Raw genomic sequence first — 288,358 nt, forward strand, 5'->3', positions numbered from 1 at the left:
TTATCAGGTCAGAAATACTATGGTGGGATAATCTTTCATGCACTAACAACAGAAATAACTAAGAAATATAACTATTACTTTCTTGAATAAAAATGTTAAGACTGTCACACTAAGTGCTAAATATCTCTGTGCATTATTTTCTTTTAGGATACTTCCATATTTGTGTGAAGACTGGTGAATTTTGTCAATATGTTAACGTTATTTGTATTATCTTCACTTTTCTGCCAGAGAAAATATCAAAAGATATTTTTTTAATTGTCTAAACATTCATAGCTAGATACTACACACAAGATTGATGAGGTTTACATTAATAAATTTTGGTTGTAAGGAGGACATTTATGGGACATTTTTATACAGAATCATTTTCACTGGAAGATAAATTTTTTTATTCTTATTTTTGTTACAGTGACACAAGAGTTGGAAAAATACCATCTGTTTTCATTAAAAAGAAGAAATATTGTATTTTCTGACCTCTTTCTCTATTGACTTTCCCAAAGAACCTCTTTGATGATAATTGTTTTTATACTTTATTGGAAATCAGTGTAGGCAAGGTCAGTGCATCTCTACATAAAGAAAATATGTATTAATCCCTGCATTAACACCTACACTCATACATGACTGCCCACACCTTTCTGTGACACTGTGATACTTACTGTATTAAGTATTACTATCCTAGTCAAGTAACATTTTGGAGAATCTTGGTAATATTCATGCCAAATGTTGTTTTTACGTGTACCTAGATGACACACACCCCACTGCTAGCAAATATGACAATGAATTAAACCTTTCTGATAGGCACGCAGTGTATTTCAGATAACCATGAGAAAGTAAGGGGAAAAAGAGACAGGATTCCTGCTGTTCCTCAGCTTGTCCCTGTGGGGTTTCACCCATATGTGTGACCTTGAAGAACTGTTGCCTTCAAATCATCAAGATCAAATGCAGCCTGATTAATTTCCCCTGTTAATCTAGGCCTGACCTCTGACAAGAATGGTTTTATTGTATTTGTATTTTGAAATCCCTTGCACAGGCTTTAGAAAAGGCAGCTCTCTGCAAGGCTCCGTATCATCTCCCAATAACTCACTACCAAAAGGAAACCACCAGGAAAGACTGGAGCTCAGATGTTTCAGAGTTAGAGACTTCCGTCTTCTTTTACAAGAATTAATGGAAATAACTACCAAGAAAGACCATTAAAATATATATATCTATCTCTTTCCTGTGACTGGCTTTAATTTCCCCCTCACTTTCAGCAAGGATGGCTCCCCGTGGCAGTCCCACATCAGATGCCATACATGAAGCAGCTGCATTTCAAGAGCACAATAAATCACTTGCAGACATCCAAATTGGCCACAGATGCAGAGCCAGCTCACCCAACAACGTACAGGACAGTAACGCTCAGGAAGCAACTTTAGTTTCAGCAACTGAGGTAGCTTGGGTGACGCCTTTGCCTGGAGCACTGTGCTGGCTTCTCTTGCAGCCAAAAAAAAGCTGCTGAGTGCGGACAAATCACGGAACAGATTAAAAAGTAGCTGAGCTGACACATGTGCTTTGTATATCATCTTTCAATGTATGATTTAATCCAAACTCCTCAGGCATCAAATGGTGGACTGTGGACGTGATTTGTTTTTTCCTCAATTATAAAAAAAGAAAAATCCACAATTTTTGAAAAGCTTGAAGTGATGCATGCACACCCAAAAATACAGAAAGCACCATGCTCTCTGTATTTTGGGTGTGCATGCATCACTTCAAGCTTTTCAAAAATTATATTGTGGATTTTTCTAATATTTTTTTAAAAGAAATGTGTGTTTTAATATTGCTTCATGAATCACATATGCAGATGATGGCTTCATGTTATCTTACAACATACAACCGAAGATTTACCAATACACCTGCACAGAGCTGATGGGAAAGTTGCTTGGCTCTCCCTGATATCAAAGTATCCCGTGTGCCACTACTTCTGTATTTGCCCGAACCAGATAAGAGCACATGTGCAGCACTTAAAATTAAAAGATTTCTTTAATATCAAACAACAGGGAATGGAGATCAGCATTTCACATCTTTCAAGAGTGTCTGCTCTGACTGATGAGAGTCATGCTACAACCTCCAAACCAGCAAGAAGGCACAGTCATGATTTGCAAGGAGCCTGAGGTCTGTAACTGGTTTCTAGAACATTTAGATCAGAGGCAGGGGAAAAGAAATTTTAAAAATCAGGCAGTTGTTTTTATTTATGGTGTTTTCCAAACATGCTGAACACTTGCAAATCCCACCAGAGTTCAGGGGCAGGGGAGGTGCTGGAAAGATCGGCAGTACCTTTCTGAATGGTCTGTGGCGTCTACCAGGGCACAGTATGGAGATTCATTTACATTAACAGGGGCCTTCAGTGTGCAAGAAGTATAGAATTCTGTCTAACACCTCCCAGAGCCTACTGCAAAGCTGTGGGAGAAGCCCCTTGACTTGCACAGCCCGCAGGTCAGTAGCACAGAACACCAAACCAGAACAACATGCAGAGAAGAAACATCCAGCTTCTGGAGGAACAGCCATTGCTGGCACCGGGTGACAAGAGCCAGCACGAGGTGAGGCATTTGCGATGCAAAGAGGTGGTTGTGCCAGGGGCAGAAGTGGAAGCCAAGCAAAGCCTCTGCTCTCCCGACCTGAGCACGACAGCAGAGGAAGGAGCTGACACCAAGGAGGTTTCGCTTTACTAAAAAGATTTTTTGTTTTGTTTTTAAATCAACTTGCCTGCACCTGTCAGGGAGAAACCATCACCTCAGTATAATCACAGAGATCTAGAGGGCAGCTCCTCTGGGATCAACCATCACACCCTGGTCCGGAGGAGTTGAAAAAGTTGTAATAAACACAGTGCAAGCAAGCGAAGGCTAGGAGGCAAGATCAAAAGGCTTACCCGGCATGCCTAGCTATGGGAATGAGGAGTACAGCTGCGTACATGAAAGGGTTACACCCAAAAAATGAACACGACTGCCAAGCAGGGTGGAAAGAAATTCTGTTTACAATTGCAAAGCCTCATGCTTCCATCATCAGGTGTTACAGAACAGGAATCCTTCCCTGCAGTATTTTCCAATTACCTTCCTTGACTTTTTTCTGCACGTAGTTTCCTTTCTTGTGATTTGTTTGGAAAGTTCTTTTCTGGAGTCCTGTTCCCATGCAAACCAAGAATTAAAAAAAACAAAACCCTAAATCCTCTGATGTCATGGGATGAGCTGCATGCCAGTTCAGACAGGATCATAATGGAAAAAAAAAAGACAAAACAAGCCAACAAAAAACACCTCAACTATTTCCTCTGATTCAAGTTCAACTTTTCAGCTTTACCTGTAACAAAAATAGTGTTAACTTTCTGTGTCCTTATAGAGGGTCCAATTCATGGAGTAATTTGAAGTTTTATTACCAAAAATAATTTTTAAAGGGCATTTAAAAAGTAAAGCAAGCTGCCACTGCTTTCCTGTCTTCCTGAGCAAATGCAAATTCTGGGTACACCCTTATGCTCTTAAAGAGGTGGTCAACCTGAAAATTAAATTTAAAATAACAAAAAGAAAGACCTTCCAGAAGAAAGCATTCACTACTGCAAAGAAGAGGTAAAAAGAAGAAAAAGAGAGGAGTCAACATGAAGACCTTTGAGGCCAGCACGTCACTGAAGATGAGACAAGGACTTTGCTGACCCTGGAGGCCATTTGCTGGGAGGGAACTCAAACTTCTCCTGTTACGAGATAAAGGAAAACTTCACTAAACAGCTGCATTTAAATACTACTCCTAATAACACAGTATTCTGCTTTCCTGCAATGGTTTGAAAGCTTGCTGTATTTTTATTGGACTTTCCAGTGATGTCAGTTTGAGGCAGGGCTTTGGCAAGTAATTGCTAAAGGGCGAGTCTAAAAAGGGTATAATTACTGCAGGGAGTGTCTGATGTGGGAAAGTGGCATTCCAGCTGGAGGGAGAGACGGCCGATCTCTCCTGGATCCCAATGAACACACAGGTGCCGTATGAGTGTTCCTGTGCAGTTAGTTACAACCATGCAACGCCACTGACCTCAGTTATTCTTCAGCAGTTACTCAGGCAAGAGCAATTTCGTGTCCAGCCTTATTCGCCGTCACAGTGCTGGGAATGCAAGCACGTCTTAAATCTCTTAAGATATGTAGCCCTCAAGTTATTGCATCAGGCAATGGTTGCAAAACAGACAATTGCTGACTTCAGTAAGGTTGCATGGGTGTAACTGAGAACAAAATTTGGCCCGTAGCATTCATAAGGGTTTCACTGTAACTTGCAAGAGGGATGTGGAAGAATCCTCATTTTGAAATAGGAGAGGAAGCACCACCTCCCTTGCTGTCCATCTCCTGCCCACAAAAGCCACCCATTCTCCTCTCATGAATGAGAGGTATCCCAGGTGTCACTCAATACATTCATCTTCCTTTAAACCTCTCCTTTAAATTGCTTTCCCACAAATGCTGACAGCTACCAAACTGGGCCTGTAAGTAGCCTATACCAGAACTCCCCTGTAATCCTGAACTGTATAGCTACCCCTGCTCATGTCCATTGGGCCATTTGCTTTGTCTTGCCATTGAAAAAGGCTGGAAGAGCTCTGCAGCTTTTTCTTTTAAACACATCTATACAGCACCACAGTCCCTGACCAAACTGCCCAAAAGCCAAAGATCATATGAACAAGAGATGGCTGGTCATTACAGCCTCATCGTGATAAGATGAGAGGAAGTGGACTCAAGTTGCACCAGGGAAGGTTCAGATTGGATATTAGAGAAAATTTCTTCATGGAAAGGGTTGTCAAGCACTAGAACAGGCTGTCCAGAAAAGTGGTAGAGTCACCATCCTTGAAGGTGTTTAAAAGATGTACAGATGAGGTTCCTAGGGACATCATGTAGTGCCAGAGTTGGGTTAACAGTTGGACCTGATGATCCTGAGGGTCTCTTCCAACCAAAATGTTTCTATGATTCTATCCAAAGCACAAGCAGTGCAATCATGCCTCATGCAGCCTGATGAATGCTGCTAGATCCAACAGCTTGGGAGCCACTCAATGATGTGAAGCCACAGCTGCTCTGGGCATAAAACCACTCCCAACAAGCTGCAGTTGTGACATGCCCACTGTTGTCTTCCTTCCCACACAAACCTCTGCATCTTTTGCCTGTACTGCCCCTTACATACAAAGCAAGCTCCCAGAAAGGATCACCCACTGGAGGCTTTGGACAGAGTCGCTGTGTTGGTCTGGGAGCTCACATCTCTTCACAGTTCCAACTAACTATGAGATAGCAAAGAGTATCAAAGAGCTGCCTGAGGTCTGAAGGTGCTTTTGTCATGCGCTGACACCCTAAAGGCACACATGGCTGACAGCACAGCACACACTGACAGCTCTCTGCAATCTGTGCTTTACGTTGAAGGATTTCAGTTGTGACATCTTATTTTTGTCCCTCACTTGTCCTCTTTCCTTTCTGTACAAAACTCACAGTTTCTGCTGCACTACCAATAGCAGGCACCTTCAAGACTTGGCCAAAATACACCTCATTTTCATTTAAGCCTTGCCACCAAACTAATTTCATTACTCTCAGCTCCCATTTCCAACACTTTCAGCATAGCAGTCAGTACGAAACAACAGAACATCACATCACCCAGCCTCACGAGTTCTCAATAAAATGTACTTATTAAATTTATTTCAAAGCTATGTACAGAGCAATGCAAGCAGCACAGATATTTTTAATCCCATACAAACAGTAAACCTTTAATTCTGCACAGCACAACCCATAGGCAGCCACAGGGTACTTGGTGTAATTGATGGACTCCCCATAAAAGGGCCTGGCTGGTCACAGAAAGCTGACGTCTCATTTCTATTTAAGTGGAAGTCACTTAACAGTGGCGTCTGTGGGCATTGGTACTGGTTTCCACAAATTAAAAAGAAGGAGTTCCTGGTTCACCTGTGGGAGGGGAAATAGCCCATAAAACATATTTGACAGGGACTTGCCAGTGTCTTGGAGAAGTTTCATACTTAAGTACCCAGAAAGCCAACACTGAAGGCACGTTCAAATTGTTTTGTGACTCCTTTATGCAATATAATATTTTTTTAATGTGCCAGAACACCAAAAATGCGACACATTCACAAAAACACTTGCCTGTCTCTCCTACACAGCCGCAAATCTTTTGGCCCCATTTTAAGCCAACCAGTTGTACCAGGAGTTGAGCCTTTAGCAGGATTAAGCCCTTGGTCCCGTCCCTACCCATCCTCAACAATGAATCGTGCCCTGTGCTGCTCTGATGCTCCTGATGCCACGGAGGCAAGTCACTGCAAATCTGCCACCTCAGTCCCACACCCCCGCAGGGAGTGGCTTTTCAAACAAGTCAAAACTGCCCTGAAAAGAGTCTCCAGCTCTCCCTGCTACTTTTTTGTTCTGTCCCATGTGTAGCTGGTGTGTAGTCTATGGTGAAGGCGAGGAGCTGGATGAAGAAGGGAGGGGAACTGGCAAGCCTGCAGAGCACGGCAGATAGATCGGTGACAGCATCTGGAATGAGCAATGGTGTAAAAGAGGCTGGAGATCCACAAAGTGGCAACCCCTTCTCCTCAAGTGCTCTTTCTCCTCTAGCTTCATCTATCCAGACCATTGCTCCATCACTTCAGTTGTTCCCATCTCCAAAGAACAACCGTATCCCATATTCACCAGCACTACAGCAAAGCAAGTTGTCTCAACACTGTACCTCCTTATACTTCCTTGAGGGCCCAAATATTTGTTAGATCTGAGGTCTACTGTGCACAGTGGTAGCTCTCAGGTCCACATAAAGGCCTGTTTGTAGCCCAAAGAGACACTCTGCTCTGCAACTCAGGCACACTTACATGCCACAAGCTCATGCCTGTCTGAGGACCACGGAATGAGAAACTCGACTAGGACAGAGGACAAATAATTCCTCAAGTTTCTTTTCTAACCAGAAGTACAAAAGCATCAAAAGCTACACCTTTTCTCAAGCACACAAATTAAACAGAATTTTTCTTCTAAACAGAAAGAACCAGCTCCCCATTTCCAGTCAGCATCAGCCTTCATCTAGTCCTACCAACTCACAACTCTCCAGGTTTTGTGCATCCCAAACGCAAACTCTAGGACACAGACCAAAACTGGTCCTCTTACCACCTCACAGCAAACCTCACCCCAAACAACTTTATGCACCCTGACCCCACCTCAACACTCAGTCCTTACCAGATGTAGTGAGAAGCCTGCTTACCCAGCCCCACCTCTCGAACCTTGACTCTGACCTGCTCTATTTGTAGGTGAACAACAACCTTACCAAGGTGATGACTTTAGCTTACATACCTTACAAATACCAATCTGCACAGTGAAGAAACAAGAAAGAAATTACACCTTTTCAGACTTGCCATCCAGAACACTAACCAAAGTGTTGGTAACAGACCTGCAACATCTCCCTGCTCAGAATTTAGCATCTTTTTTGACGGTACAAATATTCACTCAGACTTTGCAGAGCTGCCCGTCCTGAGTCCCAACCATCTTTCAGGCAACCTACAGCCGGGGCTAAGGATAGAGAGGGATAAGTTTCATTTCTGGATCCTGGAAGCACCACCAAACTTGGCTGATTCTGGATGGTACCAGCTTGACAAGCCTGCTGCCTGCATCTGATCATAGGTTTAGACTAAGGAGTGAAGAGGCTGAAGAACCAGAGGACTGGGATGACAGCTGGTGCTGATCATACACCACAGAATGATGCCTGGGCAATACAGAACTTTCCTGTTTCATGGTAAGGCTGGAGTTGGAACCAGGCTTAACGCTCAGGGCTGAAGGCATGGAAAAGCTAGAACTGCGCCCAGACCCCGATGAGTAGTGGGGGGCTGCAGTCAGCCCTGGCTGAGTCTGTGAGGGGGGTGACAGCCCAGAGTACGGGGTTCGTGCTAGGCTTCAAGGGTTGGGGCTTAGATTAGGTAAAGGGATGAAAAGCAAAGCTTAAGAGCAGGAATGCCAAGTAAACACTCTGGATCCAGCAGCCTCTCCAGATGATAGCTGTGAACCAAGCTTTCTGCCCTTACAACCCCAACACTGGCCTTAGCCAGCACTAATGCTAGGAGAAGGGTCACTGCCCATCCTTCATCTTGCTCTGCAGCAACCCAATAGAGCCTGCTGTCTTAAAAAAAAAGAATACACACAGAAAACTCCCAAGCAATACCTGCCAACTGCAAGTCCTGCCCAATAATCCCAGCTTTGTGGCCTTTAGAAACTCCAAAGCAGACATGGATCTCTGGGCTAGATTAGAAAGACAGTCTTAAATCTAGTTCTGTAGGTCTAGCATTCCAGTTGTTGCTTAGGAGAGCTTACAGTTCCACGCAGGCTGCAGAGGTTGGAGGCAGGTTGTTGCACATCAGGAAGAGGGTCAAGTTTGTTCTTATGTCAGTCCTTTGAAAATAAACAGCCATGGAGGAAAAACCAAAACCAAACAAATAAAAGAAACAAACAAACAAAAAACCAATGAGCAGCTGTCAACAAATCAGACTATATTTAGGGCTAGTGATTGTGGCAAAACAATTACTAACTATTGTGTTACACAAAAGATGGGTGTCTATGATCATGAGTTTGGATAGGTGCAGAATAGCATCCTTACCATTTTTTGGATTCTCACCATGAGTCTTCATAATAGGAGGAGAAAGAAAAAGTCTCCTTGCTGTTTGTCATGTGTTGTCTAGAACCTCATCCTAAAGCCAGCATTAGTACTATAGCTGCAGCTACTGCCTGGCCCAGAACAAATTATGCCCCTATAACCTCTGGAAATATAAAACTTTGTCCAAGAACTAGAAATTCAGGATTAAATTAAAAAAAAGAAAAAAAAAAGAAAAAAAAAAAAAAAGAGGTGTCATGTACAAATCCACCAAAATTTATAAAAAGTTACCTAGCAAACTGGAACATCATTAGCACATTTCATATACTAAGGGAGGCTTAACACTTTCTAATATAGTCTGAGTAAGAACTTCTCCCTCTAGAGGATATGAAAATCAGCACAAGGAACATAATCTTACATCAAGACCAGTAAAGTAACGAGATGCCAAGGCAGAGGGTCAGTGTTTTTTGCTTTGAAAATCTAGTACCATTTTAGAAGGACCAAAATGACAACGTAAAAAATTATTTACAAAGTTATGTATTTATTTTTACAGCAATGCCCTAGAAAGTTCAAACTAAATCCTCAGTTAGCTTTTTGCATTTAAAAAATCTGTGAAGCTGTTTATCATGAAGTAGTTTTAAAAGTTCATTGAGAGTGACAAAACAGTTTCTTTAGGTCTGTCTTCACTCGCTGAGTGTCCAAATCCTTTCACTCCCATAGTGTGGAGAGGTGAGGACAGGCAGGTCCCCATAACCAGAGAGAAGACCCCTTCACGCTTTCCCAACCCAGCAGTCCCCCATCATTCTACAAGTGAACCCCAGGGGAGAAACCCAGGGTGAAGGGCACACAAAGCTCCTGCTGCGTTCGGAATCTGTGCATCATATTTACAGCACCATACTCAAAACAGTTGTACAGTTCTGCAGGTGAAAACAGCAGGTAAAGATTCAGCTGAAGAAGCAGGTAAGCAATGCAGTGTTCTGGAATCCATCACTTGCCTTCGCACCCCTTCACCATTAGCTTCTCTGCTAGCTGTGACCAAAACCAGCAGGACACACCGGTCCTCAGAAAACGTTGGCTTTGCTGCTTGTATATCTTGAAGGACCACAGGTGTGACTCTTGCCTGAGCACACATGCCAAAAGTGAGCATGCAGCCTGCCACAGCTAGTTTTGCATTGTTTAATCAAAACATTTCAGCATGGAAATCAAAACCCTGTAAAGAGACATATCCTTACATGCAAAGCTGGTTTTACTGGCTTCCTCACGGGGAATTCAAATCCGTAAAACTCCACCTTCCAATTCTTCTCTTGCTACACATAATAAAATCTATAGTGTGGGAGAAGGAACAAATTAATACCAGCCTGGCACAGATTTCGGAACTGAGATGAAGCCTGATGCCAACTGCTCAGAGTGCAAATCAGCAACTGCAGGACTTCAGGGAGATGGGGCAGGGAGTGTGTGTAAACACCCCACTTCCCCTGTAATTCTGACACCTCACTGATTAACTTTTTGGGAACTTAGCATACCTTAGCTAGGAGTATTTCTTTCCTAGTCCTCCCCCCTGTACCTCTCCCACTGAGTCCCAGTGAATGACTGGGAAGATGGGACTACTTGGGAATACCCTGGAAGATAGGATTAATAGCTTTAGTACCTTTTTTTATCTTTGATAGCAGAGTTGCAAATATTCCCACTCTACATACTTAACCTTTCAAATGTCACTAAATCATTTGGCTGCCAAAAACCATAAGTGCATTTTTCCAGGCATCTGACCTGTGCCTGAGAATCTGATGTCTTTCATATGCTCAGGCTGTTCTAAAAAATAGTAATAGTAAAAAAACACCAGCAAAACAGCAGCTCGGATTAGAAGGCTAATTTTTCAGCCCATGCTTACCTGCACTGGTGGAAGCACCACAAGCAGCACTCTGCTGCAACCCACCAGCAGCCTGCCCTCTGTGTAAAGTGCCTTCTCCTGCCTGTTCCAAACCAATCCCCCACTAGTTTAAGCTAATTCCCCTTAATTCCACTATTTACAGGGTTTGGTGAAAAGCTCTTCTGCATTCACTTTGTCTGCTGTTTTCAAGATCTCTTAAACCTCTCTCATCTCACTGCTTTGCTTTCTCCTCTCCAAATGAAGGAGTCTTGCTCAGACTATTCAGTCTTTCCTCACAATGCAGCTGCTCCATCTCCTTGGCCACACTCTTCCCTGTGCCAGCTTGGTGATGTGGAGACTGGAGCTGCAGGAAACATGTTAAATTTTAAGATTTGGACAAATATGCTTTACCTTCAGCCTAAAACCTATATGCTTTTAAAATTAAAATATAAAATACCATTTTCCAATTACAAATTTTATCTATGGGGCTTCGATTTCACAACTGGTATTTTAGATGTTTAGAGTGTTTCTCCTTTAGCCAGAAAGGAGTATTAAAGCAGTTGACAGTTAACTATGTTTTTTCAGCTGTAAAAAATCATACTGATTGCCTAACAGAATTGGACTCCAATCCATTTTCAGAGAACACAGATAACAAACCATTTGTGCTTTGAAAAACATACCAGACAATATAAAAAGCCTTGCTTGCAGAAACATTCCCAAAGCCACAGTGACAGAGCAATCGAGTTTATGCTGTGACCTCAATGCAGATGTTCTTGATCAAAAGGGGGAAAAAAACCCCCAATAGTAATAATCTGGATGCTCCACTTTGACACTAGAACATACAGTAGAGCAGTAGAGCAGACAAGGAATGGGTGTACAGTCAACAGAAGGGAATTCTCAGTCTTAGGGGTAGGTACCACACCCCCACAATTCAGCTGCACCGCTGCAGTAACCTCTCAGAGTCATCTCCAAGAGCCACAGCCCACCAGTTACCCCATAGCCCACCAGTCACCCCACCTCTCCAGGGCCTGTTGGCTTGTGCTGCATGCCATCAGGTGAGCTCCACAACGGGGACACTCACAACAGCCCACAGGAGACCCCAGAGCAACCACCAGTAAGTGCCACCTTGGCAAAAGGAGGAGGGAGATGGGTACGGAAGCATTACCTTGGGCTGTTTGTGTCCCAGTTCTTACACAAGGTACTGGCACTCCTGCCCTGGCACACCATAAACATGATGCTATGGCAAACAAAGTGAGCAGGCCTTGTCAGGTCCTAATCTGTGAGGGCAAAAAATACCCTGCCTCATCATACATCGGTATCAACAGAGTACAACTGAGTATCTGTGCTACTTTGAAGCTTTTTTTTTTTTAGCACAGGATACAAATTTATGTCATCCCATCCTCCCTACCAGACTGCTCCCTTCTGGTAGTTACATCTAACATCTCTCAACAGCCATTCTCTTCTTCAGGGATCACAAGATGACTCATCTCATGGCTCCGGCCCAAAGAGGTCCTGGTCCACCTTGTTCCTGTGGACTACCTCACTTCTATACATCTCAAGCCTGCAACGGCCAGGATGTGTGAACTGCACTCACAGCCCACCTTGGTGAGCACATACTCAGCTGCAGCAGCTATCCCCAGGCCACTTGCACTTGCACAACTTGGGCTTCTCTGGCATGCTCCACCTCAGGTGCTCTGCAAACACCGTGACTATGTAAACATGCCCTACAGAAAACACCTGAGGCAGATAGCTCATGCTTTGCACAGGCTGCACAGACAGTCCTGCTGCACATTGCTGTGAGCAAAAGACAGATTCAGGACCACCTTCATGCTACAGGACGGCTAGAGCTGGGCAAACTTGATCAGGCTGTGGTGCACGGCCTGGAGGGAAGACAACGTTATGTGGGCTGAGATGTTTCCTCTTCCCTCAAGCACAGATGATAGCAGCCTCCTTTCTCTGAAGTGTCTCCTCAGGTAAAGGAGGTAAACACTCCCCAGTGGAACACATACTCTGGCTCTAGGGCTTCCAGGCCCTTTGCCAAGGACTAGCATCTACCCTTGTCTTCAGAGCATCCAGCCCTGATGAAAAGGTTGTCTCCTGTTGTCTGGCAAACCCCGACTCACGCTGATCAGCCACAGACCAGTGGAGTGATCCACTGCTGAGCTACACAAAGCTCAAGCACACACAGCTTCACTTAATGCTTGGCCCGCTTCATCAAAAAAGCTGACGTCTGTTCAATGCACAAACTGTTGCTGGAGGAAGGCAACAGCTCAGACACATTCCCGCAACCCCCAGTCCCTACACACACTTCCTGGTGCTCACACTTTCCTGAACCACGACTGCTATGGCAGATGCCGACACCACAGCCTTGTCAGTCAGCAGGAAGAATCCCCGACACAATGGAATGTCAGGGGCAAAGTGCACGAAATTGTTCCTGTTTCAGTCACCTTCAAGCGCTGCACCTATGAACACAACCAGTCAAGTTCAGGACAGCCATCACCAAGGCCACCTCTGCCTGATCATGTCACTACGCAAGCTCCCAGGACAGCAAGGAAAAGCAGGAAATAACGTGTCCATACATCTAGCAGCAACTCAGCCCTTGGCATTAAGACAAATGGCCATCAACTGTACTCCCTCACCTCTGCATGGAGGTCTTGCACGTCCTCCTCCTTCTCTTCACTACCAAGTTAGAGGCTGCCCCCTTTCTTGCACCAGATGTAATGCTATTTTCCAAAACACAAATATTTAATCTCAGCCTCCCAACAAACATCCACAACTTGCTGATGAAATACCAGTCTTGCTTCCCATCATGCTCCAGCAATACTGTCTACACTTACATGCATGCTGAATATGAGAGTGCTGTCAATCCCTGTATGGATGGGGAAAAAGAAGGCACAGAGAGAGGAAAAGGTCTGGAAGCACTGACCTCTTCTTCTCTTACCAGATTTCTAGCCAAAGGCACCAAAGAGGTTGTGAAGGTCAAACAGGGGAGCACAACCACACGTGCAATTGTCCAACATCACCTCTCTTTTGGATGTGGGAGGTGAAGAGGAGAGAGAAGGAAGCTTCACCTTGCCCCTAGCCAACCCATCATTGTTGGATATCCATTGATGGATAAACACTGTCCTCTGTCATCAGAGAATGCACGTCCTGTAAGTACAAATCCCCAGAGCATTAACTCCACCTTTAATGTGGAAGAACATATGAAAGACATTTACTGGAATGAGGACCTTTCTCCATGCTGGCACAGAATGTTCTGAAGCTGCAGGCAGTGGGAAAAGACAGCTGATGTGCTACAGCATGAGAAGGACACCTCTCCCAAGACTTGTCAGCTTCAGTAGCTAAAGTGGCTGCCAAGATAGAAGGTGGTCACTCTTCAGTACGGCACCTTTGCCCCAGCCCAAGTGGGTCACTTAGGAGAAGAGCTCTGTCAGCTGCTCCCTACTGAAGAGCTGGGGCATCTTAGCACAACGTGGGCTGGTAATGCTGAGCCATACCACCGGGAGGCCCTGCTGCAAGCCTTTACACAGCCTTGAATTCAAACACGTGATTAATCCTGATGGCATATACTCATTTGACCAGCTTAAAAAAATAGGTGGCTCATAAGGCTCTTAAGAGCAACAGTGCCCTACGTTAAAGGATTTTAACGTGGACAAGCGTTAAACTCACTCTTTCCTATTGAGAAACCCATGGCATATACTCTGTTCAAACAATTACACCATGTTATTAACAAAACCACCCTCAGAGCTAATAATGCACGCATATAAATAGAAGACTTTTAATTTTTTTTTAAAAGAAAAAAGATGGTAACTAAATAACCCACAACAAACCATCCCTTTCCCCAAGGCAAAGCTGATTTTATTTGCCTTTCTTCATTTTCGCAGTCTTTTCTTTCCGCTTCTTCACATGTTTTGGAATTTTGTTTTTTCTCTTCTCTCTTTGGGCTTCTTTAACCATCTTCTTCCTTTCCTATAAAGGATCAAACACCATTCATTTAAAGTCAGAAGGAATTAAAGATTTTAAGCAGGTCAATCAATTACATTAACATTACAACATAACAACATTAACAAGTTAATTAACACACCACATAAAAATGAGGTTATCAAGAGGAAGGAAAAAAAAAAATCAGAATAGTGAGGGGAAAGAAAAAAGGAAGTATAGGTTGGGGGTGGAGCTGCACACTGGTAACAAACAAGGCAAAATTCAAACTAGTTAAAACCTGACTTTCATGTAACCTTTGAAGAAAGGAAGTGGTGGAGTCACCATCCCTAGAGGTATTTAAAAGACGTATAGATGTGGCACTTAGGGACATTATTTAGCGGTGGACTCGGCACTGCTCGGTTAATGGTTGAATTCTATGACCTTGGAAGTCTTTCCCAACCTCAGTGATTCTAAAAGGCACTCTAAACTCATGCTATTTACACCTAAGATTACAACAGGATGCGTGATCTATGTTTTTTGCTACCACGTGTTTCTATATACCATTCAAAAATACTGATCCAGTAACTGCTGGTAACTCAGAGCAAGCTCATGATCATCAGCATTGGCAAAGGGTGCTATGCTACTGCAATACACTATAATTTGTGCCAGACAGTGAAGAGACTCAACTGAAAAACACCAATTCAGCATAATGAGGTGGGGGTGGAAATAATTGCTGCTAATGAGTTGTTAAAGCTATAGCTGAACGCATAGGTTATCAAGAACCACTTCTTACTCAAACAAAAAGAAGTCCAAATGAAAACCTGTCCATAAGGATGAGAAGTGACCAAGACTTGCCTGCTTCACATCTGAAAGGCAGCAGCTCTAGATTGGTAGAAAGGGTCTACGAGACCACTGCATTTTTGACAGACACTATATCATCTTTTCTGGGAAGAAATACCTAACAATCAACCCCCCAAATCTTGAAGCATGCAAGCTCAGCAAGTTTTAATTCTTCTTTTGCACGGCACCTAAAAGGCTGCCAAAAGGCTCTAACCCATGGGTGCTACTCTGCAGAAGAGCCTCACCAAAACAGGGCATACTTGTTATGCAGTTTGGAAAATAAAACCTTCAAAAAACCCCAAAACAAAACAAAAACCAACCAACCAAAAAACCCAAACCCCTCCCCGCCCCAAGCCCCCCAAAAAACCACCACCACCACAAAAACAACCACCCAAACCATAATCCCTTTGCACGACCGCATTAAATCTCCTGCCCACAGCAGAGCTAGCCAGTCTGTACTAATGGTACTGGCCACTACCACTGTGGTACAGAGGTTGTCACCAAGTCTGCAGTTCAATAGATCAAGTGGCCTCAGTTCCCTGAGTAAAAGGAGTTTTATCAGGGACCATGACCACAAACCTGAACACCAAATCGTGGAAGAGCAGCCAGAGGCACTGAAGAGCTGCCCAGGCTTCACTAAATTCTGCTTTGCGTAGCCTTAAGAATTTCCTGCAGAGATCTCTCTTCTAATTTTGCCTAGGCTCCAGAGAGCTATGTTATGTGTTTCTTTACATAAAAATACCATTAATAAAGCATCCATAATGAAATCCACTTTCTCTGCTCTCATTTTCCACTACAGCCATAGCTTGTTTCAGACAAGAAACAGCAAGTACCACTCAAAACTAAGTCTGGATTTTTTTCCTGTCTCATAGGCAAAGGTGGGAAAAATAAACAATTCCTGGCCACTTGACCTTTTTGTCCATGCTGACTTCAGCAGGTTTATCTTTGGGATGTACAGATTCTTTACAGCCAGAATCAGAGTCCTCTGAGCTGCCATCATCATCATCATCAGAGTCCGTTTCTGACTCATCTGCCTCCTTTTCAAGAAGTGCTGGAATCTATAAGATAGATCAAGAGAGAATTATATCAAACCAGGGCAGTCTAATGACAATATATACACACACATATATATACCTACATATAAAAACAGAACAGGATCTGCTGCAAAGAGACCCTTAAGCAAGCTTGTGCCGTTTCCTTTACTACAGCCATCAGGGTCTCAGAAAAAGAATGAAAAGTAGGTTCATCCAAACTAAGAACAAGGAATCTAGAGTGTACAACACAGAATCTTTTAGGTCAGGGCTCAGAGCACAGCTGTACTGGCACTCCCAAACTAATTTCCATAAGTTAAACAGCAATTTGCTAACATATCTGGAATGGAAATTTTAATTATACTTGGATCATACCCAAATCTACCTTGGGGGCACTGTAGGTAGGCTTTATTGCAAAAACAAATATCTACACTGGAAACTCACTTATTCTTAAGCCTGGAGACTGTGCCACAGTCTGATTCCGCCCATATTTATATTTCCATTTTAAAATAGAGTCTACACTACTACTAGGTAACATTTACAAAGGAAGATGGGAGAATCCACATAGGGCTTCTGCTGTGAATTATACTCCTATAGACTGATCTGTACCCAGCTTCTTATCCAATGTACTTTACAGAACTATCACTGTCAAGTACTTCAAATATAGCAAAACATAATATCTTACACCTTATACTGCAGGGTTCTTTTTGCATAATAGTTACAGCAAAGCTACCCCAAACATACCAAAACTTGCAGTCATGCTACAATTTAGATCAATTATATTTTCCATAACTGGAAAATGTCTTCCCTCCTCTCCACCTTTACTTTAGAGATCATGGCCATAGAGAGGATTATCGTTTCATTCTCAAACAACCAGCATCAGCCACAGTGCAGGGAAGCAACTCATGTGGTGAACAGATAGGCTGTCATGCCAGACCCATCCTGGACGTAAATGATCACTCTGCAGACAAGAGACTTCTTTCACAGTGTCAGCTGTAAGATGATACATTTGCTGTATTCCTTGTAAATACTTTCCTGAAAATGGCTGAAACAGAGGATTTCAAAAAGACCCTCTCACCTTCTGAACACCAGACAAATCCTTCTTCAGCCCTGTCACAGTCTGGTAGAGAATCTACACCCAGGGAGAGAGAAAGAAAATTATGTTATCAAAATAAGTCTTAACTCTTCATGCCCAGAGAAAAATATTATCTTTAAAAAATCCCCAGGAAAAAACCCACAATGTCAGCACTAGTACTAACCAGACGATTTTAAAGTATAACACTAGACACAGTACTTCACACCTTGGTAACAAGGCTTCTGTTTGTTGCTATCAGTTTCCAGTAAGAAGAATTTATATTCCCTGCCTCTTTTTTGCAGTGCCTCAACATGTCTACTCACATTGTCTTGCTGAACATTCAATGCCATATCCTCTTCTTTTAATTTCATCATTATATCCACATCTCTCTCATAGTTTTTAACTTCAGTCAAAGTTCGAGGTATGTAAGCCTTCTTAAACACCTAGTAGAGTAAAAGGAAACACAGACTCACTAATTTACAGATAGTTAAATGATGTTCTTCCTTCCTAATCATGCATCCTTAAGAGAATAATCACGAAGGATTTCATGGCTCAGAGAAACTAAAAGTGAACACAGCAGTCATCCACTACCATCTCAACTGTATCTTTCATTTTGCAGGAACAAACAACATGCAACCTACATATTATTGATAGATCACAACTAACGTGGCTCCTTCCTTAGCATGACCACAGCCAGGCCACTTACAAGATTTTCCCATCCTTCCAACTTCCTCTTAACCTATTTGAGTCCTAAGGTTTTGTGTTCTAACGATTTTTTTCTGACGTTTTTATTACGATGTTTACAAAGCCTTCAGGAGACAACTCCACTAAAATGTACTGTTGGAATTTAATCTCTTTATATAATGATACCTGCTTCAACCTACAGTCCGACTCAAAAAATGTTCCTGCAGCAGTACAGTACAGTAAACCCTAACTGCACTATCAACAACAAACAACTTAAAATTTGTCATGCAGTCTTTTTGAAACAGTCCTCCAGCAAAGTTAAGGCACTCCCAGATCAGAGAGAAGCATTTTGCTTCTTTTTTCTTGTGGTATCAGTTCAATCACAGCACAGATTTCGTACACTTTATGATCACAACCGCTACGCTAAGTGCTGTGTAAAGAGCAGAGGCCCCCATTTCTGCAGAGCTTGCCCTTAATCAGCTCTACTCCTTTGTGAAGACAGTGACATGAAGTAGCCATGGTCACATGAGAAGTTCAAGGGAAATAAACCAAATTTAGATGCTAATAAACCATCTCTCTTACAGGTCAGTACTTTTATATAGCAAAGGAATAATTGGTTTGCAAAAGATGGGCTCGCAACAAAATACCAACATCTGACCCTACAGTGCAGAAGTTGTAAGCTTGGGATATCTTAGGAAACAATCAAACCAGAAAATCATTCCTTGGTCAAGCTTGAGCCAGAAGCAGTTAGTAAGACCTGCAGAGCTCCAAGAGATAAAAAAAAGAAGTCTTCCATAAATCAAGTAGTATTGACTTCAATGACAAACACCATGTGAACCAGTACAAATAGGTTCTCACTGATACAAATTCTGCTCAACATGGAGGCGTATTTTGTTTGTTCGTTTGTTTTTTGGTTTTGTGGTTAAAAAAACCCAACCAAACAACAAAAAAAAACCCCAATGCAAACAAATACAAAACAACAACCAACTTTTCTGGAACAGATACATAAGACTAAGATAGAAATAGTTGCATGTTTACATCAAGCCTTTGCAGAATGTTCACAGTTTCCTGTAATGGAATTGAAATTGCTTCACTTAATGTAAAAGCAAGGAAGAAAAACAGTACATGGAAGAACCAAATTAGACCAGAACAGGAACCAGATAGGCAATTTGGTTAATGCACATATCCAAATATTCTGCTTCTGCATCACTGGTGCAAAAACACTGGCATAATCAGGTTGTTTTGTTAATTGAACCTGAACTGGAAGATACATCAAGGGACTCAGCTACAAGCAAACACATTGGTTTAGGAAATGGAGCATTTGCCTCCTAACACCTTAGCACTGCCAGCTTTTACACATGGCATCCCTTAATACTTCACATCTCAACTAGTTCCAGACATATCAGTATTACAAACAATGTTTTGTTTATCATCTGTACATTTTGCCAAATAAAACAGAATGTTTTTCATTGTTTAGAAGATGCAAGGTTAATATTAATTTCACAAAAGGAACAAAAATCCTCACTTACTTCCTCATCCACTTTATCTTGACTGGATCTTTCCTCCTCTGTTCTTTTCGATGCTATTTCCATTGCCTAAAGAAATACCAAACAATACAAAGTTATCACTCTCTATAATCGCATCACTTAATCCAACTAACCATTCCCATCTGTGTTTCTCCATGTACTCCACACTGTCCACTCACAAATACTCTGGCTTTCCCAATGGCAATGCCTTCAGCGACACCTAATGGTAACCAACACTGCTGCAAAGCTCACCTAGAACTGCAGATCTGCTTTATTAATCGAGGGAAAACATGCTTGCTGCTCCTCCCAGACCAAACTATGGCAGGTCCAGCACAACTACAGGACGTAGCACAAGGAGAATACCATGAGCAGTGCTCAGTCCTGGAACTTGGCTCTTCTCACACACACTGAGCAAAGCCAGGGGAGCACAAGTATGGGGAACCATGTAGCACAGCTCTGTCTCATTCAACCTCCAATATGACAGAAAGTACAAAACATGTGGAAATCCCCATGCTGTACTGGTATATGGACCACACTCACATGGTCTTGATCAAGAATGACACAACAAATCTCTACTCTGAGCATAGCATATGTGGCTCCCATTTCTCTTAGATTAACTTAAAAAGCTTTTTCCCCACTTCCTTCCCTTTTTAAGGAAACATCTAACTGGGAGTAGAGGACTGGCAGCTGCTAGCAGCACTAAGTTTACCTCCTCCTAGAATCAACGTGTTCTGCCAGTGATTACATTTGGCTAGCAAGACCACGTTGTACCTTGGAGCAGCATTGCCCTGAGCGATTCTCCTCCTCCCTCAGCCCACCCTGCTCAGATCTGCATTCTTAACCCCATTCTCTATATAAGCATGGCCATATTTCTGCAGAGCTTCTCCTTGTCAAAAAGAGCAAACTAATTTAAAGCATCCTGGTTTTAGTAGCACCTGAAACAGACATTTGGGTTTTCATAATTAGACTTTTTGATAAAACATAGAATGAAGCATTGTCATTCTATAACGGTATACATGCAAAAAAACCCATATGCGTTTTTGAAGCACTGGCATAACAATGTCACGTACCAGATTCCTTCAATAGCGGGATGTAGAGTAAATGAGACAAAGGAGCTTGAACTAGATCTGATTTTACTGTTCAAGTCTTCCTACATAAGCAACAAGGCCATGAGGTCTCACCTTAGACAGATAGTCATCAATGTTCTCGCTTGTGATAGAAGGATCAGTAATAAACTCAAACAGCTCCCTTACGGTCATCACTGCAACATTGCGCTTTTGGAAAAAGTCTACCAAGAAACAAGGTCAGAGACAAAAACTGTAAGTAATTACATGCCACATAGGCAGCTGTGATGTTAAAGTGACAGTTAGAGCAAGCCAATGGTCCTGATGACTTGGGAAAGTCTCAGCAGCATGTACTACATCATACTGGGTTTAACTATCGGATTACTCTTGCCCATCCAAAATAAAACTGGTTACCTTCCAGATGCAATGAATACAGAAAGAAGAATAAAACCGGACAAATATAAAAGCCAAATCAATTTCAGCAGGAGCCAGACTTAATGGTGAAGGGGCTAGGTAGTCAACAATTCAAGACAGGTGTCGTATTTTCAATGACTAAGATGAAAAATGTATTTAAAAGAGTAAGGAATAGAGACCTCAAACTTTTGCCAAACAGAAACAGAAGCATTCACTGAAACACAGTACAGCCTAGTTATGATCCACCTAAAAGGGAAGATGCATTAACATATTAGAATTTTCCTCAGTTGTTACACTCAGAACTTCAGTCAAGTATAACCAAATTCGGAGGCTGCACTTCAGTGCTGAAAAACAGCATTGAAAGACACTAAGGATTGTTTAATAAGTGTTTCCTACTAAGGTTCTCAGAAGACCTCTCAACATGAGAAATTAATCATAGAACAACAACAAAGTTTGGAGGGAGCTCTCTGTGCCCTTGGGACCAAAAGTCTTCGCAATGACCACAGCTAGGGCAGAGCATAAAGCTGATGACTTTCTCAGAGTTTCTCAGAGTCTCTGTGAAGGACTACATAGATGCAATTTCAGTGACAGAAAACAAACAAAACACACCAAAACCACCGCAACTCACTGGAGCACTAGAATATCTAGGGAGAGCAAGCCAAAAGACATGAAAAAAAGTACAAGGGTGAAAGTATCTGAGCCAGAAGCGAGTTATTAGAAATCCATGAACAGAAAAGGAATAAGGAAAAATTCACACACTGGGTCTCAACAAACACATAGCATAAAAATGCAGAGTTCTTATTCCACAGACTTTCGAGAGTCTCTGTAAAATTAGAAAAAAAGTCAATCTGAAAAGAAAAGGGGGACAAAAGCAGTCTGTAGTGACAGATTTCTCATCCTCAGGAGGAAACACACACTACCAGGAGGTGTGTGTCTGTTACACAACATACAGATTCACGCATGAAGATCAAATTTTCAAGAGAAAAATACCATTGTCCTGGTTTTGTTAAGAACAAGTTTCTCTTTCAGTGAATTTTGCCTGTCAGCTAAAGCTTCATATTAGCTGCGTTTTCCTGGAGAACCAGACACATGTTTTGGTAAACCCAGCAATGGAGTGCAAAGTTATTGATAAGCACGGATGGACATCTCACGAGAGGGGCAATGAGAAGGAGGTGACCAAGAAACTGACCAACTGTGTATAACATCCCATTCACGTGAATACTTCATATAAAAGTGGGAGATCACGAGGATCTCGTCCCTTTTTCCTTATGGCTGGTATTAGGAGAGGACCTTGCTAGTCGTCCCTGCGAACTGAGGCCTAGTGAGAGACTGAATCCAGCTCCAGTTGGCTGCAGAGTCTAATCCAGGACTTTAGGTGCCGGCTCTGCAGTTGCTGAGACTTTCAACATTAGTTTTGTATATTTTGTATTATTTTCTCTATTCTTATTAGTAGCATTAGCAAAACATTTTTAATTTTTCCAACTCTCTTCTCTCTGTCCTTCTTTCCCTCCTGATCGCCTGTCCTTAGCGGGAAGGCGGGAGAGGGAGGGACAAAAGGGGGAAGTCAGGGGGGAGGAGGTTAACAATACATCTGCCAGGGTTTTATTGTCACCCCGCAATCTAAACCCTTGACAACCATAAAGGCACCTTGTTTACAAAAATACGATGAAAAGTGATAACATCTCTAATAAATTACTCTATGCCTCAATCCTCTCAGCTGACCTGGACAATTAAGTGCACAGAACTTTGTAATACACAATAACTTCTTGCCAGCAATGAATTCCAGATGCGGATTCACTCACAGAAGGAAACATACGACTATGTCTGTGCAGTCCTTTAATAAAGGAAGTCAAGACTGTGGTGGGCACTGCTGCAGACTGGGACTGATCTCTAATAAGTCTGAGACCGATCTCAGATCTATTGCAAATCTGATATTCAACCAGGTGACTCATTTTGGCCAGATGATTTCTAGCAAAATAGGCTCCACTCTTGTGAACTCAGCACAGTACACTGCTCCCTCGGGAAGCCATGAGAACCTGGGAGATGGGAGTATTTTAACAGAAGTTTGACAGCTTCTCTAGTCAGTTATACCTGAAAGAACATAAGGGAACACCATTCACCTTCCTGAATAAGCCAGCTATCAGAACAAGAGCTGAAGTGCAGCCCACTCACCGTTAACGTTGGCGCAATCCTTTCGCAGGAACTCCAGTGCGTGTGGGTGGTCATGCTCCACGGCCTGCGACACATCAATGATGTACACGTCCCCGCTGTGGTACCTGCAAACAAGCGCACAGAGCTGCACCAACTCCACTGCTGTTACATGGGAGATTCTTGAGGGGTAGGGATTGAAGCGTGCTTCAAAATGAGGAGCCCGCAAACAATCCTAAGGTATTTCTCTAGCGAACACCTTGCGTATTAGGGTCCCTTTTTTGGGTCAATCCTTTCCCTCCTCTACACAAGCTACATTATTAAACTTCAAAGAAACAGTCTTCTGATGACCATAAAAAAAAAAAAAAGATACCTTACTAATTTTTTCTCTAGTTGAGATTTTGTTTGCTTGTTTGTGAGAGGTTTTGGTTTTGGTTTGTTTGGTGGTGGTGTTTGTTTTTGCTTAAACAAAAAAGAGAAAGCTCAGATCTGGGTTAAAAGCTACATAATTAATTACAGAAGTTACAAAACCCAGGCATAAAAAGGACACCACCCTCCCTTAAAGGTAGATTAGTACTCTCACATAGAGTTCTGCCAATGCATACGTTTTAGATGTCACAACTCAGAGCAAAGTTTAAAAACGTACAGCATATTAAATTCACTGAGATCTGCGTGAACAAGTCTGGCATCTTGGTACATTCTTCTCATGTACTGGATGATTTGCAGGTACAGCTCCCGGACTTTGGAGTCAGATAACTGAGCGTTCTTCAGCAGAGGAGCAGGCCTTGAAATTACAACACAAATAACACAAAGTGAATACTTTTTCCTTCTTCATACCAGCTGCAAATGCTTTAATTGCTGTACCTGATCGTTCTGCTTACTAAGTGTGTCAAGCAAGTCAGCATGAGCACCTAAGTGCACAGAGCCAGCATGAGGGGCAGCAAAGCTTGGTATATGCTTTCCAAAGATAAGGGAGCTCTGTTTCCAACATGAGCTAATTTGGATCACGATACATTAATGTCTGTACCACAAAACAATGAGGCACCTTCAGGTGTGATCAGCAAGCTTTTCCAGCCTTCATCTCTGGCTAAGCCACTTTATTAATTCGTTTTCCAGACAACTGAGGCTTCAGAATCATGCAGGTTGTCTGCAGTAGTAGCTGGCAAATGTCTGGGTATTCTACAGGTCATATGCATGAGTAAGAGTAACGTTAATTTTACAAGCCTTAAGTAATAGCAGGTAAATTCAGAGGGTTGGTTGGCTTGTTTTTATTAAACCTTTGTGGAAAGCTACTAAAAAAAAATAAATATTTTACATATTTGATATTCTAAGGATACTTACCTATCACCTTTACCAATAAAGCCCATGAGAAGCACATGACTTCTTAGCATAATTGGCTCTGGGCAAGGTATCTGGGCTGTATTCAACCTGTAACACAAGAACAAATCCACAAAAGAAATAAAACCAAACTCTACTATTTGCATTGCACTAGTGCCTATAGGAGCTCTGTTGCTTTAAACGTAATAGACAATAAGAACTCCTCTGCTCAGACAACTCTCACTTGTGAAGAACAACTAGGAAATGAATAAAAAAGCCACAACCATTCTGGCTCTGACCCTTCTCTAAGCATTCCCATGTCAGACAAAGAATCTTTACACAGTTCAGGTTAATCCTAGATTAACCTATATCACACAGTGTGCTGTTACTCAGCAGCAGTTATTCTAGCTTCTCCTCACTTCTCACTCATGTCATACAGACAGTTAAGAGCTTAGAGCATGAGTAGCAAGACAAATTAATATCATTATTCCTCCCCACCACTTCTTTTCTCTCCCAGAGGGAAGCTTATGACACTTTCCCAAGTACTCCAGAGACCCTAAAATAGCCACAGTCTAGCAAGAGGAGGGTACCTCCTATAAAAGTTTTAATTACACCTTTCCATGCTGAAATAAAAATTGGAAGAGTTACCTTATTAAATTCCTCATTTCTTTTTCAGCCCATGTCTTCACCATTTTTCTTGGGTTGCCTTTGCAATACCCATGACGAAATCTTTAAATAAAAAAGAGACAACAGAGACTTAGTGAATTAATGCAGTATCAGCACTGGTGATTTTATTAACCCTTTCAAATAACCCCTCTTCCCCAGTAAAACCAGGCAGAAGTCAAACTCACCTGAATTCGCCACTCACATACTTATCCCGATCTTTAAACATCAGAATAGAGGTCTTGTAAATCTTTATTGCTCTGTTCTCTCCATTTGCAGTACTGGCGTGATATACATTAGCCTATCGGATTATGAAGGGAAGAAATAGTATTAAAGAAAAACTCTTTAAACCAATACAACCTTCTCTCCCCTTTCTGACATCTGGAAAAGATCTGATCTCTCCCCAGCTCCTACATGGCACCCATCTGAGTGAGACTGCACACAAAGGCGATTCCTTTTCTACCAGAGGCAGCTTATGGGAAGTACCCAGGTCTGTGCATGGGTGTGACAACTCATATAGGCCAAAAACGACAATGCACAGGAAAACTGCACCTCCTCCACATTTCAGAGACTGAAACAAGCCCCTGTGGGAAGGGTTAATCTGAGCCCGTGCACTATTTAGTCCATAAAGCACGGCCCAAATATCTCATGTTGACAAGAGGCGGAAGTATGCCTTTAATCCTAGCATCCAAGGACTTGGAAGAAAACCAAATCAGCCTAGGGTCTAGGCATTCTAAAACTGATTTATTAATTTCCTTAAACATTTATGGTCTGGTTTTAATTATCTGCAATATTACTTGATAATAACAGCATATAAACATGCTAGTTTTGTAAAAGCCATTAAGGTTTAATAGTATTTAACCAGAATTCTGTTACACCATTTAGATACTCCCATGTCTACTGACATGTGGAACTGGTCTGATCTGCATGCAAGAGTGTCCTGCACAAAGAAAGAATTACCTGGGTTTATATGTTTTTCAGGCAGTGCTTAATATTGTGTGTACACATAGACCTTCAAAAAAATTCAGTTGTAACATACAGTTAAAAAGATCCACAAATTTAAGATCATATTTAAGTATTCTGAGAAATCTTTCATACTTGGGAAAACTTGTTTCCTTTAACATAAATTGCATTTTATCTTAAGATAACTTCCTAAAACCAAGTATTTCCATACACCTTCTGTGCATCACAAGCTTCCACCAGGCTTGCTGAGAACAACTATCATGTCATTTGTAATAAAACTTACTTCTTTCCCTGTGCTGATGCAGCCATTGATTTCTGATATGATGCCTCTAGTTAGCATCTTGAACAGAATCATTCGGGTCCTTGGATCCAACACCTCAAATTTAATACAGAAAAGTCAGCAAAATTGCTCTGTTTGAAGAAGGAAAAAACCTACTAATTCAGTCAGTTCTTAATACTATATTAAAGACCCATGGCATCAGACTATTCTATTGGATTATCAAATGATAATCCGAACAGCTGCTACTCAGAATCTTGCCATGATTCTAGAACAATACTTCTCTTTTTCTTTCAAGATTTTTTTTTTTAGCTAAGCGTATGACCTTGAGCTAGCTCAAGAAAATACATAAGAGAGTAAGTTCCTGCCCACAGTCACACTAAATGTGTTAAAACATGGTTTCTCTCAAGATATAGCTATCACAGCTCTAGTAGAGCAGCTATGTGGCCTTGGGCCAGTAATAGATCAGTCTTGCTAAAGAAGAAAAAAGGAAAAAAAGCAAATCCAGCATTTTTTAATTGTTGTTTGGAATTTAATAAAAGGTTAAGATGGAATTCTGCACTGCATATACAATCAAATCACAATGCTAATCACAAAAATGAGGTCCAAAATGTTTATGGAAGCGAATGCAATCTTCATACAAGAAAGAAACAAAGAAACAACAGGTCTCTTTCAGGATAACAAGGGAAACAGAATTCCAAGGCAAAGCTCTGTTCCTACAGCATCCATTTTATCATTGATTCCAAAATTCCACACTATTTGCCCAGGTCAAAAGAGAAATGTGATGCACAAAGGACTTACCTGTTCTACTGTCGCTCTGTCTGACTTATCCTTGACTCGGTACCTAGCAGAAGTGAAAATAAAATTATACAATCCGATACATGGACTCATTACTTTGACAGAGTAAAACATGACATTCGGTACCAAAGAGAAGATGACAGCCTCAAGAAGTAAGGCTTTCAGTTCATACAAAAGCAAAGGTTTCTCCTGCAGACAGAAAATAAAGCACAAAACAAGCAAAACACACAAACATCAGTGCCCTTCACTTTTACAGATACCTTCTTGCCTCCACTTAATAATGCTCACTCAGGAGAAAACAATAAATGTCATAACAACATAGGGCTATGAGCTGCAGGCTTAATTTTTTTTCTTAAGGTACCTCATCTCACCAAATCATCAGGTGGAAACTTCAGAAATTTTCCAGCATTTTTTTCTAGCCAAAATGCTTAAGGACCTCTGTTTAGAAAAAGAGCATCAGAGATAAAATAGTCTTTTGCTAGTGGCATGACACTCATCACTTCTGTCTTACTACACCAATACACAAGCAGCAGTGCCAGAAGCATTACAACTTTTGAGTGACAACTGATCTGGAAACAAAAAAGTTTTAAATTGAAAAACAAATCACATGGAGATTATTTACAAATTTTGGGTTTTTTTAGTAAATTTATTCCAAACTGCGGTCACACTAGGAAAGAAGAACTCCAGGTTCAAATTATATAAATGAAAATAGAACTAGAATACTCACAGGTCTGCTTCCTTCTGTCTAGACTTTTCTGTGACTCTGTTTATAACAGAGTCATCAAAATTCAGTTTATCTGAAAAACACATGAAAAAATGAAGAAAAACAATATTTTAGAAGTACTGAAGAAGTTTCCTATGTTTGGAATTGCCCCTGCAATCCTGCTGCCAGCCAACATGCCACGACACAATGTTCAAACAGAGGTGGAGCTCTTTATAACAAGTCCAGAAGCTTAGCTACATACCAGAGTTAATCTAGCACTCCACTCTGTCTATATTTCAAGGACTATAAGGTAACAACACAGATCAGTAAGGCAGTCCCACTCAGAGATATAATGCCATCCAGAAGTAATGCCTTTAGGATAACATCTCACCATTAAATTTGTCCAGCATTCTCTTATCACAATCAAATGCCATTGTTCTGAACAGAACACACAACAGAGTCCAGGATTCTCTCCTCATAATGTACTTAAACCAGTATTTGATTAATTGCTAAATGTATAAAAGCTGCTGTATTTGCCTACATATGCTAGCATTACTCTTCAGAAGCTTAATGTTAGAAACACTTTGTTATGAAGGAAAACACAACCTCTGTTTACTACTCTGTCAAAAGGCCCCAATCACAGCTATATCTACCCCTAACAGACAGAGCTGAACAGCCATTTCCATCCCATGGGAAACATCAAACTATACCAGCTGGAACTGCAGCCTCTTTGCTTATCACAGAAACTCTACCCCTGTGAGGCAACGTACCACCCTTGTACTACAGGGGACTGCCACTGTCTAGAAGCTTTAAGAATGGCCAACAATGTCACAGAGTTGACACCCTCTCTCCAGCCAAAGAGCTTATTCCTGCAGAGCAGCTAGGGAAGAAATCTTCCAATTTTATGTGGTCTGGATAAGTCAAGAGGAAGGAAGAAAAAAATAAGCAAACAAAAAACAGCCCTGTGGCTCTGGAGGAGAAAAGAAAAAGTATGACAGCTGGTTAACAGAAACTAAAGGCAACTTCAAGTACACAAAAGCCATTTTTCAATCTGTGTGGCAACGGTTAACTGCCATTCCAGTGAGTTTTGGCTTAAAGTAAGCAAAATTAGTCTGAGAACATCAGAGAGTGGTATCTGCTTCCATGTAAGAAGACAATGCAATTATACTCACCTAAATTAATTTTATGTTCAAACTTCCTTAAAGCCTTGTCTGTAGGGGTAGACATTTTTGCTGAACAGCAGCTAGGGGTCTGTCTATTTGCCTGAAACAAAGGACTTGTTAACATAAGTTGCCTTCTCTAGATAGCACTTTGAAATACAGACTGTATCATTGGAAAAGTCAGCTCAAATGCCTATGCCTAGAGCTATAAATAGAAAACCAGAAAAGGTGAGGAAATGGATACGGTTTAACACCAGATTTTTCTCAATTCAGGAAAATACAGGTTAAAATTCAGTTAAAATTCAAAAAAAGTGATCCAACTCAGGATAATTTTTAGTCTGGGAATTGAGCTGCAAGTCCCTAATATTAACAACATTTCCCTCTGTAAAAGGAAGAGAAATAGCAGACAGAAACAAGAAGAAAAATGAGACAAAAAATGAGAAGATAAAGAACAGAAAACTTTCCAAGATTCTATCTTTTCTGACAGGTAGTCTTCGCCAAACACAGTATCTGAATACAATTTCACCAACACTTGATAGCATAATCTTCTAAATAAGGCAACAATAAATCACCCAGGACACATGCTGTGAGTCAGACATGATATGCCACAATCAGGACCACTCTATCTCAACTACTCTGTTGTGTTGATATCAATAGGAAAAAAAGAGGTTTTGAAACTCCAGTGTCCAAGCTGCAGGGAAGAAGCATGCTAGCTCTCCCTTTACACACGGTTTTGATTCTGCACAATGCCAGAGTTTCTATGCCAACAGCATACACTCTAAATTAATCCACTTCTAGCACCTCCCTCCATCTCCTATGCTTTCTTTTACTGCCCTCACTGTTAGTCCAAAACACAACCTGCTTCAACCTGGGTGTGAAATGCAGGCATAGTCTTAAAATTAAATAGAAAGGATGGGGAAGATGACAGAGGACAAATACCAAAAAGTAAGTAACATGAGTAAAGATCGGGGTGGGAAAAGAAAGAAAATTCGACAAAGGTAAGGAACAGAAGGAAAACTGCAGTGACAAAGAGAAATTTCTCGTTTGAGACAAAGAATACAGGCAGAGCTCTGGCTACAAAGTACAGACACACTTGTCACAGCAGAGGAATAGACTCAAAGGAAATTTTTCTCTCAAGAAAAAATTTGCATTTACACTCAACATAATACTAATAAAGAACAAAGCCTTCAGGTTATCTCCATTTACTCGTGAGTACTCTTGATGTTCACCAAATAGCCTTCAACATACCTGTGGATTGCATCCACCAGCAGCATTGTGGCGCTTTGTGAGCCTTCCCACCTCATCATCCCAGTCCCAGTCTTCATCTTCCTCTTCATCATCATCACCATCATCACCATCACCATTTCCTTCCTCAGTGTTAACTTCTTCGTGCATCCGTAACTGGCAGTTCTCAGTGACCTCATCTTCTTTAGCCGTTTCTGTGTCTTGCGTAAATTCACTTCAAACAAATACAGATATTTATATAACTACAAATGATTGTTACAGTCATCAAAAAATCAACACATTTATCCAAACAAATTATTTCACAAGGTCAGCTCTCCATGAGATATTTCTCACTTCACCTTTCTTTAAGCAAGTATAGATGAGGATGTCACAGCTTTTAAACGATGGACTACATTTAAATTGTCTTCACCATATCACTGCTGCCTTCTCACTTGTTCTGCAGTTACATGTATTTGGATCCCTCTGACTCCAATCAGATGAACAAACCAGATCAGGCCAGGTGGCTCCTTCACCAGAGATTAACTACTCTGCTTGCTGCCCTAGTAGATTTCCACCTGACAAGGTATCACACAAAATCTCACTGGAAACAGACAGCCAACCTACCGGTAACTCAGAGCACCAGTACAATCTACATGAAAAAAAGTTAGACCTAAAAAAGAATTTGTGGGATAAATTAACCCTTTTGACTTATTCATGTCTTGATGTCTGTAGTATGTCAAATTTTTCTGCCAGAATAAGTATGTCCCAAAGCAGACTCCCCACAGGCATTTGACATTTAATTAAATAAATGGTAAACTGTAAGGAAAATGGCTTTAACCCATAGCACAAGACCCTTCTTTATTCACCCCCCCACTAAATATAAAACGCTCTAGACTTTCAATGCAAAAAAAAAAAAATTATTCCAAACTGAACCAAAGTTATTTACTGTCCTAATCAACTCGCTGTTCTCTTACGTGGTTTCACATGTTCAGTTAAAATCAAATAATACCAAGGTGAAATTGCCTCAACCAACCCAAATCTACAGGTGGGTCTGTCCATTAAAATGGTAAGGGAGAAATCACAATAATTAAAAAGCTGAGAGAGCACTGGAGAGTGTCCAGAAGATGGCTACGAAATTGGTGAAGGGTTTGGAGGGGAAGCCATATGAGAAGTGGCTAAAGTCACTTGGTTTGTTGAGCCTGGAGGAGACTGAGGGGAGACCTCATGGGGCTACAGCTTCCTCACAAGGGGAGGAGGAGGGGCAGGCGCTGAGCTCTTTAGTGACCAATGACAGAACCTGAGGGAATGTCAGGAAGATGTGCCAGGGGAGGTTTAGGTTGGACATGAGGAAAAGGTTCTTCCCCCAGAGGGTGGTGGAGCACTGGAACAGGCTCCCCAGGGAGGTGTCACGGCCCCAAGCCTGACAGTGTTCAAGAAGAGACTGGACAACGCCCTCAGACACATGGTGTGAACTGTGGGGTTGTCCTGTGCAGGGACAGGAGTTGGATCCTTGTGGGTCCTTCCAACTCAGGACATTCTACGATTCTAAGAGATGAGCAGGGGGGCGGCAAGGCAGAGAGAGAAGTGCTCTGGGACAGAATAACTTGGTGGTTTAGGATCTCTCACCAGCTGCACCTGTCCCAGGTGCAAAGGCTGCAAGAGCATCCCTGTGTGCTGCCAGGGGCTCCTCAGTGGCTTCAGCTGGCACTGAGCCCTGTTCAAAGCAAGGGGTGGGGTGAAGGACAAGATGTAGACAAGGAGACCAGAGTTGCGTTTATGAACTGCTGAAGCAGCAGTTTTGTGTTGTGTAAAAATATTAATGAAACATTTTTTCCAGTAAGATCTCTTTTTTCCCCCAAAATAAGTGTATTAGCACCTGGGATAAAGAGAGTGGTGAGGCAGAAGGAAGCTGTCTGCTCAAAGACGGCAGTGGAGACACTGACCGATGTCAGGTCTCTGCACAGAATGGGATGCCTAACAGGAACCTCTACCTTGCTGTCGCTGGCTGTGTGTGTCACTTCACGCAAGTGATGTGTAATCTGCATATGTGTCACAGTGTTAATGGAGAAAAGGTTCTTCCCCCAGAGGGTGGTGGAACACTGGAACAGGCTCCCCAGGGAGGTGTCACGGCCCCAAGCCGGACAGTGTTCAAGAAGAGACTGGACAACTCCCTCAGACACATGGTGTGAACTGTGGGGTTGTCCTGTGCAGGGACAGGAGTTGGACTCCATGATCCTTGTGGGTCCCTTCCAGCTCAGGACATTCTGTGAGCGCATGGCTTCAGCTGGGGCAGCACACCCGTCCTCTCCCGCCGTTTTCAGGCGGGCACCCCCCTGCCGGGAGCCGTTCAGGGCTGTTCCCCTCCCCACCCGTTGTTTTTTACCGACCGCCCCCGGGACAGATGCACCCAAACCACCAGCAAGGCCTGTGGGAACCACTCGGGCACCGCGGCCACCCCGTTCCCCCCAGGTCCGCCCAGCCTCGCCTCACGCCTGCGCGGGCCCCGCGGCCCGCCTCCCCCTGAGCGTCCTACAGCCGTCCCCATGCCGTCCCCTACCCGTCGGAGCACTCCGCATCGTCGAACTGCCCCGGCACGGCCTGGCTCACGGCCACCGCACGGTAATCCATGGCGGCGGGCGCCGGGCTGCCCCCTACGGCGCCAGCAGAGGGACCAAAAGCATCAAGGGAGAACCAGGCTACACTAAGTCGGGGGGGGGAGGGACCTGCCGCCAGTTCCGGAGCGGGGATTGGCTGCGAACGCCTGACGTCAGTCCCCCTCGTCGGGTGTGGCCCAGTCGCGATCCGCCAGGGTTGGGAAGGGGGGTGGGAACAAGACTGGGGGCACCTCTCGTAGGGCACTCCACTGGGGGAACTCACAGCCACCACTGATGGGTGTATAAACACGTTCATACTCATCTGTGGTGCATCTGCATAATATAGCACAACACAACCTTAAAAATATCGCATCTTCAAGCCTTCTTTTTACTAGAAATTACCATTTGTACCACAGATTCATGGTTGTTTTCCCTAAAAGGTTAGCGATTACCTGTGTCATCCATCAGATATTGGTAAGAGTTTTAACTAATGCACTCTGAAATGTTAAATTCTGATTTTTTATTGAAATAAAGCTGCAACGAAGGACAAAGGGATTCCAAATTTTCAGTTCTTGCTAAAAGCATCTTAGGTAATAATACCCTGTAGGAAACAATGACCTTGCAAATACAATAGGCCCAGGCAGGATCTCTCAGCAAAGCGTATTTTAAGAATGATTTTGCAAGACTGGGTGTTCTACCTGAAGGTAGGCAAACATAATAGGGAAAAAGCCCCTGCTTATATTACTGCAAATTCCCTCCCTGGTTCCCCATTGGTTGTGTACATCAGGGTTTACAGACTACTCAATGCCTGCCTCAGTTTACATATTTCATTCATCTAATCCAAACAATACCCTTTCCCTTTTTGATCTATTTAAAATATGGGCTTCTGGCTCTTTGGCTACTCTTTCCCCTAGATTGACTTGTAAATACAGGTATCAGTATGCATTCCAGGATTAGTTTGAAGAGACTTTGTTTTACATTAAGGATTCATAGACTGATGTCTCTCAGCCCCTCCCCCCTGCTGGGGTCAGGCACCAGCTCCCCAGTCCTGTAAAAACAACATTTCTTCGTTAAATGTTCCTTATAACCCCTTACACTGAACAATGTGCTAAACTGTTTATATATTGATACAATGTAGGATTAAGATAATAAAAGTCAGTGCTGTGCTTTTGCTGTTACATAATGGTAAAATTTTAAAACAGTATTTTTGTAGATGTTTTCACATTATCCAAGCCTTATATAAAAAGGCTATCAAGTGTCTGCAATTGTGCAGAAAACAGTGATGCTTATACGAAGAAGCCTTTTTGAATACTTGGAGCAGATGTATTTTCCATGTGACACTTCTGTAAAGTCAACCCATTGAGCCTCTGAATGTGGAAAGCAACAAGCCAGTTCCTGATATTTGTAAAGCTGCCTCTTTACTTCAGACTGTCTTCAAGTTCTGTCACTTAAGCTTCTGACACTAGAACTAGCTGTTGGAGGATTCTTAATCTATGTGGGTGAAGCTGCAAAGAATGTGCTGCCCTACAGGTTTATTTCACTGTCTAATAAATTTTTCAGTGCTCTTAAGTAAAAAAAAAAACCAAAACATTTATTGTAATGACGGAATTATTTGAAACATAATACCACCAGAGGATTTCCACATTCATTTTTATTCCTTATTTGCTTCAGGCTTGCATGTAACTTCTGCTACAGCCATAGGCTGCAGCATGCTTTGTTTTTCCCCAGGCTTTAAGCACTCAGCTAGAAACAGGCACAAACTGTGCTACAAATGATTCACCTGCAAGAGGGTTAAGCAAAACAGGCCACTAGGTGATGGTGATTGTCACGGAGGCAACCCACAGGTCAATTTAAGGGACAACAAGGTCCAAAAACAACTTTTATTGGACCGGTGAAAAACAGGGTTTTAGCACTCCAAAAGTGACTTAAATACAGGTTCGGATATCAGGGGAGGAAAATTATTGAGACAGCAACTAATAAAACAGGCGGTCCACAATGTGCATGCACGTGGCTTCACCCAAAACAATGCCACAGCCGTCCCCGAGTCCTGGAGGAGTACACACTTGACTAAACACGGTGCGGGATTATTTTTAAAGAGATACACGTACTCGTAGTGAGTACGGAAGGTGTGCACTCGCGATTCCGCGAGAGTAAATTTATAATACGCTCGCAGTCCTGCGAGAGTTATTTTACACATGCAAATGTGCACGGAATCCTACATGTGCTTATGTGGAAGCACGGGAGGAAAATACACTCGCGATTGTGCGAGGAAATAAAGTACTTGTGCAAATGTGCACGGAAAGAAAATATACTTGCAATCCTGCGAGAAGTTTTACTTACACACGTGGCGGCGAGGCAAGCGGAGTCCCCATCCCGGGGAGGGGGCTCTCAGCAGCAGCATCTTGCTCGTACTCCGAGAGACCCACGGCAATGGGCCGAGTCTCGACGAGAGTCCCGTTTTTATACTGGCTGATCAGATCTGACTGTAGGCACTCTAGAAGCTTCTCTGCACCCCCACACTGTCTGTGGGTGCCCCTGAAGCCTCCAAACATCCCCCACACTGGGCGCGGCTCAGTGTGCCTTGGCACTCCCTTCTTCTAATGTCCCAGGAGCCAGGGTGCTCTGGGCCAAACAAAAGAAGCTGTTAGCCTCAAGTAGCAGAGGAAGAGGGAGATGTGCCATACTGAAGGAGGGAGGGGGGGTTGCATTCTGCCACAGTGATACCTTCAGAAGGAGAATGTCCTAAGTTATGAAGTGCTAGGCTGGCTTTGATTCTCGATCAGATCTACCACAGGCTGAACTGCAGTGTGGCCTTGGGCAATTCCCTTCATGCAAGTGTCACGGTTGCAGTTTCTCATTTCTGAAATGGAGGTATTAATAGTAATATTTCTTGTGTTCACACAACAGGACATGAAGATAAACGCATTAGCATTTAGAAGGCATTTAGACAGGAGGTTTATATAATTATTTAGATAACACTATATCAGGCTAATGAGCTGATCAGAAGGATAGAGTCAGGCAATCATAGACTACAGTTATTCCACCACAATGGGACACAAAATATGAAGATACTGCCCTCCACCTTCAATATTTCTGAAGAGGTAACTTTTCAGTATTCCCCACAGGCCCACGTTGAAGGAAAACAAGGACTTCAGCCTCTCCACTCTTTACTTACTGCTGTAAAGTTAACAGGAAAAATGGGCAGGAGCAGCATTGCAGTCCCATCTGCCAGCCACCATTTGACGGGGCATGTGAAAAGAGGTGGCAGAGGCTGAACAGTCAGCACCCCTAATCCTTGGGACTGCAGACCTCCACCAACCTATGTATTTGGCCTGGACCACTGTAGCTCCATGTTCTTTCTCACCCAAGACTGCCTTTGGAAAACTACTGCACCCCTTACTCTGCCTATGACTACATCATTATCCTTCCTGAGTATTAAGTCACAACATTTGCTCACACATGGAGATGCACTAAGTCTGTACTTAACACTGCACGTTATGTGTGACAGAGATATACTGGTTCACAGTGAAGCTGGGAAACTGGATACAGAGACTGCGCTGGGAATCTCTGGGAGAACTGTAGTCTTGGTCTTCCAGGGAAAAGTGACTCAAAAGAACCACTAACCATTCCCTTTTTATATTTGCAAGACAAAATGTAGAACCCAAAGGGAAGACTCTTACTGTCAGCTTTGTGAAGGCATCTCTGTTTCTGAATCCATCTTGGAAAGTTTCACATGCAGCATGTTCCTCTTGATGAGGCTGAACATGAGAGGCATTTCAAATGTCCTGTCCCAGTATGAGTTACAATGACATTTTACCTGTCACACCCCCCCCCTTCCCTGCCAAAGTAGGCCAGGGCAGTACTTTGTATTTCACAGCACTGTCTTAAGCTGGTGCAAAGCCTGTTGAAATCAACAGACTTGATAAGATTTTGAGGTCAGCTGCTTAGATCTTACTGTGGTATTTTATATATGAGTGCTGGGCCTGCCAGATGTATAATATAGAAGTGTTAAAAATATGAAATGCAGGTGCTGGAGTTGCACCTTGAATTAACTGAGTAACAAACATAGGGGGCAGTGCACTTCCATTGAGGCTCCCATTCAGATTGCAAATGATTAAAATTGTTAATTTTAATTAACTTTTGAATTAAATTATGTTTTACTATAATTATTACAAATTACAAATGATTACGGGCTACAATTACACCCTTCTGGTAGGCAGCCACTGGACAACAGACTGACCCTCCAAAAAACTGGAGAGAGCACAACAATACTATATAATCCAGTTCTTTCCATAAGAACATAGCATATATATCAGATCTGATACAGTCAAACAGAGAAGTGAAACAAGGTATAAAGAACAGTGTAAACACAGTACAACAGAAGAGGAAGTATTGAGAAAGTTTTCACCAGAATCTATAAGATGCTTTTTCTTATTTATAGTTCTTTGTCTTTTTTTCAGTTATACAGATTATAAGAAAAAAATCCAAATCAAACATTTAAAAATGGTGGATCAAACTCTGCTTCTGTTTATTATTATTATAGTATTTAGGAAATTCAGTAATAAGATTGTATGGCCTATTATGTAAGGTATTACAGGATATTCTGACTGTCCCACTCCTTTCAACAGAATAATTCAGTAGTATTTCAAGCTTTTTTTTTTGGCCTTCTACCTTTGTCTTCAGTGAGTAAAGTCTCCTTTTTATCAGCCTTCTCAAAATTCAGTAAATAGAGGAATGCATTGAGCATTGGAAGACATTTATTTCTTACCTCTTTAATGTAAACATTTATTTGTCTCTATTTTCTACAATCAGGTTGTTCGTCCAGGTTTAATTTAGATTTCTTTGGTTTCTAAATTCTTGCTTTAAGGTCAAAGACTACTGTAAGTTAGGCCAAATTGTGACAATGACACTCTTTAGACTTTTCACTCCACTGGAGCTTAATGCAGGTGCAAGGACTGTAGCCACTGCAGAAGTGGGGGCTTCTTCAGTTTCATCACTTCATAATGCTGGCCCACATCGCCTTGTCTTCACAGACAGAAAATTTCCACTGAAGTTTTTGAAAAACTAGTTTGCATAAATTGTACAGAGGGCGTCACCTCTTGTTTTGCAACAGAAGAATGACACAACTCTACTAGTACTGTAAGAGTGTGGGTGAAGCTTACTCAAATTTATCCTCAGTTGCCTTTCTGCCTTCTCTGAATAGATCACCATCAAGCCATGCGACCTCTCATTTTTCTAATTAACTGATGACAGAATGTGGTTCTCCTAGAAAATGCCAAAAACTGATAAGGACTTTTTACTCCAGTATTCTGAGATATCACTTGCTCCCAAGAAAGAATATAAGCAAGGAGATAGAAGCAATAAAGGGGCTCTCTCCATTTACAGAACAGGGAGCCCCTGACCAAGTTCTTATGGAGCATCCTCAGATGTGTCTGAAACAAAATATTCCAATTATCACTTGGAAAAATTATCATTTTGGGAGACAGTTATGAACTGTAGAAGGGTCATCAAGGAGCTAGAGCAGGCTCAGCAAGAATAAACCCAAATCATGTACCTTCAGTGTAATGATGTGGTTTTGGAGATGGCTAAAGATGGGGGAAAACTACTGTTTAACAAAGGGAATTTAGGTCTAGATTATGTGACTAGGAGGATAAAGTGGAATTAGAAGAAACAGCCAACATGGATTATTGATTCTTACTATGAAACCATTTATCTGAAGACCAATTTTGAAGAGTAAAAACCAAAACCCATCCAGCAACAGCACTTGGGAAAAAACCTGTAAACAAGTTGAAGAAGGACACGGAAGATGAAACAAAAAGCAAATTCACAAAGGAGAAAAATGAGGCTAGAAGCTGGCTGATAGTGATGCAGGAAACTTTATTCAGTGCTATCAAATGTCTTGAGGATGTTGAGACAGAAAAAAAATCCCCTCTGAATTATGTAGAACTTAAATCTGCATATTGTCTCCTTCAAATAAAGCATGAGGCAGAAGTGAAGAGGAGGTTTAGCAGACAGTGCTTGGAGATTGGTCATATCATATGCAAGAAAGACATAGATATGGGAACTGCAGCATCTCAGAAAAAAGAAGAAACATGAGGCCAAGACTAACTTCAGCCCTGCGTGTGTTAAGGAAGGAAAAGGAGAATATACAGAAATTGCAAACAAAATTCCAGGGAGAAAAGGATGGCAGGTCATCAGAAAGTCAACAACTGGGATCCAAATATAACAAGCTGGCTGCTCAGCTTCAAATCCTGCAAGCAGAATTTTCAAATTAACAAGCTGAGCTAAGAAAATGCAACAGCAGATTTGTTAGTTCAGAAGAGAGAACCAAAAGCTGCAGCAGAAGAAGCTGAAAGATCGAGAACAAAACTGCCAGATGGAAAAAGTGGTAAGATAAAGTCAGAGAATCACAGAGAGCTAAAGTAGAATTCAGACTGATAAGAAACCACAAACATTTTAAGTATATGTAACAGAGTTCCTAGTTGCCATGTGCAACAGTTCCATTTCCCTTCTCAGAGCAAACTTCCACTGACTCAAGCTGAGGGTTCTGATTAAGAAGAACCAGGAAATTATACAAACTTGTTTTCTCTTCAGGAATATTAAAGTTAAGATAGCACTCCTTCTCTTAAGTCCTTTACTAGACTTGAGTCCCAGCATGGAATTTTGTCTTACACAGATATTTATGCAATCATCTAGTTTCAAATAGTGATCAAACACCTCACCATTATTTGAAATAAATGAGGCAATAAAAAGTTATGATGGTAGTCTCTTTTCCACTTTTTCAAGGGCAAAAGGAATTAAAGCATCAGAATGTCCATGTTCTGAAGTCTGATACCTTATGTCTGTCTTCAGCTTTGCAGAAGTTTCCAGATACGGTTTTCACAGAATAGTTTGGGTTGGAAGGGACCTTTAAAGATCATCTAGTTTTGTCTGTGTCTTCCCTGAGTTGGGGAGGTCCAAGCCTGGACACAGTATTCTAGATGCACTCTAACACTGATTAGAGGGCTAACAGTCACTCACCTTGATCTGTTGCCTGTGCTCCTCTTGATGTAGCCCAGGATGCTCTTGGCCTTTCTCAATGCCAGGGTACACTGCTGGCTCAGGCCAGCGTAGCACCTACAACGGCACAGCCAGGTCCTTCTCAGCAGAAGCTTCTTCCCAACCAGTCAGTTCCCAGGTTGTTCTCTTGATAGGGCTGTTCCTCTTCTGGTACAGGACTCTTGTCTCTTTTTGAATTTCATAAGGTTCTTGTTGGCTCCTTCCTGCAGCTTGCCCAGGTCCCCCTGGGTGCCAGCCCTGCACTCAAACATATCTGCTAGGACTCTACCACCACCCCACCACCTGACTTGGCACCATTTGCAAACCTTATAAGCACTTTTGCCCTCCCCAAGTCATTGGCAAAAATACTAAATCAGACAGGTCCTGTGACAGACCTCTGCAGTATTCCCCTTGTTACTGGCATCAGGTGGAATATGAGGCTCCCGAGAGCCAGCAGATTACTGCTGACATAATTACTGTTAGCTAGACCATAGAGGTTACCCACATCTGATTAACCGACCCCCATACCCTCACCCATCCCCCAGTAAAGAGTTCAGGGACCTGGGGCCAGGGGTCACTTAGGAAGCAGAAGCCTGCAGGACTGTGATCTGCTTTTGTAGCCTGGCTGTAGTCTTCAGCAAGGATCTGGAGATTTACCAGGAACCATCAGGGAACCCTGGTGGCAAGGTCCCGTGGTGCTCAGTTCAGGGATCAAGAAAGCCCAGACTGTGAGGGAACATGCAGCCAAAACATGGCTGATCCACAAGGGAAAAACACAGGCCAGAAGCACAGGCAGTGTCCCACCAACCATGGCATAGAACCACAGTACCTGGGTGAGGTAGTGACAGGAACAGGTTCTGCCAGGAGTCCCAGTAACTCTGAAATACCTCAGCTTCTGAAGAGTCAGCATCTCCTCCAGCTGATAATCCTTTTATCATTGTTTTATGATGTTTGATAATACTCCTGGTGTGTCTGACAAAGGTTAAATACATTATTTTACCACTTCAGTTATTAGATCATTTATTGATTTGATATGCTAAATTTTTATATAAATTGTGTCAAAAATAGAGCCATGACAAAATTAAAAAAAACCACAGAAATGCAACGTGGTTCGATTTAGTTGCAAAACTGCATAGGTAATTTAAAAAGTGCTTGACTTCTATAAACTTTTTTTCCCCCATTTTGGAAAGACCTTCGCTTTTTCTACACTGAGCAGGGAAAAAAAATGGTGTTCAGACCCAGAACACATTCTTCAAATTTGAATGTACCAATAACAGTACACAAAGCCATCCAGCAACCAAATAGAAGGTTTTCATTACTGCATAAGCCAACACCAGTCAAATTATTTGCACTATTTACTCAGACATATACACTTAATTAGTAAGGTCATCAAGAACAGTCAAGAAATGCTTTCAGTGATTCTAATGAATATGAGCACATGCCTGAGGATGTACAGTACTCTGTGCAGTGTCAGACAGTATATACCAATCCTTTAGAAGATACTTGCACCCACAGAGGGAACAGAGAGTAATTACATGAACTGAAGCTACAGTTTCTGTATGGTTGCTTTAAAGAAAACAAGTCCAGTTCTGAACACTCATGTTCATACAGTTTGTCTTCTTCAGAATGTCTATATAATAATAATTATTATTATTATTACTATAATGTGTAGTGTCAATGAGGCACAAAGCTTTGAAGTGGATGAGGAAGAGAGACAGTGAGGATGTCTCTGTATTAGAGAAGTTACCAGGCTAATGAGATCCTAAGTGCTGCTAGCAGTGTTTAGCCATCCTGTATGGCTTCAGTGCAACCCTCTTCTTCTGTGTTTATATATTAAGGTGTAGTACATACATTTTACTGACTGTGTGTACTCATGCATCCCTCCCAAAGGAGCCTGAGTAGCTGTCTAGCAAGGAGCTAGTAGCAAGTACTCAACTAGCAAGCTGCATCTCTTGTATTAGATATTTATTCTTAGGGCACTAATGCACTGCAGGGCCCTAATCACCTTCCAGACACCATTGTCTTGTGATTGCTATGTTTTTCAAGTACTTCTGTAACTAAACATTCACAGTGATAAAATTTGAGACTCATCTGTAATTTTTATTTACCATAGCTGTCTTACAAAAACTGTCAATTGCAGTAGCAGTGTTTAAGGACAGATCATCAGTAATAAAACCTGAGCTGGAAATAATGTGCAGCCTCTTTCTAGTATGTATCTTGAACATTCTCTTAGCTATAGAATCACAGCTATCAAATGTAACCAGAACTTTGTATCATGTCCTTCAGTTTGTACATTTAGTTATCTTCAACTACCCTGGGCTTTTTTCCCATTAAATTGTATCTAGTTGGCCTGAGAGAGAAGCTTATAGAGTAAGTTACAAACCAACTACACCTTTTTATTAGCTACTCTCCCTTTTTTGGAAGGTAAGGAACCCCAATTCCCAGGCTTGTCTGGAGAAGGTAAAATATATGGAGGCAGTCCCAGCTTTCAAAGAGTTCCCCAATTCCATCTGTTTCAGTTGTGAGGCACTAGTAAATAATACTATTTACTAAGTCTACTAAGTTCTAAGTCTACCTCATGCTTTTTAAGTAAAAGATCAAATCTTTTGAGTTACAGTTACACAATGTAATTAGCTGTTAACAGTTTAATTACCATGTATAAAGAATAAACAAGATGTAGAACACTTTAAAATTCTGCAAGAACATTTTACCTGGAAGTCAAACTGAGTTTGTGTTTCAGAAGTCAGGACTCTCTCTGCCTTTGTACTTTCCTAATTTTACAGTGTAGCCGTCTTTTATTTGGTGAGAAAGACTAGATTTATGAATTCCAGGTCCAAAGTAACACAAACATACCAAATAGCCAGACTATCACTGAATTAGTAGCAATAATTTACATTGTAAAATAAAAAATAGCTTTTTATCTTTTGGTGTTAACAACTTTGTTTCTGCTCTTCGTGCAGTGGTAAAAATCAAAGTCTGCTGGCTAAAAATAATCTGCATGCCTTAAGATGCATATATCACAAAACCATCACACCCCAGCCTTCAACCAAAGTGTTACAAGAAGTCTTAAGCTGGGCAACCTTGAACTAGGCCAAAGGGAGCTCTGAAGTTCCTTTTCTGCTGCCATCATAGGAAGCATATGAAATTCATAAACGCAATTAAGCAATCATAGCTAGCAATGACAAATGTATCCAGACTACTATATTTTTCAGTTGATCTTTTCTGATTCTCAGGAAAACATCTACTTATTTAGTCAAGCTCATGGAACACAATTTCTCCATGTATTTGTATCAGGTAGATCGCCAGAGAGTATTAATCTTTGTTTTTGTTTTGTGTTTTTGTTTGTTTGGGTGTTTTTGGGTTTTTTTAGATAAGGAAGTTGTTTTTCTTTGAGACAATTTTGCTGCAATAGGGTAACTAAAACTCCTTCCTGGAAAAAAAAGTCGGGAAAGCTCCAAGTTTCAAAGAACCCCCACAAGTCAGGCTAAAATTTAGCAGATCTCATCAAGTGCTCCTGTGAAGGTGGGTTTGTCTCTTGTACTAGCAGTCAGAAGCAGCCAAAAGGACTCCCAGGGCTGAGGTTTGCGATATGGGCACTTCCTGCCTGCATCAATTTCAAACAAGTTGATTGCCCAGACTTATAATCAGTGGTGTGAGAAAATAACACCACTTTGATAGGTCCAAGCAGGAGATACATAATAGCTGCCACATGCAGTAACAGTTTGTCATTTTCAGAAGTCCTATAGAAATTAATAGGAAAAATTTTAAGAATTCCATATCCACAGAATTATATCTCTAAACTACAAAAGTAATGAAGACATAATCCTTGATACAATTCTCTTGAAGTATAGGATTACCTCTTATTTCAGCAGCCACTACAAAATATAGGAGGGTAAGAAATCAACTATTAGAAGAAAAGTTTACAAAATTTCATACTTTCTGCATTTTAGAAAAAACTGGTCTTATCTACAAGGCCATGAAAAGTCCCAGCAAAAACAATGAGCTACCTATTCAGTGTGCACTGGACTAGGGGGGTTACTCATCAAAACTATTGCATTGACCCAAACCTGAAAAGTATCAGGAAGTGCTGCAATTACTGGCATACGGTGGCACTGCAAGGTATGAATAGCTACAGCGAAGTCCAGAGGGGAAAAAAAAGAAAAATTGTTAGTATGTAAGACTCCAAGAAAATTCAAGGATCAGGTGAAAAAGTCAACTTCCTGATTTTACCAATAAAATTTCCCTCAGCATTACAAACAAGAGAGAGAGCGAGAGCACAAACAAGCCTGCCTGGCCCACTCCCTTTTTAACTGGGCATGACCTTTTGTGGTACTGAATACCTGCTTGGGCCAGTTCTGGGTCAGCTGCCATGGCAGTGTAGAAATCAACCCTATTTCAGCTGACCCAGCACAGTCATCACTGAGGAATGAGAAGCGGACAATAGCGTAGGACTGTATGTGTGACACTGCCCCTAACAACGCTTTGCTGAATCCATTTCTTCTAGAAGCCATTCAGTAAGTGCTGAACAGGCAGTCCAACAGATTCTTAAACACTTTGCCATACCAAAAGCAAGTATTAATCCACAAACAGTAAGTCTCTCTGTATGTACATAAACAGCTCTTTGCCTTTTGCTGTTACCTTAGAAAAAGAAACCCACAATTGGGAAAAATAATTTAAGACATTCAACATGGAAACTAGGATAGCCAAGGCCTCCTTAGAATTACAGCTGGCGAGAGGGGTCAAGGACAGCAAAAAGAACTTTTACAAATACATAGCTGATAAAACTAATACCAGAGGCAATGTAGGCCCACTAATGAACAGGGTGGGTGCCCTGGTGGCAGAAGATACAGAGAAGGCAGAATTACTGAATGCCTTCTTTGTCTCTGTCTACTCTGCCGGAGGCTGTCCTGGGGAGCCCTGTACCCCTGAGACCCCAGATGAAGCCAGGTCAATGGAGGAGTTTGCTTTAGTTGGTGAGGACTGGGTTAGGGAGCAATTAAATAGTCTGGACATCCATAAATCCATGGGTCCAGATGGGATGCATCCGCGGGTGCTGAGGGAGCTGGCTGAAGTCATTGCTGGACCGCTCTCCATCACCTTTGCCAAGTCTTGGGAAACGGGGGAGGTGCCCGAGGATTGGAGGAAAGCAAATATCACTCCAGTCTTCAAAAAGGGCAAGAAGGAGGACCCGGGTAATTATAGACTGGTCAGCCTCACCTCTGTCCCTGGGAAAGTAATAGAACAGCTAATCCTTGGTGCCATCTCAAGGCATATCAAGGATAAGAGGGTTATTAGGGGCAGTCAGCATGGCTTTACCAAGGGTAAGTCGTGCTTGACCAACCTCATAGCCTTTTATGAGAATGTAACAAGGTGGATGGATGATGGCAGAGCGGTGGATGCGGTCTACCTTGACTTCAGTAAAACCTTTGACACAGTCTCCCACAGCATCCTCACAGCTAAGTTGAGGAGGTGTGGTCTAGACAATAGAGTAGTGAGGTGGGTTGCAAACTGGCTTAAGGAGAGAAGCCAGAGAGTGGTAGTCAATGGGGCGGAGTCTAGTTGGAGGCCAGTATCTAGTGGAGTGCCTCAGGGGTCAGTGCTGGGGCCAATATTATTCAATATATTAATTAACGATTTAGACGAGGGAATAGAGTGTACTATCAGCAAGTTTGCTGATGACACTAAGCTGGGAGGTGTGGCTGACACGCCAGAAGGCTGTGCTGCCATCCAGCGGGACCTGGACAGGCTGGAGAGTTGGGCAGGGAATAACCTAATGAAATTTAACAAGGGAAAGTGTAGAGTCCTGCATCTGGGCAGGAACAACCCCAGGTTCCAGTATAGGTTGGGAAATTACTTATTAGAGAGCAGTGTAGGGGAAAGGGACCTGGGGGTCCTGGTGGACAACAGGATGACCATGAGCCAGCACTGTGCCCTTGTGGCCAGGAAGGCCAATGGCATCCTGGGGTGTTTTAGAAGGGGAGTGGCTAGTAGATTGAGAGAGGTCCTCCTTCCCCTCTACTCCGCCCTGGTGAGACCACATCTGGAATATTGTGTCCAGTTCTGGGCCCCTCAGTTCAAGGACAGGGAACTGCTGGAGAGGGTCCAGCGTAGGGCAACGAAGATGATTAGGGAGTGGAGCACCTCCCTTATGAAGAAAGGCTGAGGGAGCTGGGTCTCTTCAGTTTGGAGAAGAGGAGACTAAGGGGGGACCTCATTAATGTTTATAAATATATAAAGGGTGAGTGCCATGAGGATGGAGCCAGGCTCTTCTCGGTGGCAACCAATGATAGGACAAGGGGTAATGGGATCAAGCTGGAACACAAGAGGTTCCGCTTAAATTTGAGAAAAAACTTCTTCTCAGTGAGGGTGACAGAGCACTGGAACAGGCTGCCCAGGGAGGTTGTGGAGTCTCCTTCTCCGGAGACATTCAAAACCCGCCTGGACATGTTCCTGTGCGACCTCACCTAGGCGTTCCTGCTCCAGCAGGGGGATTGGACTAGATGATCTTTTGAGGTCCCTTCCAATCTCAAACATACTGTGATACTGTGAACTAGAAACATGAGGTAAACTTTATTTATAGTCTACAGATTTTAGGAATGCTTACTCTCTTCGTAATGCAAGTTATGAAACTGAAGGCATTTTCCTAATAACGGTTTTACCTGTAATTTCTAACTGAAAAGCTTTTTTAAATGCAAGGATGCGATGCTTGTACCTGTGACTACATGCAGAATTCCTGTGGGCAATGTGAACTTCAGCCTTCTCAGAATTAGCACCTAGCATAAGAGATGTCAAATCTAGAAGTTACAATAACAGCAGTTGTCAACATTTATTTGTTATGTCTGTGAATACTTACAGCAGTCTGTGCAAAGAAAAAAGTCTCTGCAACTTGCTTCAGTTAATCATACAGTCTTTCAGATTCTAAATTGTTTAATATGGGTAGAGTACTTAGCACAAAAGAACCACAGCCTAATAGGCTTTTAGGCACAGCTGTAATATTGCAGTCTGGGCTCAGTGTTTTGCTGAAGACAGTAAAGATTTCTCAATTATTTTTATACATGCTTTTAAAGAACACCTTTCTGTGGCCCCAGCATATGCAAACTCAGTAAGAGCACCACACAGGTAAATTGATTAGCAACATCAGGATCAGTTAATTCAGACGGAAAAGCACCACATAAAGTACATAGTCACTGCTTAGAAGACACAGAATGTTTCAGATTCTGTGGTGCTAAATAGAAAACCTCCTATAGCATGCCAATATTCTTTTATTTCCCCCAAGGAAAAAAAAAATTCCACGCTTTCTCCCCTCAAAAAACACAAAACAAAACTCAAAAGCCACCTAAACTGACTAAGTTAAGTCAAACATGTGTGGCCAACAATTATTATGTTAAGTAAATTTAAAGACCTTGGCATAAAAAGTAATACTATACCATTGCTTGGATATTATCTGACTGGAAATACTTTTATCAGTAGCAATGGATGTTATTCAGTTTTCATAATCACACTTCATCTTCACCCAACACTTACTAGCATTTCAGTAATATTTTCAGCATGTTAAAAACATTATTAAGATAAAACTTTGCCAAGAAGATAGCTTTTTTTGGTGTATGTAATTTGCACATTCAAAATCAAACAAATGAAAGTAATGTGGAAAATGAAACACTGAAGACTCCACTTAGCACTGCCATCACAGCATGCTGCATATTCACAGATGACAAATAAAAGTTATTGTAAAATATGAAACATAGCTTAAAACTACTCGTTATACCCTGCATGCAAATTGCTAAATTAACTGCAGGAGAAATGAGAAACCTCAGAGGCTGACTTGGGCCTCGGTATTTCCACTGAATGTTTTGATTGTGGGCTTTAGGAAGGCTCTCCATCTTAACATGCCTCATATTTCAATTAACAAAAGATCAACTGAGATAAAGGTAACATAACACTTTCCACGCTATGGGAAACTTTTTCAATGAGGCCATCAAGTATATGATTCAAAAGCAGTTACTGTAAAGCAACATGGAATTGTGAGAGTTCTGATAGCGTTTGTTTCAGCAACACATTTTATCCTTGCTCTTTAGAGATATACGTTAGCCTATTCTACAAAAGAAACCCTCATCCTTTGGATTTTACTCCTCCCCTTGCAGTACGTTAACAAACACAACTGGCATTCCATCACAAACAACTCAGCTTAACATGCAGCCTCCCCAACAAAATCACAGTGGTTGGGGTTGGAAGGGACCTGTGGAGATCCTCTAGTCCAACCCACCTGCTAAAGCAGCTTCACCCAGAACAGACTGCATAGGAATGGTTTTGAATGTGTCCAGGGAAGGAGACTCCTCAACCTCTCTGGGCAGCCTGTTCCAGTGCTCTGGCACCCTCAAAGTAGTTTCTCCTGATGTTCAGTTGGCTTCAACTGGTGACTGTTACCCCTCATCCCAGAGCCAAAGGGATGCTGGCAGAGAAGCGGCCCTGCCCTCCCACACCTACCTCGTCCACCTGTTGTGGCCACCACTGCCCCGTCAGCCACTCCACACAGCCACCAGCAGCACTTTCTACAGGGAAAGTAAAGCCGCTGCAAGAGGCCGTACCGCCCCTCCGGCGGGAACCTCCCAGTCCCAGCACGACCGCCCGGGCGCTGAGGACCTCAGCCAGGCCTTGCCCAGCAGTCACCGCGCCCCAGGCCAGGCCCAGCACCGCCCCAACACAGGTACACGCCAGCTCTGAGGCGGGCGGGAAGCCCCGCACATGCGCACTGCGCGGCAGGGGGACATACCTCCCCCCACCCCATTTTGAACCCAGCCCGGGAGCCAGGAGCAGCGACGCATGCGCGCGAGAGGGGCGGGGGGAACGCGCCTCAGGATCACGTGACCGCCCTGCCTCCCTCCCCGGTGAAGCCACGTCCGCTGCGGCGCGGGGGCGGGGCGGCCGGGGGCGCGGCCGGGGCGGCAGCGGGGGCGGGAGCGGCCCCGGATGGAGGAGGCCTCCGCCATTTAGACAGCCCGCAGCGGCAGGCGCCGGGCCGGTGAGAGGGTGTATCGGGTAGCTGTTGCCGTCATGGGGCGCCTGTCGCAGCTGCTGTTGCTTGCTCTGCTTGTCTTCCCCGCCGCCCTGCTGCTCGGGGGCGCCCGCGGCGGCGCAGGTGAGAGCGGGTCGGTGAGGGGAGGCGAGCGACCGTTGCTGCCTGAGGGGAGGCGAGTGGCTGTTGCTGCTGGAGGAGGGGTGGGGAGCGGTAACGGCCCCTGAAGAGCACGTGGCGGGCTCGTTTTAACGGCCCGGGGGCGGCGGGGAGGGGAACCCGCTCCTGTGGGGCCTGAGGAGCCCAGCGCCGCCTTCGCTGTCGGGAGGGAGGCGGGCGCAGCTCATTCATCGCGGGCGGCGGTGCGGGCCTCCCCGCGCACGTGGGCCGCCGCCGGGACTGCTCCTCTCGGCCCGGGACGGGGCTCTGCCGCCCGGGTCTGTGCCTGTGACCCCCCGCTGGCTCTTTCTGAGGGTGCTACGGCGGGGTGCGGGCTCCTCCGGGCAGGGCCGGCTTCTCGCCTGTCACCGCGCTGTGCGGCGTCAGGCAGGGAGCCACTGTTCCCCTCTCAAAAAAGATCCCTTGAGATTGTAACGGGGGGTTTGTCTCTTCGCTCCCGCGCTCAGGCGGTGCTGGTTTCTATAGCGCATCGTTAGCAGCTGTGCCGGCTGCCAGGCTGCCGTGCCATCCGGGCTCCCCCCACCCCCCCAGCGCCCTTAATCTCTGTTTACACGGTGGTGTTATCTGATTCACGATCTAAAGGCTGCCTCCCTGGTACTAAGTCTGGAAAGACAGAAGGGCAGCCATCTCAGCTAGCTCTTCAAGTCGGCTGCTCCACACGCTGGGAGCGAGTGAGTGAGCTCCTGCCCACAGCCCGCAGCTCTCCTTTCCCGCTGCTGCCACATCATCAGCCCTTCTGACACCCACCGAAAAGACCGCAAGTTAGACGTCCTGAGGATCTGCTGGAGCAGTTGCTTGTGAAGAATGCCTGTAATTTACCTGTACCCTGTTTAGATACAGAGGTTTTAATTAACAAATCTTTATTTGTAGACTTACAAGTTTAGAACTTCAGCAAATAAAATCACTGAGGTTGGTCTTAGGTTAAGTATTGCACGTGGTTGCAAAAGTCGCTGAGTCTACCTTCTAAAGACACTTGAGTGGGGGGATTGTATTTGCTTTTTCTAGCTCTTGACTGACAATCCTGAAGTCCTTGGGTTTGTCATCAAGGATTCTTATTCCCTGTGAAAAATTTTAAATATTTGTTTAAAATGTGTAATCATAGCCATTAGATTTTTTTCAGGCTTGTGTGAAACAATCATCCATTCATTTATTTCTTTGTTATCTCTTTCATTTTTGGATAATGTAAGCTTTATTTAAAAAAAAAAAGTATTTTTGTGTATATTTTTAAAAAGTTCTCAGCCTAGCCTGCATGCGCTCTGAACTGTAAACGGACAGAACTTTGTCATGTTGCCACTGTTTGCATTAATCGTGTCAGCCTAGTGTTTGAAATTATGAGACTCGGCTCTGTGAAAGTGAAGAGGCAGTGAACTTGTGTTGAAGCCTTGCTCTGGAGCCATACTCTAGATTGGGTTTCTTTTCTGACTCCTGGTGTGGTGTTGTTGAACATAGGGGTATAGTAGTTTATGGTCTTGAGGAAGTCATATTAAAAATACTTCTTTATGTTTTAAAACTTGAATAAAAATAAGTGCAAAAATAATAGCTTTTTAACTACCTGTGGAAGCGTAGTGTTCTAATACCAGTGGATGAAAAGGACATGCTAATCGTTTATTAGATTTAGTAGTCTTAAAAGAAACAGCACTCACTAAATTAATTTCCAGGCAATAGCAATGTCTTTTTAGTTTGACATTTGTAGTGACAAAATTAAAATATTTTAATACACTGATATGTTCAAAAGTTAAACAATAGCTTTTAAGGCAAGTTGGTTGCCCTCTGCAAATTTAAGTGCAGCTGTGTGAGTGCTGAACTTTTTGTTATTCAGCTGTAAACTTTTTGGTTTTGAACTTTTTGGCACATAAATGAGTAATTCAGAAAGCTATTAGAGAAGGAAAAAGAGAGAAACACAGTCATTTGAATGTGAAGGTCTTTGTAACTGAGGCTTCAAAACACTGTATTTGACAGATTTTAAAGAAATTCTTCAAACACTTTCTTGAAAATTGTACTACAATGTCAGTTTTCTGTTGATTAGATATTGAAAAGGCTTTCTTGTATTTGAATTTTGTTTTGGTAGGTTCAGGTTTATTAGTTGCAGCTCAAGATGCTACAGAAGATGAGGAAGCTGTGGAAGATACTGTAGTTGAAGATGAAGATGATGAAGCTGAAGTTGAAGAAGATGAGCCAACAGACTTGGTAATTGTACATGGATGTTACTTTCTAAGTATGAATTAGACCAAAAGTGCTGGAACCTAGATAGTTTATATATACTTAAATATTGAGTTTAATAGCATTGCTATTTCCAAATACCTGTTTCCAAGTCTCCAATTAAACTTGTGTTCCATTTGAAGTTTCAGAAGGATTTTTCTTTCCTTCCTGAATACCAGTTTAAAAACCACATGGGAATGGCCTGATTTCTGACTATCAAAACTGCAGTCCACAAAAAAGCATCCGAAGTGGGAGAATCAGATTCCCATAGGAGCCACTTGTAGTTCTTTTCCAGACTAAGCTGCATCTCGGTAAACTGAGAAGGTCATGAAACAACTAGATTCTGACTTCTTTGGTCTTGTTTTTCAAGAGGTGACAGAATCTTCCTAGTATTAATTCTACAAACCTTTGGTTTGCAGCCTGTTTTCACTTACTCCATTCCTAGTCTCTGACACTTGTTACAGGGTATGCCTGCTATACCTGTGCACGTATTGCTGTTCAGGGTTAAGTGTTTCAGCTTGACAAAGTGAAATATTTTATATAGTAGTCTGCCTGTAGCAGTAGAATATTAGGCATGCTAGAAACTTAATGTACTCAAATTAGTACAAAAATTTCTCAAATTTCTGATATAAAATTAGAAAGTTTGTGACATTATTAGGAGGAGAAGAAAAGCATGGTAAAATGGAGACCTGGTAAACTGTTATTTAATTCTATTAGATTTTTACTGATGTTGGTAAATTGGTGAGCTTTTGGTCAACCGGCTTTGCTAAGTGGTAGAAAGTGTGCTAGGTATTCAGTACTGACAGAATATTATTGAATAACTTTTTGAATGTAATTTGCTTTTAATAAATAGTCTGTGACTTGAGTACAAAACATTACACTTGTAGGCAGTTTATTTTATTTGTCACTCACATAGGAGATACAGTTTTGCTTAGTTCTGTTTTGTGGCTTCCCTAGAGCATGGTACCTGTATGACTGATGCAATAGGTCTACTGCTTCAGGTGGTTGTTTAAGCAGTGAAATCAGATGATCCAAATAACTCACAAATAGTTACTTCAGCCGGTTCAAAATGGGGTTAGTCTTGTTTTAATTTGGTGAAGGAGGTGGTGATCCCATGATCCCCATGTGGAAAGTAAGCCCTCAGTGCTTGTATTTTCTGAATTAAAAAATGATCATCATAAAGGTAAACTTGAACAAGTAAATCCACAAACTTATTTAATTCCCACAGTCTAACCATTTCCAGGCAAACATAACATTTAACTAATTAGGAATGAGTAGAAAGCTTCTATAAACACTCCCTTGGTAGTGTAAAGTAACTTTTATTTGCCTTATGGTTGTCTCTAATTTTGGAATTGCTTGCTTTCTAAATAGAAGTAGCTTAGATGTGAACACTTAACATTTAGATTCTATTAATTTTGTTCTACCCTAAAGCAAAGACCTTACTGTTGTTTTCTGATAAGAAACCTTTTCATACAGCTGAATGCAGCCAAGATTAGTCACTGTGTCAAACGAGTAGAAGGATAAATGCTGAAAATGATGCATATCAAATCTAAAGGGATAACAGAGTATGTGCTACTCCTGTAACAGCAGGAGTCAATGGTAATGCTTGCCATTGTTGCATGCTTTAACATGTGGGATTCTCATGAAACAAGCATGGTCTTTGCTTCACTGTTCATTATAGGATTTTTCAAAAAAGTCTCTTGTCTTAGACAGAAGAAAAAGAGGAAGAAGACTTGTCAGGGGAACCTAAAGCCTCACCTAGTGCTGATACAACCATCTTATTTGTGAAGGGTGAAGGTAAGAGTCCCGTGCTAATCTACCATCTACTTTACTGTTGCTTGGACTGTATCAATGTGAGCATAAAACAGTGAAGCTCTAAAAAAACCCAGAATCTGTACTAGACACTCTCTTTAGAAATGGGCTAGGTGTGGTGTATGAAGCTTCTAACAATTGAATTCCTTTTATTATTTTTTAGACTTTCCAGCAAACAACATTGTAAAATTCCTGGTGGGCTTCACCAATAAGGGTACAGAGGATTTCATTATTGAGTCTCTCGATGCTTCTTTCCGGTATCCTCAGGACTATCAGTTTTATATCCAGAACTTCACAGCTCTCCCTCTAAACACAGTGGTTCCACCACAGAGACAAGCCACGTTTGAGTACTCTTTCATCCCTGCTGAGCCTATGGGTGGTCGTCCTTTTGGACTAGTTATCAATCTCAACTACAGAGATGTAAATGTAAGCCTGATGTTGTAATTAATTGTAATCTTTCTAGTTGATGTGGAAATGTTAGGAAGGAACTGCTTAGTCAAGTTACTGCCTCTTCAGACAGTTAATGCCTTTGTGGTTTTTAAGCAAATTAGTAGATACAGAAGCACAGTAACCAACTGTCCTCGTGTTTCACAATAACCCCTCAGGTGCCCTTAGTTCTGTGTATGTTAGAAGTTACGTGGAAATGGAAGCTAGAACGCCTTAGAACTGGGTGGTAGTGAGCTGTACTCATTTAAAAAACAAAAAAACAAAACAAACAAACAAACAAACAAAACCCAAACAAACAAAAAAACCCCCACAATGTTACTACTAAAGCTTTATTTAGAATAACTTAAATTTCACTGTGCTTTTCAGATGTGCTTTGCTAACTAAACTATCAGGCTGAATCCCATCAGCAGACTTGACTTCACGTAAATAAATGGCCAGTAGTTGCAGTCTGGGAGAAGTCTATCCAAAAGCATAAATGGGGATTAAAAGCAGGGGATCCTTTTCTCTTGTAGTGCAGGTCAAAGTTTAACAGGCTTCTGTACCTTTGTGTTTTGATTGTTTTAATAAGAACCCTTCATGTGTAGTATGCCATGTTATAGGAGATAACATCTTCAAGGCTAGATGTGACTTTGTTGCTAGTATCAGGCCTGTTCTTTGTACTTGCATTGAAAAGTTTGTGCTTTTATCTGTTGAGTCAAACTTGCACTGCTTATAAGCTTAATCGAGTCTTGTGCAGGAGTTAGTGCTTTCTTTCTAGAGTTTTTCTAAGAACATGGGAAAAGATAAACACTTGGTTATGTGTTCAAGAAGTGACTTCTAAATGTTGTGTGGAAACTTTGTTATAGGGCAATGTGTTTCAAGATGCTGTCTTCAATCAAACTGTTACAATTATTGAAAAAGAAGATGGGCTGGATGGAGAAACGTAAGTAGGCTGGAGGGTCAAGTTTAATTGGTATACTGGTAGAACAGGCTGTTGATGGTGCCAGTGAGAATAGTTCCTGTACCGTCATTTTATTGAATGTTAGGTCTACTGTGTTTTGCTGGTGATGTCGCAGGCATTTGACTTCTATAAAGTTGATAGAATGAAAATATTAAGTTTTTCCCCAAATTAACATCTGTATTAATACTGGGGATCTTCAGGATTGGTAGTATGTTGATGAGCAGTTTGTGCATCTGCTTTATTTTAAAGGGCTTAAGCCTGGAAAAGGACCTGATGTTATATAGTTACGTAGCAGTTCCAAGCTGTCAAGCTTTTGTTATGTACTATGCTTTTTCCCAAGAGTTAAAAGATGCAGAGGGTCCATAGAATTGGGCTGTGGGTCCTACTGTGGAGACTGAAATAGCTTGTTTCTGGATCACTCCAGAATAATTAAAGACTGTAGGAACTCATAGATGTATTTGGAGTATGAGACAGAGGAACTCATACTCATCTTTGTTGCACTACCCCCCATCTGTAGCAGGTACCCTTCAGGAGTGCTTTTTTCTGTCTTAAAGACTTAACTACATCTGACACATCTCATATGTTGCCAGCATATGCTTTGCTCATATGCTTTGAACTATTCTAATGCTGGAGTGGAATTTTAAGAGAACCTGTGAGTTAAAATAAAAATCTTCAGAAATAGTTGTAGATAATGTGGAATATTTGAATTCTTCTGCCACAAGTAGAAATTGCCTATTGAGCAAGCTTCCTTTTAAAAAAGTTCAACCAAAATAAATAGCTATTGCATGAATTTGTATTTCTCAAATACAATAGCATCAATGAAAAAACAATTGGTCACATAAAAATGTGTGATACTCTGATAAAGGAGCTTTCAAAAGAGTTCAAATTACTCTAACCAGTTTGAGTTAATATCCTGTGAACAGATAATTACCCTAAACTAAGGATGTTCAATTAAGTCTCTTCTGTAGTTTTAACTCCTTAATTTCCTTTGTCATAAATCTGGGTTAAGATGTTAAATTTGGATTACATTCTTTACTGGGAAACTCCTGCCTGCTCCACTAATTTTAGGTATAAACTATATTCCCCTCATGCTAAGTATTGACATGTATTTCAGGTAGAAATCTTAACAAAAAAACACAAAACCAAACAAACAAAAACAAACAAAAAGAGCAGATTTTTTGAAATACTGCTTGCGTTGCTAGAATTCGAGGTGTGGAACACAGAGCAAGATAAACAAGGCCTTTCAAAGTGCTGCTGCAAATAAATTAATATCCTAGCAGTACTTGCTTTGCAGTAGCATACTAAAAGCTTATAAGGTATTTTTTTAAGGGTTTTGTAAGTGGTTAAAGCTGTCACAAATGTAAATATCATGTTTCAAGATGTTGGGTCACACGTAATACTGCAAAAGAATTCTCACAGTTACTATATTTCACTAATTATTTATAACAGTTTCCCAGTTTATACAGCTTTTTTCAAATGTTCTGTTGTTCAGAATTAAACTTAGGATTGCTGTTTCTGAAATAAAAATCAGTGCTTAGTATTTGTAAGCACTTCAGTTTCAGATACATTGTTGTTTTGGTTTTTTTTTCTCTACCCACTCCCTACAAAAGTTCTTGGGAGAGATGAAGGGGGCATGTGGCCAAAGCTCTTTATAAACATTCTGAAACAGTTAAGATTTTTAGCTAGTGGTTTCTTAAACTTTTTTTAAAGGATCTTCATGTACATGTTCCTTGCTGGACTTGGTCTACTGGTTGTTGTTGGCCTACATCAGTTACTAGAATCTAGGAAGGTAAGTGGTGTATTTTGTCTCTATGCTGTAAATAAGAGACCTTACTAGTTTGAAAATAAGTAATCCAGTAATTGCTTCTGGCATACAATGCTTCAGGTAGAACTTTAGAATATTTTCTTTTAGAACTAAGACCTTAAAGATTTTTGGAAAAACTAGAGAGTGTTTTTAAAAATGTCTGTAATTGGAGACATTTAGATTGCTTGCCTTAATGCTCTTTGGGTCTGCTCTTTGTCACTACACTGAAGTGGTTGAATTTGAAGCTTTTATACCTTCCAGTCACTGGATGTGTGCAGTTACTGATTCAGTACTTACTGGGTAGACTTTCCCCATGCTCTCTACTTATATTATTTTAATCTACACCAAACTTTGAGAGAACAACTCTCTAGTCTGTTATTTAGTTCTTACCAGTGCTTTGCCATAATGTTGATTAGGGATTGCATTTATGATGCTACAACAGCTAAGGGTTTGTTCCACGTAAGTGGTCTGGCAAGCGAAAGCCATTGAAAGCTTAAGTTTCATCTGCATGTGATGCATAGGTTGTGTCTTCATGTGTCTTCATGTGGTCTTCTGAAGTAGCTTCCCTTGGGAAGACATATAGAATGGTTATTTTCTTTAAAATCTGTTTTACAGAGTGGCATATGAGAGAGAATATTGTGCTAATCTGAGAAAATACAACAAAACTGGTCATCACAAAGTTTAATAATGCATCATCAGCCATTTTTTTAACAGATATAATCAGCTTGCCCAGGCATGCTTGAAGTCTTGGTATCTTTGTGTGGAGTAAGTGTTGTGAGGCATTAGTGGTAATGCCAAACTTAGATGAATAAATTGCTAATGCTAAAGATTAAGCTGCAAAGACCGCTTCACACATTGGCTAACTTTAAGTAGGCCTCAGTGAAATAATTGCTATTCATTTAATATAGGATTGTTAGTTACTTCTAATGTGCTATCAGAACTTTAGGTGAAAAGGAAAACATTTTTTTTCTCGAATTTTCAGAGGAAAAGACCAGTACAGAAAGTAGAGATGGGAACATCAAACCAGAATGATGTTGACATGAGCTGGATTCCCCAAGAAACTTTAAATCAAATAAGTAAGTATTTTGCCTTCCACAAACTAGAACATAACAAACTTAATCAGCTACTTGTAACTAAGTAGATGACTTTTTCTGAACAGCACACATCTCTTCTAGGGAATAAAATGTTGTTCAAAGCACTGTGCTTAGTGATTAAGCTATTACATTAGCAGCCTGTTTTTACATAGAACAAACTTGACTGGTTGATACAGTAATGACTATCATGATTTTTACATTTTGTTCTGTAGACTGTCTTTCAACAGTATAAAACCTCTACCCAAAACCTGGATCACAAAAGATTTTTAAATAGGAGAAAATATCTATCATCTCTAACTTTCTGTAAGTTGTTTGGAAGTTTACCTATGGACTGAAGTTTTAAATGAGCATTAGGAGTGTGTATTAACCAAAGCCACATTACAACTTGGCATTAATGCCCTTCGCAAGTCAAAAATAACTGAGTTCTACTTGATATCTGAAATGCCAACAGTAAACCAAATATCTGATTTCTTTAGACCATTTGTGTGTTTGTGGATATTTCTAACTTCTCTTGCTGTTTCTTCTGTTTTGCTTTCCTATGGCTTCAGTGCAGAGTAGAAGAGGTGAGGCAAACTGGTGATCTGAAGAGTGGGAGTGCTAAATGTGTTGTCCATGTGATAATTGGGCATGGATAGAAATACAGCTTCCTGCATGCAGTGGTTGATGATGTAGCATGAGCAGTAAAAGATTACAGAACAGATGCATACAACTACATTTTATATACGTATGAATTTATGGTTTTTATATTGTAGTAATGTAGCTAATCAAAAGAATATTGCTGAAGTACTGTCTCTAACAGTTCCCAGAACCTGTTATCTAAAATGTAGATGTGTATCTTGCCTTCTGGGCTACCTTGGTGTAGGGTCAAGCTGTTGTTGCAGTGAGGGAGATAGAGGACTGATCATGACTGACAGCCGAGTGCATCTTGTTTCAGTGAGAAACAAACCTTGGCTTTGAGTATAATAGCTTAATAGTCAGGGTTGTCTTCTTTATGCCAGGTGAACCCCTATCACCAGTAGCGCTACCTGGTGTGAGGTGAGAGAGCCTGTTGTGGCTTGGTTTGGGTGGGTTGTTTTTTCTTTTTTTTTTTGTATTTTAGTAACTGATAAACTGCACAACCCTCACCATGGACTTGCATGTTACAGAACAGGAACATTCTTATTTTTATTACCTTTTCTTTAAGATGCTGATAGTTAAAAAGCATTAGCAAGTTGTTTTAACTGGCTTCTGTGTGGTGATGCGTTGCACTAAAAGAGCAGTTTGCCTTGTGTTCAGGATGTCGAAATACATAGTCATATAACATCTAATCTGAAGTAGCTGTAGCAATTGATACAACTCTTTTTTCTTTTTTCCAATCTAGATAAAGCTTCACCGAGAAGGTTGCCCTACAAGAGGGCACAGAAGAGATCAGTGGGCTCTGATGAGTAAATGTTAATCAGTACAACAGTTGAACCTTTACTAATCCTGCCTGTTTGGGTTTTTTGGATTGGAGTAGTGCAGCGAATCCATATCACCATAAGGAAAATACTGCTAAACATTTGGACTGAACAGATTAACTGAATGGTGTTAATATTACTGAAAATGCACTTCTCTTTTTTTTTGTTAATTGTTGGGGAGGGAGCGGGGGGAGGCAGCCATTAAGATTTGTGCCTGCGTGTGTAAGCAGTTGGTCTTAACAGAACCCTGTTACCTGAAATGTGCCTTTAGAGTTCTTTGTAATGCTGGCTTGTTATCTGTACACTATCTTTGAAGGATTTTTCTCCTCCCCCTAATCTTGAATGTCTAGTGACTTTAATCTGTCTTGATTGTATCATGTCTGTATCAGAATCTGTATGCATTTTTCTTTTTCAATAAGTAACTATTCTCTACAGTGTGCACACACTGAAGTGTGTGTGTGTGATCCTGTTTCAGTGGCAAGGCACTGACCATCTAGATTTCTGCATAGTTTGCATTCTAAAGGCACAATTGGGTATAGCTGCTTGTAGTGGTAGATATTTTGCTGCTCTTTGATCTGGACATGCAGTGACCTAAAAATCTGAACTTATCTGCATAGATGTTGGGAAGACTCTTACACAGCAGCAGAACTCGTGAAGCATGGAATTTGTGTGCTGAATTGGTATTACTACATAAATTTTTTTTATACCCAACTTGTTAAACGGTTAGTTATTGAATCGTGCCAGCAGCTTAGGTATCCTGATTGTAGTGGTAGCTCTGCAATGTTTACTCAAGAAATTATTGAGTAAGCCAGAACAACATTTCCGTAAGTTCTTGATTCTCTCACAAAAATGAGTATGTCTTACGTATCAAAATGTGGACTCTTTTTCTTAAGGCTTTACATGAGACAAAGACTTTGCATTTACTGTACACACTTGAAACTGAGTTTGAAAAGAAAACTGTTGGCTTTCAATAATCTTTTTAAATGGCAAACTATTTCATTCACTCTTCGCAGTTTTTAAATCTCAAACTTCATTCCACCAGTCAGTACCTGGGTCTGAGTTGTTGTGTTTTTTGGGTTTTTTTGGTCACCTTGTCTTTTCTAGTAGTAGCACAGTTGCATATCTATTGTTAACTACATGTTAGTTCAGTACGAAAACAGATGAGCTATATGCAATCAAAATGGGATTCTCTTTGTTGTGACAGGCATGGTTTACATAATTACTAGGAACAGAGGTGTTGATCCACTCCCATTGCATTCAGGAATTTAAGTGACAGGAAAAAGAGCAGATAATGCAGTGTCAGTTTGCTGCCATTCAGGTACTTGAACAAGGCTTGAATTGTTTTCATCTCAACTGCATCTCCTGTGTTTGATGGTTATCTGGAAGCTTGTTCAGTTCTGGAAGAGGCATTGATTTGAGACTTCTTGTTTTCTTCTTTTCTTCCCCTTGTGATCCCCACAGATAAAAGTGCCATTTTAGACCTATGCTTGCTGTGCAGGGACTGAACTTCTGAGCCAATATTAATACAGAGCAACACTTGCAAATCACGTCATAGCATGGCTGAAGAATCTAAGCTCTGAAACTACCTGTACTGGCACTATTTTACAATACACTTTCCCAGAATGAACTGTGAAGATGTTCTTGACTCATCTTGCTATGGAAAAGAATAGGAAAGCAACCCCACAGGTGCTTTATTCAGCTTCCTGCTAATAGAGGTAGCCCAGGCAGCATATTTTTAATAGTTAAGGCTGCTGAATCGTCATACAGAACACTTAGCACACAGTTGAATGCTACCTCCATAAGAGGTATCTCCACTCGAGTTATATGGAACAACTTTGTTTGCCTTTAGTGATATAATCTGACTGGTTTTGTGGTGGGTTTATGGGCTTATATTCAAGCTTGCCTTGATTGAACAAAGTATTTATATATGAAATGCTTTGTGTACTAAAGCCCGATAGCTATTGCAGCACCTGATGTACTGAACTTTTAAGTTCCCTCTCTTGGATAATGTCTCTAACCTGGAATCAATATATTTTTGTTTCACCTTCTGGCAAGAGGTAATCTTAAATTGTATATTCTTCCCAAGATAAGAAGGTACTCTTTTGAGAGGGTGATGAGAGCTGCTCTAGGTGCAGTGGTACTCCAGGAAAAAAGGCAAAGGATCAGAACAGAGGATACTCATTTGTAATATCCTAGTTTTATTTGTTTATATAAATAGTTTAGCCCTTACTGATTGGGATTTGGAGCAAGTTAGGCAGTTAGATATCTTACACAGACCAAGGCTTAAGCTGAAGGACTGAAGCACTGTACAAATAAGTGTTCGAAGGTTTCAGCTTTCTTCTCTGCACTCGGTGGTTTATATCCAAATGCTTACGTTCTAAGCATGAAAGCAGAGACAAGACACTTCAGCTTGCATAGGAACAAGCAGTGGGAAAGTTCAGTTGTACTCAGGCTCTTTCTGATCATGCAACTTGGCATTTGCTGGGGGATGGTTCACAGCAACTTTCTCAGCCGGAAGCAGTTCATAGGAACAGTGGCCAGCAGTCCACTGCTGCTCATCATAAATGAAGTAACAGTTTTTAATTCCTTGTTAGTTTGTTGTAGTTGAAATTTAGCAATAATATTCCACTGTGTAGTGGTAATTGAACTTTGACATCTCTTACATTATTTCTAGTAAATAAGTCAGTCTACTACACTCATATTTCTTCAAGTGGGAGAACATAGTTGTTGCTTTATCCTGTTGGTTAACAACTTTTACTTTGGTACTTGAATTTTCTACTCAATTTTGAAACACATACAGATATCTTAGTGTCACAGGTATGTTACTGTGTATTATTATTACTATCAGCTAAGTACAGTATAGTTTCATTGATTTCAAGATCGAACAAGTAGCAATTCTGCCTGTCTGTATGCCACCCTTTTCTATGTGGCAGCACAAGCATTTGTATAACCTCGCGTTCTTACCAACCTAATTTTCAGCAAGCTTACTGCACTACCACACAACTGCTCATGTGAGGTTATGATAAGCAAGGATTGTGAAGGAAGGTATGGACTAGAGTTTCTTCCTTGTTAGTAAGAGATGCTAAAGTGGTTTTAGACCACAAATAAACTATAGCCCTAGTGTGAAGGGCCAGTATTAATCCCTTTCTCACAGTTCCTTAACTAATGCAAAAAATTGTGGAGTTTTAGTGAGTCTATACTTGGCATAAGAAAAACTGCTTTAGCATTCATGTCTATAGTGGTAGCAAAACATTAATTTAGCTACACTTCAATTGCATTTGGTACTTGTAGCCCTCTGTATGCTGTCTGCTTTGTGACTGACAGCAGTTTATTTTTTCCCCAGTATCATTTAATCAGAGAAGAGTGGCTGCTGTCAGATTAAAGGACAAAGTGTCATCTCTATTCTTCATGTACAAAATTATTGAATGGCAGGCCATGGAGATGAATGGAGCAGACTAGTGATGGCAGTGCTTCTGCTTGTTTCAAAACGGTTATGCAGAACATCTTCCTTACCTTGGAATGGATATAATCAAAAGTATCATTCACTGTTTCTTCCTGGAACGTACAGTGCTAAACAACATGTTGCAGTTGAAAGCTCTGAATTCAGGGAAGCAGCAGGGAAGTTAAATACTAATGTAGGCTGGTGGTTGTGTTTTTCAGGGTGCCTCATGTACTGAGCAGCAGTTAAGAGTCTGTTCTCTTCTCCAAAGGAAGGACAGTACCTACCTCATAGGAGTGACACAAGGGCTGTTTCAGGAGTGTTTTGAAGTTGAGACTTGCACAATACACTTCCATGGAGATAGTAAGACATAGCACTAGTGTAAGGACCTACGTTCATGCTATACCAGTTTAATCCCCTCACTGAACAGAATTTAGCAGCTTTACACTAACTTTTCTTAAATACACAGAGCAATTGTAGTTAACTTAGAGCGAAGCCAGAAAGATCTTTCTGTTTTCTGCAGGAGTTTATAGGTGGGCTAAATAACATTTCTTCTGATGCTTTTCCATTTCTCTCTAATTTTTCCCGGGGATTTTTTTTTTTTTAATCAAGTCATATAGATGATTGTGTTGATACAATCAAACAGTCGGTTTAAGAATGACTGATTTGGATGATTAAGCTCAGATGATGTATTACAACTGAAATGTTAAATTAACATTCACTTTCTTACCTGCTGACTTTCATTTGTGAGATCAGATCTCTTGAAGATGGCTGCAGGTTTTTTGTAAAGTAAACTTGATTTATTTTTTTTCTTAGCATTGTGTAGCTTTTTTTTTTTTTTTTCTTTTTTTTTAAATAAAGCATGAGTATGGCACCAAAAAGCCTGAGTGGTATGCTGGTGCTCTTTGCATATATGCTGCTACAGGTTGTTTATTAAAGAAGAGAGTGAAAACATGCTATTCTTAAAAAGCTTATTTTCTACAATGTATTTGGAATGGTAACAATAGCAAGGAAATATTCTGTGATGTTTTGGACGAGATTAGAATTCTTTACAAGAATAAGGGAGGGCTCACGGAAAGTGTTCAGTAAATTGTTGAATCCTGATCTGTTAAAATTGAGCCATCGTCCCCTACCTTTCCAGAAATAATAATCTCTTCTTAAACTATATGCAGCATGAAGGGGATCTGTTAAGATGCTTAAAGGCTGCTAAAGTACAAGGTTATAACAAGGCCAAATCCCTACAGCTTTACAGTATGTGCCATTGTCTGACCAAGCAAACAATGAATATTCCAGGCAGCAAGACTGAAAGTAGCAGTTCACGCAGGTGTGCTGCATCCCAACAGGAGAAGGTAAGACCTTCTGGGGAAAAAGCTAACAAAAGCAAAACAAATACGGCTTAAAAATAAAGGGTGCTGAGATTCCAGTAGTTGTGAATTACATCTGTGGATAAATAAGGGAAGACTTAAAAGCAGATGTGTTAAGATGTGTTTTTAGCTTCCAGAGAACATAAAAGTAACTGTCAAATTTGAAGTCTGCCTCATCTTTCCCTGAAAAGAGCAAGATAGATTTTTGAGACTTCATATTGGTCTCTAAGCCACTCATTGCAGTCTTCATTTCAGTAGGCTCTCTGTCCACCATGTTAGCAGTCTTGATTATAAATTTGTATTAACCAAGATGCAGTAAAGTTTCAGCTTTACAACATTCGGGTCTCTTAGCTGCTGAGGGAAAACTGAAATGTAACCTCTTTACTTTTGGTCTGCTCAGCTAACATGGAAACCGCAGCTTGTCTTGCCTTAACTGAGTTTTCCATGTGCCACCTAAAGTCACATAATGAAACTTTAGCTTAAGAGATGACATTTTCATAGTGAAGAAAATAATTAATGTACATAGCCACACAAGTATCTGAACAAGATAAATTTTTAGTATAACCTTAGTGTATATTCTAGTAAAAAATACAGTGCTGCTCTACAGGGCCTGGATGGAGAGACTGTATAGTTTTCATTCAGATGAAGCTGCATTGGCAGACCATGTGTGATTAAATCATTTGGATATTAGGAAAAAATTATTCACAGAAAGGGTTGTCAGGCATTGGAACAGGCTGCCCAGGGAAGTGGTGGAATCACCATCCCTGGAGGGGTTTAAAAGGCTTTTAGATGAGGTTCTTAGGGACATGGTTTAATGCCAGAGTTAGGTTAACAGTTGGACTCTATGATCCTGAGGGTCTCTTCCAACTGAAATGATTCTATGATTACATGATTTACCCTGAAGATAAAATCAAACACTAGATTCACTAGGTGGAAATTATCACTGGCAATACCAAAAGCTGCCGGCTGAGGGATCTCCCAGGCCAGTGACAGCTGCTTCTTTTAACAGACAAGCACAAGAGAGCTTTGGTCCCTTCTCAAAGAGCAGCATCTAAATGGATGGGCTGTAGCAACTGTGGCTTTTCTTAACCATTCTTTGCTATATCTTGGTCACTGAAGTAAGTCTGAGCACTGCATTTTTCTGAGCTTTAAAGAAAATAATTGACAATGGGAAACCTAAACTCTAGAAAGCTCTAAATACTGGTGCTGCCAAAAGAAGTCAGCGCTGGAGCCACCTACAGGGTCAGCCCAAGGTACTGCAGAAGCAGAGATCATGGTGACACTGCTGCACCTTTGTCATCTGGTTTCCTGGTCCCAGGCTCCTCAGCAAGGTTTCCTGCAACTGACTTTAGATTAAATTGGGCCATTTAACCCTGTGTGCACTGTGTGCATTGTGTTCAGACACAAACAGCTCCACATTCTGCCTTTAGCTGGGGTATTTTTTTCTATGAAGGCTGGGTTAGGGTCCGCTCTACCCAGAACATGGTAGAACAGCATTTCCTCGCATGAGCCTGGACCCACAGCACTGCAGCAGGGAGCAGTGTACATGACAGCGTGTTTGATCCCAGCCTCAGCTGGCAAGTGAGTTTCCAAGAGAGACAGAAAGAAAACAGTATATTTTCTTTAGCAGAAGTCTACACAGAAAGGAGGAAAGTCTTAAAATGCCCTATTTCAGGTTTCTATTAGAAAGGAAAAGCTGGAGTTTAAATAGCATTTGATGTCTATCACACAGAGCATGGCAAATATTGTCACCAAAATAGCAGGTTATAATTAGAAGCAAGTGTGAATGCCCTAGCAAACTTGATTACGAAGTATGTTATACTTCCCTTAGAGCTAGTATTTAAGACTTAGTGCGTGGTTGTTTGCAATAGTGGTTCATTCATAGAGAGCACAAGTATTTCTTACAGCTGGAGATGACATTTTGCCCAGCTAATCCTAACTGGTTCTACTATAAGCAAGCTGAAAACCAGTCAGCATGTCTTGCTGTTGTGTACCACGGAAAACACAGTCTTGCAGAAAGAAAAACAAAATGAAACAGGATTTAATTTCTATTGTAAAAACCACACTACGCTGTGTAGTAGTCCTTTCCAATGTATTAGTGTTCTGACAGGGCGTGATACTGCAGCAGGAGGCATGAGCCACAGACACCACTGACTTCAGCAGAGCTATTCCATGCTCATACAGAGCAAGACGTTCCCTCAAGGACCCACTGCGACTGAGCTCCCTCTGCTCCTGCAAAAAACCTCTCACTGGGTGTCACGTACTGGTCCTTTGGCCAGGTGCAGCATTTCTTGCAGTTACTCTCGTTTTCCTCTAGTGACAAGCCCCAAGGGGCATCACCTCGTCATTGCCATTTTGTGGAATTTGTAGAATTACCCCCAAACAGATGCTACTGATTGACAGCAGCGGTAATAAGCGCAGGCCACCAAGGCTCTGTTGACAAACTGCAAAACATCCCACAGTTGCAGTTCAGTAAAACACGGGCACAAGGAACCCTGTGAGGAGCTGCTATCACTTTTAACTAAAAGTGTTGTTCGAATTAAGTACTTTCAGTTTTAGGTGGGTGTTTTACAGTGCTAAAGAGAATATTTTGGTTCAGAAAAATCATCAAAACTGTTTACAGAAGGTGCGCTCCCCAAAAAGTAATAACCAAATGAGTTAAAAGAGGCATGTGGCTCTGTACCCTGTGCCAAAAACTTGTCACCTGTGGGGTGCACAGGTTGCTCAGTTCTCTAGATCCCTTCCCCTCCCTTACCTGCAAACCCTGGCAAGCTCTTCTAACCAGCTCAGTGCTGATCCTGGGTTTCAGCTGTCTGTGCTAGAAGGCCTCTGTGGTTTAAACTCAGAAAGATAGTGGCAGATAATGATCTAGACAGAAGATCAAAAATTAAACTAGCTGTGTTGTGGTGCAGACTTGCTGCATGTATGCAGACAGCTCGATACTTTGATTTTCTCCCACTGTGGAGTATAATGGACCTGACATATGTAACCTTAAAGCCTGTAAAGCTTTAGTCATATAAGCATCCTGAAGGCAGGGGCTTGGACTAGGTGACCTTCGAAGGTCCCTTCCAATGTGAACTATTCCATGGTTCTATGGAATAGTGTTAAGTATCCTGCCACCAAAAAGGGATTTACTGGCAAAGTGAGCAAAAGTACAAGTATTGTGTTCCACTCAGCAGCAGCGCATGGGATAGCACATGTCCTCCCACGTTCTACCTCCTCCCCACCTGGGAGCACGGTGCATCAAGTAGGGCTACACTTCAATAGAAATAGAGGAAAACAGCAATGAAAGGGGTTACTTTCGTTTTTGTTTACAGCCAGATTTTACCCAGTCACTACTCTTCCTAAGCACATGTCATGCGGTAAAGCTTGCGTTGCAAATGCTTGGGAGAAACATTGATTGATCAAAGCAAGCCTACATCTCGCAACTAGCGCTGCCACCACCCTAAAATAAAATGCAAATATTTTGGGTGCAGATGAAGAGTCAGATGTTGCTCATTTAAAATGTCGTATAAATATTGGTGCAAATCTCTGCTGTTGTAATTCTGTATACAATCACATAACAGGAGATGGGAAGGAAGGTTTAGATTGCTTTAGTTATCTAAATGTAACTGAAATTGTTCCTGCATCCGCTCCTTCTCTGCGGGCAGGGGCTGCGAGTCCTACGTGCACACGCACACCGTGCAGGAGCATTTATTTGCAGACTCGCTGCGAGCAGGCCTGTTTTGCCGTCCTCATAGCGCAGCTGCTCAGATGGTGTGTTATAGTAGAGCCCCCGACCCCCCGTCTGACATTCTGTCCTAACCTTCACACATTTTTACGAGCGGCGCGGCTGTTCTCCATGTGCGGCTACAGGCTAAAAATTACTGTCAGAAAGTCAGCGCGCAGCAGAGCTGGGCTTTGCCGCGTTAACCTCTGCCTCTGAGATGATGAAAATGGATCAGGCCTTTCACAATGAAAAGCCTTTTCTCCAGCAAACTCTTTTTGCTTTACAGCCTCCTATTAACCGATGTTCATAAACTGCTTCACAACCCTCTGCTGAAAGGCCCTAGAGAAGTTCAAATGATTGCACAACAGCGTATTCCAAACGCCCATCGTCCAGAGTTTCCTCACAGACTCCTGGCAGTTTTCCCTGCCAAATGAGAGACAAATCTGGCACAGGAGGAATAAACAAGCACAGCAAAGCAAAAGGCTATTTTCAGTTCCTACTACTCAGAGGATTGCCACAAGGTTTTCTACTGCGTTACGCAGTGAGGTTCAGTGAGCCAGAGAAGTCTTCCCACTTGCTGGTATTTAACGTGAAAAACTCCTGCTTCCTTTGATTTTTTTTTTTTAATGCTGAGAGGGGAATTGAGAAAGAACTGGAAGCAGGAGGCAACACTAGAATTCTTTTGAAAGCCACAGCAATCCTTATACACTCCACCTTTGCTTAGTTTTCAGCTCTACAGGTGGAATTCAGATGCATCCTAAAATGAAGGCATCTTGGCCCCTTCCCTAGGAATATTTTGAAGGTTTTCATTTCCCTAGAGAGTTCAACCAGATTTTTCCTATGTCAGGCACCCTATTAACACTGTGACACATATGCAGATTACACATCACTTACCTGAAGTGACACACGCAGCCAGCGACAGCAAGGTAGAGGTTCCTGTTAGGCATCCCATTCTGTGCAGAGACCTGACATCGGTCAGTGTCTCCACTGCCGTCTTTGAGCAGACAGCTTCCTTCTGCCTCACCACTCTCTTTATCCCTGGTGCTAATACACTTATTTTGGGGGAAAAAAGAGATCTTAGGGGAAAAAATGGTTCATGAATATCTTTACACAACACAAAACTGCTGCTTCAGCAGTTCATAAACGCAACTCTGGTCTCCTTGTCTACATCTTGTCCTTCACCCCACCCCTTGCTTTGAACAGGGCTCAGTGCCAGCTGAAGCCACTGAGGAGCCCCTGGCAGCACACAGGGATGCTCTTGCAGCCTTTGCACCTGGGACAGGTGCAGCTGGTGAGAGATCCTAAACCACCAAGTTATTCTGTCCCAGAGCACTTCTCTCTCTGCCTTGCCGCCCCCCTGGTCATCTCTTAGAATCGTAGAATGTCCTGAGCTGGAAGGGACCCACAAAGATCATGGAGTCCAACTCCTGTCCCTGCACAGGACAACCCCACAGTTCACACCATGTGTCTGAGGGAGTTGTCCCGTCTCTTCTTGAACACTGTCAGGCTTGGGGCCGTAACACCTCCCTGGGGAGCCTGTTCCAGTGCTCCACCACCCTCGGGGGGAAGAACCTTTTCCTCATGTCCAACCTAAACCTCCCCTGACACATCTTCCTGCCATTCCCTGGGGTTCTGTCACTGGTCACTAAAGAGAAGAGTTTGTCGCCTGCCCCTCCTCCTGCCTTGGGAGGAAGCTGTAGCCCCATGAGGTCTCCAGCAAATCTGCGGTTCTCAGTGGTCACCTGTTTCCAGACAGCAACAACAATACACTCTTGGACATCTGTTTCCCCTGTTCTCTGTGTGTGCACACGAGGACATGGAGCAACGAGAGCGACCCCAGTATGGGGCTGGAGGCCAAACCCAGGAACTCCAGAGCTCACCCCGGACCCAAAATGCAGGGGTGACCACAGTAACATGGTGCTTATTTAAACAGATTGGAGAACAAACCCCATCATCTTCCTCATTGCCATTTTGCTGTTGCTGCCAACCTCTCCCCTGCACAGGTGACCACAATTACTGCCAAGGGAAGGGCTAGAGAGGAAAAACACTTTACACAGCTCTGAGGCTGGAGGGCTCAACTGGCTCACATCACCAGAAGATACTGGGGCATGTATAGGTCTTACTGTCCTTCCTGAGGTTGGCTCTTGGGTGCCCAAGTTGTGGGAAATACCAGCATGGACCACTTTTCCACAGTCCAGCAGTTAGAGATACCCCAATTAAGCAATCCAATCAATGACACCAGATCCTAACCAGAGCATGTGTGCTGTGAGGAGTTTTAACCTGGGTCCCGAAGGCGTGGGAGGCTGGAGGGAGGAAAGCAGCAGCACTTTACCCCCGGGCTATGTCTCTCAGATTCTGAACCTGGTTCACTTCTCTGCCAGAAGGAACCATCCCACCAGGACGTAGGAAGATGAGGATGCTCAGCTTCGCTGCAGTTCCACGGCCTCCAGAACTGGATACGCACTCAGATGATCCTTTGGCTCAGCATCCCGTGAAACACATTTTATTTATAGGAAAGCATATAAAACGCAGCTAAGGTGGCTACAACAAGCTATAACAAAGGATTTCTGGCTTGTCTTTTTTCTTTGGACATATGCACGTGGCTTTCAAACACGTCTTGAAGCTTTCACAGCCACACACGTTTATGCAAGAAAACTATGGGGGCAGAAACCTACTTCATTTATACAGAAAATGACTGATATACTGTTAATGACCACGACGTGCCAGAAGGACGCTCACAGACGTGATCACGAGGCTACAGTTACTTAAAAAAAGGACAGAGAACCCTGACCCCAGCGCCTGTGCAGGAAAATCAGCACCAAAGGACCCTCCTGGTGCCTGTGGTCACTACCTTAAGGAACAGCACGGAGAGAAAAGCACCATTTCAAAAGGGCTTGACTACCAGAAAATGGCACTCACTGGTTTGACTGTGGTCACTGGTTTGACTACCATAAAACAGTGGTCAAAATGAACACAAATCTTCCAAGTGCTGCAATGACCTCCAGTTCAACCTCCATCCCTCTGAAGGAAGAGAAACAGCGATGCCAGTTACAGAGATAAGCTCTGGCTTCTACATCCTCCTCTGGCAGATGTGTCTGAAAACAAGTTACAACAAACCCACAAGAAGAGCCACGTCCATTGCGTAACCTATAATTTTTAAATATAACATTTTATTGCTTAGATGGTTTGATACAGAACAACTTTTACTTTTTATTTTGAATTTGGAAGTACTGTACAACTGAATAAAAAGAGGAATAAAAGTACCAAAACAAATGTGTGATTCTCTGTTCATGTGGCATAAACCAGTCTTGTACACAATTCGTAGCAGCAGTTTAAGTTCCCTTTAGAAAAATATGAATTCTACACATTTATTACTGTTTCCTGCATGGGATGAAATCACTAGGATTAAACTTCCTTCGTGGAGAGAGAGGAGAGGAAGGAGACACACAGAGAGGAGAGAGAAGATGACGAATCGTTCTGAAAATGGAATCAGACTGTCACATAGCGCCCAAGAGATATTTCACAACAGCCTCAAACAAGGTTCTCTCTTTCGTTTTCCTTTTTCCTTTATTTTGTTTCGCTTTCACAGTCAAGTGCTCAATGTAGTGATTGAATTATCTCAACGTTAAGTCCATTGCAACTCAGGCAAAAGAATTTCAGAAGATCCTTTTTTTTTTTTTTTTGCTTTTGTTTTGTGGTTTTTTGTTTCATTTTTTTTTTTTTTTTTTTTTTGTAAAAGCCCTGAGAGAGGAAAAAAAAAATAATAAAAAGATTCAAACAAAAATCGTATAGAGACAAATTAGCTGAACATGCAAACTAAAGCCTAAGATTCACTCATAGTTTAAACACATTATGAATTTCACAGTTTAATATTGGGGGAGGAGGGGAAACAAAAAAAAAACCCAACAACAGCAACGGTTCTCAGTCAAACTCAGCTAATAAAAATGTCAATAAAATGTGGCAAGATCTTATACTCTACTAGGATATAGATAAAGGCTAAATAAAGCTTTAAATCAATAGTGATTATTGCTAGCAGATGTCCCGGCAGGCTGCTGGGAATTAATTACTTGCTACATCGTTCTGCAGCATATAGTTTAGTACTGGCTTCTCCCCCACAGTATTGCGCGTTTTAGTGTGGAGAGTTGCAAAAAAAATAAACCCCAAATCAAAACAAAAGACAAAAACCAAAAAATACCCCAAATAATAATAATAATTATAATAATTATAATAATAATAGTAATAACAATTTAAGGGATGCGTGAACTGGTTTTAATTAAGTAGAATGCACCTGGGTAGAGTTTCAAATGAATCATTGGTTGTGATTATTTATCTACATCTGGCATTAGCTTCGTTTCTGAACTGGTTCAAACATCCCTATTTAAAACAAAAAAAAACCCAACAAACAAAACAACAGAAAACCACCAACAACAAAAAATAGAAATCACATATACCTCAACCATTTTTTCTTAGTCTATTCGCAAGAAATATTACTCGAGAACGTCTCTCTCTTCCTTTGAATTCCGGACAGTGAGATTTCAGTCTCCAGAAATTTTTGGAGAGTTTTGTTTGTTTTTTTTTTAATATAGATATAGACATATATAGATATATATATATTATATAATATAGGCTGGGTCCAAGGCCCACTTCCTCCATGTCTGGTGAGAGCAGGAAAAGCGATTTTGCGGAGAGGGGCGGGGAGGGGACGGGATGGGATGGGATGGGATGGGATGGGATGGGATGGGATGGGACGGGATGGGATGGGATGGGATGGGATGGGATGGGATGGGGGTCACAGTGCGGCTGGGCTGGGCCGGGGGCTGCAGTGGTGGAATTAGCACAGTGAGGCTCCGGCAATGCTCGTATGGCTCTGTCTGTCCCAGAGGTCATGACTGAAGGACAATTAAATCAATGACAACAACGACAAACAACAACGAGGACGAGGACAACAACAAAAACAACAAAAACAACCCGCTGGGCACTCCGAAAAATGCGCAGCTACAGTAGGATACATTTCGCTTAACCCCTTCAATACTGGTGGCCGGAGTGTCGCCTGTTGCCGGCAACAGGAGCCATAGGGAGAAATTCCAGCTGCCAGCATTAAAGGGGTTAAATTATTGATATGAAATTTAGACACACACCTCAAGTCTTCAAGCATCAACCCCAAAATCTCAGGAAGAATTTTTTTTTTTTTAAATTTATTTTATTTATTTTTAACATGTCTTATAGCTGTAGTTCTATTACCAGTAGTATTTTCTTGCTCTAGAACATGACAGTAGCAAGATGACGGTAAGGCTCGCATTTCTCTCCTGCTCGCTTTCGACTGGAAGACGGAAGGACTTTTGCTCTTTAAGTAACACAAACTGTCACCCACGTGACTGCAACAAGACTCATCTCGCACCCGCGGTGCCTTCCTGATGCACTTGGAGGGGCGCCACACGGCCCCCCCATTCTCACACGCTTCTTCCCCCCAAACACACACTGCGCCCCACCGCGAGTGAGATGATCCCCTGTAGGGGTGCGATGATGGTGATGGTGATGGTGATACCTCGCTGGCCTCCACTCGACTCTCGGGTCAGAGGAAGGGTTTCACTGAAAGTACAGTAGAAGAGCTGCAACATAAGAAGAGGAGCTGGTGAAAGCGTTAAGTCAAAAAAAAAACCCCTATTTCGAGAGGGGATCCAAGCGGCGTTATACATCTGCGTGGGCAAATATTGCCCATTGGTTTCTGCTGACGGCAGAGACAAGCGAACTGATGGATTTATAAAATAATAATAAAATAATAATAATAATATACTGAAGCAAATCAAACATATATAACAGCAGGTGCATTATTTCCATAGGTTACGTTGCTATGTAACTCTTCTCTGTAATACACGCTCAGTCCACGACGGCCAGAAAACCCCCTAGGATTCAGAAGACCATATCTAATGCTGAAAAGTGGAAACAAGCGTGAGGTTGAAATTTGTTGTGTTTCCTGCTTTTGGCTTGAACCACTTTGAACACCTTCAAACTGCCACGTTGTTCAGGCCTGGAACAGGCTTAATGCTCCACCATGTGGCAAATGCAAGAACATCTACTGAGAAAAAAAAAACCATAAATCAACATCTCATCTGCATTTCCTCTGACTATTTCATATGAAATTCACATAATTTTTCTTCCAGTTATTGGCTGTGGTATCCAAGGGCCTCCCACCCCACTGCCCCCATTTCCAGCTCAGAGAACAAACACAGCGACTATCACAGATATACAAGAACAAGCTCACGCACACCAATACAAAAGGTAACATTAATGCTTAAATGAAAAAGGTCCTCTCCAAATAATTCATTAAAATATTTAAAAAAAAATCATTTTTGAAAAAAAAAAATCTATGATACCAAAAGATCTAATAAAGTAGTAAGGCACTCAAATCAGTATATACTGTAGTCTCTTGCATTATTATACTGAAAGGCATATGGCACCGCGTCCAGTCTGCCATACTCTCCCCACAGCTGTAGGTTGCTCTTCCAAAAAAACAAAGACTCCAGAAACCTCGCTCTGCTGGCTTCAGTTTGCGTGCTGGGCCGGGTCCAACCTCCCTAGCAAAGTCATTCCACCCCCAAGAGCTGGGGCGCGCTGTCTGCAGAGGCAAGGATGTGATTCATGGGAGACGTTTTGTTGTGCATCTCCAGCAAGTCCTGAATGAAACCCGAGGGCCTCTCGTGCTCGGAGCTACCCCGAGGTTCCTGCTCTTTTGCTGTCTGTTTCTGTGCGCTCTTGGTGGGCTCCCCGAGGCAGGTGCCGGCTCCTTGCCCGCTCGGCCTCTCCTCTCTGCAAGGGGAGTCCTTGGCCGTGCCAGCCAGGGACTCTTTTCGGCTTCCCGTGAGCGATGCGTGGCTACCGACCCCCCCCGCGGAGTCGCACTCGTTTTCTGAGATGGGGTTGGTGCCGCTGTGGCTGGACTCGTTCTCGCTGTCTTCTCCACACCTCGACTGGGTCTCCTCCTTGTCGCTCTCTTTCCCGTGGTTTTGGGCATTTTTGACTTTCTGGTGTATGCGCTGGTGACGAACCAGGCTGTGTTTCAGAGTGAAGGTCCGCTCACAGGTTTGACACTTGTATGGTCTCTCACCTGGAAGAGAATTAAAACACAAAGTCAGCCGTAAGGTCACAAACACACCTCCCTCTTGTTTCAAGCAGCTTGGGGCACAAACGAAAAACCAAAACTAAGTGCCCTGACATTTCTACAAGCTTGGTGTGGCCCTGCGCTAAGGAGGGAGGAAGACAGTAAAGCCCCAAGTGCTCCTTAGCATCCTGTCTAATTTGGTCAACAGCTTTTCTGGAACGAGTTTTCAGTTGTCCTCTGAAGCTCAAAAAGCCTTTGTGAAATCACGCCCACCACTGGGGTCCCTCCTACAGGCTGGGCCTTGTGATAGAAGACTGAGGATACTGCCCAGGTACCTGTGGTCAACAGAGCTTAAAAACTGAACCCAACAGCACATGAGGAAACATCTCCCTTTCTCTTAGATGCTGACCAATGGTCAAGCATGGAATGCACAAGTTAGCCCCCAAAGTCGAAGAGAAGCTGTCAGGAACTGCCCTCGCTACAACAGCCCCGTGTCTTTCTGTGAAGCTGAAGACAGTATCACCATGTTTCAAACCAGACACAGAGCAGCTCAAGGACCAAGACCTGCCAAGCATTCATGGGACACGGGAAGTGTCTGTTAGAGGTGGTCAGTTCACTGACGGAGTAAAAAATGTCTGCCCGAGGATGTTACTTACAGAGCTGCTGGTGTTCCTCAGCCCACTGCTGCTTTAGCACAGGAGTGACATGTGAAAGCCCTGAAAAACCTCTTCTTACCCACTCTTGAAATGCTACCTGGAGTACAAAATTCTTCCTTTTACTTTGCAACCTTAAGCCACAGAGCAGCTGCGCGCACCCTCTGCTGTAATCAACAGCTAGTCTGCTCCAATCTCAGAGCTGCTATTTGCACCTGGAATTTGCTTGAATACTTTCCTAAGCATGAGCTCATCACAAAACAAGCAACTACAGCCCCACAGGTAAAATTCCCCTGAAGGCCCAACCAAGCACAGTGCCCCAAGGTGCTGTACGCCCTGAAGAACCAAAGGTCCCACCCTGACCACTTCAGTCTCTCTTTCCGATTAGATGTATTAAAGATTTTCAGTGCTGCAATTCCATCAAGGAGACCATCTTGTGCCAACGAGCACACAGAAGGAGACACTTGCAGCTCATTCACTTATAATAATGCTTGGGAACACTGAAAGAAAACCAGTTACAAACTCGAGGTCACTGGGTGAAATGTGCAAGTAGCTCCTGCTGTCCCTGGGAAGCCTGATGCTGCTTAGAAATGTTTCTCTCCAGTGCCCTCTTTGGGGACCTGCTCTCAAGGGAGGGCACTGCTACCTAGGAGCATTTTTTGGCTGACAGCCTTTGCCCATCGACCGCTTGGCTGTGGCCAATGCAGTGTCGTGGGGCACACCCCGGGCTCGGGCAGACGGCACCAGAGCACCCCACAACTGCTTGCTGGGAAGCAGCCTGCCCTGGGAAAACACAACATTTCCAGCCCGATTGCTGGTCAGTAGGCAGGCAGAGGTTTCTTGCACGCTTCAGTGTCTCCCAAACGTTCCTCTTCTGACTAAAGAAATTACAAAACCTTACAGCTATCTGTAAAATAAAAACCTATACATTAAAAATGAAGGAGAAGTAACGTTACAACCCGGCAGTATTTTGTCAATGTAGCTGAACAACTGTGAAGGGGAGGAAGAGGAAGAGGAGGAGAGTCAACCCAAAGCATTGAGTATCTTCAGTTGAAAATGCTCTGGTTAAACAGTAAGGATAGGAGGTGCTTACATTTATTAAATTTGAAAAAAGCACTGACTCAGGTTCCTACTCAACACCTACTCTCTATTAAAACATCCTCCAGTGTCAGAGAAACAAATGGGAAAACAAAAGTACTGACAAGGCCGGCATAACCCAGCATGCAATGAAAACAGCTAAAACAGACGGCATGGGAATCTCCAGGGCACACACAGCAGTGTATCATTTTGGGGTAAAGCTTAGTACTTTAGATATTAGCATCTTTCTAAAACATCCAAATTTAGTATGAAAATAGGCACAAGAATAGGATCCAACCCCTGTTTTACTTGTGACTCAATGCCAGAAGAAAAAGGGTCAGTTTTGTACTCAAAGGATCAATATTTATGATTCAACCTCAATTACAGCACAAATATGTGGTTAATCACAAAGATCTTGTCTTCAGCAGACAGCACCTTCAAAAGATACAAAATGTCAAACTGCATCAGTCTTCCCATGTCAGAGCAGCTCGCTGACAGGTAAAATGCATCATTAATAAGGATGAATGATTAATTCGTCTTTGAGCTGGCTCATGCCTTTTATCTCCTTTGCATGGTGCTGCTGCAAACTGTGTATCGCATAAAGCGATCCCACATATTTTAACTGCTGAGTCAAGTCATCAGACAAGCGTTATACCACCTGTGTTCCACCTTCCCTGCCCATCATGCACATCACCAGCACATTACCCATACCAGACTTAGATAATCGGACAAAACCAGACTCTCTCTCTCTAAACTTCCACCCAGAGATGAAGTCTTATCATACACCGCCAGATTTCTCCACCACTCATCAAAATACCAGGAAGAGGTAGAGCCACATGCATATGACAAGAAGGGAGTCAGGAGCTGGGCAGAACAACCGCCCAGAGATCCCCATGCTGCCCTCACCTCTAAACTCTGCAAACAAGCATGGGGAAAAACAGTTTGAGAACTGAAGATAAGGCAGTGCTGACAATTCCCGCTCCCTCGATAGGCTTTGTATGCAGCATGGGGACTGGGGCAAAGAACACACCTTGCAGAAACCTGTAGGACTAAAAGCAGTATCTCCAACCTCAAGTGCTACCAGCAATCGTGCACCTACAGAACAGATGCCTCAGTGTGGCGGCAGACCTGCTCGTCAACTGTTCTGCCCTCGAGTCTCCTCTTACCTGTATGAGACCGCATATGTCGCGTCAGATCCTGCAGAGACCAGAAACGCTTGTTGCACACAGCACAGACTTTCTTTCTTTTGTCTGCTTTTGCAGTACTCTTAGCCCCATCAGTCTTTGGTTTTTTGTCATCACTGCTCTTCTCAGTGGACTTTCTCTCTGTGCCTTCCCCCTCAGAGATGCTTTCGCTCTCTTCATTCTCCTTTCCTGTTGCCTCATAGTCCACAGGAGACTCCACTACCTTCAAGTCCATCGGAGACTCTTCCTGCTCAAGACCAGAGTCCTGCATCGAGGGAGCTCCTGCATCATCCTGAATGCTTTTGCTTTCATCCTCACTGCTCCTTTCATCCTTTCTGTCCTCACGAGTGTGGGCCTTTTTGTGACGGCTAAGAGTGCCAGCAAACTTGAAGGTTTTGCCACAAATGTCACAGGCATGTTTCCTTTCAGTCTGAGAACTGCTGCCTGCACTCTGGTCACTCTCTGCCAGCTTGAAGTCCATTAATTTGCTGGCAAAATTGAGGTCAAGACTTTTGTTACTTACAGAATCTTCCTCAGGGCCCTCTTCATATCCATCCGCTTTTTCTTCGCCGTCCTCTTCTGCCAGAGGGGAGTCAGCCTTCTGCTCCTCCTTGGGGCCACACTCACTCTCTGGTCGCTCTGTTTTTTCCTCTGGCTGTTCCTTCTCAGAGGAGGTCAGGTCCAAGACTTCGTTTCCTGCAGCTGGTGTCTCCGCATCAGACTGGCTGTCTGCAAGCAAAACAGAGAGAAACTTTCAGTGGGATGCTCTCTGCTAACTCACAACTGCCAGCGGTGAGGCCGCACACGCACCCATGAGCATCGCTTCTGATCAAGTGTCCCAACATCTGTTCCTCTTATCTGTGACCCATGCCAGTAACTTACAGCTGGAAAGAGATCAAAACACCTCAGAACCCTATCAAAAAGATTATCAAAAATCTGTAGCAAAATGCTTGCTTTTACAAAATACTTTCACTTTCTTGGCAGTTTCTTGAAGTCACTTTTAATATAATTACTTTTACCAAAGAATGTAAAACGCTGAGACATCAAAGAAGGGTTGAGATCACTACTGTTACAAATACACCATACCAGAGATAAACAGATGTTTTAGAATATTTCATGCATGAAATTCATATAAAGACAGAAATACTATACAACCACATATTAATCAAGCTAACTTACAAACTGTAAGTAGTGGGAAAGTAGTGGGCTTTCCAAAGGGAATGTAAAGGCTTTATGCAACCAACTGGTACAATTAAATGTTAAAGGTTAGCACAGACAACAACAAACAGATCAGTTTAAAAAGTTGGGTATACATCACATCAGCAAAAGACGCAAAAGTTTGTCCACATGTGGGTCTTTGACACACACTCTGTTAAATTGATACCACCTGGAACCAAAACATAAAAGCCAAGATGCAGCCACAGGCAGCAATCTTCATTGTTTCACAGTTTCCCCCAACAAGAAGGCAGAACCCATCTAAGACATCCACCTTAATGACCTCCTCTGCTTCCTTATCACTTTGTAGCATTAACATTGCTGAACAGAAATGTGTCAAAAAAATAAAACACATAGGGCTCTTAAGGAGAATAAAGGGCTGGAGTCGTACCCTTTCCAAGTTGTACGTATAAACAGGGAATAAGCTGGACTAGATCTGGAAGCCAAAGCTGAAGATGATGCACGGGTTGCAAGTGCAACCCCAGTGCCGCTTTCCAGCAACCATCCCAGGACACAAACTTAGCAAGTTGTGCTTTCTGAAAGTTGAAACTTTCCTTACTTTAAGTCCTCCCCCCCGCCCTTCTTGTTGACAGCACGCAGCCAAGGGAGTGCACAACCTAACAGGCATTTCACATTCATCTGCAAGCCTGATAGCTGCTGAGGAACTACAGGGATTTAGAAACTCTAGTAGGGTGGTTCAAGATCCCCATTTGACATAGTACAACATGTGCTTGTCTCCAAATTGCCTAGATTTCCTACTACAGGCTTTTTTCATAAGCAAGAAGTAACGACAGAAGATAAGACAGCTCTCAGGCACTCAAATGCAATATGAATTGCACTGACCACATCTCCTCGCACAAATGATAATAAATGGTCATTAAACAAACGTAAAAGCTGAGCAGCATTTCCAGTAATCGTGAACAATCACTTAAAAGAGCATAATCCTTGATATACCTTTTCGTGGGGGGCGGAAGGGGAAGAAGTGATCTGTCAAAAAGGATTAATGGCAACGAGTGTGACTCCCCACTGCTGCTGAAAGGGCCCTCGTCCTTCCCTGGCCACCCACTCCCACACCAGCCCTTGCACAGCCCCAACATTCACATGTCCACGCAGTGACCGTGGCCTTTGTCACCAGAGCAGGGATTTATGTTGGACTGAGGCGACCCGGTAACCACTGCTCCCTTCAGGCGAAGGGCAGGAGGGAAGAGGAATTTCCTCCCCACCAGCCTTTGGCTGCTGCCATCACAAAGACTATGTGTGGGTGATGGATGAAGAGACAAAACCGGAGTGGCAAGGTGGCTCTGAGGCACAAATACCATGAAGCAACACCACCAGAAAGCTCCCAAAGTGGCTGCTGTATCCATGTTGTTGGTGCTCAGGTGGGGGGACCTCCTGGTGGCGTGGGCCACCCATCAGGAAATGCTCCCCTGAGGGGACCAGACAGTTGAACCTTGTGATCCCTTCCAACCTGGTGTTGTATGATTCTATGACATGGGTTAGACAGGCCAAAGACAGACTGCAAGCACAGCACAGAGGGGGTTCATTAGGGAGCAGGGCAGGAAACCATGTGGGCTCTGCTAGGATGGAGAGAAGTGAAGAGCACAAGGAGACAGAGATGGAAGGAGCTCCTCTTTTATTGTACCAAGAGAAAGGTTTCATAATTTTTTGCAGACCAAACAGAAGACAGTGGACACAGAATAAGTTGTTCTTTCAACATGAAATATCAGGAGCAAAGTGAATGAGGGGAAATATACACCAGTAGCACTAAGTAAGAGAAGACCAAAACCAAAATACCTAAACCACAACATGTTGTATATCATGCATGATTTTGCACTCTTCCCCTATCTTTCCCTAATGTTTTCTTCTTCTGCTTTCAGTATTTCCAAAACTATATATGTTTTTTTCTTTCTTATAGTACACTCATCCTTTAATGAGCCATACCTGGCCTCCATCTCCTCTGTGCCCTGGGCCCCTTCCCAGCTGTTATGCTGTCCTTGCGTGACTGGCCTGTATATTACATTTTTCTGAGATACACTCCGAGGGATAGGTGGTCCACAGGTAAGTGACACTGCCTTACCAGCACAGGCAAACAGATGAGGTCAACATTAAGAAAAACAAATGCGAAGCTTAAGCAACACGCCTCCACTAAGGGCAGAGACCACTTTAGACCCTGATGGATGCACACAGATTTTCTCGCCCAAAGCTGGCCCACCACCCTTGAATGAACACATTCAGAACTCCGGCAGGGATGTAGCCAGGAACTTGCTGGCAGGTGCACATGCTGGGATGAGTTCCCTTCCTCACCTGCACAAACCTGACCTGCCCTCTACTTTGTTGAGAAGTTTCACAGGCCCCTTAGGAAACTAGTCAAGCTGCTCTGTGGTTACCCCCAACCTGTGGGGTTGGTTTCGCAACTGGTGAAGAAGCAAGCTGCTTTGCACAAACCCCGGCTGTTTGGGGATGGGTGAGAATCAGCCTGGCTCTGCTGCAGCCCAACTGGAAGAGCAGCAGGGGGGCTGTGAAGGTGTGTGGGAAACATAACCATCGTGACGACAGCCACATCAGCCCGGTGTGGGATTTATCCCGCTGTGCAAGGGACAGCTGAAAGGGTGATCTCGCACTGGCAGCCCCTCCATCCACTCCAGCGGAGGTTAGACTCGGCCTACACCACTGGCTTTTCCCTGCTTACATGCCAATCTGCAGCAACAGAAAACCTTGCCAGCCATACACCAGGCTTGTGTCTTACATAAGGAGGAGGATTTTGACCAAGCATTTAGATCTGGGCAAACATCCCTCCAATGAGGCTGAACTCCCCTCAGATGAGTAATTCCTGTTTCGAGAATTTTGCTGATGTACAGTGCAGAGCAGCCACTTGCATCCAGGCGGTGAGGAAGGCAAGATGCACAGGAAAGGCCTGCTGTTTCTTTCACCCCTTTCCCATCTTTCACTTAATCAAGGCTGTAAAATGCTTTCCGGTCCATTTGTTATCCCACGGATATTTACACTTGGTCAGTCAAGAGGACAAGAGCGCAGAGGTCTGCTTGCCAAGGCTCCTACCCATCGCCACTTCTTCAGCAACCGTGGGAGCAGAATATGTTACCTTGTCTGGACAAGAATTTGTGTCACTCCTCCATAGCAAAGAGAAGAAGGTGACACTATTTGATGATGTAATTTCTGACACTGAAGTCAAAGAACATGGGCAAGGTAAGGGAGAGAGAGGAGATGAAAAGGGAGGTAAGGATGGATGGAGGAAGGCAACATGAAGCAACCACTGGTAGATCAGCTGCTGTCTCATCAGCTCCTGGGAAAAAATGAACTTCTCAGGACACATATTCATAAGCAAAACCTCAAGGACTTCATCTGAGAATCCAAAAACTTTTCCGCTTTCTTGAAAGAAACCACTATATAGTTCTAGCCAAAATCATTCTTCCTTCGAACTATGGAAAGAAAGGACTGTTTTCCTGAAGTCTATTTACAATTCGTGTTTCAGTCAGCCCAGTCAGAAGAGTCCACTTAATCTTTTATATATGGCAAGAAAGGACGAAAAAGAGGAGTAAACTGCTTTTCTGCATACACAAACCAAATTATCACGAGACACCCCGAATGTGGAAAGTTTCACATAAAAGAGCAGATACGGATCAAGGTAGGGAAGTCACTGTCTTGATTCTGTTTTTTCATGGTTTTCTTTTTTTCTGGAATGAATGTGGAATAGAAAGTAGAGCCTGAGATACTAGGGAGTTATTACATAAAATTAGGGTGTTGTAAGGGAAAGGATTTTGTGACTTTAAAGCACGTGTTTATTGCCAAACACTTCTGACATCCCAAGAAGAGCATTAGAAAACCCATCACATAAATAATGTTCAAAACTGGAGCAGACAGAGCACTGGAAATGGACATTGTACAAGCAGTTGGCATTATCAGTCAGCTGAGACGAAAATTTACTATTTTCCCTACATTAACTGAAGTAACCCCAGCTAGTCTTATATTTTACTACAGATGCAGCCACCACTAGGTGGTAGCAGTCCAGTAAATTTGGGATTTTTTTGGACCCACTTGCACAATGCTGCTGCTACTTCCACCCACAAACTGCAGAACATCTTTCCAACCTGTGGAGTCAACTTGCAAAAATCTGGGGGTTATCTTTTCCATTTTTACTGTAAACACTCTAAACACTAAAATTTAGCCACCTTCATTACATCACATGCACACATGTAAGTTAAATATTTAATAAGCCCACAGCTGAGAGAGCTTGGGTCATATCTGCATGCTTTTTGAAAGGAAAATATTTGAGATAGAAAAGGAGTATTTAAAATAAACAGAGCTGAATATATCTGGGGGGAAAGGAGAAAACCCATTCTGGAAAAAACAAACAAACAAAACAAACAACAAACCCAACACTTTTTGTGTTTGACACAAGGTATGATCCCCCCAGTACTTTAAAGAGAGCAGCTGAAGTCACTGACACAAAGAAAAGTGTCCAGGACTAGCTCTGACTGCACCTACCAAATGTAAATCTGCATCAAAGGGGTGGGGGGAAAAACTCCAGATCTTCAGCTTATGGTGAATTCCACCCTTTAGCAGAAAGGCAGTTTGATGTAACTACCTTCCAAACAACAGCTCTAACACTCGGGCCAACCCCCAGTGTCAAGCTTTATCCTGAGCTGCGGCTCTGGAGCGGCTATTAAACTTTGCCTGACACTGAAAATGCAGTTTCAAGCCCTTTGTCCTCTAGGAAATGCCCATAAATGTAGTTCAGAGGTACAAATAGCCAGAACAGTTTGGAAAAAACAAAAAGTCCCCTGGTATACCCAGGGCTCACATGATTTCTGGAGGGATCACAGAGTGGCAGATATCTAGAGCAAAGATGAATTCTGCTAAATGCTAATCAGAAAATTCACTGTTGAGTATACTTGCTTTGTCAATATTTGTCTAGTTAGCACAGAGCAGTTGTGTTCGACCCTCTCACATTAGGGGCTAGCCTCTTTAAGAAAGGGATCTTTCCTTAGCAAAGTCTCTTTCTGTATTACGTAAGAGATAATCCCTTACCCCATTCCCATCCCACATCTCCCCTGCATCTACTTCATTTTGTTGCAAGAAGGGAGCACTTGGAAAGCCCTAAGGACACAAAGGCAACTTTAACGTGATGAAAGCGGGCGACTCATGAAGTTGCTCCACAATTTTGTTGTACGCCTCTGCGCCGGTACAGGTCTCCCCAGGTCTGACTGCTGCAAGCTGGGTGAGATGTCCTCAGTTTGCTTCAGATGCTTTAGTCAGACCATTCCCTTCCTCTCCGTGCAGCAAGGACACACACAAGCCCCCATCACTTACACGTCCTCCTTGTCTCTGAATCCTATTCAAAACCACCATCCTGTTTTTTGTTTTGGTTTCAAACACGACCAAAAGAAACCCTCTATAAACTTGTTCCCAGTGACACTCTATTGAATTGCACTTCCTGTCTTACACCTCATCATAAAGCTTCACTTTGTTTATGGCTGACCAAACACCATCCAAACATCTCCCTCCATTCCCTTTCCTTCTGGCGTACAGTGAAATCTGGATGATTATCCACTTCCAAGTACAGCCCTTGCACAGGCTCTGCACAGGAGCCCCAACCACGCTACTCACCCACCTTTTAAAACCAGCACGAAAAGATAAACGCTCCCGTTTTAAACTAAGCCACAGTTTCAAATTGTTAATTTACTTCCACTGCTTTTGAAATCCGTTTTCCTTGGACAATGGAAGGAGACCACAAATCCAAAGCTGTTCTATGATTCTGGACCATGACTAAATGCCACTTGGCAAAGCCAGTTATAAACACTAAGCTGAGCTATAAAGTGCAAACGGTAACTATAACAGTATAGGATCTGGGCTCCTTCCTTGCTGCCTAAAGCTGCTATTTGAAGACACAAAGCATTTGACAGCAAAGCCAATTTCAACGGCATCTATCCCCAGTGCCTCCCAGGAGATGCTGCCAACTCCACACCTCGGTGGCATCAACGTGGGGCCGTACCGCCCGCCAGATCCGGGAACTGATCTCATGACGGCTGGTCCCTCCCCTTGCCCTTTTCATTTTTTTGGGCCGCTGGGTCAGCTACAGCTGTGGGGATGAACAGTTGAGAACAGGTCGAGCCAGTACGGCCAAGCAGTGCTTTGTGTTATCCAACCGTGGCCCAAGGCTCTGTCTGCTGGGGGCAGGTCGAACCACTCTGACCAGCCAGCCCTGTGCTGGCTGCTGAGAACAACAGCTACGTTCCACCGCACTCCTACCCATCCTGTGCTGTGTCAGTGCCCGTTTGAGCGGCTTTAGAAACACTTGCCTCCTCACCCCACTGACCAGCTGAGCTGCGTTCGGATCCCTCTGACTACAAAGAAAGTTTTCAATAGACCCAAGTATGACGTTTTAGTTTCACTCTGCCCTGAAGATCCTCAGAGGCGAGCACTTTCAGAGCCCTTTCTGCAGACTTTTGTTCTGCAGAGGGATCATGTTATAACACGAGTCTTCCCCTCTCAGGCTGCAGCCATCTGTTGTCTGCACAGGCGGGACGAGCCCACAGGACACCCCCGATACTGTGCTAGAGCCCTGGGAAGCTACAGGCTGCTAACATGGCAACACGGCAACTTCGTCTCCTCATGATATGCAAGAACAACTCACGTCGTAACATGTCCCCAGCATGGCCGATTTTAATGCCAGACTAGTACTGAGACCTGTATTACTACATTTGAATCACTGACGTATTAGAAGAAGATGAGAGAGGCTGGGAAGACAGCAGACTTTTCCAAACAAACCAGAGCTTGGAAATGCAAAAGGAAAATCCTGTGCACACTCCTGTGCAATATGATCAGCAGCCACCCTGAGGTTGAGAGTAACAACACACTCGGAATTTTAACTAACCTGATGAACTGAGCCAACTTCTTGCTGCTTTTTCAGTTTGTTACTTCAACAACTCCCTGGTGAAACCAGCTCAAAGTGACCCTGTCTCTCCTGGCGGTGTTAACACCTTAGAGCAACAGCTCCCTTGCGCAAACACTTTCCAGGCAAGGAACATGTACCACCATCTGCTGAGCTTCCTCCTTGCATCCACCCCATTTGGTCAGCACAGAATAATGCTGAGTGATTGCGCTCACCCTTGGTTGTGTGTCAGTTTGTCCTTTCTGACTAAATGCCACTCACCTGCCTACAAAAAAGCCTCACGTGATCTGATAATCAATCTCCCTTGCTGCTAAACTCTCAAGGAAAGGGGACAATACAATGGCAGGTGAGCTTCAATGCAGATGAACAGAAGTAAAACATCTCTAGAAAAATCATCTGAAACATGCCTATGTGATTCTGAATGTGGTACTGGCAGAAACATTCAAGCAGGAGGTCTCCAGGATCACTGCTTGGCCTGCAGCAGCAGCCAAAGTAAAGCCAAGAAACACCGGGTACCATGAGCAAGGGTAATGCGAGCAAGACCAAGGGTCTCCACTGATGCATAAAGCCCTGGTGTGTCCTTGTTCTAGGTGGTGTGTGCACTTCTGGTCTCCACCGCACAGGAAGGAGATGGTCATGTTGCACACAGCAAACCAAATCCAAGTGACAGGGCAGCTGCCCTGCAAAAAGACACCAGAAAGGCTCAGGCTTCTCATTTTGAAGGAGAGAAGGAGGTGTTACGATTGATGTTTGCAAATCGTGAATACAGCTGAGAAGGTGTGCACAAAACTGCCCTGAACCTAGCTGGGATCTGCTGAAAAAAAGATTAAAAATTAGTTCCTTAGACAGCAGGTAGGGAACTTCTGGAGCTTGACGCCAGATGAGGCTGGAGGCAGACAGCATCAGCAGGTTCACAAAGCAACCGGAGAGACTTGCAGACAGCAGGTCCATAAACAGGTAGTAAAGGGAGCAGGCAGGGACGTGTCCTCTAACACGCAGCAGTTGTGGATGCTGATAGAGCACTAAGAGGAACAGACGGTGGGAAGTGGCCAGGCCCACATGCTCACCCTAAATAGCACATCCTACCGCTGCCATTGGAGACATGAGGACTTGGCTGCACGTACTACTGCCCTAAAGTGGCCGGGCACTTCTCATGTCCCTACGTTTCGCTTGTCCACAGCGTTCAGTCTGACCAAACACAACTTGGGCTTGCTGTTCTGAACAGTCAGGGAAAACTGCATGTGCCACTGCGAGATCCAGCGTCCTCTTCTGGGGGATAAGCACATTTCCCTGCAGGCATCCTGCAACTCCAGCTTTGTGCAAACAGATAGATTTGGTAGAAAAGACAACACCACATTTTTGACAGGGGAAAGGCTTCTGGCCTGATGCAAGGAAGAAGTACGTCTATCAGTTCTTTTAATGTGTAATAAGAAACTTCCATCTCCCCCCTTTACTGCTTGGTGAGCAACATCTGACTGCAAGCTCCTCAACAGCAGGCTTTCCCCTAAGATGTCCGTCACCCGTGTGAATCTGACACAACTTCCATCAAAGCCACAGGGCATCTTTCCATTGGTTTCAGTGGAATCAAGCCCCATATGTTGAATAAGTAATCAATTACTTCCCTACAGGAGAAAGTTTTTCACGTCTGTAATTCATTTAAATGACTAGAACAAGGGAAGGGACTGAGCACAGGAAGAGTTGAAAGCAAAGCAAGGATCATGCAGTGCAGTGAGGAGAGTGGTCCTGTAAGTCGTGTTCATGATGAAGAAACAGACTGTGAGGACAGTTACTTGTAAAAGGAGATCAGGTCTTGTCACACCTTCCAGCTCACACATATGCACACATGCATTCTTCCCCCCACTTTGATATAACATTGTGGGTATGTTTCTCACTTGAATCTTCCACAAGTTGGTTCTGTTCTAATTAACATCTCAGCCCATACGAGGGATTCCCTGCATCTCACAGACATCTCAGGTGCTGTTTCTTTCTCTTCATTTTCTCCCAGTGTCAACACAACTTACCAGAATCACCAAGGCACTGGTTTTTGGTAGGCTTTCAAGCCACTCTTTCTTTTTAGATGCCTGCTAAGTCAACCATAAATTCATGGTTACAAATACCAGCACTTTCTACACTTTTGTTTGGCCTCATTCACAATGCAAATACAAAACAGAACTTCAAAGTTGAGCAGAAATACTTTTGCTTCATGATAGCCCAATTCCTTTCCACATTTCTTTTCAAGCATGCAATGACAGGATTAGCTGGGGATTAATTACTTGAAACTCAACCTGCATCTCAGGTCACAATTTTCTCATATTTTCAGCCTTCGTATCAACCAAATATTTGTCATACAGACCAATACTTAAAAGACATAAAATTTTCTTATTTCCACACAAAATGTCCCTATTTGGAGGTCTCAAAACCTGCACAAAAATCCTGCTTGCTTCGCAAACTTCAATCCTCCCACCCCAATTTATAGTCCTATTCCCAAATGGAAAACAGATTGCTTTCCAAAAATGTCTCCTTTAAAGGGACGAAAATGATCATTCAAAAAAGCAGTATTCTCTGCTTCCTGTATCGTCCTTTAAAGGCAACTGCTCTTCTGATAAAATATACTTACTCACTGAATGGTAACCTAAACAGTCAGTTTAAGCGCAATGTGATTTTATTAACTTTTTTTTCCATAAGAATGGTCATGGCATGGATTAAAATACATCTGTGCCTACATATTGACTCAGAACTGACTGTAAAATTTGCTTTGCGGCACAGCAGAACAACTCCAGGCTGGACATTTCATGGAAGCCAGCCATTGTCTTTTTCAATATAAAGGGGCGTCTAAATAATCACAGCATGGAGAAGATCATTCCTTAATTAAGATACCCCCTGCCTGTGTTGTCCTAGTGGAAACACATCATCACATATCACGGTAACACACAGTATGGTAAAGATAAACGTTGCAAAGTAAAGATGTCTACAATTTCACTTTGACTTACGAATAAAGAATAAAAATGCCCCCAGTCCTTTTTTCTTATGACTTGTGTTCTCCAGTCAACAAGAAACATTCAGGGTCATGGACTAGGTGTAGCTGTCTTCTATTTATTTATTACTATATTTTGTTCATACATCTTTTCTTGTCCCATTCATTCCTGTTGTAACTGCAAAATAAAACAAAACCAAAACCCCTCCTCTGCCATTAAGTCTCGCTTGCTACAAAAAATAATCTTGGGCCAAGTAAGATCTAGCAGCATCATTCTGAAAATATCCTCAAGTGATTCTTGGCAAAGAGATTTAGGTTATCTATAACAAACTAATGGCCAGAAAAATACCATTATTTGAATTTTATATTGAACCTGGTCTGATGCATATGCCATAAAAGGAGCAAAATTAACTGCACCATCTGCAGGGCACATCTTACTTGCTGCTCTGAGAATGAAAAAAGTCAAGAGCAGAAGAGAAGAACAAAAAAGAAAGGCAAACTGAGTTGAACATAGAAGAGTAAATTAAACAATAAAGACATCAAGAGAAAGAAAGTATTAAAAGCGAGTGTTCAAGCATGTTCAAACAAAACGCAGGTACTGTGCTTGACACTGTATAAATCCAAGCTATGCCAGATTCCCAGTGCCCCACTTGTGAGCTTTGCATTAAAATAAAAACCGTCAAGGAAGGTGCATGCTTCTTCAGGGAAATGCTTTTGGATTAAAAAACACACAGTGGTGTTGAGGCAAGAATAAGCAGGGTAAAAGCCTTCACGAGAGAGGCTTTTGGTTGCGCAAGGGATGTAAGTTACCGGTAGCGTGTGAGCTTTTGCACTTTGACAAAAGGTAAATATGATCTTGACACTGCATGGAAGGAGTTCTCCATGTCGAAATCTTACTGAACGTAAAACACGCACTTGCAAAAACCTTTTCATGTCTGCATAAACATAGCAGTTTAAAACTGGTAATATATAGATACTACTTAAATGGTCAAAACTATATACCTTTTCCTCAACCATGCTCACTCATTATTAGCTTGGATTACTCCAATAACAACTTCCCCATAAAAGGATGGAGAAGACCCGGTTGTCGCTTTTTGCTCAAATGACTGCCTTGTTTTTTTGATAGCAGCATACTACAGAAATCTAGGAGCGTGGAACAGCTTGCCTGATATGATTCCCCATGGAGCAGATACCCAACAGATGCAGTTTGGAAGCAGACCACCAGCACTCTCATGCATCCCATTCACATCATCCTCTTGGCCTCTTCTCTCCTCAGGCCAGAGAGCAGCCATAAGGATCCCCTTTACAATAAGGTAAGTGAAGAGAATTTTTTCTTAACTCCTTTGAAAAAACAGAGCTATCTAACAAGTCATTGCCTGTGCAATAGGTGGGGACAGAAATGCTATGTTGCACGATGACACTGTAGATGTCTCCATCAGAAAACTGACTCGCCCACCCAAAACACAAACCCAACAAACTGCTGTATCTATCACGCGGCTGCCAAACTCCTCCCATGCCACCACCACCTGACAGCACAAACACATGGGTCTCGCCCCACCCGAATGCATCCTAGTGCTTGCTTTGGCACCACCTCCCTGGCCTAAATCCCTAATCCCTAGTTTACCTTTCCCTCTCTCCTGCAATAAGCCTCACCTGCACTGCTGCCACTGGGGAGCTGCTGCAAACTCACAGTTTAGAAAGAGCGCTCGTGTCCCCTGAAAGGAGAAGCCCCAAGGCCAGTCAAAGCTTGCTGTACGGTGGTCCTCCAGCAACAAGCCTCCCTCAACACTGCTCTGATGATTAGAAGAGAGCTCAGTATTATCACTGCCAGAGGACACCAACCTGAATCTGATTATTGCCACTGTCATAGCACCACCGAAAATCTGGTATCTGCACTGCCGATCCAGCCCTGCTCCAGCTTCGGCTGGTCACCTTCCCTGTAGGGATTGCAGCACAGGCCTTCTGAAAGGATGGTGTCTCCTTCCAAGCCCAGTAGGGGTAGGGGAGACAAGTTTCACCAGTATAACTCATGGATCAGTGCATTTTCCCATCTTCACTAGGAGTTCACACCAGCGCTGCTACCTTGGAAGCCTGCCATCAATAAGCAGGTCAAACTCCTTAGTCTGGAAAAAGCGTCTCTATTGTTTTCTGTCTCATGAACAGTTCTTTGGTAACTATATATATTTTTTTTGAGAGCAGGGTGTTAAAAATGATTGATATGAATAAAGAGCTCTCCTTCACCATTGAAAGTAAACTGTATGCTTAATAAAGTGAAATAATTTGGTCTCTGTGGGCCAGAAAACAATAGCCTCACTGTTGCATTGATACCTTGCAAGTTCTGTCCTTGCGCCACCCAAAGCAAATGGTAATAGGGACTGCTCCACAGCTCAGATTCCCTTTAAACCTCTTAGCTAACCTCTTTTACCTCTTCAGTTTTGCCTCTTTAGCACAGACATGAATCAGTCGCTTCATTAAATCTCAATTCCATTCAAAAATATGAAGTTATCGCCTATAAGGCTGTACTCAATTCCCCTACAATTCTTACAAATATCCTTAACTTTACATCAGGAGTTGAGACTGCATAATGAAGAAAATAATACCAACAGCTGTGACTGACTTAAAAAGGAGCAACGGCAAGTAGAGCTTCATCCTCTCTCTCTCCAAGCAGGATGAGAATCTACTAATTACTTTATTACCGTGTGGGTGGAAAAAGGAGTGAACTTCAAATCAGCACAGCATCCAGCATAGTATTGCCTTTATATTAAAGAATGAAAAATAACCCCAAACCTGGAATAAATTGTTCTCCCCAATTCCTCCTTTTGTTCACACCAGGTTTGAGATCACTTACACAGTGGCACAAGATTCCAAACACATCTCCACACCTTAGGGTTTAAGCCCACCTTTAGTTCTCTAGCACTAAGAAGAAACATTTCCTAGAGGCAACCTTGTAACTAACGCTGAGGATGATATTTATTGTATGGTCCTTCTTTGATCTGTCAAATAAAAGCCACCACAGGAAAAAATATGCTAATTACTATATTACTTTCCTTCCACAATTCTATACTTATTTGCTCTTATTTTAATGGATCTTTTTATCATCACTGATGCAGACAAACAGCCACCGGAAGCAGCCAAAGAAACCATGTAAGGCACGATGGAATATTCAACACACACATTCACCTTCAAGATAAGATAGCAATAACAGAACACCTGAAACCAGAGTCTTTTCCCAGGTTCGCTAAGTCATGCCACTGAAATTAAGTGGGTTTTAGCATTAATTTGGGCCCTTGATACTCAAAAGCACTGAGATTATTCCATTACTGAAAAACGTAACACCACCACCACCATCCAACAACAACAGCTAGAGATTTGCAAAATAACAAAGAATACCATTCAGACATCAGAGAGAGGACAAGAAAGGAAGATTCCTTCATGGGGAGGCCTTTTCATGAGGAACATCCTCATGGGTTACAATCTACTGTGAGCACGAGGCGCTCTTACCTGTGTGAGTGAGCATGTGCCGCTGCAGGGAACTTGCCCATGGAAAGACTCGAGGACAGTAAGGACAGGGGATATTTTGCAGGCATTCTGAGTAAGCGTTCCTCTTCCCCCTCAGCAGCTTATCTTCGGCAGTTTCCTTCTCATCCTCACTCGTTCCATTTCTGCTGCTTTCTTCCTTGAAATTGTCAGTGGACTGCAGAAACGGGCTAAATTTATTAGTGTCTGTGGTAGCCAGCATCTTCTCTATGCTGGCAAACTCCCCACTTGACTCCAGATCAACACTACTGCTAAGTTTAGGCTTATTTTTTGTTCCTTTCTTTCTACCTCTTTTCTTAGTCAACCCAGCATCAGCAACGGGAGACTGCTCTGGATCACATGCCTGAGTCAGGTCACTGGGCAGGCTGGAGTCTCTCTGAATGGCGGTCACGATTGTCACTTTTGCTTTGGTGTTCCCTGATTTGTCACACCCAGTGGAGCTGCTCACTGCCTTGGGACTGGTGTCTGCAGCCTCCGTTTTCAGCAAAGCGGGAGCAGAAGACACAGAAGAAATGATCTGCGCAATGGAAGCCAATGGTGGCAGCTCTTTAGTTACTGCAGGCTTTGGCAAGAGAGGTGGTGGTGGTGGCTTAGGTCTCAGGGGTCTCAGCAAGGCAGAATTGCCAAGGAGAGCTGGGGAAATGATTGGGACAGTCAAATGCAACGAACCTTTCAGTGGCTGGGGATGTCTGACAGCCTTGGTTTTCTCTGAGTTTCCATTGGCACCAAAAACCAAAGGACACTGCAGACAATTATAGGCTTTATCACTGTTCCCAGAAGCAGCCAACTCTTGATTCCTGGCTTCACATGAGACATCATCTTTATCCTTCTTCAGGGCTTTGGGGATGGACAGGTCAATGGGCTCCATGGAACAGTCATAGAGGGACAGGGGAGAAGAGCCAAACAGGTTCTCCTGCTTCACTTGCACAGCACTCAGGCTTCTGCTCTTCTGAGAGAAATCCAATGGCTCGTCAAAATCCATTGGGAAGTTGCCTGCAGGTTCAAGTTTGATGGGAACGTGAGATGACGTCCCAAGCAAGAAGCCGTTTTGTGGCTCCAGGAAAGGCGTCATGGGCTTGCGGTCCATATAAGTGCTGTCCTCCAATAAAGGAGGGTCTGTCTGGTTTTCCTGGGCGCTGCAGTCCACCACTAAGATGTAATTCTCAATCTCCCTTTCTTGCACATGCAAGTGCTGCTTCAGGATATGGTGAATGCAATTTCTCTTGGCCGAAAAGGCTGTACCACACTCCTTGCACTCAAATGGCTTCTTTTTCTGGCAGCCGCTGTGCGTCCTCATGTGAATGCGGAGGGCCCGGTAATACTTCAGGTCCTCACCACACAGCTTGCACACAGTGTCTGGGGAGCAGAAGGCATCCACCATCTCTGCAGCGTTGCTGGTAACATATTCAATGTTCTTCTCTATATCCTTCCTGGTCACTTTGAGGTGCTTCTTTCGCAGGTGCCTCTCACAATTGGCTTTCACTGTGAAGGGGTAGTGGCAGATTTTGCAGATGTAAGGCCTCTCCCCGCTGTGTGTCCGCAGATGCCGGATCAGCGCTGCCTTGTCAGCTGCGATGTAGTCACAGATGTTGCATTGGTATGGGGAAATACCCAAGTGAGAACGGATGTGAGCTCTCAGGACACCAGAGAAGGCAAACACCTGGTCACAGAAACGGCAGGGGTACAAAACTTTCCTCATGGTCGGGGCTTTCTTGTTCGCCGCCCCTGCTGCAATGATGGCTTTGAGGTCTCCTTCAGTCACCTCTTGCTTGATGTTGGCTTCCATGCTCAGAGGCAGGAGAGCTTCGATGATGCTGTCCTGCTCCAGTTGTGTCTTCATCTCATGCTGAGTCAGAGGCTCTACTTTGGGTTGGAGGAGCAACTGTGAGGAAGGACTTAATTTGGCTCCTGGCTGGGAGAGGTGAGAATTGGAGGAGGACTCCACCGAGTTCTTGATCAGCCTCAGAGGGGGAGGTGGGAGGCTTGGGCTGATGCAGCCAGGGGAGGCTTGCTGGGCACTGATAAGAGGAGGAGGTGTAGAGGTTGCGACGACTGTCCGGGGTGTTACCAAAGGCTTTGGCTTCAGCGGTGGCATATGCTTGAAAATGGACTGCACGGGGACAGAAGGTGCCTTAGAAAGTGGAGGAAGACTGATTTGAGGAGGAGCGGAAGAAGCCATCTTCAAGATCTGCTGAATGTCTGCCAGCTCAATGGCAGACTCATTGGAGATGGGTTTTACCACAATACTGCTGTCAGGCTGGATGATAAAACCCTTCTGGAAAGGCTGCAGCGAGAGGAGCTTTATGTTTTCTTTTGTAGGGGGAAGGACTGAAAATGACCCTCCCATAGATGCAGCTTCCAGAGGAGAGAGGCTGAGCAGACTTGTGCTGCTGGGTTCCTGAGGTAGGTTACTCTTCAGTGCTCTGAGCCGCATTTCTTGGACCTCATCTTGTGTGTTGTCCTCCTGCTTGACAGGCTTGATGTCTTTGGTGTACTGGAGGCCCAAGGATGCCATGAAGGCTTTCTGGTCTGCATTCTCACCGGGTGGGGTCATGGACTGTGGCTTGTGCTTGTCTTTTCCCTGATCCACCAGGTGAGTTTCTGTGTGCAGTTTGAGTGCTGAAAGCATGGGGAATGCCTTGTTACATGTCTCACAAATAAATCGATGGAAGTCACTGATGCACCTTCGCAAATTCGTTTCACACCAGACCTGCAAAACATGCAAAAATATTTAGAGTGGGTATCTCAAACTGGACAGGCATCACACGCTGCTGCAAAACAAGAACAATTCACACTCTCTTCCACTGCCCAAGTTAAGGCGTTTAAAGCAGCCACCACCTACCTGGCATGGAGATATTCCTGCTCCACAGCCTTTAGTCACCTAAGTGGTGTATCTAAATTAGGGGCTGATTCTCCAAAAGTTTCCTCCTATACAGGCAAACTCCTTCAGAGAGCTATCCTGACTCTCAAATACTCTTCCATCCTGAACTTCCCTTTCAGAATCTTTCTCACTTCACTGAGAGCACAGGGGCCTCAGGAGACTACACAGCAAACTTCAGTAAGCTAGGCAGTACAACTACCTCCTTTAGCTTTATTACTACAAAGAAACTAGGAGGAGAAAATAAAACGGCATCCAATAATGCAAAACAACATAAACCAACCAAAATAAAATCAACCCTAAATGAAAATCAATGACATGCAGAGCCCAAAGCAGAAAGGTTTTTGGTTAGTGAAGTCCAATTACATTTATTCTCCCAAAAAACTCCCTAAGCTCACAGATGGATTTTACACCTATCCCTGAAAGCAGTCATGAATCCAAATGCTATATTTAAATGCTACCCGGACAGCTCATATGTTGCAAAGGTTCCACATCAAAGGAGAGGAGAAGTGAAACATTAAGTAGAGGGCTGGCAAGACCTTTACATACTCCCCACAATTTGTTCAGATACTTCATAGGTCTTCCCTTACAGTGCAAGAAAAATTATTACAAAAAGAAAGTCCCAACCTTTAAATCCTTTATTAACTCTAACTGGCTACGATTAATTACAAACAAAATAAAACCAAGTTTTGTAAAGAGTTCTCTCTTCTGCTGATTTTGTAACTTTTACACTAAAACTCTACTAGAGTTACAGAATGATCTACATGCTCCCCTGGACCAGCAGTAAATTACAGGCCTATCGCCTTTCAGCCAGAAAAGCTGGAATACAATGCTTTAATCCAAGGAGAATAAGGAAAGTGCAGATATTGAAAAAGCATGGATTGTGCTCTTGATTTTTTTAAATAGATAAGCAGCTTCATCCAGACTCAAAATAAATAAGGCAGGTAAGGTTTGGCAGAGGGAGGAATAATACTGTTCAATAGAAAACTTTATGGCTCTCAGAAGAACATTTACAGACTCTACCTTCCCCCAGTCAGTTACCCTCAAAGGTGCAAAATCTTCAGAACTCATGTAAGGAACGCAGCGGAAAGATATTTGGGAGTGTTTTGTGAAGAAGTCACTGAAGATGTCACCATTTAGTAAGTAAGGTGACCTCCCGAAGTTTTTCATGGCAAAATCTTTCACACCACAACTGCATCCTTGTTACAGTAAATTAAAATAAATAATGCCTTCCTTACCATGTGTTCTCCCTATTGATTTTAGATGCAGGATGGAGAAGATAAGAATTAATGGGCAGGCTGGAAGGCAGGCCTTCAATGAATTCAGAATGCACTTCATCAGTTGGTACCTTAAGCTACGAAGAACAGAGCGTACCTGAGAAATGCGGGGGAACTTCCTACAGGAGAAGTCTGTGAATCCCAAGTCATGGAAGCCTGCCGGAATCGAAGGGTTGTTCTGAATGAAAGGTTTTCCCATGGGATCTCTGGGAAGCTGCTTGTGGATAACTGCATTATGGCGCAGCAGGCCCCGATGAGTACGAAAGGTAATACAACAGATGTCACACCTGGAAGGGAAAGGAATAAAACAGAAATGACTTAGTGCCTGCTGCAGGCTTAAGCACCAGCATTCTTCTCACATTAGGCCAGCCTCCTTCCTCTCACCCCATGATACTAAGAAGCTGCTAAATGCAAGATGAAGCCACAGCGTGTCAAAAACCTATCACCGCAGTAAGGCCATTTCAATCACAGCCACTTTCTTCCAGCTTCTGGCTATCAAGTTCACTGGAAATTCAAATAGTATCCTGCATGAGAGCTGAGTGTCCCACGTGGGCAGACGGTGAAGTGGCAGCTGAGACCACAGCGTTCTGACAACCTTCCCGTTGTCCGACATAAAATATTTCAATAGCTTTACACCATTTCATTTTTACTAAAAAGTACTACTAAAGATATTTTAAAAAAATCAGTGACAAGGAGAGGCTTAATCAGCTTAATCTGCAGCAAGCAGCTGCAGATGTCTAAATGTCACCTTTAAAAATTACTGCTTAAAACATACTAATACATACCACTCAAATACTCATGTATGAATTTTCTCTGCACTGCCTTTCCCTAAACTTCCACTGTTTTTTCTCAAAGCTGTTACGAGAAATACACTGTTCTAAATGGAAAATTAGTGCTCCTTGAAGTGGAGTAGGGCCAGAGAAGGAAGACTTGAAACAGGTTCAACACTTCTGACACTCAAGGACCCCCTTCACAGCCTGTGTGACCTAAAAATAAAGCAGAAGTGATGTCTTTTCCTACACACACTTTATTGCTATGATTTCTTGGCTTTCTTAAGTTCTCAAATCCCAAATTCAGCTAAACAAAAGTTTCTTACATAAAGCAGACTTGTGTTAAACAACCAAAGGTACTGCAAATGCAGCTATGCTGCAGGCAGTAAGGACTACGCAGCAACATTTGGCCAACACGTCCACAAACAAGCCTATTGCCTTTTAAATATCTGAGATTTGAGCTCTGCAGCATGACAGGTCACGTCCACCCTGTATTCATCAAGTGACACACAGTTTCACTCAACATGGTTCCTTGTGGCTACAGCCCCAGCTTGCATCCAAAGCACAGGTTTTACAGAAGCAACCACCAGTGAGGCAGTCAGATTTTGCCTGTGGAATATTACATACACTAGGAGTTTTTCACAGGTCTCCCCCTGCCTTAGTTCTCCCCATACTGTCTTCACCCTCCACATCAAGGAAAAGGACATGTGCCTACTCATTAAAAAAACATCCTGCAATTAGAAACGACTTCTGACAAAATCCTGAAACCACCCCCTCCCTGTCCTGTCCCTAACAAACTCCCATTGTTGTTCTTTTTATCACTGCGTAAACTTCCACAGACCTTTTTTATTCCCTGAAAATGAAGAGATAACCAAGTCACCCACAAAGCAACTGGACTTATACTCTCTGAGTGGTGAAAGAAGCAAGTGTGAAGTATATGTAGCACGGCCTTTGTTATCACGGTACCCAGAAGGTTGGGACATAAATATTATGTGCTGGAGGTTTAATCTGTTTTATCTCCCCTGTCAATCCACTTGCATCCTACCTTTATAATTATTGCCAGCATAGTCCCTGCATTCGCTTAAATACCGAACCAATGCCATTTACAAAGCAAATGTTTACTTAAAGAGGTCTGCTAAATATGATGGCAATCTCTGGTGGGGGTGGGGAATGCCAACACGCGGAGCTCCGCCAGCATCAGGACCTACGGCTCTCCTCCAGCTCACTTGGCTCACTGTTCTGCGATGCAAAGCTTTCATCTTCAGCAAAAACAAAAGCACACAACCACCAAAACCGCCGGGGGAAGGAGGGCATTAAAGGGTTAGAGCAGGCACAGGAAGAACTTGTAGGCTACTGAAATAAATTGTTTTTTAGACGTGATGAAAATGCCTCGTGTGAAAGCAAGCAGTGCTTCTGGAACGCTCCTCCTGGTATGTCAGCACAGGGACAAGGAGGGCTCGCAAGCAATCATAGAATCATTTTGGTTGGAAGAGACCCTCCTCGAGTCCAACCATAACCTAACTCTAGCACTAAACCATGTCACTAAGAACCTCAGCTATACGACCGGGAACATCGCTGGCAGGCTGTGGAGCCAGCTCTTCTGCAGGGGGATATAGATCCTCACCTTGGGGTGGTCCTGAGGCAGTTCTGGGGTTCTCGATGTGCCTGGTCTCCCCCTTCCCAGCAACCCAATGGAGTGGCCGTATCCCCTCGTGCATGACAGGGCAGGCACAACTAACACTGATGGGACCACAGAGCTACTGGGAGAGCTGGTGCCCACCATGGCACCCCCAGGATTTGGGCTCAACTGAAGCCAGTGCTTCTGGCCAAGCAGCCAGCCCCCCACACAGCGAGAAGGTGCGCCTTGTCCATCTTGCACTCCCTCACCTCCACCAGCTGTGCGACACGCTGGTTTTTAAGCACTGGTTTATTTAGGGCTCCCATCAAAATCTGCACTTGAGATCAGGGACTGTGTGAAAGTCCTCCGCAGTACACCTGTATCAACTACTATGCCTCAGGACAGCAAAAATTTGCAATTTAAAAATGGTGTTTTCCATGCAAAGGGAACCGCCTCCCCTCCCCCCAAAATGAAAGTAATATATCTTGAAAAAGGAATATGTACTTTCTTTTATAATGCATGGAATTAAACACCCCTCTATATTTTTCTCTTTCCTCCTTAGTGTTTTATTTGCTCTGAGTGAAGAAGCAGCAAGCGAAAAGAGAAATAGGGAAAAGGATTAAGCTCTTTTTCCCATTAAGCCAGAAAGAAGCTCCTGGCTGAAAAAAAAAAAAAAGAAACCTCCAGATAAATCATGCCTGCCAACTCAAGATGCAGGCACTTCAGGGCATAAAAATACACGGTGTCCTGGCTCATCACCCTCCCCTGGTGCCACAGTTCACAGGCTCCCACGGGAGGAACCTGTGGATGCCCTCCTTTCCCCTGCGGTCTGCACACACCTGTAGGAGCAGCCGCAGCTTGGGGAGCTGGAATCAAACCAGACGGAGCAAAGCCCTCCCGGGCAGCCACGCGGAGCAGCCGAGGGCAGGCACCCCAGGGGAGCTGGGGGGCACCGCGCTGGCACCTCGTGCCAATGCCGCTCGCCAAGGACAAGGGAGGTCGGTGTGAAGCCGCTCTCGATGCGCGACACCGCGCCATTGGCTCGGGAGGTCTCTCAGGCTCTGCAGACCTCACTTGGGCTTACCAGGCTTCACTACAGAAGCAAGTTATTTAAAATACACGGCCCGTTTGCCCAAGTGTGTTCGTGACTTTTTTTTTTATGTGTGTTTGTTTTTTTGTTGAATTCTTTCCCCATATCCCAAGTAGGAAGGGAATCCGAGTTTCTCCCAAATGACACGAAATGAGATTTGAAGATAATTAGCCCTGCAGATGTCGATATGGACATGTAGCACCTCCAAGAAAAGCTTACAGGTACCGAGCTTCAAAACCTAACTAGTTAAGGCAAGCACCATGCTGCATTGACTAAGGCTTGTGTTAATTTAAAATAGAGTAAGTTGCCATGCCTAACAATGCCTTAACTGGAAGCATTAATTTTTTAAGGAAGCCTAACCATGAATTTCTCTGTTTTGTCATCAGTACTATTTTCTATCTTTAGATAGTGCCAATGCCTACAGTATTTTTAAATCTAAATCCAGCCTAAGATGGGCAAGAGAATGAAATCCTAGGTGATATGAACATTTCTCGTCTTGTTCAAATTGCTGTAAAAAAAAAAAAAAGTTATAAAAATGTGGAAACTCTGAAAAGTCCAGCATATCAAACAAAGCATCTGAAACATATGGTAATACTTTGCTCATGATGAACTTTAAAAAACAAAACAAAACACCAAGAAAACACCCCTCTCCTTACAGTTTCACAAGTCTGCCCACGTGCAGTGCCAAGTCAAACACGGATGGTATGGCTGCGGAGAACAGAGATGGGAACAGGTTCCGAGGCAGTTTGCGGAACAGGCAGAGCAATGGCTCAACACCTGAGCGGAGATAAAAGCACTCTACTTGCAAGGTAAGTTTCCAGATGTAGCAAATAAAAGTTGCTGTGTTGCCATGTGACTTCTAGTCTTGGCCACAGTTTTCCATTTTTCTATAAATATGATTACAGAGCAGAGAGAAGAAAGCTGTTCAGTTCCAAGCACAGAGATTCAGTTATAAGCAAAAAGGAAAAAACTGCTTTTAGCAGCTAAGACCACTTTAAAATGAGCTTCATTCTCAACTGCCTTTACTTTTCAGAGTCGTTCATACCTGCAAAATGCCAACATAATACTACTACTGACAGAAGTGTACAAAGCAAGCGGGTGAGAAAACAGAACTGCTAAAACACAAAAGCAGAACCGAAATACAACTGCAACAGCCGTGCAATGACCAGGCTGACCTTGGTGCTTAGGCCACATATCACACTAGAAAAGTCTGTTTAATTATGTTTAATTATTACTACACCAGTTCACTTTTTTTTTTTTTTGGCAATGCAGACAAGGTCTATATATAAAAACACAGCATTAAAAGGCTTTCTACTAAAATAAGTTTGCATTCCTGAAATCTGTAATGTTAATTAGGATATAAAACCTTTAAGGCTTTAAGAAATAGTCAATGCTTTGTGCAGCTTGCTCAAGAGGCAAGCTACACTTAGGACAAGTGGCACCTATGCGAAAAAGGTTTACATAAGCGATGCCTGTTCCCTTGCATTACGCTCTTCTCTGAGCCAATTCCAATTTGTCAGCCATGGAAATAGCTTTTTTTCTTTAAGAAAAGACAAGGCATTTAGAAAGGTAAACCAGAGCCAAATTTTAAGCAAAATGGATCAGTCTTGATTTTGATTAAGGGTAATGAAGTCAAACATTCGATCCTTCTAAATGTTATGTTTCAGTAGCCGAGATGCAAATGCCAAATACTTATATCCATCATTCTGTTTACCAAGAAATTAAATAAACATTATGCTCTGCATTACCAGACACTGACAATGGGAAAGGGAAAGTGACATTTAGCATTCTTCTACTTACACTTCTGAAACCACACAAGAGTAGACCAAAACTTGAAGTTTTCACCCATGCAGCTCACTACGTTGCCCATGTTGTGGACATGAACAATTAAAAGCAGTGTGAATTTCTAGGTCTTATCTAAAATTAAAAGCTTGGTATCATTTTGTTCCTTCCCTGTGAGTGCTCTTTAGCAACTGCCACAAACAGAAGGAAAACAAAACAAGAATGAAACACATCCTGAGACAGAAGCCATTAATACACAGTTACGTTATTAAGTCATCTAACTCCTCCCACTGAAATCCTTAATACATACTGTACATAAATTTCCACCCTTGTCGTTATTATTCTCCTTCCTGTCTCACATTATTCGCAGAATTAACGTGGCTCTCCTTGCGAGCAAAGAAAAGCCTACGCTGACCTAAAAGCAACACAACTGGGCACAGGAGAAGGATGGGTGATTCCCTGCCTCTAGACCAGAACGTGCGCTGCAGAGGAGGCTGACGAGGAGAGGGAGATGGAGAAAGGATGGTTTGAAACATGAGGGCTTTCACCACCTCTGAAAGAAAAGCTGGCAGGTTACAGACGTATTCCCCTTCAGGAAAGGATTTCTTTGCTTCTCTTGCACTGCTTTGGGGGCATGGTGAAGGGAGTGAGATGAGAGAGAGCAAACTGGTTTCTGCTCCTGTGCAACCCCACCCAGGTCCAGATACTCATCTCCTTTTGGATGAAATACCCTTCCTGGCCTCCACACCCAGGGCCCTGGGAAATAACATCCAACAGCTGCACTAATCTCTCCCACTTGCTGCAGATGAGTGATGGAAAAGCAGCAGCGCTGCTCCCGGAGATCACTGCGGGTCCTGCCGTTGTCCTGCAATGACCGTTCCTGCCTCCTTCCCCCACAGCATCACAGCGTGTCTGACCCCAAAGGACCTGCTGCTCTCCCACCTCCGCCTCACCCAACGCTCTGGGTCAGCGCCGAAACCCCAAGCGGCACTGGAAGCCAGCTCCCTGCCAGGCGTGATGGGCTGGAGAGGCTCCTCTCCCCCAGGGCTCAGGGGATGGAGGCAGCTCACCAGAAGTTCAGTGTACGCTGCTTCACCTCCTCAGCAAAGGCAGGACTTTTAACTTTTTCTCTCTCCCACCTCCCCACTGGCTGTCCGACTCCATTACCACCGTGTCCCATTGCTCCATTTAACCCTCTCTCCCTCAAAGAAGCTACCCTTGGGCATGGCAAAAGCTGAAACCACAGCGCCAGCTCTTCTATTAATAGAGGGATGCACAACGCTGTGCACATTCCTACAGCTGCGCTGTGGTCCAGGCAAGAAAAGTATCATGTATGAGCCAGGGCAGACCCGATATAAACCAGGGTGATGTCGTGCTTCAGAAACTTGTCGGCATGCTTGCAGAGCCAGTGTCTGTGCCAGCGTGTCGTGACTCCCTCACACAGGGTAACTCAAGTGAAGTTAAGCGCTATAAGGTTTAATAAAGAGGCATGAGCCATCCTGTGCCATCTTTTTAACATTCTTTGCGTGTGAGCAAAGAAAAATGAGGAAAAAATAATTAATTTCTTCCCAACACTGCAATGAATTGTACGTACCAGCAACACTTCACAGTGTCAGACTTTAATACCTCCACCCCAGTGGAACAGCAGCTTTATCATTTACTTCAACAGAATTAACATGCAACTAAGAACAAATAATGAGAAAAGAGGAGATGGCCTGCAGACACCTGCACAAACAAAGTACTTCATTTTCTCATAATGGTCTTTTTACTTAAAAAAGTTCAAAGTTTTAAAAACCAGAAGTGTCAAGAAATTGGCTGGACAGAATCATGGAGCAAGTGCTGAAGATCAACATAAATAACTATGAAGGGTTTAATAACTAGGGCAAGCATACTTGAGGGAAAAAAAAATAAAAAGCATGACCAGTACAGTACTCTAAGGCTACCAAAACTGGAAGCTCCACAGCATCCAGAATTGAAGTAATTATTTGTGCACACAAACTAAAGCAGAGCTTCTGGTATTCTTTCAAGTGGGAAAAGGAATGGTCTTCATGCTTTCTAACACATCTTTCAAATATGGAAGACAAGTACTTGTGTGGTTTTAAAATTAATGGTAAGATTTTAAAAAAACAAAATGAAACAAACTATGTGTCTACCATGTTAAAAAAGCAACACCACTTTTCACAAGTAACGTACGAAGCAGCACACCTACAGGCACTTGCCAATCCTATAACTATCCCCTGGCGACCACAGCCCTCCCAAAGAGGTGCAGCCAAACCTGAAATGAGCACCCCTGCCCTTATCTCCATTCGCAGGTAAGCTATGCTCAGCAGGCAGACCTGACTGTTAACACAGTAACCAGCAGTCAGCACTTTGAGAAAGCCCGTGTATAAACAAACCCTGGTCATCAGGATTGGGCAGGCATGCTAATAACCTATTTCGGCTCAGCCCTCTTTCCCTCCTGCATTCCCTTTTACGAGAAGCTTTCCTCTACAGCCAGCTTTGCATTCTACCCACTTTCTATTCTTGCAGCCAAGCTAAGATGTTCAACACCATGTGACACACCACACACTTCCACATGAGAGCACTACTCCCTGTGTCCATTCCCTACCTGGTATTTTTACCTGGCTGCTCTGGATTCCCAGTCTCCTCGCACAATGTGCTCTCTGATGTGATCTGACCACTTCCAGGCAAGCGCTGGACTTGGGCTGCTCTTCAAATGTTTCCCATCTCTCTCTTCTCAACAGAAACTTCATAAAGCACTTAAAATACCGTTCTGGTCTGCTTTGCAAGCCAGCATACAGACAGATGCTCAACCCACCGTTCTCACTTCTCCATTTGCTCAGTAAAAGGATGCATTCACCAGCTTGCTTGCACACCCTCTCCTCTGCCTCATCAACATTAAAGAGTTGCATTGTACCACAGCACATTTTTGGTCCTAGCATTTACCAGAGCTGGATTTCATCATCACCAGCTGGCTCATGGAACTGCTGCTGCACTGAAAATGCTGCCAATGGAGATCAAGATTAGGTTCCTAGCTCCTATCAGCAAGACACCAAGCAAGCAGCTTGCAGAGCAGAGCAGTGCAGAGCAGGAGAGTTCAGCTGAAACAGCAATGCCACATAACTGACCCTGTGTGCTTCCATCCTTGGCTATAACAAGTCTTGTAGCATTGACTCTGTTAGTAACTGTAGCAGCAGTTCCTACCTGAACTATCCTTGCGGGTACAATCTCAAACAATGACTAAGAAGGGGCCAAAGCACAGTGCCAAAAACAAAGGTCACGGAGGTCCACAAACACGTCTATGCTGGAGTGCTCCCCATCTCTCTCTCTGTTTTGAAGTACTAGCAAGGAACAAGGCTTATCTATGTGCACACCAACAGTTGTGACAGAGATGAAAAAGTAGTATAAAATTTCACAATGCCCCATGAAGATTACTTGTTATTCATGCCTCAGGTTGCTTCCAGTAACAGTAGTGTCAACTACTAGGAAAAAAACTTCCTCTTCCCAACACAAACTCATAGTTTTGTCTCAAAAGTAATATATATTGCAAACAACATTTAGTTTTCAAACACTTTTACTCTTGTAAGTTTGCAATGTCATTAACACCCTCTTCCCACAAAAAGCTGACCATGTGTAGAAAGCAATGTTCTTCAGAAAAATGAAGTCAGCAGGATTATTCCCTGCTATATAAGGAGAGAAAAGATAGAAAGTTAATTCCTAAAGTTGCTTAAGTAGGCACTGGCAAAAACAGGAATGAAACTTAAGGGGCTTTTTCTGGTGTGGGTTTTGTTTTTTTTCTTCTTTTACATCCTCCACAATGTACTTTTACTCAGTCACATTGCTGCTCTGTACACAACTTAGTCTTGCACTAGTTTTTTCTACTGGTGCTGATTATTGAAATAATCTCCATACACTTCAAATTTACATTAATTTGTTTTCTTGGCTATTTTATCTCCCCAAAGCCGATGTGCAGAACTGCCCTGAAGAACAGTAACTGCACAATAAACACGTAATATTTTAGGTAGCTGGAATCATTTTGACTCAAAACCCCCTTCCTCTTGTCTTGACTTGAACAGGGCTGCTCATGTGCATTGGCTAAAATGATTTAAATGAGGATGCAGGTCCCAGTGCCTCACAGCATCCCACCACCTGACACCACACACTGAAGAATGGGTATGTGCTGGCAAAGGGGGAAACCTGGTGACCAGCCCAACTGCACATGACATCTTGTGACACAATTTACCCACAGAGAACATTCCCAGGGCATCTAAGTTGTCCACTCCCGAGTGAAACCAGGTAACACCAAGACACAAGGATAGCAGTTTCCACCTGTGACTGTTTTCAGAAACAAGAGCTCACAGTGGTTAACCTGGCAAAACTGGAGGCAGATGACAACAGATACCAATGGTCAGGGTGTCCTGATACTTCCCATTCCAGGACCTGAGCTCTGTGTTGTTATGCCTGCTCCCAATCTAACTGTTCAAAACAACCGCTTTCCATGGTGACGTTCACCCTCTAGCCAATTTGACTTCACAAGTTCCAGCAAAGCCTGGGCAGACTGTTTTGAAGAACAAGGTAGACTGTGAATGTGGTGTGTTTTTTTTAAGCTCTACAGAAGCACGTTACCCTGAGGCAAAAGAACTGCTTTTGCTGTCCTTGTGAAAATATGCCTGGGATTTGGCAACTTACAAAGCTTAATATATTATATCACTGTTCGGACATGCTCTGTAAAAGGTCAAAAAACTTCATCTACTCTGAATCCATTCATGGCAATAGGCATCTCCTGGTTCTGGTCACTAGGTCAGCTCAGTGGCTGAGGCAGACAGTTGCCTTTCAGACTCTGTAATGTCTATTTATTTCTTGTCTCCTATAAAGAGCTGGCAAAAGCAAACCCTGTAACTGAAGGCAATGCCACACTGAACCACATGTGATCAGAAAGTCCCCATAACATTCCTCAAGATCCAGGCTTTTACTGTGTTCAAACTGCGCAACAACCCTTGCTGATAACTGATGTTAAAACACCTAAGAAGGTGGAAACACGTAAGAAGGGAGGTAACTGCCAACGCTACCACTGCCTCCCTCCTCCTCTCCTCAGGAAGATGCATGGGCACGAGAGGCAGCATAAATGTCTCCTTGCTGCTGTGAGGAAGGAAAAATTGAAAAACTTTTAGCTGTTAATACAGAGCAGACAGTACCGTAAGAAGCTTCCTGGAGGAGAAGGAGAGGAAATACAAAGAGTATGCTCTGGTTAAACTGAAACCCAACAGACAATTTTATAGTGCATGTACTTTTTAAAAAGCCACACGTTTTACTTTAAGCCTGTTCCATCGTACTTGCCAAAGAAAAGACGAGAAACCTCACATAGCGCCTCGAGAGGTTTCTCCCCAGGAAATCCTCACGTCTTCTTCGCTTGTGCTGCTGATGCTGGTCAGAGCTGTCTGTCAGGCGACCTCTACAATCACATTACCATGTTTGACAGCAACTCTGTCACAAAAGTTTCCAGAGAAGTTACCCGGCTCTGCAAGGTTTCTCATTTTCCCTATTGGCTGCACAGCATTTCAGTGCTCTGCTAATTATATCAACACTCAGATACAAACTCACCAAAATAGATGGTGTCCTGAGGCCCCAGCTGCAGGGAAACAAACTTCTTCTTTAAATGATCCAGGTAAAGAGGCGAGGGGGGTCAGAAAGTACCCCTGGGACACCTCCCACTGCTAATGGGGATTGCAGACAGCCTTGCTGAGACCAGCTCATGTCACTAATTAGGATGCAGGTCCCAGGGCTTCAAAAGGACAGAGACTGACCAGGGGGGGTAATGCCATGAAGGAGATGCAGTGCCACAGCCCATTGTCAGCGGGACAAAGGGCCCTATTATTGCTCCCAAGAGCAGGGCAGTTCTTACCGTAATTAGGAGACAAAGATGAACGATTTAGGATTTTACATAATCAACAGATACTCTCCCAAACTGGAGCCCCTCTCACACAATCAGTGGATTAAGTATTGTTTATTCTGCTGCAAGTACACAATGAGGTGCTCCCCACTCGGGGCTTTACATGAAAAAGCGGTACTGGGGAAGACAATGCGGGGTGTCTTTTCATCTGACTTTGAACAGCTAACTCTGTGATTTAAAGTTGTTCATTTGACAGTATCTGGAAGGGTAATGGCCCACCCTGTAAATTAGCTGCTCACATACTGATCCAGGGACTGCCAGACAGTGTTACCTTTTCTGCTGCTTAGCAGAGGGGGGCCTGGACAGACAGACGCTCAGGGGGCGAGAGGCTGTATTTACACAAGAGCACTACAATGGCAGGATTAAAGAACCACAAGGAAGCCAGGCAGAAGCTCCTGCATACCCCAGCACTTTGTTGCCGCCAGGGATGCACCCCTGAAGGGAGAAGGAGGCTGGTACCACTGCCGAGGCAACACACACACGCTCCTGCAGCACTGCAGAGCCAATGTCCACAATCACTTTGACACTCACTAGTGGGGGAGAAGAAAAAAGACGGATGTTTGCCCCCTGGTTTACAAAGGAAGGCACGGTTAGGCAGATTGAGCATCACTTATTTTTGGTTATGACAAAACAGTCTGTGCTGGGCTACCTAAAGCAGTAGCTGCAAACCAACTGCCAGACCCAGAGCATCTGGCACTGGGATGCACAACATCTGATACCTGCCTCACAGAAGTCCTGATCAAGTATCTCTACTTGTACAATACTGGCAATAAAAACAGACCGAGTGTTCTGCTTCCTGCTCTTTGCTCAAAACACAGCTGCTAGGCTTGTTTGTTTGAACTTTAAGGGGAGTTCTTCCTCCTTGTCTTCTGTAACAGGGAAGCACCAGGATTTGAGGAATGCCTTCTAACATTTTGCAGTTTGCTCTCCCACCATTATCGTACCAATACACACATGCCTCTTGCTGACACTCTAGCAAAATATTCTTTTCTTCATGTCTTTCACTCAGAAAAGCACCCCTATGCCTCACCAAGAGGAATAATTTCAGTCACATGGACCCAGGACTGAGAACGGCGCGCTACTTTCAGCATATCTCGCTGAATCTTAGAAACAGTCTTGCAGAACCCTGGGAACCAGGGGATTACAGCTCCTGCCTGCCAAGGTTTCAAACGCATCTCCTTTGGGATGAAAAAGTCACCTTAACAGCAGCCCAGACTGCTCTGCTTACCAGAGGATTTTCTGCTGGGTTAGGCCAAACAGACAGTGCTATTTGACTTATCTAGACTAGGACAAAAGATGTGTTTTAAACCAGATAGGCAGGGCAAATTGCATTTGAACATGTTAGCTGACCAAGGAGAACCACAGCTTCCTTGTCCTGCCCCACTGATATGTCTTAAATTGCTAAAGCAAATATTTGACAAAAACCCTTACCATCATCTGGACAAGCCCATGAAGACAGGCATCCCTGCACCAGCCTTAATTCACTCTTGCAGAGATGGACAATCATGCCTTTGATTTAGGGACAAATTTTAGTCTTTGTTGCTCAACGCAATCAAGGGTAGCAAAATCTGCTTCAGGGGAGTATTATTATCCAAAAGCAAGACTCCTAATCTTAGAGAAATAGTTGCATGAAGAGGAACTACATATTTGCACAGCTATGCCTGTCTGCCTTGCAACACTGCCAACATATTCTGTTATCTTTTATCCATCACTCAAAGCAAAGGAATCCACCTCTCCACTCAGGTCTGTGGCACAAAACTTTGCAAAGAGGTCATATTGTCACAGAAGCTTCAAAATGAGGCTAATGCCAGGATAAGCCTCATATAACAGCCGCCTTCTCTAAACCATAAAGCGTATGGCAAAATTACATCACACTTACTTACTTTTGTGGTGGCTGCAGAGCTCTTACCAGAGAACAACTGTTTCAGTTTTACTCGATAATGAAAATTTACCTTGTTTACTTCAGAAACAGCCAACTCCATTTAATTAACTGCTATTTGCTGGACCAAGTTTTAGAAAGAGCTTTCCAACTCCTTTCCCCAATAATTACAGCACTTAAAACGCCTTTTAAATGGTTTTTCACATACTTACCAAGGTTTTAAAATCTAAAAGAAGGAAAAATTTAATAGAATTACTCCCATTTAATAGAGTGGGATGGCTATGCTCCATGCCATTCTATTAAGAAACTGGTATTCAGGAGAGAGTGTTGACACATCAAGATTCTGAATTCTGCACCCTTTCAAAAAGAGCATCAGAGTCCAATACCCCAAAATAAGCTTAAAACACTGACAAGCTGCTGCAAATGGGACAATCTCCTTTTCTAAAACAGCAACTTTTCTACATGTTTAAACTAGACTTGGAATATCTCTTTTATATCTTCATGTATCTGGATCTATATTTTGCTATGGTAAAAAAAAACAGGAAATAGAAAAGTATCAGGAGTCCCAGGGGCAATTATTTGAATCAAAACACAACATCTAAGCATCTTCTCAAACAATTAATAGCTAATTTTTCCTTGTTAAGAGAAGCTGATTTAAGCCAAAATCCAAATCATTCCCTAACCTCAACAGGCAGAAAAGCATAACACATTTTATTGAAAGTCTGGAACCAGAAACTCATCTATCATGACTCCCTCCCAAGACAGACAACAAAACCTTCACAGCCAGCTGCCTCCCTTCTCCCCAAGCAGAATACTCTCCTAGCTTGGTACCTGAATACTTTTATAAAGTTTTGCTTCATGTTTTAAGCGTCTTTAATTTAACTTGTTAAAATTTTGCATTGTTGGCATTTTACAGTTTGATGTAACAATAGTGATGGGCTTTGGAGGGGAGGACAGGGTGCCGTGATTTCTTCTAAAACATTCTGATCTATTAACTGGCAAGATTTCCTGTATTTGCAAAAAATAATAAAATTAAGTCCTACAGCACCCTGGTGACATAAGATCAGGAAGAAACATTTAAAAATCTGTTCAAAATCACAAAGGAGAGAAGTTAACAGTGCAGAGGACTGAATGTCTCCTGTTCCTCCCCAGGAGGCTCCTGCTGGCCATCTGATGACTAGAGACACTCTCAGGACTACTTCTTACCTCAGTGAATTATCTGGATGTGTCTCCATGTGGGACTCCAGCCCATACTTGCAAAAAAAATCTTTGAAACACACTGGACAATGATAAACTTCATCGTCAGCCTTCTTATCCCCTTCACCGGAGTGACCATCCTCGACAACCTTCAGAGAGAGAGGAAAAAAACCTCACTAGACCAAATTGTAAGCAACAAACCACACATGTAATCAAATTGAAGTCCTTCTCTTAAAAACGAAGCAGTGGGCTTCATCCATAACTTTGCTGCAGGTGACCAGAAGTGACTCATTTTGGCAACAGAGGGTGAACGACAGAGCCTCTGCGCATGTGTGAGAACATGCAAGATGAAAAAGGAGGCTCAGCAGGAGACAAAGTGTGTGGCTCAGTCAAGGATAAGTCCGTTCTAATGAGAAACTACGACTGAACAACTTATAAACCCGTATGTTTATATACTACTGAACTAGCATTCCTCCCCCTTCAGAAAACCAGGCGAGCTGTCGGCCTCAATTATTTATGCCACTGAGATACTGCCAGCTCCTAACTCAAGTGGTCCAGGGAAAAGCAATGAACTTCTGCATGTTTTCTATAGCCCTCTTCTGATTACAGGGAGAAAAGCATGCACAGAAACAATGGATACTGAGCTAAATGGAACTGCTACTAGCTTGCCATTTATAGATAGTAAGTGGAAAGGGTTAAGTTTGGCAGCCACCACAGGTTTTATAAAAATGACAGAAATGCACTAGAATATTTCATAAACAAAAGCCTAATGGAAATGTCTAGCATTCAAATAGATATTTCCTCATTGCTCTGGCAACTCCAATAATACAAGATTATGCTACTGTGAAAGGGAAATTTACTACAGATTTTTTTTCCTCCAGATCAAGATAAAATCAGATTTAAAGTGTTGCTGCTTTTGGAAACACTGGTTTCTAAAAAGTTCAAATCACTATCCTGTAAGACTATTATGAAGTAAATGGGAGAAAAAAAAAAACAACAAGTAGGGGAAAAGCTGCAGTAGCAAAATAATAATTCATCCTTGTCATCCAACATCAAATATCTAATATAAATCATATGTAAACCCCCAAAAATTAAACAATGAAGCATTAAAGAAAAATTATTTCAATCTCTGAAATCAGAAATTGATTTTAAATCTCAGACAACAGTGTTGGCTACACAGGAAAAGCATGGCATCTTAAGATACATATAGGGCCATAACAAGACCACATTTTGGTGCAGACCGCATGAACATAACAGGTGACAGTTTAGGAGCAGCCAGGAAAGACTTTTGCTTCATGTCCCATATAGAACCTTTTTTGCAGGTGTCCTCTCCTCTCTGTCCATCTCGGCATCATGACTAAACTTCCGTTTCGAAGACAATCGCCTGCGCTTCAGCGGCGACGGGGGAGTTGTGCTTGCGGTGCTGTTCGGATCCTTCTCGTGAATCTTCATGTGCCTGAGCAGGAGAGGGGAAGAAGACACTGTCAGCAGAAAAATCAGGGTGGAAGGTCCGCGTACATTTTAATGCTGATATGACTTTTAAGGTTTGCCTTTAAAGGATAGCAGCAGAGATCCCATAAACTGGACTGCACTTCTGAAAGACAGCTGGGGCACGGCCCAGCACGGGCTCTTTGCAGCGCCTGGGACCAGGCAGGGCCATGGCAGGGGGCCCAACAGTTCCCCCTCATGCCCCGACCCACAGCACAGCACTTGCCCCGCTACTGCCGGGCCCCACGACCATTGTGCCCGTCCCACATCATCCAAGAGGTCCTGCTTCTGCCTAATCCTGCACAGTCATCTACAGGCCCAGCCTCCCAGTCTTGTGGTGCTCTAGTAAATAAAACCCCATGGCTCAGCATCCATTTCTCTCAGTGAAAAAATCTTCAGCTGGCTCTCCTTGGATAGTTTCACACAGTAACCCAAATGGATCGGTATATGCCAACATCCAAACAACACTTCTCAAACACATTTGTTTCCTTCTCATTTGTGACACAATGGTGCACTCGAATATTGATTTTCAACTGCAGCTTTGAAGTCAAGATATATCTGGTCACGCTGCTCAGCTGCAGCAGGTTTGGCCTGCAAAACTCCCTGTTGCCAAAGCATGTTCACAAACCTGCTTCCCCAGGAAAACACTTGTTTCTCGTCACAAAGACCGTGGAAAGAGGAGAGGGACAAAATGGCTCAGGAAGCAGTCTTATGAATACCTGTATACCTGACCTGCTTGCCTCTCAGTTTTCCATATTTGCATCCTGAGGAAGGCACTGTGGTCTAGTTCAGAGCCATTGCCCTCGTGCTTGTTTTTCTGGGTACTAAAAGCTCAATGAGTAACTTAAAAAAAAAAATAGTAGGGCCTTTAGCCTCACTTCAAATTTATAGTGCTTTTGAAAAAAAAAATAAATAAAAAAGAGGCTCCTACATGCTATGGAAGTTTTTGCTTCTAATAGGTACAAATGTGAATGCAGGAGAGAGTTGCCCTTTGTCCATGACTGACTTCGAAGCAACAGAAGGGAGACAATGTTAATTGCATTTGGGCACATCCTTCAGAAGTCACACCCCCAACTCGACTCAGAACTGTGCCATTTAGCTTGACTGCACGCTATCATGTTCAAACATGAGAGAATGTTGTAACCTAGACAAGTGCTGTATGTCCTCATGACTGTTTGGGTGTTGTGACATAAAATCCATTTTAGCTGTGGATGCCAAGGGCACGATGCTTCAAGATAACACTGGACCGAAATGACCCATGAGCAGACTCCACTGTCTCCTCACACAATGTCTTTTTAAATGTTTCTTTTCACATTCTCTGACACTTTAAAAAAAAAAAAAAAAAAGGCATCTAAATTACTGTCTCAAACTACAGCCGTGCTCCTGAGGGTGTTATGTGAGAACAGCCTCAAGCCAAAAGCACCACACGTACCAAAACCAACGCAAGATTAAAATGTCTGTTTAGCTACTGCCTGCTTCCAATGCCCAGCAAGGCTGGGACTGCTCAGAGGGCCATGTCAACATGGGGAAAAACATGGTTTTCCCAGCCCCCAAGTAACCTTTACTAGTCACACAAATGGTGGATGGACACCAGTGACACCTGTCAGTCACACTGTGGGAGGTTGAAGGGGGAGAGAGCATCTGTGTGCAGATGTGCTCAGCTGGTTGGGTACAGTATCACAGAAGTGTTGCCGAATTTGTCTGACCTTTTTCCCTGCCAATCGCCCAACTGGAAGCAGGAAGAAGGCTGAAGCTCCAAGGGTTTGGCTCTCTCCAGGTTCAAAGTGACACAGGGAGAAGCTGGAGCACTGACACAGCCTTTGGAGCACAGAGCACTCACCTGCCTCGGCCCCCAGGTAGCCCCGCTGCAATAGGCACCAAAGCTATAATAACTGACTTATCCGCATTAATCCAGTGCTAGCTGGCCTCACAAAATCTGCAGGGAAGGCATCTACAGTTATTGTACTGCCTCATTGTCTTTATTCTCTTTCTGGTCTTTTTTTCTTTCCTCCTTATGGCACTTATTTAATGTGTCATGCTAGCTACGTCAATCCCCGAGTGTCCTAGGGGTGATAAATCAACAGTGTGAGGAGCAGCTGCCTGTATGCATGCAAGAATAAGGAAGAAGAAACCAGTTATTTGTTCAAAGAGTTTCTGTCCACAAGTGGTTGAAGATAAAACTAAAAAAGCATCTGGGAACAAAAAAACGTAGTATTCAATTGCACAGGCAAAGCAAAACTTGGAAGGTGGTTTGTTGGCCTTTTTTTTTTCCTTTTGATAAAGACTGCCTTCCAGTTTCCATGAGCTTTTGAAAGTGAAGACAGAGGCTTTTGCATGTGCCTCTCCGTCCCCCCACCCCAGGCACACACACATGGCCTGCTTGCTTAACCTTCTGGCAGCTTGGCTGATGCACAGCTAATATTACTTGGCCAGTTACTTTTTTGAGAGCTGGAGAGCAAAAGCAGTCAATCTAAATCACATTCACCCTGAAAACAAACGAATGACAAAAAAACCTGCTATGCATTAAGCGTGGGACTTTTTGTTACTACTTTCTTTTAAGGTCTCCTTTTTGCCAGTAACAAGCATGCACAACTCCTGTTTAGCAGCTACCCATGCAAAACAGCTTCCTTGGGACCGAGTTCTTTCCTCCTGCCGTTTGTCCACCTGTTGAACTCCGCCTGTTTTGACGGAGCTGCTCCTACCTGAGAGGGCTGCGATGGCACATCCACCGCGTGCCAACTGGAGAAACTGTTGAGATCTCCAGGTTAGTGTCGGTCTAACGTGGCACCTCTGCCTGGCGTGACCTAACGCATGCAGGCACAGCGGCTCCTGCAGTCCCTGGAGCAGTCCAGCCACGTTTGCAATAGAACGTGTGCTAATAAGGCAGCGCTTGCTGGCGTGGGTGCAGCACCACAGCGATGGGGCTTTGCTATGGCTGATGTCAAAGCCCCATCGCTGCCCCCAGCTTGCAGTTCTCCTTCCCGCAACACACGCCCTTTTGCCATGCCCTAAAAGCGAGGGCAGAATCCGTACCCACAGCCAAGGAATGTGGGAATCCCTTGTGCTTTAGTTTTGCATATTTGAAAGGAAGCAGCCTGAGCTATTGAGCTATAAACAGGAAGACACCCTGACTTGCACCTTTGACTTTTACTGTGTAGGTCGAATATCACAGCCGCTGTGATAGCTCTCTGCATGCAATCATTAAGGAAAAAAGGAAAATCCAAAACCAAAGCAGCAGGTTCCAGAGTTCTCAAAGAGAGTCGCAACCTGTCCATGTTACAGCCAGCAGGTTTGTTCCTTTGGCAGGTTAAGCAAGTTTCACTACCTCAAGTCAAGGGTGGAGAGGAAAAAGATTACTAGAGCTACAGCCCAAGATAAGCAGCAAGATAAAGCCAAGCAGTACAAAGGATTGATACAATCTTCATCTCTCTCTTTTACTCTGCAACATGGATGTCATTCTGCCTGGAGAAAACATCTATCACCCAACTTCGTTGAACTGCAGCAGATGCCAAGTCACATCCACATCCACAGCCTTTCTTTTAAACACTCCCTTCACCAAGGCTTATTTCACTTAAAAAGTTTCCTAACTACAATTAACAGGGGGAGAGGGGTGAATATTTGTGTCTTATCCTCCTTTAGAAGAATTTGCCTTGATTAGATCTTACATGTAATGCTGAAAATGCTCGATCTCACTGTTTAGTCTGCCAAGCTACAAGGAGAACAGGAACAAAGCTGTGCTTGGAAGTTATTTTCCCGTTGTGACTATAACAACGTATTTTGGCCTGACAACACTGGCATACTTTGAATACGACAGCCAGGCCCATCAGTCAGCCTGGCTTTCAGCATCCTACAATGATGAAGGAAAATGATATGACAGTCATCAGTTCCAAAAAATAAAGATATACACTCAACACTTTAAGTGAGAATGTAGTGCAAATAAAGAAGGGCATAAGGACACGCACAGAATCGCTCATATTCAGCCACAGACACAGGTTACAGTAACATGTGCCAGCAGCTCTGAAGTGTTCCCTGCTGCAGCTCAGAAGAGAGCCACAGCCACAGCGGATGAAACTTGGCTTTTTTTCCTGATTTAAATCAATGAATTGTGGCTCTGAGCCATCCTACAGAGCAACCCAAGAACAGCAGACAAGCTGGGGAAGGTACAGAGCCCTAAAACCTGCACTTCATGTGGTGGTTATTAGTCTCCCCAGCACGCATGCAAGTACACGTACACTTGGACAGTACTGAGGGTGGAACACTAAAATGCAACCGCAATACACAGGATGTAAGGAAGGAGATAAAAATTTGAGCTTAATACTAGGGAGGACTCCCTTGCACTAAATGGTAGCTAGCCTTGATTAACCTCTCCGAGAAAGTGGTGGAACTCCATTTAAAACAAGACCAGACAGAAAGCCAGAAGAATTTGCAAAGAGTAATCCTGAAATGGAAAGAGGAAATTAAGTCTTTTCCAAACAAGGTCTATCCACCTCTGAACTAAACTCTCCGTGTTTAAGAACTGCTATGCAAAAAATGCAGAAAACTTGCTACACACTAGGCTTTTTGCGGCACAGCTGTGCGTGAAAAAGCTCCCCTCGTAATCTCTTCCCTCCTCCTCACACAAGGAATTTCATAGGTGAGCCAAGAGGATCCAACTGTGCTACGACCATGTGCCAGTCAGCCCTCTCAACAAAATCACATTTCTCAAGTGCTTGACTGCCTTTCATTCCATCCTCCCCATGAGAATCACCTTCCACTTCCCCTCTTTCTGCCGTAACTTTCCTCTCCCTCTAACCGTCACGTGAACGGGATGACTAAGATGATACTGCACAAGAATATCCCCAGCTTCTTGCCTTATTTTTTTTCTTTTTTTAAAACAAACAGGCAGAAAAAGTTTTCAGCCCCACACTGTAATGCAGAGAGTGATTTCAGAAGGGTGAATATTCCACCAGAACAGTAGCAAGTGAATACTCTGGTACTTTTCATTGAAGGATTGAGGCTTTTGTAACAATAAACAACTGCAGAACTCAAGTGCCTTACTCCTTTTTCTCCCCATGGATGGTGCTGGATCAGTGCCTAAGGGAGGTGACTCATAGGAGAGAGAAAAAATAAAAAAGCATGCGTCCTACTGAAGTGAAATGCAGCTCCTGCTGGTCACATCCCAGTCTTTACCGCATATCCAAAAAGGGCTGCTGTATTTTCTTAATGCCGAGAGGATTTGCATGTTGATCATATAAGCTTTCTGGAGGTCCCGAAACAGGGCAGCCTACAGCTTCAATGCCAAAACCAGAACGTGGGCAGGTTTTGACTGGCTGGCTCAAGGCTAGAATGAGGAGTCATAGCATCTTGAGAGAGGCAACTGCAAGATGCAGCTGCTCTGGGTCCCACTGAATTAGGAATAAAACCAGGAGCTCCTGCTTTGCATGCAAATAACCCGATCAGTGCCACTTTTGGACTCTTGGAAAGGAAGCATCCCTCAGTGTGCGTGGGAATCCCTCATTTCCAGCTCTGGGGAGAAAATCCACACTGTAACTGCACCCTGGGTTTCCGTGGCTGCTGACATGCTGCACATGCCTAAGAGAAAGGGCCTGCCTGGCGTGGACACCCGGGCAAAAGGAAGGAAGGAAGGTGTGGAGCAAAAGGGTGTATCTGCAGCCTCTGAGCAGGGTCCAGGGTTAAGCCTCTCCCTTGTAACGATGGCAGCACAAGCAGTGCTGGCTTTCAGTCAAGAGAGGTTTATGCCAGGTAGGTCTGATTAGAAGGAGCAGCATGTCCAGAGGGGGAGCAGCAAGCAATTTCACTGAGGCCTGCTTGGGAAAGTCCCAGCATCTAAATCAAGATTAATTCTTGAGCATAGGATCCAGTGCGTGTATAAACACCCTCCTCCTCCCTCACATCTCCACGCCTGTGGAAACGCAGTTGGGAGGCCAATGAATCCGGGCATTATCAGTCCAGAGAGATCATCTGACAGTATCAAGTTCAGGTTCTGGCTTCATATCCCACATATTATCCTAAGTTTCTCCACTTTACCACTAGATGTACCCTATACTCTACTGTATTGCACAGGGCTCTTCCTCATCCCACTCATGATTTCTGAAAGTGTGATCACAAAATCAAGAGGATGATCCTCATGTATCTGATGCTTATCTAAAGAGAAGGGAGCCACACATCCAACCATTCAGAGACTAAGAATAAAATCGGTGCTTTCCATCCTTTGCCTTATTTAAAATATATATATATATTTTTTTTTCTCCAACATAAAGAGTTACTCAGGTCCACCAAGCTAGTCTGGGAAGAACTCAGCCAGTTGGATCCCTAAGTACAACTTAGCTGATAAAATTACTTTACCTTTGCCACTGTTTTCTTCCCTGAGATCTTTCACTTACATTTCCGCCTTCAAATAACAGTAAACAATCTCTGAAGAATCAAACCTCCTACAATCTACAGCAAAGACAAAGCATATCTATAATTCAGAACATGACCAAACACCTCTGTTTAACAAAACCCAAAAGCCTCCTTTGTCTAAGCTTCAACTCTGTGTCACCATATCAGAACGAACAAGACTGCAGGATGCATCCAAGACAGGCTGAAATTTGGACCATGACATTCTTCAGGCCTCATGGAACGAAAAATGGCTCACAGAGCAAAAGAAGACGGCATTCAAAACTTAACTGGTAAAATCTCTTTTCAGAGATTTCTATGTCACATTGTTTTTGCCACTGTTTTAGTTTCATTCTGCTTAACAAATTTTACTTGAGCCCAAATTGTCTAGAAATGTAGGAACACACAGGGAAGTCCTCCTCTAAGCTTCTGCCATTTAGCATGGGAAGCAAATCCTAAACAAAAAGAAAGGGTAGCAGCAGCATTTTTAGAAGCAATCACTTAATATACTGCTGCTAACCCTCTCTTTAAAAGTCTCGTGAATATGACTGGAACTTACCTCAAAAGTGCAGTAACATTATACCCTTGGGTTAAAGAGTTTAGTCAGTTGCTTGTTTGTTCGTTAAAACATGTAGAGAATCTGTATTGACAATGTATTTCCAGTGCTAATTACCAACATCACCCACTTAAGAGAGCAATCCACTCAGCCCCTGCCAGTTGTAATCACAGGAACCAGAAAGATGCAGGTAATTTTGTAAATCAGACACCATCTGTATGTGGATGAGTTTGTTTGTCTTCTCTTCTTGGCTTGTTTGCTATCTGTATCCTCAAAAAAACCCCAAATGACCCCAAAAGCCCTCAGACACAGATGCATGCTTCACATCAAGTTAAGAGACACTGGAATACCAAAACCATTGGAATACCAAACCCCAAAACATTTGGGGAACACCCTCTTACAACTGTGGAGCAATCTCAAAACAAATTTCAAGTACCACCAAATATTCTAGTGGTAACCAGCGCTGAACGCTAGTGTGGGATAAACAAAGAGAAGCTGAACAGCAAGACACCTCCACGGCTATGCAGGTAAGAAAGCCATTGCAACGCATCCAGAGAAGGAGCAGGGTGGGGCGAACGGGTCTGGGGAAGGCTCAGATTGGGAAGGGCTGACTCATTTTAGCCAAACTCAGCAGGAGATCCCCAGCCAGCGCTCCCCTCGGCACCCAAGCGCTGCAATCTTGCCGGCACAGCGGCGCGGCTCGTTATCCTCATTAGCTCTGTGTCTCTCAGGGCTAAGGCGGCCCCGGCGAGGCTCCCGGCGCAGCGGTGTGCGGCAGCACGTGGGTGCCGCAGCCCCCTCGGCATCCCCCCGGGAATCGCTGCCACACAGACGTGCCGTAAGCATCCCCCCAAGTTCAGCGCGGGCTGCCGTGCTGTCTGCCTCCCTGCGCAATGAGGTTCTCCCAGCAAAGCAAAAATAGCCTTACAGCGGGGCGGCAGACGGCATCATTAGGATGACATGAGTATTATTATTTAGATCCACCAAGACTAGAAGGGTGCGCTAAGGCTGCAAAAGCCTCCTGTGATTATGTTCAAATGACAGATTAGAAATCCCTTTCCAGCTCTACCCGGACAGTCTGCAAAGTTAACCAGTGCCATGCAGCTGCCAATACATGATACCTAAGGATATATGATACACACACATGCACACAAAGCATGTTGTATTTTTAACCTAGAATAAAATTTTGCTTTGCTGTGAATAAAGGCAAGATGTAAGCATGAGTGAGAGGAAAGATACTGATCTACAAATCCAAAGGGGAGGAGCGTACCATTTCTGAATAATTGTGCTGTATTCACAGATATTTAAGCAACTACTTGCTACAGAGAATCAGCAAGTTCAAACAGGCTGAGATTGATACAACTGCATTCCCAGCTTGGCTCAAAGTTACTCCTGTTCCCTACCAGTAGTGTTGTCAGGACATCTCAAAGGAAAAAAAGGAGACAAATATTTGCCTGATGATGCTGTGACAGGGAAGTGATTCAAAGCAAAGCTTCCCAAAGGATAGCAAAAAAAAAAACCACTTTCATTTGCAGTTCACATCAACCCTTGCATAAGGGAGGGCAAAAGAGGACGAAAATGCAGCGTGAGTGTCCCAGTATCACTTCACCAAACTGCCTGCCTGCAGTCTGCATTAAATTCAGACCAATGCCAAATACTGCAAGGAGACTTTCAAGCTGTAAGAAACCCTTTCATAACGGACACTACTAAAAAAAAAATCCCTCTGAGGCCCATGAGGGTCTTTCAGCTTGGAGACAAAAGTTTATTAAAAACAATACAATTAAGCAGGAATAAAGGTTTTTTTAAATGTACTAAAAACCTAGCGTGGGACATTCTGAACTGCTGTTTTCTTTCATCTTTTTGGAAATTTGTGTTTTTCAGGCAAGTCCTTTAGTTATCATGGTATATAACCTTAGTCAATTACTTCACTGTTGATTTTTTAGGAAACTTCATATGTAAAGAAAACAGTAAGGACAATTAGAGCAGTTTTAAATTTTAGCATCTGGAAAAAAAAAAAAAGAAAGAGAGACGAAAGAAAAAATAGAGAACGGATGTCAGAAAGGGGAAAAGTTTTATCCTTAAGACCAAACACAGTTGAAGAAGTCCCAGATACATCCTGCCTCCCCTCCAAAACTGCACTCCTTCATCAACCAAGCAAACATAAGCCCTGGCTACTTCCCAGGACCAGGCAAAGCCCACAAGCAGTTGCCTCCCTCTCGCACTCCACTGTTGAGCAATCCTGATGGCACACAGCACAGAACAACTTGCTGCGTCACACAGCTCAGGAGGAAAAAATAGATGGCCACAGCAACGCTGGAGACGCCATGCAGATGGATCCGAATGCCTCCCCCCAGCACACACACACACGCAAGCAAGGAAGCTGCACCAGATAAGAGAAGCACATCTTTGCTAAAGCAGCGTCTCCGCATCACCGTGGTATCAGCAGTCACCATGTAACTGGAGGGGCAAGGAAGTAAGAGGTTATCACCGCGCACACACAACTTGTGCAAACTTCTCCCAGCGCGGAGGATGGCATCCTAGCAAAAGAGGTTTCACGTGCTCAGCCCATTTCCTCTCCTGTTCCTGAACATGTGTTCCTCCTTCCTCAGCAGCGGTGATCTCAGAGCATTCCTCCGCTGAGCAAAGAAGCACTAGGAAAAGGTTTCACGTCTTGTTACATGTCTGTTTAGTCAAGCGTATTAGCTGGAAACAGGAGTCCCTGCATGATTTGTGCTACTTTACAGGAGTCTGGGAACTTTCGTCCTCAACTGAAATTAATGTCAGTGCAGTCTATGAGCGATACGGATTGCTTTACTCTCTTCACCCTCAGTGTGAAACTACCAAGAAAGACGACACATTTAGGTAGCTTGATGTCAAAAATGAGCCACACAGAAGTTGTACACCTCCTCTCTTTTAAGACATCTTTCCACATGTACTAGAAAGCTGACTCCAAGGGTTTACCAAAAAATTGCTAAGAGTGTTTAGAAAACTTCAGCTAAGAGAGCAGCCTGAACAACTCAGCATAGATGCCCTCAAGAAACAGAAAGCAGTATTTGCATATTATGCATTATTTACCAGTTGTATAATATAATGGCACTGCTATTTTAGAGACTGTGCCTTTGCCTAAGCTGTGTGCATCATGCAGGTGGGCACTGTGGCTCAAAAACCCAAGTGAAAGCCCCTTGCTAAGCCCAAATGCCAAGATCCCTCTCACCACCTTTTTTTTTTTTAACAGCTAGAGAAGTTTCTCCAAATGCTGATAATCTACTACTAACAAATAGCCTATTTTTAAAAGAGGGGAGAAAAGAAAGAGGAAAAAATCCGCTGACCCTGAGAGGGGGTACGTTCTGCAGTTTGCTGGTTCCAGCATGCTGAACTAGAACAGGTTGAACAGGTTAGATACTGGGGGGAGAAGAGGTAAAGCTGGAAGACATACATTAAAGGTGGAACGACAGAAACCACAAATGCAGTTTGAGGTAGGCTTTTTCCTCATTCTCCTCAGTACTTGGCCCAGGAGCCTTTTCAGACAACAGGAGGAACAGAGTGATCACACATTCATTAGAGAAGCAATGCAGGTATTTCTGACGTGCATGCACAACAGGCTGAGCAAAGATTACCTTAACATACAAACCCTCCCAGCAAACTTTCTCACCGCCAGCATTTTCTACACAGAATCACCCAACCGAAGTGCAAGCTAGAAGACAAATCACCAACCAAAACGCCAACAAAACAACATGTTACTTGTTAACCTTGAGAGCTAACATGCCTGCAAGAACTGCTTTAATGTCAGGCTTACAGCAAAGCACTAAAAGAACCTCAACTCCCTGCAAAGATTGCCTGGATTTTCTAGTGCTTGCTAAGTTAAGGCTTGTATTTATTTTGTAGCTCTTCAAGGTGAGACAGGGAGGTAACATCCCTGAGAATACTAAACCTTCAGAGGAGGTGATGTTCCTGAAAGGGAACTTATGCAGAAAGATCAAGGTCTGGCGCTGCCATGTGCTCTGCAACTAGAGTCTAATCTGTCAAGTGGCTTGTGCTCATTTGAACTGTGACATGGGTAACAAAGCAGCACTAAGCGACACTCAATACGCTCTGTTATACCGAGATTTATGTTATTGCCCATGAGGAGGGCGGTGTTACCCTGCTACGTCAGACCACTTTCCCCTCGGCACAAGTCGCACCAAAAACCTATAACTTAGTGAGGGCAGCGTGTCCCCTTTATTCTGACGGCAGAAAACCAAAACATAAAAATCCACAACCTCACGAAGCACAAGACCAGACTTAGCTATTATTTAAAGGCAACACACACAAAATCTAGGACTGAAAAGCACACTGAGGTCTGTCTTACATTTAGGTACTGAAGAGCTCTGCAGATGCAAGTATAATGTTCCTCATTGTGTACGCTTTGGTTCTCAAGAACAATGGAGCTAATTAAGGTCTGCGTATAAATCTTAACTCTGCACTTCCTTGCTTCGCTTGATTCTAATCAGATCTCAGCATTAGTGTTTTTGTGTTAACTTCCTTTGCTGTTCTTTAATGATAACCGAAGGGGGACACTGTCCAAGGCTACAAGCAGCATCTAACATGCCTGAAAACATGGCATCTCCTTTCGGCTTTGACGGCTCCCAGAGCTACTGTCACACAAGAGCTCCTTCAGAGTCTCTTACCGCTGAAGATATCCATGGAGGGCTTTCTTGGAGCACCCTGTTTATGAATTATGTGAATGAAATAGTTTCCACCTGGGACCAATAAAATACTGTCGTCTTCTAATTCTCATCAAAGACACAGAGAAATAGACTCTTAACACTGTAATTGTTGAAAAAGCCTGATTTTTTTCTTTCTTTCCCTTCCTTACTTCCTAATTTTCTTAAAAATGTGGGGATCCCAGCAGAATACCAAACATTTACTCTGGATATATCTGCTGACAGAAGACCAAAAAGCTTCCCTCCACCTTTTTCCCCATCCTTATTTACAAAATGTATCAGTGAAAATGTAAGAAACATTTTTTAGTTAGAAAGAAAACTGAAACAGCTATCACATCTCACCTGTCTCCTACAACTACAGTCATCAATTATTACAGGAAGAAATTAGTCCTTTGTGTTCGTTATCCCTGCTCAAGAATTAGGGCACTTGCATTTGCTGAAGCTTATCTTTCACTAGCATGCTGACAGTGGTTAAATCATCCCCCATGTATAAGGAATGGATTTGAAAGCCTGTAATACAGCCTGCTTCTTCATATTTAAGAGCACTGCCTGCCAATTACTATGTCGAAATAAAAGCTCCTTAAGAGATGACCAAAGAGACATCTCCATTGAGCAAGACAACAAGAGAGGGCCTTTTGACATGTGTGGAGTGTCAGTCATTTTCAGCGTGGCAAGTTCACCAACTGCTTTCAGCTTCAAGATCTTCTACGTTCAGTTTTTCAAAGCTAACCCAACATTTATCACCCAATTTCCACTTGGCCATCTTTACAAACCACCAGAAACCAAACCATGTTGTAATGAGGCAATTCCTCTCCTCTTCTGGAAGAAAAAACAAACCAACTCATCATCACCTTTGGCTATGCTCTGCCTCCAAAAACTCACATCTTAAGCAAACGCCAGACTGCACATGCTAGACTGCAGAGATCCTATTTGTACTTAGAGGCTGGGCACTGTTATTGCCCTGCACCCTACAAAGCACACACAACGTGTTGGAAGCGGGCCAATACCATAAATAACACAGGAGCAATTCACAGGTGGAATGCAGAGAGAGGACGGATTCAGCCAGATCTTGAGGACGCTCTGCATGCTGAATATGTGCGAAGTCGCAGGCAGCCTGCACGCATGCCTGCCCATGAAACACAGACCCATGCTAAAGACAGCGGGGACATCAGTAAAGCGTACACATCCCAACCCCTGTGCCTTTATCAGGATCCAACACTCATCTTCCAGCCAGTACGTTACAATCTTTGACACTCTTCATTTGCCAGTGAAGAGGGCCAGTTAAAACATCAAAATTCACAGGTTACCCTCCAGCTTGCTCATTTTCTACCTTTCTCAAAAAACTCAGTAATGTATACACACATGAATCATTGTTTAAAGACGACTTAATTTGAACATCAGAATAGTACCATACCTGATAACTAAAACAGCTGTTTGTTTCTCCGCAGCACATTAAAAGGGGAAGTTTGGGAAAATTATGTAGCACTGAAAGTAAGACTGAGAATGAAAGTGCCTTCTTAATTAAAAGAAAAAAATACCTTCTTTGATAGGACCCTTTGTAAGCATGCTTCAAAGCATAGCTTCTGCGATCCAGATCTTCCAATTTGAGTTTCAAAGACTTCTGCATGTGGTTGTTGCATGTGGTGTTTCACATGTGCCAAAAAAAAAAATCCCCAAACTCTGAGACCTGTTCCTGAGATGGTTCATAAACAGCCTACAGCTACCTAAGTAGGATGTAAATAAAAAGCCATTACGAAGAATTTTTCTAGGTATGGGGTAACGAAGGGAAAAAGAGAAAGAAGGTAGATAGCTGTTATGTTTTGGTTTCATATGGAACATTTCAGTTAGTTTGCATTACTGCACTTATCTGGAGAGTCTGGTGAACATCAACCATGGACACTGCAGTTTCATTTACCAAACTGGGGAAACTGTGGCTGAAATATATATATTACCCCATTTGCTCTTTTCAGACTTGCCGCAGAGCCTTTAATAGCTCCCCACTGGAAACTGGCAGGAAGGTCATTTCTTGCCTCCCTTCTGGCATTTATATCCTATTAACATTTTCAAGTTGCATGGAGAGCATGTCTTTGGCAGGGAGGAAAATGTGATTTTAAAGTGACAGGCACAGACGATCTTCAGTCACAGAAATGGAAAAGGAGCCGCTGGTGAAGTCTCCTGCCCCAAAGGAAACGCTTTTGGAGCAAGTGGAGGCATCACCCTTCCCCTGAAGCCTGATGCACGTTCCGCTGGAATGCAACAGAGTAAGTCAAGCAAAGGCTTTTCTCTACCTCAAGGCCCCTCACTAAGCCACCACCACCACTAAAACCCACAGCAGCGGCCTAACTCCTCTGTCTGCATTTTGGGGAGATGCAGTGGTGGAGATGGAATAAGAGGCTTGCAACCTCCTAATGGTGGCGGAGTCTGGACCCAAAAGGGCTCCACAGAGTTGGTATTATTCACAGATAACTCCAAGAGAGCTACTTTGACAGTACAAATGGAAAGCTTTTAGTAATTGCAATCTATTGATTTGAAACACTACTTTGGAAATCCCCAGCTTCTTCAGAGCTACAGAAAACTCTTTATATACCCCCCCACACACTTCCTTCCATAGAGTTTATGCTCCTGCTGGAGATCTGAGAACAGTCAACTTTCATTTACTCTGACTGAGAGAAAGCCACAGTGTCTGTGTCTCTAGCGTAAAAGTGTGAGAATGAGCATATCCTAAATTGCAGATTTTCTTATGTACTGATCATTGCAGTACCGTTCCAGTCATGGGAAGTTTGAACTCAAAATTACTATGACCTAACTCCTTCCTCCAAATTCCTAAAAAGCCCCAAGAAAACAACACCCCAAGTCCCAAATCAGTCCCTGATGCTAGAAGGTTGGCTACTTCCAAGACAACATGCTCTTGCCAGCACTGGTCAAAAAGAAATCGTTGTGAAAAACTCAGCATCATCTCCAGCTCTCCTCCTCCAGAGCAATTTCAGCCTGGAGAAAAGGAGGCTGAGGGGAGACCTCATTGCTGTCTACAAGTACCTGAAAGGAGGTTGTAGCATGGAGGGGGTTGCTCTCTTCTCCCAAGTAGCAAGTGATAGGATGAGAGGAAATGGCCAGGAAAGGTTCAGGTTGGATATTACGAAAAATTTCTACACAGAAAGGGTTGTCGGGAATTGGAACAGGCTGCCCAGGGAAGTGGTAGAGTCACCATCCCTGGAGAGGTTTAAAAGGCGTTGAGACGAGGTTCTTAGGGACATAGTTCAGTGCTACAGTTAGGTTAGGTTATGGTTGGACTTGATGATCCTGAGGGTCTCTTCCAACCAAAATGATTCTATCATTCTATGAATTCCTATTCCTGATACTGGACACTGACAGATCTCCCAGATATCGTGCCAGATTGCAACAACCCTCCCCAAACAGAAGGAGCAGCACTGATATGGAGGCAGTAAGCCTGATGACAGATTCAGAAGAATGAGAAAATCAGCTTTTCGTGCTGGACATTTAGCACTCTCCAGAGACCTTTGCTCTCTCCAACAGTGACTGTCCCCACAGCTCAGGCCATTCCTGAGCGGTCTGGCAGCTGTAAGAGAATTTTCTAAGATGCCCCAGGCTCACAGTTCCCCGTTGAAAAATCCTGGCCAGGAGTCACCCTGGTCAGAAAAGGAAGCAGGTTTTAACCTCCTTTTTCTGAATGGTGCTCCAGAAGAGAACCTTCCCCCTCCACCCGTGTCTGCTGTGCCCATTCAACTTGACTTGTTGACAAGGAGCCAAAGAGCACAACAAAAAGAAACAGGACTTTATGTGAGAGGCTATGACTCATTTACAAATGAAGTGTCACGTATTGTGGGAGTCAGGAAGGGCAGCATCAATTTCACAGGTGAGAAGCACATGCACCACCCAGCACAGCTAGAGTACCTCAGAGAAAAGGTGGGCAGAGAATAGCATTCTCACCACACAAAAAGTCTGGCTATTGCAAAAATGTTTAGATGTCATGCAAAAGAGAAAAAAAACAAGAGCTCTGGAGGGTTTTTTTCTCCCTTAATAAAGTGAGGGTAGAGAAAAACTGCTTTTGATGGAGATTATAGGCACTTGAGAGTGTAACAAGATGATATTTTCTAACCCCAAAAAGCAACAAAAACTTGTGTCCTTCCCCTCTCTGCTCAGCTGAATGTCTAATGACCTGGCTGCTGTGAGGTGGAAAAATGGATCAGAAATTTCATCCTGTGATGGAACAGCAATAGGCACTCCTGTGGCACAATATTTCCCTTGGACTTTTTCCCATAAATGCCTTTTGAATGTCTGGATTAAAAAAAATACCATAGACAGTTAAATAAGGGCCAGAACAAGGCAGAGGGGGAGAAAGATAAGACAGGATGTATGTAGCATATGCCTACACATTTTTACCCCCATTCAGATACTGTCAGACTAACTTCTCCCTTGCTTCTGTCCCGTGCACTACATTTGCTGTAAATGCAGGAATGCTTGGGAGGCTCCTGCAGGACCTTTATAAGCTACGTTGATTCTTTGGTAGCACATTCATGAGTTTGTGCTAAACCTACAGAATCTTTCTCTGACCCCACACCCTGTGCAGGTCTTCAGGGATACCACCATGCTGTTTGCCAGACTTGGGTTATAAATCTTACCCTCTGCTGGTTTGGGTATATATCTGTCACTTCTTAGATACTGTAGTACAAAAACAATGCAAAAGCAGAGAAAAATGGATGTGTGTTATCATCCAGCTGGACAGCTGGTACAAAAGAACAGACACGGCACCCCCACGAGCAAAGCCTGTGGGAGCTGCACACAAGGCAGGACCTGGCAAGCAGGTCCTTGCTCTGGGATCCTGAGGCAGCAGCAGTTTTGAATGTGCTGTGAGAGGCATTCATCCACAGCACTGGCAGCCCATTGGACCTGATGCTACAGCTGAGTTTGAGATGTCTATGAAAGAATTTACTTCACACCATCTTAAGACTAGAAATACCTGTTTCAGAAGGAGGCACCCGGTGGGCAAAATGAACATCTTCCTTGTGAGTGTGCCATAACACCAGATAACAAATTTCATTTCACTTTGCATTTACACTAATCTGCCTACTTGCACATTTATGCTTTCCACTTTAGCATCATGATTCACTATTATACTCTGTTACAGCAACAAGAAAAGGTTATTCACTGAAAACCAATCCAAACCAGACCAAAAACAAACCAGTGGCACAGTCCTGCTAACCACTATCCTCCTTTAGTAAAACTAGACTGTTTCAGTGTGCTCAGGATCTTACCCATCATAGGCCTGTGGTCACTTGCTGCAGTGCCACCAAGCTCAGTAACAGGTTTCTGCAGTGTCCCACCCATCTGCTGTGGCATGGGCCTACAGAAAAGGAATTTTACAGAGCAGACTAGAAACTGTCAGATGGAAGTAACTTTTAATAGGAAGTTTTTTCCCTGCATGAACATAGGTCCTTCTTAGTGCGGTGAGTAAATACAGCACTCCATCCAGGTAACTTCAAGCAACATCTCATTAAAAGAAACATTTTAAACCAAGCAATCTTCTCACCAAAAGTCTCTGATTGGTACTCACTTCTTCTGGGCAAGTCACTCAGCCTGGCAACTCTGGCAAATCTACTAAAGCACCAGAAGAGTTGCCATATGGGGAAATCCCCATGTAAAGGTGACTACATCAGCATCTGATAGGCCTGAGTCAAGTCTCAGGGGAAACCTCCCTCTCCTGCTTCTGGGAGAGGATGAGCAGATGCCCAGCGAGCAAAAAGCCAAACCAACCCCACCAGCAGCCCTTCAGCCAGCAGCCCAGGCTGAGGACCTGGACACAAGTGTTCCACCACCCCAGAGTCCTGGCACTGGAATTCACCCTTGGACGCTGACAGCAGCACCAGCTACAATTCAGCAGCTGCCCTGCCTTCCCCACAGCAGACAGAATAATGACCCAGTCTGGCAAACATGTGGCTTGCAACACCTCTGGTCAGATGAGTCAGACAGTGATGTATTCAACACCCAAGGCCAGTATCTCCTCTGAACGTCTTTGTGTCTCTCCCTTCTCATTTTACACCTCTCTCCAACTCTCCCCAATTCCAGTCCAGTAAAAGCTAAATAAATATGGAATTACAAAACTGCACTTCCTCCCGTTTCTCCTCTGTTTTCACAGAATGGTTTAAGCTGGACAATATGATACAGAAAAGGTAAATCCGCAAGCAGCTATTACTTCCTTTGTGCGCATTACATTATCTTTCCTATAGTCACCAAAATCACTCCTTTCATTCCACCTATAGCACACTGGTTGGAAAATGACTGGTAACAATCAAGGAAACAAGATCTCTTCCCTCCCACACAGAATCAGGCTGTAACCATCACTCTTGTCATTTTGCTTATAAGCTATATTCCTTTCCCCCACCTGTCTTGCAGTTTCTTTGTAGGTTGTAATCTCTTTGATATAGGGACTAAAACTACGTGGGAATTCACAAAGTCTTAATCATCTCTGAGGTGTTCCACCCATGCAAATAAATGAATACAGAATCGGGGGATGAGAGAGGGGAAGGAACATCCATGTGATTTAACATTTTGTTTCTCCCATTGACAACTGTACATATTGCTACATCCCTATGAACGAAACTGCACGAAACATGTTTGGCAACCTGGGTTACAGAGAATTTCTCGATCTGTAGTGCAGTAAGTTGTCTACAGGACAAGCAACTACTGATGTATGTATTTAAAAATGAGATCAGTCATTCCAAAAAGGCATCTTCACAGCAGCACTCGAATATCTAACTACAATAACATACAATACCACAGATGTTCCAGTAAAACCATTTGCATCCACAACTCTGAAGCTACAAAATTAGAAGCTTTTATACAGCTTGGCTTTATGTTTTTGTCCTCAGAAAAATCTATCCCATTTCTCAAAATAATAACAATAAAACAAAAAAAAGGAATACTTCTGGATATCTGTAACAACTCTTATGCAAAGAGAACTGGAAGACTTTTCTCAATTCTGACTTCCTTCCACAACCTAAGCATCCTAGTAGTTGCAGTGTGTGTGTGTGAGTGTGTGCCATGCCACACTTGTACATCACAGCCCACATTTTATGCCCAAGAAAGTGTCTCTAGTCAGCTTGCAAGTCCTTCCAAGGAAACAAAATAGCCCCCTACCCTGTAATCCTTTCCAAACTCCTGGGTCACGGTCAGAACTCACCTGTGCATGTTTCCATTGGTGGTGAAGGACTGTCCACATACTGAACATTTATAAGGCCTTTCACCTGAGTGCACCAGCATGTGGCGATCAAGGGAGCTCGCTGAGCTCAGAGACTTTCCACAGATGCTGCAGGAATGGTCTGTTCCTCCAGTGTCAGTGTTATGCTAGAGAAAGCAATGATGTTTTTTCATTGAATGCCCCTTCTGAAGTCCCAGTAAAATAACAAGAACCATAAACTTCTTAAAAGCAGCTTTAAAGAGCTACTTGGCACAATACCTTATATAAAGGTGTGCCCTGTGTATACCTCTCCTCCCCAGCCCTCCCTCAACTCCAATCCCACCCTTCGTTTTTAACTCCTTCATGCACCAGCACAAGTAGCTGTTTCATACAGCCTGCACCATGCAGCATGTCTGCTGGGTGTGTGGCAGGAGGGGATGGAAAGGGATTCAGCAACAACCCATCAGATAAAGGGTACCTTGAGATACTTTAAGCTGTGCAGTGGTTTGGGGATGGGGGGATGGTAAGGGGAAAAGAGGAAAAGGATGTAATTACAAAATTCATGGCAGAAGACACTTGAAAACAAATACTCTTTAAATATATTAATTTTGAACTGACTGCACAGTAAGAATACAGAAGTAAACTGCTTCTCAGTGCATATGCAGGCTTCTATGGGCATAAGAATGCATTTCAGGGCAAAAATATGGCCATCAGTTACTGTGCTGTGTGTACCACTCGTTCTTACTTGCATTCAGAGACTTGAAGATTTCTTCACATACCAAAAGAAAACCAGGAGAGTAAGAAAAAAATTAAGTAACAGTTACAGTACAAGAGGGAAGAACTGAAGAAATAAGTATCTAGTGGACTCTCAGTGGTGAACCACAACCTTAACATCCAAAGCAGAACCTTCTGACAGAAAGGGCCAAATCTCCTTATAACATATGCATATATTTCAAGAGGAGCAAGAAGAGGCCTGTAGCTCACAATGAAGTGCATCGTCCATTAAAAAAAACGTATTTTTAATTCTGCATCGCAAAATTGCTATGCCCTGTGAAGGACTGAGAGGCTCTTCTACTCTGAGAGAACTTAAAAATCTTGTCTTCCTGGTTCTTAATTTGCATTAGCAATAAAAGGATCTGTACTCAAACAGGATAAGAAAACAGGACTTATGCCTCATGATGGAAGTGGTTTTCCGGATCCTAGGGATACCTTAAGCTATGCAGAAAAGGACATACATCCTTGTCTGAGCCACTGCAGGAGGAGTGATGGGGAAGGAAAGGAGAAGAATTACCCACCTCAGGGTTGGGTTTGTGGGGTTATTTTTAAAGAAAATGCAAGAGGAAAGCTAGAATAAAAGCAAAACAATTGAATAAAGTTATAGTGAAGCATCTCTGGTTTGCACATGGAATTTTTCACCATTGCAAAATGCACGTTAGCAAACCAGACACTCTTAACAAAAAGTAAGAAATCAAGAGCTGGCACTCTGCATACCTGACGAATGTGCATAGTTAGCTGGTGCTGTGTAGTGCAAATCTTTTCACACAGAGGACAGGTATAGGAAGACTTCTCTTCTTTTGTTTCCTGTGAACAAAACAAACGAATCAGAAAGAATATAGATATAAACAAACTTGAAAGCTATTACTGCTGGGGATGGAAAAAAATATAATCCATCCGCAGTACAAAAGGCCACTGCTAACAGAACAACTTGCACATATACATTTATCATCCTGATAGATCCCTCAGGGAAGTTTCAGAAACTTCTGAATTTATAAATAGGGGCCATTTCCACTACCGTAGAAGTACAGCAGCTGTTTTAACAGTGTATGGATACTTAGCAGTAGCAGTTTAGGACAGGAAATGAAGGCAATTATTGTGACCAGCTCAAACTGCCAGCAGGAATTTAGGTGAGCAGAAAGTAATTACTGGAATACCACCAGAATATGTGGGCAGATGCCACTAATCTTCCCAAAAGATCTTTAATAAATGCAAGTCATCGGGACTTCAGGTTTTCTAGTCCATCCTGACAGCAAGGCACTAGCTCGGTTCCCTTTTCTAGGGGCTGTATGTTCTGCTCCACAGCTGACTCAGAAGGAAGAACGGCGTTTACTGAATCACCAGCACCATTTCCCTTAGCATCCTGTGTTTCTCCTGGAAGCATCCCATGCAGGCACACGGGCCAGGCCCAACCCTTCTGAAGCTTGCAAGATCTGATGAGATCATAGCGAGAAAGAGGTGACAATGCAGGAGTGTACGTGACTCAAAAAGAACACATTATGAACCCGGTTATTCTCCACCCAGGTGAGAATCAGGAGTAACTGTGGTCAAACCGTGAGTGCAAACAATGAAGCTGAGTGGAGAGCTCAGCCGGATTTTAAGTATGCCCTTGAGACACTGAGCAAGCTGCCACTCTTTCAGCCAAGGACAAAATGGCACTCCTGAAGGAACCAAAGGTGTTTGCCTGAATTGTCTGCAAGGATGGCTACTGCATGACATACAGGGTATTTTCAGCACCTCACTAAGAAGCCCAGGCACGGCTTCGGCACCAATGCCTTTATACTAAAAGGAAGACAGTTTGGCGCCAAAAACTAAACCTCAGTTTGCTGTAGAATGATGTAAATCTTCACCAGCTAGATATCCAACACCCATTACCTACGTTTTTTGGTGACAAGAGTACAAAAACCATCTCTGCATGACCGATGGGAAGTATAACATTTATGCCAAAAACACACACTCTACTGAACCTCTTCACTGGCTATTTTAAGTATCATAAGTAAAAACATGAAAACAAGGAAAAACAACCAACCAACCCCCCCAATACATCAACAACAACCAAACAAAAAAATGCAGCACCCTCAGTAGCTCTTTGGTCAGGAGGGAGTTGATGGCTATGAGTGCATCTGGATCATGTTTTTCCCTCTCTCCACACAGCTCTTTTCCCCTCATCAATTCAGAAGCAACAACTCTTTCCAGACTGTCAGATGTAAGCATTTGTGGAGAACACTGAGAACGACTGACCTGAGCCTCTGTGACAAGTTCTCTGGCATGTTAGGAAGAAAGGTGCTGACAGAGGCTTTTTTAAGTCTCAGTAAAGGAATATCCCTTCCTACGTGATTTGGGGAACCATTCTGGAGATTCCGCTATCAAAAATCTAACCCTGTGTTTTCAAAACTAAGGCCATGAAAGTTTTCTATTAATTTCAGTGACCTATGGATTTGGATGAAGAGCTACTTTCCCATTTTGCCCCAAGTAATCAAAACTTCTGACTTCACTTCTAAAAGGACCAGGACTGCAATGATTAGGGTCTCCCACTCCTCCCTGTGGTTTCTCTTGTACACCTTTTTCTAACTGTTTTTCGAGGCTCTCCATCCTAAAAACTCTCCATCCTAAAACTAATCAGTGCAGCTCATGCACGTGGGCCAAGGCTTAACATACTATTACTCGCAAAACATCAGAAAGCAAGCAAGGCTGCCATTACGAACACCCCAAGAAAGTTAAAATGCATTATCCCAGTGCCCCCCACTTTTTATATACAAACATATAATTCACACATGTGCATTCCATCCTACTTATACAACTGTGATTTTACTATATGCAACCTGTCTGTGGAGTAATGTTCAGCTCCAATTATACTGCAACCCTGTTAAAGTTGGCTCAGGACAGAGAACAAACACGCTGTGCCGTGAGGAAAATCCCTGCAGCTGTGCTGACAGTTTAGATGGTGTTTAATCCCCAGGGTATTTCTGTGAAATTATCAACCTACTACTTTTTTTTGCCTCCTCTTTTAAACGAGTGTTGCAGTTCTACAAGATGCGCTTGATTGTTTCAAAGCCTGCTTTCTAGATTGCCTGCTCTTCCAATCAGCAAATTAACAGAAGATAGAGTACGTTACTGGTTCACCTTGAAGCAAAGATCAGAAACACACTATAGCTCAGCCAGGGCTGATTAGTATTGGATCTGGGGTTTATTATTAACTAAAACCCAAACTTTCTCCAGTGGTCACATAGGGTACATGCCGCATACCCTAACACAGCTCAAGCAAATCCAGGGTAGCTACAACAGGAATGCCGTTGACTGACTCAATCAAGACCAAAAAACTTCAGCATCCCTACTGTAAAAGCACCCTCAAGTACTCACAAATTTGAAACACAGCACTCAGCTAACCCACTGGAACTAGGCTAGTGAAAACGCGCTTCCTGAACCGAAAGATAAAATTAACAGCTAATTTTTGAGCTACTCTCCCTTTAGTAAGTCAACCTGGCACAACTGCTCTGCATTCAACTGATGGCAAATGCTTTTGGAATTGTGCATTACGTCTATTTGTTTTTCTCCAGCTCAAAGAAACACGTTTGTCATACTTTTTATTTTCTTCAAGAGAAAAGTAAAGGAGAAGTTAAAATGGATGCAGACTGATGTGAGAACATGTTTATTAGACTATGGGTAGACTAGAGCCAAGATAAAGTCAGCATTATAAAGAGAACCATAGACTTTAGGACAAAGGTTCAGGGCAAAATGTTCCGCTGCCAACTCATGGGAAACAGCAGTCAGATGCAGAAAACTAGCTGACTGTTCTTATCCTTGAAATTATAATAAGGGGCACATTCTGACCAGAATCTGAGATCTGCATGCTGCTGCGCACTGTAACAATTCAGTGCTTTCATTCTGCTACACTGAAAGTGGGAATTCGATGCATTAGAGGCTGCTAACCAGACTGATATCCACTTAATATTTCACATCTCACTTCTATTTTCTCAGTAATGTAGCCATTTGCCCCTCTGGTGATAACGATCTTCCAGCCTAAAAACAAACAGGCTATTTACTATGTTTTCAATGTATTTGTTTATTTTTATGCTGTACGAATCCCTCTTAATCCTGTCACATTTACTCTTGAGCTTCCTTTGATTCGATGCCCATCGAAATATCAGGTGGAATAAAGGTCACTAACGCTAATAAACTTCCCTGAAGCCAAACCACATGGTGTACCGGCGGACAGCCGTGTAATAGCACTGCCACTGAGACTAGTCTGAACTCCGATGCCTCACTTCACATGATGAAATCAAGGAACCAGGGCAGCCTCTAAGTGGAAACACTGCAAATAAACCTCAAAGCCAGCTGCTAGACAATACAATCCTACAAACACATTTGCCCACATACTGCCCAGGCTCTTCATTTAACAATGTTCATTTACAGTTAATGGTTTTTAACCCCTTTCAAGCAAAAAAACTCAAGACAAGTCATAAGTCTGTCAACTGGGCAGCTACTCGGCAAGCTATTAATAAACTACTATAGGAACATCACATGAGTCATGCCTCTCAACCTTTTTGGTCTCTGTAACATCTTGATTCATTTACAAATTCTCTGTGCTTCCCTACAAGCTCTGAAGTCAAATGGACTCAAGGATTTGGGGTATTTCTTGCTGTTTTGGAGCACCTTCATTACTAGGGCTTGGCCCAGCAGGAGAAAAACATGGATATAAATAATCGCAGCTTTAACTGATATGACTCTCTCCTTCTACTTGTTTAGATCAATATTGCTATGAACTGGTGCCATCAACTGGTAAATGGAAAAAACCTGATAAAAGCTTCATAGTTTTATTAACAATGAAGTAAAAACACCTTACACTACACATTTGTGAACTGTGAATCCTGATGGATGTTTGTTCTAGCACCACCTTTAACCTTCTGTCACTTGGAGCCTCCCTAGGGACAGCTGCACACCTCATGAGGGGTCCCACAGAAGGGCTGAGCCAAGTCCCCTGCCACGCCGTTCTGCTCCTCTCTGAGGTATTTATTTTCTCTTCGGCTCATTAAATGAACTGGTGCCCCAACAGATCATGCAAATGCAAGAGCCTGGAGAAACGATGCGGTGGGCAAGAACTGGCAACTCTTAGGTGGCTTTGCCTCTGCTATTGGCATCTGCTAGACCAGCTCACCATAGCATGATATCGGAGCTTGTGCTCAAATGTTTTACATGTGAATCCAAGCAAGCAGATCCCTTCAATTCCCAGTTTTCTAAAGCTATGTTCTGGAGAGCCACCAGAAAACATATACAGAAGAGCAATGGCAGAGGCAAGAAATACCCATTAAGGGAAAAAAAGGCAAAAATATCAAAGAAACATAATTATGTCTTATCACTTCCCATGCAGCTACTTGTATCCCCTTCGCCCTCCCTGCATTTGGGTTTACATACCTGGTTCCTCCTGCCAATCCGATTTGGTGCAGGAGACTTTGAGGGGGATTTGACATTTTGAGAGTTCCCACCATTTTCAGCAATCTTCCCCACATTCATCACTGCTGACATCATGGCGTCAATGGAGGACAAGTCTGCTCCGTCCAAACTGTTTGGTGAGCTTGGTGATACCTTGTAGCTGCTTAAGCTTTCCAGCTGCTCCTCTGGAATTAAAAACAAAAGCACACATAAGAGTTTCTAAGCCATCTGAAAAAAAAAAATTAAGCACCACAGTATTTTCAGCTGCCTCTAACTTTCATCACATTCTGCTGGATCATCATGGAGCACAAGCAGCTCATAATAATTGGAGTTCTTGTAACAGGAAAAGTTTATCATATTGGAACGCATAGGACAAGGTGTACATTTCTTCCCACAGGACATGCACATTATCTTCATTTTCAACTTTAATTCAGTATGGGGCTTATAGAGTCATTTACCTTAAACTCTCTCACTGCAAAATGGCATCATTCATGGTGCCTTGTGATAACCATGAACTAGTAGAGCAGTACTGATGAAGGCACATTCAAGCAAATGTGTTTTGAGCAGAACTGCACAATTAAGGCATTAGTAACACAGTGCAGGGTACTGGGTTCTCTTTCTAGCATAGCTTAAGCCAACTCGGTATATGAAATAAGCTAAATTAGCAAAAATCCAACCAAAACAAACCCCCAGATCCCCTCAAATGCCTCTTTACTGCCACTGCTGACATCTATGTAGATTCTTTCTTCTTCTTGGTCTGCCAAGCCACATTAGTCCATTAAGGATATGTGTTACACCCATGGCTAACGCCACAGCTAAAGCTGCTACATTCTGTGTGTAGCAGGGATGCTCCTGTCTCAGATACCGAATTCAAAACACACCTAACATATCATCTCTGGTTTCTAAACATACAGACACATCAAACACACAGTTAAGGCCTTCCACTTTCCTCGAGTTTGAAAAGGAAATTAAACACTCCTTTTGCCCAAAAAAAATCTCCCAAACAAACACCCTGCAAGTGTATTGCTCTGTCACCTCTGATGGAGAGCACAGAATCTTAATGTGTGTTGTGAGAAAGTCACTGTAAGCCAAGTGGATGTGAGGCTGAACAAGGAGGAACACGTTTGTCTGCGAACATCTGATCTCTGCATAATACTGTCTTTGGAAGATAAGTTTGAGCATTATAAACAGGTGTTTTTTTGAGGCTAAGTAATGTTGTGCCAAGTAACTGGGAGCCAAGAAAATCTTAGTTTGGAAGCCTGCAGTGGTAGTTGAGTATTTATGTGCCCATACTTCTGCTTAACCTATTTTGTACTTTGCAGACAGATAGAGGTTAGTGATGTGGAAAGAAATCTATGCACCAGTGCTTTCTGCTCAATGTATCTTATACTCTTCACACAGATAAGGGGTATGGATAGGAAATAAATGTTTCAACAAGCCTTAATCAATGCCCTAATTTACAGAGTCACATAGAGCTAGTCAAACCAGTTACCTTCATTTTTATCCCCTGATTGACTGTGGCTCTCTTCCTGGTTGCTGGTCTCCTCACTTAGTGTAGTCTGTACAGTAGCGTCTGGCTCTTCAGCCTCTTCTTCAGCAGCACCCTCGAGCACTACGCGAGGGAGAATGGAAAAAGAGAAAGGGAGTAAGTTTTTCTGGAAGCCGTTTTAGCAAAATAAGACTACAGTCCTTTAGTTTGAGGGCTCCCCCGACCGGTACGTAGGTCTGAGGACAGAAGCACGGCAACAGTGCCAGTGCAGCCCAGTCCCAGGGGTGGCTGGACACTGGGCAGGGAGATGGCGCTGCCTCTGCCAGCAGCAAAACCCAGGCAAATAAAGAGAAGAAACCCTCACCAGCTGGGTCCCCAGGATTCAGCCAGCATAAAAAGGAGGAGGGAGAGAAGGAGAGAGCAAGCTAGCATATCACTGATGGCCGCAACATTTGTTTAAGAAGTAGGAAGAATATTCTGCAGCTGGAGAATTTAATTAATTCCGTTTCATACACACACTCCTCTCCCCTTCTCTTCTCGGAGGATTAACATACACTCCAATACATGAATTCATGGAGACCTTTTTCTTCCTTATAGAAGTGGGGAAATGACTACTGAGGTTTCTGGGACCACATTCCTCACACCCACTGCCCAAGGTTTCCAGATGAGTTGAAGACATAAGCAACCATCGTACGTGCCAACAGAATTTCTCCACACCCCTTTCTGAAACCACAAACTTATCATGCTATCATTGGGGTTTCAGGAAGGATGCCTGTTCTGGCTGGAGAATGACAGGGCAGTTAAACATCATTTTTAGAGGTCACGGGGAACGATCGACGCATGAGGAAGAGAAGTTCTCTGCCCGCGGCACCTACGGCTATAGCCTCTGGAAAGGGTTATTTGTAATATGGAAAAATACTGATACATTTTTAATGGATAAATACACCTTTATAACCTCAACAAGCAAAAAAAATTATTTCGTTGTGGAAACAAACACACTGTGGACATTTCATAATCTCAGATTTACAAACCACATCCAGCAAACTTAAAACAGGTTTTCTTTTCTTTTTTTTTTTTTCCCAGAAAGCAACCTCAATCAAACTGTGGTTAACTCAACAGGGTTTCTTTCTTTTTAAAAAAATGTATTCTCAAGGATGACATGCAAATCACTCACATAACACATCTTCAAATGCTGTTTGAACAGCATTTACAAACAATGAATGACTACGTTCTCCTAGCTACTGACGTTTTAGAGGGCACAAGAAAAGGCAGACAAAGAGAAGGGGCCTGGCCCATGTGCAGCAGTTCCTCATTTCACACCGTGCCAGGTAAAGCAGCAGACTCCAGCTTCCCACCTTGAACCAACCGCTGACCCCCTTGGGAGCAGCACACGGTTGACGTGACACAGCGAGCCAGCGCTGTCTAGAGACAAAACCTAGGACCAGACTAAGCCCAGGACTGAGGCTCTGGGTAACATCAACTTCTTAACAAACACTGTTTTCAATTTGCGTCTTCAAAAACTGACAAAAAGACCATTTTTACGCCATCCCCATCAACTCAAGGTAACTCTCCCCTAGTTATTTTTGTACTTTTCCGCTAAGAAAACACTAGTGGTCCCTGCGACACTGAGATTTCTTGATCCAAGGTGAGGCCAAGCACCCATCCTTCTCTATTTTCTCCAGTAATTGGGGGAGCTATTTATTTGTTTGTCTTTATGTTGCTTGTCCTTAACTGTCATAACTTTGCTGTTATTTTGCTTATTTTCAAAAAAGGTCCATCACATTCAAGAACAACACAGCAATTTCTTTTTTTTTCCTCTTTCCCCTCCCTGTCTTTTTTTTAACCATTTATGTGGTAGCTGACGTAATTTTGAACAGAATAAGCGCAAGAGTTGTTTTTGAGACTGGCCTAAATTTTCTAAGTTGCTTGCTTCATCTGCTTAGCACCATGAAAAATAAGGACCAGTTTAAATTATTTGGAGGGATTTCTGTTAAAACAATGCAAATAAGAGCTTCTGTCCTTATAAAAACCCAACCAAACAAAACAACTCTTCCTTCCAAAGCAGACCTATTCATTCCTCTTTCAGTCAACACCTAGGACATTAATGTCACCATTGATTTATCCTGGAAAAAGTCAATCTATTGTGTAACTGTGAAGACTCCTGTGTTGGCCAAGGTAACTTTAAGATAGCTGAGAGTTTCCCAGAGAACTAGAGTCAGAATTCCTAGTGGTGCTTTTAGCAACAGTGAAAATGGGAAACATTCATCACAAAGACAAGAAGCAGGCACACATGCACACCTTAACCTACCTACCTTCTGTTTCAGAAACACCTGTCAGCTTCCTCTCTGTTCTTTCAGGAGGAAAACTATGTATTATGCTACTACAGCCTTTCATAATTTCTATGAACCAACAGTTACTTTATTTCTGAATCTAAATACCTTCCTGATAACACAAAGAAAGATGGATAATCACAGATCTTGTTTTTAAAACTGTTTGCTATACACAAAAATTTTCCTGTTTTGGAAGCAGTCAAAAGATCACAACTTAATTTCTGCAAAAATTGGTATTATTGTTGCGTGCTTTTGTTTACATATGTATTTTCCACTCTCTTGCATGAGGCAAAAATCACCACTGAAACAAAGACAACTGCATGAGCAGCACACACCGTTTTCAGAAGCATAACTCTATTTGCAATAGGATATAGAAACAATAAGAATACTGGGCCAAATCACTCCTTCCTGTGGGAAAACCCGTGGCAGAGCGCCTTTAGGCAGAAACATACTCAGAGATTTCTCTTGCAGCTTTTTTTTTTTCTTTAAATAAATTCTTCACTGAGGATGGGGAAGTGTGGGTTTTTTTTTCCACAGCACCTATGAAACACAGGGAAGCAGACAGGCAGCAACCAGCACAGATGCCCTATGCTATGCCGCCTTCAGGACTGCATGCCTTCTCAGCTCACACCAAATACCCCTGCTTGGAGGTCATGCTGATGAAGCCTTCATCCTCCCTCTCCTCAAAAGAAAACAAAGACCTCCAGGAAAGAGGACAAACAGGAAATAAGCTGGCAAACGGTGCAGCCTCAGGTTGCATTCAACAGCGGACCAAAGCCTCTAGGAAACAGGGAAGTGGTCACAAGCATTCAAGTCATCTTCTGCTTCGAAGAAACCCCCACAGTGTCCAAGCCATCCCCTGTGAAAAGGAGGAAAAACAAGAGCAAGCGACAGAGCAGTCGTGCCAACATGTGTGTGTCGGGGGGAACCAAACAAAACAACACAGCAGCCCTCTTTGCACAGCCACACCAACAGACCTGGCCCTTCTGCGGGAACGTGTCCCCTCCGCTTGATGATGTTGCTGAAACCATGAAACTGAGGCAACTTTGATCCCAGAGAGAAACCCGAGGGGCCTTTAGCTCCTGCTTCTGACAGAGGCCCACCCCTGATGCCCCACATAACCAGCTAATGGGAGAGTCACTGAGAAAGCAGAGAGCTAAAAAAAACAGAAAAAAGCCATGATGCTTCCCATTCAGTCTGTACAGGAAGACACTTGCTAGACCTATTTCCTCCTTTGGGATAAAGTGTGACTCCACTGTACATTAAAGCTGAGCCCATCAACAGTTACTTCCCCCCTTCGCTTATGTGTATTTATTTGTATGTAATTTTCTTAAGACCACTCTCAACAGCTACAGCTGCTTCTCCTTCTGGCGAAGAGCATCGTGGATGAAGCAAAAAGGAGAACACGGGCCGCAGGGGAAGGAAGAAGAAAGAAGAAGAACTGATGAGTCTTCAGTGTCACGGTCACTTGACTCGCCGTTGAGAGGCGGCTACACAAGCACAGAGCAGCACGTCCTGGCCCCTGGGAGCTGGTACAAGTCTCCGCTCCAGATTGCTCCACTGTCTCTGCACATGAGCTCTCCCTTTGGGACAGATAGGAAGAAACACAGAAAACAGGCAAGGAAGGGGAAAACCTGGTGTGTAGCACAAAGCTGCTCATTGTTTGGCCTTCCGAAAAAAATCCACATTAACGTTAAAGTAGAAGCCATGCACTAATTGGGCCAGGGAAAGATTAACACTCTCAGCCAAATACTTTTATTGGTTTCATTAAACATGCCATAGTGCATAGTACAGAACACAGAGGGGAGGAGAAACAGGGAAAAGAAATGACAGCTTCAGGAATGCGCACCCACACACACATGCATTTCAAACTACTTTTTCCCATGAGGCCCAAACAGGAATCCTGAGCCTTCTTCATCATTTCCATCTTAGCAACGCTATAAGCTTGTTCAAGGCTTTCCCACTGTTGGGTTTTTTTTTAAGTGGTAGAAAAAGCCTCAAGGATCATTTAAATGAAGGCCAGACCTTCTAGTATACAAATTTAGACAAGAACAGAACTTCAAAGAGCGATATCACACAAACAAAAGTTTACCGTTTACCCATGAGATTATAATACCTAAGAATCACTAGGCCATGCTCCAAATGGTTTCTGATGCACTGGTCTCCTAATCAGCTTTTACATAGAGGAGCAGATTTTACTGCCAGAGCACACGGAGACACTCCCAAGCACAAATGGTCACTCCCACCCCAAGAGATGCACACAGTCACCCGCACTACATTTTGAACGTGATTTTACATCAAAGCTGTAAGGAAGGAAGGAAAGAAGGTGAAAAGGCGTCATGTGGGAAGAAAAAAGGGTTAACGCTGTTCAAAGCACTGCCTCAAGGCAAAGGAAAACCAAACGAAAAACGTTTTCCCGACTGACCTTTTTAATACCAACTCTGCCCTTGCTACTGAAGTGTTGGTGCTGACTCGGCACCCCAGCGGTAGAGAATTATACTGGCAGCGTCACCCCACTGTCACCGCTGCTGGAGCACCAGTACAGAGCAGCCTATGAGGAAAGGAAGAGAAGCATAAAATGAAAGACAGTGGCACAGGAGAATCTGGTGGTCGTTCTTTCACTTAGCATTTGGTAAAAACTAAGAATGTTACCCCAAAGGTTTTGAACTTGTACCTGTAACTAATGGTTTACTCTACAGAAAAACAGAACCAAACAAAACAAGCCCTAAAAGACAACAACCAAAAGGAGCAACACAGAATCATTTTGGTTGGAAGAGACCCTTAAGACCATCGAGTCCATCTCTTCAAAGGTACTTGCTGAGCACCAAAACAGACTGTTCCTCTTGCTATGAATTCTCTGAGCTATTAGCGATACAATTAGTTTACCTCTGTTAGCGCACACATATTTTGTTTCCTAAAATAACTCTACAAAGCTGCACATCCATACGTCTTTTCTTACCTAACATGTACACAGACGGATACACCCAGACACAGAACAACCATGTGAAGCACGTGCTCATGACCATGCCTTAAAACTGAGCTAGCAACCACCTTCTGTTTTGGGGGGCAGATCAAAGGAAGAAGCACCAAACAAGAGTAAGACGACCCTTGTATTTCCAGATTATTTTGTATACTGCTGTTACAACACCTAACAGTTAGGCTAAATTTTAAATATGCAAACTCCTCCTGCTTTAATTCCTCACGTGCATGATGGCATACGCATGTGCATTTAGTTTTGACATATGTTTTGAAAATCTCCTTCTGATGACTTATGGGCCACTAATGGTCCTCAGGACTTTGGCTCACATAACAATAAGCATCTCTCCATAAAGCATACCAGAATTTGAACTTACTTAATGTTTCAAGCAAACAACTCTGAATCACCATGATACTCTGGGATTGCATTGATGTAATACACTGAAAACGAGGAAGCTATACTAGAAAACAGTGAGTTACACTGCTGTACTGGCAAAGCAAGGGTTTCCCGGATGAAATTCATCTGTATGGTCCAACTGGTTTACAGCAAGGCACGTAGACACCAGGAGGACTTAACACAAAAAGCATTTTTGCCCATCTTCTTGGCCCTCTGCTCAGTTTGCTAACTTGAACAAGGTAGCCGGTTTGTTGCTTTTCCAAGTGCCGTGGGAACAGCCCTCACGCAGGAGCCTGTGCTCTTGCTAGGCTAGAACGCAGAACCTGGGCACATGCTGCTGCAGCACCGAGAGCGAAAGCAAAACCGATGGGACTCAGGCTCCTAACAGAAGAGCCCAGGTCTCTGCCAGCACACTGGGCAGGCACCTCAGAGGGTCTGCGCTGAGCCGGCACCGAGCTCCTGAGCGGCACTGCTGCTTGAGGAGATGGCAGCGTCACACAAAACACACGGCACCGCCAAAGGTGCAACAACCTGCAGCTGCATTTAGGCTCAACAGCTGCTGATGTATTTTGAGATTTTCTAATGTCTTAGCCGTCTCCTCCATCCCCTACCAAAGAAGTATCTACAAGCTGTTCCTCATCCTCACTGTTCGTATCAGCTTGTGGGTGAGCACCTGGCTCTCCAGAAAGCCTTTGTCACCAAATTGTAATTTTTGAGAGCTTGTTCAAGCAAAAAGGATACTTAGATCTGAAGACAGCTTAACAAACATGAGGCCACAAGCAGCACTTTTAGACCCACAAAAGAATAAAGTTAGGACAGTAGCAGAGTAAGACAAGTGGCTGTAAGCAGACATCCCTCTCCTCCTTCACGTGTAGACAACAGCAAACATCCCTCCATCCTCATCCCTGCCTGCCCCCACAGCCATTAGGAGGTGCATGGGTAGGGGTCTGGATCCCCCCAGTCACTGGGAACCATGGCTGCAGTGACACACGGGGAACACAGGACAGGCCTTGGGTCTTACCCGGCAAACCCCCTTCCCTGCTCTCTCCCTGCGGGCTGAGGAGGGACACAAAAGCAATACTGTCTGTCCTTACAAGTTCTGCTTTGCATGTGTTCGGGGAGTGGGGACAGCTGTGCGGACGGCTCGCAGAGTTCCAGGAAGTCGATGTGTTTCTTGGCTTTGACTCCAGTTTATTTGCCTTAGATGAAGTGGCGACCCGAGAAAGTCCCTTTGCGTCCCTCCCGGGCTGGCACCGGCCACAGCAGGGCAGCGCTCCTTGGGACACAGCCCAGGGTCTCTCCCAACACTGATCAGCCTTCCCTGGTCCGGCCACTGCAGCTCTCCTCGGGGCCAGGGCTGGCTCATTGTCCCACCGGGCAAGGGGACAGTCTTGGGATGCAGCATGGGGGAGGGTGGGAGCCCAGAGCAGGGCCAAGAACCGGAAGGAATAGATCCTGAAGGCTCTTCACTCGGCAGGTGATGGAGGTGTCTCACAAAGGAGAGAACACATCAGGAGAGCGGTGTCATGCTGTCTGCCACAACAGTGGCCTCCCACACAGCCTCCAAAGGAGCTGAGGACAGGGCAAGAGAGTGGAGGGGCAGGGGGAAGCCCAAGTGAGGACCAGTGGGCACTCCCATCATACGTGACTCTTGCCAAACAGGCTGAGGAATGGGGGGCGCACCTGCCCGAGGGGGGCCCCTGCCACCCTGGGGACACAGGACCTCGGGACACAAAACCTCATCTGCTGCTGCTGCCACCTCAGACAAGCGAGAGGGGACAAAGGATGCAAAATGAACAATCTAAAACATAGGCCTGTGGCTGGTTTTTGGGGTGTTTGTTTTTGCTTGTTTGTTTGTTTGTATTTTTGTTTTGCCCTGCCAAATCCAATTAACTTAAAGCCCAGAGTGGAGTAAAGCTATAGGCTGAAGTCCCATCACCTACATGGTTAAGCAAGCACTGTGTGGAGGGAATAGGATACTTCTCCAAGAGCCTGAGGGGTGAGCTAGACAGATTGCACTTGGGAGAGCCAGATGGAAAACATTTCTGAGTAACAGAGAAGAAAAGCGACCTCCCCTCCCAACAGCCCGAATTGCAACGCCCCTCGGCTCCGACCAAGGAGAGGCTGCAGGGACACGGGATGGGCGAAGCGGGACGCTGGGCTTGGCTGGGTAGCTGTGACGGAGATGCTGACATCCCTGACAATATATGGCCAGTCTAAACCACGGGATATCTTGTCCTTTTAAGGTGGGCCAAGAGCAAGCATCTGTGCGGCAGCAGCACAGCCCCAGCCTGCCATCAATAGCCCCTGGTGTCAGCGAAAAAGCAGGGGCTCCTGTGCCATGCCAACTGGCCGTGCAGATGCCCAGGCACCCACCCCGAGAGGAGACAATCAGTCCAGTTGTTCCTCTGTACGGTATCACAGAAACAAGAAGGAACAGTAATAACCAGAGGAAGAAAAGCCACGAAACCATGCGGCCGGGCTGCTCACTGGCAATTGGTGCCTGCAGCTGTTGGGGAGGGAGGGGGGAGGGAGGGAGGAGGGAGGGCCTGTCCCCATCCCCGTTCCTGTCCCCGTCCCTCACTCTGACAACTAGCAGCTCAGCCAAAGGCAGCTTTGGACCCGGGACTTGAGGCAAAGTTTTAAAGCAAATCTCTAGAGGGAGAAACAAGCAAACGTTTCATCCCCGCATGCTTGCTCTTCACACACAGCCAGAGCTGTGCGTGCGCAGCGGGACGGGTTTGGCAGGGATTAGAGAGGGCAGGATGAATCACGCTGAGGAAGATGCAGAAAATCTCCTGTGCTAGTGCCCTGCTTCTTGTGCAGCGCTCTGGTTCCGACACTCTTCTCCAGAACAGAGTTAAAGAGAGTTTCACACAGAGCCTGAACGCATGGGCAATGCTACAAAAACCGTTCTGGAAACAGGGCAAGCTAAACCAGGAAAAGACTCTTTCCTTTCGGAGCAGCTATGTCCCACGTGGCATTTCACCAGCCTAACTGCATCCACATGCTAGCAAAGTTCCTCACACAGGCAAACCCAAGGGGGACAGCATCGATTTGCTTACCACAGAAACCCCAATGCATCCTTTGCAGCCTGACCTTGCTGTCTTTGCAGGAGATGCCAGTGCACTCTCTGCCTGAAGTGCTGTACCAGGTAGCACACCAAAGCACTTTATGCCTCACAAGATAAGGCAGTAAAATGATGCACGACATAAGAAAATAAAGAGTAGAAATTACGGGCATTAAAACTCATTTCCTGGTGGTAGCATTTTTGTCAACCATCACAATTTTATCATTAGCCCTGTAAAAATCTGATTATTTTACATTACATTTACTTTTTTTTTTTTTTTCAGTTAAAGTTCAATATTTCCAGGTTGTGGAGAAAAGACAGAAAATTACACACTCAGCAAAATACAAAAAGCAAATTAAAGTCAACAGATTAATTTTAAAGCCTCAAGCCTTTAAGGATAATCACGACCTCAGATGCTCAACCTGTAATTTCATAACAGGGATAGTAACACAGAGCATCCCTTCGTTACACAGCACATTTTGTACCCTGGAACATATACCTTCCAAAACTAAAATGGCTTTTTTCTTTTCTAAAGCAGGAAAAGAATCACATAATCTCAGTGTGTTTCTAGCGCTTCATTTAAAAGCCAACACAGCTGCACTCTAATGCTACTTAAAGATGAGAACCTCCACCGAATTACTGAACTCGTTTTAAGCAGAAAGAAATTCAACATGCCAATATTTTGCAGAGAGAATGATTCAAGAGTTTGCAGCTCTTCTTGCTGCTCTTTTCCAGGGAGCATGACTTGCTGACAGGATTAACTACTGCCAGGCTCACGAAGCTGGGAGACAGCTGCCACATGGCAGCCATTTATTACAAAGCTCCACTCCTCTAACGTTAGGAAAGAGGCAGACTATTTCATCTGTGTTATCAGCAGGGTTCCTCTGCTCCACAGGCTTTGGTGACTGAGCTTTCTCTAAACAAACACCTCCTTTTCTCCCCCACCTTGTTAACATCATTATCTTCCTGTCTTCTGTTTCTGGTCAGCACAGAAACTATTCCCCCTATCACACTCTCCAAACTACAACAACAACAAAAAGTCTATAATCAAGACAATTTAAGACATTCAGAAACACACCTATCCCCCAAAACAGAATTATTTTTTTTTCATAGAGAGTGTCAGCTTGACATTTCAAGAAAGGAACCACATGCCAAAGGGAGGAGAGATGTGATGGAGCAAAGGGATTCAGAAGTGCGCTGTACAGCCCCCATTCTGCCATCCACCCTAGGAGACATTTGTAATGTCCATCTCCAACTGCGATATCCAAAGTGGCTACACAACTTTTTCATGAGCAAGATAACCTGCAGCACTCCTTCCTGGCTCACCTTTCCAAAGCAGGCAGACCCTGAGCAAACCCACTAGCCAAAGCCACCTCCCTGCCCTGTACTGTATGACGCACAAACAGGTCTCAAGTCAACCATCTCATACAATCTCCTAAGGATCAGGAACCATCTATACCATCTCCATGTGATGTTAAGCACAGATAACCATCACTTGCCATTCTCCTGTTGTTCTGAACCAGAGATAAGAGACACAAGCCAGCTGCTTAATTTTACCCGGGGTTATTCTAGATATTTATTTGCAATAGATGCCGGAGTGCCACAAATTACTCAAACTAAGGCTTATCACTTCCTCCAGGTGAAGGGACAACCCAGCCTTGAGAAAAACATCTCTCCTCCCATCACTGATGAACAAGTTGCCACAATCTTGTGAGCACACCCACTGGCTTATACCAGCTGGGCAGGTAGCCATCAGGGTTGTTTGCAAAGCCCTCAATTCTGAAATAGAACATTTCTTTCATGTTTTAGTTAGGTAAATCAACTACAGCAGTAGATGGTGCTGGCAAGCCTCTCCAAGTTGAGATCCTCACAGGAAAGCCACTAGGAAAATTTGAAACAGTAGTGCTACTTGTCAATGATATTCTCCAGTATGAGTTTTCTTTCTATTTTCAAGCACGTACAGTGAAACTAACCTGTGGGAGGTGCTTCCTGCACACTGACAAAACGAAACAGCATCTGCTAATTTTCATAGACTGCAACGCATGTGAAAAAAAAGGGGGCACAGGGATCCAATTCAACAATTTCTGATGGAATTCAAAAGTCCCTCAGCTTCTTGAGTACAAGATGACTCCTCAGAAAGGACACAGCACTATCTGACTTGAAAAAGATATATTTCCAAAACATGACACACACACACATACAAATCCCCCCTTCATCCACAACCACATCCAGCTGCTGACCTTCCAAGTTCCTCGTAGTCTAGCTTTTGCTCTGGGACTTTTAAAAGCCTAGCAGGCATTTCCAAAGGATTTTACAAAGTACACAGGCCTGGCCTTGTAAAAGCTCATGAGGAATCCACAGAGGTCATCGTGGAGCTTAGACAGTCTGCAAACAGCATAATCCACGTGCTGGTGAGGTAAGGAATGACCAAAGTCGGGTGGGTAGGCCTGAAGACTTCTGCAGCGAATGGCTCCTCCAACAATGCTGTAAACCCTGGAGGAAATGCCTGCTGATCTTCAAAGCCCTTCAGTAGGAACAGCCTTAAGTTTCCTGAACATGAGCATTCTGGTTACAAGGCCACAATCCGTTTATGCACGCATAGAAAAATATAAAAAACAAAGCAAACAGAAAAACAAAACAAAACAAACCATAAAATCCACTAAGGTTAATAACTGCAAATAACCAGTGAGACTGACCCTCTACTCTGCAACGAGCTGTCGGATCCATCCGGCAAAGTTTTGATGCTCCTCGGCACAACAGCCACACGGATCAAGCAGCACCTCACAATCTCTGCAGCTTTCTTTTTTCTATTCCAGGCAGTCCTCCAAACGTGTAGACTCCTGGAACGCAACACTCAGCTGTTCGGACTAGGAGGAGGGGATGCTACAGCCCGCAGCTGTACGAGGTGTCCGCTGCACCGCTATCGAGACCCTGCGGTGCGCTTGCACTGCTGGCAGAATTTTAGGTGCAGCCTTCAGTCGCCTGACGGGCTGCACAGGCGACCATGAGTAAAGGGGAGTCGGGACACCTGCACACTGCAAAGAATTGCAGGAAGTTTATTTCAGGAACGCTGGGGAAAAAAAAAAAAAAAAAGAAAAAAAAAAAAAAGAAGATAAAATTGTGAACAGGTTTCTTCAGTAAGTCAAGTTTCAAGTTGCTACTCCTCCAGCCAAAAACTGCTGCTAGTCCAAAACCACCCTCCTCTTCCAAAAAACCAATTCTACTGCTAGTGCTTCACACATTGCCATCAAACAGATGATACAGACAATTCTTCCCACAATTCACATATGAAAAGGGAAACTCATTTCCTTCTGCTGACTCTCATTGACATATAATATACCAAAACTAGTATGAATTACAGATAGGTTCAACCCCGTTCTGAGTGAAGTAGTAGCTGCACGTGTTCATCACGGAGAAAAAAAGAACAACAACCAAAAAGACAAACAAATGGCCTGTGCACCCACTCACCCCCACCCCAATTTCTGCAGTAGGACAGCAAGAGTTTGCCAGTGGAACCCTGACTAATCATGTTCATATATGCACACACAGTGAAGCCACATTGAACTATCGTAATCAGACCTGTGACACTGAAATGCGTACTTCTTTTCAGGAGTGATGTTCCCACATGAACATTTTCTCAGTCATATATATATATACATACACCCACACAGCCACTTTCTTTTAATTCTAGAAATGAAATCACCTTGCTTTAGAGTTTTAGGCCAGCACATACTGCGGTAATATATATGTTTACATTAATCTTGCTGAGGTCAACTAGAACCTACTCCATAACCAGAGGTGAACAAGACCTAGTGCTTTAAAAGAGACACAAAAGAAAACAAAACATACTGATATTGTTCTTTTATTAGGTTACAACTCTAAAGGAATGAACCACATTTCTACCCAACTGCCAGATCCCATCCTCTAAACTTCATATAAAAATTGTGTTAATTCAGAGCAAAAGTAAGGGACAAAGAAAACCTCAACGACAAAACCCATATTTTCACTCGTTTACTAAATAGCAGGAGCTATTTTCCGCTTCCAGTTCAGACATTACTGTGTTCTAGTAAGTTTTATATGCCTTATGGAGCTCAACCATTCAGTATGAAGAGATAGAAGAGAATAATTCAAGAAATCAGTATCCACCTACCTGTAGAACAGACAAGCATGTATTTGAATGAGTTAAAACGAGAAACTAAATGGAGAAGAAGCATGCAAAACTCTTGCTAAGTAAATTATTTTTCACTGTAAGGTGAAAAACTTTTCTTAGTCTACCCACTCATTTCACACATGGTAATGTGCAACTGTAATTCTACCAAAAATCAGAGCAGAGTCACCACCAGATTTTTCCACTTGTTCCTTCACCTAAGCTTCAAATGGGGTTTCGGAAGGTAGAAGATTTCTCCATCTCTACTTACTGACAGCTGAAGACAGGAACTGGCCCTTTCTTCATCTGCTAGAGTCTAGCAGGCCACAGAGGCTATGGAGGTAGCACTTTCATCAATAGAAGTGGCAGCAGCAACATGTTCAGCGTATTTCACACTGAGCTTGAAAAGTTATTCAATACAGATTTGACATAAAAAATATGAAAGCTGACAAGTTCAAAGGGTCCTCAGCAAATATCCTCCTTTAAAGCTTCCTAAAATCTCTAAATATGGATAATTTCTGAAGTAATGAGATCTTTAAAATAGCAGTAAGCAAGCTCCTGAAGGGTGGGATAATTGGAAGGGTTATCACACCTCTGGGGGAAGTCACAGGCTCTATCTTGGCAGCATTTCATCCCTTCATATACCCAGGGGACTGATTAGTTCATGATAAGCAATTAGGCACCCTGGGGAGGACAGTTAACTGTCTTACCAAAACGAAAAGGCTGCACAAATATAAGTCTCAGTAGATTAAAGAAACACTATCTGGAGAACAGCAAATTTGTGTTTGTTCCTTTCTACTGCAACTAGCAAATATTACATTTTGCCTACATATGGCACACACAGATCTCAGAAGTCCCAAATTTGAGCACGTACTTGCTGCTAAATTAGTAACAAATGCTCTGAAGCATTTTCTTTCCCAAGACATCAGTTGCTGCGATGCAGGAAAAAAAGGAGGAGGGATGGAGGGGAGGAATACAGTAAATAATGATTAGATGACTTGAAATAGCAACCTCATTCATTTAAATTCTCTTCCTCATTGTTAAAATAGTCCCCGACCAAGGATCAGCTGCACCAAGGATCAGCTCCAGGACCTGGAGAGGCTATATATGGCTGAAGGCTGCTTGCATTTCAGAATGAAAGCCCCGGTCAGCCACAGCCCCATCATTACGTGCCCCGCTCCTAAAAAAGTTCTGGGAAGCTCCTGCCTGCAGTGAGGCACCTCTGTGTACCACAGTCCTACCCATGTTAAACATTTATCCCTGGTGAAGCAGAGGGACGAATTCACCTTTCGCCTGCCAACTGATGTAAAAGCTCCAGCACACACCAGAGCTGCCGATGACGCTGTTTCTGACTTACATCAGGCCCAATGTATTTCAAAGTACTTCGACGGCTTAAAATATGAAGGAATGCTTTTCAGTAAGATGACCCCCTGTTCTTTTCTGTCCTTTTATCTTTTCTTAACAGTTTGCCATCCAGTGATAGGAGGGAACCCCAGCTGCATAGCCTGAGCTTTTATCTTCTGCTGACCATGCAACAACACAAAGCTCAGTGCTGGATTTCCTGCTGCTTGCCTAAAGGGGCTGTTCAGCTTGTTTAAATATTACTTGCCTTGGGAGCCCTGGAGTTGTGCCCAAGCACTGTACTGTATCTTCCCAGCATCCATTTCAGCATGTACTTTAAAGGTCTTTAGGTTCGATGTACTATGCTCTCCCTCGCTACGGGAGGAGCCTGATGCCTCTAGAAGAAAAAAGAAAACCCACCCGCCTCCTCCCTCTCTCCCCATGCCTCCCATTAGTCCCCATGCCTCATTCCCTTACACATCTAACAGAAGTCCCTCTTCATCCCAAAACCATGCAAACATATTTAGCCTAGTAAAGCGAACCAGTTACAACCAAGGGAAAAGATGTTCTGGTACGAAAGGCTACAGCTAGGAAGAAATCAAATGCTGTGTCTCACATACAGCCAGCTATCAATGCTCAGTGAGCAAACAAACAAGAAAATACAGTAGCAAAAACAGGCTTTTAAGCTGAGCTGTGCTACAGCAGCCTCTTGCCATGCTAAATCTGGTGAGTCTCCATAGTGGATTTTAGAAGAAAAGAATCTTCAAGCGCGACCTTCTCCAAATTTGCAAACTTAACATCAAGGCGCTTTCTTTCCTCGTTCAGAGCAGCGATGAAAATAAAACACAGCTTATACAAAAACAGAGAGGATATTCCAGCCTTCACAAATTCTTTCAGAATCCCTCCTTCCCATAATTACCGTGCCACCGAGAGGCTGAGTTCTGGCTACAAGGTCAGCAGGGAGATAACCTTGGCCAATAGAAATGATCTGCATCAGCCCAAAGGCAGCGCCAGGCGGCCACCCAGCGAGCAGCCCAGCAGGCCCCACTGTTAACCTGTTTGCAGCCAGGAACAGCCGATACAGATGGAGAAGGAGAAGATAAATTCCAGACTCAAAACCTGTTTGTGAGAGCTGTGGTCACAGCAGCTGAAATACAGAAAACTTCAGTGAATACTAAAGTTTGCAAGAACTGTCCTGTAAGAAGATGTCTCTCACGTTCCGTGGCAGCTGAGATGCAAAAATACATGTACCCGCCCCAAGCTGACGAAGAAGTGCAGTAAGGAGGAAACACAGGGCTAGCAGTGAAAACCTGTTTTTAATCCATTCTGCTTTGCCTCAGCCTGCAGCGTACAGACTGATTTAACCTGATGTAAGCCACGGCTGTCATTCAGAAGGACAGACTGCCAGTCCTCACTTCACCCCACAGCTCCAGCCACACGTTCTCCCTCCGGCCTCATGCCAGTACTAGCGTTTAAACAACCACATGGTGATCCGGGATCACGGAACTGATCTGGTTTGGGATTTGCATTGTTCGTTTTTTTTTTTTGTTTTTCACTTAAAAACATACACACGTATAGTTTCATCAACAGCCTTCGCACAGGGGAGTGGAGACATCGTCAAATTACACCCTCTATTTGAGTGAGGGATGAGAGACCTGAGCAAGAATGTTGTCGGTAACTCTACTCCCACGGTGCTGCAATACCAGGGAAAGATGAAAAGATGCAGTGGAACAAACCCACAGCCAGCTCCATCTCCAGACTCTCTCCTCCTGCTCCCCCCGACTCCCTTCTCTCCAGCTCAGAGCTCGCTTGCAAACCCTCTGCCATAAAGAACACTCCTGTCATTTAAAAGTCTACCTGAAGCTCGGTTCTCCAGTTAAACCCAGTGAAACTAAGTTCACAACAAAATAAACTACCACTTCTAAAATGTCTGCACCACATCTCTCCCGTGGCATCTCTGGAAGAGGGGAGCAAGAGGGCAAGGACAGTCTCAGGCAATGAGTTGGTAATTTTCTGCTTACCTATCTGATTTTTCCTAGATCAAGGACTGGGTGTACCTTTTGCACAGTGCTAAGCACAAAACAAACACAAGTCCAAAATATCCCCCTTTTCCCTGCCTCCCTCAGACTGACGGCTGAATTAACCATAATCTTCAACTTTTTTGTTTGTTTGTAAACATTCACAAATGACCCTTTCCCCAGGCACAAAGACAAAATTTACCCCCTCCAATACATCTCATGCTTCATTAAGTCACATCAGTAACAATGCTGAAACAGTCTGCCACCATGTGCCACCACATGTACCAAGCACAGCTCCGGAGCCCCTGGTGAGCAGGGCAAGCAGCTCACCTGGAGCCCTCAGGTACTTCACAAACAATATTTACAAACCTTGGGCCCTTGGACTTATCCTACAGCACAGTGGGAATGGCACACGTGCTCTCGCATCAGCACCTACCCCCCCTCCAGAGAGCAGGATTTATTGTAAAATGCATCACCTTAAGGGGATGGGATGGGACAGAAGCGGAGAAAAGAAACCAAAGCTGCAGAGGGAAAGGACGTGTTGCCTGGCTGCATGTCCTCAGGCGCTGCTAGCTCACGTTGCTTGCACCATCTGATCGCTCAAAGCTAAACATGGAATGTAGGTAGCAAGTCATAACGCTGAGCAGGGCTGGAGACATGACCCATCAGCTGTTTCTGCCTTATAATTATTGCACTGGGGCACAGCAGGACCAAAAGTTTGCCTGGGCAGATTTCTGTGACGTTTTGGCTTATTAAAAACAACAACAAAGGCCTCACGCCACCTTCAGATTTGTGATTACAGTCGCTTTTCCACAGGCCTGGCATTCCCTGTCTAAAATCCTCAATCCGCAAGAAATGTGTAAAACCCAGAACTATTTCACTTTACTAAAACAGCACTGAGAAGACAGATTTCACCACGCTGTGATCTCTCTCTCCCCCTTCCACAAGATAAAGAGGAGTTTCACACAAAGATGCAGCAAAGCGGCACTCCTGAACCACCAATTCTCTGCATTTCTAGGCTGATCTTGGTGATTCACCCTTCAGGCCACTTCTGCTCCCAGGCCTTCTCTCACTCGCTTTTTATTTTTAAAGTTTCTGCTGCTAATTAAAAAAAAAAAAAAAACTTACTGCAATACCATAGTTTCCTTGTATTATCATATTCTCTAGTGAACTGGTTAATTCTCAGAGTGATCCTGACCCTCAGCTCCCACTGGGCCTCAAGTGATGCAAACGGTTTCTTTCAGCTCTTCCTCCATTTTATTTTCGTCCTAACATGCACTGAGTACAAGTAGAGGACTAAGTTTTGCAACTCTGGACTTAAAAAATGCTAATATCTTCACTGGTATAGCTGAAAAGGAAGGCTTACTTTTAGGGAATTTGATTGTTTCTGTAACATGCTCAGAATTAAGCAAAGCTCAAAGAGTACAAGTAAGTAAGGAAGTTATTAAAGCTGATATATATTCAACATGCCTTACTGTCCAGGCTTTGCTGTATAAGTAAAGCTTACATTATTAAGAGCACAGCTTGTCAGGCAGTGACTTGAATTTTAGTGCAACAAGTCGAAGGAGAAACAACAACAAAGATTGTAGAAGGACAGAACAAAAACCTGCAGCAGAACAGCCCAAGTGCCTCTGTTGCATGAAAAGTAGCAGGTAGCGCAAATCTGGATAACGCAGCCCCTTTCCAAATGACTGCCTTTAGCAGACCACGAGCATCCACAGCCCCGAGAGATGCTTTCAGGAGGTCACTTAGGGCTACCTCAAGCTTCCTCTCTGACACCACGTGGACTCCCCCTGCCCTCCCACCTATCCCCCAACCAAACAAAATAAAACAAACTAGAACTTCTAACATATTTCCAGACAATGATGTGGTCAAATAAAAATCTCTGTGCGGACTCAGTGCAAAGGGACACCCTGCAAACTTCAAAGATGCCGTATTTTGCAAGAGCAGAGAGGTACAGGGGTGCCAGGTGGTTACCGGGAAGGCAGGCAGAAGGGAAAAAGACACCAGTAAGCTACAAACGAGCTCTAGTGGGCTAGAAAAGCACACTCGTGGCTAATGGACCCAAACTTCTGTTAGCACAAGAAGAGTACCCATCTCTAAGAAACCACTTCCTATCTCATTCTCCCCATCCCCTCCCTGATAGCCTCCTCCCTGTGGTAATTCAGAACAGCCAGGCAACTGATCTCTAACCATCCATCAGAAGAATTGGCTAATACAATGTCACCCAGGCCACCGCATGAACAAAAACCACCAACGAATCCAGCTAGTGGTTAACTGCAAATTTTTGCTTTCCTGACGATATCACACTGGCGTGTGTTCCCTTCCTTTTGCACATACACTGCCCTCTCAGGAACCCCCTCTGCTCAAACTCAGATTTACAAATACATGTACAGATATTCTACACATCTGCTTCCACCTGGTGGATTACCAGAGATGAAGACTGCAGCATTTTTAAAACAAATGCGTAAACCCAAGTCTAAAATTAGTTGCATGGTAATTCTGTGGGCAAGAGCAGAGGGGAAGAGTGGCTGGGCTCGGGGGGAGGGGGAAGTTCGCAAGAAATGGAATACAGATCACTAAACTGTTTAAACCATTTTGAAATTGACTATTTTCTCTCTTGGAAAACAAACAAAATAGGATTTTTTTTATTCCATTTTGAAGCGTTTCTTGAAATAGAGCTATTCAATATTGCTCTGGGTTGCTTAACATGAAAAAATGACTTAAATCAACTGTCTTGTCAAAGAACTTAAAATAACTCTTTCCAAGGTCTGCCCTTCCACAATCACCCAAAAAAGGGGTTTTAAAATGCACATTAAAATACACATGCCCTGTATATAACCAAAACAAAACCCTAAAGTAATTTCTTAACTGCTATCCATAACTACAGAAACCAGGGGTTCTTTTAACACTTCAGCAGAGCAAATGAGAAATGTCAGGGAGTATCCTGAGATATCCGCTGTTGTAAAACCTTTTAGGTCTGGTTTCTAAAAATGTCTTTGCTATGATACCTGCAAATGCAGCTTTGCAGTAACTTCCAGTTCCGTTTTCACACGCATATTTTTAAAGATAGCAGCTGCCTTTGCCCTGTGTACACAGCATCGGGGTATTTCGTTCCCTGTGCCCAAAGTTCCCAGAAAAGCCACCTCTGCAGATCCTAGGTGTGGCACATTCCTTTTTGCTCTAGATACTCCTCCTGACTGGAAGCGAAGGTAAATATTACTCCAGCCTCAATCTGCTTTCCTCTTGGGCCCACAGCAGCTTAGCGAGATACAGTAAGCAGGCTATTGCAAATTACACTTAAGGGCTCATTACGAATCAAGGCCTCAGGCTTGCTAATGAATTGATACTAATAGTCCCATTCTGTGGAACAGACCCATCAGCTTCAACAGAAGCTACAAAGGTCCCAGTGCAAGCTGTGGTGTGCAAGGGAGGGCTACGTGGCCCCTGCATCAGAAAGTTTGTTTAGATCACATACACAGGTGTTTTTGAACTTCTGGGCCTTTGCTTTTATTTAGGAGACTAGTGGTGTTCGGGAAGGAGTGCAAATCTTGTCAGACAACTTTCAAACTACACTTACTACTCCATATGGAACAGAAGTGTCTAGAAAGTAAAGCACACTCACGAGAACAACATTTTCATCTTACACTGACAACCCCCTCAAGCAGAGATTCTACACCTATACCTGTACACCACAGAGCAAGAGAAATGGCCACGCATTCCGCAAGTGTTTTTGCAAGTGGAAGAGCAGACAAATAAACAGAGGTACGCAAGATCGATAAATTGTTAACTCAAGGTGTGGGACCAGGTTGCTGATTTCAGTATTCACAGAGCTGAAGTGAGTTACTCTGATCTGGAGTGGGAGAGACACAAGGACTTTCAATGAGTCATGCACAGTCCTTTTTACCATATGTATTGCAACAGACATTAAGAACGGGAGGCACTGGAGAAATCATCATTGCTGGTGATTATCAGCTGTGATGACCAATAGCTAGCTTATTCAATCAATAGCTGTAACTGCAATCTCCCACCCGCCTCGCCCTTCCCAAATCTCAATGCCCCTGCATTACAGCTTTGAGGACTGGAAGAACAGGTCAGACTTTCTCCCGCTTTTTTAGGGATTCTAGGTTTCTTGTGGTTTTTCTCTTCTTTCCAATAAGAAAAGAGAGGACGTGAAAAGGAATTCAAAACCTGAAAATTTTTTTTTTAATTACTTATTTTTCTTTCAACCAAAACCAATGTGGCCTGAAGCTAAACACCTGACGTGGGGTTTCAGCACAAATGGTTAGAGCTTGGTAGAGCCGCATGCAAGAGAAGAAGAGGGCCTGTAACAAAGCTGCCTGGTGATCTCCACTTGAAAACCCTCTTGGTAGCGCAGCTTCTTTCATGCAGAGGAACTTACTGACATTCTTTCTCCATTCCTGTCCCTGATGACTGTCTCAGTGTTACCTGAAAGTTAGGAAAGCTGACTAAGCTCCCTAAAAACTGGTCTGGTCAGTCCCAGTCACTCCCCACTTCAAAACGGTGAAAGCGGATGGTTTGACATCTCAGCAGACACAGTCTCAGACTACACTGGTGGACCTGCCAGCAAACATTAAAAGTATCTTTTTTTCCTGAGTCCATTTGCATGTCAGAGCCCCTGAATCTGAAAGCTGAGAGAGATTTTTGATGTACTTTTGGGGTTTCTGACTTTAAGCCTACAGGATAAACTCCACTCGTGGTTGTTCACGAGTCAGAAAATGTTTGCCTGGAAAAAGAAAGCAGAAAAAAACTGCTACTCTCTCACAATCACTCAAGTCCAAGAGGCACAGCCTTAGCACTGCCAGTTTCCCATCTCATTAAGTGTCTTGCAATACTTGTTTTTGTAATCGTTTTCCATGCTGTCTACACAAAAAGCTATCTCGGAAGCCAGAAAAACTACATTCCTTTAACATGGACCCTTTCCAGACTCACCCCAAACCTTTCTGTGCTTAAGGTCCTATACATATATGAACACACAGATCACTGCGGGCCCAGCAGTTAATTCATTTTCAAGCTGCCCTAATTTTGAGGCTAAGCACTTCCTAAGCTTCACCACCCCTGACGTTCCCCTGGCTCTTTCAGGGAAGCCAGGCTGCCTCCTGCTTCCTCTCCATCCACGGCTGCAGCCCACTGAGTTGCTCTCCCATAAGCCACATCAGCGTGCTACCACGCATGCAGAGCGAGATTCCCATTAACTACACTCACAGCATCTTTCTTAAAACTTCAGAGTGAGCAGTCACTCGTTTTCCAGTTTTTAAGACACAGACACCTCCTCCCCCACCTTCCTCATCACCTTCACTCAGAAAGACTGAAGCTCGCTGATCCTCACAGTAGATGGCGAGGCCCTTGTATCAGAGGCTGCTAGCTGGTCTTGAACCAGCTTGGGGAACATTCAGACAAGATCCAGAGCACAAACGCTCTCCCAGAAACTTCAGAACCCAAACTCAAATTCTCCGCCCATCACCTTGAACACCAGGCAACAAAAGAAGTCACGGTACAAGAGGCCACTGGCTGGCTGGGACCTGATGACTGCCAACCGCTCCTTGTGTGGAAGGTGGCCACCTGGCCACCACTAGTGGTTGCCCCCCTGCGCTTCTCCACCAGATCTCACCCTACTGACCGGCCCCACGTTCAGCTCACCCAAGTCCCGACATCCCTTGGACGTAACGAACGAGTAACGGCTGAGCACCTCCAACGGCCACCTGAGCTCAACAGCCTCTGCGTCCCCTCCTCGTCCTCCCGCGATGCCACGGACAGCCTGGGGCTCAACACCACCAAGTCAGAGGCACAACAAAAAACAAACCAGTGGTCGCTTCCTGGCGTCAGAGTGTACCTACAAATGTAGGCTCACAATGCGATGTGCATGTATTTTCTTTAAGTACTTTACATCCTCTATACCTAGCTCAAGGGAAACCCCATTCTGGAAGCTTTTTAAGAACAAAAAAAAATCCCAGTCCTTCCAATTTTTGTGTAAGGAGCAAACCCTCCAATATTTGATTTGTGTGCTTAGGGCCCTGAAAGCTGCCAGAAATAGTCGAAGGATGGAGGGAAAAGGAAGATTTCTGTGATTAATCCTATTTTTCAAAAGGTTTTAGAAATAATTGTATGATTAAACAGATGCAATGAATTGCTTAAATCAATATGCAAACTCAGAATGGGATCTATTTTAAAAATCACTATGGCATTAGGTTTTCTACTTCTATTTATTTATAGTTTTAACAACAAAGGACAAGCAGCCTCCTGTAGAATAAAATTACTTTCCAAGATACAATTAACACAGGAATTGGTATTTTTGTACCTTTCCTATGCATTCATATAATAGACTCAGTGGTACAAACACAAGGATACATACCTGCTAAGCTCCTAACTGCACCTTTGCATTTAAAACAATTATTGAGCAATCTAATAAAAGGGCGTTTACTTTTAGTGCATACAATTCTGTATCACTCAGCCCATTTGCAATCTGTAATACTGATATCATTTATCACTGGAGACGAAAGGACCTATGCTTCTCCAGCAATCAGATGTAGTAAATCCACAGATGTCAAAACAAAACCAACCAAGAGATGGAAGAATCAGGTCTTTGGGATGCTATGCTACTGTCTCCTGCATGGTTAATTTTGATGAGCTTGTTGAAGCGCAGCCTTTAAGCCAAGTGCTTTTTCATACAAACTCATCCCCAGCGCAGAGACGATGAATGATCATCTATTACTCACCTTCTGGCAACACCCACCTTAAGCCAGTCACCGTCCAGACATCAAGAAAGGCAGTCCCAGTCTGAAAGCTTTGTGGTAAAAGAGAGCCATTTTTGAGACCTGATCCTGATGGACAGACAACTACAGACACCCATGGTACTCCGCATGGCTACTAGGACCTGCCAGAATAAATCCTGCTCACAGGATAACTTAAACACGGATGCAATCCTTTCAATAAGGGACAACGTATGTATTAAACACACCAGGCTATACCTACTTTTCAGTGCCTGTCAACTGCGACTGGTGTTACGGTACAAGTGAGGCTCGCAAAATGATTTTGCTGAAGATATATGGTGAATCTTCATAGACTTATCAATCACAGCACCTCACTTGGTTACAGTACATAGGGAAGTAGTTATTCTGTTCCTCTGCAGCATTACTAACTTCTCAAACAAAGAAGCCTGATTGAGGCAGACAGTGAGGGGCTTATCAGCTTAGGAAATGGGAAGGATGGTCCAATTAACTGCCAAGCAGTCAGACATAATTCACTCTGACGAGGCCAATGAGAGACAAGTCAGAGAAATGCATGTCCTGTCCATTTATGTAACACCCAAACACTCCCCCCTGCAAAGTCTCCCCTTCTGGAAGTGCTGCCTAAAGAAGAAGCAAGTCAGTGGAGGAATATCCACCTATATGGATCTGCATCTAAGCAGCACCCTCTGTGATTAAGCAACCGTCTCGGCGGTACAGGAGATGTTGCCAGTCGCTAAACTGCTGGACTGAGGTGCTAGCAGCCATCACTGAGCAGACAGCCAGGAAGCTCTGTGCAAGGTTATCTGGGGTCCACACCACTATGCTGCCTTCTCACACATCAAGGAACTGGGCAAGAAGGCACAAAAAGGGACAAATACCCCACTCTGGTCTAGGTAGGCAGGTTTTATTTCCTTTTCCTGTACCACTTCTGCTAGCACAGAAAGAGTCAGAATGTTACTGAAGTCATTTCAGAATGTTAAAAAAAAAAAGAAAAAGAAAATAGAAAAAATCTGAAGGCAAATCATACGTAACAGCTGATTAAGAAAGCTGTGAATCCAGCCACAGCACTGCTCTTCATGTCCACACTCAGCACCCTGCTAGCACAGAGCAAACAAAACATGGCACAGAGAAAGAGGAAGGGGAGAAATTCTACAAAAGATGCTAGAATGAAAAGAGAAAGCTCTCAGTGAATCATAGCTCTACCTTGGGACCCATCACCTAGGAAGTGATAGTGAAAAAAGAATTTTTAAAAAGTCCCTGCAACATTGATTCATAAATACAAGCTTTGTCTGATGTTTACAGAAAGAGCAGAATTTATTCCGCAACAAAAAAATGCACGTGTGGAACCTGGTCCACCCTTTGATTAAGGTACTTTGTTTTGTGTAATCCCCTTCATTTTTCAAAGTGCCATACTTAAGACTGTCATGATCAGAAACACATGCTTTATGCGCTGTGAGCAGGAGTGTAAAAACCACAGTTGTGTGGAATACTTACGTTACATACGGCAACATCCTATTTGTCAGCTGGTTACCAGGAGCTAAGGAATCTGTGTGGTACTAGCATAGTCGCCGTGCAGCAGGGTGTTATAGCGAGCACGAACCCGACTATATATGGTATGTTTACTGAACGATTAGGCATAAACGTGTTACAGAAGAAATGATGTCTTGTACTAAACACTAGGCTCGGTGCTGCAAGGCAAACGGCTTCACTTGGAAAGCAGTTTGTCACATATTCCTCATCTGCTCCTGGCCACGGGTGCCAGTGAAACCTCTAGAAAACAGGAACAGGTTACGCTGCAAGTAATGATTAACTATGCGGAGGATCAGCCCTCCAAGCTCCACCCGCCAGCATTCCCCATCTCCTTGCTCCTCTTCCTCCCCCGCGAATTTTCGGCTGGGACTGTTCACAAGGCAGCCCGTCAGGAGGGCAGGAAAGCACCCGGGCAGCGCATACCAGAGCGCTGCCTCTGCGATGGGATGACGGGCACGGACAAGTGCACCCTCCATTTCTTAAGACACAGCTGGCAGCAGGCGAGCCGGTGCTGCAACCATCCGCCTGCCCCCCGTCCAGACCCCAGCGGCGCAGGACTGCTCCATAACAGGGGGGAGAGGGGGAAAACCAGAAAGGGTAGAGGGAGGAGGGTGAACTGAAGATGCCTTAAAGCACTGAAGGTTTGTATGTGGCTTCGGTGTCCTGCCTAACCTGTTCCGTGGTATGTTCCGGTTAACCCTCCTTTTGGTCGAGTTTTTGGGTTTTTGTTTGTTTTGGTGTTGGGTTTTTTTTCGTGTTTTTTCATTGTTTTGTTTGGGTTTTTTTTTGGCAACCAGACCCAAGCCACAGCCCCTTCCCTCCTCCGACTCCTTTCATGCTCCATCGCACTCCAGCACAAACACAGGCACATGGAGATGCCAGAAAACAAAAAGCTGAGTCCACCACAGACTGAAACTGGACGCACAATTTCTTTACTGCAAGGAACTGGATCTTCCTTATCAGCTAGCAAGCATCGTCAGCCCTCAAGTGCCAAACTTCCCACCTTTGTCACCACTTTTCTGTGTTAGCAACTTCTGCAGTTCCTCAAAAAAACCCTCCAAACTGTGCAAAGTAGTAAGGGAGAGTAAAACAAAGAAAAAAACAAAACAAAAACAGAACAAAAAACCAAAACCAAACACCAAAACCATACACCCAGAAGACTACACACCACACAGATCTAACCAGAGCGTGGTACATGGGCAGTAGCAGTGACCACAGCATCAGGATCTATCTTCATCACCACAGCAGATTTATGTCTTCATGGTGTACAGTGTTCACAGGGCTAATGGACAGCCTCAAGACCAGAAATATACCTGCTAAGCAAAAAAAACCCCACCAACTCAGAGCTGTGCTGGGTGGTTTATGACAGGGGCTAAGCAGTTGGTAACCAGTAGCAAGAACCTGGTGGTGGCTCAGTAGCCATTTTAAGCAGCAGACATATTAATCATGGGAGTACAGTAAGAAAAGACCCAGGGGCAAAAATGCGGTACAGAAACGAGGACTCCTAAAGCTCAGCAACACACACGCACCCCTCAGTCGTGTGTAAAATAGTCTTAGAGAAGCCAACAAAGAAGAAAGATTATTACATGACCTCCAGAGCACAGCAAATCCCTCAGAGCAATGAGTGCTAGGCATCAGAAACTTCCTGGTTTCCAGGCCCTTGTTTCACATGTTTTCTGGGGAGTTTTCATGCTGTGGGAAAGATTTCTAAGTACACTGAAAGTGAGCCTGCAACATCCCCTTCCACTCCCACTGCAAGTATGCAGTCCATAAAAGATTAAAGTGTTGGAAACAGAGGCTTGAGCGAGGACTCTTTTTTTTTTTTTTTTTAATCATATCAACAGTTTAGCACTTCATGCATTTTATCAAACATTTTGCCGTCCCTTTTTTTAAGGCACAAGGGGGGAGGAGGGGGGAAGATGGAGCAAGCAAGCGAGAGTGCCTGAGACACATGCAGTCTGTAACTTGAACACCGTTTTACAGATGTATTTAGTATACTGCTTTTCTTTAGGGGCTTTTCAGGCCAGGGCAGCCTTTGTCTCTGTGTGCTATATGTAGCCAGCTCATAACAAATGAGCAATCACAGAGAAAGCAGATCTGGCTCCTTCTCTGAATCTGCTGGGATGCTGAGGCACGAAGATGTGCCTGAAGAACTTCTGTCTGGTTACGAATCTGATCAATCCCTTTGGTCACGCGAGCGCCTGAAGTCTGGTACAATTATTAACTGTGCTGCAGTCGCATGAAAGAGAAAAAAGCTTCCCCCTCCCACTCTCATCCCACAGGTAACATTATGTGGGCAGTGAATATATGAAGGAACATGGTGAGGCGAAGGGGGGGTGGAAACCTCCACAGAAAGGCTGCAAATCTGTACTTTTTTGTTGTTGTCGTTATTTTTTTTGGTAGATGGATTATTACGTTTCAGGCAAGCCTGCCTGATGCTCAAACTCATGTGGATACCCAAAGGATGGTGAGGTGGGGAATCCACTTCTCCACTCACTATCACCTTCTTTGAAGAGGGAAAATTAGAGGCGTTTCCAGTTTTCCCCATTTCTTAAACACACTGATGATGGAGCATGGAAAGTATTTTTTACTGAAGTACGAATGGGTGAATTCTAAGCTGCTGAGGTTGCTTTGGAGGTGTTCTTATTTGCTGGGGGGCTGGGACTCAACAGGTATGAGAGAAGATGGGAGAAAGAGCCCGCTGTGCTGCCGAGGAGAAACTCCTGGCATTGAGACAAGTGAGACAGGCAGCGTGGACTAAAAGCCTAAGCTGTGATTCATCTGCTGGGACCAGAGCCTCATGCAACCTCCCTGTTTTACAGCCTGCGCTCAAGCAACCGAGAATGGGGATGGTGCTTTCTAAAAGCTGTTTTTCAGGGCCGAGGGGGAAACAACAGAGAAACGGCATACAGAAGCACAGTACAAGGACAGAGAAAGGGCATGCAAAAAACGTGGTACCCACTAACCCCGAACTGCACCTCCGCCCCCTTCCCACGCACCTCCCAGCCCACCAGAAGGACAGCGTTGCATTATTTGAAGTGCAAACAAAGCGTTGCAGATGTGTGTGTGCTGTAGAAACCTGTGCTGGGATTGAAGACCGCATCTCAACTCGAACGGGAGCCCCCAACACCTCCTGACCCACGCAGCAGCCCGGAGCCACGTGCACCACTTTGTCCGAAAACAGTGAATAGTGCTGACCTTAGAATGGGGGGTGAGCGGGGCAGGTGCTGAGAAAGAGCACCAGGTTTGGCATCAGACGACGATTCCTAGACATAATTAAAATGTAAAGCACAGTGCATCTTTAAATGGATGCAACTACACCAGGGGTGTCAAACTCATTTTCACCGGCAGCCACATCAGCCTCGTGGTTGCCTTAAAAGCGCCAAATGTAATTTTAAGACTGTATAAATATAACCACTCCCCGATCTATACAGTCTCCAGCCATGCCACACCGAACAAGAAAAGGGGGGGTATACAATGGGTTGATGACATACAGTAAAACATAAATGAGGACATACACTTTTAAAGTGCTATGCGTATTTTCAGTTAAGTTATAACTGAGTATGTCCCTAATAAAACAACTTCATTTGTAATGTTATACCATGCATCCATTTTATAAAATATTTTAAAATGTGCCTTGGCCCGCCCACACAAAATGATGAAGAAATATCACTCATCAGGAACTCCCTACGAAAAATAAACCTTAAAATAGCACGGTACACTCACTTAGTAACATGCCTTTCTGCAAAACTGCTGTTCTTTATATATTTTGCATCTGAAAACTGCAAGTCTCACACGCGTACACACAAAAGGCAGACAGACTGCTGCTGTGGACAAAATGGTGCCATTTAATACAAAAATCTGGTTTATGCATAGCCTGGCTGTAGTGCATGCTGGTCCCAAGCAGAGTGGGATGCAGCCAGTTATATCGAACAGTTGTGCCCTCAGCAACAAATGGTGCATTCATAAAACTGGAAAAGCCTCTGTCTAGGGGCTCGCAGCTCTGCAAAGGAAACAATCGCTTGCTGACATTTTCTGAGGGAGGGTATGGCGAAAAGAGGTTGAGGGGGAGAATTATGATCTACAGGAAAGTTATGTACAGAAGAAATACCAAAATACGAGCGAAAACCCCTGAACTCTGCCACTGAGTTACCTCTGCAGTCTCCCTGTGTTAGCTAGCATCTAACAAAAGAGCAAGGCCACCTGAAAAAGACACGTGCTTGGAAAACACTTGGCCAGTCAAGAGTATAGAAGAAAAAGAAGAAGGAGGAAAGAAAAAAAGCTTTCTTGTAGAACACTGGCCCATGAAGAAGCGACAGGCCTGGCGCAGGCTGCAGTACACAAAGCCGCATCTGACAGGCAGTTTCTCACAAGTTTCTTACCCTTGCCTTTATTAGCTATGCCACCTCCACACTGGTAACTGAAAGCCAACATCTGGTGTTAGCTAAATGTCAGCACAGACAATCCCTTTAATAAAATTTTAAGGAGTCTGGGTCCCAACGAGGAAGTCATTAGTGCTTTGAATGCAAGACCCTACACGAAAGCTGCAAGACTGAAACAATCCAGGCTTTTAAGCCAGGCAGAACAGCGACTTCGGTCACCTCTCCAGGGCCCCTGCTACCTCGGCACCAGGGATGCTCGGCCCCGGATGGTTTATCTGGTCAGCACCCCGTGCCAGGGAGCCCAGGCAGGGCTGTGGGTGCCCAGGCTCTGCTGCAGGGTGGAAGCGTCCTGTACAACTGGCCTTTAGCCTAGCGAGCTCTGTCTGCTGAACCCGAAACACTGAGCGCCGCCGCCTGCCCCAAGCACACCCAGCATCTGCAGTGCTGAAGCCAAATCCTGCTTGCCCCTCACAGGCGAGACACCCAAGCAAATCGAGGCAAAATGGCAGCCAAGCAGCGTGGCTCGTTAATGAATACCCGTCGCCTGCTCCGTTCTACTGAGCTCAGCAATCAAACAGAAAAACCCCAAATCACACACTGTAACTGAAGTTCAGTGGGAGAGCCTGTGAAAGTTTCCGTAAAATAAATTAAGGCCCACCTGCATGCTCATGGGAAATAAAAGAGCAAGCCTCCCCGACCACCTCCTGGCTGCCCCAAGGCTGCAATGGGGCATCCACCCCATTTTCTTCTGGTGCTCACACAGCATAGAGATCTGTCACATCTCACCCAACAAAAGCTTTCTACCAAGTCAAACTTGACCATCATAGTTTGGGAGTAATGAGACTATCTTCCCCAGCCCAGCTGAAGGAAAGAGGACAGAAATTTAGTGTAACGGCTGACAGCATGAGTCCCTTCACTATATTACGTATTGCTATATTTTATATGTTAGAGATTTAAGAGAATACTCTTGCACTGAAGCCTTTGCAAGGGTATCTAAAATGGGGATGCATGGAATTCTTCCTTTCTGCAGTGCAGTTAATGGTCCTCTGAGAACCTTCTATGAAACAATTTCAGAGGAGAACAGGACTGTGGTCTTGTAGACTGACAGTACAAGTATTTTTCCACAAAGGTTTAAAAAAAAACCAACAAAAAAAAAGCCCAAAGCAAAACAGGATGAGTGGTTCTTCAAGAGGGAGCCCTTCCTGCTCCTCAGTGCTATGAGCAGGCAAAGCCTGTGGGTCTGCTGGAGCCGAGGAATAAACGCCAGGAGCACGCACGGCCGGGTACAGAAGCGAGAACCGAGCAGAAGCTATCGAGGCGCTGGAGAATGACCAGTAATGTTTGTGTTTACCAGCTATGTGCTGTAAATGATTGCTATCGCAATGAAGTTTGTGCTGTATTTGCATAAATAATTTCAATAAAACTGTATGAAAAGCCACCTCATTAGTGCCGGTTATCAGCTGGAGACCTACAGCAAATACAAAACTGCAAATGCTTTTGCAGAGGCATCAAAGCAATCTAAAAACTGCCTTCTTACTTTATTCCTTGGTCAGTTTCCAGGCAAAGCAAAAGTTTACACACACACACGTAATGTTTTGTACATGTTCCCATTAAACTTGCCCTTAGTACTAAATGAATGTATTTTAGAATTCAAGTAGCACACATGATTTTGTTTCCCTCCATTGACTTTACAAAGGCTTTTAATGCAACACACAATCGACTTATTAAGAAAGGAAGTTTTGTTTGTTTGTTTTGAATTTGGAGAAGGAGGCAAAAACACCTGGAAAGCTGGGGGAGAACATCAACAGAGTTAAAAAGAAAATTACATCCCAGCCTTCTGAAATGCTTTAAAATCAAGTTCTTTGGGAAGTTTGTGAATAAGACATGTACAAAGAAGTTCTCAGTTTGAGAGATATCTTTCCTTCGAACCCCGAGCCACAGCATACAAGTCTCCACATCACCTTGCAGAATAAAAGTAAAAAATAAATCCTGCCTGAAATGTGTCACTTTTCTCTGCTGTTTACTTTGTTTGTTTGTAGTGGTTTGCTAAAATCCCACAAATATTTAAGACCAAAACCGCAGTCTGTATTTTATATTTAGATGAACTGCAGCGTCTTCCAAGAGGCCGTGATTGCAAGCCTGCACCTAAAGCTCCTCTCCCTCTGCCACCCCCAGGACCACACAGCCACAGCAGGAAGAGGAACATGGGCCACCGCTGCAGCCGGGGTGGTGGCCCCGCTCCCCGCACCGCCCTGGCCACCCCGCGGGATGCAAGAGCTGAGCCCTTGCGCCCCCCCTGACAAGGGATGGCTTTGAGCTGGATGCCTCATGTCTGCAAGCTAAAATCTCAAACCAACAAAGTCTCTTCTTGTCTCTCTTTCATCTCCCAGCTGATACAGGTGGAACGAACAGGATGGGATTTGCCTCTCACACGGGTGCTTCAAGTATCAACCCTGATTTAAATCAGTATAAAGCGCAGTAGGGAAAGGAGCCCGAAGGTTTCTTCTAATGGGGTGTGTTGAACACCATGACCTCCTCACACCCCGCTCCGCAAATGCTTAACTGCTGAATGAGATTCCTCTCGTTTCCTGCACTGAATCATCTGTGTCACCACAAAGATGAGATTTTTAACTGCGCGCACACGTTTCTTATTTGAGGGGCATGCAGCGGAGGGTGTTTCTCAAACTACTGTCAGATCAGCCACAGACGGTTTGGATTTCTTGTGTCTTTGATGTATCGTTTAAGTAAATCTGTGTTTTTCCAAGGAGGTACAACCTTTCAATGATGCTGTTTTCTAGGAAACATGCAGGTGAACACTGCTGCTTCTTTCTTTTGCAAAGTACTATTTGAATGGAGCTAGGATGGACAGGATATGCTGATTTGCACAATCAAAAATAACTTACAATTTGAACTCTGTCATCAGATGCTTCAACAAATTTCATTAGGGCAGGTTACACGCTCTTTTCAAATGCTTTTTTTTTCCACACCTCAGCTTAAAAATAATTTCATTAATTTACCTGCAATTAAGCCACCTTCACTGCTAAGCCGATCAACTGTTTTTTAACCACTACAACAATTCATTTTGCAGCAAAAATTAACAGTGCTGCATCCCTCAAAAAGAATAAAGAAACATCCAAGTCATCAAAGAGCAAGAAAGGCGAGGCAGACTGCTAAACCACAGTTGTTTAACCAACTCTTCCTAACCAAGGTGGCTCTGCACCATTGCTTCATGCAGACAGGGGAGCAAACTGCGAACTCCCGATGCCTGCGCTTGGCTGTGCACTGCTGGAGTCAGCAGGAGCTTTGCAGATGCTGGGTAGGAGCAGACCCGTATAAAGATGCAACACGCGATATTGAAGATCATACTCCGCTCTGGATTGATCTGGGTCACGAGGAGTTTGTGGTGTCAGTCAGCAGGAGCGCAAGGAGGGCTGATGTGTTCTGGTTGCCTCACTAGAGCAGAAGAAGAATTAAAGATGCATGTCCTCCTCGCAGTACCCCCACATCCTCTCACCTGGATGAAAGCTTAAGGACAAGAGCCACATTTTTCCACACATGCCTACTTTTTCCACAAAGTGTCGTCAACCTTCTCCACCCCTTATTTTAATAAAGAAAAATCTACCATCCTTTTGACCTTGGACTTGTTCATTTTCTCTCTCACTCTCTCAGTACATGCTCTTTGCTAACCATTCAGCATACTTCGAGCCCTGATAAAAGTGGTTAATGTTTACTGAAACCTGTGTATGAACTGTACTAAACGTGATGGGGGAGGCAAAGTTCTGCTAGCAGCATCCATGACCAATTAAAAGAAGTTTTGGTTTTTCAACTCAGCTCCCTGCTCCCCATACAAAACAGCTGCATCAGTAGATGAGCAGGCAGAACAGAGGGGAAAAATGAAAAAATGCTTCTAATCCGTCCACCTAGACACTTCAAAATAAATCACCATTCTGAGTACCACAGGCCTTCTAAGAATACAGAAAAGCAATGAAGAAACTGGGGTACTATTCTTAAAGGATGCATACTTTATCCCCAAATAATTGTTTTCCAAAATGATCTGAAAACCTATAAGGCTAGCAGAACTTCTGAGTGTTCCTTCTTGCTTTCCTTGTAGAAGTCAATACAACCTTGCTTGAGCAGTCTTCAAAACATCCTCTTAAGCAAAAGAAAAAGCAGAATATTACAACTGTGAACTCAAACCACAAGTAATAGTTGATCAGTGTGTTTGAGAGACCTTAAATACACCTTAATTTCTTCTCATCAGAGACTCATCCTTAGAAATACTCATGTTTCAATAGCTGTACTATTTAGGAAGAGTACACCTATGTACTATTTAGGAAGAATGTTTTGTAGTGTAAACCAAACATATGCATCACTCCTTCTTAGGTTACTGGCATTTTCTCCATCTTTGTGCTATTACAATAACCAGTCCAGAGAGCTGTAACAAGCGGCTCTTTTCTCCCTCCTACCCTCTCCGGTGACAGAGGGATGCTTCCAGGTGTTTAAAGCCAATTTTTGTTGTTGTTGTTGTATTTTTTTTGGTACTAGAGGGCAGCAACAGCACCATAGTCACCTTGGAAACAACCATCGCCCACTGTTTGCAGAACAAACAATGGTACCTTTTCAGCCAGCGCAAGGCAGGCAGGGCAAGGGGCAGCCAAGCAATTCTGGGACTTACAGGAGTGTTAACATATTGCATTCATTCAGTGCGTCAAAAAATAGTTCAGCACGAGAGGCAAGGCGCTCTCAGAGCGAGAGCCTTTGGCTGGAAACCACAGACAAGTGCACAGGGCTCAGAAGGTCAAACAAGACTCCCAAGTCAGCAACAAGGTCTTTTCCTCTGATTTTTTTACTTGCCCTCCTGTTCCCCTCTCTCGTACACACAGAAGGAAGAAAAACGCACCTATTTAAACTGATCTTATCCACAAAAAGTCAAGTGTTCAGCTTCCAAGTAGCATTCACTGAAGTTTTCTCAGTGTGCCAAAATATTTTAAAGAACTGTTTACCCGCGCTTGCAGTGCTTTGTACCCAGCGCATCAAGAGCCGCTTCCAGAAGCGTTCCTTGTGAAGTTAGCGAGAACTGTGGTTATTCAGCATTTCAGGTTCTATGTCTAAGCACTCAAGCAGTTACATACCCCTGTTCTTTTAAACTAATTCAATTTTTGTAGAGCCATGGACAACCTAACTGTTTTAAAAACCATGAGATGTACATCTTCTGAGTGGCTTCCTATCTTCTGGAGACGTTTTCCTCTGCTCAAAAAAACCCTACCATCAAGAAACCCTTTTTACCTACAACAAGCAGGGAAAAAAGCCAGATCATAGAATCATAAAATCATCCCTCAAGCTTCCCTCAGGATCATCAGGTCCAACCATAACCTAACCTAACTCTGGCACTAAACCATGTCCCTAAGAACGTCGTCTAAAAGCCTTTTAAACACCTCCAGGGATGGTGACTCCACCACCTCCCTGGGCAGCCTGTTCCAATGCCTGACAGCCCTTTCCATTAAGAGTATTTTCCTAATGCCCAACCTAAACCTCCCCTCATGCAACTTGTGGCCAGTTCCTCTCGTCCTATCACTTGCTTCTTGGGAGAAGAGACCAACCCCTCCAGCGATCAGGTCTCCCCTCAGCCTCCTTTTCTCCAGGCTAAACAGCCCCAGTTCCCTCAGCTGCTCCTCATCAGACTTGTGCTCCAGACCCCTCACCAGCTTTGTCGCCCTCCTCTGAACTCTATCTAGTATTTCAATGTCCTTCTTATGATGGGGGGCTCAAAAGGTTTTATTGATTTTAACACCCACTCACAAGTCACTTGCTCTTGTGGCCAGTTGCAAGTGGAGTGTTTAAAGCAGAACAGACACTGAGGCCTCACTCGGACCCTTTAGTGCTCTATAACCTTCCCACACCAGCTAGCAGACACCTACATCACCGAGAACAAACTGAGAGAAGCCCAGCTGTCCAGCTCAACTGTGAGGCCACTGAGCAAAGGACGGTGAGGCCCTGTTGAAATCACGCTACCATCTGACTCGTGCATAACGTAGCACCCAGATGTGCTGTGCAGGGGTGCCAGGCACAACACACCCAGCTGAGAACTGCACTGGGTGATGAGAGCTGCACAAAGGTACACCAAAGCAACTTCTGGGTGAGATCTGTAGATTTCCACAACATAAACATTTTTCTACAGCCTCTGCTAATCTTTCATAGCACTCTCACCTCTGGAAAAAAAAAAAAAAAGAAAAAAAAATCATCTTAATTAGGCCATTAGAAACACTGACTGGTGCTGTCCTGCTAACTAAAGCCTCCAGCAAGCTTGTCCATGTAGGCTAGACAGGTTCACTCACGACTACAACCATGGTAGCTCAGTTGAGTCAGATTAACATTACTAAAAATCTATCTTAATGCTCATTAAGATGCAGGTTAACACATTAACTGGTCTCGCACAGCCACAAACTAGGCTTTGGACACGGCAGGCTGTACCTTGAGGAGCATCAAGAGACTGAGTGCTGCTGTTTTTTTTTTCCTTTAATTGTGTTCAGCTAACTCAGTTGACCTCAAACAATTGAGACACACACCCTTTTTGCCTGTCAGGACAGGGTCCTTCTCTGTCTTTCACTGCTGGGACAGGAGAAACGAAATAGGTACAGAGGTGATTCACATGCAACCCATCCTTCACTTACTGCTAATGGGGGGTGGAGGGGAGGGAAGCATACAGGTGAAAAGCCGCAGCTGTTCCACGGCTGTTCCAACTTTACAGCATACAATTTATGGAAAACAAAACAAGAAGAACAGAAAAGTAGGATTTGAACATTACAGACCTGAAAGAATCATTACACATGCCTCCTGCTCTGTGCAAGGGCTACCCTGGGCTCCATCTGCCTTCAAGGCCAAGAAAGGAAACAGTGAACTTGAACAGCAGCCAGAATCCCACTGTCTACTTTCTAACAGCGCCGGGCTGTGCTTGCACGGGGACTTCTGTACCTGCAGCAGACGAGCAGCACGGAGAGTGTCAGGGGCTGCAGGCAGAGTGCTGGGGGCTGCGGGTGCCCCTGCACTTTGCCCCCTCACCGTGAGCTCCAGCCAGAGCCGGGCACAGGGACAAACCCGCGGAGCCGCCCTCCTTCTCCTTCAGCATCTGCAAGCAGCGCCAACTTGGGACGGGAGTAAGTGTGCCCCCTCGCACCCCAGCAATAGGTCCTGGGCTGTTTCGGCAGAGGAGGGCCCTGACTCAGCAGGCGAGGACGGCACGGGTACCAGTCAGACAGAACACTCTCCTTGCAGCCGGTCAGGGTGGCCATTGGAGGCACCGCACCGCACCGCACCGACGTTTAAACGAACAGGGCTGGCGGATGCACACGCGGGCCCTCCGCTCGGGCATCCCCGCGGCAGCTTCCCGGGGTCAGGCCGCAGCCCCGCGGCCGGGCCCCCCCGCCCCGAGCGGCAGGAGCAGCAGTTGCCGCGGCCGGGCCAGCCCTTCCCCGCCCTTCCCCCCCGGCACAGCCACCCCCACCCTCCAGGAGCTCTATCGCAAATCCCCAGGCCGTGCCGACTGCCAGCTGACATAACTGTTTAGTCAGCAACAGGAGAGAGCCGAGCGGCCGCCCCGCTCCATCCTTTCCCCGGCTCCTTCCCCTGGTACCTTCCCCGGGCTCAAAACAATCTCTGCGCCCCCAGCCCCTCCCCGAAGCGTTCACTTTGCCGAAAAGTTTGTCGAACTTCGCACGTAGCTGAGGGATGGAGGCTGTTGCTCTTTAATTTATTATTCTTTTCTTCCCCCCGCCCCGGGTGCTTTGTGTAACTCCCTTTCACCACCCTGCCCCATCCCCACCCCCAAGGGCGAGAGGAGATCCCGAAGCGCCGCTCCCCTGCGAGAGCAACTTCCTCCATTTGCTGTGAGAACCGGGCTCCGGGCGGCCCCGCGCCGCCCCGCAGAGGAAGCGCAACATAATAGCCAGGCCCCAGGTGCCAAGGTTAGCTTGTCCTTTTTCCTCTCCCCGGGATGTTTTCCACTCCTTTTAACACCAGCCTCCCGAAGAGCGAGGCCTTAAAAGCCGTGCGAAAAGTCATGAACAACAACAACAAAATCGAAACCTGCTGAATCACAGAATCATTTCATCTGGAAGAGACCCTCAGGATCATTGAGTCCAACCATAACCTAACTCTAGCACTAAACCATGTCCCTAGGAACTTTGTCTAAAAGCCTTTTGAACACCTCCAGGGATGGTAACTCCACCATTTCCCTGGGCAGCCTGTTCCAATGCCTGACAACCCTTCCCGGGAAGAAATTTTTCCTAATATCTAATCTAAACCTCCCCTGGCACAACTTAAGGCCATTTCCTCTCATCCTATCACTTGCTACTTGGGAGAAGAGACCAACCCCCTCCATGCTACAACCTCCTTTCAGGTAGCTGTAGACAGCGATCAGGTCTCCCCTCAGCCTCCTTTTCTCCAGGCTGAACAGCCCCAGTTCCCTCAGCCGCTCCTCATCAGACTTGTGCTCCAGACCCCTCACCACCTTCACTGCCCTCTTCACTCTTCATCGCACCACGCAGCTGTTGTATGCTAAAACTTACAGATGTTTTGAAACATGGTTTAGGCTTTTTTACGGAGCAAAAAGTCAGGCTTCATCCATGCACACAAAATCTGAACGACTTAACCATACCTTTTTAAGTCAGAGATGCCCAGCCCTGTGCCAGCGAGGCAGCAGAAGTACTGGCATACAAAACTGCCTGCGCCGTCTTTCTCCGCATGCCTAGAGCGTATGCAACTACAGCAGCACAAAATGTCTCAGCTGAAATGAAAACTGTACCCCAGACCAGGCCGGAATAATGAAAAGCCCAGGCAAAACGCAAGGATTTAGTCTGTGAGGGAGATAGAGGTCATCACCTGAATCCTGCTTCTCAGAGCGCTGAGGACACGGTTTCCACCCTCTAATCTGACACCACCTGTGTAACTGAATGCACAACATGTTTTTTAAAAAATAAGATTTAATGGAAAGCCTCACAAGGTGTTATTACACCTTTCCCTTGTCAGTTTGCCTGCATGGTTCGCAAGTATGCATCTACTTTACTCCAAAATGCAAATACTCGTAGTGTGGAGCTGTTGGAGGGAAGCTTCTACACTGGCTCATTTCACAAAATCCTCTGCCTTTCCATGTGTTATGCGGGGAGATTAAAAAGGTGTAACTATGCCCTAGGTGTCATGATGCTATCCATAGTTTGTGCAGAAACAACATGTCCTGTGCTGACAGCCTTAAACCAAAATGTTGTTTATTTGGCTTATACAAAAGTCCATTTGACAGTGAAAAACTGAAATCTCCCCTTTCCTCCTCTCCTCCCCATAAAAAAATACACACATGCTTTTTTTTAATTTCCTCCCAGCTGGGTATCCGTTCAACTGACTCCAATTCATCTGATTACTAAATTGTAGAATAACTGAGAAATTTTAGGAGTTAACAACCTGTCTCAGTTTATCATATTGTGAATATGTGGAGTTACTGAAAGGAAAAACAAACAACAACAACAACAAAACCAACCACAAACCTACAAATAGTCTCCAAATAACTAAGCAATGGTGAGGACTGAAATTCCCTAGGAAAGAAGAATGCTTTAAGTTCAGGACTCCTTAATTCACTCTTCCACGCTTCTGCACTAAAACCTCACATTCTACACAGGCTGCCTGCTGCCAAGAGATAGACAGCTGCAACACGTAGACACAAAAAGGAGGTGTCTTTTGGCTGGAGTTTTAGATTTCTACATGCTGCCCTGTTTTACATGCTACTCCCCCAAACACTTATGAAAAATAACCTCAGAAATTTAAAAGCAAATGGACTATTATAACTGACGATAACCACTGACAGAGCCTGTATCAAGTGTGCAGATGCCATAAAGGCCCTTCACAGTCCGTGTTCATTTGCAACAGACAGTTTTCTCGGAAACGTGCTGTTGCAGTTATTCTACATACTTGGCCCTTAGGATATGTTTAGTTCCACATCTTATAACAGAAGTCTGAGCACTCCAGTGAAAGCTACATCATTCTTCACTATTATTTTCTTTAAGCTGGTATCCCTACGCAGTGATTGATACGCTGCTCCTGACCACACAAACCAGCTCCTTACACAAATGATGCTGCACCAACACTGACCAAGTTGCACCGGATTTGTACCAGTTCAACCAGAACAAAACCTGGACCACAGTCTTGCATGATGAAACCTGATCTCCTTACACAATCTCAAGCATAATTAAGAAAGATACTCTCTTAACATGGAAATTAATTTGAAAGCAGAAAGAACTAAAGGAGACCTGATTTACAGAAGCATCAGAATTTTTGCATGGCTAATGCAGCGAAGAGATTCACGACGAGAGAGGGGACAGAGAACATGTGGTAAGGTGGGAAGACGAGACTACCATCACAGCTGAAACTATCAAGCTTCTTGATTTAAAAAAAAAATAAATAAAAAAGTATAGTTTTGTGCTGCTTGCACTGAGGGTCAACACCTCTCCAGAAGCTCTTCCCCATCCTCCAGCTGCTCATTTCCATGCCAGGGAAATCCTACAGTTTGTTTCTCCTTTAGTGACCAAAACAGAAGTTGGTGAGGTGTGACTGTGGAAAGACAGGAAAAATGAAAGAGCACTGGCTACCTAGATCATTTTAGAGATAAGACTTACAGAGAAATTCCACAAACCCTTGTATGTGCATCTCTGAAGATGAGGTAAGTTATAGTACAACAACAGAAATGAACTGCTGAAGGTGAGGGGGTAAACAAATTATGAAAAACAAAAACAAAACCCCCTCCTTAAGCTGGTTTTCATATAAACTGCTTCTTCATTCTATGATGTCAAATGCATGTTTAGGTTGCCAAGGAAACCATTCTGAAGTCACTATATCAACATCATTATGAATTTATTTAGTTATCTGGGCAAAGACACACCAAAAAGGGGAAAGCTGGGTGGAGATACCTAAATATCAGAAGTCTCTTAAGAAAAAGGTAGCTTCAAAGAGAGAGCAAACATCACATACAGATCTCCATTGAGATTTTTTCCTTTACATTGTTTGTAGTCACATACCTGGAAGAATACTTGCCTTGAAGCGGTGTGTGGGGGGGGAAAGTGTTAAATACAAGTGGTGTTAAAATACAACCTTAAAAGGCAAGCACCACAATGCACCTTAAAGATGGGGGCAAGTGGGAAAAGCAAAAGGGGTGGTGGTGGAAAGTGACTCTATGAGCCTGCCACTCTTTCAGTACAGTTACTGGCATCATGGTACAAAGATACCCATGAATTGATAGCAGCCATGGAGTGGATGCTCAACTCTTGCCTTCAATGAAGCTGGAAGCCAGAATGCAGATAAAAACATACAAGTTAAAAATGAAGCATCTTTAAAACAAACAAATAAAAGGTTGTGCTGTTTTTTCAACATCGCAACCCCAAGCCGGCAAAGATCCTAAGCCCAACAACAGAGCAGATGCAGTTCCTATATATGAGGACAGATACAACAGACACTGCTAATGACCCCCCACCGATGGAGCAGAGCTTGGATTAGGCTCCCTGTGCAGGAATTAATCAGCCCAGCAACACCGCAGCATGGATTCCAGGATCCATGCTAGCAAGCAATGCCTCCTGTTTAATCCGAAGTTGATTTGAGGCACCTGCAAAGATAAACTGGCAAAACGGCACGCCACTTGCTTCTTCCACTTTTCCTCCTGGCCCCTTGTGCTGCGTCAGCGGCACACCCCTGCTTCACTACAAACACGTGATGGTTTTGATGGTTTTAGCATGAGTCTTTTTAATGATGGTTGCATGGGCTTTTAAAATCTGTCCTATCTGCACTGCATCAGAGGTCCTGTCCTCCTCTGCTGTGTCTTCACCATTGCCTCCTTGCGCCAGCACAACTGAATCAGCCACACTGCAAGTACCATTAGAGAACTGATCCAGCCAAAACTGAACATTCGAAAGGCAGGGAGACAAATACAAAAGGTCCTTACCAGCTTCTTGGCCTAGCACTGCAGGACATACCTTTAAGATATCTAAGAACTTCAATATTTAAGATATGTACCCTAAGAAAGAAAAAAGCAGCTAAGAAATTAGTTCTAATTAAAGCAACATAAATGTGTCCTCGTGCTTACACATACACAATGACTTTATGTTAACTTTTAGGTTTTCCTGATCTAATACCCAGGAGCAGAGAAACACTTGCAAAGCATATGCCATGCTAGGGCTCCATTCCCTGGTCCTCACATGGCCTTTAAGATACTAAATTTAAATTTAGGACACTAAATATGTAGAGCAGCAGCAGAGCAATACAAGACGAGCCTCAAATTCAACAGTCAGAACTACAGCCACAACTTCATAGTCTAAAAGGAGAGCCCCTGCCTCATTTCTCCGAACAGATAGGCTGGCTACTTCCAAACATTATATAATTTCACAGAGCCCGCAGACTGCTGCAATAAGTGCTGAACAGCTTATTAGAATAGTTTTATACACAGCAACACTGAAAGATTATGATTATAAATCAGTACAGCACAATGAACAGGGCTTGTTTCTGCAAAGGCCGCTATATTTCATCCATCCTGAGGGGCTTAATAAAGGGAATAAGTAACCTAGATAAAGCTGAGTTCTCACAGTGAAGGGCTTTCTTTACTAAAAAGTTTGAAATGGCTACCATCACCCTTGCAACTAAGTTCCCAGTTCTGGCAAGCTGGAATATAGTTTTTCACCAGCTAAACACAAATCAGGTAGCATGCATCATTTGGTAGGCAGGTTAAGGGAGGGCGTTAAAAGTCAAGGTTCCTTTTTAGGCTATGTCAGTACTGAAGAATGTGCAGCATTTTACACAGAGAAAGAAAGGGGTTAGCATGACCTGATCTAAACCTTTCCTTTCTCACTTTCCACTTCAGAAGCAGCTGCATTTCAGTAGCATTGTAGGCACTGATTTGTAAAGCACCCTGGGAGCAATCTAACGTAAGTAAATACTAGCGCTATGGTTAGTACTGAAGCAAAATTCTTTTGGCTGCAGAAATTAAAATCTCCAAGTCCAGCAACATGGAGCAGTCCTACAGGTGGACAAGTGGGTTGGCAGACTACCAAAAAAAGGGGATGGGAACAGGACAGACTTACATCAATGAACATTTTATTTAAGGACCTCAAACCAATTCTTCTGATATTTGCAGAGAGCAAACAGATGAGTGAATCTTAGTTAGCATCCCATATAAGCAGTCTAGTATTTGGATGAGGAGGAGTGGGCAAACCTTTTTGTGAGTAGTATAATTTTGTTGGGGTGGAGCTCAAAAAAGTACCCCCGGAGCTGCATTCACTAAGGTTTTAGGTGTGATGGGTGCACTTCAGGCTGCCCTGAAGGGGTAAAAAAATATGAAGTGGAAGGATACAGAGATACTGCTCTTAGAAACTGGTAGTGGTTTTGGGAAAGAAGGCAGAGAGCGAAGCGCCCTTTAAACAAGCAGTTCTTAAGCAACTGAGATGCAAGTAACTGAGCCAGACCTGCAGACACCCTCACCAATCAGCATCTTCTGCCTATAACCTGCCAACACTGAGAGTTTCCCAAAAAAGCTGCTGAAGAGGAGAATCCTGGCAGCACCTGGAAATCTTTGAGCCTGTCCAAGTATATGTCTTACAGCAATAAATATGTAGGCAAATGAAGTACTTATGGCATCTGCCTGTGATAGATGCTAACAAGGAAAACTGTAGCTTTAACAAGTATTCAGTGAACAATGTAATCAAACGCATGGAACAGCTTCTGCATAGTAACCAATACTTAGATCGGGACTCCAACCTGGGAGGAAGGCCACAGAGGTGATACAGCAGAGATTCACAAAATCCAGAAAGGCATAGAGAAGGTCAGTGGTGAATCATTACTCACTGTTTCCCACAGTACAAGTCCTAAATGGTATCAAGTGGAAGCATCAAATGGCAAGTTTAGAAGGTTGTTGTTTTCACCTCCCCTCCAACTGCGAAACTCACCACCACCATGTAAAGTATCTGTACAGGTTCAAAAAGCGACTGGACAAGCTCAGGAAAAAGTTTTGTTCATCCTAAATACTGAACCCATATGAAAACCCTTTGGCTCAAGAGATTGCAGAAGCTGCAGATTGCTGGTAGGTTGTACTAGGAAAGCATCAATAACAGGTGGCCTTTTGCCATATTCTGTTTTGATAAGTCCACGTCGACCAGCATCCTGGGCTAGACAGGCTTTTGGTCTGACTTAAGACATAAGTAGGACTCCCTCTAGTTTTCAGTTTTGCAGGAGAAAAATGCAGTATGACTTACTCCACAGGATGAAAAAAACCTTTCGCCACAGATCCAGAGGCATTTCTGTCAGCTTGAAGTGGCATTCCCTGCTCCGAATCCACGTTTCACTGGACAAGCACGTACCAGGAACTGCTCATTCCAGGACAGGGCAGCCCTGAGGAAACACCCCCAGTGCCGCAGCTCCAGCGTGATTCAGGTCAGGGTGATTTTAGAGATGACCATACCACAGCTGTCTTCCCTGTCTGACAGCCAGAGGTTACCACGCTTGCAGCAGAGATGTGTCCGACTCCACAGCCGCCCATAATTGACGTTTTAACTACCACTCAATTCGATTTAAGCACAGTGAACTCTGAAGTGCACCGCTTGGGAGAGGAGGGACACATCCATGCTTCTGCCTTCTCTGCAACACACACCAAGCCCTTCGCCCAGGCTCAGAGCAGAGCAGCAGGATGAGAAACCTCTGGAAAAACTGAAGTCCTTTCTGCAGCAAACACTTTTCTGGGGCCCTCACCTAGGCACTGAGTACAGGCGCACTTACTTCCAGGCCTTTGGGCAGGGATGGTGGTGAGAGGCACGTCTGTGGACCACCTCCAGCAGAAGAGTCCAGCACAGAGCCGACCTCTTGCTGGGACTGCCACAGGCCATATTAACTTGTCGCCTTCAATACGCATCCAGCAGAGTTCAGGTCATGGATTTGTTAGAAGTTCATCACTTATTCAGGCTTTTGTGCGAGAGGTCATTGCTGTCAAACTGTCGGCTTTCACGAGCACAAAAGCTCATGTTAAAATGTAAATACTTACAGGTGTTCCACCAAGCACTCAAGATGAAAGTCAGCAAATATATTAGCCCCAGCCATATTTTACAATGCTGGTAGTACTTGAATGTCATCTGTTTGTGAACCAGGTTTTTATGTGGGTTCATCTGCCTAGACAGGAAGCATGATCTAACAGTGAAGACAGAGGACTGGATTTAGAGCATTTGGGTTCTTTTGCTGCCTCTGTTACTGTCTCCTTCTATGACCTTCAGTAAATAAATTCTTCATGCCACTGTCCCAATTGAAAAGAACGTGAATAGATGCTTACTCGATCCCATACAACTGCTGTGACCCTGTGTAATTTTTCCTAATTACTACAAGAATTCTGGAACGATGTAGGAAATGTTAACCGGACCTGTGAAGTTAACCTGAGTTAACAAAAAGCAAGAGCCTTATACAAGAGCAGAACACCCTCCTCCTCACACGCCTATATTACGCTGGTTTTCAAGACGGAATCTCTGCAGCTTATTATTACACTGGCGTTGATGGTGACAGCATTTTGCAAATTCAGCTTTGCAACAAGGCCAGAGAGGCTGGCTTACCCCTGTCGCCTAGGTTTGTGCACCGCACACCACTTGCAAGCAATTCAGGCACGACTTCTGTGTTGGGGTAACACCACAAGACTAGCAGCAGGACTCTGCTGGCACAGGCCTACTGGGAAAATCAACTCCCCAGCTGTGGGAAGAAGTAAGGCCAGTGGAGACTGCAATCACCATGTCACCCTGGAATCCAGTTTCATGGCCAGTTCAACCTCGTTCTGTGATTGAGCAGCACAGTTCTGGAAAAGCTGGTATCCTCTTCCCTCAGCACTTCCAGCTACACGTCAGATTCTCTCGCGCCTTTCAGAAACTACTGTATTAACCATTACATCGGAAGAAGCGATCTCAGGCCCAAGAGGAACTCGCATTCATTCAGTTTGGTAATTCAGAGGGGTAATTTTACACTGTGCATCCCACGTCACGGAGGTCAGACAGCCCCGCCGCCCTTAACCACGCAGAGGCTCCTGCCGTCAGGGATCCTCGGTATCAACATAGGAGGAAAGGACAGCTTCAGTAAAAGCCATGGGTAATGCGAAGCACCATTCTCTCTGGAACAACACAGGGGAGTGGAAAGGAGCTGCGAACAACTGTGTTCTTCTGATGTGCATTCCCTTCCTCTGCTCAAGCAAGCGCAGGAGTCCAAGCGAGCACACATGACGTGCTCCCCGCAGGATGCCACATCCTGCCGTATTTTATACGGCATCCCAAGGCAAGCCAGACGCTTTCCAAACACAGTATGATGTTTGACAGTATGATCTGTCACAGTGTGACAGGTTCTCAGAGACAACATAGGGGAGAGAGAAGGGAATGGCACTGACAGATTTATCCAACAGCACCAAACTGTTCCTAGCCACACTCCTCTTAAAAGGAAAAAAAACCAAGCAAACAGACACACTGCAGACACACACAAATTTTACAACACGTATTCTTTCTGCTCCTTGCTTTCAGTAACTTGTTCTACTTTTATGAATTTCTCCTAACTCTCACTCACTCATCCAAAACCGTCCCATTCCTATAAAATCAGAGGTCTCTTTTGAAGAGGAGAGAGAAAAAAGAATGACGGGGGTCCTTTTGTGTACTGTTTACTTCTTCAAACCTGCTCCCAGCCCTGCTCCCCCTCGTCCCCCACACGCGGTGCGGCATTTTAAGGAGCGCTGGTTAGGCTGACATCAGTGAGGCTCCGGGGGCCATCCAGGCAGCTGTTCCTGCTCCTGTGTGTGGCTGAGAGCCAAGTCGCTCTGCCTTTTTGGTGATGTTCCCTCCTGCCGGCTACCCCCTCTCCCGCCCACACGTCTGCAGGGTGGGGCGAGGTGGCCACTGGCAGCTTTTACAAGGAAACCTAAGCGAAAAAAAAATATAAAATAATAAAATAAAAAAGAAAAGGTGGCTTTTATTTCCAGCCTCTGGTCAGAAACGCTTAGCAATTTTTTTGACAGCGTGCTGTGGGGTGAAGGAACTGCAGTTTTTCTTCCTGAACAGCCGAGGCCCAAGTTGCCCTTAGGACTTTGTCACCTAGAGGAAGGGAAAAAAAAGCACGTGCTCTGTCCTCCCTCTCCCCATGTGTGGGGATGGCCTGCCAGCATCGGAGACTGGCCCGCAGGCCCCGCTCCGTACAGCTGTTCCCCTATTTTAAAGCAGACCCATTCTCGGAGGCAGCTGTTCTCCAGCCAAATGATGATAGCAGAGCAGCAGAAAGCTCAACCAGAACAACTTGAGAGCACAAAGAGGGTGCGAGACATCTTCCAGATGCAGGCAAGGGGCCACTGCAGCACTTCTTCTTCCCTCTGGTGCTCCCTGCAAGGGCAGGAAACATGGCCGGGGCAGGTGAGGTGCACCAGGGCACCTTTTGGCCCAGGCAGCCCCATGGGCACGGGTTTTAGGCAGCTGGCTGTCTGCAGCCGGTAACCCCGGTGGCAGGGAGCGTCCCTGTGCTGAGCCACAGCCAGATGCGGGGAGTGAAGAGGTGACAGCCAAGCCAACTTCACGTACACCCTCGGAGCCGGCAGCTCAGACCCCATGTCAAGATTAGGAAAGTATGCACACACTGGAGAGAGCACATGAGCTGCTGGAGCGCTTTCGTTTAACTCTTGCAGACACTGCACGTCGAAGGAGTCTGGGTCCACAGCTACGTTTCTTGCCATCTCTCTTCAAAGCCAGCTCTTCTCGGGCCACAAGACCTGCGACATGTGCTGGGGCCGAGCAATACCTGCTCGAGTAGCTCAGGAACTTAAGTCAGCGAGATGAGTTTGAAGCTGCAGCTCACACGGGTTAAAGATTCTGGCTTGTGTCAGGAATACTTTTTCTGAAAGTTAAACGCAGGCCCCAGTCTTGAAACACTTCCCTTAACTTCGCCCATGCCAGTATTTTGACTTAAATGGGACAACCTACTTAAGTAGAATTATATCTCTGTTTAAAGTGTCTGCAGGATCAGTGCTTGGCGTGTTCTAGACTTCCCTCTGACATACACACATATCCCCCCCAGCAAATTTACAAAACACCCTGAGAGCCATCAGGCTAAGCTGTGTTAAGACAAAAAGAAAAGTATAAAGACAATAAACCCTACCACAGCACATTTTAAATGTACATCTGCATATGTTGTAGGATGATTCACCAGGTCAGGGGAAATAGGGATGCCTGAAGGCTATGGCTGGAAGCAAGAGAATGGTCCCTAATAGTTTGTCTGGGCAAAGAGGAGTCTCGAAACCAAGCAGATCTGTACACTGTCGGCACCAGACACACCGGCAATTCTGCCAGTCACTTACAATTCTTTTTTCATTTCACCTCTTCTAAGGGATAAGCATTTAAGTAATGCTAGCAATCCTAAACTGCAAAGAAACCCCCATTTAGCCAAGAAACAAACTCGACCCCTTCCTTTGCTGTACCCAGCACAAAAGCAGCAGATACGAACAGGAGTTTCCCTGTAACAAACCAGTCACATTCATTCAAATCTTCCCGAAGCGTGGCAGGGCAGAACCCATTCCTGTTCCCAGAGCTTATTACAGTAACATGACTAAACACGCTCAGCAGTCCAATGCGATAGGATGCATCCATTTGCTGATGCCAGAGGAAGATGCACGTCTCTTCTACATGGCACTGCTCTCGCAGGCTGCTTTTCAAAAGATGTTTTGAAAAGCGACCTGCTGCGTACATTCTTAACAAGTCATAGTATCACCGGCTGTACAAGTGTTTGACCTCTGCCTGCTATGCACTGTGGACAAAAATCTGACATCAGCTTGTTCCAACCTTAGTAACACCAAACTGCTCCTACAAAGCTGGCTGGAACAGGCTACCGACAACACACTGATAAACTCCCAGATGGACTCCTGGAGTGCTGAAAATGCAACTAGTTTAGTACGTGAGCCCACGTGTTTTAAATTTGGGTTGGTTTAATCCCAGTAAGTAACCCGATTAAAATGGGAGTCTTCTCTGGAGGTCTAATTTCTAGATGTTTCCATTACTCTATATGCTTTCATGTTGTATAAACATAACAAATGATACATAGATCACTGTTTGGATGATTTAGGAATTCAGTTTAAAGCTACAACACAAGTCACTCAAGGCAAGAGAAGTAGATTACTCTGTGAAAGGCAGGAGCCAGCAATTGCACTTCATTTCAGCCTTGGGAAGGTGACGTATTGAGGGGGGGTGACATCTTTCTATTCCCAGTTTCTTCTTCTCATGTCTAAGTTTCAGAACCTTGATATTTGTCATCTTTACATACAGACCGAAAGCAAAAGGGAGAGAGAAGGACATGGTCTGACTGTGATGCTTTAAAACATGTACTAAAGCTAGGAGTGTATTTGCTTCTAAACTAATCAATGTGGATACCTGAACACATGTATATACTCACACCTATACTGCCTAGGGAAAAAAAAAAAAAAAGAAAAAAAAAAGAAAATAAAAGAATCCGTCCCTTGTGTGCAAATTAGGCGTTTATGACAGCTGCCCAAATTCTGCCTTGCAACCAAAGCTGTTTATACGCAGACACCTCAGCAGCAGTAGCACAGGTTCCCAGCATGCCTCAAGCTTGATATCTGGAAAGGCTCTGCTACGGGGTAAGAAGATAGTTATAATTAAACATTTATACTGAGGTAGTGCCGAGCAGGTCAGTTCCACAACGTGTTAGGTGGCTTTTCAAAACTTGGTAATTGAACGCTGATCCCTGCCCCAAAGAGTTTACAGTGTAGGAAATCAAAGCATAACACTTGGCATCTGTATACTGGGAATTAAACAAAGACGACCACCACCAGCTCATTTCTCGGGTCTTCAGACGCGGCAGCTCGTATAAACATCCATTAACAGAAATAGTGGAAATTTTTAAATCAGCAGTCTGGACTTTCATAATCCACATCTGTGCTACTGGGTTGTCCAGCTCTGTTTGAATCACGAGCTGGGACAGGAACTATAGCGTGCAATTTGCACATGCTGCTGGCATCTTCTTGTCCACTGTAAATCATTTTTGGCCCAAATACTCTTTAGCAATCGTTTTGAAAAAGACAGTGAGCACACAAAGGGAAACATTTACTGAAGAGTCAGACAAGTCAGAGAGTGCAGGCACGAGAGAGGCTGTCAATGCACGAGGCCGAAAGTCAGGCAACAGCAGATCCTTCTGCACTGGGTCACCCCATACTCCAGGACAACCCCAGGCAGGCATCAGTACATCTCCTATGCAATACTAGCACACGTCAGTTATCAGGCAGACCACAGCCACATGCAAGTCAGTGGCACTGCGAATCTACTCACCCACATCTTTTCCTGTGGAGATTAAGAGTTACGCAATGGTGTAAATAAAAACTCTGGCCCCAAACACACAGGGGCCATCTCTGCCCCAGATCCATCCTCGGGGAGAATTCTCTACATTCCCCATTTCCTGCAGGGAAGGGCAGGCCTGGGAAGGACAAGTCCTCCTCCCATTCACCAGGGCAAATATACACTAGAAAGTTAAAGTACAGCCTCTAGGATTTAGAAGAAGGATGCAGCAATGGTCCCACTGTTTCAGCGATGCTCAAAATCAGGACAGAAGACAATTTAGTCAAAACAGCCTGTTACATCTCAAATTCAGTTTGCTATTTATCAAGCAATCTCCTGAAACAGATGCACTGACTTTGTAACTACATCTGTTGGAATTTCAAGCACCAGAAAAATACAAAGACACTATTAGTGTTTCAGTTTTTTAAAGTTTCCTGGCACTTTCATGCTACAAATGCTCAAGAGCTTTCAGCTGTATGTACCCCACATAAAATCTTAGTCCAGTGAAGCCTGAAAGAATTTTGCTGTTGATTCAAATGAAGCCACGTTTTCCACTTCTACATACTAGTTACACATCTATTGATTTATTAAACACATAATAGCAACCATACCAGGGCATGATCTGTGTTCACCTTGGCCCACTTAACTGCTCTGTGAACACCTTAACTTTTGTGCATTTAAAATGAATAACTTTACCATTTATTTCTTTTTTTTTTTTTTTTTTCCAAGGGAAAAGGGAACCATGGAAAAATCTCCAGTCACTAGAATTAAAGAGCTTACAAGTTCCAAAAAGCTTTGCAAATACAGATTAGGAATTCCTTCAACTACAGGTAGTGGGGATGCAGAGTTTACAGAATCTACCAGTTCCTTCCGGCAGAGCCTATAATCTGCATGGCTTCCTCCCAAGGTAACTGGCATCCACTCCAAGGTACAGATTGCTTCACCCACCCCTAGAAATTCACCCTCTGTTTAGGTTGAACATGGTGACCACTTCACACTCAGCAAAAGGATGCTGCCATTTACCAGAGAGGAACGGAGACAGAGGATGGAGAAGATTTCTCCCACGGAGAACTGTAGGAAGCACTGATATGAAAATAAATTCGTCACTATTTAAAGAAAAGCACAGTTTCCAACAATAAACTGAGTTTACGCCAGGGAAATAGAGGCACTGTGATACAGCCCTCTTTACCCGTTTGCAACCTGGGGAGTCAGGTTCCTTACAGTTCAAAGATTTCCAGGAGATCTTACCAAGCAGAAAAGCCACCTATCTGCTGTAAAGGCTGGAAGTTGCTCCAAGACTTGTTCCAGAAGCTGCCAAGGACAATAGGTTTGAACTTTACTTGGAAACGTAGTAAGATGTGCTAAGTGACACCTGGCTGGGCCATCTGATAAGGACGAAGAACAAGTGGTACCTGCAGCTGTCAGAAAAACAGACCAAAAGACACCCACCCTTCAAACCAACTAAGTACAAGGCCTAAGTTACATCTCTGTAGAAAAGGACTTGTCATTGCACTCATAGTTCTTCCCCTGGAAAATGACAGTCAAACCTCACCAACGGAAGCCCTTAGTAACCCAGCCACATCTCTTCCACAACCGGCTTCTACCCCACTTCTTGGGCCTTCCATCCAAAAGCATCAGGACGTATAGACAGCAAAATACGTGAGTTGTTCTGCAAGTTATCCGAGTGAACACCAATTCAGGGTACCTTAAGGCTTTTGCAGAGAAGGAGGGGACAAGCAGGCAAGCACATGCATAAGACGCCACAGCCACCTGTTGTCCTCAATACAGAGGTGACTGAATCAACATCAGAAAAAAATGCACCCGTGAATGAAGAACAGCACGCCGGTATTCATGTCCTGGCTGTTTCTCATGTTCTGCAAACACTAAGAGCAATGAGACATCATGAACTCAATTAAATGAAGAAAGTGCATTTTCTGTAACTAAAAGAGGAACTTAAACTAGGCTCTTTCCCCCACCCATAGCTGTGCGTGGTCCAAATTAAAAGTGATGTTTCTCCCTAAAGGAAATACAAGGAAGTACTGCTGTTTATTGGTGCAAAATCCAAAGCAGCTCTATCTTGTCTGAGCCGTAACGTTAGCAGTGTGGAGCATGGCCTGAACACGGGAATGGAATTTATTGCTGTGATGCAAGTGCTCTGAGCAAAGCACTCCCAGGGAGATACACCTGAACACTGACATCACCTGCTGTACGAAACGGGACTAACAAGGGCTCAAGTTAAAGCCAGCTAATCATGCACGATAAAAGCAAAGGCCAGCTACACTTCAACGTGAATATGTTGCTTCCCTCATGTTCAGAAAGGAAGCACATAACTAAACTAACTAAAAAAAGGTTTGTCAACGGCTGATCATCCTCCATTTTCAAAGGATGGATGATGCTGGCCACACATGCCTGAAACACCTATGAGTACATTTGTGCTGTTTCAAGAAAGCACATGCTAACACCTGCTAAAACACCCACCAGGAGATGACATGTGGAAAAGTCTTATATGTATCAGAGGCTGGCACTTCCACTATTAACCACGAAATACATTCATGTTTTAGAACTGAATTGGCAAGTCACTCGGGCACACCAGCATAGAAAATGTCTAAGATGCTTAATGTACATTTTACCCAGAGCGACTTAAAAGTCAAAATGCCATTTTCCAAAGCTGACAGAAATTACACTGGGAATTCACTTGGCCACTGTGTGCAAGCAGTTCTCCCACACTTTTTGAGAGCTCTACACAAGTAACATCCTTCGTGGAAATGGATCTTCAAAGAAACTTCAGACACCAGGATGAGGGAACGTCTTCTTCAAAGGGAAAAAGAAATCTCGAAACCCTGAGATCAAATAAGTAAATAATTAAATAAGATTAAACACAAAACGTTTTTGCTCAGGAAAGTTAGGTGCAGGAAAACAGTGGAATCTGAAAGTTGCATTCCACATGTTTCTTAAGGGAAGATGGGCAAAGGAGATGAAGGAGGTAATCAGGGCCCAAAAGGCCTCCCTCTCTAATGGTTCTTGGAATCCCTATTTTAGTTCAGGAGCCTAACAACGCCCCTGGGGGATTTTGACAACTTTTCTTCTCCCTTGCTGTAGCACCTCTGTGGATGGCTGGGACTCTGCAGGTGAATCCTGTTGTTAAAACAGCTGCCTTTCTCTGCATCTTTAAAGAGGTATTCAGATTCTCTTGGCCTTACTTAGTTGAATCACTCTGAATAAACAGTCTCCACCCACCAACTACTTCTTTTGTGTAAAGCACCTATTCAAAGGCAACCACCTTTATTGATTGCTAGGCTGGCCAACCTGAAAGCTGAAATACCACTATTAAAAAAAAAAAAAAAAAAAAGCAGGATACACCAGAACGCCTGTGTTGTTTCTAAAGGAAGCGCAGGTCCAGGCAGTGCTCAGTTACATCAGGACAATTCCCTTCTGACTGCAAGAGGCTGCTCTAACAGGTTTAACACCAGCACAGCCACGAGCCAAGCGTCCCTTCTTCAAGTGGCTCTTTTTCCTTTAGTCCAGACCATTTTCCTTGTTCTGACCCTTTTCTAGCACAACACAAACACGCCACCCAACAGGAGACCACAGCATATGCCACAGCTAGCAATTATTTGTACTCTTAATATTTCTTAATGAGGCTCTAAATAGCTTTTGTCACCCTGCTCTGAGGGAAGGGGGAGATGCTCTGGTACTGGTGCTCTTCTAAGTCACTGGCCCTCAAATGTTGCAATTCAAACAAAGGGGCAGGGTGGGGTAGAGGGAACACCTTCAGGTGGGAAAAACATCATGACTGGCAGACATCAAAGATAAGCCATCATCAGATTTCTTGCACTGAGGAAGAACAAAGAGCCAATGCTCCTGAAATTCCTGTTCAGAAGTACCCCAGAACAGAGCCAGCACTTCCCACCTCAGCCAACCTCACCTAGTTTCATTTGTAATCAAACACTGATAACCAAACCTGGCCTGGCAAAGTTCTGCAAGTTTCAAGTCCTCGCTGGCTCCACACAAACAGCTAACTTTTCATTGTATCACAGGCACAGCATTTTCAAAGATACCTTAAGTCTTGCCTTTGAAATCAGTGCCTATAAAGATGCTCCTAAATAGGGGTGGTGGGTGCTGCAGCTCCCGTAGGTGCCGGTTTATGTAGGATACTAAAATAAACAAACAAACACAAACAAAACAAAAAAACAAACCACAAACAACACGCACAGAGAAAGGATTCTTCATACACCTCTCCAAAGAAAATCTGCTTTAACGGCTGGACAACCACTTGGCGACTCAGATCTCCCACCTCAAAATAAGAAGCAAACTGTTGCATGGTCTCCAAAAGCGACTTCTTCTCACCCTCAAAGTTTACATCTGCTCCTCAAGACGCTTCCCAGCAAAGCTGCAGGGTACCTGAGCACTCCATCCACGATGAAGCTGTACTCAAAAGAACATGAAGCAGTTCCTGGCCCCTTTCCAAGCTGCAGAATACTCTTGAAAAAATGTATTTTAAAGATGTAATCCCATGACTGACTGTCTTGCTTGAACTCAGAAAGGAGGTAAAAGAAAGATACAGAGCAACAGGCATTCTCACTGGCTTCATGGGAACCATCCTCCTCTACAAACAATTATCTCCCAAGAAAGAAGCTACCACATCCTCAAGGCAGCCGTCTCAAACTGGTCCAGTAACATGGCCCAATAATACACTCATTTTAAAACAGCCTTTATTGCACTGAAAGAAGAAGACATGATTTCACATGTTTTAAGAGTGTACACCTAAAACACAGATTTCCAAACTTAGACATCATTCATCAAAAAGTTAAAAGGGGCTTTTTCTGCACATGCATAGATTACAGACTAACAGGATTTACTTGTTTTCTGCCTGTTCCTGGGGAACCTTTGCAGTTTCTTTTTTCCCAAGACCGTCCCTACAGGCTGCTATCCAACATACATCAGATGCTCTTGGAGCAACAGATAACTCTGGAAGGACATTTGCAAAGGCCACAAATCAAGATTTTGCCAATGCTGGCAAAATTTAGGCATACTGGGGAAGGATGGAATTACTCCTGTATGTGGCTAACTTGAATACTCGACGCAGTCCCCTGGAAAGCTTTATTCATGCATTTAAGGTTTTTGTTGTGTGTGGTTTTTTTTTCCCCCGTATGTTTTACTATCAAAAATAGTATTTTAAGTCAATAAAAATTATTGCCTCTTAAAAAGTGAATCCCTTACAAAAACACTCAGGTTAATTTTAGCATCCTTCTGTTTAGCTGCTTAGCAACACTTATCCTATGACCTTCTAAGCACCACCTACTTTTACAAGGGATAATGAACATAACCAAAGGGATTTATCTATATGTTTTTAATCTATGCAATGTAAGTACATGAACAGTTTTTATTTAAATTAGAAATCCCACTGAGAGCAATACAAACTATTTCTGCTTAAGAAGAAACTTTCACAGGCTAAAGTCAAGCTACTCTTATGATTGCAGTGTGACTTCAGTGCAGGCAAAGTGATAAAATCCTTAAGGACTGAGAAAGGCACTACCAAAGTCAATGTTTGTATGCCTTGGGAAACACTGCACTTGCCTTTGGTACCAAAGCAGATTATGGATATTACTAACAGATGACATTCAGCTTTCCCAGTTTTGGAACTTCAAGAATCTCCTGATGCTCAGAACCAAAAAGAAAAGCCACTTGGTCAGAGGGTCACTGAATACTGTCAAGAGTTAAGAATGGGCATACAACCTGGGTGAGCTGAGTCAGAATAAGATGTTTCACTACACTGAAATACGCAAGCAAATAAAGCTTGAAACATCCAGGTCCGAGTGAAAAAAAAAAACAACAAACAAACAAACAAAACCACAATACCAACGAACAAACAAAAAAACAGAAAACAATCAGCAAACATCTTGTTATACTCTACCTTAATATCAAGCCAAATATATGTATATTCTTCAGGGTCATTAAAAGAAATGTGTAAGGATGGCTACATAACTTGGCATTACTGGTGGACAAACAACAGTTTGATAACTAGGAGCTGCATGGGAAATTAGAGCAGAAGAAAAGTTTACTCAATTGTACTTTAAGGATGGTGTTTTTCCAACTACACAATACGAAGTCAGTTCCAAATACAGCTGCCAGGAGGAGGAGGAAGGTGAAGGAGCAGAAGAGGCCGCACTGAGCCGAGCACAGCTGCCCTGTAGCAACAGAGGAGGCTGGATGTGTCTTTGCCGGCAGGTGAGGGAGAGCCCTGGTCCTCTGATTGATTGGATGATGGATTCATGCTGTTTCTGGGTTTCTAACAAACAAAAGGCCTATTCTTCCCTGGATGTACCCGACTCCCGTTAAGGCTAATAGGCATTATGCAGGCACACCAAGAAAAGACTATATACCCTTAAGTCTTCAAAGAGAAAATTAAAACCTAAAACAAATATGGCTGGCCTGACCCTGAGTCACTGCATCCCTTTCACGCACGCTGACCCTGTGGAAAACAGGAACTGCGGTAACAAAACTCGGTGCTTGTGTCAAAACGACAGACCTCAACGAAAAAACTTCAGCCATCATAACAGCTGTCTACTGTGTGCTGCAAGGGTGACAGGACGGCGTTATTTAGCAACTGCTCCTGTTGTTAATAAGCAATTTTTTTTCCAAGGCACAGGGCTGGAGTCTGTGTTGGAACAGTAAGAAACATCAACTGCATCTGCTGTCTCTCCTACACCACTGCCCCCAAATCACACTGAACTAGACGTTTAACTACTTTCTCAAATAGGTAACCACACTTAATCTTATCTACAACAGAAGACGGGTGAAACAGGGAGTCGGGATCAAAACTGGACGGTTGTGTTTCCCCCCCGCCGGCTTTCCCTCTAGAAATCATTCCAGTGGTTCCTAAGCAGGATGCTGGCTCCTCGGCGGGCAGGACCAGAGCATCAGCTCCGGGCCGGACACCCCGGCGCGGCCGTGGGAGGGCGGCGAGGCGCGGAGGTGCCGGGGCCTCCGCGGGGCACGCAGCCGAGCTGGGAAATGTGCTGAGCCAGGAGAAGCCCTCTCCTCCTCCTCCTGCGCAACCTGGCGAGGATGCCGAGCAGGCGAAGATATTGGAGACCGGGGAAAAAAGTTTAAAAAAATAAAAATAGCAGGGGAAAAAAGAAAAAAAAAAGGCCAGCGTGCGTGCGGAGGGGAGGCGGGGGAGAAGTGCAGGGAGAAGAAGCCAGAGGAAACTTATCTGCGACATGACAAAGTTCAATCCACCGCCCTCCCTCCTCTGCTGAAAAAAAAAGTTGCAGCATCTCGGCGCGCCGCGCTCCCCGGCCCAGCGCGGCCCGACCCGGCTCTGCCCAACAAGAACCGCGCCCGGCCCGGCCCGCGCCCCCCGCACCGCCGGAGGATGGGGAAGGGGGGGGAAGAAGAGGCCAGCCCCATGCATGATGACTGGGCGGGAGGATCTGCCTCGCATCCTCACCGAGGCCCCGCGGAGCCGCCGGGGGGGGTCCCGGCCCGTAGCAACGGCGATGGGGAGCGCAGTCGCCTGAGAGACGGGTCGCGGCTGGCTCCCATCCGCACCGGGCACCGCGGCGCTGGCGGCCCGAAACTTTGTTTTCATCCCAAACACCGCCGCTGCAGGGGGGTGTCCACCGCTTCCCCCGCCAAGACGGAGGGTGAAAGGGGCGAAGGCGGCCACGGACCCCCCCGTTCACCCACCCCCCCACCTCGGATGCTGCCCAGCTCCTTCCTGTAGTGGTGACGCCGCCCGGGCGTCCGTGCCCGCCGCTGGCCCCGCCGCGCAGGGATGTGTCCCTGGCACCGCACAAAGGCAGCGGGACTGGGGGGACCCATGGGGGGCAGCGCAGCCCCCCTCCCCCCCGGCCTGGTTCCCCCGCCACCACCGCGCAGGCCGGCACGGGAAAGGACACGCACGTCCCTACCCCGGGGCGGGGGTAGGTGGAGAAAGAGGAGGAAAGGGGAGAAAATAAAGAAGAAGAGGAGAAAGGAGAGGGGAATGGTACCGGGGTGCCAAGGGCAGGCACGGCCGGTCGGCTCCGCCGAGGGGGGGTAGAGAGGGGCGGAAAGTCAGCGTAGAGATGCGCGGCGCAAGCCTGCTCTACCTGCGAAGAAGGGGCGCCTTCATCCCAACTTCCCAGCTCCGGCTCGGCCCTCCCGGCCGGGAAAAGCGGGCAGGGGCCGCCGCGGGACCCGCTACCACCGCCGGCAGGAAAATAAGCCCGAAGGAAAAGTTAAAAGGCAAGCGGCTGCGGGCTCGGGAGACGGGGGCGAGCCGGGCTAGAAGATGTTGCTTCCTCGCAGCCCCATCCAAATTGTGGCGGTGGCTGGTTAAAAATAAACTTTGCAGCAGGAGGGGGGGATGATCTGGCCGGATTCCTGAGCTCAGACGGTTTAATATGGATGAGCATCAGGTCCTGAAGGCAAAACGCCGCGGCTGGTGCTGCTGGTTGGTAGAAAGTCTGCAACAGAGAAGGGGAAAAAAAAAAAAAAAAAAAAAAAAAACAGGAGCCGCGGAGGGAGGAGAGGAGAGGAGAGGGAGGAGCGGGGGAAGGGAAAAGGGAGGCTGCACGAACTCATCATCATCTCCACCGCTGCCAGCCAAACTTTTTTTCCTCTTTTTTTTTTTTAAAGGAAACTTTTTCCTCCCCCCCCACAACAAGCATTTCATTTTTTAAAGAAGTCGCAAGACCAGCCGACACGCTGCAACGTCCTGACCCCCGCGCCTGCCCCCTCCCAGAAGTTTATTTTTCCTCCTCTTTCTTCCCCCCCCCTCGCTTAAGAAAAAAAAAATCCCTCCGGAGTTAAGGCACGCTCCTGCCCTTTGTGAGGGAGCGCGGCGGCCGAGCAGCGCCGCGGTACTTACGCCGGACTTTGCTGGGGCTGGGCTGCTTGCGCCGCGACATGCCGGGAGGATGGGCCGCCGGGGGGGCGCGGGGGCGCGCCGTGGGGGGAGCGCGCACGGGAGGGAGCTGCAAACTTGTTCCGGAAAAAGGAATCAAAATGGCGTTTCTGTGGATGTGCAAAGTTCATCAACTCCGCGCTAACTTCCCGTCCTCCGCGCCTCCCTGGAGGGGAGAGATGGGCACGGTTAGGGACCCCGCCGCGCCGCGCTCCGCGGGCGCCCCCGCCCCCTGCCCGCCCCCGCGCTGCCCCGCGCACCCTGATAAGGAGACACATCACGTGTCGCTCGGGCTCCTCTCCCGGGGACGCGCTACCGCGGCGGCAGCAGCAGCAGCCTGTTGCAAACAGCATCTCTATCTCGCCCTCGTCGCGGGGAGGGAGGGAGGGGCGGCTCTAAGGAGAGAACTCGGCACAACTTTACCCCCCACCTCCCTCCTTCGCCCGCCCCGCCGCGCACCGGCAGCGCAGCAGCGGGATGTCCCGAAGCGGGAGGGGGGAGTGGGGGGGAGCCACCAGGTGCCACGCGGCGCCCCGCGCCGTCCCGCCGCTCCGCCGGGCGGGCCTCGGCGGCCGCACTCCGAACCGGGTGTCCGGGTGTCGCCCCCCCGGCAGCCGGCGGCCGTGCGCGGCCGCGCAGCGCGCACGGGGCTGGAGCGCATCCGGAGCCGGAGGTGCCGCGCTGCCGGCTTTGGGGAGTCATCGGGGCTCTCCGCTGGCCGTGGAAGTGTCTGTGCATCTTCCTCCTGCTCCTCCTGCCAGCCCGGCGCCTCACCAGGTACAGCAGCTGCAGGCAGGAGTCGGCTGCTCCGTGTGCAGAAGTCAGCTTCTGGTTTTGTTCGGGTTTTTTTATTGTTGTTTTTGTTTCTGGGTTTTTTGGTGTGTGTGGGGGGGGTGTTTTTTGGTTTTTGTTTTTTTTTTTCCCTCAGAAAACTTTCCTCTTTATGCGTTTTGAATCCCAGCTGGCGTCAGTCATCCATCCGGCTGGCGAAACCTGAAGGACGTGAAGTTTTACAGCACCTGGAACATCAGCAGAGGAACAAGAGGTCCAAATACTGTGTCTAACCAAAGGCAGGGTCTGGATGTTTGCAAATACACGTGGTTACAAAGTGCACAGGCGTTGCGTATGGCGCTGCACGTATGGTACTTCCCATCGCTTTCACTACAGTGGAAGTTCAAGGATGTAGAAGACTCAACAAGTGATGGAGAGGTGTTCAGAATCATTTCACTTCAGTATTGGTTTAGAGTTGTGTGACAAATAACTACAGAAAAACAGAATATCTGGGAATACTTCATTCTGAAAGCTCCATTGAAAAAAAAAAAAGAAGAAAGGCAAAACTTCTTGAAAGGAGGGCCATAATGAGCATAGGAAGAACCAGTTTACACTTTAAGGGAATTGTTATTTACGCTATTTCTAAAGCAACTAAAACTAGGCCTTTTAAAGCTGTTACTGGTGAGATGGAACCTGAAGTCACAGGCTGTTTTTTAAAGAAACAAAGTCTTGGCCTGTAGGCAAAAGGCTTGTACCAGCTTACCTGGTATCCTATCTCCTGATTGAAAAGGGATTCATGTGGAAAGGAAGGCTAAATTCCAGGTGCGTGGCAGTAAGCCCTCAACCAGCTCTTTTCACAGCCTTCGACCCGTAGCGTGTCATGATTAACTTCCTTTGCACTGTTCTTTTCAAATATTGGATAAAGGCGTATGAGTCAGGAATACACAGGACCTGGCCCAAAGACGTGAGATGTGCTTCCTGTTGGGAATAACCTTCTTCCCTCCTGGACTCCAAGTAAAACACCTGTAGGTCTGGTGATCTGAAACCCGGAAATGCCAAAATTGTAAAACCAAAAGGCACACCTATTCAGAACACAAAACTGCAGCTTTAACTTATGTGCATCTGTTGTGGTGGTTTCTACAAGCTGGCTTTTTGTCAGCCAAATTTTGTGGAGTGTTACACGTGAGCTTTGTGCATGAATTTCAATACCATTAAGCTCTGTTAAAGTGCAGATGCTGACTGACAGGACACCTATGTAATAGTTTACACTGCATTATAGCAGCAAACATTAGAAAGTGCATTCTGATTGTTCTGCTACAAGGCTCTTATTTTATCAAAAACAATCAAGGGAAGTCATTAAAAATAAATTCATTGTAAAGTGTCTTTAACCTTTTCATCTCTGTCCCCATTATACCTGCCAACCTGCAGTGGCAGAACAGTTGGAAAATTCAATAGCTTTATAGCCAGCCTATGTCTTTCCTTCAATATCTCTTGCAGTCAGGCATCCGATTAAACAAAAACCTGAGCAGTTGTCCATCTTAAGCTCAGCCCTTAAAACAATGCTCTTCACATTGGAAGGCTGCTGTGATTTAAGCCCGCATGGCACATATAAACTGCACAGAGATTAGGCCTACACGTTTACAACCTAAGGCCTTGTTTGCATAGACATTTGCATAAATTGCTGTGATTGAAACTGGTGCAAATTCCTGTATGGATAATCATCTTTGGAGGCCATCAATGCATGTGTCATTGACCTGTGGCTAATATCTCTAGAATAGTCTTGGACATGTTTTGGACCACCTCTGCATGAAGGTTCCCATCCATCCACCTTCGCTGTGTTTTCTAACTATAGAAGTGCTTTATCGGCCTTCCACACGGGAACTTTACCGAGTGAGTAGACAGAATAGGAAAACAAGCACCATTCAATTCCGCATCTGAAATCCGCTCTAGAAACACGGAAATGCAAAAAGTGTAAGTATAGTAAGGCTTCTGCTGCGGAAATATCAGGATGTTAGTGCTTGGAGAAAATAATGTAGATTTTTTTTAATTGCATTTATGTTTTTATGTTTTAAACATCCCTATTATTTTAGAAAGATGCAATGAAGGGTGAACTAGTGCTTACTATGTTATGTTAATGCTCTAAATTTAAAAAAATGCAAAAAAGTTGTGTAATGACTAAAAAAATATAACTACCAGTATTTGTGAAGTAGTAATAAGTGTCATCTCTTTAACAGTTTAGGAATGAATTCTAATTCTGGGCTATTGCAAGGCAAGAGAAATTAAAATGACTCAGTTTTTAAATTTTCAATCATTTGAACTTTTATAACACATCAGAGAGGTCAAAACCCACTGTGGTCTAAGACTGAACGTGAAATTTGGAGCAAAAGGTTTCATTTATTTATTTTTTTTTAATTTCAGTGAAAGAAGAAGCAGAGATATTTTTTGTCTAATAAAAAACACTTTTATGAATAAAATTACTCTCCCAAAGTGCTACTAGATTGCTAACATGACACAGCTATCCTTTTCACTCTGCATTTTCTACCATCTGCATTGCTGTGCTTTATCGCATCTCCTCGGATCACTCTATATGTGACTGTTGAAGTATTAAGTCTTTTTTTTCCTAAGACCACACGTGGTTTGTGTACTTTCTGGATATCATGACTTCAGTACTCAACAGCAATGATAAACATGCCAAGGGGCAAGACGACTTTCTCTAACTTCTTTATAACCTCACACGCCTCTCTGATCCTACACAGTGGTGTTAAATGCAATGAACAGTAGTACAAATAAAACCAATGTTTTTGCGAAGGTATCTTGTGTGTTATCAATTCCATTAAAACCACTGGGTGACATAGCCATGTTGGTGACATAAAAGCCACCTGTCCCAAGAAAAGGACAACTCTGCCCCCACCTACAATTCAAATATCACAGATGCTGATTAAAGATGTTCAAGGAGAGAAGAAAAACAGGATGTGTAGCTTATATGAAGGTTGCAACTTGAGGATACAGTGATGTCCTAAAGCACAGAGACTAAATCTAACATTAGCATTAAAAGAGGAGGGAAAGGTTAGCTAGAAAAATCTTATTTCCCCCTCTGGCATTAGACATTACCAATGTTCTCTGCTTTAAATCATGGTATTTAGAAGTTACTTTAAGTTATCGCAATGCTTACACATCCTTTTCAGCCAAAGCAGTTTGGAGTAAGGCAGTTCTCTGACTAACCAGCAGTATTTTACGCACTGTGAGAGGCACCCGTGAGCCCTGACTTCCTACGACCTCGTGACTGCTGGGTGAGGGCGGCTGCCCGGAGCGAGCTCCCTGGCCCTGACGTGCGTCTGTCCGTCCAGCCTCAGGGGATGTCAGAGGCACTGGGGGCCCCATCCACCGCCTGAGCTTCTCCCTGCGCAGCATCCGGAGCCCTCTCCCCACCACCCTTTTCCTGATGTCCGCGCTGGTGCCAAGAAGCAGAACTCAGCTGACATACTAACGCAGGGAAAAGCCTGCTTGGAGGATCAGAGAGCAGAGGCTTTGAGAAACGAGTCTTTATATAACCTGAGACCAAAAGAAATGCTCGAATTTCCTTCACATTTCAACCACGCACTTCTTGAAATGAACAAACATGCCATTCGTGGGTCTTCTTATGGCTTGGGGTTTTGTTTTGCTTCTGAGGGTTTTTTTTTGCTTCGACTGAGAGACAGGTTTCTTGGATCAAGAAGTCCTTAAGAACGAATGCAGAACTGACAAGTGTGACCAGCATACGGGCAGGGTAATTATACAGAATAAAAGGGAGAAAGTTCAATTAAATATATTTCCTAAAAAAGACTTGGAAAAGTAAACTTGATGAATTCGTGCCGTGGAAAACCACATAGAAAAGCACAGCACATAAGACCAGTCACAAACTCTCACAGAGAATTTGTCTGAGAGACGTCACAGCACTGTACAGCATTCCCGTTTTCCCTGTGTGGGTAGATGTGATGCACCAGCACACTCAGCTACATGGACCTCTGGGAATTGGGCAGCTGGGGAGTGAGGGAGCAGAGCGGTGGAACTCGCTCCTGCAGCAACCCCACCCATTATCTCCAAGGGCAGCTTTAGATGATCAGAAAGTCAAGGTCGAAGCTGCAGTCCCAACTTATCTTAACACTAGCCTGTAGCGAGTGAAAGGAAAGCTGAGGTAACACAGTGTGCTTGAGCAATTTCCCTCACATCTCAACAGCCTAGCAGTGGCAAAGCTGGAAATAAATCCCAGTTTTAACTCAAAAACCCAGTGCAGTTCTTCAGGTACCAAGCCATCCACTGTGCTTTATGACCTGTTGTCAGCAGACATTATTTTAGTGGTATCACACAGCAAAAAATAAAAGTGCTAGGTGTTTGTACCCTGTTTGGTCTGAGCCGTTTCAACAGTGCAAAACAGACCTTGAGCTGACTCACCTTTAAGACTACCTCTTGTCTAAGGACTCATCTGGAAATACAAAGATGGTATTTCTGAAACCCACACCGCTTTTTTCCCCCATACATCACAGCCTGTAGGGCATATTGCAGGACTGCTTGAAGTCTCTGGCTGCAATAATTGCTGGCCCCATCTCCTCTCCTTTCACTGTGGGAGTCTCCAGCAGACAGATGCAATGCAGAGCAGCTCTCCTGCTGGGACTGGACCAGCTTGATGAACTAGTCCCTTCTCTAGCCCTGATTTTCTGGGTGTAAAAAGCAGCATAAACTACTCCCCTATTTGAGCAATGACCAAAGTTTCTAAATCCTTTCTGGGGAAGATCAACAACTGAAACCTACTCTTTCAGGTATATAGGATGTATACCTCTGTAGAGAATGGCTAAAGCGATACATAAGCAACTGACATATCTTTCAGCCTTGTAACCAAAACAAACAGGGGCACAAAAGAGTGTTTTTTCCATTTTAGTAACCAAAGTTCTTAAAAGAGGAGGATTTAAAAAAATAGTATGTTTTAAATGGGTAAAACTAAGTAAGATTCCCTTGCATACTTAATTCCCTAGCAAATTTTACAACAGCAACGCCTACTTATTCCTCAGACGATATAAAAACATAGCGTGAAAAAAAACAGTAAGCAGATGTTTGTCATGTACATTCTCAAACAGTTCTATGACCGCTAAGGTACAGCCTCAGAAGCAGGTTGTATAGCCCATTTACAAGCATGTCTGTGTAAAGACAGAGTGGGGAAAAGAACAATGGTGAGCAAAACCACCCACTGCAATACTTTCACTTCTTTTAAAGCTCTGCATTGTTGCCCAGAAGCCTTTGTTGCCAAGTAATGCAAAAAACACAGGTGTGCAAAAAGAAGTTTGTGTTTAATGCCCAGCTTGTGATTTGGTACTGAATGTGACATGTTTCATTCTTATTGACCACCCAGCCTCTCACACCTAATTGATTGTTAGTTTAAATGTGATTATTTTCGCTCCTGAAGGCAAGTAGTAAGCCAGCTGTGTGTTTCCCCACATCCCGTTCGCTAGGGAGAGCTGATTCTGAAATGTAATGCTCACTCTAACAGCGACTTCTTCACATTCAGTCATTCAAAGGGTGGCTGTAGCACTACTGGAGACAGCAGCAGCTAAAGGAAGGCAGCAATATCCATCTGAAATATTACTTACTATCTTTTGATATTATAGGCTAGAGATGGAAAATACCTGCTATTCATTCCCCAAGGTGGCCACAGTATTGCTCTCTGCAATGTTCCTTTCAGTACCGTCTTAGTTTAGCTTTAAAGATCCTCAGTTACGGAGGATTCAACAGCTTCTGTTGGGAGCTTGGTCTGTACTCTTGCAGATTTTGCTGTTGGGATGCTTCCCTTGATTTTTCCAGCCTACAGTTTTATTTTCTTAACTTCATGCCACGGCTAATTATAGCTGAAAGAGTGCAAGGAGAAAAGTGGGCGGGGAAGAAGGAAACCCCAACCAGCCCAGGGAAAATATAGCGGACAGTGCTTTGAGATGCACCCACAAAGCAGCAGAAAATAGGCAGAGAGGGCCAGCAAGCAGCAGAGAAGTGAAGAAATAGGAAGTGAGGCAGCAGTCATGAAGAAAGTATGCAAGGGAGCAGTTACCCTGCAGGGAAGGAAAAAACAGGACAACTTTCAAGGGCAGAGATTAATATGACTTAGGAGATACTGCAGTGCCAGGATTTGGGGAAGAGAAGGGGAGAACAGAGCTACCAGGAAAAAAATGGCCAGTGGATGCGGTAGACAAAGAATCAGGAGGGAAGCAGAAGAAAATGGTAGGGCTGAGGTGAATGAGCATGAAAAGAGCCGCTTGTGCTTTTGTACCTACTTCAGTTGTGCTTTGTGCCTCCTTAAACCAGAGGCAAAATTGCCTCGGGATAGGTCTACGCCATAAGGTTGTGCAGGCCTACTTACACTAGTCAGATGTACAACGGGATGCAATTTGCAACTGAGGCTAAAACCAAGCCACACTACCAAAAGTAGCAAATGTTCACAATTATGCAGTCAGAACTATACTTTCACCAGTGCGGCTCGTGTCATTCAGGCAATTATAAGATAAGCCACGCTGGCAAAAGCACAGTTTTGCTGATGGAAATTGTATCGGGGGTGGATACACCTCCGCTGCATTGTACAGAGGTGTAACCACACCAGTAGAGTTCTGTGCTGTATTAGCAGACTGTCCTTAACAGAGGCATGATTAAGACAGATAAAAGGAATTCTTCTACTGACATAATATGATGACTTCCCACAACAACAGTAAAAACTGTCAGCAGAAGGATTCTCCTGGCAGAAAAATATAGCTTTGTGGACCAGAGGGGCATAAGATAGGGACGTGTTTTAGATCACTTATGGAGCTCTCACATGAGAAAATACTTGCTTCTACAAAAAGAAAACTCAATATTTGCCAAGTGTCTGAATGTTAGGAAAATGGGGATAAGAGCATTTAAGTCCAAATATGGACACTTTTATGTTCATTTATCATTCAACATTCATTTATCTTCATTGTTAAATTAAGGATTCTTGAGAAGAAAGTATTCTCAAGACATTTTGCTGCATTCCCGCCTTCAACTTGTGTAATAGATAACATGTTCCATAGTCTTGTTTCCTCCCATGCAATACAAAGAAGGTGAAAACTCTCTCAATGAGTATCTAGAGAAGAAAGATTTGGTAAAAGGTAGATGTGTTACTGAACTTTTCAATTACTTTGGTGGTCAGATAGGGCTGTGCTCTATCTAAAATGAAACTTGAAAAGGAAAAAAAACCCAAACCACTATTATTAAAATGAGCATAAGAGAGCTGTTACCTGAAATGATTCACTGAATGGAAATCTCAACTCTTGAAACAAATGTTTTCTAAGAACAGGGCACTGACATCAGCTTCTTCCTCAAAAGATCTCTGAGTAACTAGACAGGGCAGAAATTATTTATACTCTAAATTTCAGTTTGCAATCGGTGGTCCATGTGCTTAAAGCAAAGGATTGAATTGTTTGGGATTAGGGTCTATGAAAACATCCTGAAATCCTAACACCCATGCAGTATTTTTCCTGCAGCCTCTTGTGAACTGATAATAGGTTGCTGTGCCTCCCTCAACTCACCAGTAGAATAATCTTCTCAGCTATTAATTTTGTTTAATGGCAACTGCAATTAACATTTTATCTAATAATTCTCTGAAAAATCTTTCCCACTTCAGATAGACCTCCTGAGTTTGTTTCATTGCGCTGTTTTACTCTATGTCCTTTCCCTCTCGGAAGTGGCTGAAGGTAATTTTTAGAGTGCAAATGGGCAGCCTGAGTAGTTCAGTAGAATTATTTAAAAAACAGTCAAATGCAAAGAAACCAACAGACAAGGAAAGGCCTGAGGGTGGAGCCTAATGTCACCAAAATAAGAATTACACAGAAGGCAATCCAAGAGGGGGGCTGAGGAGAACACTGCTAAGGTGCCCAGTAGCACAGTGGGTCAGAGCACTGGCTTTCTGACTCTAGAGATTTGCATGCAAAGCCTGATGTAAATACACATAAAAATGAATATGATTAACTCACTGTAGAGCATTCTGAACAGTGGTCCACATGTAAAAATACTATCTGTTGAAGGACACCAATGTCCTCTGCAGTTACTTACCCCCCTACAAACACACACATGCTCAATAAGGTTCGAAAGTTGCATGAAAGGTCTCTCTGACTGAAAAGTAAGCTTGCTTTTGTTTCCTGTTCATTTTAACCCGGTACCTATAGGAGCTTTGCTATTGTTATATTTATGTGCAATAAAGTACTGACTCGCGAATAGTCTCCTAAGTAACGTGAAATTCTGAACTGTGGTGTCTGCTGTAAGTGGGGATGACTGACCTCAGAAGATCTAGTCCATCATTCTCTGGGCACAAACTTAATCAGTAAAAATCCTGCCTGATGTTTGTGTGTTAGTGGTTAAAACGCTGACCCACCAGCCAATGGACACACTTCATCACAGTCTGCACACTTTTCTTGAAATGAACTTAGACAGATCCACAGATGATGTTTCTGGTCTAGACTCCAGGTTACTGACACAGCAAAAGAGGGGAAACATTCCCTGTGCCTACTTGCATGCGGTGATTCAAGTGGAGCTGGAATCAGCAGTCCTGTTCTGTGATGAACACCATGTTACTCAAATACACTGGAAAAGAATAGGGAGGCTCAGATTTCATATCTGGAAACTGACAGCTCTTGTAAAATTTGGTACTTGGATAATATTGGGTGTAAATAGGAACTATAGCAAATTCTTGTGGCAGCAAATTGGGGATAACCATGAAAATGGAGAGTTTTGGAGAGCTGGGAAAACAATTGAATTAAGAGAAAGTACGATGAGAGTGGTGTATAACAGTTCAGTATACAGAAGTTTGGTAACACAGAAACTAATTGAGACAGTTCCTGGCATGATTTTGGGCTAGTGCTGACTGCAGAGAACTGTTGTACAGCTGGAGTACTCGTGTGAAAATGTTAGCAGCATATGTAATAAAAACCACTGAACTGGAATTATACAGAAATAAGTTATTATTGAAACACAGCTGTACTTTGAACAAAGCGTTGAGGAATTTAAAAGACAATGATTTGCCAAAGGGAACAGCATAAACTTATCTCAGCCAGAGAGCCACAACCAGTTCCTGTGGCTGCTCTTCACCACTGGGTGCAAACCTCGTTCGCCTGCAGTAATGAAATGGGGACCAAAAGCTTTAATTACATGGCGTGCTCCACATCAATTTCTATAAATTGATGTCTTTTCTTCGTATGAATTAAAAACATATGTCAAGTGTCTTGCAACTTTTTTTGTCCTCTTTATCATTGCTATCACTCTTATCACATGAAAGTTGATCACAAGGGAACTGTAATTATTCAGCCAGCAGCAAGTGGTGATAACATCAAAGCATAAGTATGTTTATAGGATTAATGCATGATTATCGTAGCATCCCAAAGGCTTTGGACTGCCATACCATCCAGTTATCCCAGGAATATGTGAGAAGAGGGAACTTCATCTAATTAGGAGGGCCTAAACCAAGCTTTCAAGATCAGTAAAATCCATCATGTCACAATTCACACTGCCAGCTGTTTCTCCCCAAATTTTACAGAACATAACACTAAGTTTTTTATAATTTAGAAAATGAAGCAAATACGCTGAAATTCAGACTATAGAATTAGTAACTACAGTTGAGCTTTTAAATAGAAAAACCATTACACTTGCTGGGCACAGTAAGTGTATGTATCAGATTTACCACATCTGAATGAACAAGAGATCCATTAAGTCATATGCTCTGCTTCTGCTAGGAACCAATACTCCAATACTTCATCCATATTCTTTTTTTTTTTTTTTTTTTTTAAAGGCAGTTAGGATGCCTGTAGTTACATATTTGATTCTGTATTTTCTAGGCACCTACACATCCTGATTTTCAGAGATGTTGATCGCATTCATTGTTCCTATGGCTGCTGAGCAACTCTGAAACTTAAGCACATGAGTATGAATTAGATGCCAAACTACAGTCATTGCATTTTAAAAATAAATAGCATAATGCATATAAATACCTGTGTGATCTTTGATGAAACTGGGATGAAAATGAATGGAAACACTTTTCTCCATCTCAGGTAACTGCCCAAAGTACTGGGATATTGAATGAGTCACCTTTGACTCAGTAAACCCTCCCAAGAAGGGCTTAATCAGCCCTCAAACATTTAAGTGAAAAATTTGGGATGTAAAAGTAAAATTGCATTCCAGAAATCTGTGGAAAAATTCCAGAGCAAATCTACTTACCAATAATCTGTTCTCTGAATAATACCAGGAAGTTAGCTTAAAAGTTAAACTCTGTAAGAAATATTAATTTAGAGTCCTCTACAATTTTTAAAATATGCTGCGGCATGTTGAAATACTTGAAAGTTTATTACCAACAAAAAAACTTAAATTCTTCCCAATGAATTCTAAACAGTTGGGAAAAGTAGTGGAGGCCACCGTGATTAAAGGGAGATAGGAAGGTAGCTATGAAAACAAAATAAAAGGCTTTCATGAACACAAATAATAAAATGAAGAAATAGGCTGAACTTCAAAAGTGTTAAGAGCTGTTTGTATAGCTAATTTGAAAATGTTTATGATTAGTAATGTTTTCTTTGATTATCAGGTACCCATAATAAGGATTTGTAAACAGGATAACAAAACTGTCTCCTAAAGATATATTCTGCTATAGTCTTCATGCATGAAAAATGAGGGGGTGGAGTCAGCTACTGATGAATGGAATACAGTTTCCTGGTACAGTGGGAAGGAGTTAGGGTGCAGACAACAGCAAAAAGCTGCTAAAAATATTGCACACTAAAAATGCCAGATAACAGACATTCACTTGTAAATGTGACCTGCGAACATCTTTAAAGAATCTGGTAATATTAGGTAATGGCCAAATGCTACGCTTCTGAATATCACAAGGCTTTATGAATTATTGACTTGAATATTAAATAGCTGTGTGTTTTGTGACTTTACAGAACTCTGGTGATCTGCTCTTAGTGATGATCCTGCATGCTCTCTGCTGGTCATGTCTCATCCATAAACCCTTTCTGCGGACTCCAGAGGGCCCACAGTTCGAAAGATAAATGTTGCCTTATTACGATGCTTTCCATTCTTCGGGCCCTATTTTTCATTTCAGCATTTTATTTATCATTTGGCATTCACATTAAAGCTCCAAAATTCCTGATCCCATTGCACAGACATACTGCTCCATTGTAGAAATATACAGAATTATAATATCACCCACAAAGTGCTTTCTAGGGCATTCTTTGGAAAACCGGTGTCTGACCCAGTGCAAGGCTGTTGCAGGACCTGAAGACAAAATGATCTAAGGATGAAAAGGCTCAGCTTCAGATTAAATAAAATGTACAGCATATACAACTATTGCACAGCTTATGTAGCCTGTTGCTTTGGTGGGGACTTTTTATTTTAGGGGATGAGTCAGAGGGGCGTGAAGATGGAAAGCAATTAGTTTTCTCCCCGCTTCAGAACCAACCTAACCCTAAATCTGCATGTGCATTTCAGTTACTTTAAAAACAAAACTTAAACTCTGCACTAGCAAATTGAGATACCAGAGTAAGGAACATTGCCTTTGGTATCAAAGTTGCATACATGATGCAGTGCAATGATTTATATTTTTTTTTATTTGGAAGGATTTTCATTCCAAGATACTTTGAGTTTCTCATAAAACAAACTTAATGTCACACTGGGCATATTCCCCAGCAAGAAAATACATCGGCCTGAAAATCAGTCAATGTAACTGACAGGTCTAAATGCTTATAAAACTTCCTGAATTATCTAATGTTTGCTACATCCTCCAAGACTAGTTTCTGAGGCCTGCTCTGGGAAAACAGCAAATTACAGAAATGCTGATATACCCAACTATAAGGTATTCCAGAACTGTGTAATACACCTTCTAGCAGTTTTCTCTATAATGAGACATACGGTAGCACTTAGTAATGAAATAAAAAATGTTAAAAGATTAGAAACCATCCTGATTTCAGAGAACAAATGAAGACATACTGTGCATATGACATCTACTATTTCCTTGTAAGTATAGACTGCATCAAGGTTAATAACTGGTTAAAAGAGACTTTTTTTTTTTCTTTCCTTATTGCAAATAACTTCTGCCAGGATCCTGACAAGATCTTAAGAAGACCACAGTAATGATATCTCACTGCACAAACATTTCATTGCCTAAGATGCTGTTGTACCCTAGCCAGGTTGAAAAGTAGAAGATGCTAACCTTGAAAGAAGTTTTGCTGCTTTGTGTACACTGATACGATGTTGGAGAACTCCCCATGCAGTGACAGGGGTATATAATACTTCTGCAACAGGTATTGCTGTCTAATTTCTTGTCATGTTCTTCACTGAGAATCTTAAATCACTTTATAATAGAAAGGATGGTTTTGTGAGCCCCGTTGCACAGCTGAAGGAACTGAGGCAGTGAGAGGGGAACTAATCAGCAAGATGTAGAAAGGAGAGGAGCCCCCTCTCTCAGCTCTGCGCCTGCTTATATCAACAGCGCGCACTTCAGGGCATGAAATAGAATAGGTTCCCATCAAACGAGGAAGAGAGGTGTCAGCTGTATACCCACGTTTAAAGAAAAAGTTTTAGAAATTGCAGAAATCACAGCACTGACTGATACGGTTCTACTTTTACAGCTTTTGAATGCAAACCAGTCTGCAGCTGGACCTCTGCTCTGCACACGCTGGTAATAAAAAAGAATCTGCTGGTCCTTGGCCACTCGGGAACAGACACAGAAATAAATACAGGGAATGATGGATTGATGCTTTTATGAGAGCAAGCTGTGGGCTGAAGAATACAGAGGAAAAAAAGCAAGAGAGTCAGAACAGAGAGTAGGAGGCGAGAGGATGGAAGGTTTAGGGGAAGGATTTTGCCTTGTCCAGTGCTTTTTTTGTGAGGTATCTCTTGACCCTAACTTTTAGGGTGAAAAGGCCCTGTGACACAGCAGAGCTGGTGTGCCTTTGTCACGCACAGAAATAATTTGAGGAGGGTGTACAGGTGTTTCCTGTGTTGCAAAAGTCATCTCTGCAGAGACTCTTGTTTGCTATTACCCAAGACTTCAAAGAAAATACCAAGACGGATGTGTAAATGGTCCTGCCAATACCAGTATCCACCATCTATTCTCCACTTACCGAAGCAGACACAGACACATCTCCTGGGAATGCCTGGGAGGAAGGACCATCAACAGTAGCTCTTTGAAACAGCCCAAGATGTAAAAAAGATTCTTCCTTTACCATTCCCCGCTGGGTAGCATCCTCAGTGAGTCGTGTGCATTTCTAGAGTTGGGTCCCACATTTTTACAACACGGCATGTACATTTCTCTCACAATCTTGATTTTTCTTAAATTCTTATACTGCTGACCAGCTCTAGTGGAAGGCCCTTCCCCTTTAGCAAAATTTATTTTTTGTTCTGAGCTGGCATGCTTCAAAGCCAGTTCCCCTTGCTCTAACATGATGCTACTATTTGTTTGCATTGTCTTTTGTGTTAGGAAGCATCTATTCTGAAAAACGACATTTATGATTCCTTCTAAATACTATTTTATGTTTTTGTGCTACTCAGTTCTGATTTCTCAGAGTAAGCCATACACAAACAGATAATTTTTTTTCAGAGGTCCTGAGTAACCCATTCTGACCTGAAACGCTTTGCTGCACATCAAAAGAAGGAGTGCTGAGAAGGGCTAAGAAATCTGCATGTGGAAAGGGGGAACAAATAGGAAACAAGTGTGCTTTGCAAAGTCCTTATCCATGTCTTCCCTCCTCAGACCTCCAGCACAGAACAAGCCCAGCCAGGTGGCTGCAGAGGAGCTGATGTCTCAGGAACTCCGACGGTGCCCTGGGCTTGGGTGGGAGGACGCACCAGCAGTCCTGTGACCTGCAGCGCAGCCCTTTTGCAGGAGAGAAAAGAGTACAGCCTCGGGCAATGAAACCTCATTTCACTCCGAGGAGTTCTAGTTAATGGGAACTCAGAGAAAGCAGGATGAACTGCAAAACCCCTGCATCTCCCATGGTCCAGTCACCTCCAGTAGCCTCTCCCGTGGGTGTTGGCTGAATTACAGTGAATTAAGATAAGAGGAGCTGGGTGGGTAATTAAGACTTTTATATGCATATTTCGAAACAGGATCCAGCAAATTCACGGCCAAAATTTTGAAAAAATAGGGTAGGTTGAGCATTTTAAGTCCACCATGTTCTTACTTGTAAGATGCAAATCTTTCAAGCTCCTTCTGAAGCATCTCACTGGAAAAAAGGGGCTATAAATCACGAAATACCTGACTTTTGTTGTTTGGGATACTACAAAAATCAGGGAAAAGTGTTTAATGAACATTCTTCTTGTTCAAAGCATTTCAGTAGTTCAGCTCTGATATTGTTTCAAAACTGTTTTCTCAAGGCCCTCCAGCACATGGTGTTACGAAAAAAAGTTGTCAGACTGGTTTTAACACATCTTTTCAGTACTGATAAGCAAAAGTTCACTGAAATAATTCTCAATAAGATACATGTGGCATATACCTTTCTGAAGGCTCTCTTGCCGAGTTCAAACTTTAAGGAGACGTGTTGCGTTCTAAGCTTAAGCAGCCTCTTTCGAAGTTATTAGAAAAGTGAAGGGATGTGTCACACACTGTGCTGAGGAGAGTCTATGTCACATCCTGTTAACCGTGGCTGCTTTTAAACCTGTTTGGTAAGTGCAGTGAGTGGCTAACAGTCTCCAGCTGCAAACAGCTTTGAAACTACGTGAGCGAGTTTCAAAAGAAAGCCAGACACTACTGTATTTTGGTTGCTGAAGGTAAAACACTCAATAAATAGCATGTTTTTCTTAATGAAGTGAACGATTTAATCTTGAGACTACTTTGCTTAACAATGCCATCATTAAAATGGTAATGGGCTTTGAGGTCCCTATTCAGCATGTTATGGCATCATACCTTTGTTGCTATTGTTTCATCTTGTTTACACAGAAGTTTGTGCAATTCAGCCTGGTAAGAAAAAGATATAAACCAAGGAAATATATCTCCAAGATAGCATGTGGCTAAGTCTTTAAATCTATCTTAACAGGGCCCAATCTATCTTCTCCCTGAAGCCAGCCAGCCACTTTAGTAGGATGCAAAATAGTTCCCCTGCAAGGTGGAAACAAGATGAGCTAAAAACTTTTTAAAAATTATTATTATCTATGTTGGAAATTATGGTTTTAAAAGCCAAAACATGCTAAAATTACTCAGAAAATAAGTATTTTACTAAACCATGCACGCTAGCCAGCTAACATGGTTTGGGGAAACTATACATCCTTTTTCTTTCTAATGATTAGGCAAATGGACTGAACACAGCTAGAAAAAGCCATATATAGTTCCATGTTTGTTTTCCCTCCGAATTTTCCAGTGTACAAGTTAAAGCAAAAAAAAGCATAAATACTTTTGCAGATGGACTCGGGTATCAGTCCTGTAACTTCTCCCTGTTTCCTTTCCCATACTTTTGCATTAACTAGCCTCTCACTGCAGACCAGACCCATGCCCAAAGCTTGGCAGCAAAGAACTGGTCTGGGATGCCATAATCAGCTTCTGTTCAAAGCAGCTACAGGTTGTAGGTCTAATTGTCTGTTATACCTAAGCTGTGCTTTGTGCCTTGATATATTATCTGGTCCTTCTGGGGACCTCTAAGACATTGATACAGATTTAGAGCAACATCAAGGTCCTTGCCATTTACCCTTGAATTGGAAGGCCTTTACCAGAGCCAAGAAAAACTAGAAAGCAGCAAATTTCTGGTCACGCCTCCTTCCTCACATCATACCAGGCATCCCTACAGAGAAGGGTGGGGGGAATAGATAGAAAAGACTATGCCTATGCACAGAGCACAGGAGGATTTTCTCATGACTGTTGCCCTAAGGCTTACCTTGCCCTTTGCTTGTCCAGAAAGGCATAGAAAGGACCCAGCCTAACAAAGAAATCACACCCTCCCTGCCAGTAAGTGAAGGAATAGTTGTTAACACAAGTGCTTCTTCTCCGTATTGTTTAGTTTCCCCAGCTCACTGGATTGCCGCAACACATGTGGAAATCACAGAATCACAGAACGTTAGGGATTGGAAAGGACCTCAAAAGATCATCTAGTCTAATCCCCCTGCTGGAGCAGGAACACCTAGATGAAGCTACACAGGAATGTGTCCAGGCGGGTTTTGAATGTCTCCAGAGAAGGAGACTCTACAACCTCCCTTGGCAGCCTGTTCCAGGGCTCTGTCACCCTCACTATGAAGAAGTTTCTCCTCAAATTTAAATGAAACCTCCTGTATTCCAGTTTGTACCCATTGCTCCTTGTCTTATCATTGGTTGTCACCGAAAAGAGCCTGGCTTCATCCTGGTGACACTCACCCTTTACATATTTATAAACATTAATGTAGTCACCCCTCAGTCTCCTCTTCTCCAGGCTAAAGAGCCCCAGCTCCCTCAGCCTTTCCTCATAAGAGAAATGCTCCACTCCCTTAATCATCTTGGTGGCTCTGCACTGGACTCTCTCCAGCAGTTCCCTGTCCTTCTTGAACTGAGGGGCCCAGAACTGGACACAATATTCCAGGTGTAGTCTCACCAGGGCAGAGTAGAGGGGAAGGAGAACCTCTTTTGACCTACTAACCACCCCCCTTCTTACACACCCCAGGATGCCATTGGCCTTCCTGGCCACAAGGGCACAGTGCTGGCTCATGGTCACCCTGCTGTCCACCAGGACCCCCAGGTCCCTTTTCCCTATACTGCCCTCTAATAGGTCATTCCCGAACTTATACTGGAACCTGGGGTTGTTCCTGTCGAGATATAAGACTCTACACTTTCCCTTGTTAATATTGTATTAAATTTTTCCCTGCCCAACTCTCCAGCCTTGTCTAGGTCTTGCTGAATGGCAGCACAGCCTTCTGGCGTGTCAGCCAGAACATGCTGATAGTAGGTGGGGCCATCAATATTTTGTGTTGCAGTCCTGGAAGAGGAAGCTTTCTAACCTGGCTTTTTCACCTGATAATGAGAGAGAGACTCGTGGGATCCCCCTGCCAAGATCTGCCCGTGTAAAGAGATGGCATGAAAGCCTGTGTCCACTGACTGTTCTGCATTGCCAGGAGAGTAAACAAAAACAAGTAATGTTTTTCCAGAAAAAATAAGCATGACATAGCTAAGCAATTATTGATTTTAAAACTGTGAATAAAGACTATCAAAATATTTTCCATGACTGGAGGCAATGGGCTACATTCATCTATGAGGTATCACCCAGGCCCTCCACTGAGTTATTTTCAAGAAAATCTTTGTGGCCCACAGCACTTAAACCATTATTGGTTTCTACTTTTTTCTTAAAACAGGAGTAATGATACAACAGATAAGTTATATTTCACCACAATCTGCTTACATCCACGTAACTTTTATTATTAAATTTAGCTTTTAGTAGCAAATGATTTGGGAAATCAACTTGACAAATTACCTCACATAAAATTAGGAACAGTAAGATTCATTGCATATCCTTGAATGTCCTTGAATTAAAGGGCATGGATGCTTTTAAACACTGAATAGCTTTCCAAGATGAAAGAAGCTAAAGGGGTGTTTATTTATAGCAATACTTCCATGACAAATAATTCAAAGGGGTAACAAAGGAGTAGCTGCACACTTTGCTCCAGTGACTTTTGTTCCCTTAATGAAATGTACAGGCATACCCTCATCCATCGACTGGATGCAGACCTATCTGCTGCGTGGCCTGCAGTGGCACACTCGGTGCGTCCCCTCACTCCTGATGCATCTGGGAGCCCGACAGCTTCGTTCTCTGTCGATCCTCAGGCTCAGAGCAGAATCAGTGCCATGTACAGCAACCCATTTTTTTTTTTCTTCAGAATACCAGTGCTTTAGAGATAAACACGACTATGGAAGAAAACTGAAAAAGAAATGTACACATCACAGCATCTGTCTTCTGTGAGGTTTTTTTCAGGTCCTCATCCTCACTCTGAAAAGCAATTCCCCATCCCTGAGAATAAAGGTCTATTTCTTTATAAGAGAAAGATGGAAATCAGATGATAAGAGCTGGAGGGAATAGGGGGAAATGATGCATGACTGGGCCTCAAGTTGAGTATTTGTTGCTTGTTCTTTTAGTTCTCACTTTGAAAGAATTTAGTTTGGGGATTTTCCTACAGGAACAGGGTTGATGAGTCCTCTCTTTTCATCTAAGTAACAATACTGAAAATTGTTAATCTAAGGTAACAGTGCTGAAAATAAGATAGATGCAAACTTAAGGTTATGAGTCAGCATTTACTTTCTTTCAAAAATTCAGACTATCAAACCAAAATAAGTTGCATGCGCAAGGGCTGCATGGGGCTAATGCAGAGTTGTGGGTGAGCTCTGCAGCTCGTGCAACATCAGTAAGGCAGTTTATTCCTATCTCTGTTTTCTTAGTAGTTAACAATAAACGGGGGACAAATTCTGAGAGTTTTATTGCGTTAGGAAATGTAAAAGTAATGTATTTAACTAATAGAGTTTGTTGGGACATTTTTAAAATATTTCCTGACCTGACTGTGAGAGTGATCCAGCCTGTACAGTTTCAGCTTCCTCCTCCTCCATTAGCAAGGCTCACCTATGATATTTACTGCATCATTGCATCCAAGCCAAACTTGGTTACTGCGGCAACTAAGTTTTTCTTCTCAAAGGGTCACAGGGAAACACATCCTTCAGGATCCCCTAGTAACCGTCAGCGGGTATGACTGGGGAACATCAACACTGAAATGCCTGCTTTCCATCGCTAAGGCAGCGCCGCCTGTGCCTGCAACAAGGGGGGCAGAGTCTACTTACATTCCTGACCCACTTTCACATCCCTCCCTCCTCCTCCTCCTCCATCTCCTCCTCCCTCCCGGAGCACAGCAGCAACCAGCAGGGCAGCAGGAGCCTCCATTTAGTGAGCCTCGCACACCCGCAGCCACCAAGCCGTGTGCTGACTCCCGGCAAGCGCCACAAGTGCAGGTTTCCCTGGCAGCCCGCAGAGGTCTGAAGGGGGAACTGCAAGGCTCCTGGAAAGGAGATCTTCCCTCTTGCCACCCTGTACATGAAGCCGTAGTGCTTCTTTTCTTTTGTCCAGCCCTTTCATGCACCCACATCAAAGCGCGCACCCCACACTGGATGCAGCGTAAGGCTGTCCCGCTTCCCTCCACTCCCCAGCCGGCCAGCCATGCTGCAGCAAGCGCTTCATGTCCTCTTCCAACACCCCTTCCACCATCTCCTTGCCTCCAGATTAGCCTGGGTGCACATGTCTGACTGTCCTGCTCCCCTCCTCGCCCACCTCCTTGATGTAACCCTGCCATTTCTCTCCCACTCTCGTGCTCCCGGGGCACGTCCCTTTCCCCAGATATTGCAAAACCTCCTCCCGCCAGGGTGAGCAGGTAGCTGAGTAACAGGAGGGAGCTCCTGACTGGTTTTGCATCCCGGCGGCTGCTCACAGCACCCGCCTGTTGCCCTGTGAGGGACACTCCCTTCCACTGCAGGCAGCTGAGAGGGATTTCACCCCATGCTGGGGGCAGACACTCATCCCCCCACCCCACCTCACTTCCCCTCACCACTGGGGGTGCATGTGTCACCCCAAGGGTGCGATACTGGGAGTGTGGCTGGGCCTCCCGAGGCTGAGGAGGGGGGCTAACAAGGCCAGGCTTTGGGCTGTGGCCCTTCCCTGTCTGCTCTCAGGGTGTGGGGCCAGCCCTGAGGCAAGGAGAGGGGAGGGCGGGCCCCAGCACCCCCTGGTCCCTGAGCAGGTCCTGGGTTTCAGAGCTCCCTTCTCACCCCAACCTGGAGGGGAGCAGCTTCTCAAGGAGGCGGGTGTGGGGGAACACCTCCACCGCAGTGGCTGCCAGAGATGTTAATGGAAGCCTTTCTTTTTTTTTTTTTTTCTTTTTTTTTAAGTTCTGTTATTGCAAAATCCTAGCTGTGATGATGAGCAGGCTGCTCCTCAGCCGTGCTGCGGAACCTGCCCTGTGAGGGTGCCCTGGTTCGCACCAAGGAAGTGCCCCCAACACACCGTGTTAGATGCCCACAGGCCCAGGACACAGGCCGCTGCTGGCCTGGCAGTCCCTGGGGAAAAAAAAAAGGAAGAAAAATGTCTTCCCCTCTCCCCCATGGTGACATGGAGCCTCAGTTTTAAAATTACAACTTCAGTTTCGTGTGTTGCTTTCTCAGCCCGCTGCGGGCTTTTTTTTTTGGGTGGTGGAAATAGGAATAAAAATAGCCGTTTAAATTCTGGATGCAAAAAGCGGCCACTTAAAGAATTGTTCACTGTTCTTTGTGCTTGTATAACTTAAAAACACCTGTTTTCAAGTTTGGGCTTGATACATATTTCTCCTCTGTTCCTGTAAGCACTTCAGCACATGTTACACACATGCTTATGTCTGCAGAGTTGGGGGCCTGAGTCTTCAATGTCACCCTAAATCTTTAATGCTGTACCACATTTACAAAACTAGTTGAGTAATAGATTAATGATGACTCAAAATAACATGACGCATAAGCAGTATATTATTTCCATCACCACGGAAAAGGCGGTTTTCCAGATACTCTCCCTCTATATATAAATGTACACATAGCAGAGTTCTAGGTACTGAGTATGTAGTATTTTGTGTTTTTAGTTATTTGTATTTTTTGTATGTTCGATTATTAAATTTGAATTAAATGCTCATAATTCTCATTTAACCTAATGCTTTACACATAAAAAGGCCCTAAACCATATTCATTATTTATGTAAGCTTTAAATTAGTATGCAGTGTCCTGTGTGCTGCTAGTACTAAGCTGGTAGCAGTATCTTGGGTATCTTTAAGCCTTCCCCAGGCATTTTTACACAGAAGTGAGTTGACACCTGTAGCTAGCCATGCACTAGGGAAGAGTTACACACCTGCAGGGGTGTTTGTAAGGACACACGATTGCACACAGATAATTTCACTCCCTAGTAATAGGTTTCTTAGTCCGAGTGAATACACTGGGCTTCCTTGCATCTGTTGTGACCATGACAGCAACCACGTGCTGTGAAATGTGCTTGTCAATGACAGACGTTTAAGTGGAAATGACCAAAGAAAAAAACCATGAGGAGCCACCGAGAAAATTATAAATGCATAAGGACAACAGTGATAAATGTAGAAACTACTAAACTCACATTTCTGAATAGGCAGCAGTAGCAGTGCTGCAAATGCATTTTTCACCTCTTCTGAGCTTTTCAAGAAATTAAGGAACAGTGGCTATTTGCAATGCTGTTTGATAGCTTATCATTAAAATAGTAGCATCCCCATCCCTAATGTCAGAAGACAAGACTGAAATAAACTGCTAGGCTGTTTAAGGACTGATTGTCAATAGGCAGCATATACCTTTTTCTAGAAGGGAGTTTTACTTCTCATGAGGCTTGCAAAAATCCTATTCAAATCAGCAACTGCAAGGTATTTCCAAGAAGAGCTGTACAGAAGCATGTATTGTCTGGATTTATTGCATAAAATATTGCTTTGCAGTACTTTGTAGTGAAGATTTATTAATTAAACGGCTTGTTCGGGGGAGCTTTTTGTGATAGTTCCTAGAGGTAGTGGAGCAAAGGAGGTGAAATTGTATGGTGCAAGTTGATACAGACACTGAGCCTAGCTGCAGTTGCTCAAGTTTAAAGGCACTTTGCAGGAATGTACTTTCTGTATTGCAAGGTGAGTTTTAAGGTTAAATCTTTACCATATCTGCTGTAGTAAAGATGATGGTTGTAACACCCTGGTCAAGCGCTCTCCTTTGGCGAGATCACCTTATGGATAAAGAGCGGTTTGCTACAGAGCAGATACTGAAATATCGTTAGCGAAGCAATAAAGCAGAGGCGCAAACAGGAGGTTTCGAAAGGCTCGGAGGAGCGTGGCGGGGAGCCCGTCCTGGGTCAGCCCAAGAGAGCGCGCCAGGGGCAGGAGTTGGCAAGCACCAGGGACTTCAGGTGGCCTTTATTCAGGCCACTGCTGCAGCCATAAAAGCAGATGTGCGAGGGGGTATCCTTGGAGACCCCTTCCCAAACGGCAAGGTGCACCTTAAGGTGCACAGCCATGAGGCATGAGGCGCGGAGGGGCCCTGTGCTGGAGCAGGAAGCGCGTGGAGGATGGCGAGGATGGTGAGGAGCAGGAGGAGCCGGGCGGCAGCGGTGATGGCTGGCTCCCTCTGGCTCCCCGGTGGCCCTTGGCCATGCGGCAAAGACCTGGTTAGGGGTGAGCCAGCCCTTCAGACGTGGCAATGTTGGGGGTGTGTGCAAGGCAGAGGGAGAACAAGAGAGGAATAACCCTAAGCGAACCCCATTCTATATCCTTTACTCCAAAACAGACATTAGTGGCTGTCTGTCCTGCTCTCAAGGGCTTTTTTTTTTTTTTTCCTGTAACTGCTGCTGATGTGGTAAAGTAGGCGAGGCCAACAGCACTCCCCCATTTGGGGTTGACCTCGCCTGGTTTGCCTTGTGGTGAGGTTGCAGCTGCTCGGCTGCACTGCTTTTTACCTGGGGATCGGTCAGAAACATTACCCTGAGGTAAAATAAAAAAACCCTGCACCTCTTTGCAGGGTGAAGGCAGGGCCTCCTCGCTCTGCCTCAGCCGCCTTCTCTCTGTAATTGGAATTTCAGCAAGTACCTGCCCCTAAGATGAATGTTGCGTGGCGTTCCCAGGCACGCCCCACCTCAAACGCCGGCCTGATCTTCCTCCGGGCCCCAACGTGGCATCAACAGCCTTTTCCCGCCTGGAGCAACACACGGCGGCTCCGGAGCAAGGCTCCTCGCTCCGCCTGAGCTACAGCTTCATGCCGCTCTGCCGTCAGCAAGCAGGGAGATGTCTGCCCCGTCTCGGGGACCTGGGGGCAAGAAGTCACCCAGGCGAAGTTTGTCCTCGGAAAGAAGGTCTTTTTCTTCTCTCTGCTGGCCTTGAAGATTTATATGACTGATTTATAAACCCTTAATTGTAGAGATAATGTATTTAAAACATATGTGCTTCCCGTAGTGCTGTGCGCACGCTTTGAATGCTGTCTGCCTCTTGCCCTGTCTACGTTCACAGAAGGTACTTGTGCATATGGAAACAATCAGGCTACCCAAAAGACAACACACTTGATACTGCTAATTACACGGAGTAAACGCCGCTGGGACTATAACTGGTCTCTAGATCTGAGTCAGTGTTTTGCTGCTGAGTTAAAGAAGAAAGTCCATTATATGCACTCATATTATAGCCAGTTAAGTCCCTGCTGCACATATTGCTGATTTCTGTACATGCTACATGGCAGAGAGCCAAGAAATTGTCGCACAAACAGGATTTTACAACCACTGTTATTTAAGGATGGGCAAACTGTGAAGCTCCAAAAGTTAATGATTCTAGCGCACTTTCAATTAATTTTTATTGTCAAGCTATATTTCAGGGTACTAAAGACCTCTTGTGATGACAAGAAGGAGTGTGTGGGAACAGGCGGGGATACAGTATGCATTGTTATTCTCTCTGATTTATAGATCGGTGAATAACCTATCCGCTAACAAGTTATTTCTTTCTTCTCATGCTAGGTGGAATTCATCTGTGTGTTGACCTCCCCCCCGAAAATGCATTTTAGCAATAAAAATACATTATCAGGCATCGTATTGCACAAGTGAGCCCCTGCATAGAAGTAAGTATAATACCACCCTTTTTACACTAAGGACATCTGTAATACTTGTGTTGTTAAGACAATTAATCTTCCAAAAGCCTGATACAGAAATCACTGAATGAAGTTAAAAGTATTAACTACATCTTAATGACTTACAGAAGGAACTTCTGACAGGATAATGTATTTTAAACCACAAGTACACACTGAAGTCTACATGCCATAAGTTTCAGAGTCTGGATTAAAGCAGGCTGTGCATGAGCAATCACAGTGATAAAGCCTGGCATTATATGGTGAGCATCAGGTTCACCACCTCAGCTCCTTCCCTTTGAAACCGTAGGCCAGAGAGGTGTGGGCTAATTGGCAACACTGGCTGGCAGCTGGGATGTGTCTGCCCTTCTAGCAGGGGACATGAGTTTGGGCTTCAACCCAGACACTGTTCAAGACTCTTTCAGATTTGACTAAGATTGGATAACAGATTTGAAAGGGCTTACAGGAAGACCAAAAGACAGAGCAACTGCATAAGCCTAATTTCCTCTGGAAAACTAAGGAAAAACCAGAACAAAACCAAACCACACAACCAGAACACACACTTTGGAGGGTGTTGGTAGAGCTGGGCCGCAGTCAGGCATCCTGCTCCAGCTTGCAGGAGCTCCTTCTCTGCTGCCCCAGGTTACTGCTGCATTGGCTGTGCTGATTCAGCTGTTTGCCTAGCTGCCCTTTAAGCCACTTCTGTGAAATGATCCACTTAAAAGAGGTGCTTCTTAGGGAGGATGCATCGTGTGGTGTTTGTTTTTTTTTTTTTTTTTTAAACCAAAGATCCTTAAAAAAATCTTTAGAGTCCAGCTATGCAAACACTTGATTCAGTGTCATGGGACAGCCAAGTGTTAAGTGTGTCCGTGGGTATGTGAAGGATGACGGGGAGCTACACCATGGGGCTCTGCTTCGGTCTGAACAGATGTGGGTCCGTAACCTGTCACGTCTCTTCTGGTGTTCCTACTCTTTTCAAGTCACCAAGACCCATAAAGTGACCTCACGCCTGCCCCTGCAGTGTATGCACCTACTGGGTGGTCACACTGTGGTCAGCTGCCACCCTCACTGCAGGGTACCCACTGCAGCACAATATCTTCTTCCTTTGGAACCACCAGTTCTGGCAGACACAGGCAATGCTGATTTTTGTCAGTTAAGGTGTATCACACCAGTCTGAGAATTTAAATAATGGCAAAGCTATCTCCGCACCATTTAAAATGTTAACCAAGCCTAATGCATCAACACCAGGCTCATCTCCATGTGCAAGCTAGCATATGAAGAGCCAGAGTATGATCTTGGTCACTATCACCTTGCACTTAGGCCGTAGATGTTCATGTAAGCTGTAGCAGAAGTTGCTATCTCCATCTCTTTCCTGATGCTGGAGGTTCCTGCTGCTTCAGATTCAGAGAGCAGGCTGTGGGGTGACCAATTCCTCTCTTGTGTTGGGTAGTAGCTTACAACATTGAAATACTAGGCTTCTGCTAACCTACCTCATTCAGACTGACAAAATGTGAGAAGTATCCATGCACAGTTCAGCAAAGGAGACCTGAAGGGATGGTAACACCAGGCAGGGAGGATAGCCTTTTCCACCACCACCTTCTCTTGGGGAGGATGCATCTGTAGCCCAGGTCACTGTATGTCCATTGTTAGATAATCTCTAGAGACTTTATTGCAGGGAGAGCTGCTGCTAATTTCTAGCATGAAACTACACAGCTCCTCCTTTGGGCTGGCATCGTGCTCCAGCTAATGGGGGCAGCTATTCAGATCATCTGCGTCTGCTTAAAATGGTTAGACGTAATCTTTGTGTATGCTAAGTGGGAGGTAGCTCACTGGTCTTTGAAATGTGTGTGAGCTACTTCATCGCTGATTGCAAACCAAGAGCATCTTCGTGGGGAAGTTTGCTGCTGAAACTAAAGTGAAACTTTACGCTTGGCTTTCTCATTGCTACCTCCTGAGTCACAACATCCTTCTTTTGTCACCATCACCTTTCAGTTTAGAAAGTGGCAATAAGCCATGGTATTCAGCAGTGAGAAGTGAGTCTCTCTGTGTTTGTGGGGAAGAGATGAATTTATAGAGGTGTTAAAATTTGCTCTTTGAAAGCAGCGAACACTGAAGGGTCCATCTGGGGAGAATGTTTCTGGCATGCTGCAATTTTATGTTGCTTCCCCATGTTTCTTGTGGAGACAAGCCCCAAGGAATCTGAAGACTTGGCTTATTTTCCTGATCCTGAAACAGATTTCCTGCCTTGCCCAGCCGTGGGCAAGTCCTTTAGCTTCACGTTTTCAAGCATAGTCTTTAATTTTAGCCCTGTATCTTGAGATACCCCAAATCTGTCTTGCACATATATTAATCACTTACAACTCTAGCCAAAATTAAGAGAAGCTGCCTGTACGCGAAAGCGCACTGAAAATTAGATGCTACTTCAAAAAACCAGGGCCAGCTCTTGCTCAGCTTGCTCATATGTTCAGTGGAGATCATAACACCTGTCCAGCTGGGGAGACATCAGGCTAAATTAACTAATGTTTGTAAAGCATGTGAAGCAATTTTTTTTTTTTATTTTGGAGCAGTATTTGCAAATGTGAAGGAGAAGAGCCCTTTGAGCACTGTTTCTCTTGTTTTGGTGTTTTTTTTGTATTCAAATAAGGATAAACATTACCTCCTTCAACAGCTAGCTCAGCTAAATGTTGCATGCCTATGAAGGTTTTTACTTGGAAGGATTAGGGCATGAGATTTTGGTTCCTCTCACTTGTTTATGAGCATGAATTTGCTACACATAAATCACTGCAGGTCAGAACATTGCTGTTCTCTTAGCACAAGGTAAGAGAGCACAGAATCACTCTTTAATGTTGTGCAATTGGACAGGATTTGGCTTGTCCTGACTTTGTGTTTGGAGAACTCAGGCTGCCCTTTGTGCTTGATGTTTTACCTCTTTTTCTCTTGAAGGTCCAGTGGAGAAATGTGACTAGGTGCATTTGCATCACTCACTCATTGCCTGATCTTTGTCTGTGTTCAGTATTTTGCTGAAATTAAAGTACAGCTTCCTCATCTTTTGCTCTCTGTGGGATTTCCCGGTGTTTCACTAGACTGCAGTCTGATGGCAAGCTCAAGCTGGCACTGATGCTGAAAGAAGCAGCTGTATTTTCTTCATACCTGGTCCAGAGTGCACGTGGCTGAAAGGTGGACCGGACCAAGGAAGCAATCTGGCTCAGAAAATATCTGTTTCTTAATCAGCTTAGTTTTATGCAATTTAGTTTCAAGATAGAGCTGAGCAGCAGGGCAAGAGCAGGAGCTGCAGAGAGAGGGAGTCAAGGCCCGGTCCTTCAGGTGGCCTTGCATGGTGGTGTTTGCAGAAACGCAGTCTCACTATTTGCCTCTCTGTGTCTCTCCATCTCTCTTAGTGCCACTATCTTTTGGTGTCGGGGGGGTGGTGGCAATAAGTTAATGTTACTCAGTAGCCAGCAATCAATGGGGATATTGTGCCTTTCTGATCCCAAGGCTGTCCCCTTCCCCCTTTCCATTCTTTGGTTTACTCAGTAGAGCTACCCTGATTCACATCAGCTAACAATCTGTTTGAGAAGAAACAATTAGGCCCATAGAAGTTGTTGACATCTTTTTTTTTTCTTTTTTTTTTCTATTTTTTTTCCCAATAGCATACTGGTTACTCTGGTCCAGCTTACCCTTCTGTGCTCTCCATCTCAGGCATTCCTCCCAGATGCAAAGACCCCATCCGGATGGGGACAGAACGGCAATCCTCCCAAACATTCTGGACCAGGAGGCTGCTAATGACACTCAGCATTTCTCACAGACCATGATGTGGCTGCTAAGCAGGCTATTAATTGAAAACACTGTGCATTTCACTGCCCAAACCAGGCAGACTCCCCAGGCCAGCTGCAGGCCACCGACCGTGCCCTTTGAGGCCACAGTGCTGGCGATTGCTGGGATGAGCCGGATGGACTGCGGTTGCAGGAGGCCATCAGAACAGCTCGGGTGTCTTTTCCAGGAAGTCGAGTGCACAGTCCCTGCTTCTTCTTTCTCTCTGGTCTTCTGGAGTTCATTTTAAGTCAGATCCTGAAAACAGCATCCTGCTGCAAAAGAGACAGTGGTCCTAGAAACAGGCTCCTACTATTAAAAAAAAAAAAAAAAAGAAATCCTACAGGAGCCAGATGCCCTCGACCCTGACAAGGATTGATCAAGTGGCTGGTCATATCACCTTTCATTTCTCTCTGGCAAGAGGGAAAACACAGAATGATGGAGAGTTTTCAGGTGGACTTGTATTTAAACTTCTTTTTTTCTGTTTTTTTCCCTACAGATGGGAGTCATTCTGCACAATGTAGTGCCAGCACAGAGACAGTACCGAGGAGCAGTCATTCCTCATTGCAGCATGCTACAGATTTGCACTTAGTGAGAGGTCAGATTAGATCATCACCGTAGAAAGGAAATCTATTTAAATATATCTCCTGGAGGTACGGGGGGCTCTATGACAAGTCTGCTGGTGCAGGGTGAGTCTTTGGGCAGAGAACTGCCTTGGAGATGGGAGACGGGAGCGAGGGATGCTCAACCACACCGCCAGCCTTTGCAGAACCACAGTGCTGAGTCTTCCTGCAGGTCTTGCTGCAGGCGAGGACGGCTGGTCCTTCAAGCGGTGGCTCTGACTGTTTCCCACCTGCACGGTAAATCACGGCGCTTCTTGAAAATTAATTAGGGTAATTACAGACGTGACTTTGCTCCCATTTCAGGGTGCCATTCTGCCCGCCCGGGCAGGTGTTCCCGTCAGGCAGGATCCGGCCCGGGGGCTCCGCCAGGTCGCTGTGACGGGATGCGGCCGGCTTCGGGCGTGCCGCCAGGGGGCGCTGCGCCGTGCGCCGTGCCGTGCGGGGGCGGGGCCGCCACCGCCCCGCCCCTCCCCGCCGCGGGTCCGCAGGGTCCTTTCGCCCCCCCCCTCCGCAGTCCCCTTCGCAGCCTGGCCGGGTGTGCGGGGTGCAGTTCGACTGCCCATGTGGAGAGAGCTTGCGGCTGCGCTGCTCTGAGAGGGGAAAAGTGCCGACTCGGCGGTGAAGGCGGTGGTGGCATCTCGGGGGTGTGCGTGTCGGAAACAACGTCCGGGGGAGCTGGTCTGGCTGTTCGAAAGGCTCAGTTCATTAACTTCGCGCTTCCTCGGCAGGGCACCAGGCATCACGTTAACAGCAGGGGTTTAAGAACAAAACCAGAGAGAGCATCAGACTGGGAATTGCATCCCTTTGCTTATCTCCTGTCCTCCCCAGCATCTGACCATTCCTCCTTGCCCCATGGGCTGCACACTGTGTGTAGTGCCTGGTGTCCCACAGAACGTTCCTTATAAAGACATCTCTTGGCACAAAGAGGGTCCCTGGGAGAAGTATCCTAAGTTGAAATGAAGCTTTCTTGGACTAAGTAAATACCAGAGGTTTATTTCCCATTAAGCTAACAGAGAGTTGGCTCATTTTGCTGCAGTTTGCAGCGTCCAGCCACATACGGGTGGATACTTCTTATCTTCCTTCCTCTTTATATTTCCAGTCTGGGAAACAGCAAAAAAGTTAGTGAAAAGAGTAACATCTGTGAGAGAGAGAGAGAGAGAAAGGATGAGGCAGGCTGGCCAGGCAGGCAGCCTCAGGAGATGGTAACACAGAAGAGCTATTCATTCTGAGCGCCAGTTGCTCCTCACCCGGCTAGATTATAAATTGGACACCTTATTAAGATCTGATCCACCAACAGCCCCACCCAGGGCTGTGCTCATGCTCTAGAGCAGTGGAATGTAATTCCATTTCACTATTAATGCCTGTTGCTGGATAAGCACATGCACAAGCAGGGCAGAGGATACTAGGCAGAAAGCAGCAGCACCCTGTCTGTTTTCTGAACTGTCAGTTTAAGAGAAGAGGGCAGAGTTGTGGGAGGGAATGGGGAGGAGGTTGATTTGTGCTAAAATTTGGGATTTGGGCTCTATTTTTTTTTTTCTTGTTTTCTCAGTTGTAACTTAAGAATGCTGACTCACTGGCACCGTGCGCCAACCCAAATGTTGCTACTGGAATTGACCACTGGAAGATCCTGGTGAGATACAACCCTGCCATGGCAAGGCTTTGAGTGGGCCTCTTCGGTGATTCCAAGTTTATCTTCTGATGGTTTGCTTGGTCACTTATTTCTTGCCCCAAAATCTGGACAAATTTAGGCATATGTCAAGTGGAATGGTTGTTGTGGTGAAAATTTAATGGGAGCAAAAGTTTAACAAATTCAGCAAAGTTTTATCATCCTTGACAAGACTTCTGAGCTTTTTGACCTTTATGTACCTTTCAATCACTTGAGAAATTCCCTTGCTGGCATTTGAAATGCACAAAGTTATTGCCAGTTGTCAGAAATAAATATCTGGCATGTGTTCTTCAGGCCTTATTTTTGTGCTGAAGAAAACAAGATGGAATATTATAAACCTGTTTTTGCATCTCTGAACAGTATCCCTGCTCATACATACATGTTTTTCCTTTCAGGCAAAACCATCCGGGAAGTTTATGTGATGCTAGATACATCATGAGGTTTCTACACCATCAGAGCATTTGTTCTGAACATTGTATAGATACGTGGCTGGTTGTTTCCTTATTGAGGTACCTCTGCTTTACTTTCCTTGGCAGGCAATTTAAACATAGTTAGATATATTGCAACTGAGGAGTGGTCAGGAAGCTAAAGAGCAACATGGAAACGCAGCTTTAAAACAAGGTCCCCTCCCTCTGTATCAGTGAGTTACAGACATTGATTCAGGTGTATTTAAACGGTATCTTCTAGAGTTTCGAACTTGTTTTGCATCTTATGTAACTGAAAATCAGCTTTTGTGTTTGTTTTAGGAGGAAATAAATTTATTTCAGATCTGATTATCATTACTGACTCATTTGTCACTTGATATGATGTCACTGGTCTGATTATCTGATTATTCCGAGTCCCTGAGTGTCACTAGTGTGTTGGAAGGCAGTGACTCCTCAGATGTTCATGGATGCCTTTATGTATCCGCCTCCAATGACTTTACAAATTCCTGAAAATGAACACAAGGCATTTTCAGCTTTTCTCTCCCTCTTTTCCTCTCCTGTTTTTCACATAGGACACTTTTGCCAGTAACTTTCCTAGTAAAATAATGTGTCTGAATTCATGCTGTGTGTGTATGTCTGTGTATGTGATTCCATGGGCTATACCTCCGCACCTCTCCAAAAATGTGGAACCATTTGTCAGTCAGTTTGGCAAAAGAATACAGATCTGAAAGTGAAGTTCCTGTAAGGTTAAAAGGGAGATGCAAATGGGTGCCTGAGAGAGCCTGTTTGTGCTAGAAGCACCATGGTACTGTCAGCTCAGCTCACCTTTTCTCTAACACCAGAGAACTCCCACTGGAATGTGCCCTTGGAAATCAGACTTCATTCTGTCTGTCAGTCATGGACTATTTGTTTGTTTGGTATGGTCAGAATAGAGACAGGAGGGCTGGGTTGAAAAACTGGAGTTTCCCTTTTGTTCTGCACTTTTGAGATTAATGGTTGTCTCCTGCAGGTGATCAGAGTCCATAATCATGTCATAGGCACTAGGGAACCTGGGATCCACACACCTTCAGGTTGGGTATTTATTTTGTTAAAGAGCAACATAACCATCAAATTTCAATATAATATTAGAAGTGTGGATATCTTTAAACCAATTTTTGCCAAGTTTATGAATGCTTTGAAAATAAGGGCAAAGCCTTCAATTTGAGCTGGGACTGAGTGGTCAGTGGAGCGATGAACAGAGCTCAAGCTTGTTTGGTGGTCTTGTGCTGTTGAGTAAATGACTGAAGCATTCTTGTATAGGGTGTCATTTCTAAGCCCACTAGGTTGTAGAAATCAAGCCCAAGCGCCAAGTTCAGTCTAGCAAGTCATCTGATCAGAAACAGTGCTGAAAGACTGAGGCTTTTGCAGCAACAGTTATTGGGGTTTCCAGGATGAATGAGTTCAGATGAACATTAAATCTTCAATTAGTCTTAATGCTAGTGATGGAGAATGTATGACATCATGGAAATGTAAAATACTTTCCTATACCATCACCAAGCCCAGGCTCTTGCGACTATTCAGCTTCTGCCAACTTGTCTTCATTCATTTGCTGATCTCAGCCAAGCCCTTGAAGAGCTGGGCAATGGTATTATTTGCATGGGAGGTGAAGATGATGTAGAGATGGGTGTCATGTGTGTACTGCTGACAAGTCAGTCCATGGTGCCACTCTAGAGGCTTTATATAGATATTGAACAGGCTGGGTGAGAGGAAAGAATCTTGTGTTATTCAGCAGGTGGAAAAGGTTTTGGAGGTTAAGGAAAGAGCAAGTGTTTATCATAAATCTCTTGAGTGTACCAAAGATTTATGTAAGGGATGTCCGAAGATGTACCAGCTCAGTGCTGTGAGGCTGCAGACAGACATTTATTTTCAAACAGCTGAGCTGGCTGGAGATACTACAACCACTCCAGATGCTTGCTACCAATCCTCTGCTGATGGCGCCTGTACCCTTTGCTCTGCTATTAAAAAAGGTGGTCTAAGGTCTTCCTAATCTGTCGGGTGAAGCCTCTCAGATAGTTTTAAGTGCTGACAAAGGTGGTGTTAGTTAACCCCGCTGACATTGCTTTACCTTTAAGAAAGAGCTGTTTACTAGCACAGCCTAAGTTTTAGAGAGGAGAAAAAGGAAAGAGGAATGCAGCAGCCTTTCCCACAGAACACATCCGCAGCTCCAGACAGTTCCTGCATTGCCTCCTGCAGGTCTGGAGATGGGTAAGGCACATGTGTGGGACTGGATGCACCTACTGGAATAGACTATGTTACTCCTGTTTTGTGTGAATATGTACTTGGGTATTTTGTGCCAAGCGTGTGTGTAAAGTCTGTGTGAAGTGCTTGTTTGTTACATGAGCAACTAAAATGGTGTATTTGGAGCTGTGTCAGTCTCCTCTGTAAACAACAGATTTAGGATGGGTACACAGTGTGGTAGAAGCCCTGGTAACTAAGAGATCATTATTATCTAGATTTACTAAGAGAGCATTTACAGGACATTGGTATTAATTATTATGCCAGTATCACTGTGGTTAAAGCTGAACCAGCAAGCTATAAAAAAGTATGTAAGAATACCCAGTTGGGGCAAAGAAGGAAGTTCCTGTGCTCAAGGGATCATTCAGAAATGGGAGGAAGTGGGAAGAAAATGTGCAGGTGGTTTTTAAGAGATCCTGGAGTTCCTGCAGGGTTTCCAGATCCAAAAATACAGAACTGTCAAAGAATCCTCAGTGCACCACAGAGACAAAATGGAGCAAGCTATAATGCTGTGTGTGACCTACTGGTAAATGTGTCTATGTGCTGGTAGTGCTTTAACCCTGAGAGCTGGTAGTACCCACTACTGTGATTTTCAGGTAGTGAAATATGCTCTTCATTAATGAATGGTTCCCTCTGAGGACTGATAAGACTCAGGGGTCTTCTCAGTATCCCAGAAACAACCTGCAGCCTTTCTGAAACATGGAAGTGAGCACACAGCTCTAAAACTCTCTCTTCATCAAGAAACAAACCCACCCTTTCATGTAAAGGTGCTGATTTATTGTAAGACACAAACCTGTAAAATTGGGCCACCTTAATGCCCGAGTCTGACTCTAAATGAGATTCCTAATTTACTACCCATCCTGTTTCTGAACTGGGCCAGAAAGGAGCATCCTACCTTAACAACAGTCTGAAAGTCTAGTGGAATTTGGATTCAGATCCAAACTCAAGGCACAGCCTCTTCTCTAAATAAAAATAACTAGATCACAAGCTATTTTGGGGTGGTGACTTTTAGACAAGAAACATAGGGCTTACATAGGTTTTTACTCCTGTCAATTACATCTGGATGCTGTCCTCCTTCCAGCTGATATTCCAAAAGCTCAGAGCCAAGTAACTCCAACTGGAAGGTGGGGACTGTAGAACAACTGATATTATTGACAGTAAACACCAGTGTTTTTGTTTTGTTTTTCCATGCAGAATATTCTGCTACTCTGTTTGCTGCTGATGATGACATAATTTCTGTTGTGGCCTGTGATGAATAGTATCTACAATGCCAGGTCAAGATAAGAGCCAACAGCATATTGGAGAGCCTTCTCTCATTATGAATCCCCACAGTTCTGGCAATTTTTCACAGGGAGATGGTTAATGAAATTACCACACCTGGTACCATTTACATAGCTGCCAAAGCTACTGATCGCCATCACCTCCTCCCTTCCCCAGCACCTACTAGTACACCTTCTGCGGTGTTTTTTTTGTTTGTTTGGTTTGTTTTTTTTTCTTTGTGTTTTTTTTTTTTTTTTTAATAATTTATTTATTTTGAATTATTTTTCCTGTTTACTTGGCTATACCTAGTATAACAATATGACTAGTTTCCATTAATGAAGAATGTGGTGGGATATAGCTGGTTATAAGGGACAGGAAGGAAAGGAGGAAGCAGGATGCTGGGACCTCACTGTCAGTGGCACTAAGCAGCAAGCGCTAAATTGTGTTTTACATCAGCGGGAGCTGGCTGTGCATGATACCCTACTGGGAGCATTTCCACTGTGCTCAGCAGATGGATGGCAGGAGGGTTTCATTGCTGTGTTTTAAGGTGAGAGCACTTTTCACCTCGGGAGCTCCAAGTAGTGTATGAACTTCAACTAATTTAAAGCTCTGGACTGTGTAAATCATCATCTTGTTGTATTGAGGAGCAAAGTGGTTTGCTTAAGATGTCACAGGAAGTTTTCAGCCTTGCCAAAGGTATAAAATAGATCTTCTGACTCATAGGTCTGGGCTGTAATTGAAGGACTTTTTTTCATCTTAACATAGCTGGCTTACCTTCTCTTTGATATTATCCCACCTTCCCCTAATCACTGGTGACATCTGATCTCTGTGACTTTTGTACAGCATCGGAGATCCATTGTATTAGGTCCAGGATCTCGCCTTTTATTTCTGGCTCTTCTAATCCCATTTCACTCCCTGGCGATTCCAGGAGGCTCATCCCAAGCCTGGCTTCCGAGCCCCTTAGAAATCAGGGTGCACTTTGGAAAGCAGGGTGTGCCTTGACAATGTATCTCGCTGCAGCATGGAGGTTTCCGTGGACCAGCCACAGGAATGGTCACAGTGTCCTACACTAAACTCTAGCGTGGAGGATAGTTATTGCCACCCACACGCTTCCTGCAATTTCTGCTTAAACACAGTGTTCTTTACTTACTGCCTGTGGTTGGTATGTAAAGCTGCTTTCTGTAGGTTTAAAGCTGCTGCCCCCTCCAAAGTGGCTTTACTTCGGTGCTCTGTTTAGTGATTCCTATAGAATACTTACTAGCTGTTATCTAAGGGTTTTGTTTAGGGTCAAGTTAACAAGTAGAATTTATTTTGTCAGCATTATTAGATTTTATTTTGTCTTTAATCTCACTAACTGTTTCAGGGCTACAGGTTTTTCTGTTTCTTCTCCTCTCCCTGGCCCCCTTTAAGGATTTACAATTGTTCTTCTGGGCTATAGCAGTCATGGACCAAATTCTTCCCTAATTTACACCTGTAAGACCAATGGAGCTGCATACATGTACATGAGAACACAATGGATAGGACGCTGGAGTCATTTCCCAGTTCTGAAGAGTCATGTAATTTAGAGGACTGATGCTGGGAAATGTAATTTAGGATTATATAATTCCAGAATCTTGATGTACAGATAGCTTCTCCCTGGCTGTATACTAAACTGGTAGAAACCATTACTGCAGTTGCAAAACTTTTATAACAGCTTTTTTGCACAATACAGCACTTTCCCATTCTGCCTACTAATAAAAGGCTACACCAGGAGCTTTTACAGACTGACAATTGTATTAAAATAACATTTAGCATTTGTGCAGAGGATGAAAATTGAGATTTTAGGTTTGGTTTTGTTGGGGTTTTTTACTTTTCACAATTTGATTCGGCAAATTTTAAAGTATCTGTTTTTTTTACTCTCAGCTCCTTTTCTTATTTTGGATTTATTGGAAGCTTTGATTTTGAATTTTGCAGCTTAGCCAGTGAAGTATAAACAGACAAAAAGACTAAAATGAAAGTAGTTTTGAAATGGAAAAAGAAAAAAAAAAAAACAAAACAACAGCAATGTTGCATTTCAAACATGCTGAAAATAAATGTTTCAACACCGCTGGAACTCTTTGTTTTCCTGGTTTTCTTCTTGAGGGAAGTCCTGGCGAAATCAGCTGGGTTTTGTGATGTGTGTTGATTCCAGCTGAGATTTTTTATTTTTCCTGGTGGATGGACAAGAGCAGGATCAGCGGAGCTCCCCGTGCAGAGGGTGTTATTCCAGAAGAGCACTCCATCACTCGCAGAGAGGAGCGATCCAATATGCCTTCTGTCCAGGAGCAGGAGGGGGAAGGAGGGACGAGAGGAGGGGATAAAGATGCTTCCTTCCCGGTGCTCGGGGCTGCCAGCCAAGAATGTGAGTATAAATTCAAGCCCAGCGAGTGCTGTGCCAGATCCAGAGAGTTTGGAGTCCCTTTGTCCAGAAGCTTGCAATACTTGAGGGAGTTGCCAAATGGGATGCGTGGCATCCGTGTACTATATCTGATGCGTGAAAACTGGTTTCCTGCTGAGCTTACTGTGATGCCAGAGGCAAAAAGTATTTCTGATTCCCTCCATGATGCAGTGATCACCAGACTGCTGCTGTTCCCCTCAAACCTGGTTACAATGGCTGTTCAGGCCCCCGGTCAGGCTAATGGTGTTCTTGGGGAGAGGAAAGGTGCTGCTGCCTTTGACCCTGCTCTCCCCGTCTCATGGAGGGATGACCCAAAGCCATTTGGATTTTTCCCTAGGCTGAACCATTAAGTCTGATGACAGAAATGAACCTTTCCCCTGGACATGAGCCAAAACACACTTTTTTTTTTTTTATTTTCTATCCCCTCCTGTCTCTTTCATATCCATCATTTTTACATATCTCTGGAACATATCACGTACTAGTGTCATGTGCTGTAGGTGTGCTCCCCTTTTTTCTTCAGCTATGTCCTGCTTTCCATCTGCCAGATAAAAGCCTGTCCTTGTCTGTCTGATACTCGTTTGCCACAGATGACAGGGTGGACTGAAGCCATTGCTTCTGCCCCAAGGAAGAGCCTCTGCATCTCAGAGAGAGGGAAATCTGCTCTGGAAACACCATCTAGCAGCCTCTGTGTCAGCATGGCTGTAGTGATTCCTGTGGAATGAGAGTGCCTGTGTTCCTCTGCCTCGTCAGAAAGCTCAGCCAGTTGTGCTTATACAACCCCCTGGAGGGCTCTGAGTTTGACCAGGTGTCAGTGAGGACATAGCCTGGGTTGCGGAACTCCTACAACAGGCTGTGCCGGACAGAGAGGAAACTTGGCTTTGTGGGAATTGGTTTTGTGTTTCATAGGGACACCAATGGGGGACAATAGACGGGGCATCCTGTGGTGATGCTTCCCAAGCCAGAAATACCCAAGGTGGATTTCTCATTTCTGTACTAACAGTGGTCACATAGAATGCCAAGGGGTTGCTGAGGACTGCCTGTGGAGCAGCTGTGATACAGGACATGCCATTGCAGAGCCTTACATGAGCCCATCAGTTCAGCCAGCATCCAGGCAGAGGTGGAGCAGAAGCAATGTGGCTTGGTGCGGTGTGGTTCTTCTGGGCTTGAATTCCAGCTAATTCAGGTCTGAAAGAGCCCACTGGGATGTGTGGCAATAGGTTTATAACCCGGGTCCATACCTAGATCCAGGCCGTTTGTAGAGAGACTAAAGGAGATGTGATCCCTCCACCCCTTCTCCTCACGATGTTGGTTGTGAATCCTGGCACATGTTCCTCCAGCTTTCTGTGGCTTCTTGTCAAAGCTGCATTGAGAACAGGAGCTCTGGGCCAGAAAATGAGAGACAACGCTTTTGCCTGGGGCTATCCCATCCTGGGCAGCCATGCTGTCTCCGGGGCCACAGCTCAGCTGCTCTGGCTTCATAGGCAGCAGCCCTGCCTGTCCCCTGCAGTGTGTGCCCGGAGAGGAGTTTCAGCTGCAAAACGGAGCATGGTCTCTCCTGCCCTTGCCCTGACATCTTACCTACATGGGAGATGCCCTTTCCCTGGCATTGCATGTGTTCCTTCCTCTTCTCCTCTGTTCAAAATGGGGCTGCTTTTTCCCTGAGGACAGTGAGAAATCTCTCGCCTTTCCATCCTGTGCTGGCCAGGAGCGAGGCTTTCTGTGTGAGCCTCCCAGGCAGCGTGACTTGTTTCCAGCATGCTACAGGCAGGCCTCTATTTGGATGAGTGTCCCTGTTAAATATGTATGAATGCAATTGACTCTGACTTCCTAGTTGTCCAGGTTTTATTCCTTTTTATTCATTCGCAGATGCCTCCTGCTAAATAGGGAGTGGTGACCACGTCTTAGTGAGCTTTGACTCATTTGAGAGGCTGCCCTAAATCTGCTTGTCTTTAAAGCTTCCTCCCCTCCTCCTCAGCTCCATCTCCCTCTGGTTCATTTTCCACCCCCCTCCTCTCTCTCTGCAGCTGCTGGACAGCTTTGTGACCACCAGTTAGGATGGCTGTTTGCCACTCTCCCATGATTGCTGCCATGTGCTGTTTTCCTTATGCCTGTTCCCGGTTTTCTTCCCCAGTCAAAGAAGAATACTCTGCAGAGAGAGAAGCAGGCGCAGTTGTCTTTGGGCTGAAGCGGGAGCTCGCACTTAGCTCTTTCTCCGTGGAAAGCCCAGCTATTTTCTTTCTTTTTTTTTTTTTTTTTATGGTGACCATGTACACTTGGAGAGGAGCGGCATCTTTCTCAATCCAGCTGTTCACTGCCTCTCTGCCAGAGGTTACCAGCCATCAGGCATGCAAAATGCGTGCTGGCAGCTCAGCTGCGACCATGTGGAGCCTGATGGCTTTGCGAGGGTGGTTGATGCCACCAAGGCTGTGGATGGTCAGTGAAGCGGCCAGAGGAACCGCTTTGGGACAGGCAGGCCTCTTGTCTTGTCGGTTTCTGGCAGGAGAGGGGGTGAGTGGTGACGGGCAGCCTTGCAGCGACAGGGGCTTGCTTAGCAAGTGCTCCCTTGTTGATGCTGTGAGCACAGCTGGTGAAGCTGGAACAGGAAGATGATGCTTCATAAACAGTTAGTGTTGTGAATGGGGCAAAAGACCTAGGGACAGTGGTGCTTGCATATGGGCAGGTGAGCTTGTATAACCTGCCTGTGCTGGGCCTGAGGAATTTGGCTGGTATTTTCTTCAGTACAGAAGGAGTCAGCACCCAACTTCTGCTGGGGTTTTTGCCTATTAAGCTTTTGTGAGGTTGTTGTTTCCCTTCCTCCCTAGTCATTAGGGAATCCTCCCAGACAGGCCACACTTGCAGTGACGTGAAATAACAGCAAGTTTCAGCAGAGAGATTTCCAAGTGCAGCCCACAAGCTGGAGAGCCACCTGCTGAAGCAGCAGCTGTTTAGAAATAACACCTAAGCCCAGACAAAATCAAGGTCTTATAGATTTTGCAACCTGCCACTGCTGCATGCACCCTACCAATCCCTTTCAGGGAAGTCAGTGCAGAGAGAGGGAAGCACAGTCCCAGGAGACAGGACATCTCCTGCACCCTGTTGTGTTCCTTGCAGGGACTTGTGCAGGGAGCCTGGCCAGGCAGGTGATGCCAGGTGTCCTCATCCTGCCTGAGCTGGGGTAGCGTGAACTGATAAAGGAAGCCCTTGCCCTTCCTCTGCCGCTGAAATCCTTTCCTGTGTTTTCCTGGGAGCACCTGGGGCACCATCTCTGCTGAGAAGTCCGCTTTGGTCTGTGAGCTGCTCCAGCCTTTGACTGGGGCATCAGGTTCCTGTTGACTCCCAGACAGACAGAGCCTCCTGTGAAACGTCAGTGTGAATCAGGGTGAGCTGGCACCCGGGGAGATGGGAGGCCCCTTTGCCGCCGGCCTGGGCGCAGGCAGCCTCCTGTGCTGCTGCGGGCGGCAGCCAGCTCCCTGCCATCAGGAGGAGGCTCCCGCCATCCATCCGGTAGTGTTCCTCCAGGGATAAAGCCCTGTGAAACCCACCCTTGTCCTTCCATGGGCTGCAACAGGACTGTGCTGCTGGTACAGGAGCCAGCGAGGAGGAAGTGCCTACTTCTCCTTCCCCCTCCCCACCACATTGTACTTTACTTTCCAAATGTATTTATCTTATTTTACTTCATCCTATTATTTTTCTTTTTAAACTTTATATATATATATATATATATATAATTTTTTTTTTACTTTGCTGTATTTATTTTTACTTTGTTCTTTTAAAATTTCTTTTATTTTACTTTACCAAGCTCTGTCTAATTCATTTCCCTCCCTGAGCACTCTCCAGGCTGATGATCCCTCTCACACCCCGCTCTCTGCACCTTCTTCTCTCTCTGCTTGACAGGAATGCTGTCTCTCAGGTGCTGGAGCTCATCCCTGCACGTAGTCCGTCGTTCGGCTGAGGAGCCATGGGGTGGTCGTCCCACTGCACTCATGCCAGGCTGGTCCTTGCTGTGTGACCTGGCCATCCCATGCTCCTGTGGCCACTTGCTCCTGCATGCTTACTGAGCTTTTCCTGCCAGGTCTGAGGGGCTGCAGGCCACCTCTCCCACATCCCTGTCCGTCTTTAAAGATCCAATGTGATTCCTTTATCTCCTGGCGCCAGGCAAGCCTGGGATCCTTGGAGGTGCAGATAACATTGCCTTTGTGTGTGCTGGGGGCCAGGCAGGCGAGTGGGAACCTCTCCTCTCCCGCAGTGCTCAGCAGATGCCTACCTGGTCATCTCCCTGCCCTTGCTTTTATTTCTGACAGGCACAGAGGGATCCAGCTGCACATTCCACCCTATTAGCAAACCCCAGCAGGACCCTCCCAGGTCCTGGCAGCAGGATGGCTGGGCAAGGCCCTCGGGAAGGGGCAGCAGGCAGGAGCAAGCAGGCAGTGGTAGGAGCTGCAGGGCTCGGCGAGGCTGTGGTGGCCTGGGCTCAGGCTGCAGTGCAAAATCCAGAGAGGAAGCCAGGCCATGCACAAAAAAGCCATTTATGGCCTGACAAGGGAGTTAGGGAGAAACGTCATCCCTCCCTAACCTTCAAGTGGGTATTTGGGGTTCTCATTTCTTTGGGTCTGCTTGTCTAGGGGGGTTGCAATTTATCTAGCCCCATGGATGCTTATGAATATCCAGTTACTTATGTGCTGAGGCATAAATTCAAAACTACCCTTGGTAAAATCACACAAGAAAGAGCAAAATTTCAGTCACTGTTAGCACGGAATACCAGTGATGCTCCCATGCAATTCCACAGTGCATTTTCCTGTGATATTTTACAGTGAAAGCATAAAGCCTGGCATCTTTCAATTTCATAATCAAAACATGTTTACAGCAACAAAAATACATGAAAATTCAATATTGTCTGGGTCATTGGATTAAAAGCCTGTCTCTCAACTTATTTACCTCTCCACCTATAGCTTTTACTGCACCTGTTTCCAGAAGCATCAGGGCATTTGTGTTTCATCCATCTTTTCCCTGGCCAGATGAAATCATCTTGGAGCAGGGGTGCGGTGGTGAAAGATGCAGGTAATGGATTTACTTCACTGGGATAAAGGGAGAAGCCGAAGAAAGATTCCCCTGTGAGCTGACTCTTACCATCAGTATGAATGTCTTAGTCACCACAAGTCCAGACTGCCTAAATTGTGCAGCTGGGTGCTGTTGGGCCTACAGCCCCTGCAGCTTCTTGGTTCCCTGGATCAGCCAAGGATAAAGGCTCCAGGAGCTGGTGCTCCTCTGGCAGGGACAGTGGCAGACATCTGAAACTTCGTCTGTGACCTTGCTCCTCTGAAATTAGGGAAATGGCCCTCCTGTTTCATTTTAACAAAGCACCTCAAGGCCAAGTCCTGTAGCATGTTGAGCATCTACGCATATTGGCTAGAGCTGGGAGAAACCTAACATTTTAGAGAGTAATTTCCATGATGCAGATGTGATACTCAAGTGCGATATTACGTGTTTAAGTACTTGAGTTTCCAGGCAGCAAGGATGAGCAGATACTCTGACTCACTACAAGAATTACCTCTGGTGACTCAAAGGCTTGGATGCTGTTGTTCCCTAGTTAATCACTGTGCTCCATCATGGGTCCAAAATCCTCCTTTGAGGATCAGAGAAAGTTTGTGGCCCTGAGGATCCATCCTGCTCTGGTCCAGCTCTGTGGGTGGAGAGATTAGTCTCTAGTTGCCCATTAGTACTGTTTGGAGAGCTAATTAATTTCTAGGCTGTTATCACAAATGATGTGGTAGGTAGTTTTGCCTAAAAAGGAGACTTTACAGTGGACATTTGGACTTTGCTGGGGTTACCGTGTGATTTGAGGAATCCCCACAAAGGTAAACTGCAGGTTTGGCAGCAATCTTGTGATCTGAGGATGTGTGGGGGGTGGTGCATGGACATGCAGGCGGTCATTCCTGGGAAGAGATGGATGAAACAGTGAACTAGAGCTGGGGAAACATGGGAAACCCTGCAAACCTGCCCTTCTTTTGCAAGGGGGACCATAAGAGATGCCACCCTTCGCCTTATTGTGGCTGGACTACCAGAAAACTGTTCCCATTGGGCAAAAGGTGAAATTTCTGTCTTTCACGCCTTTGTGTTTGATTTTTGTGTCCTGTGGTTATTTTGTAGCAAATGGTAGAAGTCCCAAGTATTGTGCACTGAGACTCCGGATAGTTCATCTCCTCTGCCCTAAGACCAAAGCGTGTGCTGCTGCCAGCACAGGAAAATAATGCATCCACGTAGGGGTGCAAAGACTATTTCCTTTCCAAGTTTGTGATGCTTTTGCACTTAATTAGTATGCAAGAAACCCAGCAAATCATAATTAAAACCTGAGTTTTCCTTTTCCTAAAAATAAGTCTTAAAATCTAACTTGCTTACATCTGAGACGAAAAGGCAAGCTTTTGAAAGAGACGAAGCATGCCCTCATGTGGCAATTTTTTTTTCCTTATAATACCTGTTTGTTTTGCTTTTAATCCCCAAATAATCTATTACGGCGAGTTGTGTCATTACATCCGTACTGGCATACAGAGTAGGTGTTTCGATATAAAGCTGGTGTATATACAAAATGTTCGGAAATAATTATATGATCTCTAATTCTCTTGTTACTTGAGTCCCTGAATGAGTGCTTTTATTCTAAAATAAGAATAACTCCACACAGGAATTCTCAAAAAAAAACACCCAAAGGTGTGCATTAAAGCTTCTCCTGTTCTTTGCTCTGTGGGAAAGTTGCTTTCCATGACCAAAAGCAAAGTTTAAAATTATTACAAAGCCCTGGGTGGACTACTTTGTTTGAAACCAGAATAATTGATCTTGAAGTACATTTTAAGCTAAATCAAAATAAACTGGAAAGGAAATACACATTCACAGAGCTGGCCTAGATAATTCACTTCAAGAAACATATTATTTATTGAGCTGGTAGAACTTCCTTATGTGTGCATAAGGCTTGCAATTGAGCTGGCAAACCTTTGGAAACCTGGCTGTGCTCTAAGTTTTACATTTTTTATGCATAGAGACTGGGTTTTAAAACCCCAGCTGACCCTGTTCTGATAAATGGGGAAGTACTAGTCTTGCCTGGTATAGCATCATCTGCTTTTACTGTAGACTGATTTTCTTCTTTGCTTCTCTGAATTTAAACAGTAAATGTGATTTATAGCAATTACTGAGTCCTAGCACCTTTCTGGGACTTTTTATAGTGGTTTTTGTGTGTGTGTGTGTGTGTGTGTGTGTGTGTGATGACAGATGGATTGATATCTTACACCCAGAGCACCATAGGGGGAGTACAGATCTAAAAGGATGAGGATCATAGGGTGCCTGGTTTGGAGGTGTATGATGGCTGTCATCAAGTTTTGAAAGGTGGGGAAGTGATTGAAATCACAGTGTTTCCAGCCTGCTGCCCAGTTGCCATTTCCATTGGCTCACTCTTTACTGGATTGCCAGGAAGATGGAGGCAAGGAAGATGTACTGCACCCCACCATGGAGCGGCCTGCAGCTCAGCCCCACTCCAACATGTGATATCTCTTCTGAGGAACCTGCCAAGGGCAAGACTCATCCATGTGGGGGACCTCTGCCGCCTCTGTGGCAGCTTGTCACCACCGTCACCAGGTGATCACCTGCGCTGCAGGTTCCTCAAGGTTCATCCTCTTCCTTGCAGGGCCTTGCAAAGCTATGTGGGCTAGCAGGGTGGCCAGGTCAGCTGAAGAGCAGTTGCCTTCTCCTCTTGTCTTCCTCTCCAGCCCAAGCTCCCTGCTCATCCAGGCAGCTCCCGCCTGTGCTGAGGGTAGTTTCCATGGGGTCAGCAAATATGAGAAGCAGAGAAATGTGAAACTTTGGATCCACTGGGCTCCCCTTGGCTCTGCTGGGACGGGGCCTGTCCGGGTATAAGAGCTTTGGGTGGTCTGAATTTTGGGGGCTTGATCTGAAGGCTTTGGATATTGGTGTGGATGCTTTGAGAAGTCTTCAGGCTGAATGAGAAATGAATTCCTTAAATCTCTCCCCGCAGGTCTTGTTGGCTTCAGTGGCAGTGAAATCCTTCCTCAGAGATAACTCAGCAGTCCTCATTCATTGCATCCTCGGCAAAGCTCTGCTACTGAGCTCCCTTTGAAAAGGTTTCTGTGCTGTAATCTGCTGGCTGGTTATTTAACTGGTGCTGCCTGCAGACTTCTGCTAGTTGTTGCACATCTTGTAATTTTTGAGGGGTTATTTCAGCTCCGTTGCAAAGCATAAGGAAATGGATGATTAGCAAAATTCTTCCCACTATTTTAGAAGCATTAGTAAATACTGAATAAAGGGCAATCATGCTGTTGTTTTCAGGTAAACTGTGAAAGAAGGTAAGACTGCTAGATTGGATGCAATCCTGCTCTTACTGTCACAACTTTCTTACACACTGTTTTTAGCATTTCAGTGCAAAACTCATGTGAGAATGTGTGCTTCTAACGAGCCAAGTAATTCAGTACTCTGAGAATCCTACAAGTTTTGCCTCCAAGCTGGTAACAAACACAGGCCTGGACACGTCCAACCATTTTGTTTGCCTGCAGAAACCATTTTGCACTATTTACAGTCAGTGACAGTGGTGTCTTTCAAACATTGGCTTTGCTGCAGTACACAGACGTGCCACTTCTGCTTTTGCCTTGTCTTCTCGCTGTGCCCTAGCCTGGTTATGGCTGTGCTCTGCTTTCTGTTGCTGGGCCAGAGATGCCCTGCACCTGGAAAAAGGTGATGGAGGCAGTTTTGGTTAGACTTGAGTCGGCCCTCCAGCAGTTAGTCCATCCCTGTGCCTCGCTGCCCATTTGCCTGGCCTTCATACCTGAGCCACTGTGTTTCTGGCTGGCTGGGGTGTGCCTGACCAGTGCTGATGTCCCTGCACCAACTGCATGGAGGACCAGAGTGACGTGATTGGAGTGGAGACATCTACTGACGTAGCTGGCAAGCTGAACTGGTCGACTGGTTAAATATTGGTGGCAAAGGAACTTGCAAAGCTGCTTTGAAGAAGTGGGTGGGTCTCGGCCACGTCCTCACTGGCTTTTGTGTTGTGCCCTCAAGCCTAATTTCTGTTTTTCTGGACACCCTTTGCTTCCTGTTCTTATGCTTGTTTGGCAGGAGATGCTGGCCAGTGGGTTGTGGCAGGCTGTCAGAAGTGGACGGGGACCTCCATTGGATGAACAAAGCCTGCCCGTTCTCTGCCCAGCCTGAAAAACCTGACAAAATGCATGGGACACCCCATCATGGTCCTGTCACTCATCCTCCAATCTGCAGGAGGCACATGATGGTGATACCCTGGAGACATCGTGGTTAAACTCATGGTGGTGTGACCTGGGGATTGTCTGGTGGCCATCAGATGCAGAGCACTTAAGGCCATGGATGTGGATGTGAGCATTCTCTCTATAGCCTTTTTTTCACAGGCCCTTCAGCATTTTTTGACACTTTGTGTTCAGATACATCTGAAATAGGTATTATAGGGGCATGTGCCTCCTGCCACTCCCTTCCAGCAAGGCTGGGGGTGAGGTGCAAGTAGTCCCCTCCTACCTGAGGGGCTTCACCCACATGTACTCCTTGCATCATGGAGGGCCAGGTCTATTGCAGAGGTGGCATGATAACCGGTTTTGCTTCTCGCTGTACACCAGTGAATCCATCTGCTTTCCTGCTGATGTATCTTGCCACACCAGTGGGATGTTGAGGTGGCAGGGAGAGAGCAGCTGCTGGGGAAAAGTGGAACAGCTGGCTGCTGCCTCCGCCCCATTGCACGGAGTAGATGCTGGCCAGAAAGACGGGCACCAGGATGGGAGAAATGCCTCCAAGAAGGAGCTGGGCCACTGCTCTCACCTTTCTCTGAGTCCATTTGCCCCTGCTTGTCAAAGGTGACGTCTGCATGACCACCCAAGGCTTTGACACACATAGGCAGACACCAGTGAGGTTTAATCCAGCTGACTTGGGCAGGGAATTGCTGCCCCAACCTTCAGTCACATGAGTGAGTACCAACATGTGCCTGAAAAGCTCAGGCTGAAAATGGCAGCATTGCAGCGAAGGGCAGAGGTTTTGTCTGGCACTGATCCTGGCTGGCAGCTCCCTTGCGAGGTTCTTCAGGCTACATAGGCCACCCCTGGGTTTGACTCAGGGTCCTGATCTGTGAGGGGCTCCATCCCTGGCTTGCAGGAAGAGGACCACTTGTCTGGGCCAGGGGAAATCCCAAGGACCCTGAAGTGCGTGGCCAGATCTGCTTCTCTTGCAGAAGGTCCTGCAACAACAAGAATATTGCACAAGCAGGGGACTTTAACAGCACATGAGCCCTGAACCCCAGCTGAAAATGTGTATAAATACCTTTCCAAGTAATGAGGTTTTTCTCAATAGAACCAAAATCTCATGAGACTGTAAACCCCAGAGCCACCCTATTTTTGAGAAGGATTTTGATGAGGCGGGGAGGAGGCAGGGGAGAAGTGAGCTCATTCGGAGTTGACCTCTTACAGTCTTCTCCCCTAGTAGCTCTCAGAACATTTTCCAGGGGGTGCTGTTGTTGTTACCCTGGCTTCATTTATGGGGAAACTGAGTCACGCTGCAGTAAGGTGACTGATTCATTGCTGATGCAAATCTTGAAGAAGGACCTTGCTCTCTTAGGTTCCAGCCAGGTGCTCACTACAAGATAAGGGATAAGTAGTATAAATATAGCCATTCTGCTCTTTATCTAGAAATTCCCACTTCCAGGGGGAAGCAGGTAGAGAGGGAATCAGTCATCCCTGCTGTGGCTGCTTTTCCTTACTTGCCTGCCTGTCAGTTCCCTTTTACCATTTTACATATGGTCACTTGTTACCAGCAGCTGCTTTGGGACGTCTCTATTTGTCACATCCTTCTTTTTATTTTGATGTCCAAAAGCTTCAGTGCTATACACACACACAAAAACAACAACAAAAAAAACACCCGCAACACCAACACAAAACAAAACCAAAACCCCCAAAACCCCAATATATTAAAAAACCCACCCCTGGTAGCTGAGTTTCCTCCCAGGCTTGGTTCTAAACATGTCACTTTAATGATGTCTAAACTACGCAGCGCTTGATGAGCAAAACATTACTATCTTCTAGCCACATTTGTTTTCCCTGTCTCTCAGAGCATTACAGTCACCCAGGGAGAACTGTGTGTTCTACTTCACTGCTGTAAAGTTATTATGGGTATGAAAAGTTCCCATTAATCTGCTCCACACATGGTTGTTTCTGGATAAAGTTCAGTAGCCAGATCCCTCTTTCTTTGTGTGTATCAAATGAAGCAGAAAAATGCCTCCAATTTAAAGACACCAAATGAATAACCAAATAGATGAGATTAATTTTTGTTTAATCCACGTGGGCAGTGAAGTCAATGGCCAGTGTTTGTATGTGGACTTCTCCCAGGAGTTCATTATGAGCCGAGTCTGCAATAAGTTAATGCAGAGATTCCATGGAAATAGGGGGTTAATTATATGCAGAGGATGTTGGCCAATGTACAGCTTTGAACAACAAAAATAGCCCAAAGTCTTGTGTTCTGGATGTGGAATCAATTAACGAGGTCCACGACACGTACCAGAATTTGTTAAGATAGTTGTTGGCCTATAAGGATGCTTTACCATTATGTTTCTCTTTTTCTAAAAATTTAAGAAAATAAGTGGATAATGGAAGGCGAGGGACAGAAAGACATGAGACTGGTAATAAAACACTGGACTTTGGCCTGGGGCCAAAGCAAGCTTTTCAATGGGTTTGAAATTTGGACGACTGCAGAGTTTGAACTGATTTTCACTAACTATCCAAAAGGTTATACTGTAATAGATGGAGAGAAAGGGTTGCTTTTAGTTTACCAACGTCCTTCTCTCTGCTGGCAGGAGTGTTGTGCTGCTAATACACCGTAGTCATTAGACTGACCAATATCAGCATGTGGCGTGGCGTGCTGCAGATTCAATTCCAAAGCTGAAGCAAAAATTTCTCCTCAATACTGGTTGGCACAAACCTAATTTTTTCCCGGTTTCTACATCTGGTCCTAATAGAAAATTTGTCTTTCTGCCTTTTTTTTTTTTTTCCTTCTCCCTTGCCACATCTTTAGAAATAGCTTCTTTAAAAAAAATTGAGTGCCCCTGCTTTACCCTATATTTCTAGGTTTTAGAATTAATTGTATGTATGTGTGGTAGTTTAACAGTATAGCTTGGGTACCAAAAAGAGCACAAAACACTGTGCCTTGGCAAAAGGATGTCATTTCACAAAAGAAGCAGAGAAAGATGAGATTACTTTTATTTCCCTTCAGTGTTCTGAGCTGTGAAACACACTTTTGGCTGTTACAAGTTTTCAACAAGCCCCTTAAACAGGTAGAATACAAATTTAAAAGAAAAAGATCTGACCCATTTTCACATCCTTTCATTTTAGCACAAGCCCTGGGCACGCTCCAGGCATTTCTTAAGCCCTTCGGCTCCCGCTGCTTGTTTCTCACCCTCCCAACTTGATCCCTAAAGCCATTAATTTGTTCCTAGAAATTATCTACTTGTTTGTTGTGTTGTGTTTTGATTTGTTTTGGGTTTTGGGGTTTTTTGTTTTGCTTACGGAATCCGCAGGCCAAAGCAAACAGCACTTCGGAAAAATGTTGCAAGACAACAGAGTTTTGAGCCAAGTGCTCCTGATAATTTCTCAGCACCTTTGCAAAAGCAGTGGAGGCTGGGGCCACTGAGTCTCCATAGAAATCACAGCGGGTAAGATTTGTTTAACTAATTAATGGTAAACCTTAGCAACTCTGTGGGCTGTAATTTCTGGGGTTTCCACCAGGTTCTGTGTCCAGCTCCACATAGAGAGGGTGAGTCCCTGGGCATTTTAGCACGTGAACTTCTGGAGACTGTCTGGCAAGGTCTGGAGATCTCAGAGGAGCCCACCTGGGGCTTGAGGTTGAGTGTTCCTGCAGTCCCCCTGCCTTTCCTGGCAGGCCAGCCCCATCACTTGCCATTGTCCTCAGGGGTGATCCAGGATAGGACAGGCAGGATGGATGCTGGTGGAGTTAGTGCTGCTTTGCAACAGTGTGAGGATGCTGACTGTATGAGAGGCCTTGGTGGGCCGTGCTGGAGAAATTGACTCGGTCAGCAGAGGTGATGCAGGGACCTCCTTAACCTCTTGCCTGCCCGCATGGCTGCTCAGAGTTAAAGTGTTACCAGCAAAGGTGGTTGCAGCCTTTGCACAGCAGAGCAACATCCTGGGACACCCAGGGACAAGGTCAGAGCAGCAGGAGGGGAAGGTTATTTTTGTGGCAGCTCTTCAGATAGATGGGAAAGAGGAAGCAGGGGAGGTCAGGCAGGAGGAGGATGCGATAGCTGAGCTGAGGTGACCAGCCTTGGGCCACCAGGTCTGTGAGGAGACACAGAAGCTGTGGGGTTTGTTAGTCAAGGTCCCAATCTGCCAATGGAGATGATGGTAATGTGTGCAGTTTCTTAGACTTTGCGTGGGAATGGGCAATGCCTGTATTTTGCCTGTAATTTTATACCAGGGATGGCTTCAGGCACTGTGTTACAGGTGCACTAACAATGAACACCAGCAAGCAACTCCCCTGTGCCCTCCAGTACCCACCAGGTGTTAGAGCAGGAGCAGGCTACATCTGCTCTCCAGCTTGCCCAAATTTGAAACGGAAAATGTGTAACCCAAGTACCAGAGCACCACTCAACTCCCTCATTTATATCCTGCAACTGGTTCAATTAGGGTCACGACCAAGTGAAATGGGAAAGTCCAGCCCCATTCATGCCATAAACATAAGAAAACGGCATATTTTTTTTGTTTTCTGAATGATCTGGAGAGCGTCATAAGAGATGCAGTCTTTACTGTCTCTGGAACTGTCGCTTATAGTTCTTCCTTGCTTGGGAGTGTTTAATATGGGGTGACCTGGTGCTGACACAGCTGAGCAGTGCCATGTCCTCTGCCTTTAACTCAGCTGAAAATCTTCACAGAGCAAGAATGGGTGATGGCAGCCTAATTCCTCTGTAACCAACCCCAGCAAGGAAGCGTAATTATGATAGTTATCACAGGGGGTTGTTTCAAAAGGAATGCATGCTAGCTACTCTAACTAAGCATTTAATTTTTTTTTCCATCAAATTGTTTCCAGCCTAGCAGCTAGCTCTATGTATGTAGTAGCTCTGGCTTCAATGAAGTCCTCCAGCTAAGGTCAGCTGTGTACTTGCCCCATGAGAGTGTCCCACAGAGCAGATGCAAGGTGCTGTGGTGTCACCTCATCCACTCCTTCTCCCTCCTGCTGCAGAACCCTGGCCCACCAGCTACTTTTCAGCATTCTGCTTGTATAGTTTTAAATTAATCAAGCTCCACCTGACTTTACTCTTAAACCACTCAATCATTTCCCTTTTAAAATTCAGATTTTTGTTCACACTCAAATAAAAATATATATCAATATTTTATAATTTCTGCTGTGTATCCCCAGGCACAAATTATATTGTAATAATAAACTGGCTAGCTTGTTGTAATAGTTCCTGGCTTTTGTCTTTATGTAACACTGCAGGTGTGAATCTAGTAGCAATACTGTAGGTGTGAATTATAATGTTAGCATAATAGGCTGTACTTTATTGCTTAATTGGCTTCTTCCATAAGGATTCTGCCATTGTTACTGGAAATAATGCCAAACTTTTCCATGAAAAGAATGATTTTTTTTTTTTTGGTGTTTACTAGGGTCAGTCTGATTTCAGTGCATGACTGGGTGTGGGAAAGGAAGGAAAGATGTCATTAAATGAATTAAGAAAGTGCTTACTAAGTCCTTAATAAAAAGCAGAGCAGGCTAAAAGATGCTCCTTGTTATGTGTGGATACTTGTAGCCCCAAAGAGCCCTTTGGGAAAACAGCTGGCTGAGCTTTCTGGCAAAGGAAGCCCTTTCCTACGCTCGGGGGATTCCCAGGTGGTGGGTGATACCTCTGAGTGCTTACATGCTCTGTGATCTCCTCTGTCCTTCCCACCACCTTACTTTTGCCAGAAGAGGGGAGAAGATCAAAGTCATCTTCACAGCAGCACACAGTCCCTGATGCCTTGCCCATGTATCCCTATGGAAGTGCACCCCTGAGCTGCCCCGTATGGGGGCATCTGCATCCCCCAGGCATGTTGACCATTCCCAAGCAGTGGGGATGCAGGCAGTCCTTTGGAGCAGGGCAGGGACCCCATGTGCAGCTCCTGCTGCTGTGGCTGGGAGTCGAAGGGGCAGGGAGAAGTCCCAGTGGTGCCCAGGTGCCCCATGGTCACCTCTGCCACTTGGAACCTGAGACACCTCTGGTATGTGCAGCCACACCATGGTGTGGGGCCCAAGGGTGTTTTTCAATGGTTGGAAATAGCGAAAGCTGCTACTCCTGCGAGTCACTCAAATTCCCACCACGCACTCTTGCTAAATGGTTCCCACCTCTGCTACTCTCTTCTCAGCAGTGTGCCTGCTCATGACGCTGAGGTTCATTGTTGGCCTCTGTGCTTCATTTAAGCCTTTTAATGTTTGTCTGGACCTGCAGATTTAGAGGAGGGATGTGAAGCTCCTTTCAGCAGGGTGAAATGTTTGTGCTTGGCATCTTGTTTGCAGGGACAGTGGGGTAGGTGATTTCCTAAGTGGGACCTTCATCATGCAGCATAGGAAACTTTTTATTTGCCCTTCTTCTTGTAATGGTATTTTCCAAAATTATTATTGAAAAGCAGGGCTGGGTAAGAACTACACAATATGAATGCAGATCTAGATTTTGAAGGTGCTATGCTATGTTGCCTTACCAGGGATCAAACTGACCCTGTAGAAAATCTGTAGAACCGAAAGCCCAATGGATGCACCATTAATGGCTGGGTTAATGGGAGTTATCCATGCAACACTTTGTGCTTTTCTATGGCTGAGGCACAAAAAGTGTAGTACTTGTGTCTTCCTTTTTCTAGGTCTCACCAGGTCTGACCCACAGAGGATGAGCACGTGTGAGCTGCGTTTGCACTGTCTGCCTGGAAGAGAAGGCTTGTCTCATCCACAAAGGTCTCAGTGGGGTTTGTGCTGAAGTGGTTTTCCACCATTCAGAACCTACCCAAGAGCTATGTCATACTCTCTTAGAGAGACAGGAGAACTTCATAAAGAGAAGACTTTGAATTAGGAGTCCACTGTGCATTGCAACACTTACCATCATGATTCACACACCTCCAGTGTTACCGCAAATCTGGGCAAAGTGTGAAATGATTCTCTCTCTTATCTTTAAGGAAATGCAATGTGCTCCAACGCTGCTGAGTCTGAAAGGCAGCTCCTCCCTGTTTTGGTCCACGTAAATTGTCAGGATTGCTGGAAAAGCTCAGCACACCTCAACAGTGTAATATACCCAATTCATTTTGAAGTGCTCCGTTTTGAAGCATTCAGTGTTTTTTTCTTCTCTTTTCACCTTATGCAGCTCCACAGAAACCCTTGGAGTTCTGCAGGTACATGCAGAGTTATGAAGGAGCTGGAGGCACTTAGAGAGCTGGATTAATAGCTGTCAAATTACAGGGAACACTTTTCAAATCCTTAAATCTCTCCCCTACTTTGTCCAAGGAACTAGGACATGAGCCTTTAGCTAGGCTGTCATTCCCTGATACAGTCCCTTCATTTGTCACTCAAGAGGATTTGAAGCCACAGGCAAGGCATTCAGAAACTTTAGGACAAAGTCCTGACACAGGGAAAAAGGGAGGCTGGGTGAGCTGCAGCACAGAGGATCACATGAGGGAGTAACTGGTATGTGCACGCCAGTGCCAGAGTCCTCAGACATTTATCATGGGAACCACAGCTTGACTGCCAGATAAACCACCTCCTTTTGTATTCACGATTGCAAAATATTTCTGCAGCAGCTCTAACAATTGCTGACAGAGAAAAGAAATAGAAAAACTTCTCTTGCATCTTAGCATAACAGGTGTTTTTGCAAAAAAAAGTTAATTGTGCATTTTGATTTGGCCCTTTGCCACAGCTCTGCTCTGTGTCTGAAGTGCTTTCTTTGCTAGGAGACAAGCAGAGGCAGTCAACTCTTTGCTGACCCCTGACAGTATTTTTAGGGTTATCAATTTTAGGGTTGTTTTGTTGTCTATGCTTCAGTATTTTTTTTTTTTCAGATTGCATGGAGTAACTGTGTTTATTTTGCAGAAAGACTGAAGAGCTGAATTTATTTCTCATTCCCATTTGTTGTGGACGCCTCAGTCTCAGAGTAAATTACAGGAGAAACCCAGAAACAGTTAATCAAATGTTAAGCAAAATGAATGAAGCTTGTATGGTGCCCTGAAGGTCATTAGACTCAAGGTCTGAGCAGCTGCCAAGGGGAGCAAGCTCCAGGGTGGGAGCATTCGTCTGAGAAATCCCAGTTGCTGGACACGGAGGGGTTGAACCTGGGAGCTGGCTGCAGGCGCCTCCCAGCTGAGCTCAGCTGCTATGGCTGGACGCGGGGCAGGACCTCGTCCCTTCTCATACTCCTGGTCCAGAGAGCTCTGCAAGGGGATGGGAGGGCAAGTCCTGTCCCACAGGAGGGCAACGGGGACTTGCCTGTTGCTCCAGCCACCAGGCTGCTTCCTTTATTAGCTGTAGAGCAAGCAGGTAGCTCTGAAGTCATAAAGACAGAGAGCTGCTGGGAGCTAGGGCTGATGAACAGGATGATGGTCAGCTATGTGTCCTCTGAGCTGCTCTCCATCCCACCCACATCTTTCTCTCCCCATCAGAGTGACTCTGTGAAGTGGCTGCTGGTTTATCTTCTGCTTCAGTCCTGTCTCTCTCCAACTTGGAAGTGGAAATGAAACCACAGAATATGGATGCAAGATGGAAACAGGCAGAGCCTTGTGATGTCTGTTCAACTTCAGTATGTCCTCCAATGCCTCTTTCTAGGTTATAGAAGAATTCTGACTAAATGAAGTAATTAAGTGAAAACTATTATGAGCACAGATGAAGATGTAAGCGGGTACCCTTGCACTGCTATTCATTGACATAAAGCAGCATGTTTCCTATAGACCATTTTGTGTGTCTGTGGGGCAGCCTTGATATTTTATTCCCAATTCATGCCATAATTGCAGGAATCCCTTATGCCAGTGTAAACACTGATCTCACTGAATGTTGGAATTACAAAGTATAAAAGGAGAGCTGCAATAATAAGAATGTGTATTTTCTGAAAAAGTAGAAGGTTTCTGGAGGAGGAGTTTTCCCAAAGGGAGGTAGGTTTACAGATCTAGCTCATTCAGGCCTTTTTGCTTCTAAAGCTGACACACACATGCACAAACACACACACTCCAGTATCTATTTCATGGACACATTCTTCCCATCTCAGTGTGTAAAGGTCTTGAAAGCAATAGCTACTGGCAGTACCCCAGTTCAACATATCTAATAGGTCCTTTCCAGTTGCAAGATCACTAAGGACACACACCCAAATGAAAGCGGGACTTAAACTACCTTGCTGTCAGAAGCAACGAAACAAGCTGCGCGTCCTTGTGGGCTTGATTTGTGGGTGCTTTGTTTTTTCAGTCTTGGTTTGCTGCCTGCATCTCAGGAATTGTGTTGCTAGAGCGACTTCGCTAATATGACTCCTGCAAGTAACCCCAGAGGTCTGCAGGACTTTTCAAAATCTAATAATAAACTGCAGTGAATTTTAATTGTTTCCCAAATGTTATGGATTGATAGGCTGCAGGTGGAAGGAAAAAAGGGTAGATTTGTTTCTTTGCGAACTCCCTCTGACTCAGTGGGTATGCTCAGATTTAAGAGGGCATGCCCTGCCTACATAGTTAAAGCAGGTATTTTGGATCAATGCCAAGTGGCCTAACTCTACTGACTTAAACGTAGCATTTCCAGTATTCATCATCTCAGTGTTTGAACCTGATGTTACGAGTGCAGACATGTAATCAGAGGAGTGACACTGCCTCCCTTCAGCTCGACATTTGACCTTCCCAGCGTTTGTGTCTTCGTATGCATTTGTGAGTCTAGAGGTATGGAAGTACATATACGAGCACAAAATATCCATGCTTTACCATGTTTTCTTGTCTGCTTAGACGGGAAATTTTAGCTACAGTAACTATCGGAGAAAACTTTTTGACACAAACAACCATCAGAGGAAACAAATGCCTTGAAAGTGGTCCTTGTGGTTTCCAGCTGGTCAGGACATCCTGAATCTCCAGGCTAACAGGAACAGAGTTCCTTGCAGGCTGAGATGCATTTGCCAGGCCTAAATTTCTGTTAGGAGATATTTTTTTTTCACTTTGGCGTCCCTCCTAGCAATTGTCGTGCTGCCTATTCATAGTTCTCAGCCTAGAGGAACTCTGGCCAGGCTTTATCTTAGTGGTCTGTACTGCTATGGTCACCAAAACAGTTCAGGCTTATTCTTTTGAACAAAATTAATTGTCATTAGGTTATCTAGGAGTTTGACTCAGACACTGTATTTTTACTAATAAGCATCATTTTGAAGAGCTTGTGTTTAAAAAGAGTTGTTATCTAATGCTTACTGGCAGGTTTTGAATCTTACATCCCTGTTGAGATTGATTTCCTGTACATGCCTAATTACTGATGACACAGTAAGATATAAGCTAAAGAGCTATCTTGCAACTGCAAAAAAAAAAAAAGAGGAAAGCTTTAAGCCAAGTTCCCTTTGGCTTAAACAGAAGGAGGCTTCGTTTTATTTCATTTAGTAAAGTCACCATGGAAGGATCCTCCTACAAGAACTTGCAGTAATATAAGGATCGTGTACAAAACATGTTCAGACACCAAACAGGGCAACTCCCAAACTGTCTCTGCATTTGTAAACATGCTTCACATCTGCCCAGCTTTGCAGTAAGCATGAAACATAAAACTTAGGATATCTGTCTCATTCATTTGAATGGATGCTAATTCAGGCTATGGCTTGATGAGATGAGGGTTGCAGCTGCAGGTGGCTTGAGAGTGTTTTATGGAAAAAATAACCACAAACCTGAAAGAGTAAAGATATTTTTATTAAAAAAAAAAAAAAGTTGCCTGATCTGATTTGCAGTTCAGACCTGTGAATAGTTGTTGGAGCAACTGCAGTCACTGCTAGCCTTTTCCTGGGATCAAACAACAATCTTTGGTCTGAAGGATGTTCACTGATGATGAGAAAGTGGAGGAAGGCAGAAAAGCTTCTGTTTCACTGAGGTATGTGTTCTTTATTCCAGAGTATGTGTGAAAATGGCTAGGGAGCCCTTATTGGGATGTACATTGAAGTTTTCTGTAGCCACTACAACTGCAGATTGGCCTGCTTTAGCAGGTATGCTTTTCCAAATACCTTGTAGAAAATCTTGCAGTGAGAATGGGAGTATAGTGGTTTATATGGATGTAGAGTGGCACAGCTTATCCCCAAGTTAGGATAATAATAATAATATACTCTGTCAGTAAAAAGCAGTTTTGTACCAGCATAGAGACCTGTACAGCAGGGACAGTACTCTTAAAGACCACATAAATAAAAATAGTAGCATCTACCTATATTTGGTACATAATTATGATGTTTGGAGAGTATATGGAGACTAGGTCTGAGATGTGTGCTGCAAAGTGAGTGGCATGAGATGACCTTAGTTTGTGGCCAGGCACTAAATGATACTCCTAGTTTTAAATGTTAGTGTAATATTGTAGGCACTGCACTACTAGTTAACAGATCTTCTGGACCCAGCTACTGCAACAAGTTTTTGCCCACAGTTGCTTATCACTGTCCATTCTGCAAGTTACACTGTCTCTGCAAGTTACATCTCTAAGATTTACTGTCAGAACCACTGACCTGATTTGCATCGTGCACGTCAGTCAAAACGTTTTCCTGTACATCTGATTATGAAGAAGAACATCTGTCCATAGCCTGAAGCTTTTGGCTGGAGTTAAACTGTGTCAGGTGCAACAAGAATGAATTGACCAAGACTGACCTGGACTTTCATGAGTTTGGGGTCTGAAATTAAAAGAAAAACATATAATAGTTTTACAAGCTTCTATGCTATTTGAATCTATAATTATAAGCACCACTAATCATGCCATCATTCCATTACTTTCACACTTTTGTTTATATAACTATTTCCTCTCTCCCCTCATGCTGGTTTCTGGTCGGATATTCCAGCCGGGCACACTCATTTCTATGTGAAACGCTTTTCTTTGTGTAAAGAATTTACACAATTTTCAATGTAGAGACAGTAAATCTGTCAAAAGTAAAACATTTTAAGCACAGCTTCAGGGGTGCTGCAGCCTCCTTTTGTTTTATGATGTAGATATTAAATACTATGTAGAGAGAACTCTGTGGGTATTTTGGCGGGCGAGAAAGGGGAAAGTAAGGCACATCCTAACAGGTAAGGTGATGTCTGCTGCTTAAGGGCTTAGAAATGCCTTGACCTTCTGTCTTTGGCAAAACTTCACTTTATATGTGCTCTGTGGCTTGTGTCACAGCCATGTCCCAACCTTAACTTTAGTGTGGCTGCATTTCAGCAATGTGGTGCACCTAGGTGTCATGAATTATTATTTACACAATAGCCGTATCTGGAGGCTTCATCAAGGACTGTAATCCATTGCGTTAGGCACACAGTAAATACGCTGTGAGAGGCTGTCTCACACTGACCATCTCACGGTCTAAAACCAGCAAAAGAGCAGGAAGGGAAAGAGAAACGGAGAGCTGAAAAAATGTATCCAGGGTCGCCCAGTATGGCAACACGGCAGCAGAGGTTCCTGGTAACGGGTGGTGCCTGGTTTTGTGCCTTCCCAGCAGTGAGTGTTGTGTCACCTCATGCTGCAGAAGGTAACTTCTGGGTCAGATCAGTGCACAAGGTTTTTGCAGGGCAGCTCGGGTGACTTTTCCCACTGTGACAATTTAAGAGCATTTCTCACCCTGCGTGACTGCCCTGTCCTACTGCCAGAGTGACTGTCCTAAAGCCTGAAGCAGTGAATAAAGGTAAATGTGCCTATGTAGCGGTCTTTCTAGGGCAAAACCCAGCCTTCAAGTTTCAAACTGCTTGTATGCAGCAGATCAGTGGTACTGCTGGAGGTGGGCCTTAAGTAGTGTCCACTAGCCTCAACCATATGTTTCAGGTTAAGAGGTGCTGTGCAAAAGATATGTCATGTTGGTACTACAGCTAATTTTCTAAGGGAGCTGTGTGTGAGAGGTTATTTTTATTCTTTGTTGTTTTCCTAACTCACAAAAATGTTCAATGTTCTCCAGACTACAATAGACTTGATTCACACTGCTAATGGATATTTCTATTCATCTCCTTAATAGGAGCGAGGGAGCAGTGACTGGTCACCCCCCTGCAATGTCACGATCCTTTCTGAACCTTTTGAATGACTAGGCTGGTAGGAAATGACAGCAGAGTGCTGACAAGATTAGCACTTCTTGATCTTCGTAGTGTAAAAAAAACCCAGGACTAACTCATTGTTCAAGCTTCTCAGTGAGTAATAGGTGTTTTATCATCCTTTCAATTAGAAAGTATTTATCAGGAATCTTTGCTAGCTCACTGCATGAATTGACCTGTCATTCAGTCTCAGCCCTTGGAACTGGTAATTAAGTTTAGCAGGTTGCCTCAGCAGCTCTGATTGAGATATGTGGTATGTTTCCCTGTGAGCAGGCAGACACTTTGGGGTTTCCTTTTAAGCCATTGCCGACTGGTAACCTTCCCAAAGGAAAAGGCTTCAGGAACAGTGAATGAAGGGTTCCCAGCAGATGCTTGCATATCTCAAGTACATGCAACCATCGAAGCCTTGCAAGCAGAGTGCAGTGAGCCGCACAGAGCTGCTCCAGCACAGCTGGGATTGAGCTGAGGTGGCACTGGGGCCAACCTGATTTACCTGTGGCCGTGGGACTGGAACAGCTTTACTTTGAGTTGGTCGATGTAAACTGGGACCAATGCAGAGTGCTCTCTAGCCAATACCTGCTTCATCTCCAAACTTTCCAACTTCCCTGCTTTTGGGGCTGTAAAGCAAACCCACACTTCATTCTTCATGTTTAGATATGTCAACCTTGAAGTTTAGGCATGGATATAAAACTCTGAAATACGAGTACTTCTTTGTGTTGAGTGAGGGCTAAAGCAAGGCAATTGCGGTGAAGCATGTTATGTGTAATGAAATCTAAAGATCAAATATGCTGACATAGTGTACCATATGCTGGTACACTTCTCCTCAATGCCAGCAGAGGACATGTTTTATTGACAATGTCAACAACAAAAAATAAGCAAGCTGGTCTCCTGCTGAAGGAAGTTATTTAAGGAGTTAGACCCTTAGGAGAAGTGACTGAACTGCAATGTTACACCGTCATTTGCTGTGTTAGCTTGAGGGCCATGCTAGCAGAGCCACAGGTATTGCCAACATTGAGGCTGCATGTCTGCTGCTATCTCTTGGCCTGCCAGGTATTGTTTTCTTTTTCAGATGAGAGGAAATTTTCAGACTGCTTATGCTGAGATCATACTTCTAATAAAGGACCTTTTTACCCTCCTTGTCTAAATCTTTGGTTGACACTAGTTGATAGAAGCTGATTTTCAGTAGCCAGCCCACTGATTTTTTTAAGCAAACTTTGCTCTTAAAAAAACCCACCCAACCTTCTTCACAGCTGCCAAGGGGTACAGAAATGCCAGTGTCCCCATGTACTTGCTCCAAAATCAGCTTCAAATTGTCTGGTTTGGGGTTTTGGAGGAAACGTGCTATTTGCAGAGTTCACTGAACCTCACAGAAGATTTGGATTAGAATTTGTCTGGAGCAGCCCTGAAATATTCCTCAGCGTTTCTGAAATATTCCTTACTCTGTTTTACCACAGGAAACATCCTGAGGGGGTTTTTCTGCTGCTTCTTTTTTCCCATTTCACTTCAACAGGCTCGTCTCCATGCTGTCTTAAGAAGACCACCTACATTTTAAAGAAATAAAGACCTCCATGAAAAAGACCAGGCAAACTTGATATGTAAGGGTCAGTTCCCCACAATATTTATGTAGTTGTCTGAGCTGGTCTAACCACAGAGTGGGGGGGTAAAAAAAAAGCGCATTATCATGTGATGGCTGGGAGGGAAACCTCTATTAAAAAACAACAACAAAAACAAACCCCAGCAACCTAAAAGTGATGGGAAAAGTGCCAAGGAGAGGAAAGGAAAAGGACTCTGATATTTATGAGGTACAGCAAATAAGAGCACCGGGAGGTAGCACTGCTTACAAAGTATGTGCTTGGTGACGATAAAGCAGACATACTTCTTTAATTTTGGAGTGGAGAGAAAGGACCCTGCCTAATATGATTTATTTAAGAGGTTCCTCTGTGTTTCTAAGGGGTAAAGGTGGTCCTGAGTATGAAAAAAAAATAATGATGGAGCTTGGGCAACAAAGTATGTTTTCTTCCTTGAAACCACCTGGAGGTTCCCTACAGCCTCCTGATCCCTGAAGATCACATACATTAACTTCAGACCTGAAAAAAAAGAGAAGGAAAGAAACCCTTACAATTTGGAGCAAAGGCCGCTTTTCCTCACCAAGGCATTAAGTAGGGACATAAATTACAGGATATCTGTTTCAGGCCCTTTTCAATATACGGCTCCTATAAGAGCTCCAGAGTAAGATAATCCTCTGGAGATCGGAGGCAGCATGTTATTAGCAGAAGCTCATCGGTTACATTTACTGGTGCCTGGGGTACCTTTATGCTGAAGTGTTAGTATCAGCTAGAGAGCACATAATCTTTCTCCTGAGTCTAATTATATATTCAACGCACAGGCAACAGAATATTCATGTGTATTTAATTAGTAAAAAGATTATGCTTTAAACCCACAAAAGCAAGGCAGTAAGAAATAAGGATGAAAAGTCAAAAAGCCCTTAAACTGGTCATTTATCTAATTACATCAGTGACTGCCTGGGAGTCCCCAAGCCCCAGTGTGAAAGATACCATAAAAATATTAAAATATAAAATCCATAGTTAAATAAACTGCAGTCAGAGTGAAAACTTAGGTCTCTGTTATGCTTAATGACCAGTTGAATTCCTCCTGATCTACGCCAGTTCATAAGGAAGTGGGAATGTGTATGGTTTGTGTCTGCTCAGCCCCTCAGTTGGATAGCCTATAATGTTTGAGATGTGGGCAAAATACCTTCTGCCATTTGTAAAAGCAATTTGTTATCTGCTTTGGAAATTTCTCATTTACATTTTCCCATTACAGAATATTAGATCAAGTTCTCAAGGATTTGCAGTAAAGTTAATAGCTAAATTAGGGGGTTATATTTAAATATAAACTGTAAAGGCTTTCACCCTTAAAAATAATGCCTTTGTTTTATCTTCTCAGCTGAAGTACTTTTGTGTGTGTGTGTGTGTGTGTACGTGGTAAATTAACTGGATTTTGCAGATGCTTTCTGACATCTAATGACAGCATGATTGCTATATAAAGTTCCAGCAGTTATATTTTTACTACAGAGCCTCTGGCTAAAGAATAGACCTGGGAGTGGGGTTGAACAGAGGCACCATTTGTTTTTCTCCCGGTTCACTCACTGCCTCGCCCTGGGCAAGCTCTTCCAGCTGAGATTTTCAGGAGTGGTCACTCATTGCTGAAGCCCTTTGGTGTGACATTATATTTTTAACACATTTCTGAGTATCGACAGCCCAAAAGAGGATGGTGGGTCTCTGTCCAGGTGATGTCCCCCCAGTCAGGCGTCTCTGAGCTCTAAGAGGCGCCAGGGACCCAGCTTCATGAAGCTTTAGCTCTGCTTCTCACTGCTCAAGGGGTATAATGCCTTCATCTCAGAGACATTTTGGTTGGAAAGGACCTCTGGAGGGACACCTTCAAAGTAGGGTCATCTTCCAAGTTAGTCTGGCTTTTTCCTTGGCCAGGACAGGGACCTGCAGATATGACTTTCCCAAGGTATGGTCTATGGTATGTGAATTAGTGTAAAGAGAGTGCGAGACCAAAAGGAAAAAAATACCATGAAGCTAGCTGAAAATCCAGCTCCTAGAATTAGAGGAGTTAAGGGGATTCAGTCCTGCTTTAACAGAGTTCAGACAATTAAAATAAGCCATTGCTATCAAGGATTAACCAGCTCGGTTGGGATGGTTGATAGCGAATGCCCTCCAGTGAGCTGTGACCATACTGATGCTGCATCCATGGCCTATCTTTTGGAAGCTGCAGAATTTCCCCAGAGACGGGTGTTAGAATAAATCTGCTCAGTATCCCCAAACTGAAAATTTATGAAGGTTCCATCCTGGAAAGATGGGAACTCAGTGAAAGCAGAGTAGAAAATAGAGGGCCTCTTCATGCTAAGCCCTAGCATACAAAATAGCTATTGTTTCACTTCATACATCTAGGCTGGGAGCATCATGCCATATGCAGAGCATGAATTGGGATACAGTGAATTTATTGCTTTAGCAGTTTATAAAACCATCACATGTCTGTGCATACAGTGTGTGGAATTTGTCGTGCACAGACTTAATTTTTTTTTTTTTTTTCATTTGAAAGGGATCCCAAAGAATGCAAGATATTGAGGGACTGATTGGAGATCTCTACGTAGAGCATGGGACCAGGAAGCATAGCTCCTGGGCTGTGGTCACTTGCCCTTGCTACAGGCACTAATTGTGGGAAGTGTAGATGGCCCTACCTCCAAGGTCTCCTCCCAGCTCTACAAATAAATGCTAGGGGATTTTTGGCCAGCTGGCCAAACCCAGGTCTTCAGGAGTGTTTGGATACATAGCTTGTCTTCGGTACTTCGGTGCAAGTAAATTACCTCCCGTGCTAACTCTTCAGTGGAGGAGATCTGTTCAAGCCAAACTTTCTTCCTACTCACCCCTCCGCAGCTCCTGTCATTTGGAGGTGTAGCTGGGGGCAGAGTTCCCGTCAATGTGTCTTTTGAGGAACAGCTTGTGTGTGGTGGCATGGCTGGTCTCTTCCTACCTAAAGCTGGTGGGATATTGAGGAGGAGGGAGTGAGGGTGCAGTTTTATTGCAGGCACAACCTCTGGCCATAAATTTGATCAATGGGGTGTTTTCTTGTCCCAAAACACCATCTGCTTGCTACTGTTTATATTCCATGCCAACCCTTGCACATTCAGGCAAGTCTGTGCTACTGGTGGTCACAGCCAGAATGTGGTCAGTATTGGGAACCAGGTGTGCAGAAATTGATTCCCAAGCACTGAGAAACCAAATCAGGCAGAGGTGGAGAAAAAGCAATGTTTTTCTGGTGGCCAGCCTGTTTCAGGTAGGCTTCTCCAGCTTAGAGGCTCAGGCTTCGGGATTTATTTTCTCCCTTTTAAGAATGGGAGAAAATAAAGAGTCTAAGCAGGGTCTAAGGGGGTTACGTAGGGCTCTGGGCCTGACTTTCAGCAGCCTTTAGCACTCCTCACTAAACCCATCTTTGCATCTCGGGAGGAAGGTGGCCTCTGTTTTCAGAGCCCTTCAGGCTAAATTAACAGAAAACTGCCAACGATTCTGGGTACTCCAAGTGTTTATGCCACTTATCTGCTACCTAAAGATGGAGTTTTTGAAGGCAGTTTTAATTTTGTTTTTCTTTCAGCTGCTAATCTTAAAGTTGCAGGAGCCTGCGCTCACGGGAAAATTGCACCAAGTTACCTCAAAGGCCTTTAAATTTTAGTAAGAACCATGTGGGTGCCTTCTGCATCATGCAAGCAAAGCTGAAAGCTCAACTGGTGCATCTTTCTCGTAAAGACAACACAGTGTTATCTTGATGAGAAAATAAAAAATAACATTTTATGAGAAAATTTAAAAAAAAAAAAAAAAGGAAAGCCTGGGAACTGAGAGGACAGTGTTACAAGTGAAGTGTGAACTTGCAGCTTCCCACCATGCTCTTTCACTTCACTTTTTCAGCCCATCATGAGAGCTGGAGCAGTGGGCAGCTGCCAACTCTGCCCATCTCACATCCCCCTTGCAGGATGCTGGTGCCGAGCACCCCTCTGTGGGGAACCATCCCTGGTGTAAGTTCTGCTCCCTGACAGGCACATGTGAGCGCTGGTGGGACTCTGGAGGGCAGACCTGCCACTGGATGGGTGAGGAGGATGACTCACAAAAGCCAAATTTCTGCCCTGCTGGCAGGCAGCAAAGCGAGCAGTGATGCTGCCAGTCCTCTGCAGGGTGATATGAGCCTCCCCAAGGCAGCCCTTTGTCCCTTGGCAGGAGGATAAGGACGAGGTGTACATCACAGCTGGGTTTCCATGTGGTAACCTGCGGGCCTTTACCTCTGAACAAGGTTTCACAACCGGCATGGTGGACAAACAGATGACTTCTGTGCTCACTCTTGTTTTCACACTTAGGCTTGCCTGATCATTCACAGAAGTCGGTGGGCAGCAGATTTCATGTGTAACTGTTGGTTGGTGATAAAAAATGAGAAAACAAAAATTATTTGGAAAAGATGGGCTGCCAGGTTTTGCGTTGCTCATCCCTGAGGGCTGTGTGTAGGTGTGAAGCACCAAAGGTGAAAATCTCAGCTAATGCCATTGGCTTCAGCTTTCGTCCCCTTACTTTTTTATTTCCACCATTACTGGATAGGATGAGTTAATCCTGTGGACACCCATATTCCACTACTCTTCTGCAGGATGCTTCCCAGTGTCTTTGTTGGGGTGAGGATGAGGGCTTCCTATGAAAACCAGGTGCAGCTCAGCCCACAGGACTCATTACCACCTCTGGCATCATCAGCGTGCCAAGGGATGAGTGAGGAGGCTCTTGCAAGAGGAGCACTCATGGCTTGCAACTGCAAAAATCCCAAAGCAAAACAGTGGAAATCTGGCTGGATAAATGTGGAAAGCGTTTGGAAATAAACACCCCACGGAGGCGCAGCCAACCTTTTTGAAATCAGTTTAAAGCAATCGGCAGCTGAGTCCTCCTCCACATGGGGTGAGCCAGCGCGGGGGCTGGTGCCCCCTGTGAGGTGTGCAGGGGGCACAGCGGGTCCCTCTCCGGAATGGGAGCCCCCTGGGGCTGTCACGTGGAGATGCGACATGGTAGTGCCAGCTGGTTGTGCTGGAGGCCAAAAGTTTCCCTTCCCAGGGGCTGGAGCAAAGTTGAGGGGGTTGAGCAAGCTGCTGGGCCAAGGCTGGTGTCCCCCACCGGTGGCACAGGAGGGTGAGGGCACACTGGGGCTGTGCAAGACGTCGTCCTGCGTGCGTCTGCCTCGCAATGCTTCCGAAGTGCTAACATGTTTTACGATGCGATGCGAGTGAAACAAAATAGTGGCTCCTGGCTCCTCATAACTTGTGTAAATTCCAGATGTGACAATCCTTTTACTGGCAAACGGAGCTGTTTATCCCCACGCTCTCCCCGTGTTGAATTAGCTCCTGCTAGGAAGAGCTTGCTGAAAATGTGCCTGCCTTGCTACTAAACGGCTGCATAATTGTCCCTCTGCCCCTTCCCGGAGCTGCACATAAAAAGTGCAATCCAAATTCCTGGGCAAACCATGCAGGGCCCTGGAGAGCGCTTCCCACCCCCCTTCAGGAATTGAACGTCATTCCCAAAGGATAATGCAGGATTAGGGCAAGGGGAAAATTAGTGGCTTAAAAAGATCTGAACTGCAGCAAGGCTCAGCAAAACGTGTCCTTCTTCCCACCACTGGCCCTCTCTCTCTTTTAATTTTTTTTCCTAATAAAGTTTTTCTTTCTTGCAAGGGGAAAGAGGAAAGGGGGCCTCCAGATTGTGAAACGGGCAGAAGAGGAACAGCATTAGTTCCCTGACAGGCCCCAGCCCCAGCACAGAGGCAGCCCGGCCTGCCACCACATGGCAGCACACATGGGAAACCTTCCCCGACCATTCCTTGCCCTTCCCCACTCATCCTCCCCCTCCTCCTCCTCCTCTCCCTGAACACACAGGCGCTAGTTATTAGGGATTAGGTGGAACAGATGCATGTAAGATGCTTACGGCCTTTTCCAGACACAAGGCCACTTTCCGATCAGCTCAGAGGAAACAGGGTAATTAGATGGAGTCGCAGGCAGGGAGCAGGGGGAGAATTAGCCTGTTACCCAACCAGAGACTGCAAGCCCACCTCTTTCACCCCCCCTGCTTTTCCCCCTTCCATTCCTCTGCCCATTCTGTCATTTCAAAGTTGTCTTTTTTTTCTTTCTTTCTCTTTTCCAGGAGGCAGCTGATGCCGGCTGGCTGCTGCCAAACAGGTCAAGCCTCTGCAGCTGAAACTGCCCGTGATACTTAAGCTGGACGATGAATCAGCTGTGTCCTTTAGAAAAGGCATCCTCTCTTTGACGTGCTGCTGGGGTGTTGTGTCTCCCCCCCCCGCCCCCCGTGTGCTCAGAGCTGCTGGCTGATGACAGTGGGTGGGCTGATGAATTTGGGTTAACTCTTCCCCCTCCCCCTCATAAACCAGCTTCACCTGCTGGTGAAGTTATTGCCCCTTAAGCTGGTGATAGCAGCTATAGATGTCTTGGAGGAGGAGTGCTGGGCTTTGAAGGGAAAGATGCCTTGCTTGTCGTTTGTCTGCCTTTAAAAGCATATTAAGGCAGCTTTAGCTTGAGTGCTCTGTGGGTTGAAATTCTGAATGAGAACAGGCTGATCCCCAAAAACATCTCAGCTTTTGGGGTTGCTGCTCCCTACCTCCTGGACTACAACTGCCCCAGACCGGGGGGCTGCTATTCCCTGGCTGCGTTGTGCCTGATGGCTCTGTGATGGATCAGGGGATTTTTCTTTTCCAGCTTTTAGGAAAGTTACCCGAGTGTGGTTACACTTCAGTGTGTGTTCATCTTTAGAGAGAGATTTTGCTGGGTAAAGTCCTCTGAACGTGGAGACCCCTTCTGTCGCCACTATGCACAGGGCAGTTGTGACAAGGTAATGGTGATCAGGCAGTGGGGGCGGTGATTATGGAGCTGGCTGTTGCTTTTATTACCGTCTCCTCCCACAAGTGCCTGCTTTGCTTGTTCAGCTTCTGAGGCCTGCCTGTACTGCTGTTTATTGGGAGAGCAATGCTCTTCTCTGAGATGTTTAGTTTGAAAACCATCAAGATGTCCCCAGGGAATTTGAAAGGGGATGTGCTGTGTCATGAAAGGCGGTGTTCCCTGTGGAAGGTTTTTTTGCAAAGTTGCAGGTCAGCTGGGCAGTAAACGTGAAGGAGAATCACCATCACTGCTGTAATCAACCTGGCCCCAGTTTCCAGGCAAAGAAACTGGCTCTTGTCTGAACTTCTCCAAACGAAGATGCTGCTCCTCGCTGGTGGCACCCTTTTGCATACCCTATAGATAATTTTTTGGAGACTGACATTAACCTCTTCTTATAAGTACATACAAGCACTGAGTGTTGAAATCCACTCAAGGGCTGGATGGGAAATTTCTGACAATGGTTTGCTGTCAGGAAATGCTGGTTCAGCAAGAGGAAAAGATGTCAACTTCAACACTAAAAAAAAAAAAAAAAAGGATCAGAAAGAAGCACATACACAAAAAATACACTATTGAAAACACTCTCCTGATGGCTTTTTGAAGCAGTGAGTTTTATTTTTCAGTGCTCCATTTTTATTGGTTTTTGACATGCGGGATGGATGCAGGTAGAGCAGTGGCTGCACCATCTTTTTCCCTGTGGTTTTGCTCAGTACATAGTAGGCAATAGCTTCTGCACACCCAGTGCATCCTTCCCTGCAATACTGGAGACTTAAACATCATGGACAGAGGGAGAACAACTCCCTCCCACGTCCCCTCTTCCTCAAGGGAGAGCAGAGCGCTTCTGTGGAGTAGGAAACCTCTGCAGGGGCATGCTGGGGTCTGTCCTGGAGCCAGCTTATCTCCTCCCCTGACACCCTGCACTCCTGCCTGTGTAGCTTTGCTGATGACTGAGTAAAGCCATCGGCTCCCCCCGGGCCTCAGCATGCTGCTTGTTTATGTACCTCCAGTTCCTTAGGTCTGGTAATTCTGAAAACCAGCATCTTCCCTGAGTGTGTGAGTCTTCACAGGAATACAGAAAATAAATACCCAGAACAGGAACAAGACATGGGTGCTCTGGAAGAATAAAGCTGTGTTGCATGGTAGATATGTGCAGTGTCAGTTACTGTTCTGCATTCTTTTTCCTGTCTGCCAAGTACGTGATGTTGAAAAGTCAACAGACAAAAAGATGTATGTTGAAGTAAAAACCTAAGCAAAACAGTAGTCGAGAGTAGTTCTGGAAAGAGGCAATGAAAAAAATTCCCCCATATACGTGGCTTTGCAGGGCACTTGTTTGGGTCAGGACCACCGCAATTACAGTTAAAAAAGGACCACAGTGGTGCGCACATTTTAGTATACATTGCCTAAATAGATTATTATTGTTAGATGGCAATTAAAATGATTGACTAGTCTAATCTGTGTGCTGGTATAGTGCCAGACATCAGAACACCAGTTTATGCACTTCCCCTTCCTGCCCGTGTTGTTTCTGAAACAGGACGGTGTTTAGATGGGTTTGTGGAGAATCCTGGCAGCACATAGGACAGGACTTTTCTTGCCAGCATCAGGCCACTCATGCCCTGAATTGCCCTCTGGGAAGTGGGATGGGGAGAGGAGAAGGAACCTGGCACTTCCCATCCCCTTCAGTGAACAGGGGCAGGCTTGCGCTGGATGGCAGGTGAATAAACCAGCCCAGATGCTCACACATGGCCCTGTGACTGCTCATTCCCAGGAAGGAGAGCTAGACCTTTTCTGAGGTTTTCTTTGGCATTTTGCATTATGGTGACTCTCCTGTCTCAGGAGTGATCCTTGTATTTTATTTTCTGTTTCCAGCACTGCCACCTAAGGTGGAGGATACAGGAAGTGGCCATCATTATTATGGTGACAAGGATGTATCCTTTGAGATTGTGGCTCCCCTCAGCTGGCATACACAGGATGCTGTGACTGGCCTGCTGCGTTTTCTTGGGGACCACTGAAGTGAGTACCGCAGTGCTAGCATGTGACGTATATAGCTCTGTGATGAATATACTGGCAGAACCAACATGTTTTACAGAGGTTAATTAGAGGTTTGTAGCTGTTATTTATTACCAGGACAGGCACCGCCTACACGTGTCCCTATCTCTTATTGCAATAGCAAGGCTTGCCTGGAAAACCTGCTCATCTGCTTTTCCCCAGGCGCTCTCTGCTTTCCCCCTCTTCGCAGTTTCTCCGGGCCATGCAGCCCATTTAGCATTTCCCCGAGCTACAGGGGACAGACTGAATGTCTGGGAATGTGTGCCACCTCAGATGACCTGAAACGGCCTGCTGTTGTGGTGTTGTGGTTTTTTGTTTGTGGCTTTTTTTTTTTCTCTTTTGTTGTTGTTATTGTATTGTTTTTTGTGTCTTTTTTTTTTTTTTTTTCTTTTTCCCTGCCACTGGATCACTCAGCTGCTCTTACTTTGCATCTCCCTCTTTGTTACCTGCTGGGGCATTTGTAGCTGGAAGCATGTTGGGACAGGGACAATTTGACACAAGTGTGTACAGCACAGAGGAGCAGTCTGACCTGCCTAAAGGCTCCATGCGCTGCTGCCCTAACGACAACAGTGATTTTTCATGCATGTTATTGGTAGAAGGAAGTAACTGCAGTAAGCCACGTTTTAATCAGGAGCTGGATTTTTGGGGGCCTTTTGCCTGTTTGTTTTCCTCTCCTAGTGACTTGCCTTGCAGCCCTGAGCCTTTGTCAGCCCTGCTGGGGTCTGGCGTTTGTCAGTCACTTGGAAGATGGGAGCTTAAGTGAGAGCTTTTCCCCAGTTGCCAAACGTAGTCCATATTTAGGGAGGCTTTTGGTCGCAGCCTCAGAGGAGCTGTTGGTGTTCCTGCTTCTGGGTCGTGCCCCTGCCAGCCTGGGAGTGAAAGAGGAGGGACAGGGATGTCCAAGTCTTTTGCTGGATAACACCTCCAGCACATGATGCAGTTGTTTTGCAGCTTGTGCATGCAAAGGCTGTTGAAAACCAAAGGGGCATGGAAGAAGAGGAAGAAACATTTCGTTTCTCCTCTCCCCTCCTCTGCCTGTTCTTGTGCTGCTGTTCTCCTCCTCCTGCCCTGCTCCTCAGCTATTTGGCAGAATCGCTGCCCTTGCAAATGTACGTGACTAATCTGTTACTTGAGGAACGGGGGGGGGGGAGGCAGATTCACAGGCACGAATGACCCAGGCTGTCAGGAAGCTGATGGGATTCTCTGCTGGAAAGAGTTGTGTTGTTTTTGTTTTTTTTCTTTTTTAATTTTATCTTTTTTTTTTTTCAGAAGGGTGCTCCCCTGGTTAAATGATGGGAGAGATGCTCATCTGAGTAATAGATGGAATGCGTACAGTCTCTGTTAAAGAGGTGGCCATCTTCTTCCCAGCCCTGGAGGCAGATGTGCTGCAGCAGGATGGAACATCCTCCTCCTTTACTCCCCCCCCCCCACCCCAATATGTGGATGCGGTTCCCTTGCAGTGGCATGGCTCCATTAGCCACAGTGCGCTCGCTTGAGGAGGGAGTGCAGAGGCTCTGGAAGGTCTAGGTGTGAGATCAGGGCAGATCCTTACTTGGTTCATCTCCTAACCAGCTCACGCAGAGGCCCCAGGCTGCAAAACCTGAATACTCTGACCTGAATACAGCCAGGTGCCTGTGCCGCAAGCCTGGTCCTCGCCTCCCTCCACCACTTCTCTTTGCTCTGTTTCAGCTGTGCATCCTTAAGTGATTCAGGGGCTTGGGGCCAGAGGGCTCTTTGCCTCGCCGAGCTGATCCCGAAGAGAAGGGGTGATGTGCCAGGAGGTCTGGGAGGCGAATGTCATTTCATCACTTTTCTCCTGGGAGAGGTAGAGGGATCCAGCATGGGAACAACAGGGGTGGGGGGCAGGGGTTAATGAGGAGAAACGGGATAAATTAAAGCAGGGAAAATGTAGGCTAAGTATTGGGGGAAAACATATGTTTTATAATAAATATTACATGTTTAAGTGCTTGCAAGCCAAGGATTATTTGCTCACAAAAAGAAAATAAGTAAATTCCAGAGAATGACTAAATTATTGGACACAGTTCCTAACTAGGTACCTAGAAAATGTGTTGAATCAGGCTGTCAGTGTGAATTCCCAGCTCTGGAAAATATACCCTAGGGAGCACCAGCTTTCCTGGTTTTCCACTGATCATAATGCCAAAGTGAAATCTCCTGAGGCTAAGTGCTTGCACATTAACTAACTTACAGTGCCATCTAGCCCCATCTGAGACATAAGACGTTTATGAGTGGTTGCTAATTTTGTTCCTGTAACCGGGAGGCTGAGTCACTTTAGCTCGAACCCACCTCCTAGGTCATGTGCTTGTGGATGTAAGTGTATCTTGGAGTACATCCCTACGTGCACTGGGATGTATTTTTAAAGACTTGTCCACGAGTCACAAATGTAAATGCCTGACTGGGAGCCATCCCAGCTGGACAAATACAACATGTTTTCACAGCAGCTTGATGTTGGTAGGGCAGCTCGGTGTTGCATAGGTCTCCCTGACGCTTCCCATTGATAAGACCTTACTTTGGATGGCTTAGAGATTTGACAGCCTGCAACTTCTTGGGCTGGGAGCATTGGATGGTTGCTTCAGGCTCTTTGTAGGAAACTTCCCCTAGAGCAGCGTTTGTGCCCTTCCCGAAGGCTGGCTATGGACCAGTGTGTGGATTTGCTCATTCTGGAAAAAAAAACAAACCCAAAACAGCAAATACAAAAGCGATAGCGCTGCTGCTACTGTTCATCTTGTGAAACACGGTGTGGGCAGAGGGCAGTGGCTCTGGCTCCTGCTGCCCACGTTGTGCTGTGGCTGCATCCCTGCGCCCTTCACCATCCTCACCCCAGATGCATTCTCCCCTGAGAGACGGGGCCGTGGGGCGAGCTCTCATGTCCCGCCAAAGGCCACGGAGTGTAGAGAGATGCCATGGGCTCCCTGGTGCAAGGGCTCGGGGTCCCCTGACATCTGAGAGAATCCTAAAGTTGCTCTGTTGGCTCTTCGGGCATCTGTTTTTTTGCCTGCGTGGGCTCCAGAGGGTTTCAGGGGGTGTTGCTGGGGGCTGTGGGTTTGGTGCAATGTTGTGTTTTTGAGTCTGCTAAGCTTGTGTCAGCCTTTCTTTTCTGCCTTGCAAAAGATTAATGCAGGGAAGCTGTCTAGACTGCCAAAGGTAGCGAAGTAACCTTTTCCTATAGAGAAAAACACCCATTATCCTATCTGGGCTTGGACTACAAGAGTGTTGTTTTGTACTTTCTCCTTTATGTTTCTTTTTTTTTTCTTTTTTTTCCTTGTGTGCTCACAGTAAAGTCCATAGCCAGACATATGCTCACGGCCTGGAATGAAGTCGACTGCAATTACATCCTAAGGGAGTCGCTCAACAGGGGTTTTGTGAAGGCAGGACACAGGCTTTGGTGGATGGAGCCTGTTGCTGCTGCACATGTGCTGTTAGACCTCCAAGTGCACTCACTCTGCCTTCAGCTTGGTGGGAACGAGGAGCAGAAGGCCCAGAAATACAGCCAGTCTGGTGCACATCTGGAGACAGTAACGTGAGGCAAAGTGTGCACCTCCTGTCCTCGAATAGGGTGTTTTCTTGCATTAGCTATTTCAGCACATCCGCACCAAAATGCTGCCTTTTAAACGTGCTTGTGCCATGTTCCCTGTGCTCCATGTCAGTCTGAACGTCCAAGCGTAAAGGTGCTTGGAGCTGGGTTGCAGGGTCTGGGCCTCTCTCTGTGGTACTTTCAACTTACTTCCTTCATCTCCAAAAGGAGCAAGAAGCACATGCTGTGGCAACGCAGTCGTTTAATCCAGGCTGGTGAAACCTGTTCTCCAGATGAACAACTGACGGATCATTTGCTCCGTAGCTCTGCATATGAATGCAATGTTTGCTGGGGCGGCTGGATATTGGTGCCAGCTTTCCACTCGTTTCCAGCAAAGCCAAACAGCAGCCTGACCGTGGATCTGCTTCCAGTTCCTTCCAGGCTTGTGAAGCTCGGGATGGGAACGTGTTTGCCTGGGGAGGCAGGTGATACCTGAAAGGGTGCAGCCAAAACTAACAAAGGTGTGTTCAGAGATAGACGCAGTCTGATCTTTAGCCCCTGATACAAACCCTACTTTGGCTGGGGAGGCTGCTCTGCCAAGCCTGTTTGTAAGGGTGTAGCAGCCTGGCAGATTGCTGGGGATGGAGGTGCCAGCAGTGGATTGGAGCGGGGCGGCATCTGCTGTTCTCTCCCCTACAAGTGCTGTGAGCTAGCAGAGGCAGGAGAGAGGTGCATCCCCTGTTTTAGGCCTCTAAAGTCCTCTTGTTCGAATGCCAGATGCGAGGGGCTGGTGCATGTCATTGCACATCATGCAAGTGCATGTGCTTGTGTAGGCTTTTCTGAGTGCCTAGCACTGGAAAATTTGTCCCCTCCCAAGTGCTGGAGGTACTCCCAGTGAGCAGCCTGTCCTGCTCTGCTGCGGGAGGCTGCTAGCCCTTGTTTGCAGCTTCTCTGGTTTCAGCTTCTATCTCTCTTCCAGATTTTGTAACGCGAGGAGCCTGGGCTGCTGAGTAACAGCTGACAATCTCATGGCCTGGCTGATGGCTCAGTGGCGGCTCACTACCAGGGAGAGGACTCTGGTGTGCTCCTGGTGGCAGCCACTGCTCTGGCAAACAGCGTTAGAAACTTTACAGGTGAATATGCGATGTTTATGCAGCTGTTTTCTTTCTTTTTGGCTTAAGGAACAAGCCCAGCTCTACCAGGGCCCGTTCATGCCCCATGAATTTCTTGATCTGCTTGCGTTGCCTCTGAGGATGGAGAGATGAAAGAAGCTGCTTTCATTTGAACTGCAATTCAGACTTCTTTAATTTTTTTATTTTTTTTTTTTAAGAAGGGTACATGTTTAATATTTTTGGGGCCAGCACTGTGAAGCTGGCTCAGGCTTCAGAAACACTTTCCAAAGTTTGTTGTCTGGAATAGCATGCTCTAAAAATGCATTGCGTCACGTTGCACTAGCCGGTCCAGCCTCCTACTGTGGCTGTACAACAGGGGTTTCCTTTCAGTTCAGAGGACAGTGGTCTCATGCATCTGGTTGCAGAAGGCCCCCTTGCAAGAGCAGCTCTCCTTCCAAGCTTGATTAGCTTGGCATCATCTGGACTCTGTGAGGCAAGGAGCTTTGAGGCTTCTGGCTCCAACTTCATGGTAGCCCCATTTGCCTGCTGTTTCGATCTGTCTCCCATCTATAGCTCTAGCTGGTGTAGGTGGTTTTTAATGGACAGATTTTATTGATCATAGATGGTGTCAGATTAACAAGCTTGGGGGTGTGAAGTAACTTGGTCACCTACCAATTGGTGGGGGTGGGAGAACAAGGACCGTTCTCCCAACTCCCACGGCTTTGCCAGTGCGACGGTCCTGGAGCAATCAGTCACCTCTGTGGATGAACTCAGTGTTCAGTTGAGGGTTTGACCCATCAGCTGGGGCTGTGAAATCTGTTCTGGCTGCCATGATACTTAACTACTGTTTTGACTGTTTTCAGCTGAAGCCTAGCAAAGGCATTGGAAGCCCTCACTGGTTGATTTGAATGTGCTCAGGATCCATACTGGTTTAGAATCCTAAGATCCGTATTATGATCTGTATTTGTTGCACATTGCAACAGTTTCTTTCTCTCTCTCTCTCTCTCTCTCGCTCCCTCTTATGCACCTCCAGCGCCTGGCTCTGTGCTAGACGAAACCCCGGGGGTGTTCGGGGAGTGCAGGTCTGGGCTGTGTATCACCCTGTCGCCAGGACTGAGCTGGGAGAGGTCAGTACATGTGCACACAGCCCAGAGCAATGCGTGCTTGGGGGGATGGGAAGTTTGAAAGGATGACTGGTATTTTATCTGCAGTTTAGCATGGCTTAGGTTTGTCAGCAAGACACCACAGTCCTGAAATTTTAAGCCTGAGGCAGAGCTGGGAAGAACAACCTAGAGCTCCTGAGTTGCTGTTTAGGGCTTTGGATACAGCTTCGGTCCAAGACTCCCCCTTCTTAAAAGCAGAGAGATGTTGAAGTGTGGTATTTCCATTTGTTATGTGAAGTCCACTCAGACCTATTCACCCCCTTGCCTTTCTGCCTTTGCTTTTTTTTTTGATGGGGGGAGAGGCAAGCATTAATAAGGAAGAGAGTAAATCTTGCTTAAAGTTTTTTTTTCTTGCTGCACCAGTGTCCCACCCCATGGCCTGCACTAAAAAGGCAAAAGCACTCCTGCAGAGCAAGTTTAGCAGCGCACAAAATGATCTCTCTCCTCCTCAGAGCCCAGAACTCCCCCATCTCACCAGCCTTGTAGCCCAGCTGTCCCAGACCCCAGGCAGCAGGGACAGATAGCAGCAGGCTGCTCGCCACACTGCAGCCCCAGTGATGGAGCTGATAATGGGAAGGATTTCTTGGTACAGTATGAGGATGAAGCCTCTGAAAAAATATTGTCTAGTTATGGTGGGAAGAAAGAAAAATTAAGCAAGCACGCACACGTTCAACCTCAGACTCACGTAACTTTGAAGGGTTTGGTTGTGCCTGAGTTTTTTCTCAGCTGCTGTTCCCTGGCCTGCTCCCGGCACAGCTCCACCGCTGGAGCAACAGCTGGACAGCTGACATGCACCATGACACTGCCAGGTCTCCTCACTGCAGATCAAGCCTTGCACTCTGATACTTGGGGATTTCCTTGAAGCCCTTGTGCCTCTCTGCCAGAGTGCTGAGATGGCATGAGAATCTTGGCTTCTCATGGAAGAAAAAGAGGAGGGGTAAAAAAAGCTAATTAAGAAAGAAAAGGTTTCTAGCGCTCATGATTGTGTAGGGAAATTAAAAAATGGGAAATGAGTGTGACCTATAGTAAAATAATACAAGTATATTCTATGGTTTTGCCCCTAGTGGGGCTGTACGAATTGTTTGGATGATGCAGGGGAGAAAATAGAGCCACACTCAGCACTGCAGCCTTGTTGCCACTGCTGAAAGAAGAGCAGTGAAAACTTATTTCACCACTGTGGATGCCAACCCGTAATAGGCAGTGGCTCTAGTTGTGGTGGTTGGTGCTTCCTATGCCTGGCTGCTCCCTTTTGCCAAAGTTTACTGCAGTGGTGGTGGTTGCCCAAGGAAGGGTATGGTGCTCCATCACAGGTTAACTCCTAAGTCTTAGGATGCTTTGGTAAGTGAGGTGCTAGTCCAGTCTGTGGAAATCTTGGTCTTGAATTATAATTTCTTTTAAGTGTTAGACCTTGCCTGCAAAAATGAAGTTTTTCCTGGACTCACTTTTCAGTATTGCTGCTATTCTTTCCATCCTCTATCTTCATTGCTTCCACTGTGGGTACAGAGATGTGAGCTTTCAATACCTGGAAGTTTCCATCCTGTTTGTTAGCAGCACTCTGCATGAAAGAGACCATGAGAAATTGGAGATGCTACAGGTAAGCATCCGAGAATTAATCCTCCCTTCCTCAATGAGGCAGTGTGTTTTTGCGGTGGAAAGAGGACTCATGAGTGACAGAGCAAAAAATCAGCGATTACTATTTGGCAGGAGATACTTAAACTTTGTCAAGCTAGGCAAGTATCTCCATTGTGGTCTCTGACTCACAATTCAAATATGCTGGGAACATTTGAGGGGGCTGGGTCAGTTCTTTAAGCAGTGGGAAAAACAAGGCTTTAATACATCACGGCGTAGCTTTGGGTCTGTGCTCTACTGTTTCTGCTTTTCTTTGAGGAAACTGGTGTCACTAGCAGGGGGGAAAGGGAGGTATTGTGAAACCGCACACACATGCACATGTGATTTTGATCCCTCCTAACAGTGTTGCAGACTCATTTGATTGTGGTGGCTGAGCGGAATCGCTTCTGGACAAGCTTGAGAAGTGAGCCCATGCAAACCTCATGAGGTTTGACAAGGCCACGTGCAACGTCCTGTTCCTGGATCAGGGCAACCCCCAGTATCAATACAGGGTGGGGGATGAAGGGATTGAGGGCAGCCCTGCTGAGAAGGACGTGGGGGAACTGGTGGAGGAGAGATCGGACATGAGCCAGCAATGTGCACTTGTAGCCCAGAAGGCAAATTGTATCTTGGGCTGCTCCTATGAGGATAGCCTGAGAGAGTTCGGGTTGTTCATCCTGGAGAAGAGAAGGCTTCAGGGAGACCTTATTGTGGCCTTTCAGTACTTAAAAGGGGACTATAAGAAAGATGGGGACAGATGGGGGCCTGTTATGATAGGACAAGGGGTAATGTCCTCATAGGAGAGGTGTTGCACCCCTCTGGTCATCTTGGTGGCCTCCCCTGGACCCTCTCCAACCGGTCCATGTCTTTCCTGCGCTAAGGGCTCCAGAGCTGAATGTAGGACTCCAGGTGAGGCCTCACCAGATCCTGTTGCATGAGTGAGAGCAGCTGCTGGTGGTGGGGTTGCCCCTCTGTGCTCCTCCAGCTGGAGGCAAACACCTGCTCAGGGATGCTTCCTGTTAAATACAGTTGTGAAGCAGGCAGATGCTTTCAGCCTGTGGATTTGCACTTTCTGCTTCTGGGAGGGGCTGGAGGGAGAACAGGGAAAGGGCGCTGGAGGAGTATGGCCAAAAAAGAGCAAGACCAGGCGAGGAGCAGCCATATGGCAGATGAGCTGTTGGCTCCGTAATTAAGCCAAGTGCTGGGGATGCGAGAGGCTCGGCTGTGCTCAGTTCAGAGCCCGGCTTCCTGTGTGTTCCTCCCCACTATGTTTCTAACCAGAAATTCCATCTTTGACCCGAAAAATCTTCCAGATGAAAATTTAATTACAGAAGCGATGTATTCCCACAAGAAACTTCATTGTCAGCAAATAAGCATTGTTTTTGGTGAAAAACTGTTTTAATCATGCAGACAAAAACCTGGCTCCCATTGATTCCATGCTAGAGCATTACCCTGGTAAAATCTCTAGTGTTTTGTTTAATAAAAAATTATTATGATGTGCAATTAGCATCCAGTAGGCGTATAAGTTACAAAGAATTGTCACCAACATTGTGGTCCTCCCATACTGGATACAGTTTATCAGCAAGTTATTAAATCATGACCTATGTTATGCCTGGGATTTATAAAAGGTTACTGGCGCTGGAGAAGTGGGATGAAAGAGACATGGGAGTGTAAACCCAGAGAACAAGATTTTCTTTCCTTTGTGCAACAGATGCCTGCTTTCTGCACAGCGAAGGTGCGCTTTTCCTCCAGCTGATGTGATTTGTAACACAGACTTTGTAAATATTTTCCATATGCAAAGGTCTTCACCCACAGTTGTTATTGGTTCCATATTTACTCGGGATCTTCGCATGCAGAGGATGGATTTTGGCTTGCGAGGAGGAACTTCTGTGAGGCTGGACCGTTTCCTCTCGCACAACGAGTCTCTTCAGGATTGTGCGTAATGCACCGAAAGCCTGCTAGGGCCAATGTGCTTTTCCGCGTAACAGAAAACTTTGCAAGCTCGTTAATAAAGGCCAAATAAAATAAAGCTGAGAAAGTCAACATGTTTGAAAAGATACGCTGCTCTGGAAAAGAAGCGGAGATGTGGTGTGTATTTATGTGAACAAAAGAAGTCTAAACTGTAAACTATAATATATCTGTTAGCTCATTAATGTGTCTGATACTGACTAATTCCAGGGGTGTTCCTGCTGCCCGGCAGCAAAAGTGCAAATAAGTGGACAGCTGTGATTTAGTGCCAAATATTTAAACACATCGTGACAATTCAGGCCACCCACACTCTTAAGTAAATACAACTTCTGGAGATTCATTTCAGACTGGACCGAAGTGCAGAGCAGCCACTTTCACGTGCATCAGGGCCAAATGATCTTCAAGTATTTGAGGCCAAAGTTTGCCCTCTGTTACAGCCTGGGAGGCCTCCCCTTCACTCCATGTAGTTTGCACTATGTAGCTGAGGACAGAGCTGACTCTTGACTCTAATCTGACTTTTTCTATCTTACTAAGTATAATTTTGCATATAACTGTGAATGTAGAACAGATCTGGACCTGATTAGCTCCTGAGTCCTTGACAAAAAGCCATAATTATTTATCCAGATGATTTTTCTTTGTCTCTCTTTTATTTTCTCTGCCCTTTAAAACCAAGGTTTTAGTGGGCCTGTAAAAGAGATACATAAGTGTAGATTACAATGGTTTAAAAGTGTGAGGGAAGCCCTTCCTTCTCCTCAGCAGGAGAGAGTGCTTGCTAGGTGCACGCCGAAGTTGTTATCTCTAGACCCTTGGGCAGGGGTGGCTGTGGATCCGAGGGTAGGAGGGAGGATATTTCCAAGGGAACACTTAGCCTGGGTCTCCCATTACAGATGTGAAGGACCTGTGATAGATATCTTTTTTCCCAGTAAACTGTGAAATCTGTGCTGGTGGCAATATCTGGGGCACAGGGTTCTTGGAGGGGGGAGGGCAAAGCAAGGGAATATGAAAAAAAATACTGTATTTATCAGGGTAATCTAGTCTAGAAGCAGAAGTAATAATACATTTTAATCACAGTCATATGGTTTTGTGTTATTGCAGGTCAGAATTAAGGCTATTTGTATGCCTTGGTTGCACATTACCACATTCAACAAATTTGAATTTATTTTAAGCATAACTTTAACTCTGAATTCCCTGGGTTTGTAATGCCTGATCTGGAAATAAGTGCAACCTCTTTATATCGTACTTTACTCTTAAGTTGGGCTTTCCACTTTAGCTCCATTTCTCTTGGCTTGGCAATAGCATGGGCTGTCATTTCCTGCCCTGCCGGCTTTGCTGTTTAAACGGAGAAGGCAGTGTAGCCAAATAAAGGAATACAGCAGGAAAAGCAGAGATGGGAGAGTAGTGACACACACAATGAGCAGTTCCAGGGCTGCTGTGTGCACAGCCTGGTTGTTGCTTAAACTGTCCATGCCTGGCTATTCCATGTGTGAATGTGTGGATACCTTTGGTGCACAGATGCTTTAGTTGAGGGTAGAAGGAACCCACATGAGATCAGAGGCTGAAATTCAGTTTCACGCTGTGGAGGCAAGGTCTTGATGCCAGCTGCCAGTAAAGCCACTGGAATCGGTGGGATGACACTCAGCTCACAGCACGGTACCTTCCAGCTCGGCCTGCAGCTCCAGGGCTTCATGCTTTAGCTCTCTGTGTGCCACAATGGAGAGTGTCACCTGGGCTGGCTGGGCACAGCCAGCCAAGCAGCATGCACAGGGACCGGGGCACAGGTACGGTCCCCCGCAAGGGAAATTACTCCATTTGCCTCCCTGCGGGCCAAATCACCTCCTGCCCCTCATGACGGGAAGGGCTGGTGGCTCAGTGAGCTCTGGGGATGGAGTCAGTGCCCTGACTGTTTTTAACAAGAGTTTATTTGGAAAAGGCTCCTTCTTGATAGGAGGGAAATGCCATTGTCTCTGGAGCTCCTCTGCCTCTGATTTGGCTTCTGCCTGCAGCCATCGCCTCCTCCCCCCAGTCCAGAGCCCTGTCCTGCTGGGCTTCTCACTGCACATCCAGAGATTTCTCCTCTCTCTCCCTCACTCTCCTATGTGTGATCCCTCTCTCTCCCTCATTTCCCTTCCCGTGCATCCCTGCCCTGCCCCATGACTAAAGCAAAATTTCCCTTTTTTTGGCAGCTGGCCTTCCCAGGGGCCCAGACTAACAGAAGCCGGAGCCCTGACTCTGCTTGTGCCTTGGCCAGAGCAGAGCAGCTCCTTGCTGACAGATAACGTTGCCTTAAAGGAGAAGGGATTTTTTTTTATTTTCCCAGCTATTTCCCCATCACACTCACCCATTTGTTCCCCAGCTCCTGCGGGGAGGGGAATGCTCGTGCTGGGGAACCACTGCCACCCAGTCACCTACTGGCGTTCCCCTCTTCCCTGCAGGCTCGTTCCTGGCTGTGGATTTCGTCTCTGAGCCAAGCCTCCTGAAATTAATGCAAGCCTCGCTGTTGACTTTCAGCGAGCTTTGGATAAGGCCTTTCCAGGACTTGCAGCTTTCCTCCAGCTCGGTCCTTGCATGCCAAGTGATGAGGCTTCCAGGGCATCTCCCACGAGACGGCTCCAGTGCACGCATCTCGCTGTCAGGAAGCTTCTCTTGTCACTCGGCCCAAATTTTCCCCTTTTCAGATGTTGTCCTGGCACTCCTGCTTAGCATGCACTTTCTGTGCTTATTGCTCCCTCCGAGCAGGCTGATGCTTTTCCTTCTCCACTGCCTGGGCTCTGCTGGTGCTTTTATTGCACCCATCTCAGCTTAACCAGTTGGGGCACATTATCTTACAGCTCATTTCCCTTTAAAAATCAAACCTCCAAGCCTTTTTTTTTTTTTTTTTTCTTTTCTTTCCTCCCTGCGGGGCAGGAGCAATTTTTGGGTGTCTGCCCCATAGCATGGAACATTTTTCTCTCCTGTTTGGGCTGACAAGGTTTTTAGTGTAAAGTGCTGACATTTCTTTGTCGCTGCAGGCAGCCATCTCTGGGATGGGTAAATGCACGACCACCTTTGAGATGGAGCTCCTGGGAGCAGGCAAGCAGGTGCTCCTCAGTTGGTGCAGCTCTTGTGCAGACTCCTCAGTGTCAAATTCGGGCTGACTTCCCACTGTTGCCTTCCCCTGCGGGGGGAGGCACGATTGTTTCCCCCTGTTTGTCTTTATTCCCGTGGATTTCAGGGATCTAATGGTACTAATTCTCTGCCGAGTCTGGTCTGCATGGGCAACGGCTTTGAGTTCAGGAGGGACTGAGAGGGGAGAGGGGCAGGCTCTGCCCCATGCTACGCACACATGGAATGATTGTACTTGCCTCATTTATTTATCAAGCCAGGCTGAACGTGTTTCCTTCTGAGGAATCAAGCATCACCAGAATAGGAAAGAGTAAGTGACAGCTTGCTTTCCTTCCTGTATCCAACTCTTTTGCTACTGCATGGATGTGGGTTTTGTTTGGGAGCAGGAAATGGGTGAAAGGCTGAGCTGCCCTCCTGCTCACACCAACACTGGTTTTGTGTTTGTGCTTTGCCGTAGCCAGAAACAGAAGGTTTTGCCATGCAAGGTGACAAACATGATGGTGGAGGTTGCCATGGCAGCTCTGAGGAGAGACTGGGTCAGCCCTGCAACCCGTGGAGGGGACCAGCTGTAGCTGCCTGGTGGTCACCTGTGAGCCCACAGGAGCAAACACATCCCAGCACTTGTTGCTGAGCTGACCACATTGGTTCTTTATTTCGCAGAGGGAAACAAAAGAGTTGTCAACTTGGTTACCATTTTAAACTTGATGTGGCTAAAATGGAGAAGATATCAAGAAAGTAAAATTAGGAATGAAATACTGAGGGGACTGGAGATACCAGACTAGCAGAGTTGAATGCAGGATCATTTCAAAGTTAAAAAGAAAGCGAAGGATGGATGCTCATGGCCTCCATGGGATAAAGACCAGTTTTAGAAATGCACCAGTGTTTTGACCTCAAAATAGTGTTTTACAAAAGACAAAACTGGGTGTTCATTTATTATTGACCACTTTGGAGAATGTGGTCACAAGTGTTTCAGGTGACCATGGCTGAGTTCATAAGCATTTTAGGTGATCATGGCTGTTGAAGAGCTATCCTTTTTTTCCAGCCATTTAGCCTCTTCACCTTCTACATCTTCCGCTCCAGGGGAAGATTAATTCCTCTTTTCTCTTCCCACTTGCCACTTTCTAGACAGATGACACTAGTGTTTGGGATCTGGATACCCTCCTTGGAGAACAAGAGGGACTGGTGAGGCACATGCAGCAGTGCCTGCAGTAGAAACTGAAGTCACTGCTGTTCCTTTCCTTTGGCATCACCCATAATGCTGTCATCTGGTCTCTCCGCCAGGGAAGGACAGACACCGATGGCCTACTTCCTTGTGAGTCGTGTTTTATCAGCAGTTTCATAACAAAAGAGGTTAAGGTTTAACTCCAGCTCTACTTTTGTGTTGATATCACTGACGGGTAATAGTGTGACCTGTTTAACACTGTGACTGTACAATCTGCGATTATTACCATGTTGTGCTGGTTTGACTGAAAATGGGTTAATTTTCTCCATGCACTTAGAAAGCTTTTTCATAGCTAGCATGGTAATTATTTGGACTTAGTTTGAGAACGAGAGATAACACCCCAGCACATAGCTGATGTTTTCAATTGCTCTGGTCTGAGAGCCAGGGACGCTCTGAGTGCTCTGCCCACAGGTGTGAGGCATCAAGGAAGGGGAGCATGGATGGGCCAGAGCTTGACTGACATCCAGACTGATCAATAAGGGTATTCCATCCTGTTAGCATTGTGCTTTATATTTAAAGACAGTCAGGATCTTCCAGTCTCTCTCTCTCTCTCTCTCTCTGGCACTTCTCTTTGCCCTTGGAGACCTGTTCGGTGGAGTTTTGTTCAGGTGTTTAGTTTGGCCTTTTTGCCATCCTGCCGTTTTGTGGAGGTCTCTGGGCTTTTCTGCCCTTTTCCTCTTTTCTCTCTCCAGGATTGGCTCTTGGGACCAGGGTGCTGCTGCTTGGGACTGGCTGCTCAGTGTGGACAGAGTTCAAGAGGAACTGCATTGAGTATCTTTTATTTTGTAATCTATTTCTAATTTATAGATATATATTTACTAGTAGTGTATTAGTATTTTGTTATTTTATTAAACTGTGTTTGTCTCAATCCAAGTTTCTCCCTTCCCTTTTGATCCTCTCCTCTATTGGTGGGGAGGAAGGGAAAGGGGGAGAGTGCGTGGCTATCGTGGTTGTATTGCTAGCTCGGGTTAAACCACGACACATGTAAAAGATACTACATACTTTTGTAGAGACTGGGAAACTTTTTGGGAAATTGAGTGTGAAATATAAGTGAATGCACTGAACTGTGTTTTGTACACATAGGTGCACACACACACACGTGGATCTAGTTGCAAGCTCTGCTCCATAAAATTGGTGTTGATTTTAAAGATTTTGCTTATGCTTTCTGCAGCCTCTTTCCTGTCACAGAGGCAAGGAGCACCACAGGGTTTGCCCTGCAGGGTACTGACAGCTTGGCACTTTGCGTTGTATGGCTGAAGGGTCACTGACCCTGGTGTCACCTGGCCAGGAGCAGAGTTGCTCCTCTGCTGCTGGTGACCTTGTGGCAGCGACCCAGCCCTTAGGAAAAGGTGCCTCTGTTTCCATGTAGATAGCAAATACTGCACTGCTGGGAGAGTGGCTTAGCTAGGACACAGAAATGATGACCCTTGTTCAAGCTCGCTGAGCACTGTTAAGTCATAGTTATTTGGGATCAAAGTGAACCCTGGCAGAATTGGCTGGCACAGAGGCTGGGCTGGGTGCAGCGTTTCTCAGCATGGGGATGAAGCCCTTCTGAGGCATCGAAACATGCAAATCGTTCCTTTCTGTTTTGGACACCACCTCGAGTTCATTTGGAAGGATTTCATTCCAATGTTTCTAGAATCCCAGAAGGGAGCTTAATCACTTCAGCATCATCCTCATGCAAAGCGTACCTGGGGTGCCGGATGGCTGAATAACCTCTCATGCACTGAGAGCCATTAGCATTTGAATTAGTGACATGAGGATAACAGACTATTATCCCATTTAACAGCTGTTGAGTGCTGTTAAAGGGATACCTTCATGAAGAAGGAACAAAAATGTAGTAGATTATTCTTTTTTACTAAGAGCTTCTCTACCTCATGTGAATACTGATCTCCTCTTGTTTTTGAAAAGTGATTCAGTTTACACAGGGACTTCTTATAATCTTTAAACCTTCTTACTGTAGAGAGCTAGAAACCTAAATACACCCATGGCATGCCAGCAGACGAGAGTGAGAAAGTGGAACTGTCCCCAAACAGAAAGGGAAGTGGGACTGGGTATTTGGGAGCCAGGCTAAGCCAAGTGTAAAGGGAAGCAGTGACAAGTATGCTGCAAAAAGAAGCAAAAATTAAAGCATCCCCTCTGCTCAGGAGCACTCCAGCAGTAAGGAACGTGTATGGGATGGCCCTGACTGCCATCTACATTGCTGGAAACATAGCTATTTCAAGTGGCAGGACGAGCCAGGCACCAGTTAGAGCCCCTGGAGTGGTATAGAGGATGAAAACCAATCCTCTCCCTGAGGATTTGGCTAAAAGCATAGAAGTGCATTTTGAAAATGTAGGATCTATCATACATACAGCATAAGAAAGTCTTTCTGTATGCGGGGCATTTTTTCAAAAGAAGAATCAAGTGAGCAGGAATTGTTACAGTTATTAGCACAGGGGTTGCTGTAATACAGATTAATGTCGTGGTCCATGACTCCATTTCTCTTGACAGTGTGTTAAGCAGAAGACAAAATACTGGTCCTCATCATCACAAGGATGGTCTGGTCTCTTGCATCAAAGAGGTTAAGACTCCTCATGTCCCACTTGGAGTCTCCAACATGACTCATTTTGAGGCTCTGCCTTTTACACTAAGCTGAACAAATTGAGGATGCTGTACTTTGACAAGGATTCATCCAATGTCTCTTTCCACTGGGGTGCTGGTGGCTGGCCTCCCAGCATTTCAGAAGGTCTGACTGCCTATTCAGGTGTGCTGCTGACACCTGACCCCCTTTCTGAAAACTGGATCAGACTGGGTGCCCTCAGATGTTTATGAAAAGTTGGATTCTGCTTCCCTCCAGACAGCAGCATCTCACAGAAAACAGAAATAAAACCCCCAGGCTTTAATCTTCAGAAAACAGTGAAAGGGCACAGTGATGTGGGTAAAGTGAAGTGGCTTTTTTGTTCCCAAGTGATGTTTTTGGGAGGGCAGAAGTGCCACGCTGGATCGAGGCAGCAGTGCTGAGTACCCAGAGCTTCTCTACCCAAAGCGAGACACTTCACATGAGACAATTAAGGGTTAAGCTGCCTGGAGGGGGCCCTTCTTAACCACAACCATCATTCAGTGACTAGCATTGTGTTATGAAACTTGAGGGCTCATATCCTTCTCAAAGCTAGCTGGCAAAGCTATGGCTTGCCTGCATGGGAGGCTCTGTGTTGAACCCTAAGCTGGTGACACGAGGTTGTGCCTTGGGGTGGGGTTAACCCTGGAGGGTGAGAAAATCAGTTTAAGATGGTGAGGTTGTCCCTGGGGCAGAAGTGATGACAGTGAGTGAACAGAAATGTTTCTCTAGTCTTTTCTGTGCAACTGGATGTTTTGGCTTCCTCTAGGCTTGAGGGGGATAAACCTTTTCTAACAAGCCAGAAGAGCTTATGGGGTAGAAGATTTTTCTACATGCTTTTTCCATCTCTTTCAATACTATTTTTTTCATCTCTCTCTGTAATCTCTTCTTTCTCTTTCAATAAAATCCTTTGAGGTGGGTGCAGTGGCAACACCCGAGCACATTTATAATGTTAAATAACATCCTTCCTATTATTTCTTTCCTAATTATTTTTACCCTTTGTGATGACCACTTATGGTCTAACTAATGTAAGCATTCTTTCCATCCAAAGTAGCTGTAGCAACAAAGATGAAGAGACCTGCTTTTAATGTTACTTGTTTCTGAGCAGGCCTTTTTCATACCATCCTTACCACTTATCTGACCATTAAATCTGCAAATACATGCAAACGGTATTTACTGTGTTGTTACATGTACCTCGAAGCAGATGGTGAGCCAGTACCAAAGCTCACATTTTTACACCTTTATGAAACATCTGGGGAGCAGGATTGGATTTCTGCCTTGGCTTGAGGATTCACACAGACCTCTGCCTCTGTTGCAAGTACCTCACAACTGCTGCCAATCCTGACTGCATTATTTCGGGGTATTTTTCTTCATATAGTATTAATAAAGGAATGTTGACAACACTTCTTCCACCTCCCTGTCCCCCCCACCCCCAGGTAATATTTCCAAAGAGCCATGCCAAGGCTTTGAACCATTGCCATGTGAGTTGCTGGTAGCTCAGTCACCTGGGTGTCCTCCTACTTTTTCCATGCTCGGTGACCTGGCTCAGCTGATATTGCAGCATCTGATGCATTGCATGTGGGCTGTACAGGGAGCTGGGGGTGCTGCAGGATGGAACCCAGGGCAGAAAGCTGAGCTCCTTTTGCACCCTGACATAGGAACAGGAGTGGAAAGCACATCTTGCTGCTCCAGGGTGTGAGCCAAGCCTGTAGAAAGGCTCCTCGTGACATTGAACCATCTGAAGGGCTGTTGTTAATCACTGTAAGGAGATCAGGCAGGTCTGTCCTGTAACCAGGGCTAGCAGCAGGCTGCGTAGGACCAGCTGACACTGAGGACACCAGGAGCTGCTTGGACTCATCCACAGGCAGAGCAGGAAGGAGAGTGACTTGGCAGAGGGACTTGCCAAGCGAGGGCCTGAACCGCAGCCTGTTTGAGGGATGCTGAAGCCAGCTTGCCATGGCCACACAGGGACAGTGCCTAATCCCGTGGGCATCCTTGCTGTGCCATAGCCATTGGCAGGGTGGGTGTCCGTGCCAGTCCACAGGCTGTGCCATTAGCTCTTGTGGTTTGTCCTGCAGGCATGCCCATTGTTCCAGGATGTAGCATTTACTTGCTGGTCCTATATACATCACCTGCTCAAAGCCTGTGGGGTTAAACGTACGAGATGGGTGTTGCCAGGAAGAGTGAAACCCACCTGTGGAGTTTCCTTGGGAGAGTCTTCCCTGCTGATGAGTTCAGGAGTGAAGCAGCACTGAAACCTACTCATGTTTCCTTGGGCAACACCCAGGCCTTGGGGAAAATCTCCCAGGAGATCACCCTCAAACACACACAGGCAGCCCTCATCCCAAAGCTCTGCGTTTCCGCTTACCACCCAAGAGCACAGGGTTATTAGGCATTCATTCACTGAAATTTTACCTGCAAGGTCCATATGTCTTTTTCTGGCATCATTGCAGTAGGTCTCCTTTTCAGAGAGAAGTAGATGTGTGATATGTCTGACATCTGCTTTGGGATGGGATCAACTGCACCTTCAATGCATCTGTTTCTCGAGTGGATCTGATACCTTCGTGTGGCCAAATGAATTCCTTAACTTCACTGAGCCACCTTTCTCATCCCTGCAACCTTTATTGCCATTCCTTCCCTGCAGTGCCCACCCTCATTTTCACCATCTTTCCACTCTTTTTATAACTTTGTTTTCAGAGGCCTCAGCTACGGCTCACTCCTTCCCATCCATATGTGGTCCTTCTTTCTCCTCCACAGTGCCTCATGGTGTCACTCTCCCTTCTCCCCTTTTCGGAGTCTTTGCTTCTCCATAATGCTTTGTCTTTCTGCCTGTTTTTCTCTGTCACATTCTATTACGGTTCCCAGGGTCCCTATGCACAGATCCTCACAAACTCTCCTCCCTATGTCCTCTCTTCTTCCCTCTCTCTTCCCCTGGGCAATGGCTTGCTGCCTGTTTGCTGAACTTGGTTCTTTGGGAAACAGCCGTGCTAGTTCCCCCAAGCTCTGCCTGCCCAGCGAGACAGGTCTTCATGGGCAGAAGAAGGAGCTTTACTGGGAAGATCCTTAGCTGATGTAACTTGTTATTTCAGAGGGGAAAACGGGCCTTGGGATGTGCATTCCTGACACTCTGCAGTCAACGTACATCCCTGAGATTCACTGGGCTTTCTTCTCTCTATGTTCCCCATCATAGCCAAGGCCTGGCGCAGGAGAGCCCAATGCACATCCCCTGTGCCCTCGACCAAGCACAGGACTCCTCAGGAGCCTTTCTCCAGCAGCTGCTGAGTGCAGGGATCCCTTTATAACCTTATCTCTGTCACACAGGGATGGTATGCAGGGTAGGTAAACTGAAACCCCACTCTGAAACCCTGGAGTGCAATGTACAGCAGTGAGTTCAGCTGGGAAACTCGGTGAGTTTGGGGCTTGTTCTCCCATCTAGTGTTGGACTTGTTCAGCTGGGGATGGACCTTCTTTTAAAGTTGCCCCTGGTCCCAAGTGCCACGGTGAGACTTTGCTGCTGCTTCAAACCCGGTGATGGGAACTGCTGGGGAGAGAACAACTTCAGGCCACAGGCTGTTTTCCCTTGTGGCTGAGGAGATGCTGTGTTTATTATCTCTTTCCCTGAGAAAACACAATTCCCCAGGGTGACTGCACTCTGACGCTGTCCCACTGTTACAACAACAGCTGACAGATGCTCTTTCAGCTCTTGGGCGGTATTCAGGCATTTTGGTAGTGAGGTACAACAGAGCAAGAAGCCATACAGGTCAAGGAAAGATGCCTGGGGAAGACAGAAGTGTTTGAAAAGAGGATGTTTCCCTCGGCACCACCTGAGAGACGTCTGTCATTTATTCCAGATTTAATCAGGGCACCACTAGCAGCAGCAATGCAGACTAAGTCTCAGCATGATAAGTTCAAAAAAACCATGTTTCTCCATATAAGACACCCAAGTTTGAATGCATGGACATCTGCTGGTCTACCTCCAGACCAGAAAGAGCAGTGTCTGTTATTTCTTCCTGCCACAGATGACGTTGTGAAGGTTCTCAAACAGCCAGAGCTGTGGCTCTCAGATTGGGGGTGCCAGCAGGGTGGTATTTCTTAAAGTGTGGCTCCACATTGCACTGATCTGCAGGCTGCCCTGCTTTTGAACACACAGACATTGGAGGGAGAGGGGCGCAGGCATCAGCCAGATGTCAGAGTGCCATTGACTGAGGGGAAAGGAGCGCAGCATCTCCTGGTGACTGAGACAGCTTGGGTGGTTTTGCACATAGGAAGTTCCTTTAAAATGTGTTTCCTCCCATTGCCTGGCCTTTTGTTTTTCAGCCATGCTTGATGCTGGCATTGGAAAGCTGAACTCCCCAAAAGTGGACTTCCTCTCCTGCTATAAACTGACCCCCGGGGGTTGCTATAGTGACTGCAGAGCAGCTCCGAGCTGTGTAAACACTCCCTCCCGCTCTCCATCACACGGGATGTGCCCAGCAACCTGCATTATGCAGGCAGTTGTGAAATGCAAACCCAACAATTTCTGTGCTTCCTCCCTGCTTCCCCTGCAGGGAGGCAAATGCAGAAGGCTGGTAGCAGGCACCAACATGCCCGTCCCTGACGAATTCAGGCACATGGAGTGGTACCGCAGAAACCAAACCCAGACAGTCACCTGGGAAGCTTGAGCAAGGTGGGGAAATATATGGTGCAACTGGACACCCTGCAACATCTGATTCCTGTGGCCTCACTAGCTGTTGAGCTTCCAGCTGGGCGGGGGGAGCAGTTTAGGGGAGCAGTTTGGTACACACACTCACAGCTTCTTCTGTGTAATTAATTCAAACAATCAACTGAGTGTGAAATCCACCAGTTTCTGGGTCCTCTGTTGCTCACTTTGATGTCAGCTCTTCGTCTTTCATTTTCTTCTTCCCTTTTTTTTAAAATGCTTTTCATTAAAGTCTGTAGCTGACTCTCTGAGTCACTTTCCAAACACTTCCACACTTGTGTGTGACTGCATCCATGCCCACAAAACTGGGTCAGGTAATTCAGCAGCAGCAGCCTGCGCAACACACTGAAGCACCCAGGGAGGTGTTTCCCAAGCAGATCAGGGTACATATCCCCTAGGGCCACTGCAGATGTTCTTCCAGAACAGAGGTGTTGCTTAGCTGGGGATTTCCAGCACCACCAGACCTTGAGACTAACACGGTCATCAACCCCTTCTCATTAATGAGGCCCCTCCTTCCCCGCTCTGCCCCCACCAGCACCCTGTGCTGCTTGGTGCCCTGGAGCTTGCTCTGTCTCCCTGCACCTGCAGCCAGCTCTGGTGCAGGCAGGAAGAAGGGCCCTGGCCCCGAGCCACCATACTGAGGTGCATCTTGCTGGGTTCACAGTGCAAGTGATGTCTTCCAGAAATAAGGTTGCTGTTCTACCACAACAGACACATTTCAAAGGTTTGTGCAATGTTGCCCCTGCTATGTGCCATCAGGAGGGCCCATTCAGAAGTGTCACTCATCCTGCAGAACACCCCCACCTCAGCCAGCTGCCAATACACACTTTTGATTTACTGTTAAGAAACTTCCTGGCACAAGGATGGATGGACTTATGTCATGCTGTCTTTATGTGCCTGGGTGTCACTGACCAAGCTGATCAATAGGTACCTTTGAACAGACAGTGGCAGGCTGTCTGGGGGATCCCTGAATTTTCATCCTTTTTGCCACATCCGAGGGTGTACACAACCTCTGTTAGTAAAGATATTGGCAGAGGCAGGACAGAATGAGGTTCCTGGAAGA

At 44.5% G+C, this 288,358-nt stretch overlaps 3 protein-coding genes and 3 long non-coding RNA genes across 15 annotated transcripts; 3 read left to right on the plus strand and 3 right to left on the minus strand.

Annotated features, from left to right (window-relative positions):
• Positions 1 to 14,219: 14,219 nt before the first annotated feature.
• On the minus strand, positions 14,220 to 48,675 carry RIOK1 (RIO kinase 1). Of its 2 annotated transcripts, XM_065052468.1 has the most exons (19): positions 48,390 to 48,675; positions 40,735 to 40,877; positions 39,888 to 40,093; positions 30,298 to 30,508; positions 29,062 to 29,152; positions 27,914 to 27,983; positions 27,190 to 27,232; positions 26,395 to 26,487; positions 25,337 to 25,449; positions 25,134 to 25,214; positions 24,510 to 24,596; positions 23,815 to 23,952; positions 23,193 to 23,296; positions 20,724 to 20,830; positions 19,546 to 19,611; positions 17,656 to 17,775; positions 17,336 to 17,389; positions 16,138 to 16,284; positions 14,220 to 14,434 (listed from the first exon to the last, which is right to left on the minus strand). In XM_065052468.1, exons 4-19 carry the CDS (start codon positions 30,442 to 30,444, stop codon positions 14,324 to 14,326), a joined length of 1,572 nt encoding a protein of 523 aa, XP_064908540.1. In that variant the 5' UTR covers positions 30,445 to 30,508; positions 39,888 to 40,093; positions 40,735 to 40,877; positions 48,390 to 48,675; the 3' UTR covers positions 14,220 to 14,323. The 2 variants fall into 2 exon arrangements, with proteins under 2 accessions (XP_064908540.1, XP_005512615.2); XM_005512558.3 differs by lacking the exons at positions 39,888 to 40,093; positions 40,735 to 40,877; positions 48,390 to 48,675 and adding an exon at positions 32,831 to 33,028.
• A 133-nt stretch (positions 48,676 to 48,808) lies between these two features.
• SSR1 (signal sequence receptor subunit 1) lies at positions 48,809 to 63,150 on the plus strand. Its single transcript, XM_065052469.1, has 8 exons — positions 48,809 to 49,041; positions 51,167 to 51,285; positions 53,007 to 53,094; positions 53,273 to 53,535; positions 54,402 to 54,478; positions 56,207 to 56,285; positions 57,283 to 57,376; positions 58,755 to 63,150. The coding sequence occupies exons 1-8, from the start codon at positions 48,957 to 48,959 to the stop codon at positions 58,820 to 58,822; spliced, it is 873 nt and encodes a 290-aa protein (XP_064908541.1). The 5' UTR covers positions 48,809 to 48,956; the 3' UTR covers positions 58,823 to 63,150.
• Positions 63,151 to 70,492: 7,342 nt separating this feature from the next.
• On the minus strand, positions 70,493 to 196,828 carry RREB1 (ras responsive element binding protein 1). 9 transcript variants are annotated; one of them, XM_065052463.1, is made up of 13 exons: positions 196,600 to 196,828; positions 149,915 to 150,288; positions 143,201 to 143,326; positions 138,449 to 138,568; positions 136,939 to 137,141; positions 132,244 to 132,333; positions 130,756 to 130,919; positions 111,744 to 111,888; positions 110,442 to 110,581; positions 96,244 to 96,433; positions 91,956 to 94,701; positions 77,338 to 78,084; positions 70,493 to 74,447 (listed from the first exon to the last, which is right to left on the minus strand). In XM_065052463.1, the coding sequence occupies exons 5-13, from the start codon at positions 137,050 to 137,052 to the stop codon at positions 73,927 to 73,929; spliced, it is 4,857 nt and encodes a 1,618-aa protein (XP_064908535.1). In that variant the 5' UTR covers positions 137,053 to 137,141; positions 138,449 to 138,568; positions 143,201 to 143,326; positions 149,915 to 150,288; positions 196,600 to 196,828; the 3' UTR covers positions 70,493 to 73,926. The 9 variants fall into 9 exon arrangements, with proteins under 9 accessions (XP_064908535.1, XP_064908536.1, XP_064908531.1 ...); XM_065052464.1 differs by lacking the exon at positions 196,600 to 196,828 and adding an exon at positions 195,839 to 196,202; XM_065052459.1 differs by lacking the exon at positions 143,201 to 143,326.
• Positions 196,829 to 214,945: 18,117 nt separating this feature from the next.
• Positions 214,946 to 217,484, minus strand: LOC110366326 (uncharacterized). Its single transcript, XR_010470980.1, has 2 exons — positions 215,917 to 217,484; positions 214,946 to 215,288 (listed from the first exon to the last, which is right to left on the minus strand). It is a non-coding gene; the product is annotated as an uncharacterized LOC110366326 (long non-coding RNA).
• Positions 217,485 to 219,759: 2,275 nt separating this feature from the next.
• LOC110366305 (uncharacterized) lies at positions 219,760 to 228,095 on the plus strand. Its single transcript, XR_002426548.2, has 5 exons — positions 219,760 to 220,428; positions 220,920 to 221,020; positions 225,336 to 225,696; positions 227,009 to 227,089; positions 227,521 to 228,095. It is a non-coding gene; the product is annotated as an uncharacterized LOC110366305 (long non-coding RNA).
• Positions 228,096 to 228,765: 670 nt separating this feature from the next.
• On the plus strand, positions 228,766 to 275,854 carry LOC110366324 (uncharacterized). Its single transcript, XR_010470286.1, has 5 exons — positions 228,766 to 229,794; positions 233,255 to 233,464; positions 266,111 to 266,254; positions 267,560 to 270,343; positions 270,802 to 275,854. It is a non-coding gene; the product is annotated as an uncharacterized LOC110366324 (long non-coding RNA).
• Positions 275,855 to 288,358: the final 12,504 nt, after the last annotated feature.

This window comes from Columba livia, chromosome 2 (genome assembly GCF_036013475.1).
Source record: "Columba livia isolate bColLiv1 breed racing homer chromosome 2, bColLiv1.pat.W.v2, whole genome shotgun sequence".
In the NCBI taxonomy this organism is placed as follows: Eukaryota; Metazoa; Chordata; class Aves; order Columbiformes; family Columbidae; genus Columba; species Columba livia.

Excerpts from the sequence above, each read along its gene's own strand:
- RREB1 (XM_065052458.1), bottom strand. The coding sequence starts at position 196,639 with ATGTCGCGGCGCAAGCAGCCCAGCCCCAGCAAAGTCCGGC. Across the intron at positions 132,334-136,938 it reads GGATTGGCAGGAGGAACCAG|GAAACAAAAGAAGAGAAGTC; the intron begins GTATGTAAACCC and ends TTTTGTTCACAG. Across the intron at positions 78,085-91,955 it reads GCACATGCTCACTCACACAG|ACAGCCAGTCTGATGCGGAG; the intron begins GTAAGAGCGCCT and ends TTTTGCTTGCAG.
- RIOK1 (XM_005512558.3), bottom strand. The coding sequence starts at position 32,901 with ATGGATTACCGTGCGGTGGCCGTGAGCCAGGCCGTGCCGGGGCAGTTC. Across the intron at positions 30,509-32,830 it reads GATGCGGAGTGCTCCGACGG|TGAATTTACGCAAGACACAG; the intron begins GTAGGGGACGGC and ends ATTTGTTTGAAG. Across the intron at positions 29,153-30,297 it reads CTGGTGGATGCAATCCACAG|GCAAATAGACAGACCCCTAG; the intron begins GTATGTTGAAGG and ends CCTTTGTTTCAG.
- SSR1 (XM_065052469.1), top strand. The coding sequence starts at position 48,957 with ATGGGGCGCCTGTCGCAGCTGCTGTTGCTTGCTCTGCTTGTCTTCCCC. Across the intron at positions 49,042-51,166 it reads GGGCGCCCGCGGCGGCGCAG|GTTCAGGTTTATTAGTTGCA; the intron begins GTGAGAGCGGGT and ends TTGTTTTGGTAG. Across the intron at positions 56,286-57,282 it reads AGTTACTAGAATCTAGGAAG|AGGAAAAGACCAGTACAGAA; the intron begins GTAAGTGGTGTA and ends TCGAATTTTCAG.